This window comes from Leptinotarsa decemlineata, unplaced genomic scaffold, assembly GCF_025532065.1.
Source record: "Leptinotarsa decemlineata unplaced genomic scaffold, Ldec_3_MD MMD2_tig00000090_RagTag_RagTag, whole genome shotgun sequence".
NCBI lineage: Eukaryota > Metazoa > Arthropoda > Insecta > Coleoptera > Chrysomelidae > Leptinotarsa > Leptinotarsa decemlineata.
This window is the reverse complement of record NW_027412541.1, coordinates 812,007-1,060,829: the sequence shown is the minus strand read 5'-3', so window position 1 is coordinate 1,060,829 and position 248,823 is coordinate 812,007. Positions and strand designations below refer to the sequence as shown.

The window sequence follows — 248,823 nt, the reverse complement described above, 5'->3', positions numbered from 1 at the left end:
GTCAAGGACAAGGTCCCTCTAATAAACCAAGTGAATGTTGTGTATAGTATTCCGTGTCAATCATGTGACAGGATATATGTTGGCCAAACTTCACGATCATTAGGTGCTAGAATTACTTCGCACAAAAGTGACTGTAGATTACATCCAGAAAGATGCTCTTTAGCAGACCATGTGAATAAGTTGGACCACCTTATGAATTATAACTCAATGAAAGTATTAGCCACTGAATCAACCTCAGTTAAGAGGTCCTTTCTAGAAATGTCTTACATTTTTGAAAATAACAATTGTATGAATGAAAAAACAGACATTAATCACTTGAGTGAAATTTATTCCTACTTATTGACTCTAGATAAAAGCTTTTACAAAAACAATATCAATTTAAACAATTCCATTGTATAATATATCTTAAATTTAATCTTTCATAATAATTTTACCAAACATAAATTTTACATTATACACTAGAGTACACTTGGTACTCCTAGTGAGAGCATATAAGTTTTATCAATTGACAGATGTCACTCTGGCATTTTAACGTTCTATTCTCAGACTCGTTCATTTGAATCCTGCACGCATGGTATGAATAACGGTCTGACGAATAACAATATTTTATAAAAATAATCTCAAGCATTTAGAATTGTGTATCAAGTTTCATCTTCTCCAATGTATCAACATTTTTTCTTTAACATCAATGTAACCATCCTCACATAAGATGTAAGTCATGAACAATTAATATTTTTGATTTTACCTTAAAACTTATATTATTGTAGTTTCCCTGATGATGGAAATAAAATTTTCCGAAAGCTTGGACTAACTTAAAAGAGTACTCATTTACTTGCTGCAATACCCCACTATCCAATAGTTTATATATATATATATATATATATATATATATATATATATATATATATATATATGTTCGATTTTTTCTGGGCGGATCCCAACTGTGTCTTTTTAAATGGCAACCTATATTTTTTATCGCTTTTTTGGTTTCTTCATAGAAAATAAAATAAACTTTATGTATATCTGCACTTCGAAAATATTGATGGTTTTCGAGATATCTAGCATGACAGGTTTTTTTTTCCAATATTCGTCACTCAGAATATTTGAAATTATAAAGTGGTGCCAAGTCCAGTTGAAATTTTTTTTTGGTCGAATATTCTACATTGGTAACTCTCTCAAACGATATATCTGAAATCGACCTGTGATATACAGGGTATGAAAAACCGCTTGCCAAATATTGTAAATGAAAATTTGCAAAATCTTCCTTATATTAAATGGAACACCCTGTATATTATTGATCCATAAGAAGCGCCAACGAAACCTCTACAAATTTTATTAAGTATTCCCTATGGCTAAGTTCAATAGTTTTTCTTAAATGAGCATTTCTTTCAAAAAATGGTCATTTTTTCAAAGCGAAATCCATTTGACGACTGATAAGAATATACAAAAAATACCCTTTCCTTAAAATATCGCCCATTCCTAAAATTACCTGTTGCTAGATAAACAAGTTGCGAATTACACCACAAAATGGACGTTCTTGAATAGTTACAATAATTTCAAAAATCTCGGAATTTGTGCCATATTCTTTCGGTCTAAAACAACCTTTCAGCGAATGAAATATTTATTGGAAATCAAGTAGTCTGGCAAATGACAGAACAAAATATTTGGCTGCAAATGAATATTGAAATTTTTAGTCAATCGTGAAGTTGAACTGTCGGTATAATTTCATCAGAATGTTGTTATCAAAAAGTGATTTGATTGATATGATTTTCATATTAGGTGAATCAGACAGGAATTGTTTATTGGCAAGTAGAATTTATTCTCAACGGTATCCAGATAGAAGGCATCCAGATGAAAGATCTTTCCGAAAGGTCTTGGGATGATTCGTTGAAACTGGATCTATTAATTATTCCAAACATGAGCGCATCAAGCCAGCTACTAATGAAGATAATGAATTGCAAGTTCTTCTTGCTGTTGAAGAAGATCCTAGTAGGAGTCAACGACAAATTGGGGAAATAGTGGATATAAGTGAGAGATCAGTGCAACGAGTATTGATGAAACATCGCTTGCATCCATACCACGTTCAGTTACATCAAGAACTGCTGTATGCTGATTTCGAGAAAAGAGTGAGATTTTGCAATTGGGCCATGAACAAAATTCGTCGAAACGAATATTTTTTCAATAATATTTTATGGTCGGATGAATCGACATTCCATAAAAATGGATTTGTAAATCGACATAATTACCATTATTATGCGACAGAAAATCCTCACTTATTGAGACAGGTGGATTATCAACATAGGTGGTCGATAAATGTCTGGGGAGGCATCATTGGAGAATATGTAATTGGTCCATACTTTTTTGAGGGACATATGAATGGTGCAATGTATCTCAATTTCTTACGAAATGATTTACCAGGTTTGTTAGATGATATTCCTCTTGACCTCCGCAATAGAATGTGGTTACAACATGATGGTGCACCTGCTCACTATTCGGCAGAAGTGAGAGATCATCTAAATGAAGTATTTCCCAATAAATGGATAGGACGGAATGGGCCTGTACGGTGGCCCGCTAGATCACCAGATTTGACGAAACTAGATTTTTTTCTTATAGGGATACATAAAAAATATGGTTTACGTTGAGCCACCAACTTCTCCCGAAAATATGCGACTTAGAATAACGAATGCTTTTCGCAGCATTACACCAGCTGTCTTGCGCAGGGTAGAACAGTCTTTCAAACATAGACTTCAGCTCTGCATTCAAGAAAATGGAAGACATGTTGAACATATTTTATAAAAGTTTCATTATCAACCTTAATTAAACTCTCCCTTTTGTAGTTTTGTAATTTGCCAGTTGACAAATTTGAATATCTAGAACTCAAGCTCTGAATGAATATAATAACATGAAAAAAATAGTTATTTATAATGTTTCTTTCTTTTAACTTGTTTGGTTTGATATTGCACGATTTATGAGTGAAATTCTGCATCCAATGAAAAAATAATTTTCCATTTAGCAAAAAGTGATAGGTACATACATTTATTTCGTTAAAAAATATTTGTTTGGACACCTTCTAATGTACAAAATTGAAACAAGATATCTTTCGTATATTTTTATCAGTCGTCAAATGGATTTCGCTTTGAAAAAATGACCATTTTTCGAATGAAATGCTCATTTAAGAAAAACTATTGAACTTAGCCATAGGGAATACCTAATGAAATTTGTAGAGGTTTCGTTGGCGCTTCTTATGGATCAATAATATACAGGGTGTTCCATTTAATATAAGGAAGATTTTGCAAATTTTCATTTACAATATTTGGCAAGCGGTTTTTCATACCCTGTATATCACAGGTCGATTTCAGATATATCGTTTGAGAGAGTTACCAATGTAGAATATTCGACCAGAAAAAAATTTCAACTGGACTTGGCACCACTTTATAATTTCAAATATTCTGAGTGACGAATATTGGAAAAAAAAAACCTGTCATGCTAGATATCTCGAAAACCATCAATATTTTCGAAGTGCAGATATACATAAAGTTTATTTTATTTTCTATGAAGAAACCGAAAAAGCGATAAAAAATATAGGTTGCCATTTGAAAAGACACAGTTGGGATCCGCCCAGAAAAAATCGAACACCCTGTGTGACCGCCAATATTTTTATTTTGTCGAGCTCGAGCAATAAGGTAATATTATAGAAAATTAGATTCCTATCTGCTTCCTATATAGAGATATGGAACACCGCGCCACTGTTGCAGGACCCTGTAAATATTTTATTTATATATATTTATTTATATATATATATATATATATATATATATATATATATATATATATATATATAAATATATATATATATATATATATATATATATATATATATATATATATATATATATATATACATATATACAACACTTCAAACAGGGCGGCAAACCTCGGACACGTGATTCTGGCTATTGGCCTCATCAGCGCGGTGCAGCCAAGTGTGAAGATGGGCAACACTTGTTTGCCGAAAGCAGGAAACAACACAAACGCACGGAGTCAACAACAGGAGCCAACCGCACATTTGTGGTTCCAGTTAGAAGACCTAGATGTAGCCTAGGAATTCTAGGTCTAGGAGATCAAAAATGAAAAATTCGTGGATACAACACTTCAAACAGGGGGGCAAACCGCGGATACGTGTTTCTGGCTATTGGCCTCATCAGCGCGGTGCAGCCAAGTGTGAAGATGGGCAACACTTGTTTGCCGAAAGCAGGAAACAACACAAACGCACTGAGTCAACAACAGGAGCCAATCGCACACTTGTGGTTCCAGTTAGAAGACCTAGATGTAGCCTGGAAATTCTAGGTCTTCTAACTTCGTTAACAGTAAAAGCACATTCGATTAAGATTATTGTCATCACTTCATATTCTTTAGGTAATAAACTACCTACCTCATTTCCAGCGAAAATTGCCTGCTATGCCAGATATGTGATACATTCAAGAGTGCTTTCCATAGAAAGTGTTCAAAATCTAAGTCAGTTTTGGGTGATCAATTAATAAATGTATTGATGCGAGTGTTCCATATTTTTGTTACTCACCGTATACATACAACTTCAAAAAGTCTTTTGAGCTGTCGCCCTCCATACGAACGACAACTCTCAGAAGTTGATAAACTTGTGCGAGCTAAGGACTAACGAGGTCTTACCTTTTAACGTGTGATTCCTAACCTAACCTAACAGACACCTGAAAATGATTTATTACTCCTCTGCTCAAGAAAATCGAATATAGTATAATTTGAATATAAGAATCGTATATTTCTGATAATTTTCACTCGTATTTTCTCCAAGTTCTTACGTTATTTTATTTTTTACAGATCTCACTGTACTAATGAAAGTCACACTTTGAAAGCAAATTTTATCCTACTTTTGTAGGATAGCTGATTAACGGAAAAACAGATTTTAAACAGATTTTTTTTAAACAGATTTTGTTTTACCTAGGCATTAGGTTTGATTATTGAAACATTATTGAAACAATAATGACAGCATAAAAATCATTAGATAGGGTAGAAAATATTGGGGTCATAACAGAAAAAATAAATTGAAGCCGATTCAAGGTACGGGAGTCCGCTTGAAAAAATACCATAGTTGATTTAAAAAAAACGAAACATATTTTTAATTTATAATCAAAATAAAGTGTTATTCAGAATTTTTTCATTGAAAAACAGAGATTATCATTAACACAAAAAGGTAAGTTTTTATATAACTTTTGTATTCATCTTTCTTCAATTGGTGGTCTTGTTTCAGTGGAAATCTTGGAAAACCATTTTCCATCTCTGAAATTCGCCTCATTTCATCCTCCATAACTTGGATTCACTTTATTTTTCCGTAATGAACACACAATTTTATTTTCTACATAACATACGTTTATGGCGTTAACTATTTATTTCTCTCAGAAAATTATTGGCATTGGTTTATCATTTGCGGTACTCGTATACCTAACTGAAATTAATTCAACATTCAACCGTCCTTGAAATACAAAGAATATCAACGCATCCGAAAATAAAAGAACACGCCGCTGAATAGTGATCAGCAAATGTAGGCAATAGTAGGTATATTCCCATTTGTATTATCATTAGAAATAGTTTTGTTTTCTGTTATGTGATTAAAAGCGTGTGAAAAACAACAGTTGCATCTATTTTAGAAAATAGTGGAATTGAACGAGCAGCTGTAAGTAAATGATGGTTTTTTATTAATCATGATAGACTGTTTAGACGCAAATAGGTTAGGTTATACATATTATACTCCGATAGTGAACTCTTTATCTAGGGCGTGAAACGGGTCTGACACAGCGCCTGCGTCAGTGAATTACTTTTGAGTTCCATTGGCGTATCGAGAAGACATTAGAATGGTAGAGTTTTCTCTTGTGTTCATTATCAATCACCACTTCATTTCCCATTTTATAAGTAATTCACTGATTGCTATGAAGCGCAACGACTTAGAATTTCAGATCATTAATTTAATGGAAAGGAATCACTATAATCAAACTATAATAGTAAATCATCAGATGATGTGGTGCCGCAGGTTTTTTCGGATTTTCCTGTAGCTGAAAGAGCAAATGCGCCACTGGAATCAATGAAGTCGCCCCGGAGCGCCAAATAATTTTTGTTGTTTTATAATTTCATGATTTGTATTTTGGAAGTGTTGTTATTATATTGCATATGTTAGATTTCATAGTTGAAGGTATAATAACTATATTGAAACTTCTATACATAGATTTAAATTCCGCAAGCTGAAGCTTGCGGAATGAAAATGAAAAAAATGGTTGCTTTTACTTTATCGTGTACTTTGATTTCGATAATATAATCAGACTAGAATTGAGTCGTTTACACCATTGTTGAAGAAAGTGACTCAAATACTACAATGATGAATTTTTATTTGTGAAATTCATTTGTGATCGCATGGGAAAAATTCATCAACCAGATCAACATTGCATTGATAATTTACGCAGATAAATTATTACCAGATTTTCAAAGATCACGTGGGCAGAATTCTGCAACCAGATCAGCATTGCATTGATAATTCACGAAGGTAAATTATTACCTATTTTTCATAGAGAACACTTGACCAACAGAGTTTTTACGACCCGCTCATTCTCAATATATAGGAAAGCATTTTTAACTGTCCGTGGATATGAATTTTAAGAATGTATAATGAAATAACCTGTTGGTAAACTTTGTTTCGCACATTGTACCAACAAAAACAATTACATTACAACTTTACATGTTACATTGCACTCGGATTGACATGTATCTTAGATAGATTAATATTACTGGAGTTTATCCCAACACCCAACGGTTATTTCAGCACTCGACATATGCTTCGATCACCAAGTGATCATCTTCAAGAAAAAAATTGAACTAAACTCTTGAATATTACTGGAGTTTTTTCCCAACACCAAATCGTTATTTTCAACACCTCGACACGTGTTTCGATCACCAAGTGATCATCTTCAAAGAGGAAGATTAAAACTTCTTTTTAATCTTCAAAGAGGAAGATTAAAAAGAAGTTTTAATCTTCCTCTTTGAAGATGATCACTTGGTGATCGAATCACGTGTCGAGGTGTTAAAAATAACGATTTGGTGTTGGCAAAACACTCCAGTAATATTCATTACTACACCAAAGGTTCCAAACAGTGCATCATTATTTCATCTCCAGAGGTGATGAAATAACGGTTTGGTGTTGGGATAAAACTCCAGTAATATTCATTACTCCATCAAAGGTTCCAAACAGTGCATCACAAGGGTGTTAGATAGATGTTATAGTTGAATATGCGCGTAGGTTAGATAACAATGTTACAAGACAGAAACTGTTATGTTGATTCAATGTATCTGTAATGTATCACATTTACAATCTATATATTACATAATTGTTCTAAAACATTGCCGAAACATTTTCAGTGATGTATACGTATTATTTAATATGTTTTTTCTATGCAACACAATATAGTAAATACTTGAGAAGCAATTTTTTAAATCTTACGAAATTGATTCTATAGAGAAAACGCTACCATTTTCAAACATTGATGATCCATCTTTAGGTATGAAAATTATATTTGATGTAAAAATAAACCGATATTATTCTAATGAAATAAGAAAATAAAGATTATCTAATAACAAAAATTTCAAATAAACAATATGATACACAAGTAACAGAGATCAAATAAAAACAACAAATTACAGATAAAAAAAATACTTTTTCACATTATCATTTGTTTTTTTTCTGTGTATCGTAGCTGTTTTGGAAATATTTATTCAGTTCAGGAACAGTGCCTATAAATTGCATCTAACAAAAATAAATACTAATTGTTATTTTTTTGGAGATTTCCAAAATAAGCTATATAACAGGAGGTTTCAAAATAAAATAATGTACTTTCCCACTGTAGAAGATGACAGTTTTAGTTATATCTTGATGTATTTCGCAAAACACGTATCGAATGACACGTTTTTGTTCTGGCGCGGGAAAACTTTTCAATATATTCATTTTATATCAGTAGTTTCAATTCTACATATCAAAATAATTTAATTGAATTAAAAGCTCTAAAAAATTCTAGAAAACATATACTTCACAAAGTATGTGTTTCTTTAATAATCGACAATTCTGGTGTGCAAAAAGTAGGTACTGCATACATTCTAAAATATTAAAAACAGTAAAATAAGAAACTCTCAGTTTCAATTCATTCAGTGACCCACTTTATATGTTATTAAATTAAATTGTATATATTTTTTTTAATATCAATTTTTCATTAATAACCAGATATCTTGAAACATCAACTCTTTAAGTCAAAAGTGTTCATTATTATTATTGTTTCATAAATAAATTCATATGTATATGAAGTGATTGTATGAAATTTATTTATTTACCAACCATTATCATTGGTAAAAGATGAGTAGATAGTCTGAAAGATTTTATTTCATGTTTCCACTTATTTCCACCTTTATTTTCTTGGTGATATGATGGAGGCATCAGCAATTTTTTTATCTTCAAAATTGTTCTGTGAAAATCAAAAAGTATTTTACCCAGTGGAAATGTGTAGATCTTTGTAATACACTAATAAAAAGGTCATTTATCAGTCTAAAGAATGTCACCACTCAATATCGTAAGTTATCATAGGTCATACCTCTTCGTAAGAAGATAGTCAAAGATTTACTTTAGGCTAAAACAAAATATGAATATTAAAAAGCATGACTTGTGTGTTATGACTTTATTTTTTGTAACATTGTCAAGTGTTGATTATTCAGAAAAATATGAGTAACAAATATATCAATTAAAATTATCAACACATTTCTGATCTTTTTCTTGAAATATCAACCATTGGCTTTCAGTGCTAACTGGTAGAAAAATAATCAGTGTGAAAGCAGCCACGAGTTCTAGCCATGGATTTGTCGAAGCGTCGCGCGGGACCCCATAATCAGCGGCTCCCAAAATGGGTATCCATTTCGTGGCCAGCAATGACTTTACACAATGATCGCAAAGACAAATCCATAATTCCTTCACATCATACGTGAGTGGGGATTTTTTTGTTCGAAAATATTCATTGAAGCATACAGAACAAAACCCCTATGTTGAAATATATTATATATAATAATTTTTAAAGAAAAACCCATAATTTCTTCAAATATTTTATAGATGAGGATTCTTTTTTTGAAATGTATTTAATTTGGCATACAAAATGAGTCCCGTATGTTGAAATATTTTGTCGGGCAGAAACGCAACCCCCACACACACTTTAATTTTTTCAACGTTAAATTCAATAACTCCATGAATATATTCGTGAATGAAGATTTTTTTTGCATAATTACATACTATGAGAGGTACTGAATGCGACCTATGTCTCAAAATATTTTGTCGGGCAGAAAAACTACCCCCACATACCCTTTTATGTTTTCAAAATTAAATTCAATAACTCCATTGAAATATTCGTGGATGGGGATTTTTTTGCATAATTATATACTATGAGAGGTGCTGAATGAGACCTATATCTCAGAATATTTTGCCGGGCAGAAAAACTACCCCACACACCCTTTTATGTTTTCTAAATTGAATTCAATAACTCCATTGAAATATTCGTGGATGGGGATTTTTTTGCATAATTACATACTATGAGAGGTACTGAATGAGACCTATATCTCAAAATATTTTGCCGGGCAGAAACGCAACCCCCACACACCCTTTTATGTTTTCAAAACTAAATTCAATAACTCCATCACAATATTTGTGGATGGGGATTTTTTTTGCATAACTACATACTATGAGAGGTGCTGAATGAGACCTATGTCTCAAAATATTTCGTCGGGCAGAAAAAATACCCAAATAATTCACCCTTTTCCTCGTCACCTTGGGGTAGAGTGACAGACGCGTTTTTTTTTCTTTTTGGTTTCCCCAGTAGGCCTATTCCACAATAAAAATAACAAAAATGAAATATAAAAATAACGTAACTTCAGATAATAAATTAAATAAAACTCTTGAATATATAACTTAACATATAAATAATATTAGGTATATATTATAATATTTAGCAAAAGTAACTTTAAGCTTTTTTTTGAAATTATAGACTGTAATGGTGAAATCATAAAGTAAAAATTTTTCTTTGTGGTTTTCCCAGTAGGCCTATTCCACAATAAATATAACAAAAATGAAATATAAAAATAACGTAACTTCAGATAATAAATTAAATTAAACTCTTATATATAACTCAACGCATAAATAATATTATATATTATAATATTCAACAAAATTAACTTTCAGCTTCTTCATTAAAAGTATAGACTGTAATGTATGGTGAAATCATAAAGTAAAAATTAGAAATGACAAGATTGTTTAAACAATAGAAAATAAAAAGCATCTCAGGATCAAAATAAATTCAAAGTGTGTATCGTTCTACGAGTATTATTGTTATAGATTTACTTGAAATTGATTAATTATGTGGCAGTAAGAAAAATATGGCACAGTAAACATTTATGGTTTTTAAAACTGACACAAGAGTTGTGAAAATATCTGTGACATATTTTGCAATTGGTGTTCAGAGTTTGTGCAATGGTAAATCCACATATTAGACAAAAATCTTTTTGATTCAAGTCTGCATTTTCTAAAACTATTCCCATCAGGTCATTCCTGAATAAATCCATATTGTTTGGCTTCATCAAAGAATCATTTTTCAATATTTGACTGAAAAAATACAATACATATACCCCGCAGTTATATCCATCTCTTTGTCTGATATGAGCTATACTTTCCGTTTTTAACGTACACATTTCAAGTGGTAAACATTTGTTCGTGATTTTTACATAATTTTGAATGAAAATTTGTAATTTTTCTCTATAAAGGTCGGCCTCATTCGAAATATTATTATATCTGGGATCAATATATATAAACTGTTTAGTTTTCAAATCGGCTAAAGCTAAGACCCAATGGTCGCAATTTAGAAGAGTACCAATTATTATTGGAAGAATACTTTTTGAATTATCTTTTATTTCAGGTAGTTCTTCATAAAAAGTAGATTCTAATTTATTGCCGCAATGCATTATGGCGTAAGTTTCATTCGATGTAAATAATAAAATGGATTCAAGAGGGTGTTGTTTATACAAAGCCGATAAGCAGTAATTCATTGCGAAATCTGTTAATCATTGCCTTCCATATAAAGTGTTGAAATCGTTAAATCGTAACTCTGCTGAAAAATTTTCCTTGTACTTAGCTACGACATAATTTCCGTATTCACCGCATTTATTATAATATTTTGGTATATAATATAATAGTTTTTAGCCATGATACATTCATCCACGAATATTTTAATGGAGTTATTGAATTTAATTTAGAAAACATAAAAGGGTGTGTGGAGGTAGTTTTTCTGTCCGGCAAAATATTCTGAGACATAGGTCTCATTCAGTACCTCTCATAGTATGTAATTATGCAAAAAAATCCCCATCCACGAATATTTTAATGGAGTTATTGAATTTAATTTAGAAAACATAAAAGGGTGTGTGGGGGTAGTTTTTCTGCCTGGTAAAATATTCTTAGATATAGGTCTCATTCAGCACCTCTCATAGTATGTGATCATGCAAAAAAATCCCCATCCACGAATATTTCAATGGAGTTATTGAATTTAATTTAGAAAACATAAAAAGGTGTGTGGGGGTAGTTTTTCTTCCCGGCAAAATATTTTGAGATATAGGTCTCATTCAGCACCTCTCATAGTATATAGTTATGCAAAAAAAATCCCCATCCACGAATATTGTGATGGAGTTATTGAATTTAATTTAGAAAACATAAAAGGGTGTGTGGAGGTAGTTTTTCTGCCCGGCAAAATATTCTGAGATATAGGTCTCATTCAGCACCTCTCATAGTATGTGATCATGCAAAAAAATCCCCATCCACGAATATTTCAATGGAGTTATTGAATTTAATTTAGAAAACATAAAAGGGTGTGTGGGGGTAGTTTTTCTGCCTGGTAAAATATTCTGAGATATAGATCTCATTCAGCACCTCTCATAGTATGTGATCATGCAAAAAAATCCCCATCCACGAATATTTCAATGGAGTTATTGAATTTAATTTAGAAAACATAAAAGGGTGTGTGGGGGTAGTTTTTCTGCCCGGCAAAATATTTTGAGATATAGGTCTCATTCAGCACCTCTCATAGTATGTAGTTATGCAAAAAAAATCCCCATCCACGAATATTGTGATGGAGTTATTGAATTTAGTTTTGAAAACAAATAAGGGTGCGTGGGGGTAGTTTTTCTGCCCGGCGAAATATTTTGAGATATAGGTCTCATTCAGTACCCCTCATAGTATGTAATTATGCAAAAATATCCCCATCCACGAATATTTTAATGGAGTTATTGAATTTAGTTTTGAAAACATATAAGGGTTTGTGAGGGTAGTTTTTCTGCCCGGCAAAATATTTTGAGATATAGGTCTCATTCAGTACCTCTCATAGTATGTAATAATGCAAAAAAATCCCCATCCACGAATATTTCAATGGAGTTATTGAATTTAATTTAGAAAACATAAAAGGGTGTGTGGGGGTAGTTTTTCTGCCTGGTAAAATATTCTGAGATATAGGTCTCATTCAGCACCTCTCATAGTATGTGATCATGCAAAAAAATCCCCATCCACGAATATTTCAATGGAGTTATTGAATTTAATTTAGAAAACATAAAAGGGTGTGTGGGGGTAGTTTTTCTACCCGGCAAAATATTTTGAGATATAGGTCTCATTCAGCACCTCTCATAGTATGTAATTATGCAAAAAAATCCCCATCCACGAATATTTTGATGGAGTTATTGAATTTAGTTTTGAAAACATAAAAGGGTGTGTGGGGGTAGTTTTTCTGCCCGACAAAATATTTTGAGACATAGGTCTCATTCAGTACCTCTCATAGTATGTAATTATGCAAAAAAATCCCCATCCACGAATATTTCAATGGAGTTATTGAATTTAGTTTTGAAAACATATAAGGGTTTGTGAGGGTAGTTTTTCTGCCCGGCAAAATATTTTGAGATATAGGTCTCATTCAGTACCTCTCATAGTATGTAATAATGCAAAAAAATCCCCATCCACGAATATTTTAATGGAGTTATTGAATTTAATATAGAAAACATATAAGGGTTTGTGGGGGTAGTTTTTCTGCTCGGCAAAATATTTTGAGATATAGGTCTCATTCAGTACCTCTCATAGTATGTAATTATGCAAAAAAATCCCCATCCACGAATATTTTAATGGATTTATTGAAGTTTATTTTCAAAGCATGTACGGTTGTGTGAAGATAGGTTTTCTGCCTGGCAAATATTATGAGATACAGGTTAAATCCTCTTATCAATATAATGAATCAATATTCATTTCTCGAAGAACATTCTGCAGTGAATTTTCATTAATTATTAGAAATAGTCGTAGCTGTTCTCCAATTTACAAAACATTTTGGATGCCGCTGACGCCGTGTGCAGTAAGGCTCACGCTACAAACTCATGGCTAGAAATCCGTGGCTGCCTTCACACTCGTAGGAAAATATTTATAATCGTTTCAATATAGGTAACAGGTAACTTTGGATTGAAGCACCCAGTCTCAAGTCTTGTATGAAATCGTAATCAGTTAATTATTTTTCAGCGGAACAATCAATTACAAGGATGGATATTCTTATATATGTACTTACTCATAATATCTATGTGCACGAGATAAACGTTTTTAGTAGTAACACGACATGAGAAACATAAATTCTTAAAACTTGAAACAATACACAACTTTTGAAAATGGTGCATGAATCCACCCTTAGTTTGTTCGGACGATTGGCTTGTAAAAGTTTGAGAAATCCTGCTACCTTCAGAAATCAGAATTAAAAGATAATTTTTAATATTTTTTGATGAGTATTTTCATGCATATTCTTGACACAATCTTAACAATTCTAATCACCTTTATAATTCATTTTGTGTTAGCTTTCTGATAGTAATTCTATGATGATGATTTAATTTGATAGTAATTGCACAATTTTTACACTCTAAATTTATTTTCACTACACGGTAGTTTTTATCAGTAGATCAGTCCAAATTTCATCAAGTAACGGGTCAGTTCATGTTACAATTTTATTCATAGGAAATATTTTTATATTTCATGCTTAGTTACATAAAATGTTAGATGCAATGTTGAGTGGGATAATTTTGCGATATTTGAGTAGGTATATATCTAATCGAATGAAAAATGAGAAACAAAACTTTCTTTTTACCCTTTTTATGAAAGTGGTAAAAACAGTGTTATTTTTCATTTTTCATGATGATCTCCTACCACATAGTAACGGCGACATCCATTAATTTATCTCAATTAGAATATGGTAATTACTCAACGGTTGTTTCTTCCTTGCTCATTGAAGAAGAGGGAATATTCGGAAAACAACTTTGGAAAGGCTAAATTAATTTTTCATAAAGTCTATAACTTGGCTAGTCTTACCGACTTTAATATTCTTGGATTAGTTGAAATACATTCTGTCACAATGATTAACGCACCTTTCACATATAGTCAGTGGGCATACTTGAAGACTGGCTATAAATCAAATTATCTAAGAACAATTCGTTCAGGCCAGTCTCAACTCCCTACACAGTAGGTTAATGGACTGACATCTATCAGAAAACAACTACTTTCCTGGCTAATACCACGAAGGGCGTTGGATTATATCTGACAGGTGTCAGTGCAGGATTCTTCACACAAGTTATTCCTGCATATGCTGTTGGCGATACAACTGCCGCAATAGATTTTCAATTATTGGAACACACTTGCAGACCGGTTTCGGGATGTTTGGCCACTCGTCAGTGCAAGGTAGTGTATATGTCATCAACATAAAGTCGATGATTTCCGATAATTGAAAATCGAATTCCGTCAGAGCACCATTCCTCGAACTAAGCTGAAGAATACAACAAACAACAGGTTTGTCGTCGCCCCATTTGCCTGTGAACGAGGTAACCAACTGCATATCCGAAATTTGCCCAATTCCTCGTATAAGGAAAGAAAACTTTCACATATAGTTGGGCATACTTAAGACTGGCTATAAATCAAATTATCTAAGAACAATTCGTTCAGGCCAGTCTCAACTCCCTACACAGTAGGTTAATGGACTGACACCTATGAGAAAAAAACTACTCCCCTGGCTAATACCACGAAGGGTGTTGGATTATATCCGACAGGTGTCAGTGCAGGATTCTTCACAGAAGTTATTCCTGCATGCTGTTGGCGATACAACTGCCGCAGTAGATTTTCAATTATTGGAACACTCTTGCAGACCGGTTTCGGACTGGCCACTCGTCAGTGCAAGGTAGTGTATATCATCAACATAAAGTCGATGATTTCCGATAATTGAAGATATATTGCGGCAGTTGTATCACCAATAGCATATGCAGGAATAACTTCTGTGAAGAATCCTGCACTGACACCTGTCGGATATAATCCAACGCGCTTTGTGGTATTAGCCAGGGGAGTAGTTGTTTTCTAATAGGTGTCAGTCCATTAACTTACTGTGTAGGGAGTTGAGACTGGCATGAACGAATTGTTCTTAGATAATTTGATCAACACACCACTATTATCGGGAATACTGAAGTCCATCTCAGGAAAGGTACGTAATCATGTTTGTCTTTTTGTCCAGTAAGTGAGATTATCAGAATATTGGTGAATCAAGCGATTTCATAACTCTGTCTGACATCAACTACTGCCACATGAGTTTAGCTTATATCTACAGAGACACACGAGTTAAATTTCTACCGCTGTGGGTAGAACTACCACACTACCACTTTTTCTCATATATGATTTTGTATGGTTACGTTATTTTACCGTTCTTTCATATTAAACGGTCAACGTCAATGTCTCGATAAATGTTGTGCCGCTATCAATTTATTACCACCGAAGTGGATGAAAGTGTCTAGTCGCAAAATATGAATCAATCTTAATATCACCAGAAATACAATTCTCCAAAATTATTTTTTTTCAATCGAAAACATTCGATAAATTGATGGATGTAGCCGTTACTACGTGGTAGGAAATCATAATGTCCTCACAGCTTCTTTCATCTTGGCTTTCAGGTTGCTAACACTTGTTAAAGAAGTGGTCGCCAACCTCTTCAATGTGTTGAGCTACTTTGTTAATTTTGGAATAAACAGCAAGCTACCCACACGAAAGCCACGTAACGCAACGTAAATGAAATAATCCACAGTTAATTTATCATTAAATGCATTTATTTTACTATTTAACTGGTAATACATAATACATAGGTACTAATAATAAACTAATAACAAAATAACTAATATTACTAGTACGTACTTGTTCATAGCTACATTCCTACCTTTCAAACGAAGGTGTTTGAAAAATAAACACAAACTTTTATCCAGCCACAACGGCATGTCACGTATGATTTAAAAATAGTTAATAATAACAACAAAGAAGTAACGCACTGTCATGAACATAAACATTGAAAAATAAAAAAGCACGTTCAATGAGAAGGCTGACACTCAGACTCATCGATAATTTTTTTAATGTTTGCAGTATAATTTGATGCAGCCATTCGAATACAATTATCCAAATGTTCATCTGTAAGTCAATTGCGATATTTGTTCTTAATAAACTTCATATTGGAAAAAGAAGATTCACACAAATAGGTTGAACTGAATAATGCTTTCACTTTCAAGGCAACACGGCATAGAACTGAATATTTGTCTTTACTTACAATAGGCCAGATACATTCAGTACTTGAGACTAACGATTTTAAGGCTAAATCATTTTGAAACTCAATGACTTCCATTTCTGTTGCAGCGATGTCTTCGCCAAAGTTCTGCATAACACAAGTTGCAAATTGTTGGATATCAATTTCCATAAAGGGTGAAACAACAAACTGCGCTACTAAAGCCATTTCATTGAAATCCTTAAAACGATTTTTGAAGTTATTCTTCAGGGTAGAAATTATTTCTACATGATATTTGTTGTCATAGGGTTCTAATGGATTTTGAGATATTTTTTCTGAAAGAATAGGAAAATGCTTGGCATCGGTGTTAATTAGGTTTTGTTCCCAAAACTCCAGCTTTTTGATAAATGCTTTTATATCAGAAAACATTCCCGCTAGTTCTTTGTCTCTCCCCTGAAGCTGCAAATTAAGTTCGTTTAATTTCTCTGTAATGTCCACGAGAAAACCAAAATCTCTAAGCCAGATTGAATTTTCTAGTTCCGGAGTCGGTTCATCGCGTTGTTTGAAAAATTGAACTATGCCAGATAGGACATCATTAAAACGTTTCAGTACCCGTCCTCTACTTAACCATCGGACTTCAGAGTGAAGGAGAAATTGCGGAAAAGTTTCATCTTTACGACATAACGCCACCAGACCCTTATCACAACTCACCATAGCTGGAGCGCACTCTGTTGTCAAGCCTGCCATTTTCGATATTGGAATTTTCTCGGAAGAAATAATATTTTTTGAATGAGGAAACAACTTATGTCCAGTAGTGTGTTCTTTCAGTGAAATGAACTTCAAAAGATCTTCTTTAATCGTAAAATCACTGAAAACCATCCTGACGAACACGGCCATCTGGGCAGTGACAACGACATCTCTTGATTCATTCAGTTGAAGTGAAAAATAAACACAGTTATCTAAGTCAGTTCTTAACTGTGAAAAAATATCATTGCTCATTACTTCTACACGTCTCATCACTGTATTAGCAGAAAGTTGCATAAATTTTATAGCTGAAACTATCTCGTCTTTATTTCTAAAGTTGGCAAATAACGAATCAGCAGCTTCTAAAAACGCCTGCTTTATCATTTCCCCGTTTTCATAAGGTTTCTTTTTTTGTGCAATTATCTGGGACACACGGTACGATGCTTCAGTTGCAGCCTTATTTTTGTCGACTGTTCTTAAAAATATTGATTGTTGTCCAATTAACTGTTTTTTTAACTGTTTCAGTTTCAACTTTCTGGCGGCAGAATGTAGTGGGAATGATTTTTCAAAATTAGAATGTACAGTTTTATGATGTCTCTCAATATTTCCTTTTTTAGCAACGGAGACCGAAGTATTACATAACAAACACACATTTTTATCTTTAACTTCTCTAAAAAAGTATTGTTCTTCCCATTCCGAATGAAAGTGGTATGTCTTTACCTTCTTACAAGTGCTTGCCATAATATTATTTTTGTTGTTCTCTACTAACCCAACCGCTGGACGTTGGTTACGCGTTCAGTTTTAAACTAAGCGCAATGTAGCCGCGCCGTGCGTATTTATCCCGTTCAAAGCAATTCAGATCGTTCTCGAACACTAATGCGCTGGTCCGGCTGGTCGGTTCTAACCGATTCTAGCTTGATGGCGTCAGCGACAGATCGCTCACCGCAACGTTGCCGCTGTTTATGTTTAATATTATGACAATTAGATTTTTTGTGGAATTTTCGAAAGCTTCTTTGATTTTTGCAGTTTGTATTTTTAAATTAAAATCTTTGTGAGAGCTACCAGAATTGCCTCCGCGAGCTACCGGTAGCTCGCGATCGACAGGTTGGCGACCACTGTGTTAAAGTGAACAAGTAGTTTTCAGATATTTGAATATTCGGTGCAATCTGGTGAATCTTGTTTCAAATGGCGTGAAAATTAAATTCATTTATCAATTTTTGAAAAATTCGAGGATATACCTACGTAGATACTTTATAGAAACTTTCAAAAATGCATCTGAAATATTCTGATATACGTTCCACACGCAATTTTTGAATTATTGTGTATATTTTTAATAACTAAGACATCTCAAATTGGTTGAGTTGAGGCAAAGCTCTCCAAATTACTTTCTTTGGGTCAAAACCGGAAAATTTATCATTTATATACTGCAGCCAAGTCAGCCAAGCCAAGTCATAACAGATTATTCATGATAGAGCCTTTGCGGTACCCTCGTCTTGTCTGTAGAAACAGTAGTTGAACTGAATGCAATTTTATTCCATGCAGAGGGCTGAATACATTATTCGTCCACTTCACTTTTTACCTATTTCTCCAAAAAATATCTCCGTTAAAAACAACTCAGATACATCAATACCGGAATAGATTATTGGTTATGAAGCTAACATAGTTGGTGCAACGTGTTTCGAAAAACATTTTTATGATGCTTGCATCATCTAAGCAACAGTACCATTTATTGCTATTTAGGCTGATGCTCAATATTCTTGACATTTATTGTTTTATTTTTTCTTAAATTAAAAAGAGATGAATGAAATACGAAGTGCAAATCACCAAATTTTTCGTGAATGTGTCAATGAAATTCAGATTTGCCCTTCATGCAAATTTCATTTACTAAGACAAGGTTGTCATATTATCAGTTCCATTCCATATTATTGTTTTTTCAATTTTACTTTTTTTTTTCGTTCGAATCGGTCGTGATAGTGTTATTTTTTCAATTTCAAATATTTCAGAAAATAAACATGATTTCGTAATTCTTTACTGTTATTTATTGACATATTCACAATAATTCATCTGCATCCATACTAGCACAAAGAAGCAGCAATCAATGTTTCACAAATTATTGTTTGTTAGAGGAAAATTCCTTAAATAAGTGAATTCCATATTATTGTTTTTTCAATTTTACTTTTTTTTTTTCGTTCGAATCGGTCGTGATAGTGTTATTTTTCAATTTCAAATATTTCAGAAAATAAACATGATTTCGTAATTCTTCACTGTTATTTATTGACATATTCACAATAATTCATCTGCATCCATACTAGCACAAAAAAGCAGCAATCAATGTTTCACAAATTATTGTTTGTTAGAGGAAAATTCCCCAAATAAGTGAATTTCCCAAATTGTTTTCAAAAACCAATTTTGAAATAGACATAATTGAATCAATTCTTTCGAAAAATCTGCAGGAATAAAAGTTATGAATCAGGTATCAATTAGATAATTAGTGCCACTAAACATTTTAGAAAAAATAATGATCTCCGTGAATAATAATAATGATAATAATAAGTAACGTAACGCAGGACTCGATACAATATAAGCGTAACCTCTCTATGTCCTGGATCGATTACCGTAAAGCATTTGATACAATATCGCATGAGCTCATCTTGCATTTGCTCAGATGCCTTGCGGTATACGACAAAATAGTGAGATGCTTGGCGAACTCGCTTCACCATAACATCTGGTCGAGCAAGAGTCCAAACAGGGTGGGTCACTTTCAGAAGGGGTGTATTTCAGAGTGATTCCCTCAGTCCCCTTCTCTTCTGCATCTCACTATTGCCGTTGCGCTCAGAAATACTCGAGGGTATACCTGTGGCACCCCCGGAAACCGGAGGCTCAAGGTTAGGATGGATGGTTTCAAACTTTATGCCTCTGGAGAGAAGAATCTCCATCAGTCCTTGAGGGTGGTGGAAGAGTATACGCATGCTATCGATATGAAATTCGGGATAGACAAATGTGCAATGGTCCATCTCAAAAGAGGACGATGTGGGGACTATGGAGAGGATGTACAGATCGTAGATGGAAATATCCTACACCATTTGGATGTCGGAGAGACGTATATTTACCTTGGGGTGGAACAACACCACGCACAAGAGGTAACAGCAGTGAAGCAGTTGGAAGTCATTTAGCAAAAAGCTCATATAAAAGCCGCAGAGATAACCTCACTTCTGCGGAAACGCAAGGATAAGACAATGCATGGGGTCTTCTTCAATAACATTGGAGACCTTGGCTTAGCAAAGCGCTCGACTTTTGCTTTCCTCCGGTCGAGTGGGCTGAAGTCGGAAACTGAGGGGTTCATCATAGCTTGCCAGGATGGTGTTTTCAACACATCAGTCTACCACAGTCGCGTGATGGGTATAGAGGTTCCTGACACAAGGTGCAGGGTCTGTCGCGAGGCGCCCGAAACCCTAATGCACTTGCTATCAGCTTGTCCAGCATATGCGGTCTCGGCCTATATTCATCAACATAACGCGGTCCTTAGAATGCTATATTAGCATCTACGGCACTCTTACGGTATTGACGAAACGCCGGTGTTGCCCTACGCTCCGTGGATATTGAATCCGTTGTGGGGAAAGAGAAGTGCCGAATTTATTGAAATTATTCGTTCTCCACCTTCAGGCTCATACAAGCTAATGAGCCTGATGTAGTCTTTCTCGACCACCAGAGCAAGACGACATTTGTCGTGGTTTTCAGCTCCTGGCGAGACGATTATCGTCTGAAAAGAGGAGAAGAAACGGATAAAAAATCGAGATTTTCTCTTCGAACTCCGCAGACTCTATCCAGACCACTCTGTCAAGATGGTTGTTCTGATTATTGAAGTCCTTGGTGGAATGATGTCCTCTCTACTCTCGAATCTTACAATCATAACGGCCTGCCGCACTAAGGCAGAAATCATAGCCAGACAGATGCAGAAGGCTGTCAATCTTGGCTCACTACGCTTGCTCAGGGTACATGATTCTCGGATCCAATGATCACTTACCCCACGGTGTGGGGAGTGGTCGTTGGTTGATAATGCTGGCGCGCCCTCTTAGAATACATGATTTATCAATAGGTTAAAATTTACAAATTCACAACTGCTGTTTGAGACCCATCTACAGAGAGTGGAGAATAGAGAATATTTTATAGCGAGGACTGCTTTTGGTTTTCAACTTCCTAACGAACTATAGACTACCCTTAAACACCATATGGAAATACGCTGTCTAGTGTTAGATTACGAATGTTTTGTCTTTGGTATTAAGAAATATGGAAAAATATAAATCGGTATTTTAAAAAATTAATTGATGTTTATATTCTCTTATGAATGGATTCATCGTCCCTAATTTGAAACTTATACGAAGTTCTGACAAATTTTGAATGTTATTCGCGAAATTCAATAAAATGAAAGATAACAGCAAAAGTAGATACCTAGGTTTATTTCTCCAGTATCTTCTAAAATGAAAACTCGGAACTTTCATTTTTGATTTCTGGAATATGAAACTTTATATGAACTTTGAATTAGGAAAGGTGAATTTGAATTGAAAAGGGCATATTTTTGGGAGAAATTAATTTTTTGTAAAAAAATTTTGGTTTTCTACTTCTCTATCTTAATGTTCATTCTTTCATGTAATTCAATATTTATATGAAAGTAGCTGTTTCGAGAGAGCTTTCATTCCAGTTCGTGTCTGAAAGCTACTACATTGCATGTCTACTATATTGCACTGTCTAGAGTGAATTTTTTGAAATTGATTGCTTCCTTTCGTTCTTTGGAAGATTCCCACATTTATTATATAAAGATGAAGAAGTAGAGAGCTAAAACCGTCCATTCCCAGAAAGATAAATTCACTTGCAGTTTGAGGACAATGCCAGCTCATTTTTATTGAACAATAAGTCGTACTTTTTATCGCTGATTGCCTTTCGATCAAATGCCGCAAAACCGAAATCCATCTGGAAATATTATAGGTTCGTGTTTCAACACAGTTCTGTCATTTGGTGAAATGATGGTACATAGAAAGGAAAAATATTGTATCATTCGAGCGTTTATCAGGGCCGTAAAAAAAAAATTATTTCACGATCATGAAATGCCTGAAACTTTCAGGAATATCGAAAAATATCACCAATCAAAATTTTTTTACAAAAATGAAATTCGAAATTTCAAAGTTGAAGGTACATCAAGGCAGACGACCCTGTGTGTGAAAATCTATGATCACATTCCGATAGAAGGATATATAACAGAATAAAAACAGAATATACCAAAATTCAATTTTTTTCCTGTATATCTCCAGAACGAATGAAGCAATATTTCGGTATCAATCATCCAATACTACCAGAATTACCGTTTACGAGACCCCCTGCTTCGCATGAACCATATTTTTTAATTAAGAGATACTGACATTGAACAAATTACGGGTGTGAAGTTATCCACATCCACAAAGTACACTGAGAAAAAAATATCGCATTATTATTTTTTTCATTTACCGACTATGCACACCTACCCTTTTTCAATATGATACGCTTATTGACTGAATTAGTAAAAAAACAGAACCGTCCTAGTTTATTAAACTGTCTGAAGGGGTGAAAATAGGGTGGAAATATTTTAAAAAAGCGTAACATGAAAAATCGACTTTGTACGCCTACAAAATTGAGATATGTTATTCCTGATGATCTACCCGACAGAAAAAACTTCACGTCATAGTTTTCCAGGCCGTCTGAGGGGGTGAAAATGGGGTGGAAAGTTGAAAAAATCATATATTCAAAAATTGACTTTGTACACCTACAAGATTGAGATATGTTATTCCTGATACCCGATTTGACGAGAAAAACTTCACGTCTTAGTTTTCCAGGCCGTCTGAGGGGTGAAAATGGAAGGGGAATTTGAAAAAATCATATATTTGAAAATTGACCTTGTACACCCACAAGATTGAGATATGTTATTCCTGATACCCGATTCGACGGGAAAAACTTCACGCTATAGTTTTCCAGGCCGTCTGAGGGGGTGAAAATGGGGTGGAAACTTGAAAAAATCATATATTCAAAAATTGACTTTGTACACCTACAAGATTGAGATATGTTATTCCTGATACCCGATTTGACGAGAAAAACTTCGTTATAGTTTTCCAGGCCGTCTGAGGGGGTGAACATGGGGTGGAAACTTGTAAAAATCGTATCTTCGAAAATTGAATGTGTGGACCTATAAGTTTGAGATATATTTTCTATCATGATCTAGTGATAGAAAATACTTCATATCATAGTTTTTCAGGCCGTCTGAGAGGGTGAACAAGGGGTGAAAATATCAAAAAATGTCTTGATATGAAAAATCGACTTTGCACACCTACAAAATTGAGATATGTTATTTCTGATTATCTATTCGGCTTCACGTTATAGTTTTCCAGGCCGTCTGAAGGGGTGAAAATGGGGTGGCAATTTGAAAAAATCATATATTTGAAAATTGAGTTTGTACACCTACAAGATTGAGATATGTTTTTCCTGACACCCGATTTGACGAGAAAAACTTCACGTCATAGTTTTCCAGGCCGTCTGAGGAGGTGAAAATTGGATGGAAAGTTGAAAAAATCATATCTTCAAAAATTGACTGTATACACCTACAAAATTGAGATATGTTTATCCTGATACCCGATTCGATGAGAAAAACTTCACGTCATAGTTTTCCAGGCCGTCTGAAGAGGTGAAAATGTGGTGGAAATTTGAAAAAATCATATATTTAAAAATTGGGTTTGTACATCTATAAAATTGAGATGAGTCATTCCTGATGATCTATTCGACAAAAAAAAATTACATTATAGTTTTCCAGGCCGTCTGAGGGGGTGAAAATGGGGTGGAAATTTGAAAAAATCATATATTTGAAAATTGAGTTTGTACACCTACAAGATTGATATATGTTATTCCTGACACCCGATTTGACGAGAAAAACTTCACGTCATAGTTTTCCAGGCCGTCTGAGGGGATGAAAATGGGGTGGAAAGTTGAAAAAAATCATATATTTAAAATTTACTTTGTACACCTACAAGATCAAGATATATTATTCCCGATCACCGATTTGACGGGAAAAACTTCAAGTTATAGTTTTCCAAGCCGTCTGATGGGGTGAAAATGGAGTGGAAACTTGAAAAAATCATATATTCAAAAATGGATTTCGTACACCTACAAGATTGATATATGTTATTCCTGACACCCGATTTGACGAGAAAAACTTCACGTTATAGTTTTCCAGGCCGTCTGAGGGGATGAAAATGGAGTGGAAACTTGAAAAAATCATATATTCAGAAATTGAGTTTGTACACCTACAAGATTGAGTGATATTATTCCTGACAACGGATTTGACGAGAAAAACTTCACGTCATAGTTTTCCAGGCCGGCTGAGGGAATAGGTTTATGTGAAAAAAATTTAAAAATCTACCTATGTGGCGGGTTCGAAATACTAGTGAGGTATCTCAAACATATCGATAACTCAATCTACCGGTACACTGAATTAATTTCTTATTTTGTTCTTCCGTTTTCATTATATAGAATTTTTTATAGCTTCATACCTTCCACAATGAACCGTTTTGTGTGATGTAGGCCTGTTTAATTCAAATATACCATTGTGGCAACGCTGAGAGGCCTTGATTCTTCGTTTGCAAGATCACGCAATTTCTTTTAGTAGGTATGTTAAATCAGTCGGAGTGAACTATTTCAAATTACGAGTATAAATGAATTCCATTGACTGTCAGATAACATAAACACGAATTCTTCGAATATAAAATTTATTCTAATCCCATAACGAACATTAATAAACAACACGTGTGGACTCCAAGAATGCTTAGCTGTGACTTCTCATTCAACCGATCCAGGGTTATTCCTATACATGACAGTGAACATATTTCACCAAAGTACGAATAAAACATCGCTAGAATCAATGTCATCAGTAACTAGGATTATTTAGGTAAATACTGCCGTAAATAATATCATTCATTGAAATATATCTATTGTTTCCAATATTTGACAAAATTTCGAATAATCTTTGAATTAAGTTCATACCGTTGTGTACACCAGTTTCAAAATATTGATTATATCTTTTTGGATAGTTGATAGGAAATATATTTGCCTAGCTCCGTGGTGTAGGATCTCTCTGCTAGAGAAGTCTTACAAAACGCAGGTAGTTTTATTCTCTATCGGAGCCCTATCAGGCAAGCAAGGCGAATCCAGCAAAATTACAAAAAAAATACGTCAATTTGTAGCTAATTAGTTGCCAAAACAACGATTTTGTTGTTCGTGCCGATCCCTAGAAATCGCAAATAATGCTATCGTGATATCAAAGTAGCAAGGTAACTCAATAAATTATATACTTTCCCTTTGATCTTTACATAATATTAGTTGCTATTTAGTTGCTGAACCTTGGATATAGCGAAAAAAAATTAAATATTTTTAGTAGGAGATTTGAGCCGGTTCTAAGCCTCCTCCCAACACTATGACGTCACGTGGGGTGGATGACCTAGACCGACTCATGTGACTTTGAAAAATATGTCTGGTGCATGCCACCTTGATAAATATGTATTGTGCATATGACCTTGAAAAATATGTCAGGTGCATGGGTGGTATGTGTAAATCACAGATTACAGCCGGTTCTGGGCTTCCCCCCACCACTATGACGTATTAATTGCTTTTTTGTTGTTGTTTAGTAACATCAAGGCGATGTGACCTTGAAGTGTCTGGTGCATGGATCGTTCAGTTTTTTTTTTCATATGAGATTTTGTGTGTGTGTGACATAGTGACGTAATTAAATTTGGTTGGTGTGTGGGTTTACATTTTTCATTTATGTTCATGACCTCGAACATGGAATTCAACTTTGAGATTGGGGAACTAGATTGCATACATGGTAAAGTCAGGGTTTGATATTGTCCTTCATGTGTACTCTGTACCTGTTTGTACAGAATAAACACACGTCTGAATACCACGAAGATCCATCGACTGATGAGCGGTCCTTCTTCACCAGTTTGGACGGTACCCATCGTGACAGAGAGCGTACACGTCTGCACTCCGTGAAGTTTCAACGACCACTGTTTGCTTGTATCGCCTTCTGTCAACACATCGAGTTGGAATTGGTGGTGGTGGTGGTGGGGAGCGCCTGTGTTCGACGCATCGAGTTGGCTTCGACCTCGATCTACGTTACACCCTTAACGTACGTCACAAGGTAATAAGGATAAGGCGACTTTGAGGTAGTGTTTTGGGTTTGACTTTGAATGACTTTCATTCACACTTCATATTTTCACAGCTATTTCGAACAATGTTCAAAGTCGCATAACCTTGGGGGTTGACCTTGTGATTTCAGTCTGTCTCGGGTCACATTAACATCGAAATGACCTCTAACTACGTCACATGATCATGTGCTTGTCTATTACCAAACATACGTCTGCATACTTCAAAGTTCCTCCAAGTAATGAATGTTCCATCGGTGGTGACACGCAGGCAGCCGATGTGATCTTGAAGTGTCTGGTGCATGAATCATTCAAAATTTTTTCATATGAGATTTTGTGTGTGTGTCTGTGTTTGTGACATAATTACATTTGGTTGGTTTGTGTGTGTGTATGTGTGAATGCACGGTATAGGGTTTCATCAAGTGCTTTTCCATGTACAAACATACGTCTGCATACTTCAAAGATCCACCAAGTAATGAATGTTCCATCGGTGTGAGCCCACTAAGTAAGTACGTCTACATACTACACTTTCAACATTGAAATGATCTCTACATACGTCACACGATGTCGACAAGGTGACTTTGAAGAAGTATTTACATGCGGACAAGGCGACATTGAAGTAATGTTTTGGATTTGACATACACGGTAGAGTTAGAATTTGACATTATCGACTGACTAGTGCTCCTTCCTAATCAGTTTGGATGGTACCTATCATGACAGAGAGTGCACACGTCTACACTCTCTGAAGTTCCAACGACCACTGCTTGGCTAGTATCACCAGGTTTTTTCTGGTTCTGCGAAATTCAGGTTCTAGGACGTCAGGATTATGCGCAGTTGATATAGAGCGTTCTGGTTTATTGAGGATAATTTCAGACTGATGAATCCTCTGTTCTGGTTTTGACTGCGAAATGATCTTAAACTGTTTTGAACCGTCCCGAATCGTTCTTGCTCTCGAGGCTGAACTGTTCCCGTTGCTCATGCGCATTCATGTGGAAATTTGTTTGGGCTATTTGCTAAAATGTTTTTTTATATATTTGATTTGAAAAATCGATGATTGAGGGTAGATAACATTTGAGCTGACTATAGGGATACGAACAAAATGGGCATGATTAATAAATAGTATTTTCTCGTCTTCATCTCTTCATATATACGATAGGTGGCACAGTGGTCTCCTCAAAAGCGTTCTGATTTAAACAAGTGTCCGAGACTATTTCGGACTGTTTGAGATATTTTGTTTGTACGCACCATGTCGTGCGCAGTTTCCAAACGTTTTGGGATGTTAGAACCTACCATCTGTCAACACATCGAGTTGTGAAATGACATTAACATACGTCACACGATGTCGACAAAGTGACTTTTAAGAAGTCTTTATATGCGGACAAGGCGACTTTGAAGTAGTGTTTTGGGTTTGACTTTCACGGTGAAGTTATGATTTGACATTATCGTTCATATGTACTCTGTACGAGTTTGTACAGAATAAACACAGGTCTGCATAACGAGTTGTGATCGTAAACGACGCCATCATTCAGGATGTGAGAGCGCATCGAGATGAATTCGTCTTGAGTATATTTCTTACAAAATTTTGTTTACATTGTCATAAAACGTATGTGAAACTGCTGATTACACAGAAATTGCTACTTCGAAATTCCAAAAGTAATACAGTGTTGAATAGACAACTGAATCAAATTTTAAAAAGCCCCTTTCCGATTGGAAAAAAGTTGGTAACGCCCTCTTTGTTTCAAAGATCCACAAAGTAATGTATGTTCCATTGGTGTGAGCCCATCGAGTTAGTGGTGTGACGTCACAGCAGCAACTGTTTAACGATAGGAGAACGTGATGTTTACTCCACGGCGCGTGGCTGAGTAATGCGTATTCATCGGTGGGTCATCAACTCTCTCGATACGGAGATGACTGACGTAATGCATCGCTCATCCCTCGCTGTCAATGGCGACGCACAGGCGGCGAGAACTATGTTAGCGCATCTGTCCTCTAAGGCACGCCAAGTAGGTATGTTTATGCTTTATTACATATAAATGGTCCTCCAAGAGTATTTCACCACATTCTCAACGTATAAGAGGACAAGCATTAGCTGGAAATATAGTTACGCCATCTATGAACTGGGGTTGAAGACCGTGATCACCAAAGTGTGTAAAAGCATGGTGTTCACTTTCGTACGGTTGTGAAGGTCTTGAAGTAATTTGGAAGTAATATGCTTCTTTATGTGGAACAAAATAACTGAATAAAAACTAGTCACTGTATTTAGAAGTTGAAGAGCTTGAAATGTGGAAATAACGTTACAATGGATTAAGTGTCAGTTTGAATAGTAGAGACTGCAAGTAGTTTTTTTTTTGATAATTAGAAACCAATCATGATTATGACCACTTTGAAAATATATCTAGTATGAATACGCCAGAGAAAACTATAGTATACAGTACACAGTTATACAAGTGCTTCGGTTTTGCAAAATATTCAGTGAAAATCCCATAGAAAGTGTTACTTGAAGTATTCAATTCAATTGCTCGATTTTTCTAGTATTTCGCAACTTTGCGATTCCTGAATTATAATATCTACGCAAAAATTGTATTAAATTCTGTACCTGAGAGGTAAACTGTCGTAACTACAAAATTCTCGATTTTGGGGTTATTGATGTAACTACATTATCGAGGTGTATAGTGTTGAGTGGATAGTTGCCGATATCTGCACAGCTAATGAATGGCGTCATAGCCAATGTGACTTTAATGTATCTGTCATGATATGATAGAGGTAAACTCAAGTAACTTGAGTTGCAACTGCTCTCTTGTAAAATTTGCAAAATGTTAGTTACGATAGTTTACCTCTGAGGTACAGAATTTATGAAAAAAATAATCGAATCGTTTCATTTTTCAAAAGAGTGATAGGTGGCGCCATCTTTCCGTCAGTAGAAAACCCAATATCGAATATGATTTTTGAGAATCCCAGGAAGTATGCAACACATCACATCACAAATTGTATCAAATATCACTTGAAAATTAGCTTAACAAACGAGCTTCCATTGAATTATCCGTGCATGGATGCAGAGATACAAATGAATGTCTAAGAAGTAAAAAAAACACCAGTTGAAAATATATTTGGTCAGGAAATACTCAACACATCATCAACTGAAAATTTATTTATACATATATGTATGCATTGCGAGCACGTACAATTATGCACCTACCATTTATTACAACAAAATAATATATTAATCACTTTCAGATTCAAAACTTTCACCAATGTTCATCTTTAATATATAATAATAATAATAAACGTCTTTATTGAATTAAATGACATATGATATACAAATGAAATGAAAGTGTTGACGAAGTCTAGCTCAGAGCTATTCTACTCAACCAACAGGGGTTTCAACCCTGATTTGAAAAAGAAAGTTCACAAGTTAGGTAAAAGATAATTTTAGTAAATGGCTGTACTTAGTAGATAAGAAAAATAATTGAGTGGCATAGTACACATAAATAAATTATACAGGTTAATCACCATCACATATACATTATTGAAAACTTACTAGCCTGAATAATTGCAGTCAATTAAAAGGTAAAATGTAAATTATCAGAATTTGCTATATTACATCATTGTGTGAGTAATAAATAGTTCTTAAATTTATATTTGAATTTATTTATGTTATATAACTTGAATTGGTCAGGAAGAAGATTGTACATTCGAATGGAGTTGAAAATAAAAGATCGTTGAAATATCGCAGTTTTGTGCTGGGGCATGCTCAGGGCAGATCTGTTTCTGACATTTTTTGAATGTATTCTAGAACGTGGAATGAATTTATGCAATGGAGCTGGTGGGTTGGACTTGTTTAGGAGTCCATGTGTGAATGAAACCAAGTGGAGTTACCGTCTATTCTCCATGTTCAGCCAGTTGCACTCTTTGAGTTTATGGGAGATGGAGTCATATTTTCGTATTCCATAAATTAGTCTGCAATAAGTATTCTGCACTTTTTGTATCCGATTACTATCATCTTTTGTTAAACAGGGTTCGGTTCATCTTAGCCAATTGCAATAATTCTGGTTTTATTAATTTTTTCATCAAAATCAATGTTGTTTTTGTGTAACCAACTAACATTTTCCGATTTTCTTGAAGAACTGGTAGGCTGTTTATTCAAAATTTCACTGTGGTATAGTGCATTGTCCATTATAATTAAAGATGGTTCTTCCAAACTGGGAAGTAACTGTAAAGTAATCCACTTGGTGAACATTATACTATTCATTTCTCCATGGTAATCTAAGGTCAAAGATTCTGAACAGAACAATAAACTGGCTTCTGGAATAAACCCTTTCATAGAACCAGCAGGCACAGCAATAAATCGTTTACCATCATATCCTTCGGGTTTGCGTACACTTTCTACATTATTATCCTGCCAAGACTTTCTTTTATTTCCTCTTCTTCGGTTTTCCCGGTATTTGCGTAAAAAAATGCTCGTGAAACGATATTAGGTCTTTCAATCAAAGCTCTTCGATTATGATCTTTTTCAAATTTAAATCCCAGCTCTTTCAGTAAAACATTTGAAGATGATTTGCACATAGAAACATATTCCTTATTTTTCAGCTCATCGTTCAAAGATCGAAGGGTAAGATTTTTTTTCTGGAAGAAAATATTCAAATTAATATAGGTACATTTCAAAATTCATTGAATAGGAGAATTGATATTATAACTACACTTCAAATACGAGATACAAGTGAACCTTCAAATGTAAAAGAAAAATATATTTGACAATAAAGTTTGACTAGTTAACTAATTATCATACATCCAAGGCCTTTCCTGATACAGTTGTGACTGATAAAAATGGGAGGGGGGTTTTATTTGTTTAGAATTTTTTCTCACTAGTCAGTGTCGTGTCTAAGTCATTTGCATCGAATAAAATCTGTTTTCTTTTTGGGAGTGTGCTGCACCGATACACTTAATTTCATTGGTTAAAAATGACATTTGTCAAAATTTAACCTATGGTATAGCTAGAATTAGAAGTCCCGACGCAACGCACTCAAACAGAAAACACGTGAAATAACATTTTTATCATATAGACATCTGAACAGTCAATTTGTACCGTCTTTCCTTCACCATGTATTAAGAAGGTGTACTCACTGTCTTTATACATATCGTACAGAGTATATCGTACTTCCATTTCCTGCCCTTCAGGTAAATCAGATGTTTTCTTTTTGATACGATGTCTACTTTTTCCTGGAGTTGATGGAATGGGTTTGTGTTTATTTCTTTGTTTGATGTTGAACACCGTTTTTTTTAGATATTTTAAATGCATCTGCAACTCTCTAAAATACAGTTAAGAAAAGTTATGACATTTCTTTTATCATTTTAATGGTTACCTCTTGAACAGATGAAAATGGTAACAAAGGTCCTCCAAGCGCCCTCTCCCTTTCAAAATATTCGCACAAGTTCAACACAAATTGTTGTGTTTGTGAATTAAGAATACTTCCAGGCATAATCTAAAAAGGAGTATGAATATATTGTACATGTTTGGCATGACTTCATCGATTTAATTAATGTTATTTCTCTCATTATTGTTTCCACACTCCCAATTACTCTTGTACAATATCCCGGTAATGCGGAATTATAGCCACAAATATCAATTGTGAGGTTGGAAATATTAAAATTAAAGAACCTTTATGAATAAAACACATTGTATTGTACTTACTTTGAAAGTAATGATGATGCATTTAGCTTTGAAAAAAACTATTTTTGTAATATATTTGACTGTAAAATACTGTAAAACTGACGAAAACAATACCCAATAACATAAAACAACGATACTGTCAACTGTCAATATCATGTCTGACAAATGTAGCTAAATTGTAAAACACTGTCGGCTGTCTGGTTATCTCTTTCCACTGTTATGAGTGTTAATGGATCATCGCTATAACATATATATATCTTCTTCAGGAAGTGTCACTAAACAATAGTTATTTAACACCCACAACATCGTTTCCATGATGGAAATGGGACATAATTGGTGCGATGGTTGCGAGAGACCCCTAACAAATTTCACCCGAGTGTCGACATGTATAATATGCAATAGTGTCAAATCTGTGACACATAACCGTGGACCTACTGGACAAAAAAAAACAACAGCCCTTTTCAGGGCTACATTATTCATACAAACAGTAGTAGATTATGTGACAAAGGACTGCTTTGACTGAAAAAGTCGTTGTTGGGAATTTGTTAGTCATTGAATATATCTATGCATTATATGACAAATTACTATTTTCACTGAAAAGTCGAAGTTGGGAATTTGTTAGTCATTGAATATCTGTGCATATGATGAGTACTTCTTTAACTGAAAGTTGAAGTTGAAAATTTGTCATCATTGAATATACATGCATATACTGGTGTCCGAAATTATCCTCAGTAAACCAGAACGTTATATCTGCGCATAATCCTGGCGTCCTGGGACCTGAATTTTGTAAAACCAGAACAAACCTGATATGATCTGTGTTGAAGAATATAAAAATTAAATTGCTTTGATCTGTTATATAGCAAAAATTATAAGAAATGCTAAAAAATATTGGAAATCATTTTTCAAAGGACTGACAGGTGGCGCCATCTTTTGTCACGCCTTTTATTTCTCATTGACTAATTAAGTCAATTTGTAAACGATTTCTCGTTGTTCCACAATTTGGCATGAGGGTAACAACTATGGATTAGAGAGAGCATAGTTCCCAGGATAGGCCGCCAGCTTTTGAACAGTGAAGGAAGGCGTGGGTAAGATGGAGAGTAGAGCGCCACCCGCTTTATCAACCCTGGGACTTATATAGCATACTAAACAGAAAAGGGAAATTTATTCCAACTGGCAACCGATTGAATCAAACTCAGATCCAGGTAAAATATCTATAATTCCTTTTCCTAACATCCACACCTTTCTCAGTTGGTTCCAAACTTGTTAACAAATCCCTTGATTCATCTGTCAGTTTATAAATTGTATCAACTGTCATTATAAAGACTCCCCCTACAATACTGACAGGAAGCCTTGACCTCCTGAGGCCACAAAGTGTCAAATGTGAGAAGGTTTTTCTTTTCTAACAAACTTCCTAATTTCTGACGTCACAAGTAGGCGGAGCTTAGCGAACTTTTCCAAACATATCGATTTTACATCTTAAAACGCCATAAGAAATTATTTATATACACAGACTACAGAAACAAGTTTAGATAGGCAACTGTATACTTGTAGATACAAAATACTAATGCTCCACAGGTCCGTAGCGGATGTTACACGAACTACATAAAGAAAACTGTAATCCCGGAATTGTTTGTATTAAAAAAAACAGCTTTTACTAACATTTTTGAAAATTTCTAAATATAACAGGTTTCGAATAGCAATTAAGTGGGGTTAATTTTCAAATTTGTTAAGCAAAAACCACCTGAAATAAAATTTCGATTACATTTATAATTGAAGAAAATTTTCAAATGGTGCAGCCTTTATAGCTGTCAGTATCTCGCTCACTATATTGGTCTCACGAGCTTCTAATGTTTGCACTTGTAAATAATATAAAAAAATTATTGAATGAATATTTATTGAATGGGAATAATCCTAATATACATACAATTTAAAAAATAATAAAAATGAAGACATTAGTAATATATACATATATGTCAATAGATAACTTATAAAGACATCATCAATATATAAATACGTCCGTAAACCTAATGTAAATTACAAGACTAGTTTTAAATTCTTTGTTTGCACATCTTTTATGTGATTAGGTAATCCATTGTATCCTTTCAAGATGGTCTAGTAATTTCATCTTGTAACTCCTGAAAACTTGAAGTTGATGGTCCTGAGTATATAAGTTCTTCATTTGTTGAGGAATAATCTGAAGAAATTCCATTGAAATATCAAATAATGTCTAATACAAAAAAATAATACATTAACTGTAATAAATTCTGAATAAACATCTTCATTCTTCTGGTTGAATATATAAACGGTGCAACCAATGAGAGAATATAGAGATTGAAAATATTATAGATATACACAATATGGTACAAAATGAGGTATTATATTTTTACCTGGGTCAATTCCTACTGGCTCGCTTGCACTCAATTCCTGATGATCTGGTTTTCCTTGGAAACCTTCAACAAGATTGTAGGTAAGTGATAATAATAATAATAATATTATCAAATGTGAAGTAAAAATAAAAAAAGTTTATTAAATAATATAATATATATGAAATAATAATATAATTAAATAATATATCATCAATCATATATTATGTAAGAATAGTTTTACAGCTACTATATATACACTGTATTTTTTGTAAATGCAGAGGAATAAAATGAAGTGAAGGTACATTAATCCAACTCATTACCTGGTATTCTGAGGTATGGAACAGCACCAAATTTAAGTCCTCTTTTGGTTCCTGGCACCATACACTCCGGGGTAAAATGTTCATGACAAACATGATAGGAATTGTAGATTTTGTCTAGAGAAAGATTTTCGTAATTATAAGGTTTAATTCGCTCGATCCAAGTATTGAAAACATCCGGTTGATTTTTGGGAAAACAATGTCTTTTACTATCCCTATTAGTACAGCCTGCGACGCAACACCTTCTACGCTTTGTTGGGGGAACATAGTTCTCATCCATTTTTTAAATACAACTTGCACAAAACAATCGGTATTAAATAAGTTTATAACTTGTGATTAACATGTACTGAAAACACAGAATACTGATTGTTAACAATAGAAAAGTAACACACGCTTTCCCGCCAAAATGTTAAATATATTCATTCAATCATTTTCTTATATTATTTACAAGTGCAAACATTAGAAGCTCGTGAGGCCAATATAGTGAGCGAGATACTGACAGCTATAAAGGCTGCACCATTTGAAAATTTTCTTCAATTATAAATGTGTTCGAAATTTTATTTCAGGTGGTTTTTGCTTAACAAATTTGAAAATTAACCCCACTTAATTGCTATTCGAAACCTGTTTCATTTAGAAATTTTCAAAAATGTTAGTAAAAGCTGTTTTTTTTAAATACAAACAATTCATAAGTAAAATTTCAATTACATTTATTATGAGAGGGAACTTTCATATGATGTTGAATTTATGTGCATACATTTAAAATTTTACTATTCAAATTGGAGCGAACTTTAAAAAATCCACCCTCAAATACTCGGGATTACAGTTTTCTTTATGTAGTTCGGGTAACATCCGCTACGGACCTGTGGAGCATTAGTATTTTTTATCTACAAGTATACAGTTGCCTATCTAAACTTGTTTCTGTAGTCTGTGTATATAAATAATTTCTTATGGCGTTTTAAGATGTAAAATCGATATGTTTGGAAAAGTTCACTAAGCTCCGCTTACTTGTGACGTCAGAAATTAGGAAGTCTGTTAGAAAAGTAAAACCTTCTCACATTTGACACTTTGTGGCCTCAGGAGGTCAAGGCTTCCTGCCAGTATTGTAGGGGGAGTCTTTATAATAACAGTTGATACAATTTATAAACTGACAGATGAATCAAGGGATTTGTTAACAAGTTTGGAACCAACTGAGAAAGGTGTGGATGTTAGGGAAAGGAATTATAGATATTTTACCTCGATCTGAGTTTGATTCAATCGGTTACCAGTTGGAATAAATTTCCCGTTTCTGTTTAGTATGCTATATAAGCTCCAGGGTTGATGAAGCGGGTGGCGCTCTACTCTCCATCTTACCCACGCCTTTCTTCACTGTTTAAAAGCTGGCGGCCTATCCTGGGAACTATGCTCTCTCTAATCCATAGTTGTCACCCTCATGCCAAATTGTGGAACAACGAGAAATCGTTTACAAATTGACTTAATTAGTCAATGAGAAAAAGAGGCGTGACAAAAGATGGCGTCACCTGTCAGTCCTTTGAAAAATGATTTCCAATATTTTTTAGCATTTCTTATAATTTTTGCTATATAACAGATCAAAGCAATTTAATTTTTATATTCTTCAACACAGATCATATCAGGTTTGTTCTGGTTTTACAAAATTCAGGTCTCAGGACGCCAGGATTATGCGCAGATATAACGTTCTGGTTTACTGAGGATAATTTCGGACACCAGTATATGCATGTATATTCAATGATGACAAATTTTCAACTTCAACTTTCAGTTAAAGAAGTACTCATCATATGCACAGATATTCAATGACTAACAAATTCCCAACTTCGACTTTTCAGTGAAAATAGTAATTTGTCATATAATGCATAGATATATTAAATGACTAACAAATTCCCAACCACGACTTTTTCAGTCAAAGCAGTCCTTTGTCACATAATCTACTACTGTTTGTATAAATAATGTAGCCCTGAAAAGGGCTGTTGTTTTTTTTGTCCAGTAGTTCCACGGTTATGTGTCACAGATTTGACATTATTGCATATTATACATGTCGACACTCGGGTGAAATTTGTTAGGGGTCTCTCGCAACCATCGCACCAATTATGTCCCATTTCCATCATGGAAACGGTGTTGTGGGTGTTAAATAACTATTGTTTCGTGACACTTCCTGAAGAAGATATATATATATATATATGTTATAGTGATGATCCATTAATACTCATAACAGTGGAAAGAGATAACCAGACAGCCGACAGTGTTTTACAATTTAGCTACATTTGTCAGACATGATATTGACAGTTTACAGTCAAATATATTACAAAAATAGTTTTTTTCAAAGCTAAATGCATCATCATTACTTTCAAAGTAAGTACAATACAATGTGTTTTATTCATAAAGGTTTTTTAATGTTAATATTTCCAACCTCATAATTGATATTTGATTTGATAATTTGATTGATTTGATAATTAAATCTATGAAGTCATGCCAAACATGTACAATATATTTATACTTCTTTTTAGATTATGCCTGGAAGTATTCTTAATTCACAAACACAACAATTTGTGTTGAACTTGTGCGAATATTTTGAAAGGGAGAGGGCGCTTGGAGGACCTTTGTTACCATTTTCATCTGTTCAAGAGGTAACCATTAAAATGATAAAAGAAAAGAAAAGAAGGTTCACTTGTATCTCGTATTTGAAGTGTAGTTATAATATCAATTCTCCTATTCAATGAATTTTGAAATGTACCTATATTAATTTGAATATTTTCTTCCAGAAAAAAAATCTTACCCTTCGATCTTTGAACGATGAGCTGAAAAATAAGGAAATTGTTTCTATGTGCAAATCATCTTCAAATGTTTTACTGAAAGATCTGGGATTTAAATTTGAAAAAGATGATAATCGAAGAGCTTTGATTGAAAGACCTAATATCGTTTCACGAGCATTTTTTACGCAAATACCGGGAAAACCGAAGAAGAGGAAATAAAAGAAAGTCTTGGAAGGATGATAATGTAAAAAGTGTACGCAAACCCGAAGGATATGATGGTAAACGATTTATTGTTGTGCCTGCTGGTTCTATGAAAGGGTTTATTCCAGAAGCCAGTTTATTGTTCTGTTCAAAATCTTTGACCTTAGATTACCATGGAGAAATGAATAGTATAATGTTCACCAAGTGGATTACTTTACAGTTACTTCCCAGTTAGGAAGAACCATCTTTAATTATAATGGACAATGCACTATACCACAGTGAAATTTTGAATAAACAGCCTACCAGTTTAAAAAAAAAAAAATCTGTTTTAAAATCTGTTTTTCCGTTAACCAGCTGTCGCACCCCTACGAACGACAACCCTCAGAAGTCGAAACTTGTGCGAGCTAAGGATTAACGAGGTCTTACCTTTTAACGTGTGATTCCTAACACAGTTCTTCAAGAAAATCGGAAAATGTTAGTTGGTTACACAAAAACAACATTGATTTTGATGAAAAAATTAATAAAACCAGAATTATTGCAATTGGCTAAGATGAACCGAACCCTGTTTAACAAAAGATGATAGTAATCGGATACAAAAAGTGCAGAATAGTTATTGCAGACTAATTTATGGAATACGAAAATATGACTCCATCTCCCATAAACTCAAAGAGTGCAACTGGCTGAACATGGAGAATAGACGGTAACTCCACTTGGTTTCATTCACACATGGACTCCTAAACAAGTCCAACCCACCAGCTCCATTGCATAAATTCATTTCACATTCTAGAATACATTCAAAAAATGTCAGAAACAGATCTGCCCTGAGCATGCCCCAGCACAAAACTGTGATATTTCAACGATCTTTTATTTTCAACTCCATTCGAATGTACAATCTTTTTCCTGACCAAATCAAGTTATATAACATAAATAAATTCAAATATAAATTTAAGAACTATTTATTACTCACACAATGATGTAATATAGCAAATTCTGATAATTTACATTTTACCTTTTAATTGACTGTAATTATTCAGGCTAGTAAGTTTTCAATAATGTATATGTGATGGTGATTAACCTGTATAACTTATTTATGTTTACTATGCCACTCAATTATTTTTCTTATCTACTAAGTACAGCCATTTACTAAAATTATTTTTTACCTAACTTGTGAACTTTCTTTTTCAAATCGGGGTTGAAACCCCTGTTGGTTGAGTAGAATAGCTCTGAGCTAGACTTCGTCAACACTTTCATTTCATTTGTTTATCATATGTCATTTAATACAATAAAGACGTTTATTATTATTATTATATATTATAGATGAACTGGTACGAGAACATGGACATGAAGTATTAAGATTATCACCTTACCATCCAGATTTTAATGCTATTGAAATAATTTTGGCTGATTGCAAAACCTACTATAACAAATATATTGGTAGAGTTGGATACGGTGATGAAAAAGTATTAAGTATGTGGAATGAAGCGTTAGAGAAGTGCAACACTGAAACCTGGGCAAAATGTGTGAAACACACTGAATCACTCATAGAAAAATGGTATGAACGAGAAAAGCGTCTTTGTGATATGGATATTACACTACACCTATTATTATGAGCATTGGTGAAGGTTTTGAATCTGAAAGTGATTAATATATTATTTTGTTGTAATAAATGGTAGGTGCATATTTGTACGTGCTCGCAATGCATACATATATGTATAAATAAATTTTCAGTTGATGATGTGTTGAGTATTTCCTGACCAAATATATTTTCAACTGGTGTTTTTTTTTTACTTTTAGACATTCATTTGTGTCTCTGCATCCATGCACGGATAATTCAATGGAAGCTCGTTTGTTAAGCTAATTTTCAAGTGATATTTGATACCATTTGTGATGTGATGTGTTGCATACTTCCTGGGATTCTCAAAAATCATATTTGATATTGGGTTTTCTACTGACGGAAAGATGGCGCCATCTATCACTCTTATGAAAAATGAAACGATTCGATTATTTTTTTCATAAATTCTGTACCTCAGAGGTAAACTATTGTAACTAACATTTTGCAAATTTTACAAGAGAGCAGTTGCAACTCAAGTTACTTGAGTTCACCTCTATCATATCATGACAGATACATTAAAGTCACATTGGCTATGACGCCATTCATTAGCTGTGCAGATATCGGCAACTATCCACTCAACACTATACACCTCGATAATGTAGTTACATCAATAACCCCAAAATCGAGAATTTTGTAGTTACGACAGTTTACCTCTCAGGTACAGAATTTAATACAATTTTTGCGTAGATATTATAATTCAGGAATCGCAAAGTTGCGAAATACTAGAAAAATCGAGCAATTGAATTGAATACTTCAAGTAACACTTTTTATGGGATTTTCACTGAATATTTTGCAAAACCGAAGCACTTGTATAACTGTGTACTGTATACTATATAACTGTGTACTGTATAGTACTGTATACTCTGGCGTATTCATACTAGATATATTTTCAAAGTGGTCATAATCATGATTGGTTTTTAATTATCAAAAAAAAACTACTTGCAGTCTCTACTATTCAAACTGACACTTAATCCATTGTAACGTTATTTCCACATTTCAAGCTCTTCAACTTCTAAATACAGTGACTAGTTTTTATTCAGTTATTTTGTTCCAAATAAAGAATCATATTACTTCCAAATTACTTCAACACCTTCACAACCGTACGAAAGTGAACACCATGCTTTTACACACTTTGGTGATCACGGTCTTCAACCTCAGTTCATAGATGGCGCAACTATATTTCCAGCTAATGCTTGTCCTCTTATACGTTGAGAATGTGTTGAAATACTCTTGGAGGACCATTTATATGTAATAAAGCATAAACATACCTACTTGGCGTGCCTTAGAGGACAGATGCGCTAACATAGTTCTCGCCGCCTGTGCGTCGCCATTGACAGCGAGGGATGAGCGATGCATTACGTCAGTCATCTCCGTATCGAGAGAGTTGATGACCCACCGATGAATACGCATTACTCAGCCACGCGCCGTGGAGTAAACATCACGTTCTCCTATCGTTAAACAGTTGCTGCTGTGACGTCACACCACTAACTCGATGGGCTCACACCAATGGAACATACATTACTTTGTGGATCTTTGAAACAGAGAGGGCGTTACCAACTTTTTTCCAATCGGAAAGGGGCTTTTTAAAATTTGATTCAGTTGTCTATTCAACACTGTATTACTTTTGAAATTTCGAAGTAGCAATTTCTGTGTAATCAGCAGTTTCACATACGTTTTATGACAATGTAAACAAAATTTTGTAAGAAATATACTCAAGACGAATTCATCTCGATGCGCTCTCACATACTGAATGATGGCGTCGTTTACGATCACAACTCGTTATGCAGACCTGTGTTTATTCTGTACAAACTGGTACAGAGTACATATGAACGATAATGTTAAATCATAACTTCACCGTGAAAGTCAAACCCAAAACACTACTTCAAAGTCGCCTTGTCCGCATATAAAGACTTCTTCAAAAGTCACTTTGTCGACATCGTGTGACGTATGTTAATGTCATTTCACAACTCGATGTGTTGACAGATGGTAGCTTCTAACATCCCAAAATGTTTGGAAACTGCGCAAGACATGGTGCGTTCAAACAAAAAATCTCAAACAGTTCGAAATAGTCTCGGACACTTGTTTAAATCAGAACGCTTTTGAGGAGACCACTGTGCCACTTATCGTATATATGAAGAGATGAAGACGAGAAAATACTATTTATTAATCATGTCCATTTTGTTCGTATCCCTATAGTCAGCTCAAATGTTATCTACCCTCAATCATCGATTTTTCAAATCAAATATATAAAAAAACATCTTAGCAAATAGCCCAAACAAATTTTCACATGAATGCGCATGAGCAACGGGAACAGTTCAGCCTCGAGAGCAAGAACGATTCGGGACGGTTCAAAACAGTTTAAGATCATTTCGCAGTCAAAACCAGAACAGAGGATTCATCAGTCTCAAATTATCCTCAATAAACCAGAACCCTCTATATCAATTGCGCATGATCCTGACGTCCTAGAACCTGAATTTCGCAGATACAGAAAAAACCTGGTGATACGAGCCAAACAGTGCTCGTTGGAACTTCAGAGAGTGTAGACGTGTGCACTCTCTGTCATGATAGGTACCATCCAAACTGATTAGGAAGGAGCACTAGTCAGTCGATAATGTCAAATTCTAACTCTACCGTGTATGTCAAATCCAAAACATTACTTCAATGTCGCCTTGTCCGCATGTAAATACTTCTTCAAAGTCGCCTTGTCGACATCGTGTGACGTACGTAGAGATCATTTCAATGTTGAAAGTGTAGTATGTAGACGTACTTGTTGACTGCTTAGATAAGTCAGAAAAATGTTCATGTATATTTCTCGACTTAGCAAAGGCTTTTGATACGGTAGGTCACGAAATATTAATAGAAAGACTAAATGAGGCAGGCATTCGCGGTCCAGCATTGAACATTTTAGAAAACTATTTGAAACACAGATATCAGAGAGTAAAAATTGATCACATTTGCAGCGCACCACTTGAAATAACAACAGGCGTACCGCAAGGAACAGTTCTGGGCCCAATACTTTTTCTTGTTTATATTAACTCGATAGCAAAAATTAAAGATTTCCAAGGACATCTTGTTTCATACGCTGATGATACGGCAATTTTGCTTACTGATAAAAACTGGGTTAATCTATTCAATAAAGCTGAAAAGGATCTTATAAAAATTTCACAATGGCTAAATTATAGCAAGTTGTCTCTGAATACGTCTAAAAGTAAATTTATAACATTTTCTACAAATGTCGACACTCAACCAAACAGAAATTATATTATGCTTCATAAGAAAACATGCACTCAACCGAATTGCAACTATCCATCTATCCAAAAAACCAAAGAAATAAAATATCTTGGCGTAATTGTCGATCAACACCTTAAATGGAACGCGCATACCAAATATGTAAACAATAAAGCTAGGCAAATAATTCGAAAATTTTATATCCTTAGGTACATTTTAGACAATCGTAACCTAAAACTTATATATACATCACTAATTGAACCATTATTTAGATACTGTATAGTAATATGGGGAGGATCATATAATAATGCATTACAAAATTTGAAAACTACTCAGAACTGTATACTAAAAATAGGTTTCAGAAAAAACAAATGTTTCCCCACTAATAAGCTTTACGATGAACTAGATATCTTTGACATTAACAAACTACATATGCACCAATGCTTGCTATATATGCATAAAAATACAAAACCAACAATAAATCACAATAAAGGAAGGAAAAAAAAATTAATTAAAAAGCGCTCCTCAAGTTAACTCATTTCTACTCAATATATATATATATATATATATATATATATATATATATATATATATATATATATATATATATATATATATATATATACAGGGTGTCCCTGGACTTCCTCTTTTCCTCTCGGGAATGTATAGATGGGGTCAAAATATCACCAGTACTTCATATAACTTTTTTTCCTAAAATCCTTCGTTACCAAGTAACGGGCCCTCGAAGTTACAAAATGAAAAATGTTTTTCTTTGATAACTTTTCAAGTGAATATTCAAAATCATCCAAATTTTGGTAATTGACTAAACAAATGAATTCCTTCGATGAGCTTTCATGCAGAAGTCAGTTGTTTTGCTACAAAGTCAGGAACGGACTACTCCCGATGGTCCACACCCCAAAACTTTGAAATGACAGATATTTTTCAATATTTTTCAACAAATTAAGGTTACTTGGACAATTTTATGAATAAAAGTACTCGTGTGGAAAGTCGATCGGAGCAACGAGTCTTGATAAAAATGTAGTTTCACTCGACGACATCAAACCCGCTCGTCCACCATTATTTGAAATGAATAATTATCAAAGCAGAAATAATAATGATAACGTTAATTCAACAACATTCATCCTGAGATGTCTACCATTATTCAAAAATATTAGTTTTTAAGGAAAATGAAAATGATAGGTAAAATGTTCATAACGAATTTTTATAATGCAAACACGTTTAACTAACGAAACTCAAGAGCCTCAAGAGCAAACAGAAATGAAAAATCCGCTACAGAAACTGCTCGATATGACCACCTTCTCTCTCTATACATTTTCTTAGTCTGCGAAGACACCCTCTCTGTACTTGAAATAGCATTCCAGGGTCGTTTCGTATGGCTTCACAATGTAATGTTATTCTATTCAACAATGCATCTCTTGTGTGAATAGGTGTAGCGTAAACAAGGCTTTAGAGATGCCCCCACAGAAAGAAATCCAATAAATTTAAATCCGGAGACCGCGATGGCCATTAATATGGCCCACCTCTACCAATCCATCTATTGTGGAAAATATGGTTCAGATGGTCACGCACAATCAAACTAAAATGAGGAGGAGCACCATCATGCATAAACCACATATCTCTTCGGGTTTGCAATGGAACATGTTCCAAAAGTCCATTCAAATCGTTCTGAATGAACTCCAAATAACGTTCTCCATTCAATCGGTCCTGTAGAACGAATGGTCCTATAAGATGGTTTCCTATGATACCAGCCCAAACATTCACGTTGAATTTCCGTTGGTGTTTGGTTTGCAATATCCAATGGGGATTTTCTTCGGCCCATATATGGAGATTATGAGAGTTGATAACTCCATCTCTACTGAAACCTGCTTCATCAGTGAATAAAACTCGATTAATAAAAGTCATATTCTCTCTTTGCCTATCCATGAACCAATTGGCATATTCCAGTCGTGCTGGAAAATCTTGAGGTGTCATGGCATGTACCTTCTGGATGTGAAATGGGTGGAGCAGTTGTTCCCTAATTATTCTATGAATAGTGAACTTGGATGTATGGAACTGTTCTGATAGATTTCTGATGCTCAAGGATCATCAGCGACGGCTTCCAAAATATTTTCCTCCAATACAACGGTACGTACAGTCCTAGGAGCGCCCTCACCACCTCGTTTTGGCAAAACTGTACCTACAATAATATCGAAATAAAACAACGTGCTCAAATTAATTATCAATTATTACATACCTGTCTCCCTCAAGCTGCGATCGACACGCTCGAATGTTTCTCTTGACGGTACCGTTCGATTGGGAAAATGCTCGGAATACAGACGACGAGCTTCTGCAGCATTACAAAATGCTCGTCCATAAAATACATGCATATCTGCATATTCATTGAATGCAAACTGTTCGGCCATATCAAAAAAATTCAAAATATCCTATAGAATATTGACAATACAATGATAGTCATATGACAACGCACCACTCAACAAAACAAAATCGCATTCCAGTTTCTCATTATTTATCAAAACTTTCTAAAAGGTTTTTTTGTCAACATCTGTGAAAGAAAGGGAACATAATTATTTCCTGGATATTTTTCACCTGATCATGTGCAGCCGTTTTTGTAGTTCATTCGTTTGCTTTTTATTAGTATAGTAAATATTTTTTCCGATGTGCGTTTTTTCAGCTAAATTTAGATTCGTGTTAAAGAATTTCTCCCATAAAGTTATAATTATCAGTGAAACTCCTCAACAGTTTAGCTGTGAAGAAGAATTTGAAACATTCGAATGTTGAGTTTCATGAGATTCAGATAACTGATCAACACGAAACGTGATTATTCCACATGTATTATGTACATACAAAATATGGAATGAATTCGATATTTCATAGTAGAGTAGCTTGTTAGTTTAAAAACACCACGAATCTACAGAACTTGATATTTCTTTTGAAAAAATATCTGCTATCACAATTGTGACTTAAACTTCCATATAGGTACTGTACTTTTTGTTTACGACTTCATTTTAGCATACTTTGTATCATTCCTGTTATAAATGTTGTTGAATTAACGTTATCATTATTATTTCTGCTTTGATAATTATTCATTTCAAACAATGGTGGACGAGCGGGTTTGATGTCGTCGAGTAGAACTACATTTTTATCAAGACTCGTTGCTCCGATCGACTTTCCACATGAGTACTTTTATTCATAAAATTGTCCAAGTAACCTTATTTTGTTGAAAAATATTGAAAAATATCTGTCATTTCAAAGTTTTGGGGTGTGGACCATCGGGGGTAGTCCGTTCCTGACTTTGTAGCAAAACAACTGACTCCTGCATGAAAGCTCATCGACGGAATTCATTTGTTTAGTCAATTACCAAAATTTGGATGATTTTGAATATTCACTTGAAAAGTTATCAAAGAAAAACATTTTTCATTTTGTAACTTCGAGGGTCCGTAACTTGGTTACGAAGACTTTTAGAAAAAAAAGTTATATGAAGTACTGGTGATATTTTGACCCCATCTATACATTCCCGAGAGGAAAAGAGGAAGTCCAGGGACACCCTATATATATATATATATATATATATATATATATATATATATATATATTACAGAGATATGCACTACAAGCATTTATGCTTAGGTAACCTCTGTACAGGATTATATTATATTATATTATTATATTATCTGTAACAATCTGTAAAAAATGACAATTATGGAATGGATGAATAAAGTTTGATTTGATTTGATTTGACTTACTTGGTGGGCTCACACCGATGGAACATTCATTACTTGGTGGATCTTTGAAGTATGCAGACGTATGTTTGTACATGGACAAGCACTTGATGAAACCCTATACCGTGCATTCACACATTCACACACACACACACAAACCAACCAAATGTAATTATGTCACAAACACACACACACACAAAATCTCATATGAAAAAATTTTGAATGATTCATGCACCAGACACTTCAAGGTCACATCGCCTTGATGTTACTAAACAACAAAAAAAAGCAATTGATACGTCATAGTGGTGGGGGGAGTAACACAGTTCTCGGCTGCCTGCGTGTCACCACCGATGGAACATTCATTACTTGGAGGATCTTTGAAGTATGCAGACGTATGTTTGGTAATAGACAAGCACATGATCATGTGACGTATGTAGAGGTCATTTCGATGTTAATGTGACCCGAGACAGACTGAAATCACAAGGTCAACCCCCAAGGTTATGTGACTTTGAACATTGTTCGAAATAGCTGTGAAAATATGAAGTGTGAATGAAAGTCATTCAAAGTCAAACCCAAAACACTACCTCAAAGTCGCCTTATCCTTATCACCTTGTGACGTACGTTAAGGGTGTAACGTAGATCGAGGTCGAAGCCAACTCGATGCGTCGAACACAGGCGCTCCCCACCACCACCACCATTCCAACTCGATGTGTTGACGATACAAGCAAACAGTGGTCGTTGAAACTTCACGGAGTGCAGACGTGTACGCTCTCTGTCACGATGGGTACCGTCCAAACTGGTGAAGAAGGACCGCTCATCAGTCGATGGATCTTCGTGGTATTCAGACGTGTGTTTATTCTGTACAAACAGGTACAGAGTACACATGAAGGACAATATCAAACCCTGACTTTACCATGTATGCAATCTAGTTCCCTAATCTCAAAGTTGAATTCCATGTTCAAGGTCATGAACATAAATGAAAAATGTAAACCCACATACCAACCAAATTTAATTACGTCACTATGTCACACACACACACACAAAATCTCATATGAAAAAAAAATCTGAACGATCCATGCACCAGACACTTCAAGGTCACATCGCCTTGATGTTAGTTACTAAACAACAACAAAAAAGCAATTAATACGTCATAGTGGTGAGGGGAGGCCCAGAACCGGCTGTAATCTGTGATTTACACATACCACCCATGCACCAGACATATTTTTCAAGGTCATATGCACAATACATATTTATCAAGGTGGCATGCACCAGACATATTTTTCAAAGTCACATGAGTCGGTCTAGGTCATCCACCCCACGTGACGTCATAGTGGTGGGGGGAGGCTTAGAACCGGCTCAAATCTCCTACTATTTTTTTAAAAATTTTTATGATCTTGCTCTCTTGAAACTGTCTTTTCCTGGAATTAAAGATGTTCTGAATTTGTTGCTCACCAAGAGTAAACTTAAATACACCTTGAGTAACAGCAACAAACCGATGAAACCGATCGAATGATTTTCATTTTTTTTTTCATTTCCCACGTTCTTGCTATCTTGAATAAAAATTGAATTTTTAATTTTTTTCTTGCCATCTTCAAACTAGTTTTCCTCAGAAGAAAAAGTGTTTCAAATTTGTTGCTCACCAGGAGTATACTCAAATACACCTTGAGTATCAGCAACAAATGTTTGAAACCGATTGGCCGATCTCAATTTTTTTTTCAATTTTCTCATTCTTGCTACCTTGAAACTGCTTTTCTTTGGAATGAAAAGTGTTTTAAATCTGTTGCTCATCAGGAGGGTACTCAAATACACCTTGAGTATCAGCAACAAAATAGTTGAAACCGATCGTCCGATTTTTGAATTTTTTTTTCCTCGTTCGCTATCTTGAAACTGGTTTTCCTTAGAATAAAAAGTGTTTCAAATTTGTTGCTTACCAGGAGTATACTCAAATACACCTTGAGTATCAGCAACAAAATAGTTGAAACCGATCGGCCGGTTAAACTGGATAGTAAGAACGAGAAAAATAAAAAAAAATGAAAAATTCAATTTTTATTCAAGATAGCAAGAACGTGGGAAATAAAAAAAATTAAAAATTATCCGATCGGTTTCAACTATTTTGTTGCTGTTACTCAAAGTGTATTTGAGTTTATTCTTGGTGAGCAACAAATTTAGAACATCTTTAATGCCTGGAAGAAACAGTTTCAAGATAGCAAGATCATAAAAAAATAAAAAAAAAATATTTAAAAACGTTTCGCTATATCCAAGGTTTAGCAACTAAATAGCAACTGAATATTCTGTAAAGATCAAAAAGAAAGTATATAATTTATTGAATTACCTTGCTACCTTGATATCACGATAGCATTATTTGTGATTTCTAGGGATCGGCACGAGCAACAAATTCGTTGTTTTGGCAACTAATTAGCAACTAATTAGATACAAATTGATGTATTTTTTGCGATTTTGCTGGATTCGCCTTGCTAGCCTGATAGGGCTCTCTATCGGTAGCTTTGATGTCGTCGGTACGTATCTTTTACGTCTATTTCTAAGTTTTTGTTTCAATGTCTGGCACAGTGTTGCCAATTATTTTCATGTTTGACGGAAAATAATGAATAAATAAATAAAAATTCTTACAGGGTTCTCGAAGACGTCCACTTTCTTCAAAACATGTTTGTTTCTGTTATTTAAAGTACTCCAATGCTTTCAATTACGTTCCTGATATCTCGTTTCTCTCTGTTGCAACGTCTCTGGCGGAATTCAATTATAAATAAATGTTGTCATGACGTTACTATTCTTCACACGTTTTCTGTTGGATTATTTAAAAAATTGAAATTTGAACACCATGCAAAATATAGAATAAATGAAAGTTATTGATGACAGGACCGCAGGCAACAATAATATTTTCTCAAATGTTCTATTAGAAAATGATTTCTTATCTGAAACATGAGCCTGCAAATATGATTTGGAAAAATTATTTTTTCATTTCAGTCAATCCTTTCATCATTTTCACATAATGGTACGCCCGTTGTCTTTCGATATTGACAAATTGATAAAATTTGTGGAGACTTTGAAAACTCCTTTGAATATACCTCTTGTGACTGTCTCCAGCAAGGAAATTCAAGATGCAACCCATTTTATTTTCGGCAATATGGAATACCAAAAATGTTATGTGATGTTACGAGCACTAAAACGATTGGGAACAGATAACTTGCAGCCAAATGAAAAAATTATCTTCGAATATCATCATTTAGAAATTTAATGCGACTTGTAGAGAATGGAAAAGTAGACTTTCAACTTTTATTGATCGAGTCACCATCAAAAGAACAATCTTCTCTTTATGAAACATGCCTTCTTCTGGGAATGAAGCATAACAGGCGAAATATATTCAGAATAAAAGTATATTGTAAACGAATACATACAAACAAAAATAGAACGAATACCACGGAATCAATATCCTTTTTTAAGAAGTGGAATATACTCGGAAATCTATCTAGTGCTTCTTCAAAAAAATCAATGTAATTTCTGAATATATATCACCTAAAGAATTGCACATTTCAATACCAAAGCTACCCAAAATATTGGACTGCTGCTGAACTACTGCTGAACATACTTTCATTACTTCAGAAATTCATAACTCCTACACAAACTTACAGAATCAACCTGAAATATTTCACCAAAAAAATTCCCCACACGAACTCACTGAATCACATACCTCTTCACAACTGCCAGTATCCTGTATTGATGATTCGAAAGAAACCAATATTTCTACTATTACATTCCAGAGTGAAAATGTTTCAACAGATATAGAAAATATTCCAAATATTCCAAGTAATATTAAAAATTCAGTTATGCCATGTGAAAGTTTTAAAATTCTTCCAGAAAATTAATTCATTATTAAAAATATTAAATGGATTATACCGAAATATAGTTCTTGTAAAATAAAAAAAAGGAGAATTTGTTATATCTCATGAGGAACTCGAATCCATTACTAATATGAAAAAAAAAGTTATTTTCCGAAAGATGGATATATGTGATTAATAATAAAATAAAATCTGTCAATAATGTTTGTTTAATCAATTTTAAACACAAAAGGTATGTTCCATCTTTGGATTGTTTTGAAAACATACTGTTACTATACCCACAATTGTAAAGTCTTCATTTTGATAATCCATAACATTCAAAAAATGCTACTGTTTTGAGTTCTTTATTAAATTATAATCACATTGAAAAATTTAGTAGGCATCTGAACGGAATTGAAAGAAAAGTGGTTAAAAGAACGGTACGTTCATATAAGACTACTAACCTAAGAGAAACCTCAATCAGAAGCGCCTCAAGTAAATTAATTCAAGCTGGAAATTTGCAAAATATCAAATCTGATTCGGTATTCAGAAAGGTGAGATCCGAAAAATTTGGAGCTCATGACCACCATCATGATGATCTTATTGACATGATCTTGATGCAAAGGAGTAATCCAAATTACATACAAGTTGTCGCCAGCAATTGGAAATTTTATGCAAAAATGTAAAATCACAAGATCCATTGACATTACATTTGGATGCAACCGGTAGCATAGTTCAAAAACGAGTGCATGTCATAAAAAAGTTTTTTATTATGCAAGGGTTATTAAAACATCTTTCAATTGTCTAATTTTTCCAATTCTGGAATTGTATAGCTCTTAACATAACACGTTTTCAATTGGTACATGGTTGGCTAAATTCAAGTATTATATTCTGAATAATAAAAAAAAATGGTCACTATTTACAAGGGTCGTATCCGATTTCAGTTATGCTATAATAAATGCCATTTTATTGTTTTGGAATCACGTTTCTCTTATAAAATACTTAGAAATCACCTACAAATGCATAGTCAATAATAATGATGGTGAACTCAAAAACTTGGATAACGCTTTATATTTGTTGTTCACACTTTTTTCAAATAATCTCAAATGATATAAAAAACATTTTTATCATAATGAAGCGCAGACAGTTATGAAGAAAGTGATAGCTCCTTTGTTTAATATAAACGAATTTGATTTGATCACTTCGTATATTAAGTGTCTCACTATCATTTTGAATAAGGAGTATATGGACAATCAAGTAAAGTCAGCCTTGAAATATTTGTTTACCAAATCGGTTTATTATGAGTCAACTATTATGGAAGACAAGGAAGATGAGTCGACTGCGGTACCTCTCACGTCGGAACCTGGCAGCGATGCGATTTATGAAAATAGTCCATTCTATAGACATTTTATCACTGAATATAATGCTTTCATTAATGAAACTCATGCCGACATGAATTTCAGCCAACTTCCTAACCCGTATTCCAACCCAATGCACTACAAAGAAGTATTTCTTTGACGGTATATCACCTATTTGCCCATGTGGAGTGGATTACTACTTGATAACAGAAGAGTGAGCAATGCTGAAATGGAAAACTGGTTTTCTTCAGTAAAAAACATTATTTTAGAGGGAAGAACTAACCAAAGGTGTAGTAGAGTTATCAGACAAATAAGAAAGATAACTCTTGCTCTACACAAAAAATTAACTCTTGAAATACCGAAGAGTCGCTGTACTAAAAAAAATCGACAAGTATTAGTTGCCAGTCTGATTTTCTAAATTTTTTGGAAGAAGAAAAATGGAATAAGCGGTTAAAACCACCTTCTAATAATTTTCAAGGAACTGAAATCAAAAAAATTCTTGATAGAATGGGCCAAAAAAAATACATTAACTGGAAGTACCCAGGACGACTCCGTCGAAAAAAAATTATCAGTAAAAATTTCTCTCGAGGCAATGTGTAAGAATTTTATTCAGAATTTAACATTAACTCATTCTGAAATACAGAACGTCGCAGTTGTTACTGTAAATCAGTGTCAATCATCAATCTGGAAAGAAGAGAGACGAAAACGTTTAACGGCCTCAAATTTTGGTTCAGTGTACAGCGCCAGAATTCCTGAGTCTCTCTGTAAGAAAGTAAAGAATATATTGTATTATGACAAACCTCTAACCAAAACAATGGATTATGGCCGTAAACACAAATTTCACGCATTAAAAATCTATAGTCGTCAACATTCCCATAGAAAAGTGTATCGTACGGGTTTGTGTGTTCACCAAGAATACCCCTATCTAGGAGCTTCACCCGATGCTACAGTTGACGAAGATGGTTTGGTTGAGGTCAAATGTCCATACACAATTCGGAACATGAATCCCACAGAAGCCATTTTTAAGGAAAAACTGAAATATTTCAATAACAATGGATGTTTGAAGAAAAGTCACTACTAAGTCAGTACTATTTCCAAATTCAGGGTAATTTGGCTGTTACTAAAAGAAAATGGTGTGATCTTGTTATTTTCAGTCAAAATGCAATATTCATACAAAGAATTGCATTCACTAAACAATGTTGGAAAAACATCTTACCAAAACTGCAGGATTTTTATTTCAACTTTCTCTTACCTGAAATAGTAGATTCTGTCTACCCAGGTGAAATCAGAAGGCGGGAGTGGTCGAAATATGGGACTGAAAACAAACAGTATCTCGAAAAATCATCAAATTTTTCGAACAAAACTGATATTTCATCCGTGAAACTACTTTCTAATGGATTAGTTGCAGACATTGACTACTACAGACCCAGTTCTATATTGGGCAATTACACTATTCGCAAATTCACAAATTTATTGTGTACTGAACTAAAAATTTGTGATTTTCAAAGTTTGAATGGAACAACGTGGTTGACAGATTCCATTATTAATTGCTCTTTATATATATAATCTTCAAACCTTACCATGACGTAAAGGTGACATTTATGCCAGTGGAAAACTCTTATACAATCTTTAATTCAACACATCAACTCGAAAAATCTTTTTTCGATGGTCTATTTAATTTTTCAGATGAAGATAGTGTCATATTCCCTTTACATGCCAATAGAAATCATTGGTGTTTAATAATCTTCGAAATAAGAAAGAAATATTTCACTTTCATAGATCCCAGAGGTAGTTCAATGAAAACGTCTGAGAAATATTTAGGAATATTCAAAGAATTTTTGAAAAAATATGATGAATACAAATGTACAAATTTATTCAATTTGTCTTGAAAACTTCAAAGTCCATGACATATTTAACAAACGGACACTTTCAACTGTAGAGTATTCATAATTTATTTCTGCCAACAGTATGTAATGAAAGCATCGTTTTTAACCCCAATGGATATAACCAATTCAGCAAGAAAATTAAAATGGAACTACTAATGAGTTCAGAGGATGTTTCCGAAATGTGCATGGTTTGTGGTGGTTCACTTACTGAAGAAATGAAAGTATGTTCAGTATGTAAGAGAGTGTTTCACGGTAGCTGTTTCTTATCTAGAGATGGAAATTGTGATTTATGTTCAACACGTACCTGACGAATGTGATATTTTTAATTTTTACTTATTTCTAGAATGAGATTTTATTTTTTTATTTTGTAAGAAAATAGTCAGTCTACCATTTTACTGATATTTCAATTTTATTTATTTCTAGAATGAGTTTTATTTTTTATATTTTGTAAGAGAATAGTCAGTCTACCATTTCATTGATATTTTATATTTATTTATTTCTAGAATTAGTTTTTTTAAATAATGTGATTATTTGTTAATTTTGTATTATTTAAATTTGTTACGTTTCTCAATAAATTTTTTATAAAACTTCTTTTTCCTTTCATTTACTATATGAAATTCTGACGGATTATATTCAGTATCGAAAATGAAAAGGAAATACCATATTTCACCAAATCGATCTTTCCGAAGCATACAATTGTTATAATTAATAAATAGTGTAAAATATTTTCAAAAACATGCCCGAATAGATCGTCAGAAATGATATATCTCAAACTTGTAGGTGCACACATTCAATTTTCGAAGATACGATTTTTTCAACTTCCCACCCCATTTTCACCCCCTCAGACGGCCTGGAAAACTATAGCGTGAAGTTTTTCTCGTCAAATCGGGTGTCAGGAATAACATATCTCAATCTTATAGGTGTAAATTCAATTTTTAAATACATGATTTTTTCAAGTTTCCACCCCTTTTTCACCCCCTCAGACGGCCTGGAAAACTGTAACGTGAAGTTTTTTTCGTCAAATCGGGTGACAGGAGTAACAAATCTCAATCTTGTATGTGTACAAAGGTAATTTTTGAATATATGATTTTTTCAACTTTTCACCCCGTTTCCACCCCCTTGGACGGACTGGAAAACTATAACGTGAAGTTTTTACAGCCGAATAGATCGTCAGAAATAACATATCTCAAACTTGTAGGTGCACACATTCAATTTTCGAAGATACGATTTTTTCAACTGTACACCCCATTTTCACCCCCTCAGATGGCCTGGAAAACTATAACGTGAAGTTTTTCTCGTCAAATCGTGTGACAGGAATAACATATCTCAATCTTGTAGGTGTACAAAGTGACTTTTTGAATATATGATTTTTGCAACTTTTCACCCCATTTTCACCGCCTTAGATGGTCTGGAAAACTATAACGTGGAGCTTTTTCTGCCGAATAGATCATCAGAAATAACATATATCAATTTTGTAGGTGTACAAAGTCGATTTTTTATGTTAAGACATTTTTTGATATTTTCACCCCATGTTCGTCCTCTCAGACGGCCTGAAAAACTATAACGTGAAGTATTTTCTGTCGAATAGATCATGATAGACAATATATCTCAAACTTGTAGGTGCACACATTCAATTTTCGAAGATAATTTTTACAAGTTTCCACCCCATTTTCACCCCTTCAGACGGCCTGGAAAACTATAACGTGAAGTTTTCTTCGTCAAATCGGGTATCAGGAATAACATATATCAATCTTGTAGGTGTACAAAGTCAATTTTTAAATATATGATTTTTTCAAGTTTCCACCCCTTTTTCACACCCTCAGACGGCCTGGAAAACTGTAACGTGAATTTTTTCTCGTCAAATCGGGTGTCAGGAATAACATATCTCAATCTTGTAGGTGTACAAAGTCAATTTTCAAATATATGATTTTTCCAACTTTCCACCCCATTTTCACCCCATCAGACGGCCTGAAAAACTATAACGTGAAGTTTTTACACCCGAATAGATCGTCAGAAATGATATATCTCAAACTAGACGGCCTGAAAAACTATAACGTGAAGTTTTTACACCCGAATAGATCGTCAGAAATGATATATCTCAAACTTGTAGGTGCACACATTCAATTTTCGAAGATACGATTTTTTCAACTTTCCACCCCATTTTCACCCCCTCAGACGGCCTGGAAAACTATAGCGTGAAGTTTTTCTCGTCAAATCGGGTGACAGGAATAAGATATCTCAATCTTGTAGGTGTACAAAGTTAAATTTTGAATATATGATTTTTTCAACTTTTCACCCCATTTTCACCCCCTCAGATGATCTGAAAAACTATAACGTGAATTTTTTTTCGTCAAATCGGGTGTCAGGAATAACATATCTCAATCTTGTAAGTGTACAAAGTCAATTTTCAAATATATGATTTTTTCAACTTTCCAATCTTGTTGGTGTACAAAGTCAATTTTTGAATATATGATTTTTTCAAGTTTCCACCCCATTTTCACCCCCTCAGGCGGCCTGGGAAACTATTGCGTGAAGTTTTTCTCGTCGTATCGGGTATCAGGAATAACATATCTCAATCTTGTGGGTGTACAAAGTCAATTTTCAAATATATGTTTTTTTCAAATTCCCATTACATTTTCATCCCCTCAGATGGCCTGGAAAACTAAAACGTGAACTTTTTCTCTTCAAATCGGGTGTCAGGAATAACATATCTCAATCTTGTAGGTGTACAAAGTCAATTTTCAAATATATGAGTTTTTCAACTTTCTACATCATGTTCACCCCATCAGACGGCCTGAAAAACTATAACGTGAAGATTTTTCTGTCGGGAATCACATATCTCAATTTTGTAGGTCTATAAAGTCGATTTTTCATGTTACGCTTTTTTTTAATATTTCCACCCTATTTTCACTCTTTCAGACAGTTTAATAAACTAGGACGGTTCTGTTTTTTCACTAATTCAGTCAATAAGCGTATCATATTGAAAAATGGTAGGTGTGCATAGTCGGTAAATGAAAAAATAATAATGCGATATTTTTTTCTCAGTGTACTTTGTGGATGTGGATTACTTCACACCCGTGAACAAAATGATATTTCAGAAAAGTAATTTGATTTATGTAAGTAACAGAGTAAAAACAATGGATGTAAAAAATAAAATACGTAACTATGAACTAACAAACTCTTCATTTCTCATGATTTAATTTTCGCATATTACTTACATATTTCAGGTCATATTCCTCAATCATTATGGCTCAATGTAAAGTATGGTTGGATAATTATACAGGACAGTATTATCCAGGTAGCCAAATTCAAGGAAAAGTTGTTCTCAACTTCGAAACTGAGACGAAATTGAGGGGTAATTTTGAAACTACTCTCAAGATATAAAAATAAACTCAAAAAATTTTCAGCTGTTAAAGTCAGGGTAATTTGTCATGAGCATGTCGAGTTCATGGGAATGGAATCTTACCACGACCCTGTTTCTAATGAACGTAAATCAAGAGATACCCTCTTCCAAGGAGATAACGATACCTTTGCCACGGAACTTATATTATATGGAGGACGTAAGTATAAATATTGGTATAAGGACTCTTCTTGAGAAGTTATAAATACAGCTCAATCTGTTATTCCGAAAAATTCTGGTTGAAATTTATATACATGATTTGGTTTCATTATAATTTATTCTAGTTCATTTTGTTTCGTACAATGATCTATTTATTGAAATTTCTAGTTTCAGTTCCGTTACTTTAACATGTTGTTTTGGGATATTTCTGTGATAGAACAAAAAAAATACAAATAGTTCAACAGCAGTAACAAGTACCATTATCAAAATATCAATAATATAAAAGATATATAGTATATCTGTCACACTTTGGTACGCCTCCCAATGAATGTAACAATTTTTGATTTCAAAATATACTTTATATTAGTTTTTATCATTTGGAGAGGTATATTTAGAATATATTTCCTGATTGTCATTTTCAAGAATCAAAATGGCGAAATGGTCAATGTTTCAAATAATTCTACAAAAAAACTTCAGGAGTTGAACCAGGAGAATCTGCGTGGAGGCCAATCATTTAAGGCACTGTTTCATCCGTAGAATTCTAAGAAAACCCAGACGTCTGTTCTTTAAGGACACATTAAAGCCTGAACAGACAATACCATCAGTTGTGATGAAACCATTGCGGGTTACGGAGGAGAGTCGAATTGACCCATTCATTTTTGACCTGACCTGACCTGTGATAGAACTTGAACCTCTGGCCCCAAATGAACCTAAAAAAATTATTTTTTCTACTGGCCAGATGTATCAATATTGCTCTTTCCAAGCTCTGCAAAAATAGCAGAAGTTACTTGGAATCATATTCACAATATAAGTTGTTCGCCTAATTAAAGCCGCTTCACACGGCATTGAAAACATTTGAAAACATTTGAAAACAACAACAGAACAAGACCTGATTAGTATATGTGACTGATTCAAATACAACAAACTGACAGTCAATACTCAAAAAACATTATTTGCCTTTCACATCCTACCCAAATCACCTTCCAAACTTGGGAACCCTGGACATTGGAGACAACTCTCGTATAGAAGAAAAAGATCACTTGAAATATTTAGGAATAATAAATGATAGGGATTCACATATCGAGCAGGTGAAAAATAAATTGAGAGGTCTACTCACAAAATTCAAGTACTTAGTGGAATTCTTGAATATGAAAAACTTCGGAATCTTAGGTTTCGGAGGTGTAACAGAAAATATTATACATAATTTGAGTATCATACAGAAATGGATTCTGAGAATAATTTCGAAGAATAACATAAGATATCCCAGTGACAAGCTATTTTCAGAGACCAATGTTCTTGATATAAGACAAATATTTTGTCAACGAATTCTAATGTAAATCCGTAAAAATTAAATCAAGTTAATTAATACCCATCGACCACCGTTATGAAACTCGAATAAAAAATGAAAACATGAAAGTTCCAACCTGAGAAAAAACAGTCGATCAACACTCAGCAGAATATCTTGCACCAAGAAAATACAATTTACTGTCACAAAACCTCAAATCTATCGAATGTTATACCTCTTTTGAATACTATGTAAAACAATGGATGAACACTACAGATAGAAACACTACAAATCACCCAAATACGACATATACCTGACTATGACAACCCACCTACCAAAATAAGACACCATAACCCTACCTTGACAATAATAATAAAAAAAAAAAACAGAAAAAAAAACAAAATAATTATGGAATTAGTTTAATAGTACCTGTGTAAATATTCAAATATGTAATTGTTGTTCTAATATTACTGTTAATGTATTACTGTTGTATCCTATACTATATATATATCATCATCAATATCAAGCACAAGCTTAAAAGCTTCAGTGATGTTTCATGTCTATTATCAAAGTTGGAAAGCCATTTTTCTTTCTGTATCTTTCAATTTTGAAAATAAACATTATTATCTCCATGTAAAATTGTTGTGGAATTAGCCGCGTTGGTAGTGCACCCGACTCACGATCGGAAGTCCCTGGGTTCGATTCCTGCCTTGACCAGATATTTTTCTCGAGAGAATTTATCTGGTTGAAGCTGGGATGATTTAGCAACCGTGTTAGGAATCACACGTTTAAAGGTAAGACTTCGTTAGTCCTCAGCTCGCACAAGTTTCTCAACTTCTGAGAGTTGTCGTTCGTATGGGGGCGACAGCTGATTAACGGAAAAACAGATTTTAAACAGATTTTTGAACAGAAAATAATGTGAAAATCTTCCAAAGAAAGGAAGAAAGCCATTAATTTCGAAATAAACTTTTTACAATATTCCATGTGAGTGAAATTTAACCTCTTGCATATACTATATTATGTAACAATTCTGTGAATGATGTCTGATACAAGTCCATAACGAATGTTTGGAGTACAAACTGAATAAAAAAAAAGGTTTTTTTGTATATTTCAATGTTCATATAAAAATTATTGTTTCGAAAGTATGTTTTTTTCGTGTAATTCAATGTTAATATGAAAGTAATTATTTTGAGAGGGATTTTTCTTTCAGTTTGTGTCGAAAAGTCTCTTCTTTGCATGATCTACACATTATAGTAAAGAGTGTATTTCAAATTAATATTGCTCTATTCTTTTCTGTGGAAGATTTTCACATCATTTTTGGATTTTGAACAAATTTCGAATTTTCATTCAAATTTAGTTGAAGAAAAATAATTCCACCAAAAAAATGCTCCAGTGTATATTAGAGCTATATTGAATCCATTTATATTTTAACCATAAGAAATTTAATGAATTGAGTTTCAATACGTATTTTTGCATTCTCGAAGGTTCTAATTGCATAATCATTTTTACAGATTCGGGAACAACCTCTCTACCCATCGGTCAGTACATTCATCCTTTCAATTTAATATTACCAAATAACTTGCCAGGAACATACAGTTGTGAATATGGATATATAAATTTTAAACTGATAGCTATCGTGGACAGACCACTGGCTTTGGATTACGAGGATCAAATTGTTTTTATTGTGCGATCTCCAGTCGATCTCAATGCACTAATGAAGCCAGATTTACTTGTGAGTAAGACTTGTAAGATGATGTTTGTTCGATTTCACTTTCTACTTCATGTTTCATAAATGAAAGTGGTTGTTTGTCACTCTTGTCAGGCCCTGTATCTGAAGCTCCGACCCATTAGGATCCACTTCCCAAAACTCTTAGTTCAATGATCATTGGGTTCGAGAATTGTGTGCCCTTAGTATACGTAAATTTATGCTGTTTTGAGTCAAACTGGTTTGATCGAGAGTATAAAGGACATAGGTAATTGCAACAAGGACTCTTATAATCAGAACAACCGTTTCAACATCGTGAGCTAGGTGGAGTCCCAAGAAGAAAACTCCACGATAAATATCTTCTTACCCATATGGTCGAGGAGGATTATATCTTACTTATTAGCTTGTATCTGCCTTTGGTGGCGAATGAATAGTACCAATAAATTCGGCACCTCTAACTTTCTACAACGGGTCCATTTAACAGCAGATCAATATCTACAATTAGAATTACATTTTAAATTTGGAAAAGCGTTCGACACTATTAATAACCATGAAGGACGCCGCAAAATTCTTATGGATTTTTTTCTCGTTGGAATTTCTGAATTTTCGATATGATGTAGTCCATGTATGTAATTCTCAACCAATGTCACCATTGCGCCAACCCAAAAACGTGAACAAATTTGCCGCTAGGGGTCGTTAAAATCACCCCTTTTTCAGAATAGACTATTCATTTTCGAAACCGGAAATGGCATTTTCACCCATTTCATTGTAGATAATGTTGCAAATGAATATGCTCTTTTATAAAAAAATCTTCACCCCCTCTTTTTCCCAGCTATTATAAAACGCAAAGAATGGAATTAGATAATAAATACCACTTTTTCATATGATTATCCTTTCTCCCAAGGGGTACAAAACAAAAAAAATCGGTGGATTTTTCTGAATTTTCAATATGATACAGTTCATGTTATTGTGAAATGGATAGTTTTGTTGATAGGGGGCGTTACAATCACCCCCTGTTCAGAATAGACGATTCATTTTCAAAAACAGGAATAACATTTTCATCCGTTTCATTGTAGCTAATGTTGCATAAGATTGTGCTCTTTTATAAAGAAAATGTTCATCCCCCCCCTCTTCTCCCTACCACCTAAAAAATGATACATGGATTATTCTGAAATGCATTGTCGGATATTTGAATATGCTTGAATTAGGAAAATTGTACTTTTTCACGACTTTCTCACCTTCCCCGAGGGGAACAAAACAGGAAAATTCTCTGTTTTTTTTCATTTTCAATATGATGAAGTTCATGTTATTGTAAATAGAAATTAATTAGGTGATAAACCCCAAAAATGTTTTGATACTAGGGGGCGTTTAAGTCATATCTTGCTCAGAATAGACTGTTTATTATAAGCGAGAACGATATTTGTACGTGTTTGATTTTAGATTATGTTGTGTCATATTGTATTTTCCGTAAGAATTTCAAAACGTACTGTATCCCCAACCCGTTTCAAATCTAGACAAAAATTATTCTTGACTACTTGTAGATGCCTCATCAGAATAACTGTTTTAATCAGCTTAGATTAGCGAAATTGAACATTTGTTTTCTCCATTTTTCATATTTGTGTGCTATAGAACTGTACTTCGGAATATACGCACAAGTAGAATCAGCGTGCAAAATAAGTAGATGTGTCATGTTATTTTGCATATACATAATTGTGATGATGATCTTTGTATAATAGGATTTCTATTTAAATATATATCTATACTTACTGCTCTTTCTGAAAAAAAAAATTATCCCCTTCTAGACCTCATCATTTTGACAAACAAAAAGTTTCAGAATCATATATTGGAACTAAAAGCATCCAAAATTGAGTAAATGCGCATTCTGATAAACTTATGTTTATTAATTTCATTCAAAGGCGGCTGCGAACCATATTTTTAACATTCTACTAATTGTCAAACTTATGCATTGTATTCATTTCGGATTATCTCAATTATAATTATCCATAATTTTTTATTTAATCCCAGCCAAGAGGAATCTTATTTGAGTTGAAGGGGTTATATTTTTGAAGTGAATAATTTTTGGGAAAGAAAGTTTTTGGCTTTCTACTACTCATGTGAATGATATTTGATTTTTATTCCACAACGAATGTTTGAAGTACAAACTGAGTAGAGAAAAGTATCTTCTGTATAATTCAGTGTTCCTATAGAAGTATTTGTTTCGAAAGAATTTTTTCTTTCGTGTAATTCAATGTTTATATGAAAGTAAATACAAACCTATACTTGGTAGCAATAAATCCGCAAATTTTAAAACAATCCCAAAATTGGGACATTTGCACGTTTCTCGTATTGGTGCTGATGTAAAGTCTGAAGATTTACTGAATTTATTAAAAGATTCGGCACCTCAAATACCATTTGAGTGTGTAGAATGGAATAGGAATGAGCGATATTCCACTTACAAAGTAACTTTTCCTTTAGACAAGGTCCAGGAAGTATACGAACCAACCATCTGGCCAGAGGGATCCGTAATCAGGAGGTTTAAGTTTAGAGAAAATTTTCATCCATCCAAACAAACTGCAACTACAACTTAGTACCAGTTATATCAATTGATAACCAAGGAGTTCTCAGTTGTCGGGATTTTTCGAAGCCCAATAGCAGTCAAGTAGTTAACAAGAGTATATGTCAACTTGAAATCTGTGCTGAATTGTGTGTGATGCACTTCAATGTACAGGGTTGTAACAATAAGTCACTCGATTTGGAGATGATTTTAGACAAACATTCTCCAGATATTCTATGTATTAGTGAGAGCTGGCTTAAATCACAAGAGTGTTCATCTTTCCAAATAACTGACTATAATTTAATCTCTTTTTTCTGTAGGGAGAAACGTATCAGGGGAGGGGTATGCATTTTTGCTAAAAAATCCTTGCAAGTAAATAACATTCCTATAGAAATTAGTATAGAGCAAGATATTGAGGTATGTGCATTAGCGTTAAACGGTAAGAATAAAACTATAATAATTTTATCGGTATATAGATCACCTCTTGGTAATACTTTAACTTTAACTTTTTTTGATTCATTTGATCGATTACTTGTGATGTTGTATAGTAAGTATAAAAACTTAGAATTAATAGCTTGTGGTGACTTTAACATAGATATGTTAAGGTTTACTAATGAGAGAACTGACTTCATAAATATACTTGAGCAACATAACATTAGTGCTACTATAAGTGAACCTACTCGTATATGGGGTGATTCAGCAACGTGTATTGATAATATTTTGTCTACTTCTAATCCTATTAGTTACTCCATTAATCATTCCTATATATCTGATCACACTTTCCAGCTGGCAACTTTCTGCTATGATCAGGTTGACCATAACCAAGAAACTCACAAGAGATGTTTTAATGACTACAATATTGAGAAGTTTTCTAGTTTACTGCTGGAGACTGATTGGTCTTCAGTGTATGACTCAGTTGAAGCAAATTCTAAGTTTGATAGATTTTATAATAAATTTTTCTATTATTTTGATACTTCATTTCCAAAAAAGGTAGTCAAGATAAAAAAATCTGGTGACTCCAGGTGGATAACTACTGAGTTGAGAGAAATCAGTAGAAGGTTAACCGAGTTATCTGAGCTGAACAAAGTATATAAAAATGGTTTATATCAGAGGGAATATCAGGAACTTAAAATAATATATCAGGATAAATTGAAACATGCTAAGAAAACTAGCAATGATGATAGAATCTCTTCTGCTGATAATAAAGTGAAAGAATCCTGGAAAATCATCAAGGAATCCCAGACTGGTTATTCTGGCAATGCAATACCTTGTCTAGAAAGTGCTGAAGATGGGGTCCTTCTTTCTGATGATTTTGCTATATGCAACCTTTTTAGTGAGTATTTTTCAACTGTTAGCAGTAGCATATCCAAACCTGATACTAAAAATATTAATTATATGTCATCTTCACATCAAAGTATTTTTTTATATCCAGCAACTAAGATGGAAATTGAACAAGTTATCAAAAAAGTTTGTAAGAAAAAATCGTCCGGTATTGATGAAATTCCTGGTCTTGTTATAAAAAACGTTGCCAATGTAATTTCTGAGCCTTTGACTCATATAGTTAACTCCACTTTCATAGAGGGGAGGTTTCCTGATATACTGAAAATGTCAAAGGTTTTGCCAATATATAAAAATAAGGGCTCGAGATCTGACTGTGCATCTTACAGGCCTATTTCGCTACTTAGTCAGTTTTCTAAGATTATTGAATACTGTTTCTATCAAAGATTATATGATTACTTTGAATCATTTAGATTATTTTCTTCTAGTCAGAATGCTTATAGAAGAAATAAATCCACTGTTGGCGCAATTGATCAACTCATTAAACATGTGTTGGAAATCTTGGAAAACAAACAGCAAACTCTGGGGTTATTTTTTGATTTGAGCAAAGCTTTTGACCTCGTTGACCATGACATACTGCTACACAAATTGCAGTTTTATGGTATACGTGGTCCTGCATTGAATTGGGTTAGATCTTACCTGACTGGCCGTAGTCAGCTGGTCTGTGTGAATGGAATTAACTCTGTAAGTAAATGTATAGTAAGAGGGGTACCTCAAGGTTCTGTTTTAGGACCTCTTTTATTTTTGGTTTTTATTAACGATCTTCCGAAATTTTGTTCGAAAGCTTCCATTATTATAATTTTTGCGGATGACACTAATGTCTTGGTATCTGCGGAAACTATGTCCGAAGTAATTGTCAAAGCTAATGAAGTAACTGATCAAATTGAGGAGTGGTGTTCTACAAATGGTCTGCTGCTAAATTCTGCCAAATCTCAAATGCTCAACTTTGTTACTAAAAATATAACTATTGATAAAAGCTATTTAGTAAGATTAAATAATGAAACTTTACATCAAGTTAATTGTACTAAATTCTTGGGTGTTGATATTGATAATAAACTTACCTGGAGTTTCCATGTTGATAGTGTCAAACTGAAGCTCAGTAAACATATATATTTACTTCGTAGGTTGAAACAAACAGTCTCTTTTGATGTTCTCATGCTTTTATACCACAGTTTAATTCAGTCAGTGATTTCCTATGGTCTTGAACAGTGGGGCTTATCAGCTAAAGCTGATGAAGTGTTTGTTATTCAGAAAAAGGTAATCAGAATTCTGGCTGGGGCATCTTCAAGTGCAAACTGCAGGCCATTATTCATTCGTTATAGTGTATTAACAACAATGTTTGTATATCTACCAAACTCTGATATATATAAAAAAAAATATTTCAATTATTCCTAGAAATGAGCAAATCCATGAACATTTCACCAGAAATAACCTTCAACTTTATCAGCCTTATAGTAGATTGACAGTATCGAAGAATCACCCCATGTGCTGTGGGATTAAACTATATAATAAGCTTAGTAATGACATTAAGTCCTCAAACATCAATGTCTTTAAAAGGAAGCTTAAGGTTTTTCTATTGCAAAAAGCATACTACTCTGTGGATGAGTTTCTCCTTGAGTCATAATCATAATTTGATTGTAGCTTAGTGATTTTATTTTTATTTAAGTTATGCTTTGTATTTGTTTTTCTATAATAGTTTGACCTGTTGTATCAGCCAGTATTTTATGATGATGTTTGCCTAATGTGATTGTAAATGAACACTGATTCAATAAATGTTTGATTGATTGATTGATTGATTGTAGCTGTTTCAGGAGGACTTTCTTTCAGTTTGTGTCTGAAAATTACTTCTTTGCATGATCTTCACATCCATGTATAGAACGTATTCCAAAAACACTTTATTGTGAGATTTTCACTAAATTGTTTTACAAAAACGCAACACGTGTTTCGCCATACAATGGCTTCATCTGGCGTGTCTTTCAACTAATTCTACACATTCAATACTAAATATATATATAGTTTATGGAGTACCTGAAATCAAAGTACCTGTAAACGAAGTACCTGAATTTTAAGTAGCTGATATTTTACCAGCAACTTTATGCTGGTACGGGTGTGTGGAGGAATTATGTATGATAATGTCCGTATACGATGGTTTGTGGAAAATTGCAAACTCATGTTTATTGTTATTTTTCGTAATGGTTAAGTCCAGGCACTTAAAATTCAGGTACTCCGTTTACAGGTACTTTGATTTTCTTTGCATGATCTACTCACCTATCATAGATAGTTACTAGCATAATAACAATTTATAGGCCACCGGATGGCGACATAAAACTATTTTTCACTATACCGGACCAAATTCTACAGTTTTCATATGAGAAGTTCGAAAAAACCATAGTGTGCGGTGACCTAAACATCTAAATGGATATCAAGGTAAACAATATAAACTACAAAAAACTCATAGACATTATGGAATGTTATCAGTTGAAGTCTATGGTAAATGAAAACACCAGGGTTGTGACAACTACCAGAGGCACCAGCTGTTCATCAATTGATTATATAATGACAAATAATCAAATAATGCCGAATGTAAGGTATTTGACCCGGGATTCTCTGACCATTATGCCCAAGAACTCACTTGGCAGACTTCAAATGATAACAACAAAATTAACGAAAATTACACCCAAAAACGAATAACAAAACGAAAATACTATTTCCAACTATAAACACTATTTCAATAAAGAACCACTGAATTTATCGACATCAGACGATATAAATATAGTCTACAAGTCGTTTTGGGATCACGTGAGATACTGCTTTGAGATCACACATCCGTTAAAAAAAATTAAACTGAATACAAATGATACAAAAACAAATTTCATTATGTCTCGAAAATTGAAAAGTGAATTTAATGAACTAAAATACCTAAATTGGCTAAGAAAGCAGCAGGATAATGAGAATATCCATGATTACTATAAAAAAGCTAAAAAAAGCTAAAAAAAACCTTAAATGAAAAGTTTGAATCAGAAAAGAAATTTTTTTACAGCAATCTTTTATTGAATGCTGAGAACCCTACAAAAAAATTATGGGAGTTAGTGAATTTGAAACTAGACAAAAAGAAAGTTTTGCATAACGAAATCACCATCTGCTTAAATAACGAAATTATTGTAAATAAATGCCACATCGCAAACCTATTCGCAGATTACTTTGCAAACTCAGTAAATGATAAATATGCTGATCAAATGCCTAGTGTCGATAATTGCACATTACCCGAAACTAATAGTAACTCATTCTTCTACGAACCATATGAACAGAACGAAGTAATGGACATCATTTCAAACCTGAAAAATAAAACCTCCTTTGGATATGACGAGCTACCAACAGTGCTTATAAAAGCCTGTCGGAATGAATTCAGTTTATATATCACTCAAATTATAAATATGACAATGAGAGTTGGTCATTTTCCAAATATCAAAGGGTGACTCTCAATAAATTGAAAATTATAGAGCAATCACGACATTTAGTCCAATAGCCAAAGTAATTGAAAGATGAATCTATATACGCTTAACATTTTTTGGAGAAATATAACATTCTCTCGGGTAGTCAACACGGGTTTAGAAAAGGGTTATCAACCCAAACTGCAACAACTGAGGTCACCCAGTATATATATATATAGCAGTCTTGATAATGGTGAATATGTTCTCGGTATATTCTTTGATTTAACGCGGGCTTTCGATACGCTGAACCCAAACATACTTGAAAGAAAACTGGAACGTTTAGGATTGCGGGGTCCTATTAAAAACTGGATAATTTCCTATGTAACGGAAAGGCAATTATATGTGAAAATTGGGAATGATCTCTCAAGCCAATATAATGTAGGTATTGGAACCCCTCAAGGGAGTATCTTGGGACCACTCTTATTTCTGTTGTAGGGGAGAGGTGGCATGAAAGGGACATTTTTAGGGTAAATATGTATATAATCAATATCAATAAATTTTACATTTATTGAACCTGATATTATAATACGTACAACATTTGGGAAAGGATTTTGAGTATAAAAAACATAAAAAAATTAGTTGTTATTAAAAAAATTAGAAAAATATGAACCACTGTATTTGTCCCTTTCAACACATCTCACTGGATCGAAAGGGGTACATTTGGGGCTGAAAGGGACACATACAAAAACATTAGGTGTGATAAATCAATATTAAATGAAAAAAGAAGCTTTCACTCTTGCAGTCCCGGCATTATCAAGAGGTGGAGGTAGTTTGAGTACTATATCCCCTTTTTTGACATCAGCCACGTCATCAATCTTAGGAAATACAAAGTGGTAGGAACTGTCATTAACTTTTTTTAAAAACTTAACACTGACTTCGCCATCTTCCATGACTTTATTTATTTGCCCAATAAAATGTCTGATTATTTTCTTTTTCGCAAATTTAACGACGATAAAATCATCCACGTTGAAAGAATCATTTTCGGCGAACCTCGTTTCTTCCTCAACCTCCCAATCCAAAGAATTGTCACTTTCGACATAGACAACATCCTCTTCGTTGCTACTTTCACTGCTACTACTTTGCAACACTTTCCTTTTTATTGCTTTTTTTTCATCATCCGTGTTGATCTTGTTTAGTTTAATTTTTTTAATGCACAGGCTTCCTCTATTTCATTTTTCTCTGGTGTGGCAGTGATTATGCGACTAGTTCCTCTTTTTCTTCCTCTTCGATTGAGTTGTCTCGGAGGTGCCTTTGGAAATGGTTTTACAGAAGCAGGTGATATAATTATAGATGGGTCAGTGAAGCAGGATGAACGCGGTTCAGCAGAGGGTACACCTTCTAGATTGGGCCCTTCTGGTTCAACTTGTTTATTTGGATCGCCGCCAAAACGGTCATCTCTCACGGAATCTCTACTCTTTTTTATTTTTTTATTATTTTTTTTTTCATTCCTTTAATTTTTATTTATTCAATTATTATATTTTTATTTGTAGGTTATTTCACTATCATTTCATTTCAGGTTTATTGTTGCTTAATATAATTGTTATTTTCAACTATTCTTTTTTACTTGTTTCAGGGATTTCAAATCATTTTATATAGTAGACAATGGAAGTCCGAACTAGTGAAATTCATCACGAAACATTGTCAATCACCTTCAAACAAATATTCTTGGGTGTAAAAGCACTGATAAAAGCAGAATTGGCAAATTTTGGTAAATGATAGATTGATATGGTTTTACCCGGATTTGATATCATCCAATCATTTTGGGCAACTTCAAAATAATTTTTGAATGGCCCGAATACCGAGATGTCTAAGGGCTGCAGCCTATGACTGCAGTGTGGCGGAAATGTTAATATTATGACGCCATTTTCACGGGCATGATATATGACATCAATATTAATGTGACTCTCTTGATTGTCAATTAGTAGTAACAACGGGTTTTCTTTAGATGGACGTACTTTTTCCATAAAATGTTTAAATGCCAAATAAAAGTTATCAGAAGTAATCCATCCACTTTTGTGACATAAGCCTAGGCTTCCGGTAGGGCAATCTCCAGCATAAACCGAACCCTAGGAAATATGAATACCGGAGGAACGTGGTTACCTGAAGCCGAAACAAATGCCAATATTGTTACAAGCTGTCCCCGTTCAGCAGAGGTAACCTGACCGACTTGCTTGGCTCCACGTTCAGCGATGATGGAAGGAAGCTCAGTAACAGTGGTTAAGCCTGTTTCGTCGGCATTATAAATTTTGTCTCCTGAGTACTTTTGAGTACTTTTTCAACACTTTTTCCAAGTTTTCGAAAAATGTCTTCACTGTTGTTGGATTGAAAGCAGTAGCCCGCGACAAGCTTGTTTTCTTCGGGCGGCGCAGAGACAGCTCGGGATGTCTCTTCATAAACAGTTTCATCCAATCTACTCCTGCTTTTTTGTCAGATCTCCAATTTTTTTGCATCTCCTTATTTAGTTTCTCAGCGTATTGGTACTCAAGTTCTTGAGTTTGTGAATAAGTGAGACCATGTGCCATTTTTGAGGACATTTTTAAATATTGGCTTAAGCTTATCTCTTCTTCAAGTGAAAATACTCTTCTGTTCCCAATCTGTGGCTCATAAACAAATTTATTTTCAGGAGTACACGCTGTTGCTTGTGCCACTAGTCGAGCTAGCATTGATTTAGCTATATCACATTCAGATGCTGCTGACCTAATAGACATTCTACCATCTAACACCACGTCTATAGCCTCCTGTATAGTTTCTTTGGATTTTCCTGTCCTCTTTTTGGGTTTAGCATCCATATCACACAATATTTGGACTCTGTAATTGAATAAAGCTACTTCAGTAATCAGAAAAACAATATAAATAAAGACACAGTATTGAAAGGGACATGTCCCTTTCAATGCTTCAATGCTTTAATGTATGTCCCTTTCAACACAACGGAACAAAGATGAGAAATTTAGAAATTTATGAAAAACTTACCAAGCCTTCAGCCAAATAGCATATAATACAATAATCCACAAGGTATCTACTTTAACTCAACGCACTTTCACTAATTATAATGTTCAAATAACTATGAATTAACATTAATGACTGAATACAGCTTTTTAATAATCTGACAGCTCCAAACGCACAACAGATATCAACTTGTGAACAGTATTCACTGACACCAGAGACATCTATCGGTTAGTAGCAAAAGCTTTTTTGTTAGTAGTGATATAATATGAAACCTTTTGACTCATGCCGAGAAGTAGTTAAACAAAAGAGTATATTGACATTTCCCTGCATATACATTCTGAATATATTACTGTATATACATACTAACAAAGATTGCTATGCTAGAAATGGTGATAGACACAGGTATGAAACAAGAAACAAAGATAACCTTCGCATCGAAAAATTCAATCACGCATATTATACAAAATCACCACAACATAATGGACTTACACTATATAATTATATAAAAAATGATGTAAAAGAATTATCACACTCTCTCTTCAAGAAAAAAATTTAAAAAATGCTGACAATGAATGCTTTCTACAGCCTTGAAGACTTTGTGAACTATTGCAAAAGTACCTAATTTATGTTAATACTTGTATGTAAGTATGCCCCTGTATGAATATTGAACTTTCAAAATAATTGATTGAATTTCTAATTTTTTAAAAAATTATTTGCATAACATTAACAATGTGCTACTAAGTGTAATATGACTTGCCATATCCAAGCACAGCTTGGCTAAAAATGGTTAATAAAGAATCTGAATCTGAATTTGTTCCCAAGTGAGTAAAGGGGAGGTATAGGAATTTATTAAGGAAGAATTTGGAAAGGTATTTCAAGAAACCAAGGAGGAATTGGAAAAAGTAATCGATGAGAATCTCGAGAGGGTTGAAAGGAAATTTGAAAAAGAGCTTGAAGGAGTCGACAAAGTTTGAACAGGTTTTCCGGGAAGTTCGGAAAGAATTACCGGAACCGAAAAGGATTACGGTGGAAAAATGCAAACCGGGAACGACATCCTCCCCTTCTACCAGTAGTTTTATTAAAACTCCTACTTTCGATGGCGAATCTTCATGGTTAATTTATCGGAGACAATTTGAAGCCGCTGCGGAGAATATTAGGTGAAGAGTTGAGAAAGCAACAGCTCTCATACTGGCACTACGAGGAAAGGCTTCCGAAATTCTGCAAAATATTCCAGTAAATAGGCAGAAGGATTATGAAGCAGTCGTATCAGATATGGTAGTGAGCACCTTCAACAAGTCTATCAAGTTCAACTGAAGGTGAGAACTCAAAGTCAATCAGAAAGTTTGCTAGAGTTTGGAGCTGAAGTCAAGAAGTTAGTAAGACTCGCCTACCCAGAAGCACCAGATAACTTTACCCACTGGATAAGTGTCCATGGTTTCATCGACAGGGTTCGTGACATGGAGCTGCAGAAGTCATTGAGAATGGCACGTCATAAAAAATTAATGAAGCCATTATTTATGCCCTAGAATTTGAAGCTGCTGAAAATGCTTCACGACAACGAAAAGTTCGAGTGAGCGCAATCAATGAAAAGGGAGACGAAGGAGCAGATCGACTCCTGGCAGGTCTTGAAGAACTCTTAAAAAAATATTTGACGAATGGAACTGCATTCAAGGCAAGATGACGGCCTAAATGTTATAATTGCGGCAGAGAAGGACATTCGAGGCGGGACTGTCGATCTCGGTCAACATCCAACGATAGAAGAGACTGGCGTTCGGTATCACGCGAACTGGAACGTCGGGGTTCGGAAAACTAAATTCAGGCGGTGTTAGGGGGGTACATTGGCTGCTGCATCCCAAGCCCCCAGGTATTCGATTTCCATGATTGGGCAGCTTGGTTGTCGACGGATTCCTGAATGATCATCAGTGCCTTTTTATCATCGACACTGGAGCAACGAGGTCAGTAATGAGAGCCGATATTTCCAACAGAAGCTGTTTGAAGAAATTATCAATAGTATCTGTTATGGAAACAGCCACTGGAGATATATTGACATTCTATGGAGGAGCTGAGGTGAGACTGAGGCTTGGAAACTGCGGAATAAAAACTGAGGTATTAGTGGCCAACATCGTCGACGAAGTCATCTGGGACTAGACATCATGACCCCCTATGGAATCGTGATGGACATAAGGAACAAACTGCTGAAAGTCGGAAATGAGGAAATTTTGCTCAACGTGCCCTCTCAGCCTTATGACAGCGTCAAGTTGGTTATACTGGAAGATTCCAGAATCTCTCCCACCACCGAGAAAATTATTCAAGCGGAAATTCCTGGGCATGGCGACTTGGGTACAGCATTAATAGAGCCATCCAACGGCTCTGAATCAGGAATTATCGTGGCCAGATCCCTCGTGAATGGTAGAAATCAGACCATTCTAGTAAGAATAATCAATCCAAATAATAACAGGGTGACTCTCAAGAAAGGGCAAGTGATAGGCACCTGCGGACCTATCGTGAAAATCACCAGGATAGAAGAAGAAGTTTCTCTACAGTGTGCTCAACAACCCGCAAAAGAACTCATAGACTTTTTCAAGAAGACGTGGAACCATCTGTCTGGAGAAGACCTATGCATGGCCACCCGATTCATCGAGAGAGAGAACGATATGTTTGTGAAGGTCAAAATCATTGGTCGAACGGATTTAGTTCAATGTCGCATCGATACTGGCGATGCCAAGCCCATACGTCAACCACCAAGACGTCTTTCCTTCGCAAAGCAAGACGAAGTTGCATCCATCGTTGAGGACATGTTGGAGGAAGGAGTAATCGAGGAATCAAACAGCCGCTGGTCGTCACCTGTTGTGTTAGTTACTAAGAAAGATGGATCGACGAGATTTTGTGTAGACTACAGAAGGCTAAATGATGTCACCAGAAAGGTCAGTTACCCTCTTCCTAGAATAGATGATACCCTGAACATCTTAGACGAATGCAGATGTTTCTTAACATTAGATCTGAAAAGCGGATATTAGCAGGTGGCAGTTCGCCCCGAGGATATAGAGAAAACTGCCTTTTCCACCGGCAATGGATTATACCAGTTTAAGTTTATGTCGTTCAGGTTATGCAACGCTCCCGTCACATTTGAACGCTTGATGAAGTTGGTGTTGAGAGGACTTACCTGGAAAACATGCTTGATCTATCTTGATGACATCATAGTCACCGGAAAAAAATTTGACGAACATCTGTCAAACTTGAGGAGTGTTTTTACCAGGCTACGGAATGCTCATCTGCAAATCATTCCCAAGAAGTGCTGCCTCTTTCAAGAAAAGGTGAATTTCTTGGTACACGTTGTATCATCAAAAGGAGTTGAAACAGATCCAGTAAAAATCAAGGCAGTGCAAGAATGGCCAACACTGAAGGGCAAGTACGACGTAAGAAGCTTCCTTGGACTCTGTCCAAGGAAGCCGGCGTTTCGTGAAGGACTTTGGAAAAATCGCCAGTCCGCTGCATAGCTTAGCTGAGAAGAGAATTCATTTCGTTTGGCAAGCATTCGCTGCCCTGAAGTGACATTTGACCAGCGCACCGATCCTGGCATATCCAAAGGAGGAGGGCTTGTTTATACTGGACACGGATGCATCCCAACATGGATTTGGAGCAGTACTTTCCCAGGTATGAGGGGAAGAAGAAATCGTCATCAGTTATTTTAGTAAGTCCCTGGGAACGCCAGAAAGAAATTACTGCGTTACTAGAAAAAAAATCCTCGCAGTAGTCAGAGCGGTGGATCACTAGCACTTCTTTTTATATGACCGTAAATTTTTGATCAGGTCAGACCAAGCACATCAAAGGCTCTTCAACTTCAGAACACCATGATTAAAATTCAACATCGGAAAGGAAAGAGTCACAGAAAGCAGATAGTCTCTCAAGAAGACCATGCCTGACATCCGGATGCAAATTTTGCCAGCGCTAGAAGGAACAAGGATACCCAGCTAACAGAAGAAGAACTTCCCACCAGACGTGATGAGGTAGCGGGCAGAGACTCCTTTATGGACAGCTCTGATGGAGAGATAAGGTCCCCTACCTGCCGCCGATTCGGGTTCCCTCTAACCCGGGGGTTAGCAACCTGTAAAGGTCCCTTGTCCAGGCATACGGACAAACCATTTGAGGAATTATCTGACAATGGTGTGGTACGGTCGTTAAGAGCCTCTGAAGGTGACACTACCTCCCTGACGAGGCGCATAAGAAGGATCCCATCTTGGAAACTGTGCGAGAATCGATTGCCAATGGAGTGAGGCAGGAATGGCAAGAGATTTCCAAGCACTGCCAGCAGAAAAAGGGTTACTGACTCCAATGGGACTCCATGAGCATTCGAGATGACCTACTCAATCGGAAATGGGAAAGCCCGTATGGAAGAACCCACATATTCCACCCACAGACGTGTATCCCGAGTATCCTCGAACAGCTTCACGATGGTCGCACTGCAGGTCATTTCGGGGTAGATAGAAATCTAGCGAGAGTGCGCGAGAGGTACTATTGGGTCAATTGCCGTCGAGACGTGGAAGAATTGTGTAAGTGCTGTGATCTGTGCTCTTCGAAAAAGGGTCCGAAGACAAGGCAAAATGGAAAGTTGAAGCAGTACCTCGGTAGTTGCCCTTTCGAGAGAATCGCAGTCGACATTTTGGGACCACTTCCTATGACCACTTTCGGTAACAAGTACCTCATGGTTGTGATGGATTATTTTTCCGAATTGCCTGAAGTACTTGTCTTGCCCAACCAAGAGGCTAAAACGGTACGTAATTGCCAGACACGGAGTACCCCAAGAACTACACTCGGATCAGGGCCGCAACTTCGAATCGGATTTATGGAAGGAAATGATGACTCTGTTGGGAATGAAGAAAACAAGAACAACTGCTTCTCACCCACAATCCGATGGAATGGTCGATAGGCATAATCGCACCACCAATAACTAACTCTCGATGTTTGTCTCCGAAAACCAAAGAGACTGGGATAAATTGGTTTCTCTATTTCTGTTGGCATACAGAAGCTCCCAACATGACGCGACAGGTTATACACCATCCATGTTGTTAACTGGTAAGGAACTGAAGCTTTCGGTAGGAACTGAACTGAAGCTTTCGGTATGCCAGTCCTGTCGATGAATCTCAAGAGGTACATTTTTCAGAGTTTGTGAATGAGCTGAAGGAGAAACTGGAAATTGTACACGAATTTTCCAGGACAAAATTACAGTTTTCCAGCGACAGGATGAAGCTAATATTCGACAAAAAGTCGCTGCCAGTGAGCTTCCAGGAGGGCGATGCAGTGTGACTCTACCAACCCCAACGTCGAAAATGTTTGTGTCCCAAGTTGCAGAGACCATGGCAAGGACCTTACTTGGTAGCCAAATGTGACGTAGCCGAGAGCGTGGGAATATTTGATGTTACCTGCCGCTCGAAAAAAAAAACAAGAAACATGCTACCGATGTTCATAGAACTTCGGTGAAATTCTACGCTGTTCCATTGTGATATTTAAACGCTGGCTGCAAGGGTATTCGGACAGTCAAGTACCCAGTGTGGTGGACGTAACAGTGCGGTACGCGAAGTAATCTAGTAGGGCGATAGACATTAAAATAATGTTTTAGTTGAAGTGCTTCTTGTTTTCAAAGTGAAATAAAGTTAAGTTTCATCATACACCAATTATTGGTGAACTCACGGGGAAAAAGTAACAATATATAACTGAAACATCAAAACTCACAAAAACACATTCCCAAAACACCAAAATTATCAACCATGTACTGTACTGTGTAACCATAATCATAGATGCTGCTTGGGGTGGTGGCCATTCATTTGTTACGTGAAACATATCTTACAGGTATCATGGGCCTATTTCAATGCAAGATGTCAATGAACAAATGGTTGAACATATACTTATGATGTACTATTTGGAACCTTTGGTGTAGTAATGAATATTACTGGAGTTTTTTCCCAAACCAAATTGTTATTTTTAACACCTCGACACGTGTTTCGATCACCAAGTGATCATCTTCAAACAGGAAGTTAAACTAGTAACTAACGCGAAGCTAACACAATTTATGCTATATAGATATCCCATACAGGTAAACCATCCAGATGTAGAACTGCTGAACCAGCTGAACATATGATCATCCAAGCACAAGAAGTGAATGTAGTTCAAGCATGGGTAGAATTTGAGGGACTAATAAAAAGAAATGCCGTATGGGTCAACTCAAATCATAACCATTTGCCGCAATTTTCTCACATTACTTTGGAATTATTAAAATGATTGACTATAGGTCAATAGGTCAATAGGTGATATTTGCTTCTTTGTAATGAACGATGTTACGGGTTATGTTAGTTCCAGAGGTTGAAGAAGTAACAATAAGAAAAAAGATACAGTTTTTTATTTCTACTCACTGAACTTTATTTTTCAACTTCTACTTTTTACAAAATATGTATGTTCAGAGCAGGAATAAGCTGATATTCACATGCCTAAAACAAAAAGATCTATCAACTACGAATGTTATAACCATTTTTCGTTCAATACTTACCAAAGACGAATCCAGCGAGGACGATAGTACGGGTTGTGTTCATCGTCAGATATGTTGATCTGCTTCTGAGTAGATAGCCAAAATAATGACCGTTTACTTATTGTTTTCATCATTTTGGGAATCCATAGAAAAATAACATAACAATTCTGCTTGTCATCTGAATGTTTATTAGAACTACCAGGTCACTTCATTATAAATATCAGGGTTCCCAACCTAAAATATAAAGAACGACACTAATGAAAAAAATTGAAAACAAGCGGGTTTTTTTGTTAAATATGAAAAAAGGATTATAAAAGACGTGTATCGCTTGTTTGCAGATTTTTCTTTGAAACTCTTGTAATTATTGTAGAAAAGTTAGACAAAGGAAGGTCCTCTGACTATTTCAAGAAGATTTGTTCCCGAATTACACAAGTTGGCTAAATTCACATTGAATAATTACTACTCAAGGCCACCCATTATCGAGGTAGGTTTTATCAGCCTTGTCATGTATTACATTCAAATTTAGGTGAATCCGGTCAAACTTTTCATGTATATGTTCTTTTTAGGGCCTTTTTCCTAATTGTTATTTTACGTTATGTGGGCTTATCAACTATCCTTCTTTACGTCACTTCACCTTTCGTAACGGTTCAGTTCAGCTTGGTTATCCTTACCATTGAAGATAAGGGTCGAAAATCTAGTTGAAGATAGCCCGGGTAGTATTCATCACACAAGCATGGACCATTAGTTGGAAAATAAGTTCGTCCAGGAGCGCAAACACTCCCCAATATGGACATTCAGTCGAAGTGATTACGTAGCGAATATTTTAGATGATTTATTTCAACGCATAGGCCTACCCTTCTGCGCTATCACTCTCGACAAGGCAACATTCTCCTACGAAGCTGTACCCAGGGTGAAAAACACAATAACCATCACAAGGGAGCTGTATCGTTTTTCATACTGTTCTTTGATAAAACTAAATGAAGTTTGTTTGAATAAAGTTGAAATAGAAAACTAGAGCTCGACTTATTTTGTTGTCCTATTTTCACACCGAAATATAACCAAAGTGTAGTTTTTTTGTCGTTGGAAATTATACAACTCCCTACAATCACTTATCACAGTATTCGAATCTTAATCTACCCGAAGTTTTATTCGTGTAGTCATTTACCGTGGATCCTCAATTGCATAATTTGTGTAGTGGAAGTGTAATGGAAGATCTGGAAGGTAGAAAAGAGTACTAGTTACAAACACTCAAACTGGATTTTCAATTGCTGGCATCTTTTTAATTCACACCTATAATTTTAGGTGTCTATAAGAGAGATGAGGATGAAAGTATTCAAGTAGATGAACATTTCAATGATAATGTTTCATAATAAGGGGTGGGGAGAAGAAGGGGGTGTGAAGATTTTTTATAAAAAAGAGCATAATCATATGCAACTTTATCTACAATGAAACAGGTGAAAATGTTCCCTCCACAAGCGCCAGTCTTTGTTAATTTTTCAAATGTTGATAGTGTTTTCAGAGATATACCGAAATGACATTTCAACCAGCAGGTAGGTAGGTACTCGATAGGAGTTAAAGTAAATTATGTTAAACCATTCGCAAACGAAGGCGCACACTGAAAATTTTATAGCAATTTCAACTTTTTTTCATAACAAACATCAACGAATACAAATTAGTAAAAACAATGACTTTTTCCAGAATTTGGGAAGACATTTGGAAATACTGATAAAACTCAATACCAAAATACATTCATCAAACACTGGTCTGTGAAGGTGTACTTGCAGTTATTGATTATATATCGATTGTATTTAACAATCTTCAGCTGAAATGTCAATTTGAAATATCTCTGAAAATACTTTGTCCCTGATATCAATTAAACAGGTTATTAGCCATTCTACTCATTCTCATCTAGAATAACCAGCCTCGTAGAAATTGATTTCGGGCTGACCTGCAAAACATCTGGAGGCAAATCTGTGAAATATCTTAGGATAAGTGTTTATTATCAAATTGACATTTTCAACCTGAATAATTGAACCAGTAAGTAGGTGTGTAATCGATATGAATTGATAATATATCATTAAACGAGCGAGAAATGTGGCCATTACTCGTGAGGATCAAGTAAATAATTCCAGCGAGTAATGTTGATTTCTCGATAGTAGAATACTATACTATTTCTATGACTTACCTACAACAGGAATATTTTGAAATGAAATTCAATTGTGAAGGGTATTCCCATTTCAATTTTGTAACAAAACGCAATCTAATAAAGCAAAAAAGTAAATAAGAAAATAAATACTAAAGAACAAACTATTAGTAGAAGGTCAATGACCTCGTAGTTGCCGCCTCAAAACCACAAAAAATTAAGCATTCAGAAATATTTTCGATTTTTGATATTTCATTCAATTTCAAATTATTTAACTATTGAGTGGTAAAAAAAATAAAAAACCGATCTAGATGTGACTTGAACACACATTTACTGACACTCAAACCCATAGTTCTCTCAGCTACTCCACAAAACTAACTTACAAAATAGTAGCCCATAATTCTCTAAGTTACTTCACAAAGCTAATTTACGAAATAGTATGACATAAATCCATTCAAGTGTCTAACTACTCCCGGTTGATTATAAAGTTAAAAGTATTAATTTCTTCGTCACATTACAAATTTCTGGTGGTATACAATCGTTAAAAACTATATTTTTAAACTTGTGATGCAGTGTTTGGAACCTTTGGTGTAGTAATGAATATTACTGATCTTTCTCTCAACAGCGAGTTATGACGCGAGAAGAATACTATACGTTTTCAAAGAATATATCAAAATATTAATTTGTTGAGGATATCTCGATGCCACAACAAAAATCAACCTGAAAAAGTATTCAAAATATTTCCTATTTTGGTTGTAGTACTTATAGTTTTGTTTTTCAAATACTTTTAAAATTGAGTGGCTAAAACGAAATTGTGATTTGAATCCACATTTATTGATATGACTTGAATCAACTATTGGTGTATGAACCTAAAGTTACGCAGATACTGTCCAGTCATTAATTAGCCGAAAGCAGTTGAGCATCAACCACTGAGATATCTTAGGAAAAAGAAATTTAAAGGACCAATAAGTAACATTTCATTGTGTAATTTGCACTAAACAAATCAAAAATAGCAACACGTGTATCATCATCACACAATAGTTTCTTCAGGAGTTTTCATATTCCAGTATGAACTCACAATAAAGTGTTACTCAAATATGTTATTTGAATTTTAATGAAGTATCGGCCAGTTCTATCACATAACATATTTGTAGTAGTGAAGATGGAATCTTTTCATATCGGCGAAACGGTGACACTTGACGTCATTTACTCTAGCAAATGAAGGTTAACAGTAGTGCAAAACATAATTACAATCAAGTTTGGAAATACATAGTATTCATTATATTGACAAATACTATGAACATATGTTTATTTTATGTGGCAATTTATATTCAACTGATACTCGATCAACTGATTTTAATAACTCGACATTTTAATCATTTTCAGGAGCCTACTTCTTATTCTGAGGACAAAACAATATGTTGTTTTTGTTGTGCTGACGGCCCGATTGCCCTTGATATAGAGTTGCCAAAGAGAACATTGATACCAGGAGAAACAGTGAATGTCATGGCAAGATTGAGCAATTTATCTAGTACCAACATTGAGAATATACAACTAAAACTGAAACAAGTAGGTCATTAACTAAATCACATTCAAATTACATTTCGAAAAATCAGAGAAAAATTTTAAAAAACAACTCTTATATCTGGAGAAAATTAGCGTATTATTCATTAACAACGACAGGCATTTCAAATATAAATGAAGGAGAAATTTTTAAAATATGTGGTTTTTTTCATATTCCTTAAAACTGGTATCTGGCGATAGAGAAAATGTTTTCACCTAATCATCAAGTTGTTATTTTCTATAGAAATGTCAGTGATTCCTAAGGTTCAAGTGAATATCAGGAAATTATTTGAAATTAACCAAATCCTCACTCTGCTTGAGAACTCAGAAATTCAGAATATTCAATAAATACAAAATACGTGGTTCAAAAAAGCAAATTGAAAACAATTAACGAAATATACAAACAAAAGTACAGAGTTGCTAAACACCATGCAATACAACAAGATTCGAATCAAATTCAAATCATAGCCATAGAATAATTGTATCGTGATAATGAGACATCGATAACTCTGTTATAACGGCGTTTTGAAAAGTTTTGCCATATAAATCTTTTGACAAAAATTAAATCCTCGAGTCCGTGAAGGTTTCTCTCATGAATATCCAGAAAAATCAACTGATAGGCTGATCCATGGATCAAACTAGGTCATCAATAGATCAACCTCACAAGAATGAAGATTCAATTTTCACTAAAATGTTCACAAGTGTATGTCGAAAATACTGTTCATCGTGGAACTATTTGTTTTCCGGTAGGCATGGGTGGGATCCAACTGTGTAAGAATGTTGGGAGACGTGAATATTTGAATTTTTATTTTGAAATATTTATTTTCTTAATTCAAATACTCCATAGGAAATAAGATGGTGAACACTATGCAATTAGAACTAGTCTAGCTAAAATTTGGAAAATTATCCTATTGGGTCACTTATCATTTTGGTTAAGTTGAATGCCACTTCGAAAATACCACAAATATCGAAATGTCTTGAACTTACCAAACATGATGAATTATTGGTGAGTAAAAATTATTGAAATCTGCCATCTGTATTTATCAATTCCACAACTGAGAAATATTACATGTTGTCAGGATGGCCACTGATTTCATATACAGAGTCCAATATGACTTGAAGAATAAACCATCATTCTCTAAGTAGAGACAGTCTATCCAGTACGGAGACTGTTAATACTCTTAGTTATGTTTTGGAGAGATATTAACCAACCTTAGAGAAAGTTGCATTGTTACAAACATGGTTCTATGATGAATACTTCGGAATTTTCCAGCACTTCCCAAAAACAATTCCCGGTAATGTTTATAGTATTAGCATGTTTAGTCTGTTGGTGAAAGGCATAAAAGTTGAAGGTGTTTTGCGTGTTCGGCGATTTTCTTCTATCGAAAAAAATGGATCAAAGAATTTGCATCATATTTTGTGTAACTGCACAAGTTGTACAAGCTTTTCACATAACGTCGAAAAGATGTGAATGACGACTCTCGTCCTGGACGCCCCACCACATTAACAACCCATGAAAATGTTGAGAATTCTTCATTTTTATGGAGAATCGTCGAATAACTTAGCCAAGTTGCTGAGGATGTCCAAGATTTTGGGCATGTGGCAGCGAAGTTCGTTCCAATCTGGTGACTTTGACCAACAGTTCAATGAAATGTCATGGTTTTGCTCATTGTTTTCTTCAATTACCATGACGTAGTGCATAAGGAGTTCTTGCCACATGATCCTCAGCCAGTAAGTAGTATCATCTTGAACTTATGCGCTGTTTGCGAGAAACAATACGAAGAAAATGTCCGGTATTGTAAGAAAAAATAATGGTTTTTGCATCACGATAATGCGCCTGCTCACTCGTCGTTGCTTGTTCGTAATTTTTTGGCCAAAAACAATACCGTAATCATGTGTCAGATTTGGCCCCCTGCGACAATTGAGAAGATAAATACCGAATCGCTGAGAGAGCTCAAGAACATACCAAAAAGTGCATATCAGAACAGCTTGGAGGATTGGAAAAAAGCTAGCACAAGTATATTCCATCTGATGGGGGCTACTTCGAAGGAAACAAAATATAAATTGATGAACAAATAAATACTCAATGAGAAAAATGAAAATTCACTTCATTTTCTGATTAGACAGCATATACTGATAACATATAGGGCTACCCATTGAAACTTCAATTATACGTTACATTATATCGAACGGAATCATTAGGGATTATCATGAATTTTCAAAAATGTACGGTACTCCACTATAAAAATATGCTGATAAAAGTATGTTACACAACTGAGGTGAATACTGAGTAATCCGAAACCTATTTAGGAATCCAATGAATTAGCAATATATAACTCACGAAACTTACTTTTTTGTTCAAATAGTCCTTTTCTATTTAATTTCAGGTCATCACATGTCAAGTTGATATACCATCCAAAGATGAAAACGAAATTGAGAATATTCTTGTAGAGATCACCGAAGTCGGTTTGGGAGCTCATGGGGAACATACTTATAACTTTCCTCTTATGCTTCCGATGAATGTGCCTATTCCCAACTTTTCTCTATGCAAGTTGTTCAAAGTGGACTACCAGTGTAAAGTAAGTTGAAATTTCTTACGGACTTACGGACACCATATTCTCAAATATTTGAAAGGTTTCAACATCTTGAGCTCTCATCAATATGGCTTTCGGAAACAAAGATCAATAGGAGACCTGCTATCATGTGTCACCCACATTTGGAATAACGCAATCGAGAAACATGGAGAATCAAGAGCTGTTGCGCTTGATATTTCTAAGGCCTTTGTGTGGCATAAGGGTTTGCTGGCCAAACTTTGATGCTATTTCTTGTCGGATCATTTCTGTGTAAGGCTCTCTAGCTTCCTGAAAGGACGTTTCCTACAAGTGGCCGTCGATGGATATCTCTCGAATACTTTCACCTCAACTCTGGTGTTCTTCAGGGATCCATATTGTCTTCAACCCTTTTTTAGTGTATATCAACGACTTATTGGAAAAAACCGAGAATCCAATATATTGCTTTGCAGATGACAGCACACTTGGCTCATAATTCCAATTGGATTTCCGGACATCGGCTACGGAGGCACATCTTCACCGGCAGCAGGAGGTTGCATATCTTAATGAAGATAAGTGATTTCGAATTCGGGTGAAAGTAACCACGTTCAATCCAGTGCCAAAAAATTCCAGGCGTCGGTTTTCTTCAAGAAGATAAATGTCTCCGAACCGGATAGCCTAGCACATAGTCTATGAAGGTTGGATATTAGTAGATAAACAAAGCGGATACGAGCTCAAAATCCCATGTATATTCTTATGGAGCTTAACTTTCTGCAATTTTTGGTTCAAACAGGAGTGGGGGAAACGTGTGACGTCATCGACGCAGGATGGAATGAGTATCGTAGAGATTCAAGCCTGGAACTCCGCCCCTCGGCCCTCTTAGTACTCCACTTCACCGCTCAGGCCCTCTTGAGACTCCGCATCACCCCTCGGGCCCGCCTTATCACGTGATCATAATTAAAAAAAATTATAGTTATGAGAATCGAACCCGGTTCGTCCGCGTGGTAGAAATTGTCCTTAGCCTCGACACCAACGTAAGACATTGGAAGTAACTGCGAATGATGGGTATTTATAGCGTTAATTTTGTCGGGACCGAAATTGACTCATTTTATATACCTGACCGCTTTTTTTATTTTCGTAGAATGTTAGGGAAATTGTAATCGTCATTTCCTTGTGGAAGATTGTAAAATAAATCGTTGTTTATGGAAAAATTAGCGTTGCCGGTTTCAAAATTAAGCGTGAACGACTCGATGAAAATTGGAAGCGCGAAGGTGATATATTAATAATAATGAATCAGATTTAAGAAAAAGTATGATAACACAACAGTTCAACCTGCGATCCCTCAATGTGTACGGGGTGCCTCAAAATACATCATTGAAAACAAACATGCGTCGAAGTGTACAGGGTGTGTCAAATATATCATTTAAGAAAAAAACATCGGGTAAAAATATGATATCAGTGTGTATACAGGGCGTTTCAAAGTTCATCATTTAAGAAAGAAACATGTCGGTTTAACAGAAGTCTAGCGTTTCAACATGTCAGAAGGACGCTAAGTCTCGTTTCTTTGTTAACCAAGTTAGCATCATCAGGAGAAGGAGGAGATGGCACAAAAGTTGTCGAGGAGTTATGTATTGTGGAGTCAACATTCGAAAATGGGGAAAGCGAAGTATTCGACCGTTTTACAAGCGTTTCGACCGTTTTGCGGGCGACCGTTTTTAGTACGTTTTCGACCGTTTTCCGTACGTTTTCAATCGTTTTCGTGCGTTTTCGACCGTTTCGCGTGCGTTTTCGACCGTTTTCGTGCGTTTTCGATCGTTTGCGTGCGTTTATTCGTTATCGTTTCATTGTTATTGTCGTAACCGTTTTTCGTGTTTCAATATGACAGTCATTTATCATTTAATGCATTCCGCTAACCAAGTAAGCATCATCAGGAAATGAGTAAAGTCCACGCTTTGTCATATGAAGATTCATTTTGCGAATTTTCAGGCTCCTGAACGGAACCTTGTGGAACACTCAGGCTAACGTCTCTATACAGAGTGGCGACGGTAAGCCAATCAGAATGGAGGAATCAAATATCGGACGATTGATTGTGTTAGATGAAATTGAACTGGAGAATGTGAATCGAATAATAATAATGATAGTGATAAAACATTAAAACTTCGAAAGTGACGTAGTCAGCGTGGAAGTTGGTGGCGTGGTAGAAAATGTGTTATGGTTTGTGGAGATGAGTTATTAGAAAAAAATGGCACAACTGTCAGAAGGGCACTAAGCTTTATATAGCACATCAACTGAAAAAAACAAATGCAGAATGTATCGACAAAGAAAAACCAAAGATGGAGCAACATATCAATAAGCCACTAAGTCACATCTTTGTTGATGATAGTTGAATCTCAACTTGCAGCATATGAAATGTAAGGAAACGAATGCAGAATTCATCGACAAAGAAAAAACAAAAAATGGTCGCAACATGTCAGAGGGGCACTAAGTTGTATATTCACTAAAAATGATCAGAACGTCACACACAACACGTCAAATTAAAAGTAAATTTATGCAGAATTCATCGACAGAGAAAAAACAAAGATGACGTAACATGTCAGAAGGGCATTAAGCCACATCTTCGTTGATGATTGTTGAATCTCAACATGCAGCACATCAAATGAAAAGAGAAGGGGTATAGAATTCATCGACAGAGGAAAAAAACGAAGACGATGCCAAGAGGGCACTAGTTCACGTCTTCGCAGACACATTACTATGTAATGCACATGAAAGGGGTATCGATGTTGAAATTAATAAAGGAACGACATGGCGACATGTCAAATAGGCACAAGGTATGATGAAATAATTTTGAAATACGTATGAGAAGCATATGTGAAGTCGTAGAGATCTTGGGAAAAAAAGTGAAAATTTGATTATCCACCTTTTACATATCTTTACGTTTCATGCAAAATTAAACACATTCGTTCACTAAAACATTTGATATATTTGGATTCCTCATGGTGGGAATGTTTGGAATCCGTCAAAAAAGGTCATTTTCGGTTTTCACTTCCGGTCGTTAGATTTCAATGATTTTAATATCAATAGATTCGTTTAGATGTCAAAGAACATAATTAATAATTTTTCGAAGCCTAAAGGACCTCATTTCTTATTTCCGTTATATTAGCTGCAACAGGTCGATGTTGGTACTAATTTCAAATGATTTCATTTGTTGATTATGGAAAATATAATATCAAGCGCCTAATGTGGAACAGCATAGGAAGAATTGCAAAGAAAATCATTGAACAAATTTGAAATTCAATGTTATTAGGTTACGAACAACTATAAGTGAAATTCAAAGGCAGCAGTTCGAATCATAATCAAACCAAGGCGTGAATTTGTTTGTAGTTGATGATGGGGTGAAGACCAAAAGTAAATAATGAACTATTTCGAGCCTAAAGTGAATGAGCGAAATGTCCGATAAAATACACGACTGCGATCGATCTGTCATTTTTTATCTGACACGTTCAAAAATACCCGGAGTATTCCTTATTACATTACAATGGTCATTTATCTGATTCCTAAAATCATTCATATCTAGTACAGGAGTTTTATATACAAGAGATGACCCTATGAATAAAAATCTAGAACATTCATATTCAAAAAATTCATATCCTTCCAAAAACCCATATGATTTGTAATGTAACGTTCACGAAAATTTGTGTACAAATCAGCACATCTCCATCTCATTATGTGTCAGTTTGAAGAAATAACTGTCCATAGATGTTGACAATTTTTATTTAGTCAAACAGTTGAAATTTAATCAATAAAAAAACTTTTTTGTGAGGCACAGAGAGTCGTCACTCAGGATATTAGTAAAAATAGAAAATCAGTCTACTTTGAATCATAATGAATCGTAACGGCGCCGCCACGTGAAGGAGCAATATTTCACCATTCGAATACATAAAAATTGTTCGTGAGTGAATGTTATTTGAAGTAAGAAGGAATTATTCATAAATTCAAAAAATATACTACAAAATATTTATTGATATCTAATCATTCCATTAATATATACACAATTACATTCTACAAGTATCGATACATTTTGCTGCTATTAAAGTTTTTTGAATTTTTATTCATCGAATTTACTGATAATATAAAGTAGTTAGTTGAACATTCATTAATAATATATACATCTTTTCTCAGCTGAACTGCAGCCAAAGACATATATACTAGTAATCATGGGCTAATCGTCTATATCCATAGCATTTGATGTTTGAGGGATAGAATAGTGACCCCAAGGAAGCGTATTGTGTGAATCTGGAATTATATAACGCTTATCATCTTCGTTGACTCGACAGAGACAAAACGTTGAACGACGGGTCAACATATCTTCGATATTCCAAAATTCTCCAAAACCCTCAGTCAATCGAAAACCAATAAAATATTATTAAAATTGTGTTGTGTACATTACCTACTCGACCGTAGAAAAGTCCTGGATTAGAAATTCGTCGTCGCCCAGGGATCCGCCCAAAAGAAAGGTAAGGTGAACAATTCTGAACCCACTTTTCCTTTTCTAATATTAATCGGTCAAATCGCAGTTGGGTTTGAGGGTTGAAACCCTTGGATCAATCATATGGTCCTTTTCGAGCCGGATACTCTAAAAACAGCAGATTAGGCCATCTAGAATTTTGTAGTAAATAATAAGACCTTTCATTTTATATTTATAGAAAGCATAAAATACCCGTCAATTTAATGTTACAATATATTTGTTATTACATTTTCGCATTCTTCTCTGTTTTTCCAAATATTATAAATAATTTTGGTGGTATTTTACATATTCGTTTTGTCTCCGATGTTTTTCAATTTATTGGCTGAATTTCAACAACTCGATTTCTATTTCAAATATCTATAGTACCCAGTGTTTTCATGATACGCTGATATTCGATTTTTGGAAAATAAAATTTTTTTACCAATTTTCTTCGATGATAGTAACCCAAAAATATATTGTATTATATTTTCAACTTACTTCGAAATTTTCGAAATTACTCTCAATATTTCCAAGCTTTCTGTGTTTTTATGCAAATTTCTGCGTTTTCTCTTATAGTTCAAATGTTCTATTTCTTTTTTATTAGAGAAAATAACGTATTTGATTGAACTAAAGCACAAAATTCGATTTTTCAAAAGTGCAAATTCTAACTTTGTGTAGAATAAGTAAGTCATTTTGTTTCTACGCGCGAAATGATTTAAAACATACATTTTCTATTTCTGGTCGAAAATTAAACTTGTTCAAACAATCTTGTTACCGAATTCAGCCCAGGTTATTTCTACTGATATTGTTTATTGTGGCCATATTATTGCATTTTATTTAATTTAATATTCAATAAAATGAAATAGATCTGTTTTGTTTTCAATAGTTCAATATTGGTATCAGTTTTTTATTAGAAAGCAGTGGTCATGATTTTTTACCTTTGTTCAGGCACTGGGTCTTTTCTTTTTAGAAATTCTTCCATTCGAAATCTACACTCAGATTTATAATTTGATTTTTTACGAAGTAATGTCTAGTATGAGAGCATTGAAGCAGCTGCGTGCTGCTAGGGAAGTTGCTATCGATCAGCTGTTTTCAATATATACGGTGTCTCAGTCGGCAAAAAATATGTCCATTCTAGATTTAAAATGTGTTATCATAGCTTGGATGGATGTTATACAGAGTTCGAAAGACAACACTTACATTTTATAAATGCGTTGCCTGAGGACCCCGACCAACTGCTGGTGGAAAAAGAAGTCAGAGCTGATTTTCTTGAAAATATTATGATATAAAAACAAATTATTACGAATTGTTCGAGCAACAATTGGACACCAAAACTGTTATTAATTCTGTTCAAACTAAAAGTGCTAAGCTTTCCGAAATTAAATTGCCTAAATTTGACAGAACCTTCCAGAACTGGCCTGGTTTTATTGATTTATTCAACTCACTTGTTCACAGTAATACTGAAATTTCAGATGTTGAAAAATATAAACACTTAATTTCTTCTCTAGAAAAGGCACCTCTAGGAATCGTTAGAGCTGTTCCTCTATCTAGCGATAATTACGCAATCGCCTACAAAACTTTAAATGACAGATTTCAAAATCTCAGTTTGCTAAGTGATGCCTATTGTCTCAAATTAATAATGCCCCTAAACTCACCCAAGATACTGCAGAAGGTATTAGAAATTCAATTGATACTTTGGAGGAAAATTTAGCGGCTTCAAAAGTGTTCAAATTACCGGTGGATAGTTGGTACTTCGTTATTTTCAAAATTTTAATTCGAAAATTAAGCATGAAAAATGTCAAAGGATTCGAAATGCAAGAAGCTACGAATCAAATTCTCTCCTATCATTCTTTAAAATTTTTTTTGTAGAAACAATGTGTAGCTCTTGAATCAGTTTCGTTAATGTTGCCGAAAGACAGTAACTTTTCAAAAAATTCAAACCTTTCAAAAAATTGAAACTCTTCAAAACATTCCAAATATAAACCCAAACAAAATAAATCCAATCAACATACTCTTCTTGTAAAGACATCTAAAAATTCAAAAGCTTTATCTAAAGCCTATATATGTCCTATTCGCAAGGAACTTTATTCGATTTACAAGTGTCCGTCATTCTTGTCTAAAACGCCTAATGAGCGGCTTCAACTGGTAGTTCAAAACAATTGGTGCACGAATTGCCTCCATAACGGACACAAAACTCACGAGTGTAAATCACAAGATTCTTGCAGGGTGTGTGGTCAAGGTAAACATCACACATATATTCATGTTTCTAGTGAGAGTTCTGCTGAAACTCCTCCATGCAATAGGGCGGCACTTCCGACCTCCAATAAAATTTCAACAACTCTTCTCTCCACTGCAATAGTGGATATTCTTGATACCTGGGTTTCTTATAAACCAATCAGGGTTTTTATCGATAATGGTTCTCAGTTAAATATTATTGGACAAAAATGTGTTACCCGCTTAGGCCTTTCGAAAATGCCAAGTTCTTGGTCCATTTTTGGTATAGGACAAATCGAAACCTCAAGTTCACCATAAAATCAAAACCATCCTATTTTCGATTTCGAGGCTCTTGTTATGACAAAAGTATGTTCTAAGATGCCCACTAGTTTTATTCCCAAAAACACTTTTCAGAATATTGCAAATTTGAACTTAGCAGATCATGATTTCAACATTTCGGCACCAATAGATTTACTACTTGGTGGGGGAATTTATCCCTTTATTTTGCGAGATGGACGTATCGTGGGTGATGGTGTATCGCCTTCATGTCTCAACACTTGCTTCGGTTGGATTCTCTCAGGAGATCTGCAACTTTTTACAAACCCTAGTTCAGTCAGTTCTTCTTTTATCATTTCAGAATCTGAAATTAATACAACTTCAAAAAGATTTTGGGAGGTTGAAAATATACCTTCTGTCGAGGTCAACTCACCCGAAGACACTTTATGTGAATTGATCTTCCAAAATACTCATTCTAGAGATACTTCAGGTAGATTTCAAGTTTTTTTACCTTTCAAAAATGGCAAACCTACCTTTTCAAATATCTATTCGATTGCATTAAGACGATTCTGTTCACTGGGACGTCGACTTCTAAAAGATAAACTTCTTTTCGATTCATATCCAGAAAGCATTAAAGAATTTGTTGATTCTGGCTACATGGAAGAAGTACCGTTTTCCAACCGTCCTTCTACCTACTACTTACCACATCATTGTGTAGCCAAACCAGAAAGTACTACGACCAAAGTGCGAATGGTGTTCGATGCATCTTGTAAGGACGCGGCTGGCTAAGCCTTAATGACACTCTTTCAACAGGCCCAAAATCACAAAATTATATTTCAACGATTCTTTTGAAATTTCGTTTGCATCTTTACACGTTCACAGCAGATGTCAAGAAAATGTACTGTCTAATCAAGGTGACATCTGAGCATCGAGGATACCAACGTATTCTTTGGAGTTTTACCCAAAACGATCCAATAAAATCCTATGCTCTTAAAGTTGTCACTTTTGGAGTTTCCTCTTCGCCATATTCAGCTCTTAGAACAGTCATGCAATTAGCCGAAGAAGGAAAAGATACATTTCCTCTGGCTTCTAAAGCCTTAGCTTCTGATCTTTATATAGATGATATCGTATCTAGTATTCGAAACTTGCATGAAGTTAAGCAGCTTCAGTCGGAATTAATTGCACTCATGCGAAGAGGAGGTTTTGAACTTCGCAAATGGTCTGCCAATCATCCTTCACTTTTCGAAAATATTCCTCCTGAACATAGACAGCAGCAGTCTCTTATTTTCAATGCCGAAGAAATATCTTTTATAAAAATTCTAGATCTAAAATGGAACCCAGGTTGGGATTCGTTTTCGTACACAGTTGAATCTTTAGACCGTCCCTGTACAAAACGGACACTTTTGTCATCTGTGGCGCGAGTATTTGGTCCACTCGGTTTTTTGGCACCTTTAACATTTTTTATCAAACTTCTTATTCAGCATTTGTGGTCATTGGGACTGGACTGGGATCAATCTCCTTCTATTGACGTCCTCGTAAAATGGGAGCAATACAGAGCTGAACTTCCATTCATTTCAAATCTTTCAATAATTCGACCTTTATGTGACGAAATATTTTTGAAATGTGAGCTTCATGGCTTTGCTGATAGCAGCGAAAAAGGTTACGCTACCGTTATTTATTTTCGATATCTAAGTAAAAACGGCATTAAGGTAACTCTCGTGTGAGCAAAATTCAAAATAGCACCACTTAAACGATTATCGCTTCCTCGCCTTGAACTATGTGCTGCAGTGCTGCTAACTAGATAACCAGCTTTATTCTAAAAACATATTCCTCCAAAATTCATTTTAACAAATTCACAGCGTGGTCTGATTCTACAACTGTCTTGGATTGGGTCAAATCATCTCCACATCGCTGGAAAACCTTTGTTTCAAATCGAGTGTCCTACATTCAAGATAAAATTTCCCCATCTTCTTGGCGACATGTCCGCTCCGAAGACAATCCGGCGGATCCTGGCTCCAGAGGATTGCTGCCATCTCAGCTTCTTGGCTGTTCCTTATGGTGGGCGGGGCCGATTTGGTTACAATAAAATGAAGAAACTTGGTTTGGCCACATAGTATTTCCAATCATAATTCTTCCCAAGCAGGTGATGAAAAACGAGCTATTTCTTCATTAGCTCTCACTTCATCTAATTATTTCAATAAACTTTTGCAGAATTTTTCGAGTTTACCTAAAATGCAGACCATTATTGCTCATTTTTTGCGATTTATTCATAATTTCAAATACCGTAATTCACCTGAAAACAAAAAATTAAACCATTTTTCTAATTTTGAACTGTATAAAGCTCTTATGGTTTCAGTAAGATATGTTCAAAATTCTGTATTTGCTAATAACATTCAAAATCTTAAAGAGTGCAAACCCGTTTCAAAATCTTTAAGAAAACTCAACCTCTTTCTTGAAGAAGATGGCATTCCCAGGGTGGGCGGTCGTTTGTTATTCTCTGGATTGTCGTATGACCAGAAACATCCTGCTCTTCTTCCCAACAAACACCGTTCAACATATCTAATTATTGAGGACACGCACAAAAAATATCTCCATCCAGGGCCTCAAACAATTCAATTTCTTTTAGCCCAAGAGTTTTGGATTTTGTGCTCTAGAAGGGCAATCTGTCAGTGTCTTAGCAAATGCCCTACTTGTTTTAAGATGAATCCAACTCCTCTTCAACCTTTCATGGGGAATTTACCATCTTTTAGGATCAACCAAGTTAAGCCATTCTCCATCGTTGGTGTAGATTATGGTGGGCCCTTTTCAATTGTTTTTAGTGAAGCACGTGGCGCAAAATCCAATGAGAGCTTATATATGCCTGTTTGTTTGTGCTGCCACAAAAGCTTTACACTTAGAGGTCACGTCAGATCTTACTATATAAACTTTCATCGCCGCTCTTCGACTGTAGTCAGTTATTTTCTGATAATGGAACTGCATTTGTTGGAGCTTATAGGGAGCTCAACAGACTTACGGAACAAGCCGCTTCAACTGAGCGCATCGAATGGTCATTTAACCCCCCGTCAGCACCTCATTTTGGCGGGCTTTTCGAGGCTGGCATCAAATCAGTAAAAAACTATCTTACTATCGAACTATTGGTTCCCAAATATTGAGTTATGAAAAGTTCTAAACCATTCTGTGTCAAGTTGAGGCTATTCTAAATTCACGTCTTCTTTGTCCTCTTAGTAATGACCCAAACGATTTATCCGTTTTGACCCCGGGTCATTTTTTGACTCAGGTACCGCTTAATACTATTCCCGATCCAGACTTAATCATCTTAGTAGATGGCAGTTAGTGCAGCGCCTCACACGTGATATTTGAAAGCGCTGGCTGAAAGCGCTGACTCTTATTTGAATACGTTGGAACAACGAAATAAGTGGCTTACTAGTTTTCACAATGTCAGTCGGGATACTTTAGTTCTAATAAAAAATGAACCAGTTCCACCTCTTGAGTGGAAAATTGGTAGAATTGAAGAACTTTATCCAGGACACGATGGCGTTGCGCGTGTAGCTATAGTAAAGACTAACACGAGTTACAGTTCGATAACCTCTTACATCAGCAGGATATTGTTCGATGACCCGAAGACGACATCAATTATTTTGCTGATATCTGCAAAGTCGGCAATAATTTATGTATAAATAGGTTCAATTGATTTGTAATAGCCAGTACTTATATTTTATAGTTATTAGTTGTTACTCTGTTCAAATAAAAAGTTTTTAAAAACCCTTTTGTGTGAACGAGAAATATAATTGGCGCAGTCAGTAGGATAGTGGAAGAGTCCTTAGAAGATCCTCGTCGTTCTCAAACGTTTATCCACTATTCTCCCGAACCAAGTTCCACCGAGAAGCAAGTACTCCAGGAAGAATTCCGGTCGTAGACAAGAATACCTCTTCACTATCGACCGTCAAGGAATATCTACATAGAAATAAGTTTTTGGTGACAGAATATGCAACGAGCCATCATCGTCATCCTGTAAGCATAAATGAACTCGACTTCATCAATTGCAAATACTATTTTACGTCCCCCTACCTTAGTTTTACCAAATTCACCTTCAAGTATCAATTCTCGCCCATCCATTATTCCTCAAACAATTGACCAACCTTTAAACCCCATCAACATGGCAAAACAATTCGACCTGAAGAATTTTTGGATTGTACCCGAATACGATGGAAGCCCAAATGAATTATACCAGTTCATCAACGTATCAACAATGATTCTGAACGAATATTGGAATACTGAAGACCCCGGTTGTTTTCAGAACCATATATTGATACAAGGACTACTCAACAAGCTACGAGGCAGAGCCAAAGACGTCATCTCAGTTTATGGATGTAGTGACTGGAACAGCATCAAAGGAACTCTAATCCAAAACTTCGCCGACCAACGGAATGAAAATTCCTTAACAAGAGATTTGGTAAACCTGCGACAAGACCAGAACGAAACACCACAACGTTTCTACGAAAAAGTCATGGGGCTTTTAAACACAATATCAAACTATATCGAATTACACACCGCCGATGAAACAATAAAGATCAGCAAGAAAAGCTTTTTCCAACAACAAGCTCTAACAACATTCCTAGCCGGACTACGAGAGCCCATGGGATCCACCATAAGAGCAATGAAACCAATAGACTTGGCAACAGCAATGCAGTACATCCAAGAAGAAAACAATATCCGTTATCTACAAAGGACGTTTGGACCCCCACAAGTCCCCAAGAAACCACTCCAGACCCAGCAAAAAACTGCAAATCACCAATATGCCCAACAATCAATAACACAGCGGATGTACCAACCCATGCAACACTTTCAACGACCCGGACAACAACAACCTCATCAGGCAATGGGACTCCAACCACAATTTCAACAACCGACCTTCAGACCACATTGGCAACCAAATACTCAACAGAAACAGATGTGGCCTTCAGTCCAACCACAACGTTTTGGACAAAATCAACCAAACAGGCAGAACGGACAAGAACCAACACCAATGAGCATCAGTACCAGAAATACTTATGGAGCACCAACGAGGAGCATGAGAACCCAACCTCAGGCAAGACCAAATTTCAATCCAGCTCCCATGTTCAACATTGAGCAACATGACGAAGACTTTGAATACGAAGCAAACCCCTATTACATTGAAGAAACCTGCTCTTATCCCAATCAAGAACCGACTGAAGAATTCCAGGTTCAAGAAGACCAACAGGAACCAGATGTAAATTTTCCATTGGATCCAGGACAAAACCAAGAAACATAGTGGAACTGCATACATTCGACGATAAGAGAGAACTTCCTTATATAACCATTGCAAATCCTCCCCTCAAACTCCTCATTGACACCGGATCAACAAAATCCTTTCTCAATCCTGAATTAGCTTTCCAATATTACAAGGATTGCATCAAAAAAGATCCCTTCGTCGTCACTTCCATTTTCCAAAACTATTCTCAAGATTACAGTGCAGAAATCCCCATATTTCCTGAGTTTAACTCAAACGGCATTCTGAAATTCTACCTCTTCAAATTCCACAAAACTTTTGATGGCCTCATTGGACTCGACAACCTGAAATTTCTCAAAGCTGAACTGAATTTTCCTGAATCCTCCCTTTTAACCGAATACTCCTCTCTCCCAATCCAGTACTACGAAACCAATAAGACCCAGTTCTACTCTATTCAATTGGAGCCAGACAGCGTGGCCCAAGTACGACTACCGGTGAAGGAGAAGAATGGAACTATCATGATACCAAGACAGAAACTGCAAGGCGCTTACATCCGTGAAGCTCTCACTGATGCCCGTGATCATCTAGCCTGGACGGAAATTGTCAACTTCAGTCCAGATAAACTCCAAATCGTTCTAGCCGAACCAGTATGCAGCAGCCCAATAAATCTTCAAGAGCATCATATCTATTCTGCTGACATAATCCCATCAGGAAACAGAGACCCAATCAACAACATGGATGATCTAATCAGAACAGACCACCTGAATCCAGAAGAGGAGATGCATATCAGAAAATTATGCAGAAGATATGCTGATATTTTTCACCCTCCAGATTCCTCACTCACATTCACCAATCAGGTCAAACACCATATAAAAACCAGAGACGAAATCCCAGTCTACACAAAATCATACCGATATCCGTATGTACACAAGGAAGAAGTCAAGAAGCAAATAACTTCGTTATTGGACCAAGGAATCATCAGACCTAGCCAATCTCCCTGGTCCTCACCAATTTGGGTCGTTCCAAAAAAACTGGACGCCTCTGGAAAAGCAAAATGGCGTATCGTTGTGGATTTCCGCAAAGTCAACGAGAAGACAATCGACGACCGCTACCCTATTCCGAATATTTCTGGCATCCTCGACAAACTGGGAAGGTGTCAATATTTCACTACCCTGGATTTGGCAAGCGGATTTCACCAAATAGAGATGGCAGAGGAGGACATCCCTAAGACCGCATTCAACGTCGAAAACGGACACTATGAGTACCTGCGTATGCCGTTTGGACTGAAAAATGCTCCAGCGACCTTTCAAAGGGTTATGGACAATGTCCTAAAGGGTCTACAAGGGACTATCTGCTTGGTTTATATGGATGACATAATCATCTTCTCTACATCTCTGCAGGAGCATATGGTCAACCTCACAAAAGTTTTCCAACATCTACGAGAAACTGGTTTCAAAATACAAGTAGACAAGTGCGAATTCCTGAAAAAAGAAGTCAGCTTTCTAGGACACATCGTCACTCCAAATGGGATAAAACCAAACCCAGCAAAAGTCAAAGCAATCATGGATTATCCTGTACCTCGAACTGTCAAAGAAATCAGAGGATTCCTAGGACTTCTAGGGTACTACAGGAAGTTCATCAAGGACTTCGCCAAGACTACCAAACCGTTAACCTCCTGTCTCAAGAAAGATGCCCATATAGAGCATACGCCAGAATTCCTAAAATGTGTTCAAACTTGTAAAAACCTGCTTACCAATGAACCACTACTACAGTATCCGGACTTCACAAAGCCCTTTAATCTGACCACAGATGCCAGCAATTTCGCCATAGGAGCCGTTCTATCCCAAGGACCCATAGGAAAAGACAAGCCAATAGCTTATGCATCCAGGACCCTGAACGAAACTGAAATGAAGTACTCTACCATCGAAAAGAAAATGCTAGCAATAGTTTGGGCCACCAAATATTTCCGACCGTATCTTTTCGGCAGAAAATTCAAAATTCTGTCAGATCACCGTCCTCTCCAGTGGCTCTTCTCCTTGAAGGATCCAAACTCAAAACTGGTCCGATGGCGCCTGAAGCTAGAAGAGTATGACTACGAAGTGGTCTACAAAAAAGGCACAAGCAATACCAACGCCGATGCGCTCTCCAGAATAGAGATACATACAAAGGAGCTCCATGAAGCAAACTACGACGACGACAAGGCATCTCTATTCAACCATCCTCCATCAGAAGTTCCTGAGTCTGCAGATGACATCATCAACGATCTGTTTAAAGATTGCTTTCATCAACATTTTCCTGAAGATAAGGACCCCATACCGCAAGAACAAGAAATTCAGAATGAACCCCCAACCGAAGGAGACAAGGAATGCGTGAACCTGAACCCGGAAATTACCCCAGACGAAGATACTAGTGGCATCACCAACCATACAGCCAGAGAAAGTCCAATATTAGAAATACCAATATCAGAGAAACCTCTCAATGTCTTCAATAACCAAGTCATCTTCAAACAAGTAAGCTATAACCCAGCAAGAACGGTGATAGAAGAAATATTCCCGAATAAAAGAAGATACCATGCTCAATTGGGAAACGACAATATGGACGAAAATGTTTTTAACTTTTTCAAAGAATATATCAGCCCGGGAAAGAAATACGCTTTGATGTTCGAAGATGAAGAACTCTACCCCAGCATGTGCAGAATCTTGAGAGACATTCAAGAATTCCTCTTTCGATCTCATAAAATGCAACCGCCTTTTGGAAGATGTCAGTTGCTCAGCTAGACAAAAAGAAATAATCAAGCAGCATCATGAAGGAAAAACAAACCATAGAGGAATCACCGAAACGGAAACTCGGATCAAAAGATTGTATTATTGGCCCAATATAAAAAAGGATATCGAAGAAGCTATCAACTTATGCGAAACTTGTCAAATCAACAAGTATGATCGAAGACCAGAGAAGCCAAAGTTCATGCTGACACCTACCCCAACGAAGCCTCTTGAAATAATACACATGGATACCTTTCAGGCTAGTGGACAAAAATTCCTGACGATTGTGGATGCATTTTCAAAATATGGCCAGGCATATCCAATAGAGGGATGTAATGCTATCAACACTCTCAATGCTCTCTTAGTATTCATCAACCATCATGGAATACCACATATGATCGTCACTGATAATGGAACGGAATTCAAAAATGGACTGATCCAAGAATTTGTTGACACACATAAAGTCAACATTCACTATACCACTCCAGAAAACCCTCAGTCAAACGGGATAGTCGAAAGATTCCATTCCACATTGATCGAGCACTTGAGAATATTGAGAGATACGCATAAGAAAAGAGACATCAAAGAACAGATGCTCTATGCCATCCTAGGATACAACAACTCTATCCATTCAGCAACAAGACAGAAACCTATGGATATTCTGAACGGACATCTCAATAGTCAAGACCCATTCGATATCGACATAAGACGAGCCTTGATTAACAACTACGTCCAACAACACAGGGAAAAAACGAAGGAAATATATAGGAAAATCAACGAAGATTTACAGAAACAGAAAACAAATATCATAGAGAAGAGAAACAAGAAAAGAGAAACTCCTATTACCTACAAACCCTGCACCAAGGTGTACACAAGAAAAACAGTGAAAAGAAACAAACTGCTACCACCCTTCCTCCCAAAATCCATCCAAAAAGACCAAACAGTAACTGTCGAGACAGAAAATGCAAACGTCCATAAGAAAAATATAAGACATTTGCCTAATAAGATAACTAAATTCTTCGCCCCTGTACAGCCTTCATCCGACGAGAGGACAGGAGATCGAAATCCAGAACCTCAAGACAAATCCGGGACTACCTCCCCTCAAGATGGGACAAGCAAAGATCAAGACTAGTACCCACGACTTCATCCACTACTACGATCTTCAACCCATCCACGAAGATATCTACACATTGTTCCACTACGAAAGTTATGGTTCTGGAAGGAGTGCATCTGATAAAACTTCCACCAGGTTGTGAATTCAAAACCAACAACGAAGCCTTCATAAACTACAAAAGTGTCATATTAGACGAACCCCTCACTTTACCAAATATCAAGACAGCTCACATCAATTCCTTGCTGAAATTCAAAACATTGAAATTAGATAAGATTCCCCTGGATAAACTACAACATCTGACCCTAGAAGAAGATAGGTTACAACTCATCCCAGAAGAAACCAGACAATCTGATAATAGCCATTTCTGGATGACTCCCATTTACATTTCAATCACCATCTTCATTCTATACGTAATTTACAGATTGAAAAGGCAAACGAGGGAAGAACCATCCAATGATGATCCACCAGTTCCCGAACACGAAGCATCATCTTCAGTCTTGTTCGTCCCTTACAAGACTTCCCCAGGGGATGGAGAAGTTACAGTTCGATAACCTCTTACATCAGCAGGATATTGTTCGATGACCCGAAGACGACATCAATTATTTTGCTGATATCTGCAAAGTCGGCAATAATTTATGTATAAATAGGTTCAATTGATTTGTAATAGCCAGTACTTATATTTTATAGTTATTAGTTGTTACTCTGTTCAAATAAAAAGTTTTTAAAAACCCTTTTGTGTGAACGAGAAATATAATTCACGGGTTTATTGAAAAGGCCGCTGGTAAAGTTATGCCCTTTGCATGTGGTTTCTACATCGGACGAGATGTAAAATACTTCTCGTATTTTAGATGGGCGGAATGTTAATATTTCGCTCATATGTATATAAAGTTAAGTCAATATATGGGAAAAATATATATTACTATTCTTCAAGAATATTTTTTTTCATTTTGTTTCTTTATACAATTATTATTTCATTTCAAATTTTACTGGTCTAATCTGCTGCGATACCTTTCAAACAAAAAAAAAATAGATGAAAACTGGTGCAGGAAAACAAAGTCCTTATCTCGTTGACTTGGCAGAGATAAAACGGTGAACGACAGGTCAACATATCTTCGATATTCTAAAATTCCTCAAAACCCTCAGTCGATCTAAAACCAATAAAATATTATTAAAATTGTGTTGTGCACATTACCCAATCGACCATAGAAAAGGCCTGGATTAGAAATTCGTCGTCGCCTAGGGATCCGCCCAGAAGAAAGGCGAGGTGAACAGTTCTGACCCAGTTTTCCTTTTCTAATAATAATCGGTCAAATCGCGATTGGTTTTAAGGGTTGAAACCCTTGGATCAATCAGGTGAATAATCAAATTTTAATTTTTTTCTCAACATCTCTATGAGTTCACATATGCTTCTCATACGTATTTCGAAATTATTTCATCACACCTTATGCCTATTTGACATGTCGCCATGTCGTTCCTTTATTAATTTCAACATTGATACCCCTTTCATTTGCATTACATCAAAATCTGTCTGCGAAGACGTGAAAACTAGTGCCCTCTTGGCATCGTCTTCATCTTTTTTTTCTCTGTCGATGACTTCTATGCCCCTTCTCTTTTCATTTGATGTGCTGCATGTTGAGATTCAACAGTCATTAATGAAGATATGGCTTAATGCCTTCTTCTGACATGTTACGTCATCTTTGTTTTTTCTCTCGATGAATTCTGCATAAATTTACTCACAACGAAGTTGATGATAGTTGAAACTCAACGGATTATGATGGAATTGAACTTCAACGAAGTTGAATCAATTGATCGATATTTGATTCCTTCATTATGATTGGCTTACCATCGCCACTCTGTATCAGAAGTTAGCCTGAGTGTTCCACAAGGTTCCGTTCAGGAGCCTGAAAATTCGCAAAATGAATCTTCATATGACAAAGCGTGGACTTTATTCATTTCCTGATGTTGGTTAGCCGAACGCATTAAATGATAAATGACTGTCATATTGAAACACGACAAACGGTTACGACAATAACGATGAAACGATAACGAATAAACACACGCAAAATGAGTTACGTTCCTGAGTCCGGTCCTGCAACCTATAGTTGTACAAATTGCAATTCCAACATCTACCGGGATTTATGTATGCTGACTTGCTTTCTGCCGTGAATTATCTTTCGTACCGTAAATTATCTCATAGACATAGTGTTCTATTATTTGAATCATATTATAAATATATGTTAGAAATTATATTAATCATTCCAGTTTTGTCACTTGTAACCTGCATTTACAATTTTTATTAAAACATCGAGAAAAGTAAAATCTGTTATTGTGTGAAAAATAAGAGTTGTGAAAGAGTTAGTCAATACAAAATTGGTTTCAAAAATACGAGAATGCCTTACGAACCACACCACTGCTGAGGCATAAACGTAACTAATGGCCGAAAACGCACGAAAAATGGTCGAAAATGCACGTAAACGATCGAAAACGCATGAAAAACGGTCGAAAACGCACGAAAAATGGTCGCACGCGATGCAAACTTGGTTAACAAAGATATTTTTAAACGCTCTGTTTACACACTGATATCATATTTTGAACCGACATATTTTTTTAACTGATATATTTTGACGCACCCTGTACACTTCGACGCCATGTTTGTTTTCAATGATGTATTTTGAGACACCCCGTACACATTGAGATGTCGCAGGTTGCACTGTTGGGTTGTCATATTTTTCCTTAAATCTGATTCATTATCATTAATATATCACTTTCGCGCTTCCAATTTTCATCAAGTCGTTCAAGCTTGATTTTGAAACCGGTAACGCTACATTGCCTCATAAACAACAATTTCTTTTACAACCGGCAACACCTGCTTGCGCTAGAAACGTAAAACATCGATACCATCTCCATCTCTCTTTGCCTCTATTACGTCACACGCGTCTCTCGCTCTTACACACACATACACACCTTTATATGAAATAATAATTCTTTCCCAAATCTAAGTATACTTTTTCTTTCTTCTACAAGGAAATGACGATTACAACTTCCCTAACATTCTACGGAAGTCAAAAAATGCGGTCAAGTGTATAAAATGAGTCGATTTCGGTCCCGACAAAACTAACGTTATAAATACCCATCGTTCGCAATCCAATATCTTACGTTGGTGTCGAGGCTAAGGACAATTTCTCCCCCGCGGACCAACCGGGTTCGATTCTAATAACTATGAATTTTTTTAATTAGGATCACGTGACAAGGGGGCCAAGGGGTGAGGCGGAGTCCCAGCCGTTCTTGAGTTCTTTCATCATTATCATCATTATTTTTATAGATAAAATATTATATTTCAATACGAAGACAAATCCAAAAACACAAATCATAAAAATTGATATTCACCGCCCGTTTGCACCCTTCAGTTGACAAGTGATGCCACACTTTTTTTTTGTTTCAATTTACTCAACGTTAACATTGTACGACCTTGATATCTTGTCGAAATTACCGAGAAAGGGAGTCTTCTCACGCCGGCACTATACAGGGTGTCCCTGGACTTCCTCTTTTTCTCTCGGGAATGTATAGATGGGGTCAAAATATTACCAGTACTTCATATAACTTTTTTCCTAGAAGTCTTCGTAACCAAGTTACGGGCCCTCGAAGTTACAAAATGAAAAATGTTTTTCTTTGATAACTTTTCAAGTGAATATTCAAAATCATCCAAATTTTGGTAATTGACTAAACAAATGAATTCCGTCGATGAGCTTTCATGCAGGAGTCAGTTGTTTTGCTACAAAGTCAGGAACGGACTACCCCCGATGGTCCACACCCCAAAACTTTGAAATGACAGATATTTTTCAATATTTTTCAACAAAATAAGGTTACTTGGACAATTTCATGAATAAAAGTACTCGTGTGGAAAGTCGATCGGAGCAACGAGTCTTGATAAAAATGTAGTTCTACTCGACGACATCAAACCCGCTCGTCCACCATTATTTGAAATGAATGATTATCAAAGCAGAAATAATAATGATAACGTTAATTCAACAACATTTATAACAGGAATAATACAAAGTATGCTAAAATGAAGTCGTAAACAAAAAGTACAGTACCTATATGGAAGTTTAAGTCACAATTGTGATAGCAGATATTTTTTCAAAAGAAATATCAAGTTCTGTAGATTCGTGGTGTTTTTAAACTAACAAGCTACTCTACTGTGAAATATGGAATTCATTCCATATTTTGTATGTACATAATACGTGTGGAATAATCACGTTTCGTGTTGATCAGTTATCTGAATCTCATGAAACTCAACATTCGAATGTTTCAAATTCTTCTTCACAGCTAAACTGTTGAGGAGTTTCACTGATAATTATAATTTTATGGGAGAAATTCTTTAACACGAATCTAAATTTAGCTGAAAAAACGCACATCGGAAAAAATATTTACTATACTAATAAAAAGCAAACGAATGAACTACAAAAACGGCTGCACATGATCAGGTGAAAAATATCCAGGGAATAATATTTCTTTCACAGATGTTGACAAAAAAACCTTTAGAAAGTTTTGATAAAAAATGAGAAACTGGAATGCGATTTTGTTTTGTTGAGTGGTGCGTTGTTATATGACTATCATTGTATTGTCAATATTCTATAGGATATTTTGAATTTTTTTGATATGGCCGAACAGTTTACATTCAATGAATATGCAGATATGCATGTATTTTATGGACGAGCATTTTGTAATGCTGCAGAAGCTCGTCGTCTGTATTCCGAGCATTTTCCCAATCGAACGGTACCGTCAAGAGAAACATTCGAGCGTGTCGATCGCAGCTTGAGGGAGACAGGTATGTAATAATTGATAATTAATTTGAGCACGTTGTTTTATTTCGATATTATTGTAGGTACAGTTTTGCCAAAACGAGGTGGTGAGGGCGCTCCTAGGACTGTACGTACCGTTGTATTGGAGGAAAATATTTTGGAAGCCGTCGCTGATGATCCTTCAATGAGCATCAGAAATCTATCAGAACAGTTCCATACATCCAAGTCCACTATTCATAGAATAATTAGGGAACAACTGCTCCACCCATTTCACATCCAGAAGGTACATGCCATGACACCTCAAGATTTTCCAGCACGACTGGAATATGCCAATTGGTTCATGGATAGGCAAAGAGAGGATATGACTTTTATTAATCGAGTTTTATTCACTGATGAAGCAGGTTTCAGTAGAGATGGAGTTATCAACTCTCATAATCTCCATATTTGGGCCGAAGAAAATCCCCATGGGATATTGCAAACCAAACACCAACGGAAATTCAACGTGAATGTTTGGGCTGGTATCATAGGAAACCATCTTATAGGACCATTCGTTCTACAGGACCGATTGAATGGAGAACGTTATTTGGAGTTCATTCAGAACGATTTGAATGGACTTTTGGAACATGTTCCATTGCAAACCCGAAGAGATATGTGGTTTATGCATGATGGCGCTCCTCCTCATTTTATTTTGATTGTGCGTGACCATCTGAACCATATTTTCCACAATAGATGGATTGGTAGAGGTGGGCCATATTCATGGCCATCGCGGTCTCCGGATTTAAATCCATTGGATTTCTTTCTGTGGGGGCATCTAAAAAGCCTTGTTTACGCTACACCTATTCACACAACAGATGCATTGTTGAATAGAATAACATTACATTGTGAAGCCATACGAAACGACCCTGGAATGCTATTTCAAGTACAGAGAGGGTGTCTTCGCAGACTAAGAAAATGTATAGAGAGAGAAGGTGGTCATATCGAGCAGTTTCTGTAGCGGATTTTTCATTTCTGTTTGCTTTTGAGGCTCTTGAGTTTCGTTAGTTAAACGTGTTTGCATTATAAAAATTCGTTATGAACATTTTACCTATCATTTCCATTTTCCTTAAAAACTAATATTTTCGAATAATGGTAGACATCTCAGGATAAATGTTGTTGAATTAACGTTATCATTATTATTTCTGCTTTGATAATTATTCATTTCAAATAATGGTGGACGAGCGGGTTTGATGTCGTCGAGTGAAACTACATTTTTATCAAGACTCGTTGCTCCGATCGACTTTCCACACGAGTACTTTTATTCATAAAATTGTCCAAGTAACCTTAATTTGTTGAAAAATATTGAAAAATATCTGTCATTTCAAAGTTTTGGGGTGTGGACCATCGGGGGTAGTCCGTTCCTGACTTTGTAGCAAAACAACTGACTCCTGCATGAAAGCTCATCGACATAATTCATTTGTTTAGTCAATTACCAAAATTTGGATGATTTTGAATATTCACTTGAAAAGTTATCAAAGAAAAACATTTTTCATTTTGTAACTTCGAGGGCCCGTTACTTGGTAACGAAGGATTTTAGGAAAAAAAGTTATATGAAGTACTGGTGATATTTTGACCCCATCTATACATTCCCGAGAGGAAAAGAGGAAGTCCAGGGACACCCTGTATACAATTGATTCATATCTAGTTATCACCGCTACTGTAGATGTTTTCTAGTATTCTGTATGAAATATTCTTCCATCTTGTACTATCCGAGTTAAAGTGGGAACGCCGTAGGACGCAGAAATGATTATAGAATATAAATTGAAATACTCAAGGATGCAAAAAAGGTAGATCAATGTGACGGTATTTACAATATACAAGGATGCCGAAACGGTTGCATTATGTACGGATTCAGAAAAGATGGTATTATATAAATTTGCAGCAAATGCCATCAATTTTGGAGTTAGTTCAATATGAATCCATATATCATATGGATGAGGATCAGATTATCAGATGATACATCAAAGTGAGTTTTATTTGCCGCTCTGTCAGTCCGTGGTAAAAAAAAACTGACGTTACTGATTAGTTTTGCAGTGTAGTTGAGACTAAATGTCCGAACCTGGATAGCAATGAGAAACAGTGACGGTATAAAAAAATATCGTCAATTCTTTATCATGCCTTCTGTTACGGAATGTTTGGATATCGAAGAGGGAATGTGTCTGTATATAATTATATTTGTAGTTCTCTGGAGTAATTCTGGATTTAAACGCAATCAATTTCAGGAGTTTTCTCTGAACTTGTTCTAACTTTCAACAGCTAATTTTATCAAGGATAAAACACAAGCACTACAGGAAAATCCCTAAGGCTCTCTTAGAGCGGTGCCCGAGCGAAAGTAGACTTTCACGTTCTGTTAAAAAATAATGTTCCCAGTCCTCAAATAGCGTGTTAGTTAATAGCAGGGTATGTGTTAGCTAATGACCTTCCTTGTGATATTATTTTGAAGATTCAACCTACACCTCTTCATAGCTACGTTATAACTACTGGAAGCAAATCGTTCTTTTAGTGATAGTCCGATTATTCAAACATTTTTTCTCGAAAATTGATATTTAATTTGATAGTAAAATGCATTATTCATTCCAGGTTACAGCCAAACTTCCCGGAGTTCACAGTAACTTGGAAGTGTATATGTACCCACAAATAGGTAATATAGATATAGGGCATGCTTCAAATCAAATGGAAGGGTATTCATTACTCACGCCAATATCTCCTCCAGCAGACCATTCCACAATACAATATCCTCCCACGAATGGTCAGGGATATCCACTTCACCCTGCTTCACCTGGATTCGTTATTCCTCCGCCTGGAGAAGGTTGTATATATCCATCATCTGCACCACTTACTCAGTCAGGTAAAAAGCTAAATTATATATTAACTAGTAGTTTTTTTTTCTGAGGGGAACGCTCCTGCTCGAAGTGTGGGATTCCATGACTCTGTCACAGCCTACCCACTAAAACTCCTCTTCAGCATTCAAGTGGCTCAGTAGATGAACAAACTTGTTCCGAGCCTACTTCAAGGTCGAGCGTCGCTGGTAATTATTTCAGAGAGAAACTTTAGTGAGTGGAAGAGAGAACCGAGTGACGTCATCGACGCAGGATGGAACGGGTATCGTAGCGATTCAAGCGTGGACACCCTTGCCCTCGGCCCTCCTTAGTACTCCACATCACCGCTCAGGCCTTCTTGGTACTCCACCTAACCCCTCGCCCCCCTTGTCACGTTCCAGTCACGTGATTTTAATTAAAAAAAGTTTATAGTTATGAGATTCGAACCTGGATCGTCCGCGCCGTAGACATTGTCCTTAGCCTCTACACCATCGTAAGATATTGAAGTTAACTGCGAATGTTGGGTATTTATAGCGTTAGTTTTGTCGGGACTCATTCATTATACTTGACAGCATTTTTATTTTTATTTCCATAGAATGTAATCGTCATTATCATATTGAAGATAGGAAAATATAGTTAGATTTGGGAAATAATTAATATATCATGTAAAGATGTGTATGTGTGTGTAAGAGCGAGAGGCGCGTGTGACGTAATCGATGCAAAGAGAGATGGAGTTCGAGGTTTTACCGGTTGCTAGTGCAAGCAGGTGTTGCCAGTTATACAATAAATCAATGTTTATGGAGTAATGTAGCGTTGCCGGTTTGAAAATTAAGTTATAGAACACACAAAGTCATCTATGAGTCACTAGCTGAATTATCTATTGGTTGAAGAAGGACACTAGACTCATAAGACTGCATCTGTCAAATGTCAATACATGCCAGCATGGCAGGTTCGGCGTTGCCAGTTGTACAATAAATCAATGTTTATGGAGTAATGTAGCGTTGCCGGTTTGAAAATTAAGCGTGAACTACTCGACGAAAATTGGAATCGCGAAAATGATATATTTCATAATAATGAATCAGATTTAAGAAAAAATATGACAACTTAACCTGCGATCCGTCATTGTATACGGGGTGTCTCAAAATACATCATTGAAAACAAACATGACGTGCGTCAAAATATATCATTTAAGAAAAAACATGTCGGTTCAACAGAAGTCTAGCATTCCAGCATGCCAAAAGGGCACTACGTCTCGTAGTGTCGAGAGGTTAAGCGTTGTGGACTCAACGTGCGGGCAATGGGGGAGCGAAGTATTCGACAATGACATTTCAAAATACGTTGTTTTGCATAGTTTCGAAGGAAAACGATGTTCCGTACGTCGGTGGTAAACAAAAATTAGTATTATAATGGCATTCAGAGAATACAGACGTAAAGTAGAGGAATTTGAGAGACGTGTCCAACGAATAAGTAAAGATATTCAATTATATGAGGAAAAGAAAATGGTTCTCAAGCAGTTGAATAATTTACACATTCAAAACAAAGTGTTCCAGCCTCAAAGTGTAGAATATGTCGTCAACCATGCTGAAAAACAAATTTTGTACTTCCGACTACAATAATTTCTGTTCAATAAGTAAACGTACCGAATGTAGGTGAAATTCCGAGGAAATATGCGTGAAGGCTAGTGTAAACAATGGATATCGATTCGTTCGACATCAGTCAATGAGGGTATTTGCGCAGGCGCAATTCCAAAGAATATACCATTCAAATGTGAATTGGAAAAGATATTTCAAGATATTCGTCATTGAAAAAAAACTGTTGAATTTGTTCCAGAACACGCAACGAGGCAAGAGAAAAAGAAGTCACAAATGTAATTTGACGTTTATAGAGTTATCATAGAATCTACGATGTCAGCATGTATTCTAACTAGACTTGTACAACAATTATGAATTTTAATAAAAAAATGAATATTTTGATTGAAACAGTAAATTTTTTGTTTTATTTCAAGTTGGTAAAAATATATAATATAGGTATGCAGCATTATCGCTATCACTTATCGATAAAGCCAGACACGTGGCTCAAAGTGACGAAACAAAGGCTCTTTGTTTGATTGCATAATATGTCATCACCTATTTTCTTACCCAAGGTGACATTGATCACTGTCAATGCCGAATCAGCACCCAGAGATATGCAGTTCTCAAAGCGACGGAACAAAGGCTCTTTGTTTGGTTTTGAAATATGTCATCACTTATTTTCCTATAAATACCTCCTGCGAGACAAAATGATGAGTTAGTTGTATCAGTGATACTAGTGACAAGTGCAACGATTTTATCTGAAAGTAAGTGTTTCTCATGTTCACTTTATGAATTTTTATTGCAAGATTTTTTATACGTTTTTGACTTTTTCACAAAAGAATTCATTCAAATGTAATTTAATTCAAAGGTCGTGAGAGTTGTTGTTGAATTATCATTGATTTTCCAAAGTTTTTCTCAGATTGATATACTTGAGTGTTTTTCTATACATAGTTTTTGAGGATTAACGTTTTTTTCAAATATTTTGTAATACAAAACGGTTCAGAGGTATACACGTATTCCTCAAGCCAACCCTGGACAACTATTTTTATCCTACATACATCAGAAGATAAGAAATAACAATTACTGATATTTCTCAATCTTTAATAATGAATAAAAGATAAGAACCGCTAATTGCTGACATCCATTTTTCTCGAATACTATCTCTTACAGTAATTATTGTACCGCACAATTTGTTTTGATGTTAGATGGCAGCCTCAGAACCGGAAAACGTGATTATGAATTTTACTCGAGAATCATCCAAGCTGAATAAGAGTTTTTCTCGTATTTTATCTAGTTGCCTTTGACAATGCCATATCTTGTCTATATACTCATTTATTATGTAGTAAACAGAAGCTCATTTTGTGAGCAGCTTTCTAGTTGAATAAAACGCATAGTAAGTTACGAATAACTTTCATTCATGTTGTCGTTTATTGAGAGAGTGTTCGTATAATTTGAAACATTGTTTTTTTATTTTTGGTTTCTTGCAGGTGGATTTCCTAAAATTCAAGTTCAGTCGTGGAGAGGGAACAATAACAAACATTTGTTACCACACCTTGTGACGGAGGAGTATCACCCCCATTTAGAAGAATTTTGTATAAGGAAAATACGCTGTCGTGTGGTTTCATTTGAAATTGTACGAAAATAAGGTTAGTACTGCATTTTTTCTTTGTTCAATATATGTATAGAGTTTGTGGTTGTATACTATATTTTTTGTTCGACTCAAAAACTTTTTCATTCATAGATATGATCCGCATAAAGAATTGTTTTCAATATTTTTAATGTGTTTAGTACTTGCAGAATATGTGTTTTAAATTCGTTGTTTTGAATGACAGTTGATTTTTTCAATTATAACTGTAGCTCGCTCATTTTTCACAATCAGTCCATGAAAGACATTACCCCCACTGTTGAATTTTATTTTTCTTTGATGTATGTTTGTATTGAAGATTGCATTTATTCCAGAACACTACATCAACGTGTGCAGTATAACTTCAGAGTCATCTCAACAAATACATCCAAATCCAACTTAGCAACCTTTCCAGAACGAACTCTGATCTCAACAGCTTCCAGAACCATCTCAACAGTGTCCACAGAACGAGATTCAATTCTCTGCAGCTTCCAAAACCTACTCATCACACCAAAAATTTCATTTGTGAACAAAATATCGGTGAGTCATGTCAATAAATTAAATCCAAATGATTGATTTTCCAAAAACCAAGTCGGTGATTGATAATTACCTTTTAGTCATTAGAGATAATTATTCAGAGTACATTGCCAAACAAGCTATACAATTTATTAACAAACATATAAGAATGCATTTTAGCTATGAAAAAAATTAAATTTTCAGTTGGGGAAAAAAAGAAAATAATTACAAAAATTGGGGAATTGAAACGCTTCAAAGTGATTATCAAAATGATGAATAATAAACGTATAGGCTCGGGTTTGAAGCGACGAAGCTCCAGGGTAAAGTGGTAAACGTTTTCAATCGTAGAGTAACAACGGGGGTAATCATCAATTTAACTCATAAAGATCCTAAAAAGTTTCTAGGCGATGCTTTTCCATTATTCAAGCGTGAGATTTCCAAAATTTTGAAACAAATGTCATGTCTCAAAGTTAATTTTACATTTTCAGGGTATTTTATTAAGAAATTGAATGATGGGAAAATTGTTGATCGTAAATATTTCAGTACACCGAATAAAGTTATCGATTCAGGTACGGACTTGACTGCTTGGTACAATGAAAACTCAGTGGATGTTATATTGAATAAATTAGGCGAATTTGAAGAACAATTGTCGGGGTGGGCTTTGAGTAAAATTCTTTTGTTGGAAGTAGCAATTAATAAATATGTGATTGGTAACGGTTCATCTTTCATTCCACTGCCGCAAGGAGGCAGGCATGCATTAATGTACAAAACGATGACGAAATGTGCTTTTTTTGGAGTATTATTAGCGCCTTGTATCCTGTAGCGAAACATCCACAAAGAGTGTCAAAATATCCACCCTATTCTACAGTTTTGAATACTACAGGGCTAAATACTTCAATGGACTTACATCAAATTTCCAAATTTGAAAAACTTAATGATATTTCTGTAAATGTTTACTCTTTAGAATTGAATCAAGCAAAGGAAAAATCATTTTTTATAGTAGTACCTGCCAGACTCACGACTACAAAACGAGACATACATGTTAATTTGTTATTAATTCAAGACAAATATTTTCCAAAATTGAACGATTATGAGGCTCCACCCATTAATGACGATGACGAGACTGAAATTAAATTCCATTATTGTTGGATCAAAGACATGTCCCGATTATTAAGTAGGCAATTGTACAAAAATGGAAAAAAATATTTTTTTGTGATAGATGCCTCAATTATTTTTCAAGTCAGCAAAAATTAAATGATCATACTGTTTTGTGCGAAAAAGCAAATGATTGTAAAATTTCCTTTCCTACATACGATTATGTGGAATTTCGAAATTATGTTTATAAACAAAAATGCCCGTTTATAATTTTTGCTGATTCGGAGTCACTGTTGGAAAAATGTAACGAAAGCATATCTAACAAAACTACAAAATACCAAAAACATATACCTTTCAGTGAAGGCTACTACTTCAAGTGTTCCTATGACGACAGTCTCTCTCATTTCAAAAGCTATCGAGGTGAAGACTGTATGAAATGGTTTGCCGATGAGTTGTCTGATATTGGAAAATTTGTTGAATCTAAAATTTAGAATATTGAGCCGATGACAGTGCCTTTAAATAATATCGGTGCTGCAACGACTCGTCATATTTGCGAAAAACCGTTTGCCCCCAAAGATGTTATTGTGTACGATCACGATCACTATACGGGGGGCGGTCCGCGGTTTTGCCCACCAAGCCCCCTGTAATGTCAACTTTCGGAAATTATTCGTGGTACCCATTACTTTTCATAATCTTTCAGGATACGACAGTCACTTCATTATCAGAGATATCGCAAAAAAAAGCTGTGTGAGCATACTTCCCTCAAATAAAGAAAAATACATTTCCTTTACACAGAAGGATGCTGAAACTAAAATTAAATTTCGATTTATAGATTCTTTTCGATTCATGGGAACATCGTTGGATGAATTAGTATCCACATTGGATCAAAATGATTTGGAAATTAAAAATAAAGAATTTAGTCATTTAGATGAAAAGAAATTCGCTCTTCTCACCAGGAAGGGAGTATTTCCGTAAAATTATATAGATAGCATGGAAAAATTGAACATCACCGAGTTACCATCACGAGAAGAATTCTATAATAAATTAAATGATGAAAACATAACAGAAGAGAAATATGCTCACGCACAAAATGTTTGGCAATCATTTAAAATTACAAATTTGGGATCGTATGCGGACCTATATTTGAAAACAGATATTTTATTACTGGCAGACGTTTTTGAAAATTTTCGTCAAAAAAGCATGGCAACTTATGGGTTGGACCCCGCATGGGTACACGTGGGATGCCATGTTGAAGTATACGAAGTGTAAATTACAAATTTTAAAAGACATTGACATGATTATGTTTGTAGAAAAGGGGATAAGGGGCGGAATATCGGTTTGTTCAAATAGATATTCTGAAGCAAACAATAAATATATGGAAGCATTCAATCCCGAAAAACCTTCAAAATATCTTTTATATTTAGACGTCAATAATTTATATGGGTGGGCAATGTCAGAATTTTTACCTTAGGTTTTCAGTGGGTGGAAAATTTTGACAAAGATGTAACTGAAATTCCTGACAATGCTTCAGAAGGCTACATATTGGAAGTTGATTTGGAATACCCTGAGAGATTACATGATTCACATAAAGATTTTCCGTTTTGTCCAGAGCATCAAGCACCACCAAATTCCAAACAAAAAAAATTAATGGGGTACCCTGTATCATAAAGACAAATATGTTTTGCATTATCGCAACTTGAAACAAGCATTGAAAAACGGTTTGATTCTAACCAAAATTCATCGGGTTTTGAAATTCAAACAATCTGCATGGCTGCGTCCCTACATCGAGTTGAATACTCGTCTAAGGGCTGCAGCCACCAGTTCTTTTGGCAAAAATCTATATAAACTAATGGTAAATGCTATTTTTGGGAAAACGATGGAAAACATTCGATTACACAGGGTGGTCAAACTTGTGAATTCATGGAATGGTCGTTATGGCGCCAAAAATTTAATTGCGAGCCCTCGATTTCAGAGTCGAACCGTTTTCGATACAGACTTGGTGGCTATTGAATTGAAAAAGACTGAATTTGTTTTCAATAAACCTCTGTACATCGGAATGGCAATTTTAGATATTTCAAAAACATGCATGTTTGATTTCCATTACGATTTCATGGTGCTCACTCTAGGTATAGAAAATTGCAAGTTAATGTATACAGATACAGATAGCTTCATCTACGAAATAACGTGTGAAGATGTCTATTCAGAACTCATCAAAAATAACCTATCAAAATTTGATACTTCCGATTATTCGCCCGATAATAAGTTTCAAATTACACTTGTGAATAAGAAATTCCTGGATTAATGAAAGATGAAGCAAATGGTAAAATTATCACTCACTTTGCAGGGTTACGTTCCAAAATGTACACCTACAAAGGGCAGGGTGGAAAAGTTATCAAAAAATCAAAGGGAATTCGATATAATGTAGTCAGAAATAAAATTGATTTCAAAGATTATATCGATTGTCTCAGAAATTTCAAAGAAAAAATATGTGAGCAGTTCACTATTCGATCATACGCTTACAACGTTTTCAGTATCAAGCATGTGAAAATAGGCTCGAGTCCACACGACGATAAACGAAAATTTATCCCCAAATCATCCGACACTTTACCTTGGGGACACTATAGCTTGAAATGAGGTTATCATTTGGATTTTATTTTTATTGATGTGATTTATCGAAAAATTTTGTTCTAGTTTGAATATGGCCAATAGATGTGTTACTCTGAAAATTTCCAACAGCGGTAGGAGTCCATCAACTTCGCAAGAATTGGCTGCAAACAAAATTTGTAGGACTGTTAAAGATATTTATAGATATAAAGGTGCTGAAAAACTAGGGATCGAAATTTGGTTTAGTAAAAATAAGCCTAGTATTTGTTCTTTCATCATACCGAAAGAATTTATAGAAATACTCAATGTAAATTGTATCAATGTATTGAAAAAACAAATGAGGAAAAATTTCCATTTTACGGATTCTGATTGGTCAAAGTTTTTGAAATGTAAATTTGTAGTTAATACAAGATATACCTAAAAATATAATTTAGATGAAATATATTGAAATTTTGTATTCTTATTTATTGTTGTACACAAACGTTGATAAAATTTTAATAAAATATATATTGAAATTTTGGTGTTTCATTCCATCAAATAACTTTTTGAAGCTGATTTTTTTTTCACCTTATACATTAAATGAAACAAATGTTACGTTTTCTCATTTATTAAATAAATCATACACTATTTTTTGTTTATAATAAAATATTCACGTAAAGCATTAGCATACAGACTATCTAGAGCTGAGGCTTGACAAAAACCATCTATGATTTCTTCCAAAGTTAAATTAGTTTCATTCTCACGTAACCATGATTTTATTATATTGAAAACACCTCGATAATAATCACAAAAGTTCAAAGCATCCAGCATAGCGATACGGTCAGATAGCACACCAAGGTGAGTATTCAGGATCTCGTTTACATCTCGTTGAAACAGCTCCATGTTCGTGTTGTCCTTGGAAATGAAAACTTGTTTGGTATTACTTTCGATGTACTGTGTGACGTAAATGTAATCCCCGCAACGTGTTGTAATTGGATCATATTCGTCTACATATCCATCGATTTGTGATTCAAAGAAATTTTCCTTTATTTGTTGCAGGATGTCAATGAGGGTCGCCCATTCATAACTTGTTAAATTGATGGAACGAATGGAGAACTGCTGCTTCAAAATTATGCATGGGCTGAAGTCTCTGCATAGACTTAGGCCACATCGAATTTTATAAGATGACATGGGGAATGCCATCAACATCAATTGATGTTCGTTTCGAGCAGCCATTACGTATTGCTCCAATGCTCTGTCTTTTGCATTTAGAGTTCCATTGTAATCTTCACCATCACTGTCGAACATTACTTCAACTTCACTACCGTAATCACTATCGAGAGACATTTCCAAACTGAATATCCATCTGTGTTTGTATGCGCTCTTATAGCTTCAGATCACGTGGTCCGTTTCAGATATTGTGCGTTTGTTAAACACACAAATATTTCTTCACAAAAGGCCCTCCCAATACATTGTCAGTGTGCTTGTTTTCCATAAGATTCTATACAAAATCGACATTTTCGATCCAACTGTTAGGTTTGTTATCCAAACCCAGCCATTTTACGTACATTTTTTTATCTTTCTTCCTCAAGACTTTTTCATCGAGACATATATCAAGATTTGCAGTTTTTTGTAATTCTTCTCCATAAAAAGCACCCCTAATAGGTACACCCTGCATATCTTCTAGCATGAAGGTGGCGGGGTTGGTAATATTGACTTTGATAATTTTGAATAATTCCGTAGTCCAATTGGGCGTGTAGCCTTTTTCAAAAACGTGTTTCGCCTTACTGATTCGTACAACATCACCGACTTTGAATTTTCTCGGTCCAGCTATTTTCACATGGGTGTATGTTGATTTGAGAATTTGTTTTTCGTTAGTTTTGGTAATTTTCGAAGGTTGTATGCCCGTCTTCGAGTGTCGCGTATCATTGTAGGATTTTGTGATTTCAGGCAAGACATTCAACCATTTGTAGGTGCCATTCAGACTGAAATATTTGAAAAGTCTTTCTTTTAACGTTCTAATGATACATTCAGCCATAGAAGCCTTGGTGATACTGTACGTATTGTAGTGATTTGTTCCATGTTTTTTCATCAAAGTTTGAAACTTATTGTTGTAAAACTTTTTACCTTGATCGGTTTGTAAATTTTTTGGACAAAGTTTCGTATGTGTCAAGATATCTGCAAACGTTTTTGTAATTTCCTCTCCTGTTTTTGATTTCAGTGGTCGAGTCCACACAAATTTCGGAAAACAATCTATGACGACTAGAATCAGTTTGAAATTTCGATTTTGGTGAGCGAACGATCTCATCTCAGCCAAGTCCATCTGCCATAAGCCATCTATTCCTTTGATAACTGTACGGCGTCGAGGATAATTTTTTCTAATTGGTTTATGTAGTTCGTTGACAAGTTGAATCTTGTCTTTGGAAGTCATGACGACTGATGGTGAAGATGTGTGAACCCCGCTCTTTTATTATGGTTTTGCTTGAACTTTATTTTGTATCTTTTTGTTTTCCTTGATAGTAGATCGTACCTTCGAATTTATTTCGGTAATTTGTTTGGAGATGTCACCTTGAAATTTGGTTAGTTTTTCATTTACTTGGATCATTTGTTTTTCGTGTTTCTTAGCTAGTTGATATATAAATGAAGCAAGTTCATTATCGGTTCCATCCACATACTTTTTATTAACAACATCGTAATCAATGGTGGGGCTCTTCACATGACACAATTTCACATCACCACAATGAATATTACCATCTGAGGTATAATGCAACAAACATCCTCCAGACGGCGTTGGCAATTTTCGCTTTCTGTTGCTGTCGCTACGTCCAAACTTATCGATAACCATTTTGAAAATGATAATGTATTGGGGAACGTAGTGTATCTTATAGAATTATTTTTGCCTCTTTGAGTTTATTCAAAATGGCAATGATTTCATTGTTGTGTGAAGTATTTCCTGCATCTCGAGAGGCTAGCAATAATTTGAGACGTTCGCATAGCTCGTTGGGATCGTCCCAATAAATGTATTCAATGGGTTTCGTATTGAATGTCATTGCAAGAGGTGACGTTTTGGGTAGACATGATGTCATCGCAGTAGTAGTAGTAAGAGGTGTTTCAGGTTGAAAAAACCCAGTACCAGTTTTACGACGATTTCCTGCTGTAGGAAACAACAGTTTGATTATGTTGGTGTACTAGTATCTCTGTGTGCCTTTTAGATGCCCTGCCGAATTCTTGTGAGCGCTCGATAAATTCAAAATCTTTTTGTATACATTCAAATCCTCAGTGTTATAATTTTCAGGCATGTCGAGAAATAACAGTTCATATATACTGGGTGTTCCTTTCCAGTGATACCCAGCCAATTTTATGTATCCGCTATGCTTGTCAAAATCGATTTCCTTTTGGCCTAGGAACCATTTTGAAGATACCTCATCATATATGGGACCGTATACTTTGTCGATTTCCTTGTCATTTCCCCAATGTTTTTTAATGTACGGTTGAGACATTATCGGATATTGATCGATATATTCTTCTAAAACTTGTTCATTTATGCCTGACGCAACGTTGTCGTCTTGTTCTTATTCTGCATACCCACTAAAGACGTTTTCATCATCATCGTCATCCTCATCTGTACCTGCAACATGTACGAGGGATTGGAATGGAGTCGTTTCAGGCTCTTCCACTGCCTCTTGTTTGACTTCGGTTTTTGCCTCAGTTTTCAATGGGGTGCTATCTGACTGTGTTGCTGTTTTATCAGCTATTTTCCTCAATGGAATAGACAGAGGTTTGAAAAATCTTTGCAATGACTCATCTTCTTTGGATTTGCCCAATTTCAGAGCCAAATATTTTTTTCGAATGATGCGTGCAATTTCGTTGATTTTATTCTTTCGAATGACATCAACTTCTTTGCTCAACGGTTTCATGATGGTGAATGATACTACATCACGCACTGTGTATACTTATATATTTGTCGAATCCTTGACTATAACGTCCACCATTCTCATCGAAATCTTTCATTATTACAACGGTTCCATATCGATGTTGCCAACATTCGGCACACATTCTCTTGAATTCATCGAAAGACATGTCGGGAGAGACATTTCATCCTGTATGAAAAGTACAATCATATTGCAATTGTCTCGTATCAATTGTTTGGGGATTTTTGAATGTCTGACAAAGATAGGCAGCGTCAATGTTCTTATGCCTACATACAGAATAATATTCGCGAATTTTCTGTTGGCCATCACATGCGACATCATCGAAAATGAATATGGAATTTGATTTGGCTTCGTGAGGGTTTATGATATCCTCATTTTCCCTGAACGGATAATATCCCAACCCATTGACTTTACTGAAAATTTCTTGAACCACTTGATATTTAGGTTGATACAATGCTTTTGAATATACGTAGATAAATTCAAATTTGGCGCCATTCGGGTGGAATAGCAATGTTAAGATAGCGTTTGTCTTTCCACAACCACTCGGCCCACAAATTATTGCACGAAACGAATTGGGTAATAATATACCATGCTTCCCAACTACACCACTATTGTTGGCTTCATTCAAAAAGTCTAAATTTTGAATAGGTAATATCTTGTCTTGTTGAACGACTTTCATGATGTGATGCTGGATAATGGGTGCGCTACGGTTATAAATAAAAACATCACAGTCATCACCCAATCATTCTCAATGTTGACTTACTCCGGTGCAGGTGTCGTCAATTCGATTATCAATAAGCTCCCGTTCGAATAACATCTACCTGGTTATCAGTTTTGCGGACGAGGCACCAAATTGAAAAAGAGATTGGAACGCGGTGACACCGGTGTAAATCCTTTGGACGAATATTGTAAAGATCACGATATCGCGTACTCTCAAAGCGACTCATTAGAAGACCGTCATAAACCAGATCAAGTGTTGGAAAATAGAGCTTGGGAACGCGTTAAATCGAAAGACGCTAGATTTGGTGAAAAAGCTGCAGCTTGGCTCGTAACTACAACAATGAAAGCGAAACGTAAGCTTGGCATGGGGTTGTCCTTTCGACGCAATATGCTTCAAAAAATTACTAGAAATTGGAAGCCACATCCTACCAATATTGAGAAATCTAGTGCTTCGGCTTTGCGAGCTGCTAAAATGGCATTGAGTCAAGCTGGTGGACGTGAAAACATACGGATACCTAGGATAATACCATTCGAAGCAAAATCTGGAGGAATCGTTCCCGTCATACCTATATTCGCTGCCCTTTCAGCTTTGGGTTCGTTGGCAGGTGGAGCAGGCGCTATCGCAAAAACCGTAATAGATGCTAAAAATGCCAAAAAGAAACTTGAAGAAGATCAACGTCACAATAAAGCTATGGAACATTTAGGTTCCGGTTTGTACCTACGCAAAACACCTCGAGGATTTGGTCTGTTCCTAAAAAAACAAAAGCAACGCAAAGGGCGAGGTCTTTACTTGGAAAAGCAAAAAAAATCCTACTGATGCTACCCCATAGAGCATTATACGATTCGGAAATTCAAAAATGTGCCCGTCAACTGAGAATTCCACATTTTCGTGGAGTCTTTATGCGCGACACGTTGCCAACTCGTGGTCCTCGACTGCGAGAATGTGCTGTATTGAACTTGGATTCTCAATTGAATGCAGGCACTCATTGGGTAGCTTACATTAAAAACGGCAATGCTGTACAATATTTTGATAGTTTCGGTAATCTCAAACCTCCAATGGAATTGGTCAGATATTTTGGAGGGGGTATAACGATTACATATAACAATGATCAGTATCAAAATTTTGACCCGAGTAATTGCGGACATCTGTTTCTACAGTTTCTGCTCCATAATGTCTGCAAAAATGGTTGGAGATAAATCTTTGCGAAATTTAACCGATGCTGAATTGAAAACTTTATCGATCGACTATTTGATTGAGAATGCTAAACCTTGGGAATTATTGGATGTTTGGCATAGATTACCAAAGGACTACCAACATCGATTTGCTTTGCAGATTCATTTACCATGTTTCATCCATTACCGACATGAGGTACCACCACCAACATCAGCTGCGTCATCGCTACAAAAAGCAATGTATTATGGTCCTGTGAGTTCGCAGATAGAATGTTATTATTGTAGAAATAAATGATTTTTATGTAAAATGTTGTTGTTGTTTGAATCATTATTTAAGGAGATGTCATACTGACATTATATCAGTCATGTGTATGATATTAACGCTAACGAGTCGTTCTTCGACGCTCTCCATCGATTTCAATCCACCCATTCGATTAGATTCTGATTCTGAATATACTTTGGCTTTGCTCAGTTTCCATTCGTACAACAGTATACCCAACATTGAAGAAGGTACGAAATTCTACTACTATGAAAACGCTGACAAAACTAAACAGAAAAGCATCGATATACCTGTTGGATCTCACGAAATTGGTGACATTGAAGAATTAATAAACAAATACATCACGCCTAAAACGTTCAAGGAAAACCGTGAGGATTTTTTCTATCTAAAACCGAATAATAGTACGCTGAAAAGTGAAATATTCTGTCTGAAGCACTCGATTGATTTCCTACCTGCAAATAGCTTGGCTCACATACTGGGGTTTTCATCTACTCTTCTCAAACCAAACATACATCACGAATCCGATCTACCTGTGGATATCATTACATACACATAGATAGCAACATTACGTTTGGAGCCTTCTACAACGACACACCGACTCATACAATATACGAATTTGCTGTTGGTGTTGATCCGGGGTATGCAATTGACGAAACACCTAATCACCCCATTTATCTAACTATTGCACATAGAGACGAAATAAACAATATTACGCTGCGAGTGCTCGACCAACATTCTAAGCTCATTGATTTCCGAAACGAAGAAATAATAATTCGTTTGGAATTAAAGCGAAAGTATGGTGCTGACTATCTATAAAAATAATACACCTCCATACCCCAAGTCAGTCTTCACCAAGACCTTCACTAGTTGACAACTATTGACAACGGAAAATAAATTGTTTCTGGAATCTCTTGGTTATCATGTTGTCCAATCAACTGTTCAACATTTTCCGAAAACCGCAAATCGATGAGTCCATACAGATAGAATGGCGGACCTACTATACATATGTCAAATCTTTTCGCAACAACGATGTTATCGAAATCAACATCAATCAATCTGATGCCTACGATGCTTTGTACGATAGTCTGCTGTTCATTAGTGGAAAAGTTGAGAAGACTAAAGGGGACGGTAAGGTGTCATTCGTAAACAATGCTGGTGCTTTCATGTTTCAATCTGCTAGTTATGAGCAGAGTGGTAAGGAATTGGAAGCAGTTCGTGAACTTGAAATTGTTAGTACTGTTAGAGGCTTTCTCATCTACACCGACGAAGATATCAAACACTTGGCCACCTCCGGTTGGACTTTTTCCAAACAATACAGGCGTCATCAACACAACTCATCTAACATTCAACATGCTCATACCCATCAAGCATTTTTTGAATATCTTCAACGATTATCAGTGTGTTTCCTACGGTAAACATACCATTCGATTAGTACGAGCTGGAGATGATAGCAACTGTTTTAAAATAGAAGAGACTCCTGCTGCACTAACACCGAAAACGGAAGTTAAATTGGAAATTGAAAATATCGAACTGAAAGTTAAACGACTCTTTCCGCATGATCAAATTAAATTGCAACTTTTGAAAGCTATCCAAGCAGACACTCCTATTCTCATACCGTTCAGAAAATGGGAACTTCATATGCTGCCTGCTCTCACACAAGGTGCAAAAAATGAAATATGGGCCGTCAAGACTTCTTCGTTCCTCGAAAGCCCTCGCTATGTGATTGTATGTTTCCAAAAAAATCGTGACTACACTAAAGTCAACAATGATCCAACAATATTCAATCATTTGAATATCACCAATATAACGCTCACTCTTAACGGTGAGAATTATCCCAAGGAAAATATGCATTTGAATTTTGCAAAGGGGAATTTTTCGCAAGCTTATTTCAACTACTCACAATTTGGTCTCAGCTACAAAATGACCAATCAACTCCACTTCTCACTTCCACCGTCTTCACGGACAAAGCTCTCTTTGTCATCGATTATTCCAGAAGGGATGAGAGCATCAAAAGTTCCAGTGTTGATGTAAAACTTGAAATCGAAGCATCCAAGGGATTTCCTCAAAATACTAGAGCCTATTGCATAATTGTGCACGACACTGTCATAGAACACCTCCCACTCAGCAAAATTATTAAAAAATGGAACTGAACATGTGAATAGCTGTTGTAGATATTCAAGGCTTTACCGTCGACCAAAAATTCCATCCTAATGAAATAGCCATTAGGATTGGAATTCAGTGTAGTAACTTTTTATTGCTGCCAAACACACCATTTTCCTGTTTGAGTAAAGAAGATCGTCGTGCCGCCTGTTACTTGGAGCGAAACATTCACGGATTGAGGTATTCCTCTGGCTTTGTGGAATATAATCAATTGGATGCCATCCTAAGGAAAATTTACAAGGTGTCGATGTCATTTATGTCCGAGGACATCAAAAACATGACTTTCTAACTGAAAAATTTCACGAGTTGAATATACCGACACGCGTTGTGAATTTGGAGGGCTGTGACAATACAACATGGATGGTTCCCACATTCGACAACAACGAAGGTGTCTCACCCTGTATGCATCACATTCGCAAGCGAACCAACTACAGTTGCAGTCTCCGAAACGTAGATATTTCATACAAATGGTTTTGTGATATATTACCAAAATAAAAATGTATAATAAAATTTTAAATCATTTCTTCTCTTCTATCTAACCTCACCGCCTTATGATATCCTCAACAAAAATAGAAAACGTATGCAAAACGATCGAAAGTGCACGAAAAACGATCGAAAGTGCACGAAAAACGGCCGTAAACGCACGTAAACGGTCGAAAACGCTCGAAAAACGATCGTAAACGCACGAAAAACGATCGAAAACGCACGGAAAACCACGTATTTTGAAATGTCATTGTCGAATACTTCGCTCTCCCATTGCCCGCACGTTGAGTCCACGTTGAGTGCCCTTTTGGCATGTTGGAATGCTAGAAGTTTATTATGTTGTCTGGTGATAGTTGACCTGTGACCGTTTCCACTTCTTGTCTTTTTTGATGCCATCTTCCTCGCAGTATATGCATGAGTCGCTATTGCTTACATGGAAGTGTTTGCGGTAAATCTGGAAGCACCCGTGCCCTGTTAGTAGCTGTGTCAGGTGGTACGTGGTATCACCATGCTTCCTCGAAAACCAGGGAGCTATATCCGGGATAAGTCTGCGCGTCCACAGTGTGTCTGCTTCTCCTTGCCACCATTCCTGCCATCTTTCGAGCATACTCGTGTTAGCGTTGGTCATCTCAGTTGACCTCTCTTCCATTCTTTGTCTAGCCCATATGTGGATACGGTTCTGTATGCTCCAGTTACATATATAGCCGTCCGGCGTTGAGTGCTTAGCAAGACTTTTTCTTGTGGCCTCTCTCGGACCTCTAGCTTTGGGCATCAGCCTTCCTATCGCCGCTAGGGCTTTGTTAGCTTTTTCCGCTGTTCTCCTTATATGAGCCCCCATTGTCATGTTTTTATCCAACAGCATACCTAGATATCTCACCTTTTCCAGTCTCTCCACCACGGTATCCTCAATTTCTAGGCTGATGGTCTTGATTTTTCTTCCTGCTACCAAGAGAACTGCTTCCGTTTTCTGTGGAGCTAGTCTTAATCGCTTATGATGGAGCCATTCTGCAATATTTTGTAGTCAGATTTGCTATCATTTGCAGGTTTTCCTTCGTTTTGGCTGTAACTACAATCCCCACATCATCGGTAAAGCCTACTAGCCTGACTCCATCCGGGGTTTGGATACTGAAGATGCTGTCATAGTAGAGGTTCCATAGAGTAGGTCCTAATACGGATCCCTGAGGAACTCCACAGGTTACTTTCATTTTTGTTTCCACTCCTATCATTAGCCATCGCTCTTCGAAGTAGCTGATTAACATTTTAAGGAGGTACGGGGGATCTTTCTTTCCGTTCCACGGTGCTGTGTTGAATGCGTTCTGCACATCGATGGTTATAAGAGTGCACAGCTTCCTCTTATGGTATGGACCGTCTCTGGCTTTCTCCGCTGTTTCCGTTACCGTCTTCAGTGCGTCCGTTGTAGATCGTCCCTCTCGGAAGCCAAACTGTTCATCTGATAGCCCGCCCGTTCTCTCTATTTCTATCTTCAGTCTTCCCAGTAGCATTTTTTCTAGCAGCTTTCCCAGGACATTCAACACACATATGGGTCGGAACGCCTTGTTTGTGCTTCCTGCTTTACTTTCTTTCTCGATTAGTACCAGCCTCGCGGTTTTCCATTCATTCGGAAAGTTACCCTCCATCAGTGCTGCGTTCATAGTCTCCAGCACTTTATCCGGGTACTTTTGCGCTGCTGCTCTGACCACTTCTGCTGTCAGACCGTCCGTACCAGGAGCCTTCTTTACCTTGATCTTCTTTACTGCTGCCAGTAATTCCTCTATACTGAATTTAGGGACTTCATTTTGTTTCACTATGGGTTTTTTCCATTCTGTTACTGAGTGCTCTGGAAAAAAGGTTTTGGCTATTTCTCTCTGTTCATCATCTGTCATCGTTATCGTTTGTGGGGTTCTGATTTTTTTCGTGACTATCTGGTATCCTTTTCCCCATCTATCTGCATCTACTTCATTCTGGAGCACCTTCCAACTCCTATTCTTTGCCTCCCATATTGCTTTGTTGAGAGATTTCCTGCAGTCAGCATATTCCTCATGGCATCTGATTTTTTCACTCTCGTCGTTTTTTTTATTTGCTCTCACCATGGCTCTTTTTTTTCCAAGGCAGTTTTTCGTGAGTTCTCATATTTCTGCAGACCATCAAAATACTGGTTTCCTATAGTTGTGTTGTTTTTTTCTTGGAAATACTTTATCGCACGAGTCTGTAAGTATTTTTGTGAGTTTTTTCGGTGTTAGCGGGTTGATTTCAACTCTTAGTTTTTTACCCACTTCCTGGCACAGTATCTCCATTTTCCCTTCTATTATTTTCCAGCCTTTCGTTGTTGGTTTATTAGAGTCTTTTCTCCTGGTTTGATCAATTATTTCGAATAGTATGTGGCGGTGGTCGCTCAAGTTCTCTTCCTCTAGAACTCTCCAGTTCTGTATGTTCTTGCAGATTTTGTTTGTAATGAAGGTGACATCAATGTGCAATTCCGCTCTTCCGCGCACAAAGGTAGGTTCCTCCCCTGTATTATGCACCTTTAAATCGTCTTCGGTCATCCATTCAGACAGAGCTTGTCCTCTCTTGTCTTCCACATTTGATCCCCATTAGGTAGGATTTTGAGTTGAAGTCCCCTCCAACGACTATTTGTTTGATATGTTTCTTAATATCGCTCCTGAGCGTATTGAGGTAGGTCTGAAAAATATCAACTAGTAGTGATAATAGTAGTACATAATCAGATATAGACTGAATTCAAATAAGAATCTCAATTGTGCCTCAAAAGGATAGTCTCCATAATACAAATCCATGAAACCATAATATTTCCGTTTATTTGGAACGATTTCAATCTTCATGCATTTATCAAATTGTAATAAAATTTTCACTTGCCTTTTCTGTGAGTATTCACCTTCCATAATCTGAAAAAACAATAGTAATGGAGAACTTTATACAGGTGTAGAAAGGGAAATCTTTTAGTTCACTTTTCACTCCATTCTGGTTTGAAGGACGTCGTAGTTTGGAACTGCATCCTAACGTTCCGCCAGCATGAGTGTCTGGCTTCTTCAGAGGTTTATTTATCTTGATGATTCATGGATAATGAGCTACCGATGACTCATCGGATGACTCAATTATGTGACAAATCTAATTTAAAATTCTGAAGACGGGGCCAGATTTAGGTCTTTGAAATGTCAAGATAAGTGCCCTATATAATTCTTAGCTTGTTATGGGCTCTTTCCTGGCTCAGAAGGAGTCTTTATATGATGTATAAGAGTTTCATCAATTGTTACTCTGAAGGGTGAAACCGTTTCAAAATTTTATAGTGCTCTACCCAAAGCCAGTATTTGAGGTAGGGTAGAACACTGGTTAGCTCTGTGGAGACGGGTGGTTCGTATTTCCTAAGTAGGTCAATTAATGCAACCTTTTTCTTTGGAGAGAGAGAACGTCTATATTACGTGACTTTATGAAGTCACTTTCTAATATACTAATACCTAGCCCTGTACGTACTAGGGGTTGATACAAGTCTAATTTACTCATATAGTTGAACAAGTTAGCTTGAAAATAACTACATATAACTTGGCTGGTGAAAAAATTGGGTGTCAGAAGAAAATGGCAATAATCGAAGAAATAATGGTGGTACTCATCCGATTCGTAAGCTTTCCTCCCTTTTTGGCTGCAACCTGGGAAGTTGAAACTGCATTCCCCCAACTTCCAGGAAGCAGCGGAACCGTCAGGCTTCAGAATTTTAGAAATTCCTTCATTACGTTATGCAACGGCATAAAACGAAAAAACCTAGAGAATAGATAGAACACTATAACTCTAGAATACTTTATCAACTATTCAATCCATACCTTTGATGAAGGGTGGCCTTCGAGTCTGATTTCAGCTTTGTATCCCCTTCAAGAGAGGTAATAACAAATAAAATCACAACACTAGTTGTTGAAAATGGAACACGGCAATTCAATTCCCAATCGTGGGTAATAGTAATGAAAAATATTCCAGAACTCTTATTTTCACACTCACTAAATAAACACACTGTGCTCCTGCCTGAAATCTTTTACTACTTATTCAAATTTTGAAATGTTGAAAGGGTCTAGGCTCCCGCTCACGAATCAAAATAATTAATATAATTGTTGAACACCTAATTTGGCAGCTAATTGTCGGTGATTGATGCGGAGCGATATTTAAAGTTGACGAGACATCGAGAAACGTACCTAGTTGCGAACTTTGCAGAACAATGACCTTGATATAAATTCATACAATATGCGAAAAAGACAGCCAACCACTCTGAGAGAAATTATACTGTAACCATCCCTCCCCTTCCTAAAAAAAATTTTTCAATATTTTTTTTTCAACTTAAATTCCCCCATCATCAATTGGGTGCGGTTTCGAGTCCTTTACGATTGTTATCATTTCTTAGCTCATATGTCCAAGGTGATAGTTTTCTTATTATTGTACAAGGCCCTATAAATTTATGAATTGATTTGGCAGAAAAATATTTTGTTGCATCCGATAGGGCAAAATTTCTATGCCACACTTTTTGACCGACACTGTATTGTACATCTCTATGCCTCAAATCATATGTTCTTTTACTATGTTCATAAGCTTTGTTCAGTTTTTCACGAACTTTTTCATAGACTGCTTTAAAACCAGACAAGCCTGAAATTATTATATCCGGATCTCTATTTACACTATTATGGCTCAGTTGATCATCTTTACCCACCTCTAGTGACCCGCTCAGGACGATTTCGCGCCCAAAATTTATGAAATGAGGAATAAAAGACGTAACTTCGTGTCTTGATATTATTATAAATTATATTTATCAAAATCCTTGAACATATCTAGCAACTGTTATTATTTAATTCTATCTGTTCAACTTCATCTTTGAATTCAATAGGATTTACAATTCCAATAAACTGATTTTCATTCTGCAAAATATTTCTGAAAGATTTTCGCGTCGCATCAATAGTACCGACACTCGTGCCTCTGCTCGTCATCTCATATGACAACTCACCAGAAGTTAACCGATTAATTTCATTTTTCCAAATATTTTTAACCATAATTCAGTTCTTCAAAAGAACGAACAAGAAGAGAAAGAAAGTAAGAACATTTGTAGGCAAAAACAATATCTGAACGAATCAATTGCCTTCCAAAAAACGAAATATGAATATACCACCATATATATAAAAAAAACTATAATAATCTTATAATGGTAAATTTTTTTCGCCGAACACCAATACTGCCACTATAAATGAAAAGAATATTTGCTTAGTTGCAATATTTTACATATGGAAAAAAATTACCTTGAATATTGTTTCTTCTCGCAGCTCATGTTCGGAATTATCACTACGTAAATAGTTGAATTACGATATGCAATAGGATATTTCAACCATATATACTGAAAAATATATCTATTGAACTACACAAAATTACTACAATTGATCTCTTCTGTCCTACACCACTAAACACTGTTGGGCGCCATTGTTACGGGCTTTTCCTGGCTCAGAAGGTGTCTTAATATGATTTATAAGAGTTTCATTAGTTGTTACTCATCCGATTCGTAAGCTTTCCTCCCTTTTTGGCTGTAACCTGGGAAGTTGAAACTGCACTCCTCCAACTTCCAGGAAGTAGCGGAACTGTCACGTTTTCTAATTTCAGAAATTTCTTTATTACGTTATCCATCGAGTAGATGAACAAGGCGAGTTCTGGTACATTTCAAGGTCGTGCGTCGCTGGTAAGTGTTTCAGAGAGAAACTTTAGTGAGTGGAAGAGAGAAACGTGTGACATTATCGACGCAGGATGGAATGAGTATTGTAGCGATTCAAAGAGCGTGGACCCCCTTGCCCCTCGGCCCCCTTAGTACTTCGCCTCAATCATCGGCCCCTTTGTGACGTTCCAGTCACGTGATTCTAATAAAAAAAAAGTTTATAGTTATGAGATTTGAACCCGGGCCGTCCGCGTGGTAGACGATGTCTTTAGCCCCTACATCAATGTAAGATATTGGATATGATTGCGAATGGTGGGTATTCATTGCCTTTGTTTTGTCGGGACCGAAATTGACTCATTCAATATTGTTTCTTCTCGCAGCTCATGTTCGGAATTATCACTACGTAAATAGTTGAATTACGATATGCAATAGGATATTTCAACCATATATACTGAAAAATATATCTATTGAACTACACAAAATTACTACAATTGATCTCTTCTGTCCTACACCACTAAACACTGTTGGGCGCCATTGTTACGGGCTTTTCCTGGCTCAGAAGGTGTCTTAATATGATTTATAAGAGTTTCATTAGTTGTTACTCATCCGATTCGTAAGCTTTCCTCCCTTTTTGGCTGTAACCTGGGAAGTTGAAACTGCACTCCTCCAACTTCCAGGAAGTAGCGGAACTGTCACGTTTTCTAATTTCAGAAATTTCTTTATTACGTTATCCATCGAGTAGATGAACAAGGCGAGTTCTGGTACATTTCAAGGTCGTGCGTCGCTGGTAAGTGTTTCAGAGAGAAACTTTAGTGAGTGGAAGAGAGAAACGTGTGACATTATCGACGCAGGATGGAATGAGTATTGTAGCGATTCAAAGAGCGTGGACCCCCTTGCCCCTCGGCCCCCTTAGTACTTCGCCTCAATCATCGGCCCCTTTGTGACGTTCCAGTCACGTGATTCTAATAAAAAAAAAGTTTATAGTTATGAGATTTGAACCCGGGCCGTCCGCGTGGTAGACGATGTCTTTAGCCCCTACATCAATGTAAGATATTGGATATGATTGCGAATGGTGGGTATTCATTGCCTTTGTTTTGTCGGGACCGAAATTGACTCATTCATCATACTTGACCGCATTTTTTTAATTTCCGTAGAATGTTAGGGAAGTTGTAATCGTCATTTTCTTGTAGAAGATAGAAATATATACCTATATTTGGGAAAAAATAATATTTCATATAAAGGTGTGTATGTGTTTAAGAGTGAGAGACACGTGTGACGTAATCGACGCAAAGAGAGATGGAGATGGTATCGTTGCGGGTTTCAAATCAAGCGTGAACGACTTGATAAAAAGTGGAAGCGCGAAAGTGATATATTGATAATAATGAATCAGGTTTAGACAAAATATGACAACTCAACAGTTCAACCTACGATCCCTCAATGTGTACGGGGTGTCTCAAAATGCATCATTAATAGAAAAAACATGACGTCGAAGTGTAGAGGGTGCGTCAAAATACATCTTTAAAAAACATGTCAGTTTAACAGAAGTCTAGCGTTCCAACATGTCAGAAGGACACCAAGTCGCATCTTTGTTAACCAAGTTAGCATTATCAGAAGGAAGAGGAGACATAAAAGTGTCGAGGGTTTACGTGTTGTGGACTCAACGTTACATTATTGAAAACAAACATGGAGTCGAAATGTACAGGGTACGTCAAAATTTATTATTCAAGATATAAAAAACATACATGATATCAATGTGTATACAGAGCATTTCAAAATACATCATTTAAAAAAAAAACATGTCGGTTTAACAGAAGTCTAGCGTTCCAACATGTCATAAGGACACTAAGTCTCGTATCTTTGCTAACCAAGTTAGCATCATCAGGAGAAGGGGGAGATGGCACCAAAGTTGTCGAGGAGTTATGTATTGTGGAGTTAACATTCGAAATGTATGTCGAGTTGTTTGTCAGTTTGACGTCTGAAATTTCAGTGCAAAAAAGTATCGAATTTTAAAGTAGAACACATGTATATTCACTGAATGGATACTTCGAAATATCCTATGGTTGTAAGAGGTCGCTGCAACAAAGATCTTGGTAGAAGCGGGAGCATTATTATCTCGATAGTTCCTGAAATTCCAGTTGGAGTTAACATGTTGAATTCTCTATCATTAACATGTAATGTTTCTTGAGAATAAAGCATCACTATCCCAAATGGGAATAGCGGAGTATTCGACCGATTCGCGTGCTTTTCGACCGCTTTTCGTGCGTTTTCGACCATTTTTCGTGCGACCGTTTTCCGTGCGTTTTCGATCGTTTGCGTGCGTTTTCGACCGTTGTGCGTGCGTTTTCGACCGTTTTGCGTGCATTTATTCGTTATTTTTTCATCGTTATTGTCGTAACCGTTTTTTGTGTTTCAATATGACAGTCATTTATCATTTGACGCATTCCGCTAACCAAGTAAGCATCATAAGGAAATGACTAAAGTCCATGCTTTGTCATATGAAGATTAATTTTGCGAATTTTCAGACTCCTTAACGGAACCTTGTGAAACACTCAACCTAACTTTTGTTACAGAGTGGTGTTGGTCAGCCAATCAAAATAAAGGAATCAAATATCACTCGATTGATTATGATTATTAAATGAAATTGAACTGGAGAATGAGGGTCGAATAATAATAATGAGAGTGATAAAACATTGAAATTTTGAAAGTGACGTACTCAGCGTGGGAGATGGTGGCGTGTGTGATGATTTGTGGAAATTAATGAGTTATTACAAAATGGCGCAACTGTCAGAAGTTGTATATTCACTAATAATGATCGGATCGTCGCGTACAGCATGTCAAATGAAAGGATAAGAAAAGCAGAATTCATCGACAAAGAAAAAGCGAAGATGGCGGTTGCGCCATCTTCGATGTTGATGTCAGGAAAGCACTAAGCCAAATCTTCGTTAATGATAGTTAAATCTCAACGTACAGCACATCAAATGAAAGGGAAATGAATACAGAGTATACCGACAGAGAGAAAACAAAGATGGCGTAACAAATATAATATCCAGCGCCTTATGTGAAACAGCATAGGAAGAATTGCAAATTCAAAGAAAGTCATTGAACACACTTGGAATTAAAAGATGTTGGGTTATGAACAACCACGAGTGTAATCCAATTGCAGAAGCTTGATTCAAAACGCAGAATTTATTGACAAATAAAATGAAAAAATCATTGTATACTGAAACATATGATATATTTGGATTCATTAGGGTGAGAAGGTTTCGAATTCATCAAAATACGACCACTTCCGGTTTTCACTTCCTATCGTCCGATTTCGATCATTTCGACATCAATGGATTCGTTTTCATACCATGAAACATAATTATTTGTCGAAGCCAAAAGGGTCTTATAACCTATTTTTATTATACAAGACGCAACAGACCGATGTGGGTACTCATTTCAAATGAATTCATTCGAAGATTATGAAAAGTATAATATACAGCGTCTAATGCTTACTTGGTTAGCGGAATGCGATAAATGACTGTTATATTGAAACACGAAAAAGGTTACGACAATAACGATGAGACTATAACGAATAAACGCATGCAAAACGGTCGAAAACGCACGCACAATGGTCGAAAACGCACGCAAACGATCGGGAAGGCACGGAAAACGGTCGAAAAGCACGAGAAACGGTCGCACGTGAAACGGTTGCACGCAAAACGGTCGAAACGCTTGTAAAACGATCAAATACTTCGCTATTCTCATTTTCGAATGTTAACTCCACAATACATAACTCCTCGACAACTTTGGTGCCATCTCCTCCTCCTCCTGATGATGCTAACCTGATTAACAAAGATATGAGACTTAGTGTCTTTCCGACATGTTGGAACGGTCGAATACTTCGCTTTCCCCATTTTCGAATGTTACCTCCACAATACATAACTCGTCGACAAATCCTGATGATGCTAACTTGGTTAACGAAGATACGAGACGACGTCATATTTGTTTTCAATGATGTAACATTGAGTCCACAACACGTAAACCCTCGAAACTTCTAGGTCTTGGACTTGGTGTCCTTCTGACATGTTGGAACGCTAGACTTCTGTTAAACCGACATGTTTTTTTTAAATTATGTATTTTGACGCACCCTGTACACTCACGTCATGTTTCATATCACTTTTGCGCTTCCAATTTTTATCAAGTGGTTCACGCCTAATTTTGAAGCCGGCAACGCTACATCGCCCAATAAACAACGATTTATCTTACAACCGACAACACCTGCTTGCGCTAGTAAAGTAAAACCTCGATACCATCTCCATCTCTCTTTGCGTCGATTACGTCACACGTGTCTCTCACTCTTACACACATACACACCTTTATATGAAATATTATTTCTTTCCCAAATCTGAGTATTTTTTTCTATCTTCTACAAGGAAATGACGATTACAATTGAAGGGGTTATATTTTTTAGGAGTGATTAATTTTTGGGAAATAAAGTTTTTGACTTTCTATTACTCCATCTTGAGAAGTGTCTGAAAGTTACTTCTTTGCATGATCTACACATCCATGTATAGAGTTACTTCCTTCCTTTCTTTGGAAGACTCCCTCATCCTTCATTTTTGTATCAAGATGGAGTAGTTAGTAGAAAGCCAAAAACTTTCTTTCCCAAAAGACGATTACAACTTCCCTAACAATCTACGGATATAAAAAAAAATGCGGTCAAAATATAATGAATGAGTCAATTTCGGTCCCGACAAAACAAAAGCAATAAATACCCACCATTCGCAATCATATCCAATATCTTACATTGGTGTAAATGCTAAGGACAACGTCTACCACGCGGACGGTCTGGGTTCAAATCTCATAACTATAAACTTTATTTTATTAGGATCACGTGACTGGAACGTGACAAGGGGGCCTAGTGGAGTCCCAAGGGGGGCCGATCGGTGATGCGAAGTACTAAGGGGACCGAAGGACAAGGGGGTCCACGCTCTTTGACTCGCTACGATACTCATTCCATCCTGCGTCGATGACGTCACACGTTTCTCTCTTCCACTCACTAAAGTTTCTCTCTGAACCACTTACCAGCGACGCACGACCTCGAAGTGTGCCAGAACCCGTTTTGTTCATCTTCACCAACGGCATAAAACGAAAAAGGCCTAGAGGATAGAGATAACACTATAAATCTAGAATACTTCATCACCTATTTTATCCATACCTTTGATGGAGGGTGGCCTTAGAGTCTGATTTCAATTTTGTATCCCCTTCAAAAGAGGTAATAAAAACCAAGCTCACAACACTAGTTGTTAAAAATGGAACACGGCAATTTAATCCCCAATCGTGGGTAATAGTAATGAAAAATAATCCAGAACTCGTATTTTCACACTCACTAAATAAAAACACTGTGCTCCTGCCTGACTACTACTGATTCAAATTTTAAAATGTTGGAAAGGGTCTATCATGAATCATGACATTTAATATCATTGTTGAACTTCTTTGTCCCACTAAAGAGATTATTACACCTAATTTGGCAGCTAATTGTCGGTGATTGATGCGGAGTGATATTTAAAGTTGACGAGACATTGAGAAACGTACCTAGTTGCGAAATTTGCAGAACAATGACCTTGACAGATGAAACAGACAGATAACCGCTCTAAGAGAAATTATACTGTAACAAGCTCTGTAATGAAATTACGGAACTATTTGTCTACGAGTATTTCATCGGTTTTTCTATTACAAGTCTCGCAAACCGAATAATTGTATCTCGGTTATTTCTTGGTAAAAAAATATTGTTCTTGCTGGAAAATATTCAAGAAAATTTCGAGAATTTGATGTGTGTTTATTAGCGTCGCAAATGTTGAAAACCTCCTGGAAAATTCCTGGTAATTCCGACCTTTATCCATAGCACTCGCGATGGTGTAGCGGTAACGTATACCACCTCATCAGAGCTGAAGCACCTCATAGAAGTAAACAGAAGTAAGTTTACTCTTCTCCACATTTGCGTCAACATTCCCCACCTCGAATTTTATGCTCAGCGAGCCAAGTTGAGGCGTGGAATATTATTACAGAGTGGGTCGTTGTAAGTGGTGGTTTTGTATTTGTGAAAAAGACGTGTCTAGTGATGTCGGTATTAATTTTTTTCGATTTCCAATTGACGAAAAAATGTATGTTTTTCTAATATTCTTTATGTAAGATTGAAGGAATGAACATATAACGAAAATCATAAGATTGTTTGTTTGAAGGTGGTTGACAATGTTTCGTGGTGTATTTCATCAGTTCGGACGTCCATTGTCTAATATAATATAAATTGATTTGAAATCCCTGAAAAAATTAAAAGATTAACCGAAAATAAATTTATTAAAACAAAAAACTGAAATAACAAGGAAATAAAATACAAGCTACAACCAGAAAATAAAAAATTGGAATATCAATAAAAGCTGAAAATTAAAAATTATTATTAACAAAAATGAAAAATAAAAATTGAAAGATTCCAAACCAAGTTACGTCACGACGTTTCGATTGTTAGTATCCACAATCGTCTTCGAGTGATAACTGGACTTATTCCTCCGAGATCTGACTATTTCAAGGTCATTCGGGTGCTTTCATCTTTCACCTATCCCCTCTTTCCGCTTCATTGGTTTTAGCGGAAGATGACCGTTTGGCGGGAGTTGGTCGTTTTTCACTTGATGGGAGGTTTCCAGAGGCGGAAGAGGTTTCCACCTAGAGAGGTGGAGAGTGAGTTGATCAACTTCAACCAGACGTTTCTGGTAGCTGAAACCGGTGCCAAACGCTTTCCTGAGGTTGATAGGACCCAAATCAAGCAACATCAGTGGACCTGTCAATTTGACAGATTTTTCAACTTTTGGAGTTTGAGGCTAGAATGACGTGTGGCAACCCATTTAATAGGTTTCTGGAGTCAACTGAGCGATTACAAACTATTCCAAATCGCTAATTCCTCTCTTTTTCGAGATAACCCCAGAGTAGGACTTGAAAAGGATTTCTTTTCCGTGCCGAAGATGAGCACCTCATTGTCGGGTTCAGTCACATCATTTCCGAGACGAAAATCACTGTGAACGACCCGGAAATTTCTCCGCGAGCGTTAATCCGCCTAATGTGCTCACCACCGAGTCAACCGATACTAGAGTGGGATGGGTCTACTTACCTTGCAAAGTTCTTCTATATGTTACCGGGGATCGTTGATGACATGAGGAAACGCTTGGCGAAGTTTTTTCGTGAAGGGCGAGTTTGACCACAGATTTAGTTCAGCACAACACTTTTCTTTTTCCCAACACCGTTCGTAACCATCACTCAGGCCGGAAATCTGACCGTTACTACCTCTCCATCCGTTCCGATGCCCACTGTGTTCACCGCTGTATCGTCGACTGAAGATTTGTCATCGACGACGTAACTTTGAGTGCAAGATTTGAAAGAGTACTTCAATAGGAAAGGAGATCCGAACGTTTGGGGGAGATTTACTAATTTCAGAGTGGGGCCCGATCGACTGTTCTCAATTATGTAGGAATTGTTAGAAGGCATTCAGGGTTGAGGGTTCTGGAACAACCCAGCATCGTGGAAGACAAAGATCGCTTTTGCTATCGTTTTTTTGGAGTTTTACTTTCAGATCAACTGTCTTATCGATCTGAAAGTGGCTATTAGGCGAAGACTCCAACTACCTGCATATGCCACTGAGTATATTACTGAATTACAGACTCAGATATGAGGTCATGGTGGGACAAATCCGGCATAAGAGTTACATTGGCTGTACAGAAAATGCGTCCAAAGTACCGACAGAGTTCGAAACTACGTGTCCGGCACCACTTGGCTTATTTTAAACCCACGACCCTGTAATTAGTTAGCGACCGTATAGTAGAGTCGATTTGGTTCAAATGAAGAGTAGAAACCGTTTTGTTTGTTCATTTTCTCAAGACAGTGAAACATTTTTGCAGCTAGTAAACAGTTTGAATTGCTAGCAAAGTCAAGTAAAATATAACTTTTTGACTACCAATTTTGTCTAGTTCATACAGACCTCTGGATTACCGCTTCTTCACCGTTGCTGCACGGTGTAGGTGTAGGTGTAAGGGCGTGCACTATTAAGTTGACGCTACTAAGAACATCACGGCTCTTTTTTTCAATGGACAAAATTATCAAATACGACAAGTTTATGATACACAGAAACTACTTTTGAAAACAATTCAAAAAATTATCCGTACTAACTGAAATGTTTCTACTAACTGAAATAAAACGAAAACTTTGATAAAAATAATGGCTTTCAATATAAAAGTGTGTCAAAAATTGCTTCAAAATTATCACAAAAATAGATTCGTATAAGTACTGTGTATGCATAAATGCCTTCTTGCCATTATTTATATGTGGATAAATACTTTCCAAGCGTGTTGTAGTTTTTGAACACTGAGGATACACTCGTAAACCCCAAAACTCATTTTTCACTGAAAATAATTATTTTAGTATATTCTACTTCAAATTGTTTGGAATATTTTAAAAATTCTTTTAGACTCAAATGTGAAGGCTCAAGAAGTTACTGGGTTCCCTGGTGGATATAATTACTAAGACAATCGTGAATATTTCAAGTGAAATTGTTTTTCAAAACACTGCATGATAATTTTCAAGGTGCTCTGGGAGCGGTGACTTTGTGAAAATGTTGATTTATTCGGGATTCAATAATCTGCCGTTTAAATTCATGTGGAAAAACGATCTCTGAAAGTATATTCCACAAGGTCGTTGTTCTCTAGTTGAAAAAGGTTCTACAAACTGTAGCTCATACTGCTTTCATTGTATTTCGTTTCTTGGAAAACATCTGCTAAAAGCACATCACTTTCATCAAACTTTCAAAATCAGTTGGAGAACATTTTAATCTACATTGAATGTTCTATTCAATGAGTAGCACCAAACACTCTGTAACAAATTATTAAATTAACTGTCTTAAACAAATTTATTTCCAACAATATTTCACTAATCACAAACTAATTTATATTTCAACACTTACCTACTAATACTTAATTTATTTCCACTATTTGAATTTTTTGTTTAGCCGCTCGATTTACTTTCTGAACTGCCCTCTTGGTCGGAAAAACGGGCTTATATCGGTAAAGGTACATTCGAGAATTCTGTGGTCATTCGGTAACAGAATTTTACCAGCATTTCCCGACTGCATTCTTTTAAGGTGAGGTCATTTGTTTATTCGATGGGTCGTCTGGCCTATTGGTCAGGGGCGGCTTCAGATTCGTTACATTGCCCCCTTCTTGAAGACGTTTCGCCCGAAAATGTCATCCTTCGCGTGTGTCGATACCTGCCGGACTCTCCATATCTGCACTGTGAAGTTCGATGGAAGTAACACTCCACAGTCTTCATGCTCGGTCGTGGAAGATGATTATCGTACAGCAAAATCTTGATGCTGCTGGATCTGAATATTGTTTCCAACACTCACAATTCTCCAATCCAGCTTGTTGAGCCTAGATGCTAATTTCGGGATTGCCAAGTCCACAAGATTCTGGTCGAGCATCGTGTCCCTCAGTCTGACAAGACTCCTCCAGACATCTTCATAGGACGGTTTATTTCGGGAATGCTTTTTGGTCACCAAGTAGAAAATGTTTCTCTGGCCCTTCTTCAACTTTAGCACTCCTCCGACTTCTGGATTCTGTTCTCGTAATATTTGGAGCTGACATAATTTCTTGTTAAAGGCCACAGCGATGCCTCTGGACATTTGGAAATCTTCTTTCACGCAGTGAGCTAGTGTGTAATCAACTGGAACCTTGAAAAGGTCTCGTAGCTCTTCTTGAGTTACCCCATGTACGACCTTCTGTCCGTTCGAGTATAGACATGAACTTTTATTTATTTCATCCTCTGGTGGTCAGACTGCGCGAACTTTGTCGTGATTTCCAGCATAAGGAGCCAATATATTAAAATGGACGACCCTAGGCTTTCCTCGAGGTGACTTATGTATTCGGTAGACGGGGTCATTAATCTTCTTCATGATTGTGTACGAACCTTCTCACGAGTTCCGCAACTTCGGTGACAAACCACAGCGTCGCTTAGGGTTGTACAGCCCAACTAGGTCACCGGTTTCTAATCCCCCAGCATTCACCTTGATGTCATAGGCCTTCTTCATCCTATCGCTGGCACTCCGGGTGTTCCGACGGACTCGTTCATGGATGTCATCCATTCTCTGCCGAAGCTTGCTGACATAGTCTTGCCCTGAAGTGTCTTGTTCTGGCAGTGTCCAAATTTCAAATCGCAAGGAAGCTGCAGCTCTCGGCCCATTATAATACTGGCAGGTGTTTGGCCGGTTGACTCGTGCAGTGCCAAACGATAGGCCAACAGGAATAAATGAAGATACTGATCCCAGTCTCTTTGGTGGTCAGAGACTACCTTGGACAAGTGGCGGTTTATGGTCTCATTCTCAAGAAACTTCATTGGAGCATCCCTTGTTAAGATACAGCCCCTTAAAGGGGGTACATAAAATTTGTATATCAATTTTTTTCACAAGCACTGAAAAAGTTACAATATTGAAATTAACTTGATGTTTTGTACTACCAAAAAGACACTTAGCCAGTAATTTATTTGGTTTATCCCATGGTTGTAAGAGGTGGAAAACGCAACCTATAAAATGTATTTCCAATGTAACTTTTTGTCTTATTATTTGTTTACCATTTAAAAATCTATTTCCGATAGCCTGTTTCATTCTAAACAAAAAATGTCCCTTGGGTTCTTTGCCCAAAATAAACCAGTTCGCAGCAAAAAAATATGTTACGAACAACTACAGAGATACACCGTCATAAATGCGAACTGGATTTATTGTTATTTTGTAGTTAGTACCTGCATTAAACGATTAAAGGGTGATAAACAAAACTAATTTATTAATAACAAAACACACAACATGTAGAAATCATAGTAAATGTTCAATATGTCTACCTTCAGACATTACGCATGCGTCTAGACGTCGGCGCATTGAGCCACGTATTCGCTCAAATATTCCTGGAGTCTCTCTGATTACCCTGCACGCATCGATAATGCGGTTTCTTAAGTCCTCTACATCGCGAACAGGAGTACGATAAACCAAATGCTGTAAATGGCCCCAAATAGAGAAATCGAGAGGATTGAGACCACTGATTTGCATATGTTTCAGTTGAATTCTGACGTGCTACTTGACTAAAATGGGCGGGAGCCCCATCATGCTTGAAAAACATATCCCTTCTGACGTCCAAAGGAACTTCCACCAGTACTGGATGCACTTCTCTTAAAAATTGAACGTATGCCTCACCATTCAATCGAGGAGGTAAAAAAATGAGGCCCAATTAAATCATCCCCCAATAACTCCGAGCCACACGTTAAGAGAAAACTGTTCTTGATGGTTAGTTTCGACAATGGCGTGAGGGTTTTCATCAGCCCATATGTGGTAATTATGAAAATTAATAATCTTGTCTCGAAAAAAACTACATTCGTCGGTGAATTCTATGGTCTTCAGAAAGTCACAATTTCTTCTAATCATTTCCAGCATCCAATTGCAAAATTCAAGACGGTTTAGAAAGTCTCGCGGTAACAGTGCCTGTACTCGTTGCAGATGGTAAGGGTATAAGAGTTGTTCCTTTAAAATTCGAAATACCGTCATATGATGAACATTTAGTTGGAAAGCAATCTTTCTAGTACTGGTAGTAGGTTGTTCTTCAATCAAATTAAGTACTGCTTCCTCAAGCTGTGGTGTTCGTACTTCTCGATGGCGACCACAATCCTGCGTTCTTTTGTCGAATGAACCATATTCTCGTAATCGTTGATGAAGTCGAGCAAATATTCTATTTGAAGAATGCTGCCGTTGAGGATACATTTCAGCATATCTTCTAGAAGCTTCTAACCCATTTCCCTGCGACAGACCGTGAACGTAATGGATATCAGTCATTTCCTCATTTGTGTATGCCATTTTAATAACAAGTGAATTATTAAAGTAATAAATTAGGAACAGAACAACAACACATTAATTCAATTTCAAAAATTCACAAACTGACAGCGTCATACCAATTTAATTGTCACTATCGCTAATAGCGACCTACTAGATAGATTAGTTTCGTATTTTCGCATTCATGAAGATGTATCTCTGTAGTTGTTCGTAAAATAATTTTTTGCTGCGAAATGGTTTATTTTGGGCAAAAAACCCAAGTGACATTTTGTGTTTAGAATTAAACAGGCTATCGGAAAAGAAATTTCAAATGGTAAACAAATAATAAGGCAAAAAGTTACATTGGAAATAAATTTTAGGGGTTGTATTTTCCACCCCTTACAACCATGGGGTAAACCCAATGAATTTCTGGCTAAGTGTCTTTTTGGTAGTACAAAACGTCAGGTTAATTTCAATATTATAACTTTTTTAGTGCTTGTGAAAAAAAATGTTATACAAATTTTATGTATCCCCTTTAAGGGGCTGTGTCTTAACAAGGGATGCTCCAATGAAATTTCTTTATGTGAAAGATCCTTTCTTTTTTTCGATGAGGAATCACCTCCTCAAATGTTTTACACTTATTTAGTTACACCCTGTATATGGTAATATCATAAAATATATATGACAGTAATTACCTTCTATTTTGAACAAAGCAATAAAACCATAATCGAATGTATATGGAATATAATAGAAATAATGTGATTCTATAACAATTGATTGTAAATAAATACAATGGAGTATGTACAGAGGTACCTGTTAGGGTAGTTGTTACAATGGTTGACTGCACCCTGGTTCGGTGTAGGTTGTCTTGGGTATCTGTCAGGTTTCAATGAGTAGGGCTTCTATATTCACCCTTGTATTCATTGGAAACGGAGCGTGGACCCTTGATGCCTTGGAAACTGAGCGTGGCGTAGGGCTCGTTTTCCCTGGGGACTATACCTTGAAGGTCAACAGCTCAGGTATGGCTCACCATGGTGGTGGTATCACCACCAGCTAGATGTACACTACACTTGAACCTTGGATGTCTAACGTATTAATTAAAGTCTTTTGGCGGATACACAATTGATGAATATATTGAATACAAAGAAGTAAAATTATAAAAATGAATTCTAATATCAAAATCATTGAATAACAGTTCTACAACAATATTTTAACAAGCATTGAGGCTAAGGTTCATTACTGAATGTGTATATACAGCGTGACTCACGGTCGATGGTAGGTTAGACGTTTCTGGAAAACGCAAAGCATGATTTTTCTGAAAATTTCACCTCTCACATTTCCTTACCTGTTCTATCGATTTAAAATATTTTCAGCATTGCGGCGTTGCCACTTCCATCAAAAAGTCCTAGCAACTTTTGAATGGAACACCCCGTATATTAATACATTTTTGGAATCGCTCTGGTATTTCAATACTTTTTTGTTGATAAAGTCCTAAACCTATCTCTATCTGTTTTCGAGATAAAAAATAAATTGTGCTAAATATGGTCCAAAACATAGCCTTAATTGAAATTAAGTACATCAGTACTCTCAATTCATGAAAAGTTGATATTTTGATGATAGTTTGGACAAACTCGAAATATCCGAATAACACCAAGAAATCGATTCCATATCATACAGGGCGTGCTAAAATTACTATTATTTCCATTGTGCATAAAAGTAGTCGAAAGTTCATTTTTTCAAATGAAAGCCCTTGTATATCACTCGATAAATTGAAAGATGGTGAAAAATGCTTCAAATTGATATATCATGTCCCTATACCTAAATCGTCAAGTTTTCTCAATAAAGTCGTTTCTTCTAGAAACGTTATTTTTTTTAGAATTTGGATTTAGGTAGCAGTGGAATTATCAAGCTTATAGCAGTTCGGTTACTTTTATAAGTAATTTACAAAGAGTTATCGACGGTGTTTCGAATCATCTTCCAAAATGAATGCAAATATCGATTATTCAAACGAAGTTCTTATGAAATTATTTATTATACACATGAACAAAGTGATCAAATCATTGTCAGAACGTGTAAAAAATTCAACCAAATGTATCCTGAATTAATACCAATGAACGAGAGGATGTTCGTAAGGTTACAAAATAATTTCCTTAACTATGGCTCAAAGTTTCCAGGGAACAACTGTACCAAAAATCAGTCATTTGTAGGTAAAAAGTAAGATTTTGTAGGCTAAAACATGTGAAAGTACAGACAATAACAGAATAGGATTATTCAAAATAACAAAATTGTAAACAAAATATCACATTTTCACAATAAATGCTGAAAATGTTGTCCATTACATTCTAAACACTTCAAAATGTTTTTTTGTACGCGACTTGTGGTTGCTTTTTCAATTTCCTGGAGATCCAGATCTTCAATACTCCGCACTATTCGCCGTCGCAATTCTTCTTTGGTAGGCACTGGAGTACTGTATACCCTTTCTTCCAAAACACCCCATGATCTCGGTGGCCAATCCCACGGCCCTAAACGCCTAAACCAACGATCGTCGAAGAGTTCGTCTGCATTCAGTGTGTCTTCATTTTAGAGCTTGAACTTTGGTAAATTTATACGGATGCAATCCGTGATTTTTCAAAATTCGTTGTACTGAAGCATGTGATACACCTAAATCTTTTTTTGCACTGCGAATGGAAGCTTCTGGATATGCATAAAAATATGCCAAAACGTTAACAGTATTGTCCTCATTTGAAGTAACAGGTTTTGGTAATGTTGAAGAGTAGGAGATTTGAGCCGGTTCTAAGCCTCTCCCCACCACTATGACGTCACGTGGGATGAATGACCCTCCCCCCACCACTCTGACGTCATTAACGACGTAATGGTGTAATTGGTGTGACCTTGAACGACATGTCCAACTCATGCCTCCCCCACCATTATGACGTATTAATTGCTTTTTTTTTGTTGTTTAGTGAAGTCAAGGTGATGTGACCTTGAAGTGTCTGGTGCATGGATCGTTCAGAATTTTTTTCCGGTTCTAAGTCTCCCCTCACCACTATGCCATATTAATTGCTTTTTTCGTTGTTTAGTGAAGTCAAGGCGATGTGACCTTGAAGTGTCTGGTTCATGGATCGTTCACATTTTTTTCATATGAGATTTTGTGTGTGTGTGTGTGAGAGATAATGCACGGTACAGGGTTTCATGATGTGCTTGTCTATGTACAAACATACGTCTGCATACTTCGAAGATCCTCCAAGTAATGAATGTTCCATCGGTGAGAGGCCACCAAGTTAGTAGTGGTGTGACGTCACAGCAGCAGCAACCGTTCAACGGTAAGAGACCAAGATGTTCACTCCACGACGTCTGGCTGAGTAATGCGTATTCATCGGTGTGCCCTCATCTCTCTCGTAGTGAAGAAGGCTGTGATGTAACGCATCGCTCTATACCCAGCAGCAACCGTTCAACGGTAGGAGAGCTAGATGTGCACTCCACGACGTTTGGCTGAGTAATGCGTATTCATCGATGTGCCCTTACCTCCCTCGATGTGGCGATGGCTATGACGTAACGCATCGCTCTACCCTCACTCTCGACGGTGACGCGCAGGCGACGTGGATTATGGTATTTGAAAAGCGGGCGAGTGTTGGTTATGTCAGTTTCCATCGAGTGAGTTAGTGAGAACATATCATAGAATGATATTTCAGTTAATGTGTACGGTTTAGAAAGTAAATTCGAGAAGGGTAAAATAATGTATGAAATAATTGGACCATTACGTTACTCTCAGAAAAGACTTAGGAGACATGTCAATTTGTTACTTATTGATGATTTCGGTAATAGTCATTATTGTTGGTTCAAAGATCTTTCAAGATTAGTTTCAAGCCAATTATCGGCTCATGAACATAAGAAATATTTTTGTGATGGCTGTTCATTATATTTTTCTAACGAAAAATTACTATTACGTCATAAGATAAATGATTGTAATCACTTGAGTACTACAACATCATCAACCAATTTCAAAGTCAATAAATATGGGAAAATGGTGCCTGAAAATATACTAACTTTTGAAAACTTTGAGAAACAAATGAAGGTACCATTTGTAGTGTATGCCGATTTTGAATCAGTACTCAAGCCGATTCAAACCACTAAACCAAATCCTGAATACTCGTACTCGATCAAGACATTCAAACATGAGCCTTATTTATTTGCTTATTTGATTAAATGTTCATGCAATGATGATTTATCAAAATTTCTTTCGTATAGGGGTGTGGATGCAGCCCAGAAATTCGTTAGCAAAATCGAAGATGATTTGAAAAATATTTATGAAAATCATCTCAGGTTTCCTATTCCTATGGATGCACAAACTCCTGAGGAAGAGGAACAATTTGCTTCTGCCACAAATTGTGGCATTTGTTAGACAATTCAATGATGGTGAAGTTAAAGTGAGGGATCATTGTCATCTCACAGGAAAAAAAAGGTCCCCTGCTGCTCATTCATCATGTAATTTGAATTTTAAATTACCAAATTTCATTCTTATAATTTTTCACAATCTGAGTGGATATGATTGTCACTTATTCATGAAGGAATTGTATAAAAACAAAGATAAAGTGGATGTCATCCCCCAAACTAATGAGAAATATATATCTTTCACAAAACATCTTTACACACTCCTATACGGATAAAGATGGTAGGGTGAAGAAGAATTATTTGAAAATGAGATTCATTGATAGTTTCAGATTCATGTCTAGTTCTTTGGAGAATTTAGGAGCCAATTTAACATCTGATCAGTGTATCGAGATGCGCAAACATTTCCCACAAATTGAAAATTTCAATTTGATGAGAAAGAAAGGTGTATTTCCCTATAGTTTTGTTGATGACATCCACAAACTGATTTATCCAAGACTTCCAACCAAAAATCAGTTTTATGATAAACTCAATTGTGAACATATATCAGATAATGATTATGGAAGAGCTCAACTTGTTTGGAATTTGTTTGAATGTCAGGATTTGGGTGAGTACTCCGATATATATTTAAAGTCAGCTGTGTCACTATTATGTGACATTTTTGAAAACTTTAGAAATATATCTGTTGATAAATATAAATTGGATCCGGCACAATACTTCAATGCACTCCGATTATCGTGGGATGTCATGTTGAAATATACTAATATTGAATTGGAATTACTAACTGACATTGATATGGTTTACTTCTTTCAAAAAAGTATTCGTGTTGGAATCAGTCAATGTAGTGAAAGGAAACGTAAAGCAAACAATAAATTTTTACCGAATTATAATCCAAATGAACCATCTTCATTCAATTCATATTTGGATGCATCAAATCTATATGGTCACAGCATGTCAAAATCATTACATTAACAGGTGAATTTTCATGGTTAACACCTCATGAAATTCTCAATCTTGATATAATGAATGTGGATGTTGATAGTCCTTATGGATATGTATTGGAAGTGGATATACATTATCCCCAAGAACTTCACGATAAACATTCAGATTTTCCATTTTTAGTTGAACGTTTGATACCTCCATATGCAAAATCGAAAGTTCCCAAATTAATTCCAAATTTAAACGATAAAAGAAAATATATTGTTCACTATAGAAACTTACAGCAAGCTGTCAATCATGGCTTGATAGTGATGAACACACATAGAGTATTGAGGTTCAAGCAATCATGTTGGATGAAGCCCTATATAGATTTCAATACTGAAATGCGTAATCGGTCTAATAACAAATCTGAAAAAGATTTCTACAAACTAATGAATAATGCAGTCTAAGGGAAATCAATGGAAAACGTAGACAATAGAATTGATATTAGACTCATTACACATTGGGAAAATATAAAAAGAACTATTGGTGCTAGTTGTCTCATATCGCGACCAAATTCTAAAAAATGCTCCATTTTTACTGAAAATTTTGTTGCTATTCAATTGGCTAGAGTAAAATTTCATCATGATAAACCACTGTATTTGGGATTTTCCATTCTGGAGTTATCCAAAACAGTTATGTATGATTTTTTCTATGGATGTATCAAACAACAGTTTGGAGAAGATGCGTCCTTACTCTACACTGATACCGACTCCCTTATTCTCAAAGTAAATACAGGCAATTTCTATGAATTTATCAAAAATAATATAAATAAGTTCGATACATCTAATTATAAAATGGGAAACCAATTCAATATCCCAGTGACAAAGTCAGTTCTGGGCAATTTCAAGGATGAATTCCCAAATGATCCAATAATCAGCTTTTACGGTACAGGTGCTAAAGCGTATTATGTGAAATCTGTTGATGGTGAACTGAAGAAGGCCAAAGGCGTCAAACGATCTGTTATAAGGAATGAATTGACATGTGAAGACTATGAAAAAATCATCGAAGAAGGAGGTGTGATATTCAGGAAGATGAACTCATTCAGAAGCGTATTACATGATATTTACACTGAATTGAAAAATAAAGTCGCATTATCATATCACGACGACAAAAGATTCATCATTCCGAATACCACTCGAACTCTTCCATGGGGACATAGCGATATAGAGTTTTATCGAAATGATCCTAATGACAACATTCGTTGTCATTAGATCATTAATTTGTTGACTGTTGAGATGAATAACTGAATTATCATTCGAAGTGTTGTTGCTTTTTCCTTCAAACTGGAACATTCATTATTTGTGATTATTTCATTGTGATTTTTTTACATTGAAGTATTACTTTTGTCAAGTAACTTTGATGAATATAAAAATGATAAAAAAAATGTTATTTGTTTTACTTATATTTTTCCTAACCAATTACTGCAAAGTATATAGCATAATGTAAATGAAAGAAATATCAGTTTGAAAAGAATCATCGTAGGGTGCAGAATGTCTAAAACGATAGATAAGTTTGGTAGAAAAAGAAAATGGGGTGGTAATATCATTCGAGGTCCTCCCAGGAATGGATTTAAATTAACAAAAGATGGTCATTATGACATGCAAAGAAAAATATTGAAAAATACAAGCGAACCAATTGACAAGAGTGATTGTGTAACTGTATCATATTTCGAGGGGGAAAATTAATGGAACAAAAGAGGTCATACTTCTAGCCCTACTGCAATAAAATCCACAATTGGTAATGTTGCTCGCGATGCACGTCAAGCATTCGATGATAAAATTGCAGAGGCTCGGATAACTTTCACTCGTAAATTTGACAAACTTACAAGTGATGTAGAAATAAAAATGTCTGACATAACAGCGTCTACAATGAAAAAATATGATGCTATGTCTAACATAACAGCGACTACAATGAAAAAATATGATGTATTGGAACAGAGAGTTGAAGTTTTGGAGAAAAAATATAAAGTCAGGTCATCAGGTGGACTGGGATATCCAGAACTGGACATTAATCCAAATGTTAGAATAATAGAACCAAAACCAACAGATGACGTATTAATTGAACGGGCATGGTGAATGCATTCCGCGCGTGAATTAGGTTAGGTTAGATTAGGACGGAGGGAGCTCCAAAAGGAAATGGCCGAAATAGATCGGAATTATGCATCTCTGCAGGAAAGGTGTAAAGCAGAGACCTCTTCGATAGAGCTGTAGAAAAAATTAGCGACAATTATGGACACTTTTTTCGTAGATTAAGTGTAAATATAAGATCAGTTTTAGGTTAGTTAGGAATATTTAATTATGGTAGTTTTAAGTTTATATTTGTAATTTTAGGAATCAAAAAATAAAATAAAATGAAATGAAATAAAATAAAAGAATAGGTGAAATAAAGGGTGTATATTGTTTTGGTTTGGTACACATTGAACAATGCGATGGTTGGAGCATTTTTCTTCACTTCGTCTTATTATTTCCTTTTTTTGTTTCAATTCCAAGGTCTTCTAGACAAATACCTCACATCAATTTTTGTGTTCTCAAATCACTTAAAAAAAACAGCTCTTTTCAGAGCTATCATTATACTTTCAAACAGAAACAGGTTCATACCACTGTTAACATTATGTTACAATCATCCCACTCTGTAGTACTCATCATTACATGCATTCAATGATTGACAAAATGCCAGCTTCAACTTTCATTTAAAGTAGCACTCATCATATGCATAGCTATTCAATGACTATCAAATTCCCAACTTCGACTATTCAGTCAAAGAAGTACTCATCATATGCATAGATATTCAATGATTAACAAAATCCTAACTTCGACTTTTTTAGTCAAAGTAGTCATTTGTCACATAATCCGTCAATTCTACTACTACTGTTTGTGTGAATTATGTAGCCCTGAAAAGGGCTTTTGTTTTTTTTTGACCAATAGGTCCACGGTTATTGTGCCACAGGTTTGACATTGTTACATATAATGCATGTTGACACTCGGGTGAAGTTTGTTAGGGGCCTCTCGCAAGCATCACACCAATTCTGCCCCATTTCCATAATAGAGACGGTGTTGTGGGTGTTGACATGATGATACCACCCTCCATTGTTATTTCTGTGTGAATAAAAACGAAAGCAGCACCAACATAGTTTCTTGTTACCACCATCAATTGTGCTGATCAACACGTATGCATCCATTGCACAATATAAGTCCAATGGATCTTCTAATGTCTCACTGACATTGAGCATTCGCATACCGATCCTCAAAGCACCATCACCTTCAGTAGAATCAGCTACAATCCCTTCATCGTCTTCTTCTCCATCCACAACCCCCTCAAACTCCACAACGTCATCATCTTCATTGGCCTCATTTTCAACTTCATCTATCACATCTTCATCGACTCCAATATCCTCTTCTTCAACTATCACTTCCTCTAGTGGAATGTTGACATCCTCATCATCTGACTCGTCTATCCAATTATTTTCATCAATAGCAGATACGTTATTAATTGCAGCAGCTATTTTTCCAGAATTCATCTTGTTGTTTGCTCACACTTGTTTGCTCACAGTTGTAGAGTGAATGAATGAACTTCAGGATGGTAAGTCGACTTATATGATTGAATAGGAAGTGAAACTGGTACGACTCCCACCTACCACTTGACTCGTTTTGCATGAGAGAGAAGGATAAATTTCCCCACTATACTTTCACATGATGTTAATTTGTATAAATAGAGAATGTCGTTGTAAGAGAGAGCAGTCAGAGTTTCTATAATTCATCTCTTATTATTTCTAAACGAATTAGTAAAAATGCCGTTTCCAAAAGAGTGGGATGAAAAACCAAAAGTGTGTGTCTACCCAATGATGATACTGGGGGCTATTGTGTGCTACTTTTGCCAAATAAGTAGACCTAAGGAAACAATTAATCCTTGCACTGGTATGTGCAATGATTGTATGTCACTGATTCAGCTGTCGCCTCCATTTCATCCACCGAAGCGGCCAAAAATAGAATATTGTCAGCAACAGTTACAGTTCCTGAAGTGTTCCGAACCTATAATATTCAATAATATGGGTATTTGTAGAAATATTTTTGCTACCTGTGCTGCTATTCCAGCTCCGCTGCTACGTTGTTTGCATTGTGATACATACACATCGAATTGTTGGAATCATGTATGCACTTCATGTACAAGTACTTGGGATCTGTGTGAGAAGGTTGGTCAACTCTACTCCAATAGAAGAATTCATTTTTTTCAATGTTGCTGTCTGACACATGATCAACAAATATTGAGGAGAAGAATCAAAGAACATTCTACAACGACAGAGACACATCAACACTTTTAATTTTTTTGTTTTATTAATGTCATTGTCTTCTGTTATTAATAAATATATTATTTTGAATCTATTTGTGTTATTTTCTCACATTTTGAAATGCATGCAACAAAGTGTTCCTCTTGAATGACAAAGATCGTCACATGCGTGAACAGTTTAGTGAAAGAGCGCATGTGCTAGTCAATGAAAGAGTGGGCTAGTTGATGGAAGAGTGCATGCAAAAGCGCATGTGCTAGTCAATGAAAGAGTGGGCTAGTTGATAGAAGAGCGCATGCGTTAGTTTATTTTCTTCTATAAAAGGTGAAGTATCAGTAACATCATCACCTTTCCTATTCACATTCTATTGCTATCACATATCATTCCTCAGACCTAAATAATCATTACCATGAGCTCTATGCCGTTGTTGATTGCTGAAGATGGTTCACCACTTGTTAAAATCGACACTGATTTTGAAAATATTCCAGTATTACATTTATCGAGTCAAGATTCGATAAATGATTTTGATATTAACGACTTTGTTAACTTTGCAAATGTGCCGGAACCAAAACCCTTCCTCTTGGTTTTGATAAGAAATCTAGAACAATCAAGAGGAAGGTTACTAATGCATCTTCATCGATTGTCACTGACTTCAGAGAAAAAAAACAATCGAAAAGTGTAGTGCGAGAGAAAAAACCCACAACGAAAAGTGATAGATCGAAGAGGAAGCCAAAATGAAGGGTGATTTGAAAGCTGAATCGCTATCTTCTTTCAATCCTCTACATCGGTTTGGAGAAATGAAAAAGAAAGCAAAATGCCGCCTTGTAAAGGCGCAGATGGCTATTGTTGAACTTGAAAAGAGTGAGCGGGCTATAAATGCTAATAAGGAAACTCTTCAAGCATTAGATGCTAAGATTGCACCAGCGAAGGTTGAATTGGCCAAAATGTGTACGGATGCAGATGAACTCCGTTCAAAAATTGTTAAAGATAATCAATTCAATCAACGTTCGAGAATGCAAGCTCAGGCTGAGCTTGATATTGTCGTGAGTCTAATAGAGGTTTGATAACTTCACGATTTATTTTAGAATTTGTGTTTTTGAAACCATTCTTCAGATGATATTGTTTACATGGAGCATTCGTTATTTTCATTATTTTGGAATATACTTGACGAGTTTCTTCATTATCAACATCTTGCGTATTCTTCAAAAAGATCATATCATACAAGTCTGGAGTACCTGCGCATTCATATTTTTTCACTTTATTAGCATCCCAAAATGAAATGTTTCCATCTTTGAAATGTACCACTAGACTTCCCATTTTCAGCTTTTGTGTAATAGGATCCATACGTACACCAAATGTTCCATCATATGCTGGATTTCTAGATTTTATATTATTCAAATGTTTCGCCATAACATCTTCACGACTTTCATTCATATCAGGTGAGGAGTCATGTTCCGAGGAATCGATGTGGGACGATGATGGTGTTTCGAATAGAGTTGTTCTCATATCGTCTTGAAGTGTGCTCGTGTCACTATTCACAAATGATACACTACCAAAGATTGTTTTCTTCCTACTGGAGTACTCATGGGATAATTTGAAGTAGATTGAACATTTCCATGGGTTGACGATAACATTGATGATTTCGAAGTAGCGTTTGATGATAAAACATTCAATGGTTTCATTATGGGCTCATACAATTTCTCAAGTGTTGTACGATTTTCAATATTATCATTCTTGATAGAGTTGAATTTCTGCCTGACATCTTCTGTTGTCTCTTCTAGTTGACGTTTCAAATTCATTTCACTATTTTTATTTTCAGAATCATTTTTCGTATTCATAATGCTCTTTTCAAATTATAGCTCAATTCACTGATGAAGTGACCTCTACAATATTCAGTGATCGAATAAGTTTGAATAATAAGATCATGGATATATAAAACTATCGAATCCTTTGCGATATCTACCTTCATCTATTTTTCTCCTTATCAATGACTAGAAATCCATATTGGTCCTCCCAGCATTTAACACTCATCAATTGGAATTGTTTGAATGTTACATCGGGTGAAACATGATCTGAATAAATGTGGTGTAAATTCGTCTCATCTTGTTTGAACATTATAATGAAATTGGTATTGTCACGCACTAATTGTTTGGGTACCCGTGAATATGTCTGTGCTAGATAAAAACAATCAACATCCTTATGACGTCCCATACAGGAATGTGACCTAATAATATCCTGCTTTTCACATATCACATCATCAAAAATGAAAACAGAATAAGGCTTAGCATCGGAGGGTTCCACTATTTCTGCATTATTGCTGAATGTATAAAAACCTAATACTTTTATAGGTTCCAAAACGTTTCGCAAGTATTGATATTTAGGTTGATTGAGTGATTTCGAATAGAGATACACATTTCTAAATCTCAGTCCTTGTGGATGTGTTAATAGTGATATCATTGCATTCGTCTTTCCACAATTTGAAGGTCCTATAATGAGTCCTCGAACTGATGATGGAAGTAGTGGACCATGTCTGAATACTCTTTGTCCATTCAATCCACACCCAAATTTCTCATCTAGATTATCTACAGCAAACTTTTCTTTCTGTTTTACAATGCGCATCGTGCCGTGGTTGGAGATTATATAAATGTTATTAGTTTATTCATTTCAATGTGTACCATCAAACGATACGGACGTATTGAAAGTGATCGTAAAATTAAAAGAGGTTGTGGTTTTGTTGATGATTTAATAAACAAACTTCCTTTCGAATTACATCTACCCGGAGGTTATCAATATTCTAAGCATCCATCCGATCTTGCAGCAAGACATTTAGCCGACAAAGAACTTGAATACAGCGCTTGGGATAGGGTTAAATCGAAGGACGCGAGTATTGGGGAAAGAGCAGCTGCATTACTTGTCACCAACATTATGAAAGCGAAAAGACATATGGGCATGGGTTGTAGTACCAATAAGAAAAAATGTAGGAGGAAACAAACGGAGGAAAATAAAATCAGAAAAGTTGCATTTGGTGCTGGGATAGTCCATAAAGTGCGAAATGTATTGAAGAAAGCTGGTGGGAATCAATTTGTGACGAATAATAGCAAAAAAGCTATCACTGTGGCATTGCAGGCGGCACGTAAATACCTCAAAGCTGCCGGTGGAAAGAAGAAAATCCGCACACCACGCATAATTCCTGTTCCCAAGATTGGTGGACTTTTGCCATTGATACCAATTTTTGCTGGACTATCCGCACTAGGGAGTTTGGCGGGATCCGCTGCTGGTATTACCAAGGCCGTGAATTCGGCAAAAGCCAGCAGAGCGGCTTTAATGGAAGCCAATCGCCACAATAAAACCATGGAGGCTATAGCATTGGGTAAACGCGGAAGTGGAAACCATACCGTAAAGGTTTAGGACTATATTTAAAACCATACAAAGCCACAAACAAAACAAAAAATCAATTGAATCCCTACCTCAGAGGCCTCTTACTGATCTCGATCTCACTTATTATGCACAAAAAAAGAAAATTCCACATTTTCGTGGTGTTTTTATGCGTGACAGATTACCCTCTTCAGGTCCAAGACAAAACGAGACAGCTATTGTTAATTTAGATGGAATGAGTGGACCAGGAACACATTGGGTGGCATATAAAAAATGCGGGAAAGAAGTCACATATTTCGATAGTTTTGGAGATCTACCCCCACCATTGGAATTGACTCGATTTTTTCGAAAATGTTCGAATGTAAAAATCAAATATAACTATGATCGTCAACAGAAATTCAATACAGTTCTCTGTGGTCACTTTTGCTTACAGTTTCTCTCTGAATAATTTTCCAAATAAAAAATGGATACAACACTAAAACTGGATCGGGAGGCTATCAAGGGAATGGGGTTTTCACTTAGAATGTTTTCAAAATATGGTACCTTGAAAAACATGGATAAAGTGATGCTTGCAAATATGCCCAAGGAAGTGATACTTGCATGTGTTGCACATGAGATTGCATATGTTTGGGAAAAGTTACCCAAACATCTACAAGATGACATCGATATAATGAAACATAGATATTGTTATGAACACCACCCCGATGAAAATTCAGATTCAGATGTCAATGATGGTCCTCGAAAATCTATGTGTTGTATTTGTAATATAGAGGATGTGAATATCGGTATCAATAAAAATGATACTTATTACAATACAACACCTTCCAAAAAGTGTAAATTGTCTCAAATATGCTGTTGCTGTGTACAACAATAAATTGAAATGTGTTTCAAAATATTCATCAGTCATGTCACGAAAGTTCGAGCTACAAGCTGTCGGGACAAGTGTCTTGAGTGCGGATTTTTTTCCACCAATTGAATTGGATAGGAACAGCCGTTATGGATTAGGACTTTTGGCATTCTATGGATGCAATACAATCAATAATATAACTGAAGCTAATAATTTAGTGAGTTTCAGAATCAGTAATGAAAAGTCATCGATACTCCAAAAGTTTACAATTGAAATTCCATGTCGTGCTAACGAAATAGAAGAGATCAATGCCGTCATACAGAAACACATCATGTTCAGATTGTTTCATGATAAAAAACCAATTGATATCGTTGCAAATGATATTTTCTATCTACACGCCAATAATAATACATTCAAATGTGAAATGCGATCCAAATATGAAATTGATCTGACACTTTCAAATTCTATAGTAGAAATGATGGGGTTCGCTCATGGAATATTTCCACCAAATCAGATTCATGATTCCTCATTACCAATAAACATTACAACTGTGAGACTTATCCGCTTAGATTGCAACATAATATCTGGTTCATATATAAATGATGACGAATCCCACATTCTTTTCTCATTCGATATTGATGTTGAACCTGGATACAATCTTACTAAAGAACCACACAGTATTATATATATGCCTGTCAGTCCAGAAGGTCGTCAATTGATTCACAACATAACAGTGCGTATTTTGGATGGAAAAAATAACCTTATCGATTTTCGAAGTGAAGAAGAGATTCTCATTATTTTGGAATTGAAGAAAATCGAATAACTATTGTTATGGGTTTCATTTACAATAGACAAAATCGTATTGAACAATCCCAAACCAAAACGAGCTGCACTATCAAAAAGAAAAGTGTGCATAAAAAGAAGCTCATGCCACAAGTGTATGCTAAACAGTTAGCACATAACGCTCTGTCTGTGAGTGATCTTAAATTTTTGAAATCCATTGGATTGAAAGTGAGAAAATAACAATGGTGCTCGAAACAAACAGTGAAAAGTTGGATATATTCGATGAACCAGTGCTCGATCATCCTCTCATAAGTTTACATGAGCACACATATAAGCCCTACGGATCACCGCTATTCAGGAATTCGGATGAAATTAGAATTGCAATCAATAATCAAGATGTTATACTAGATATTGCCGAGAGCTTCATTCACATAGAAGGTAAATTCACCCCGAAAGATGTAGCGAAAACATGCTATCTCTCGAATAATGCAATTGCATTTCTCTCTGATTAAATTCGTTACGAAATGGGTGGTGAACAAGTAGCTGTTGTTAGAAAACCTGGGATAACATCTACAATGAAAACCATAATATCATTTGGACAGTCACATGCTAACACATTATTGACATCTGGCTGGGGACTTTCACAATTGAAACAAGATATCTTGGATACAAACAGTCACGTTTTTAGTGGAAAACTACCACTGAAATATTTGATGGGTTTTGCTGAAGATTACAACAAAAGTATCTTGAATGCTAAACAGGAATTGATTTTGATTATCGCCCGATCATTCAAAAACTCATATATAGGTGAGGTTGATGCTGATTTGGAAATAAATAAAATCGAATGGAAAATAAGACATAGTGTACCAGAATGATAAGCACAAGCTCAAACTTTTGAGTAGAATAAACAAAAGCGGTCTGAATGCCAAAATCAAGTTGGCTTATCGTATGTGGGACCTCTATGAACTACCATCATTACGTGGGACTTCTTCAGACATATGGGCCATCAAAACAACTAACGCTCTGGAAACTCCTCGTTTTGTCATCATCGCATTCCAAAGTACTACCACATCAGAGGATAGAACACAGGATATTACAAAATTCACAACTGCTGATATCAATAGTATTCGAGTATACTTGAATTCTGAAGTTTATCCATATGAGCGTTGGAATTTGAATTTCGATAAAAAACTTGATGCTCCTGCTTATTATGCTTTTGAGAGTTTCCAGCGGAGTTATTATGATAAAGATATGAGTGAACCTCCGATGGACATTGGACAATTTAGAGAGAATCCACTATTCGTCATCGGTTGCTCCCATCAACCGAATGCAACAAAATCATCAACTATTGATATAAAGATTCAGTTTGAGACGAGGAAGACCAAGTTTCCAGACACTAAAGTATATGCATTAATTTTGCATGATACAGTTTTAACATACAATGCATTGGATGGTTCAGTTCACAGCAGATATTGACACTCTTAAAATTATTGATACTATTTCATTTTTCCACTCCATCATGTACTGTTTTACGATTTTTTTTCTTCTTTCATTTGTAACTGACTTATATCATGTATTGTAATTTTTCCTAATTCATATATATCATATTTGTTGTTTTGTAATCATTTTCTATTATATATAATGAGATTTAAATAAATAAAACATGAAAATAATACAAAGTTTTTTTATTTGACATTATTTATGATTTACAGGAACATACAGACTATCTAAAATAACTTCTTCCTCATAGTCATCATTTTCGCGACCATCTTCAATTTCCTCTCGATTTTCATCATTCATTTCAAAGTGATGAATAATCCATTCTGGCAAGTATGGTTGGAGGCTATACAGGAATCTTCTCAGGTTCAGTTCAATCATAACCTCACAAAGTTGCCACAATTCCAATTCATTATCCAAAAATTTGTTACAAACTTCAGCGCCACTCCGATAGTTTTCAGCATCACGAAGACATAATTCGATTTGTTTTTCATCATAGCATACACTCATATCATAATTGCTTGCATGTTCAGCTCCATCACCCAACACCTTCAATTCAGACGACAAATGTTGAACCGATGATTTGAGATCTACAACATCGACCCAATCTTGACTTGCATACTGCATCCACATCTTTGAATGGTGGAACTGAAATCAAATAAAAAAAACAATTAGCAACTTCCAACTTGTTTCCATGATATAATACTCACATTCCCATTCTATTTGTACTTATAAAGTGAGTGTATTCAACTAAGTCAGTAATGTTTATATTTCTATATAATTATCATCCAAATTATGTAATATATGAATATTATTGAAACAAAAAGAAATTCACTCTACATAATTACTATTATTATTCAATCATACTGAATTTGACTAGAGATCGCGTTTTCATACCTGCAAAACTTTGCGGGCTCTAACCTAAATATACCATCGTATATTTACCACCCGATGAGTTGATACAAGTTATATCGTCATCACTGAATTGCAACGAAATACGTTTTGGTAGCCATGTTTTAAATAATTCATCATTGCTCACATCTTCCAAAGTTAATAAAATTGATTTTCCAAACCTTGTAGAATAAGTTGACATATTCTTAATTAAATATAGGTAATTCATCAATTGGTAATGATGATAAAGCCTTTTGCTCTAGTATTTCAACCTCCTGTACAATCAAGTTATTGATTTTATTTAAGTCTACTTTTGAAACGGACATGATGAAAATATGTATGAAAATATAAACAATTCCCAACAGCAAAATACACTCACTGTCTTCCTTCTATTACGAACTGAATAACACTCTACTAAATGCTTACTGCTGCAGATATATTCGTCTACTGATTTCATAGTGTGCCAGGCATTTCTTTTATGTTGAACAGCGCGAGTCACCCCCACCATGAAACCGTGAAAGGTTCACATTGCTAGTTGCTACCCACTAGAGATGTCTGACGTCACAGCCAAACCCACTTCCCAACTGGATGCGATAACAGATGCCGATATGAACAGGCAGTGGTCGTTGTGCTCTCGGAGAGGGCAGACGTTAGCACAGTTATCGGCCACCTGCGTATCACCATCGATAGCGAGGCTAGAGCGATGCGTTACGTCACAGCCTTCTTCACTTCGAGAGAGGTGAGGGCACACCAATGAATACGCATTACTCAGCCAGACGTCGTGGAGTGAACATCTTGCTCTCTTACCGTTGAACGGTTGCTGCTGCTGTGGCGTCACAGCACTACTAACTTGGTGGCCTCTCACCGATGGAACATTCATTACTTGGAGGATCTTCGAAGTATGCAGACGTATGTTTGTACATAGACAAGCACATCATGAAACCCTGTACCGTATATTCTCTCTCTCTCTCTCTCTCACACACACACACACACACACACACACACACACAAAATCTCATATTAAAAAAAAATCTGAACGATCCATGAACCAGACACTTCAAGGTCACATCACTAAACAACAACCAAAAAAAAAGCAAATAATACGTCGTCATAATGGTGGGGGAGGCATGAGTCGGATATGTCATTCAAGGTCACACTAATCACACCATTACGTCGTTAATGACGTCATAGTGGTGGGGGGAGGCATGAGTCGGTCTAGGTCATCCACCCCACGTGACGTCATGTGAGATGATGGTCCAGTGGTGGGGGTGTTCAGTGGTGGGGGTTGAAGGGTGGGGATGTCCAGTGTTGCTGGTTGAAGGGTGTGGGTGTCCAGTGGGGGGTTGAAGGGTGGGGGTGTTCAGTGGTGGGGATTGAAGGGTGGGGGTGTCCAGTGGTGGGGGTTGAAGGGTGGGGGTGTCCAGTAGTGGGGGTTGAAGGGTGTGGGTGTCCAGTGGTGGTGGTCTAACGGTGGGGATGTACAGTAGTGGGGGTTGAAGGGTGGGTGTGTCCAGTGGTGGGGGTTGAAGGGTGGGGGTGTCAAGTGGTGGGGGACGGCATCGGGAGAGGTAAGGACACACTGATGAATATGCATTACACAGTCACACGCCGTGGAGTGCACATCTCGCTCTCCTACTATAAAACGGTTGCTGCTGCTGTGACGTCACACCACTACTGACTTGGTGGGCTCACACCGATGGAACATTCATTACTTGGAGGATCTTTGAAGTATGCAGACGTATGTTTGTACACAGACACGCAATGATAAACCCTGTACCATGCATTCACACACACACACCAATCCTCAAGGTCAACGTAATTACACCATTACGTCATTAATGACGTCATAGTAGCGGGGGGAGGCATGAGTCGGACATGTCGTTCAAGGTCACCCTAATTATACCATTACGTCATTAATGACGTCATAGTAGTGGGGGAAGGCATGAGTCGGACATGTCGTTCAAGGTCACCCTGATTACACCATGATATCGTTAATGAAGGCATAGTGGTGGGGGGAGGCATGAGTCGGTCTAGGTCATTCACCCCACGTGACGTCAGAGTGGTGGGGGGAGGGTCATTCACCCCACGTGACGTCATAGTGGCGGAGGGAGGCTTAGAACCGGCTCAAATCTCCTACTTTGAAGGCGCTTTTAACATGGAGCCATAGTTAAGGAAATTATTTTGTAATCTTACAAACTTCCTCTCGTTCATTGGTGTTGATTCAGGATACATTTGATTGAATTTTTTCCACGTTCTGACAATGATTTGATCACTTTGTTCAAGTGTATAATAAATAATTTCATAAGAACTTCGTTTGAATAATCGATATTTGCATTCATTTTGGAAGATGATTCGAAATACCGTCGATAACTCTTTGTAAAGTACTTGTAAAAGTAACCGAACTGCTATAAGTTTGATAATTCCACTGCTACCTGAATCCAAATTCTAAAAAAAATTAAGTTTCTGGACTTTATTGAGAAAACTTGACGAATTAGGTATAGGGACATGATATATCATCTTGAAGCATCTTTCACCATCTTTCAATTTATCGAGTAATATACAGGGGGTTTCATTTGAAAAAATGAACTTTTGACTACTTTTATGCACAATGGAAATAATAGTAATTTCAGCACGCCCTGTATGATATGGAGTCGACTTCTTGATGTTATTTGAATATTTCGAGTTTGTCCAAAGTATCATCACAATATCAACTCTCCATGAATTGAGAGTACTGATGTACTTAATTTCAATTAAGGCTATGTTTTGGATCATATTTAGCACAATTTATTTTTTATTTCGAAAACAGATAGAGATAGGTATAGGACATCATTAACAAAAAAGTATTGAAATACTAGAGCGATTCGAAAAATGTATTAATAGACGGGGTGTTCTATTTAAAAAAATATAATTGCTAGGACTTTTTGATAGAAGTGGCAACGCCGCAATGCTAAAAATATTTCAGATCGATAGAACAGGTAAGGAAATGTGAGAGGTGAAATTTTCAGAAAAATCAAGCATTGAGTTTTCCAGAAACGTGTAACCTACCATCGACCGTGAGGCATGCTTTATATATAAGTATATATGTATAATAAAAATTGTTTATGTATACAAAATATTATCAATACAAGTAAATTGTAACAAAATAATATCAAACAATATTAAAACTGTTACTAACGTAGTAGAAGGCTCCAGGAAAGAGATAATCAATATTTCTTTGAAACTTCTTATGTAATCCAAGTTTCAAGTGGATGAATCTTGAGTTCAAGGAATTTCCTACAAATCAATTAAATATTTTCAACGGTAAAGATAATACATGGGACTTGAGATATAGATGAAATGTTGGTAAGACACAATTTTCATAAATAGCAATACTAAATCTCAACTTTAAGGAAATAGCCCATTGGACCTGGATGCTTGAAAAGTGACTCTAGGTGAGATCAAACACACAATTACTAATTTTGATGATTAAAGAAAAACGTGTGTAATAATACTCACCCAGAATCATCTCCAGCCTTGATATAGAGGAATCCATGTGGCTTGCTGCGTTTCTAATATACAATATATTTTCCAAGCAGGAACAGCCTTCAGCCTCTATTCCGAACAAATTGATTTGAGATCATTTTGGAATTTCATTCGTCATGCAACCAAGTGCTGTGAAAATAGAGACGCAGTCAAATTCTAAAAAATCATGAATTTCCGTTTTACGAAGTTGTGAAAACTAAATCGATATGTCCCTAACGATAAATAACTTGAAAATATCCATGAACGGAAAAGATAACCACCCAAATATTGAAGGATTACAAAAATAAACCAAGATATCGATTGCATGAAACCATGCCTATCTGAGAGTTGTCGTTCGTATGGGGGCGACAGCTGATTAACGGAAAAACAGATTTTAAACAGATTTTAAACAGATTTTCTGATAACCAAAATTAAGTTACGGTAATAAATATTTCTAGGAACTCTTCTTTCACGTACCTGTTATTATGTTCAAACAACTAACACTTCATGAAAAGTCGGAAAAGGAAGATTATGTTAAGGTATTTGAAACAACGTGATACTATTCAAGCGGTCAATCATCTAATCGATGTTGCTCAGGCCATCGTCTGAACGGAAGAGAGCTAGCCCTTGTCCCTTCGAGAAAAATTTAATTCGCTCATGCGTATTTTATTCATACCCACAGACCCAAATTTGATATTGCGTTCTGTAAAAATAAAAGTGTTGTAGATGTCATTGATGGTTCGGCTGTCTTCCACAAGATGCTCTGGTATGTACGAAATCACTATTATTGATTTATTCAATGAATCCAACATTTTACTCTTGGTCATTATATAGTGGCTCATGTGAATGATAAATTCAGGTATTAAATATGATGTAACGTTTAACCGTTACATTGTAAGGCTGTGGTTGTGGTCTTTCGAATGTCCAACAGTTTACACATTTCTTGGAACAGGTTGAACCCGAAATTACTGCCCTACCAGGACTTCAGTGACGGTTAATTCTTCCTGGTTGGATAGGGCATAGGCTTCTGCCCACTTACTGAAGTAGTCCATGTCTACCAGGATGTTCCCATGGTCCGACTCTGGAAACGGGCCGGCGATGTCGATGGCGATTCGCTCAAATGAACTACCCACGTTATACTGGCGCATTGAATCTTTCGGTCGTATCCGAAGTCCGTTACTGGCAGCACATACATCACACTTTCTGTACCAGTCCTTGACGTCGGCTTGACAATTAACTCCGTGAAACCGTTGTCTCAGTTTCTGGAGGGTTGTTGTTACTCTCAGATATCCTCCAGTGACTCCCTCATAGATTTCTTTGACCATCTCCCGTCGTCTGTTCCTGGGTACCACTGTCTGGCGCTTTACTTCTCCACCGTCTTCAGACTCCCTCACCCGCTTCAGAACCCCGTTTTTCAAGGTGAGACAGTTCCATTGGGCCCAGTAAGACTCAACCGCTGGCGAATAACCTGCTACCTCCTGCCACGATGTGCTTTGATTTTCCTCCATCCGATGCTTAAACCAGAATCTGGGTTTTCTCTTGGTCTTCTTGATCTCATTGTTCTCATAATTATCGTCTACAGATGTAGTTCTACAAATAGCTGCTTCCTTCTCTTCTACTCGTCGGTAATGTGAGCAGTCATCGGGGCATGGTATCCGTGACAGGGCTTTTGCATTTTTATGGCTAGTCCCAGCTTGATTTTCTATTTCGAAGTCAAATTCTCGAAGCCTCTCGATCCAGCGCGCTACTTGGACTAACTAATGGCTAATGGACTAACTTGGAACTTGAGATATCTGAACTGTAGAATCCATTTGAGAGCTGCATGATCCATTCTCAATAGAAATCTTCTTCCATAAAAGTATTTGTAGAAATGCTCTACACCTTTGACAACGGACAACTCTCGCCTTGTGACACAATAATTACGCTCTGGTTTACTGAGTGTTTTGAAGAAGTAGCCAATAACTTTCTCTTGTCCCCCCTGTATCTGAGAAAGGAATGCTCCAAATTCCACGTTGCTGGCGTCCGTATCTAAAATGAACTTTGCGTCGGGTAGGGGATAGCTTAAAACAGGAGCGTTCATCAAATCTCTTTTCAACTTCTTCAATGAGTTTTGGCATTCCTCGAACCACTGGAACTGAATCCGTCCTTCTGTGAGTCGGATCAATGATTTGGCGATGTTGGCAAACCCCAGCACATATCTGCGATAGTAGGTGCACAAACCAAGGAAGCTCGGAAGCTGATGTATGTCTTTTGGAATGGGCCAATCCTCAACTGTTTTGTTCTTTTGTTCGTCTACCGCCACTCCTTCTCCAGAGACAACGTGGCCAAGGTAGCGGACTTCTTTTTGGAACAGATGGCATTTCTTGGGACTGAGTTTTAATCCGGAACTTCTCAGATGCATGAATACCTTTTCCACATTTTTCAAGAGATCATCGAACGATTTTCCGACCACGATTATATCGTCGAGATACAGTAGGCACGTCTTTCATGAGATTCCTTTGAGAACCGACTTTATCAATCGCTCGAAGGGCGCTGGAGCATTACAAAACCCGAATGACATAATCGTGAACTGTCACAATCCTGAGCCGATGGTTAAAACTGTCTTTTCTCGATCTTCTGGCGTTAATTCAACTTGCCAATATCCACTCTTCGAAACCAAAGTCTAGAAAATTGTGGAGCTGGCTGCGTGTCTAGTATGTCGTCAATTCTCGAAAGAGGGTAGCTGGCTTTCTCGTCACGTTATTAAGTTGACGATAATCCACGCAGAACCTTGTCGAGCCGTCCTTCTTCACTAGTACGAGTGGGGAAAACCGGGGCTGTCAGAAGGTTCGATTAATCCTTCTTTTCCCATATCGGTGACTATCTTGCCTGCCTCTTCTTTCTTGGCAAAAGGAAGTCTTCTAGCTGATTGCCGGATTGGTCTAGCATTCCCAGTGTGGATCCTATGCTGAACCACATTTGTTCTGCCGCCTTTTTCTTCTCCAATATCGAAGATTTTCTGGGACTTTTTGACTAACTGCCTCAATTTTGATAGGTGATAGGTGGTATGTCCTTGTATGAAATGTCATTAAACTTCTTCAACCCTGTAGGCAAGTTGTTGGCTTGGCTAACCGAACTGTGTACACTCCGTATTACAGAGGAAATGGACGAACAGCTCCCCAGCATTGTTCCTTTCTTCAAGGTCATGGGAAAGTAATTGACATTCATGACCCTGACTGGCACAACTTCATCAACACGCAACAGGTCTTTCTCATCGTGTATTTCGGGCTCGAAGATTACCACCTTTCCGCTGCCCACACTTACGTCCAGACGAGCCTCCAGGATGGTTTCAGACCTCTCAGGTACACACACGTTTTCAGCCAACAGAACCCTGATCATCTCTTCGCTTCTTTCATGAAGCACCAGCTCTTCTCCGCCGACACGTAGGATGCCGAACCCTCTGGAATTCATTATGTCCATTCTAATGATGGCATCGTCCTCGACGTCTGCCACCAATGCTCGATGGTTCAATTTGGTGCTGCCCAACATCCGTTCAATTAGTTTTCCAAGTATAGTGGCTGGTTCCCCTGTTGCGGTGCGTAGCTTCCAACTTGACGATTCAATTCTTGCCGGTGTTTTGGCAAAGGTTGGCCCAAAAATGGTTCTCGTCGTACCGGTATCTAGCAGCATAGTGCAAGGCTCATTATTGATGAAGCCGTCTACGAAAACACCTTTGTCTTATCGTAGGAGAATGGCAACATATGCGTTTTTTACGGGGGCTTGCTGGTTACAAGCCGACTGTCCCTTCTCATCGACCCCCTCTAGTTTTCTTGATTTGGTTCCCAATTTTCCCACAGTCCCAGCATCTCATTTGTTTTCTCTCAGGCAGCACTTCTTTCATTACCTTACTAATGGTGGCCCCAATATCAACAGGCACCTGTCCATCTTCCTCGATAGTTCGAGCTTTGCTCTAGTTCTTGCAGGATTGTTTTGCAGCCTTGCTAGTGCATCCACGAGATGTTTGGGATGAGCTAGTGTCAAGACCTGCCTCGTTTCTTAATCGCGAAGTCCGTCCAAGAATGCATGAACTGCCATATTACATTTCACGGTGTAGTAGAATATGACAGACGAACCAATCGAGCAATGTCGGTTACAAATTCCTGTAGGGATTCTCCTGATTTCTGGCAGCGGTTCTTCAGCTGTGAATGGTAAACTTGCTCTAGGTGGGCCTGCTCATACCGCAGCTCAAAATGCTTTATAAGTTGGTCATAGTCTTCCGTGGGGGTTTGCAAAATATTCGTTGCTTCCCCACGCAACGTCAGTGTTGATGCTACCGCCTTTTCCCCTGCATTCCGTCCATTCGCTCTGGCAGCAGCTTCGAATTGTCGACGGTAATTTGCCCAAGGAGTTTTTATGTCGAAGTGGGTCGGCTTCATGGAGAGTTTTTCTGGTTCAGAACTGACCTTTGACATCTTTCCTTGCCTTTTGAAGTTCTTCCATGTTGAAACTCAGTTCCGGAATTGAGTTTTCGGTAACAATTTCTGTGGTGTTGGTAGAATTAACGATTTGGTTTTAGCAACTTGCTAATTGTTTCCTTCATCTTTCTGATTTCAGTCTGAACTCCGCCTTTGATTTCCTCTACTTCCGTGTTCATTTTCGTCATGATTTTGTCTATCTCTGTCTCGATGGTTCCTATCATTTCTTCAGGGAGACTCACCACATAACAAAGTTCTCTCTTTAAACCTTCTGCATTTTCTAGAAGTTTTTCCTTCAAGCTATTCGAATTCTCTAGAAATTTATCTTCCAAACTTTTCGAATTCTCTGTAAATTAATTTCCAAACTTTTTGAATTTTCCAGAAGCTTCTCTTCGAGGCGTACCGAATTTTGTTGAAGTTCATCGAGTTTGCTCATTATTGAACTCAATTCACCCCCAGGAACTTAAAATGAATATGTTTCGGGATCTTCTGCTGATTCAGTCAAGTCATCGCTCAGTCTGCCTATTTCTATTTTCCACAAAACTGTATATGTCCTTATTTACTTTCACAAGCCTATTTTTCGCGAGAAAGGTCTATCAGTTTATATTTCCGTAGTCCGGTACTGTCCACTTCGGAAAACAACGAATAACCAGTCTCTCTGCGCAAACAAATAAGTCTTATAGTCAATTTCCTCGCAATACAAAAATTCTCCACCAAGCGCTCACAGATTTATATTACAAATCCACTCCTGATCACTTGTAACAAATTGATAAATTAACTGTCTTAAACAAATTTATTTTCAATAATATTTCACTAACCACAAACTAATTTATTCATTACAACACTTAGCAACTAATGCTTAATTTATTTCCATTATTTTAATTTCTTGTTTAGCCGCTCGAATCACTTTCTGAACTGCCGTCTTGGGTCGGGAAAACAGGCTTATATCGGTAAAGGTTCTTTCGAGAATTTTGTAGTCGGTTCGGTACTAGAATTTTACCAGCGATTCCCGATTGCATCCTCTTGAGGTGAGGTCATGTGTTTGTTCGATGAGTCGGCTGGCCTATCGGTCAGGGGCGGCTTCAGGTTCGTTATAATTCCGACAGAACTTTTGTTCAATTCGAAGACAATAAGGAAAGATATATCTTCACCATAGAGGAATAAGCTAGTTCTTGTATAAAAAGAAGACCATTACTGTGAATGATAAGAAAAGCGATATCTTTTCAAGAGTGGAATGAGTTAGAAAAAGACCATTACTGTGAATGGTGAAAAATGCATGGAGAAAAGTTTTCGACCAAAATAACTCCATCCAATAAAAAGCCATTGGAATAAATTACCAGAGGAGAGAAAATGTAGACTACTCAGTCTATCCTCAGTAAAAACTGAATATCTTCTAGGGTTCTATAATGGGAGTCTGAGATACGACCGCATATATATACACTTTAAAGTTTCCTCTGAAACAGCTAGCACCTAGACAACTCAACTAGATGATTTGGCATTTCGGTTTTCGAATAGATTAAAGAATAGATCAGATATAGTAAAATATTCCATAAAACTGTGTTTCCACCAAACAAATAAAATTCCTAATTTGTATAATGCCATAAAACTCTGTAAATTAACAAAAAGTTTGCATTCAGTGAGAAAGACTATTTTGATCATTTTGTCATGCAAGTAATATCAGTTATATTCTTTCTCATTCGTTTTAAGAGAAACAAAAATCATGCATATTCAAATACTACCTATCAATATATGATCTATGACGAAACTTTCAAATTATTCCTGATTGATGAAAAGACAGTATCCTAAAAAATATATGATATTACAACCTTTCACCTTTTAAGTTCATTTCATCCTTACATTCTTTAAAATGGCACTGAATATATACTATCAAAAGGGTTATATTTTTAGGAGAGACTAATTTTTGTATCAAGATGAAGTAGTAGAAAGCCAAAATCTTTCTTTTGGACAAAAGTTTTTGGTGAATTCCCTAGCGACATTCAAACATGATAGTAATCAAAGCTAACAATATCAACTATCCTCCCATGATTTCAAAGTTGAATATATAAAAAATGTTTTTGTTCTAATATATAATTGGAAAATCCTATAAGTAATTTTTTTTTCAGCACCACCCTCGTACGATTCTCTTCAGCACAAGAAGTAACTGGATGAATATATATGTATTTGTTTATGATTTGTATATTTATTATATATATATACTTTTGCAGTGTGGTATCATTCTATGGAAACTTATGAGACAATTCTCACTTCTCTCACTTCTCAAGAAATATGTAAGATCAAACTATTGAAATCATACAATATTACAGTGCCTAACTCAAATTATTTTGAAATTTTAATTGTTTGCGTTTATATTCTCAATTGTGAATTTTTTATAATATATGAGGTCGAATAGGTATGTGCTAATAAATTTGTGTTACTGAAAATTGTGTTTGATGGTTGATAAACTCATGAATATGTTCGATATCAGTTTCAAAACGAAATTTATGGAAATAAAAGTATTAAAAATATCACACCTCCTTTATTTCTTACTCTATATAACTTTTTCCAAACCATAATGAAAATACTATCTTTCGATGAGTGTTTCGCCTACTAAATCAGCATCACCAGGAAATGAGAGATATTATTTTTGTTGAAACAAATATTTTCAAAAAAATTTCCTTTACAATGGAACCATATTACTCAATAGCTGCGTCGATCCTTTGCCTTTACACATGTGCATCGAAACAGCAAGAGTTGTCAGGTATTCTCACTATTTTACTCGAATCTGTTATGGTCGGAAATCTTTAAAAACGGACAGAAATTTAACTTTCACCCAATATATCGCTGGGATTTTCATTTCAATAATCGTCTGCTTTGATATTGTACACCATGGGTGAGTCCTAAGAACAATTTATCAAATATAATGTTGATTTATAAAAGTTTCAAGAACCTTCTGCTTATCTAGATGAAATCGTATGAATTCAGTAGATCAGATACATGGCTTCTATTACGTATTCCTTAGGGGAAGTAATTACGGTGGTGAGTGGGAAAGAGAGGTGTGCGACGAGATCGACGCATAGAAGGATGGAATGAGCATCGAGTAGATTCATTTGATAGATAAGGACGCGGTGGAATTACAAAAATAAAGGTATAATATTAATAATGAACGAAAAATCGAATTAAAGAAAAAACATGGCCACGGGCGTTAAAGAAAAAAATATGGTTGCCAATGTAATAGAAAAAAACATGGCTGTCATACAGGGTGTCTCATCGTTTAGAAAAAAACATGTACGGGGTGTCTCAAATACGTCAGCATGGAAAATAACGGTGTAATATTAATAATGAACGAAAAATCGGATTAAAGAGAAAAACATGGCCACGGGCGTTGAAGAAAACAACAGGGTGTCTCATCGTTTAGGAATAAATATGTACGAGGTGTACGTCGGCGTGAAAAATAATGGTATAATAATAATAATGAATGAAAAATCGGATTAGAGAAAAAAAAACATGACGTCAATGTGTACAGGGTGTCTGAAAATACGTAATTTAAAAAACATGACAGTTTAACAAGGCTCTATGGTTTTGGTGTGTGATTCTTCAATGTATAGAGGGTGTCTCATTTAGAACGAAAAATCGAATTGAAGAAAAAAACATGGCCACGGGCGTTAAAGAAAGAAACATGGCTGCCAACGTAATAGAAAATAACATTGCTGTCATACAGGGTGTCTCATCGTTTAGGAAAAAAAAGTGTCTCAAATACGTCAGCGCGGAAAATAATGATATAATAATAATAATGAACGAAAAATCGGATTTAGGGGGAAAAACATGACCACGGGCATTAAAGAAAAACATGGTTGCCAACGTAATAGAGAAAAACATGTACAGGGTGTACGTCGGCGTGAGAAATAATGGTATAATAATAATAATGAATGAAAAATCGGATTCAAGAAAAAAAAACATGACGTCAATGTGTACAGGGTGTCTCAAAATACGTAATTTGAAAAATATGACAGTTCAACGAGGCTCTATGGTTTTGGTGTGTGATTCCTCAATGTGTACAGGGTGTCTCATCGTTTGAGAAAAAACATGTACGAGGTGTCTTAAATACGTCAGCGTGGAGAATAACGGTATAATATTAATAATGAACGAAAAATCGGATTGAAGAAAAAACATGACGGCAATGTGTACAGGGTGTCTCAAAATGCGTCATTAAAAACATGACGGTTCAACTAGGCTCTATCGTTTTAGCCTGTGATTCTTCAATGTATACAGGGTGTCTCTTCGTTCGAGAAAAAAAACATGTACGGGGTGCCTCAAAATACGTCGGCGTGAAAAATAATGGTATAATAATGATAATGAATGGAAAATCGGATTAAAGAAAAAAAAACATGACGTCAATGTGTTCAGGGTGTCTCAAAATGCGTCATTAAAAACATGACAGTTTAACGAGGCTCTATCGTGTTGGGGTGTGATTCTCCAATGTGTACAGGATGTCTCATCGTTTGAGAAAAAAACATGTGGATTGAAGAAAAAACATGGCTGCCATACAGGGTGTTTCATCGTTCAGGAAAAAACATGTACAGGATGTCACAAAATACGTCGTCGTGAAAAATAATGTTATAATAATAATAATGAATGAAAAATTGGATTGAAAAAAAAACATGACGTCAATGTGTACAGGGTGTCTCAAAATGCGTCATTTAAACATGACAGTTCAACGAGGCTCTATCGTTTTGACGTGTGATTCCTCAATGTGTACAGGGTGTCTCATCGTTTGAGAAAAAACATGTACGAGGTGTCTCAAATACGTCAGCTTGGAGAATAACAGTATAATATTAATAATGAACGAAAAATCAGATTAAAAAACATGACTACCACACAGGGTGTCTCATCGTTTAGGAAAAAAAACATGTACAGGGTGTTTTAAATACGTCAGCGTGAAAAATAATGATATAATAATAATGATAATGAATGAAAAATTGGATTAAAGAAAAAAAAACATGTTGTAAATGTGTACAGGGTGTGTCAAAATGCGGCATAAAAAAACATGACATTTTAACGGGCCTCTATCGTTTCAAAGTGTGATTCTTCAATGTGTACAGGGTGTCTCATTCAAGAAAAAAACATGTCAGGGGGCCTAACGTTTTAGCGTGCGATCCCAATGGGAAACGTTTGAAAATGAAGCAATGGGGGTATTCAGCAATGACATTTCAAAATACGTCATATGCTTTTTTTTCCGTGTTTGTGGTAGTGACGTCAATGTATACAGGGTGTCTCAAAATACGTCGGCGTGGTTGAATTATAAATTTTAGAGTCCATTACTTTTCCGCACAAAAAAGTATGATGATTCAATTTTTGCAGACTTGAAAAATCATTGAGGCTTCTATCACAGAAGATTTTTTTTTTCATTTTTATACAATTTACTATTTGATAACCGGAAAATGTCTTTGATCCAACAATGATGAAATTTAATTTCAGTCGCGTCTTCATCGATAGGTGGAGTCTTATAATCGTTCAATTTAGGAAAATTGAACGATTATAAGACTCGAATTGATAAAAAATTAACATGTCTGTCTCATTTTGTTGTCGTGAGTCTGGCAGGTACTACTACATGAAATTATTTTTCCTTTGCTTGATTCAATTCTATAGTGTAAACATTCACAGAAACATCATTAGGTTTTTCGAATTTGGAAATTTGATATAAGTCCATTGGAGTATTTAGCCCCGTAGTATCCAAAACTGTACAATAATGTGGATATGTTAACACTCGTTATGGATTTTCAGCTACAGGATACAAGGTGTTATTAATACTTCAAAATGAACATATTTCGTCATCGTTCGTACATTAAAGCATGCCAGCTTTTTTGGGATTTTTTGCAGCAAAGAAATGGAAGAAGAACTCTTACCAATTACATATTTATTTATTGCTACTTCTCACAAAATAATTTTACTCAGAGACCACCCCGACTGTTGTTCTTCAGATTTGCCTAATTTATCCAATATAACATCTACAGCATTTTCATTCTATCAAGCAGCCAAGTCCGTATCTGAATCGATAACTCCATTTGGCGTACTGAAATATTTACGATCAACAATTTGAACATCATTAAAATTTTTAATAAAATCTCCTGAAAATGTAAAATTAACTTTGAGGCATTACATTTGTTTCAAAATTTCGGAAATCTCACGTTTGAATAATGCGAAAGAATCGCCTAGAAACTTTTTAGGAACTTTATGAGTTAAATTGATGATTTTCCCCGTTGTTACTCTACGATTGAAAATATTGTTAACATTCTGCTACTTTACCTTGGAGCTTCAAACCTAAGCCCATATTTTCATTGTTCATCATTCTTATAATCAACCCGAAGCGTTTCAATTATCCAATTTCTGTAAATATTTTTCCCCAACCGAAAATTTGATTTTTTTCATAGCTAAAAAGCATTTTCTTGTATGTTCATCAATGAATTGTATGGCTTGTTTGGCAATATAATCTGAATGATTATCTTCATTAAATGAAAGGTATTTATCAATCATCGACTTGGTTTTAGGAAAATCAATCATTTGGATTTTATTTATTGACATTGACTCACCGATATATTGTTCACAAATGAAATTCTCAGTGTAATTAGTCGGTTTCCGAAGCTGCAGATATTTGGAGCTCGTTCTGAGAAGACCGTTGAGATGGTTCTGGAAGATGTTGAGATTCAAAGTTCGTTCTGGAAAGTTTGCTGGGATGGTTTTGGATGTAGTTGTTAAGATGACTCTGAACTGATTCTGCAGACGTTGATGTAGTGTTCTGTGATGAATTCAGTCTTTGATACAAACATACACCAAAGAAAAACAAAATTCAAGAGTGGGAGTAATGTCTTTCATGGAGTAATTATAAAAAGTTAGCGAGGTACACTTGTAATAAAAAAAACTGTCATTCAAAATAATTGATTTGTAATAGCCAGTACATATATTTCATAGTTATTAGTTGTTACTCTGTTCAAATAAAAAGTTTTTAAAAACCCTTTTGTGTGAACGAGAAATATAATTCACATGAGGTCACTGTAGACTATTTCGAGTGGTCTGCTAGTTTCTCGATGACTAACTTTCGGAACAGAAATTCTAGCCATTTTTCCCCTACTTTTGCCATTTGTCACCAACGCCATTGTATTATTCTCAGTCACCTCCGTTAGGAGTTTTCTTTTCACCTCAGCAGTTGTCAAGTTATCGTTCATTTCCAAACTTCTTACGACTCCTTCATACTGATCCAAAGAAAGTTCAGCTAGCATTAACATGGAAATGGTTTGGTCAGTATACTCAATCTTTCCACGAACTAGTATTCTGTTCAGGCCTTGCATCTTTGAGAAATATTCTTGCATAGTCATATCATTTGTCTTCCCTAACCTCGTCATGTCTTTCATGGTAATGTAAAAGTACCATATAATCCTATCAACGTTTCCCAAATAGTTTTTGCAAGTTGTATATCTCCTATGTCTTCTAAGATAGCATCTGACACCAAAGAAAAAATCAAAGACCTCGCTTTTCTGTTTTGACGAGCTTTGTCATTATTGAGACCGTTAATATCATTTCCAAATCCTGGCTCTATAGCTATCCAAGTATTTTCACTCACCAACTTGGCTTCAGTTCTAATTAACCAGGCAAAGTAGTTATCTTCATCTTGCAGCACATATAATTTCTTATTGCCTTCCGCCATTTTGCACTTTGACAACTTGTCCTCGAGCACAATCAATAATTTCCAATCTTCAATATCGGTCCGATCTGTATTTCAATCTTTAATTAGCAGTGATTTAACACTCTGGGCCCATAACCTGTGATTCAAGAGGAAGTTCGAAGAAGCTGCACATATGTTGTCCAACGACACTTCCAGTCAACTCTCACTCAATCTGTGAAGCGAAGAGAGGGAAGAGAGGAAAGGTGAAAGCGTTTGAAGTACCCATAAATAGTCATCTCTCGGAGGAATAGTCCGGTCATTACTCGAAGACGATTGTGGATACTAACAATCAAAACATTGTGAAGTAACTTGGTTTGAAATCTTATTTTTCAATTTTTTAATTTTTTTTTATTGTTTAATTTTTTTCTCATTTTTATTTTTATTTACTCTGTGGTCATTTTCATCTTTCGTCTTGATTATTTTATTCGTTTTTCAGTAACTAGAACTAGAAACATGTATCAATTTCCACATCCATTAATACTTTCCGAACAGATTTACCAGATCATGTGGAAAGCATTGACATTTTTTCAATTTTATATTCTCAACTAATAACCAGGGATGTTATAGGCTTCTGCTCTAAAGCCCAATTTGTTGAATTATTGCAAAATTGCAATGAGTTGAAATTGTCAAATTTCAACTCATCCATTTCAAAAATTTGGTGAAAATATTATTCAAGAATATAAAATCAGTTCACCTCTATGACGATGATGTTCACTCTTTGGATTGGTAGGAACTTGTTTTTCAAAATATGGATTCCATATATTCTTTGAATATATGGAACTGTATATTTACTGACAGTCTTTTCCATCGAAATGTGTAATTCTGTTTTCAAGGTCATCATCGTTTTCTCCGATACTTTTTTGACTATAAATTTCCCTGAAATTCTCTATTATAGAAAAAATTAACCTAAACTGATACTGTGCAGGGAACCATTCAATTTTTTTGTATGATTCTTCGTACTTGGCCTATTTTAAAAATTTGTTCAACTATATAGTATAGTGTCATAGACTATTTTATTTTGAAAAATTTTATATAAAAGTTATTGGTTGGTGTGTACTCTTTAAATTATTGATTATACAATAACATGTTTGTAGTACCTACTCATCATTAGCTACCAAAAATCTGCGAGGCTATATCTGCTAAAGTTGAGTTAGGATGAATAACCGCTTTTGGTACATCATCAAAACACGTGTAGAATCAAAAGATGATGACGATATAACGATATTATTTCTTATTCAACTGATCAGTGTCACAATCAATATTGATTATGTACATGTATATTTATTTTCATATTATTTGAATCTGACATTTCTATTAGAAGTTACGATGGACAGAAATAGCCGTGGACCTCAACTATGTTTTACAATGAAACTACAACTCTGAATTGCACCCGTGTAAATAAAAATAAAGATTTGTTTGAAGGTGATTGACAATGTTTCATGATTAATTCCACTAGTTCGAACTTCCATTGTCTACTATATAAAATGATTTGGAATCCCTGAAACAAATAAAAAAGAAGAATTGAAAATGAATAGCTGAAAATAATTATATCAACCAAAATAAACCTGAAAGGAAATAATAGTGAAATAAAATACAAGTAAAAATCGAACAATTGAATAAATGAAAATAAAGAAATGAAAAAAGAAAATAAAAATAAAAAGTGGAAAGATTCCAAGTCACGTTAGTTCACGACGTTTCGATTGTTAGTATCTACAATCGTCTTCGGGTGATGACTGGAATGATTCCTCCGAGAGATGACTATTTATAGGTCGTTCGAGTACTTTCACTTAGCCCCGCTTTCCATTTTCCGCTTCACTGGTTCCGTAGGAGATGACCGTTTTGGCGGGAGTTGGCCATTTTTCGCTTGATGATGGGTTTCCATATGTTGCGTATTTCTACGCTGGTTTGGCTGAATACGTTATTGGACAACATGTATGCGGTTTCCTTGAATTTTCTCCTAAACCAATGTTCCTCTCTGTGCAAGATCTCAGTTTGGCACCACTCGATTTTGTGTTGATGGGTCCAAACATGGTCTGCTATTCCTGATTTGCTTGTTTCCCCTCGCTGTGTGTGTTTGTTGTGCTCGCCAATGCGAACATTCAATGGCCTCTTAATTCCACCAATGTAAGATTTTCCGCACTCACAGGGTATCCGGTAAATGCAATTCTTGGAATCGCAGTCCGCGTTTGGTGGCCTAGTTTTCGTGAGGCTGCTACAGATAGTGTTACCGGATCTGAAGCAGGTTCTGATGTTGTATTTGGAACCAATTCTTCTTATCCTCTCCGATATCCTCTGATGTTGGAAAGTGCAAGCACTGATTGTGACGGCTTCTCTTCCTTGCGAGGCTCCTGCTGTCTTTTAGCCAAAGTCTTTTCTACCATCGCTTTGGAGTAGCCATTCCGTCGAAGATCATTTTTGATGATGTCTAGTTCCTTCTCGAGACCTTCCTTCGTATTACAGAGACCAAAAGCACGATCTAATAGAGTCTTGATGATTCCTCTTTTAGTCGATTGATGGTGGTTGGATTCGTGGTTCAGATACTGTCCCGTATGAGTAGGTTTTCGGTATACAGATGTTTCCCACTTAGTGTCGGTCCTCTTCACCAAAACGTCTAAGAATGGCAATTCATTGTGGATTTTCTTCTCCATTGTGAAAGTGGTGGAAGGTCTCACGCTGTTGATGTGTTTCAGGAAGGCGTCTAGTTCAGTATTCCCATGGTTCCATATTATGAAGGTGTCGTCAACATATCTCAACCAGACTCGAGGTTTCTTGTGGGCTTCTTCAATGGCCAGAGTTTCAAACCACTCCATATATATATGTTGGCTATGACTGGTGAAAGTGGCAATCCCATTGGCGTCCTTCAGTTGGAAATAACAGTTTCGTACACAGCATCCTAGTAATTCCATGATTGCTTCTATAGGTAGATTCGTTCTCTCTTTCAGGTTCCCGTCTTCGGATAGCTTTCTCTGTATGATTTGGAGTGCTTCTTCGACCGGAACGTTGGTGTAAAGGCTTTTTATGCCGAAACTAATTAGTTGATCTTCCTGTGTGACCTCAATTGACCCTAGTAGTTCGACAAAATGCCTTGAATTCTTCAAAAAAGACGATGTTTTTCCTTGTGATGGTTGTATTGAGGAAAGTAAAAATCTAGACAAGTTTTGAGTAGCTGAATCTCTGGAACTGATGATCGGTGTAAGCGAAACGTCCTTCTTGTGGATTTTGGGTAGTCCATACAAGTGAGGGAGCTTACTGTGGTGCGGTGTTAGCGATTCTTTCCTTGTCCGAAAAATAGACTTGGTGTTTTTTCAAAATCTGGTACAACTTCCTTTCGATTGATGCAGTAGGAGGAGGAATCAGTCCAGTCATCACCCGAAGACGATTGTAGATACTAACAATCGAAACGTCTTGAACTAACGTGACTTGGACTCTTTCCACTTTTTATTTTCTTTTTTCATTTCTTTATTTGCATTTATTCAATTGTTCGATTTTTACTTGTATTTTATTTCACTATTATTTCATTTCAGGTTTATTTTGGTTAATATAATTGTTATTTTCAGCTATTCATTTTCAATTCTTCTTTTTTAGTTGTTTCAGGGATTCCAAATCGTTTTATATAGTAGACAATGGAAGTCCGAACTAGTGAAATTAAAAAATAAAGATATTTATTTTTGTCGATCTCTAATACGAATTGAATATTCAGTCGGAGAGTGAATTCATTTAACCTATCAAAATGCAGAGATATTTTTCGCATTGAACGTTTTTGGGAACGATTCTAATTATCAAACATGAAATTTAAAAAATTAACCTGTCCCTCCCAAATATCCGCATTAGTCAGGGCGATCCATCCGTCAGTAGTATATCTTTGGTTCAGTAATTTATGAAAGTCATCGTGGTAGCTCAACTTTGATTTAGCGACCCGCCGACTGCTATATTCGCAAAGAGGTGAACTTTTAAGCTGCTTTTAACAGCGTTATAAATAACGCTAATCGCGTTGACGCGCTAACGAATAATGCATGCATGCATGCCGAACGGACAGCAGGATTAGCCAGATTTAGAAGGTGAAGCTCACCGAAATGTCATTTCTCTCCAGTTGAAAGGCAATGAATTTATCAAATTGAAATTGAGTAATCCCCTGAATATTATCAGCACCATATATTTCATATCTCAAGAAATCTCGTTAGAGTACATTCATACCAGATGATAATATAACAGTGCCTATTGAATCGAACATTAATATTTAACTTTAATCATTTGAAAACTTGTAGAGGTTTTCTTTCCTCAAAACTGATTTGAATAGCCTGACAGTAGGTCTATATTCTGATAAATATGGAAGTACTAGATTCATGGTTGATCAGCAATCATTATATTTTCTCTCAGAAAAAAATAACTCCATATCGCTCGACATCATTTTTTTTTCTGCTACTATTTTTCAATCTAACTCATCTTTGGATATGAGGGATACAAGATCATCATACATAAACTAGGCAATAAATAATTTAATTTTCTAAATATATATATATATATATATATATATATATATATATATATATATATATATATATATATATATATATATATATATACAGTGTGTCTCACTTCTCATGGAAACACCCGTAACTTCCGTAATATGTAATATTCGAGGTACAACGATGGAATTCTCTGGCCTGATAGAAATGCTCAGAATGCACCTACCACCTGAATGGGGTTGGCCAAAGTGATATACACTGTCCGCCACTCGCGATGGAACACCCCATTTTTGGGTAAAACATATTACGGCGCAAAATAGTTCACTTCCAATACCAGAACCCCTTCATTCTATCTGGAGAGTACTCTCAGGTATGAAAGATACAGATGCTGTGAGATGCTATCATCCATTTTGAGCCTATCTGAGGAAAATGTCACAGCACCACATTCTCAGATTATCGAGATAGTGTGAAGCAGTGTATGAAAAATTATCGATGGTGGCATATATTATAACTGAAGGAGATTATTCTTAAAACTAATTCTGGTTGCTGAACATCCAAATTCTATCCCAACCAGAAGTGAGAGCTCTCTATTGATGAGCCAAAACTGCAAAAAATGGAAAAAAAATCTATATTCAAAGGTTCACATCTCGAAAACTGTACAATTCTGAGCTTTGGCCGTGGACACTTTCAATCAGCACATCAAGACTACAACATATTAAAATTTCGGCAAAATTCAAGGCAAGCCATTTCTCATAAGAAATGTGCGGGGTCCTTTATCAAAATATTGAGGAATCATTTTACCATCCGAAACAAAATTAATCTTCATACTCATTGCAACACCGAAACAACTGTTAATTTTTAAAGAAAAAATCGCACTCGGTGAACAGGTAAAATTTAAATTATTTTTCCTACTTGCTGAATTGTTGTCTGAAATCATTTGAAGAGATTGAATCACATCAGTTTCATTGAATCATGCGGTGCCCTGAAATCACCATAGAAAACAGTTGCTCATTGACATTTACTGTCAACCTGACAATATTGTTGAAATATCTTGTTGTATTAACCCCCAGATCAGTTTTCATTTGTTGTTTCTAGTATTGTTGTTCTTTGAATCACCGTTGTTCCTGGTGTTTCTGCCGTGTTTTTGTTCCCATTGTGTTTATTGTTCCTGTATTTGTGTTGGATATTGTTCCTGTGTTCCAATTTTTTTCTGTTCGTGAGTTCCTCTTCATATTTTAATATTTCTGAAGTTCCCATTTTGACTGTTATCAGCTCATTTTGATTGACAAAGTTCAACATGGCACGTCTGTTACTCCAAGAAAAATTGGAATTGTTTTAACTTGTTGGTGAAGGGGTGAGGTCTTTTCGTGAAGCGGCCGCTGAATTTAACAGAAGGCACCCGCTAGAGGTAGCTGTACATCCTGGAACTGTACATAAAATATATAATCTATTCGTGAACACCAGCCAAGTAACAAAGGACAGAAAAATTGTAAAACATCATATTGATGATGATACGATATTGGCGGCTCATCAAGCTGATCCTAGAATTAGTTTGAGAAACTTATCGCTTCAACTCGATATGAGCCGCAGTAAAATATGGAGGTGTTTAAAGAGGCATAAAATGCAAGCGTGCAAACCCAAATTTTTACATACATTTTACATTTCACATACATTTTTACATACATACATGCACGAAGGAGATGAAATTCGTCGTATGGAGTATTGTTTATGGATGCAGGGAAATTATCTCAATGACAGGATTTTTTTAAAGTATATCTTATACAGTGTTGAGGCTACCTTTACTACGAATGGTGTTGTATCTTCCCAGAACATGAGGTTTTGGGCTGAACAAAATCCAAATTGGGTGGTGAATTGTAGAGACCAAATATCTCAGAAAGTCAATGTGTGGTGTGGTATCCTGAACAAAAATATTATCGGGCCATTTTTTTTCGATCAAATTTAAAAGGACGACTATTCGTTGACTTTCTCGAAAATGCATTTTTCGATGTGTTGGAAGAACTACCTTTGGATGTGAGACACAGCATGATTTTTCAGTTAGATGGTTCACCAGTTCACAACAGTGGCATAACAAGGGTTTGGTTGAATAGGAATCTACCTATGAAATGGATAGGACCCAATATTCCTCTCGTAGTATGGCCACCACGATCACCAGATTTAACTCCACTGGATTTTTATTCATGGGGAAACTTGAATAATAAAGTTTATGAGGATAGGCCAACAAATAAGGAAGATCTCCGTGCAAGAATTATACAAGCGTGTTGAGAAATCACACCTAGAGAACTGAGAAGAGTTGGAGGAAATAATAGAAGGCGCATAGAAAAATGTGTTCGATTGGAGGGAAATTTCATAGAAGGCACGAAAATATAAAATTGTCAACAGTTGAATCATTTGAAATTGATTGTTTTCTTTTTTAATTGAAAATGTGATTTTTAAAGTAGTACTTCGGAAGAATTTTGAACTACATAACATTTTTCGCCACAGAATATCCTTGTTTTTTTTAAATAATGGGGAAATGAGAATATGAACTAACATTAACCATCCTAAAACCTCACTGATTACATGTTTCCGTTCCTCTTACAAAATTACCATTTTCTCTCTTATTGTGAAGGAATAACTTTCCTGACAACAAAATAAAAAATAAATTATTTATGTCACAACAAAAGTCGAGTTTCTCTTAAACAATTTCGTTTATGTTTTGATGTCGAAACCAAAAAAAAATCTACTTCAATTATTACGGAAGATACGGGGGTGTTTCCATGAGAAGTGAAACAAATTCGAATTTTTCAGGACTGGAATTTTTTCAGGAAAAAAGTGTAATCGTAGTAAGTTGGTAGTCCTGATCACGAATCTGAAATAATTTTGAGACTATTTTGCCCCTAATATGTTTTACCGTAAAAATGGTGTGTTCCATCGCGAGTGGCGCACAGTGTATATCACTTTGGCCAACCCCATTCAGGTGGTAGATGCATTTTGAGCATTTCCATCAGTTCTGAGAGATTCATCGTTCCACCTTGGATATTACGGAAGATACGGGGGTGTTTCCATGAGAAGTGAGACAAATTCGGATTTTTCAGGACGGAAATTTTTTCAGGAAAAAAAAACTAATCGTAGTGAATTGGTAGTCCTAATCACGAATCTGAAGGAATTTTGAGCCTATTCTGCCCCCTAATATGTTTTACCGTAAAAATGGGGTGTTCCATCGCGGGTGGCGGACAGTGTATATCACTTTGGCCAACCCCATTCAGGTGGTAGGTGCATTTCGAGCATTTCCATCAGTCCAGAGAGTTTCATCGTTCTACCTCGAATATTACGGAAGATACGGGGGTGTTTCCATGAGAAGTGAGGCACACTGTATATATCTTTTGATTTTCATGGAATTATTCTCCAGCAGCTTGACTGCATTAACCTTTCTCTAGAGATTTTATCGAGTGTGCATGATATAAATCAAAAATGGAAAATTCGTGGATACAACATTCCAAACAGGGGGGCAAACCGCGGACACGTGGTTTGTGCGTTTGTGTTGTTTCCTGCTTTCGGCAAACAAGTGTTGCCCATCTTCACACTTGGCTGCACCGCGCTGATGAGGCCAATAGCCAGAAACACGTGTCCGCGTGTTTATATATATATATATATATATATATATATATATATATATATATATATATATATATATATATATATATATATATATACATATATATATATATATATATATATATATATATATATATATATATATATATATATATATATGGTTTTTCCGGGTATTTGATCCGTGTATGTGATATTATCTCTAATTTCACCGACGTTTCGACAAAATCTCATTTGTCATTATCAAGGTGTGCTGTTACGTGTTCAGAAATTTGTTCACCTTGCTCAACTCACTTCTTACTATAATGGTAAAATGGTATTCGTTATGTGTTCAGAAATAGATTAGTCCATAAACCCTCTACTACCTACTATTTAAACGTTGTTGAGTTTTACCTGCGTTCTTCTTCTTCTTAGTTGACCTCATCTCCCCGTTAAGGTATTGAATATGCGCTGACCAGCGCAAACTACGGTTGAAAAAAAAAAAGAAGATACAACTATAACAGAGAATATAATAATAACAATAACAGATTTGGACAAAATAGGTATAATAACAATAATAATAGATATTACAATAATAATACATACAGACGAAGAGGTAGAAGTGCAGATAGGAGCAGTGAAAGCGACTATAGGGCTTATAATAATGAAAGACAGGACAAAAGGTATAGACAACAAAGGAGAAGTGGAAGTACAAAGGAAATACAATATATAAATGACATACGACAGGCTGAAACTAGGACAGACACACAACGGACACAGAATGAGGTGGAAATCTCAAATAGTCAACAAAATTTTCAGTAAGTGAGCTACCAAAAACCAATTTTGACAAAATGCAATATGCAGGAATTCATCAACATCCTAGGGAATTTACTGAAATTGAAAAAACTGGTCAATTAGGAAATGTTAGAGGTCTTATAAAAATATTAGTCAATTTTTATGATAAAAATATTGAATTATAGATATAGGATCTGAAATTTCTTTACTAAATTCAAAATTTATTCGGGAATTCAATTTGGAACATTTGTGTTACAGTATCCCAAAAACTGTATTGGTAGGTGCAAATAATAAAAAGTTACATGAAGTAACCAGAAGACTAAATAGTGTAATAAAATTTAATAACAAAGAATTTGTCAAGCAAATTTTTAATAATAGAAAATTTACGATATGACGCAATAATTTGAACAGACGAACTTGATAGAAATATCGTAATAATTGACCATGACAAAGGAATATTACAGATAGGGGAAAATAATTGAATTTATAGACAACAATGAAAATGAATCTAAAATAATAGTTATTTATGTATCAAGGGAATTAGGAGGGCCTTAATTACCGATGGCAAAGTTTGCGTCCCAAGGGCCTCTGGCCCGAGGGACAGCAATTGCCTGAGGTTATTAAGGCTCATTAATTCCCGTGGTACATAGATAATTTTATTTCTGACCGATTTCAATAAAATTTTGTTCATTTTTGAAACGGAAAAATGTACCAATTCATTACCTTCCCGGTATATTTGAATCAGGTACCGTTGATTATAGTAGAGTTTTCTTGTTGCTAGGTTGTTGCTATGTTACTTGTTTATAAACAGAACTTTGTTATCAAGCTGTGTTTGCGGTGAAAACGTGTTTTCTACCCCAAATATAATGGAGGATATTTTGAAAAAAGCTGAACAAGCAAGAGAATCATTAATTCCATCGAAAAGTGAAGCCGTATACCAAAAAGAATACACGATATATCTGGACTGGCTGACACGGAAAAATGTTATGCCAAAAGATGTCACTGAAACTGTATTTCTGGCATATTTTCAAGAATTGGTAAGGAATTTTCTATGTTTTTCGGTAGATTTAGTAGTAATTGTGTTTATTCGTTTCAGTCAGAAACGTATAGTCCGAATTCTTTATGGACTAAATGGTCAATGCTAAAATCGATGGTGACTATACATGAGAAACGAGATATCACCAAGTTCAATGAACTACAGGCTTTTTTGAAACGGAAGAGTAAGAGTTATAAGTCGAAAAAGTCTGCTGTTTTATCTCCTGAAGATGTTATCAGATTCCTAAAGGACGCTCCTAATGATATTCATTTATTGCATAAGGTAATTTTTTTCTTATTTTTCTTTTTGTGTGTATTTATTTCCTTTTTTTTGTTATAGGTTGTTTTGATTATGGGTTATTTTGGAGGATGCAGAAGTCAGGAACTTTTGAATATCAAGATATCGGATATAGAGGACCGGGATTCCGTTATGGTAGTGAACGTACCGGAAAGTAAAACTGGTGTATCGAAGAAATTTACAGTTGTGGATGAAAAAGAGTTCTCCGCTTTGCCTTTATTAAGACTTTATATGTCTTTGCGTCCTAAAGGTATTGAACGATTTTTTTTGAGCTTCCGACAAAATAAATGTACATCTCAGCCAATTGGAAAAAACATGTTTGGGAAAATCCCCAGCAAAATCGCAATGTATTTAGGATTGCCAAACTCATCTTCCTATACGGGACATTGCCTTCGTCGCACTTCTGCTACTGCTCTAGCCAATGCAGGAGCAATTATGACTAACTTAAAAAGACACGGAGGTTGGAAAAGTTCCACGGTGGCGGAGGGGTATTTGGAGGATAGCATCGAATTGAGAAATAAAACGGCGCGTATGTTGTCTACTTTGTCATCAGAAGAGGCAGGTACCTCGACTGTAGTGAACAAGCTCCAGCCATACAAAAGAAGAAATTGTTTCCAATGGCGGAAGTAATTTTCAGGGAACATTTCAAAATTGTACATTTATTATTTGTAATGACGTGAATAAATAAAATATGGTTCAGTTTTCATTTCTATTTATTTTTACTTGTGAAAGGTAGAGGGAATTATAAAATCTATAATGTCCCAAGGGAGTTATGATCCTCTTTATTGATAGCGTAACTATGACGATATAAGCTTATAATATCCCGGTCAGAAATAAACACTATAATTATACATCAAATAAATAACAGACCAATGGGGGAAAAACCCGTAATAGATATTGAATGTGAGCAACAAATGAAAGATAAGGTGTTAATATTGATAAATGAACATCCAAATTTAATCAATAATGAAAATAGAGTAATGGATAAATATATTCATAAAATAGAGGTTGAAGGTATACAAAATTCCAAGTCTAAAACATACTCTATTCCTCATAAATTTCGGAATCAGGTTAAACAAGAAATAACAAAAATGTTAGAATAGAAAATAATTGAAAGATGCAATTCAAAACACATTAATCCTATCGTTGTAGTAAAAAAAAATAATGGTAAATTAAGATTATGTTTGGAAGCTAGATATATCAATGAATACACTAAATACGAGGTACCTTCAAATACTGATGCAAATAGATGCCAAAATAGATGCAAAAATAGATTTGAAACATAGATTTTGGTCAATTCCACTTCAAAAAGACAGTAAGGTTTATACAGCATTTTCAATGGATGGAGTCTTGTATAAATTCACAGTAGTTCTATACGGTTTGCAGAGTTCTTGTTCATCTTTGGTCAGGACAATCCATACAATCTTGGATAAACACAATGATTTTATTCTTCATTATATTGACGACATCTTAATATATTTCACAGACTGGGAGAATCACCTGAAATATATTAATTTATCAGTAAATGAATTGGATAATGCAGAATTAAAAATTTATATTAACATATCTATATTTTACCAAACAGGAGTGACTTTCTTAGGGTATAATAAATTATACACCAAAGGCATATATATGGATGAGAAAAAAATAAAAGCCATTATGAAATATAACACACCAACAAATTTGAAAACATTAAGGGGATTTTTAGAAATAATAAATTGAAAAAAAAATTAATGCCTGACATTAGTGAGAAAACTTTAATTTTAGTAGAGTCATTAAAGAAAAGCAAAAAATGGAAATGGGGACAAGAAAATCATTTAACATTATCTAATTAGAATTTGAGAATGATTTGCAAATTTGTCATCCAGATTATAATTTACCATTCATTTCAAGAACAGATGCATCAATGTTTGAACTTGCTGGAGTATTATTGCAAGTACAGCAAGGAAAAGAGGTACCCATATGTTTTGTGTCAAGAGTGACTAACACATATAAACAGCATTATAGTATCACTGAACTAGGATTCGCAAGCATAACCTTTTGCATTACCAAATTAAGATTTTATTTGCTGGGATCAAAATTCATAATTGAGACAGATCACATGTCATTGTTGAATGTGATGAATAATAAATTGCTGAACAATAGAATACATAGAGGTGCAAGAATATGATTTTAAAATTAGACATATCAAAGGGAAAGATAATATAGTTGCGAATGCATTATCAAGATCAGATGGCAGATTATAAAGAGAAAGAACATTACAAATTGGGGTAAACATATTAATAGACCAACAGGAAATCTTTTCAATCAACGAAAGTATAGAAGATCAGAATAATATAGGAGCAAAAGATATAATGACATGTAGAAAAGTCAATGGTATTTGGATGACGACAATCAAGGATCAGAAACTATATGTAATTAGTAATGAATCAGCTTTTGATATATTGAGGTATTTACATGAATATAATGGTCATCCTGGATTGAAAAAAGTAAAGAAAATGTTTATTGAAAACTATATTTGCAGAAAATATATCCAAATAACCAAAGATTTGTCTAATAATTGTAATATTTGCCAAATATATAATAGTTGAAATTTTATTAAAACAAATATTCCAAGAAATATTACCACAAATAAACTAGAAGAAATAAACATTGATTTTATTAGTGAACTTATGACAATAAAAAATAGAAATAAACATATTCTTGTAATTGTAGACATCATCACAAAATTTATAAAATTATATCCTTGTAAGAGAGCTAATGTACAAGTAATAACTGATTGTCTTCAACATTATTTCAATGAGGTAGTGAACCATAGAAATGTATGTTGGATAATGCTACATATTTTCAAAATGATAAGTTTGAAAATTATTGCCATAAAAATAAAATAAAATTGATATTCACCAGCATAAGACATCCGGAATCAAATCCATCTGAGAGATATATTCAAGAGGTATTCAAATTTCTCCGAATATTATCAAGAGAAGATTATCAAAATTGGGACAATCATTTACCAGATGTAAAGAAGTATAGTAATCAATTGCCACACACGGTCACAGAAATCCGTCCATATTTTTTAATGATGGGACAACATAATCCCAGGAGATGGCTGGAAGAAGAAAATAAATCATCAGCTGATATTCTGTCAGAAGTACGGCTGAAACAAAATGAGAGTGGTAGGAGATATTTGGAAAGAATAGATAGAAAGAGAATGAATGAAAATATTATCACAACAAAATATACAGGTCCGTATTTAAAAATTCAAAGATGGGGGTGACGCAAGTCAGATGACACCCTGTATGAAAGATTCATGGATATATTCTGAGAGCCGACATCAAGTGCTAATAGCAAAATGTGGACATATTCTCAATATGTCTGCGAATAAAGAAGATAAAGGCACAAAAATAATTAATGTTTTTTTTATTTTTCCTGTATATCTCCAGAACCAAAATAGCTTATATTCGATTTCTTCACATCATAGCTCTCTAAAATACGCAACTTTGCCATGATTTAACCGACACTCTATCTCTTATCGTTTACGAGATCCTCCTAAAACTGCAGTTTGAGGAGTGCCAGAAGATGACAGTACTACCAACTGTCGAAAGCGCTCTGGAGAGAAGGATCTCTATCAGTCCTTGAGGGTGGTGGAAGAGTACACGCATGCTATCGGTATGAAATTCGGGATAGACAAATGTGCAATGGTTCATCTCAAAAGAGGACGATGCGGGGACTACGGAGAGGATGTGCAGCTCGTAGATGGAAGCATCCTACACCATCTGGATGCCGGAGAGACGTATACTTACCTCGGGGTAGAACAACGCCACTCACAAGAGGTAACTGCAGTGAAAAACTCTCTCCGCGACAAGTATCAGCACAAACTTCGACAGATCTGGTCATCGGAACTGTCGGGGAAGAACAAAGTAGCTGCAACAAATATGCTTGCCGTTCCAATCTTACTCTACTCCTTTGGAGTAGTGAAGTGGACTCGGGAGGAGCTGTATCAACTCGACGTAAGGACCCGAAAAATGATGCATCTCTATAGGAGTTTGCATCCCAAATCGTCCGTTCCACGGTTGTACTTCCCCCGACAACAGGGAGGTCGTGGACTTTTGAGTTTGGAGTGTCTACATGACAGAATGGTACTGGATACAGCCTGTAAAGTCGTCAGGAGTTCGGATCCCCTTCTCTGCATGGTCCGTGACCATGAGAGAGCAGGAATTGGAGCATTTCTCCTTAGAGCAGCTGCTCGAGCAGCTGATGAACTCGGTATAGTTTTCGACTCTGAACGAGGTGACTACAACTCTGTCACCGAGTTGGAACCCGTTCAGCAAAAAGCTCAGATAAAAGCCGCAGAGATCACCTTACTTCTGCGGAGACACAGGGATAAGCCGATGCATGGGGTCTTCTTCAATAACATTGAAGACCTTGCCTTATCAAAGCGCCTGACGTTCGCTTTTCTCAGGTCGAGTGGGCTGAAGTCGGAAACTGAGGGGTTCATCATGGCTTGCCAGGATGGTGTATTCAACACCTTAGTCTACCGCAGTCGCGTGATGGGTATAGAGGTTCCTGACACAAGGTGCAGGGCCTGCCGCGAGGCGCCCGAGACCCTAATGCACTTGCTATCAGCATGTCCAGCATATGCGGTCTCGGCCTATATCCATCGACATAACGCGGCCCTAAGAGTGCTATATTACCATCTACGGCACTCTTACGGTATTGACGAAACACCGGTGTTGCCCTACGCTCCGGGGGATATTGAATCCGTTGTGGGGAACGAGAAGTGCCGAATTTATTGGAACTATTCGTTCCCCACCCTCAGGCTCATACAAGCTAATAAGCCTGATGTAGTCCTTCTCGACCACCAGACCAAAACGATATTTGTCGTGGAGTTTTCAGCTCCTGGCGAGACGAATATCGTCAGAAAAGAGAAGGAAAAACGGATAAAATATCGAGATCTTCTCTTCGAACTCCGCAGACTCTATCCAGATCACTCTGTCAAGATGGTCGTTCTGATTATTGGAGTCCTTGGTGGAATGATGTCTTCTCTACTCTCGAATCTCAAAATCATACCGGCTTGCCGCACTAAGGCAGAAATCTTAGCCGCACAGATGCAGAAGGCTATCATTCTTGGCTCACTGCGTTTGCTCAGGGCACATGATTCTCGGACCCAATGATCACTTACCCCACGGTGTGGGGAGTGGTCATTGGTTGATTATGCTGGCGCGCCCTCCCGAATGTATCGGGGCTTCGGGGGATAGGGCCTGACCAGCGCACACTACGGTGAAAAAAAAAAATAAAAAAAAAATAATAATAATAATAATATGTTTATTTGTCAATTATTTACATGCTAATTTACATCGATTATATTATATATAATATACAAATAAACACAAATAAACACCAACACAGAACATCGCGAAAGCAGAGCTTGTATGCGATGAAACTGCCAAAATTTTCGATTAAAAAATATACGTATTTTATGAAATAAACTATAGCAACAAACAAAAAAGAAATACAGCAGAAATAATCTAGACAGTAAATACAACTTTTGTATGTAGTAGTTAATAAAAATAATAATAAACAAAAAGAACTACGAACCATTGCAAACAACAGGATTTGCCAATACAAAAAAAAGAACAACATACCATGTTACTAGGACGTCAGACTCTTAGTAACAGATTAATTTGATGTCGTTCGTCCAAAACGAATTTTTTAATTAATTTTTTAAATTTTTTAAAATGTTCTGCCTGTCGAATGGACTCCAAAAGTATATTATAGGCTCGACTAGCTGAATGCAAATGACTTCGATGACCAATTGTTTTGAGTGTCAGTTCTGTTTTGATCAATTTTTTTACTTTATTTCTAGTGTTATGTACGTGGTCTATATAATCGTGACGTTTATGTTTATATTGAAAATACACTAACTGTATGTAGTACAACTGACTAATATCAAATATTTTAGCCTCTTGATAAAGAAGGTTTGTAGGATACAACATGTCTCTTTTAAATATTATTTTTAGGAATCTTTTTTGTAGAGTCTCAAGTTTGGACAAATGACAGTTTGCGGCTCCACCCCATCCCAATATTCCGTAATTTAGCCTAGATTCAACCAGGTAAGTCTAAGTATCGGTTCAGAAATTTTATTTTATATAGCATAGGCCTTAATGTTTTAATTACATTTTGTATATGAAACTACATAATGTGTTTCACAAAACGTCACTGTCACTGAATAAATTAATGCCCGTTAGTTCAATGTAATGTATGAAAATTAAAATAATATGTTATCTTTACAAGAAAAAATTGAAATTGTGCTAATTTGTGGTGAAAACACATTGCATCGAAAAGTGGCTGATATTTTTAACGCAAGACATCCTGGTAGACATGTACAGCAATCCACTGTAAGTAGGATTTTAAAAAAATTTAAACTGACTGGTTCAGTTGAAAATACTTTTAAAAAACGTCGTAATCCATCACGCAATAATGATGAGGTTCAGTTGGCTGTCTGCCTGGATGTTATCGAACAGGGAAAATCAAGTATTACCAATATTGTAGATAGAACTGGCGTTAAAGAGAAAGCGTAAGAGCAATTTTACATAAAAATAAATTCAAACCCTACAAACCCAAATTTATAAATACCTTAAAGGAAAGAGATTTCGATGTTCGACTAGATTTCTCTTTCTGGTACCAAGGAGAAGTAGAATTAAACAGAAAATTTCCTTACAAAATCCTATGGACCGACGAAGCTACCTTCACATCGAACGGCGTAGTCAGTTCCCAGAATTGTAGGTGGTGGGCTCAGGAAAATCCTCATTTTGTGATAGAATGTCGAGACCAATATTCATTTAAAACAAATGTGTGGTGCGGTGTTTTAAATAATCAGGTAATGGGACCATTCTTTTTTAGACACAATTTAACTTCTCAGGATTATTTGCAATTTCTAAATACTGAGATCAGTGATATAGTGGACAATATGCCGGTTGAAATAAGACACAGTCTGTGGTGTCAATGTGACGGGGCTCCTATTCATAGTTCAAGACAAGTCAAAGTGAAACTATTAGAAATGTTCAGGAGCAAAGTTATTGGGCGAAATATGGAGCAAATATGGCCGCCTAGGTCGCCCACTAGAAAAAAATCTAGTGGGGTTACTTAAAACAAATCGTTTATAAACAAAGACATTTCCGTGACGTGAATCGCCTAGAAACTGTTATTAGAAACTCTATTTTAAACATAAACCCTGTGAGTATCAGCAACTCAATAAAAGATGTATCAAGAAGGACAATTATCTGCATAGAACGCGATGGAAGACATACAGAAATGTAGTGTATTTAATGTCGTGAGTCTTTTTTTCGTGTTTTTTTGCTATTAGGTATAGGTACATACGAAAGCGTTGAAGGGCCACACAAAAATATTTTTTTCGATTTGTATAATTCTGACTTTCATCTCAGAATTCTGAGTTGCAAGTCGGAATTCTGACTTGAATCTCAGAATTCTGACTTGCAAGTCAGAATTCTGACTTGTATCTCAGAATTCTGACTTGTATCTCAGAATTCTGACTTGTATCTCAGAATTCTGACTTGTATCTCAGAATTCTGACTTGTATCTCAGAATTCTGACTTGCAAGTCAGAATTCTGACTTGTATCTCAGAACTCTGACTTGCAAGTCAGAATTCTGACTTGTATCTCAGAATTCTGACTTGTATCTCAGAATTCTGACTTGTATCTCAGAACAGTAGTTTAATGGAGTGAGATCGTCAGAACACAACTACTGATACTGAATGTATCATTATTATTCCCTGAGATAAAAGTCAGAATACTGACTTGTATCTCAGAATTCTGAATTTGTAGTCGACTAGCTTTATGCCTGTATCGTTGTCCAAGTTGATCTGTTATTCAACAGATAAAACGTCCTACCATAGTGTTTATTGTAGTATTTTGAATCAGTATTTATTACAGTATGTTGTTCTGGGTAGGATGCCAATCATCACTCTCAAAAAAACATTTTGTTCTGTATTTGAGTTTGAAAGTGTAGGTATAAACTAATATTTTTCATTTATACTGTAAACCATTGAATATCTTATTAACAAATGTGCTTTTCGATTATTGATTTCTTAGTGATGCCGATCTAGAAAGCGATATTTTTTGAAAATGAACCAATAAAACTACAATGGAAAATCCTCAAAACATTACGAGGGGGACATGCTGAATAGCCAGTTTAATTTTCATTTACCAGGTGATCAATGGAAAAGTTAACTGTATTCAATTTTTATCTAAGCTATCTCCTAATTTGAAAAAAATAATACAACGTTCTTTATGTTTCTCCAACACCTCAGTCAAATCTAAGTCATAATAGTCCTATTTATCGACTTTGTCGGATTGCCAGTGAATATCTTGTTACAGCAGATTTATTTTTTGACGCAATCTCGATATTCAAAAAAGATATAAATGATACTTTATACAGTGCGAGTCTCTAACATGGAACAAATTCACTAAATCAAAGGTGTTGTTTCTTTCGGAAATATGCTCGGACACTTCGATTAGTATTTTAAAGTGCCCTTATTTTAATGCAACAAAAATTATACAGTGTGTCTTGAATATGAGATATAACGTCATCGATAATTTTTTTTAAATGACAACCCTTTTTTTTTAATGACTTCAACAAGTTGCACATGCCTGCCAGATTTCATTTTTTTACTCTTTGTCCTTTGAAAGATATTCAACATTATCTGATTCAAAAAATGAATTCAAAATCAATAGTCTTTCGTTAACAAGTATTCAAAATGTCCATTTACTAACTGACAATACCCTAAACGTAACTGAAACTCGTTTTGAACATTTCTGATTACTTCGCCAGAAATTAGCCTACACTTTTGTCTCATTCCTTCTTTTAAATCCTCAATATTTGTCGGTTTGGTTTTAAAAACTTTGCTCTTCAAGTAACCCCATAAGAAAAAGTCCAAAGGTGTTGAATCCGGAGACCTAGGTGGCCATTCATAAGGTCCTCTTCTGCCAATCCATCTGCCTGGATATACATCATTCAGGTACTCACGGACAGGTCTTGCAAAATGAGAAGGCGCGCCGTCCTGTTGAAACCAGATGTTTCTATTTGGCACGTCAGCTTCTATAGGACAAGGGAACAAAATAGCCAAATTCGGAACTAGGTCCTTCTGCAAGAATTCTAAATATCTTGCTCCAGTAAGATTTTCTTGAAAGAAAATCGGTCCTATAACTCGATCACCAACGATCCCTGCCCAAACATTGACTTTTTCTGGATGTTGAGTGTGGCCTTCGCTCATCCAGTGTGGGTTTCTGTCTGCCCAATAACGACAATTTTGACGATTTACCACACCATTCAACAAAAACGTTGATTCGTCAGAAAATATAAGTTTTCTTTATGTACAACATTCCTGTCTAGTAGATCCATCATTTTTTCGCAAAACTGAAGTCTTCTATCTGGATCAGTAAGTTCCTGGAGGATTGTTATTTTATATGGATGACATTTTGCAGCTACAAGAAGTCTTGCCACTGAAGACTGGCTAATTTCGAGTTCCGAGCTATCTGCCTAGTGGGGACATGGGGATTTTATTCGACAGGGAGAAGAACATTTATTTTGATCTCTTCACTGAGCGCACTCCGACGATGTTCATTTGTTTTTCTTAAATGCCCATTTTTCCAGAATTCTGAGATACAAGTCAGAATTCTGAGATACAAGTCAGAATTCTGAGATACAAGTCAGAATTTTGAGATACAAGTCAGAATTCTGACTTGCAAGTCAGAATTCTGAGATACAAGTCAGAATTCTGACTTGCAACTCAGAATTCTGAGATACAAGTCAGAATTCTGAGATACAAGTCAGAATTCTGACTTGCAAGTCAGAATTCTGAGATTCAAGTCAGAATTCCGACTTGCAACTCAGAATTCTGAGATGAAAGTCAGAATTATACAAATCGAAAAAAATATTTTTGTGTGGCCCTTCAACGCTTTCGTAGGTACATGTTTATTTTCAGTTCTTTTTAATTAAGATTAAATTCCACTGTATTTTTTGTTAAAAAAAACAATAAACACTCTAAGATATTGTTTCCTAATGTTCCGTTTTGTTCTAATTCATATTGTGAGGCCTTTTGCTCATTAAAAAACTCAAGTACTGTATAGTTTGGAAAGCCCCGTTGAAACTAGATGAACTTTGCATCAAGTTTGACAACTTTTATTTTTCAAAATTTGTTTCTAACATCAAAGAGGCTCTTAAAATATTATTATATTACAAAAAAAGAAATTCGGTGACGAGTTTAGTTAAAATAAATGATTTAGTACAGGTGTGCTTAAATTTTGATAAGTAGAAAAAGCATGAGTGCGGAAAAATAGTGAAAATATAAAATACTTATTATGGGTTTGAAACTTGGTGTGTGGGTATAAAATTACAAAAGAAAATGTTTTTATCATCTGATATTTTTGGATATTTTGAAGAATAATGTAATTTTTCGATGTTTCTTTTTTTAAATGTCAATTTTGACAGGTTAAGGAAATCACGTGACCTATTTTGTAGACGCCATTTGACATCATTTCTTAAGCAAAATCTACTGCCAAAATCAAATTTCACATAAAACGATAAATAAAAAAGTTTCCCATTTGATGCGGACTTTATCGGTGACACTGTATATGCCTTTGGTGTATAATTTATTATACCCTAAGAAAGTCACTCCTGTTTGGTAAAATATAGATATGTTAATATAAATTTTTAATTCTGCGTTATCCAATTCATTTACTGATAAATTAATATATTTCAGGTGATTCTCCCAGTCTGTGAAATATATTAAGATGTCGTCAATATAATGAAGAATAAAATCATTGTGTTCATCCAGGATTGTATGGATTGTCCTGACCAAAGATGAACAAGAACTCTGCAAACCGTATAGAACTACTGTGAATTTATACAAGACTCCATCCATTGAAAATGCTGTATAAACCTTACTGTCTTTTTGAAGTGGAATTGACCAAAATCTATGTTTCAAATCTATTTTTGCATCTATTTTTGCATCTATTTGCATCAGTATTTGAAGGTACCTCGTATTTAGTGTATTCATTGATATATCTAGCTTCCAAACATAATCTTAATTTACCATTATTTTTTTTTACTACAACGATACTATTAATGTGTTTTGAATTGCATCTTTCAATTATTTTCTATTCTAACATTTTTGTTATTTCTTGTTTAACCTGATTCCGAAATTTATGAGGAATAAAGTATGTTTTAGACTTGGAATTTTGTATACCTTCAACCTCTATTTTGTGAATATATTTATCCATTACTCTATTTTCATTATTGATTAAATTTGGATGTTCATTTATCAATATTAATACCTTATCATTCATTTGTTGCTCACATTCAATATCTATTACGTGTTTTTCCCCCATTGGTCTGTTATTTATTTGATGTATAATTATAGTGTTTATTTTAGATTCATTTTCATTGTTGTCTATAAATTCAATTATTTTCCCCTATCTGTAATATTCCTTTGTCATGGTCAATTATTACGATATTTCTATCAAGTTCGTCTGTTCAAATTATTGCGTTATATCGTAAATTTTCTATTATTAAAAATTTGCTTGACAAATTCTTTGTTATTAAATTTTATTACACTATTTAGTCTTCTGGTTACTTCATGTAACTTTTTATTATTTGCACCTACCAATACAGTTTTTGGGATACTGTAACACAAATGTTCCAAATTGAATTCCCGAATAAATTTTGAATTTAGTAAAGAAATTTCAGATCCTATATCTATAATTCAATATTTTTATCATAAAAATTGACTAATATTTTTATAAGACCTCTAACATTTCCTAATTGACAAGTTTTTTCAATTTCAGTAAATTCCCTAGGATGTTGATGAATTCTTGCATATTGCATTTTGTCAAAATTTGTTTTTGGTAGCTCACTTACTGAAAATTTTGTTGATTATTTGAGATTTCCACCTCATTCTGTGTCCGTTGTGTGTCTGTCCTAGTTTCAGGCTGTCGTATGTCATTTATATATTGTATTTCCTTTGTACTTTCACTTCTCCTTTGTTGTCTATACCGTTTGTCCTGTCTTTCATTATTATAAGCCCTATAGTCGCTTTCACTGCTCCTATCTGCACTTCTACCTCTTCGTCTGTATGTATTATTATTGTAATATCTGTTATTATTATTGTTATTATACCTATTTTGTCCAAATCTGTTATTGTTATTATTATATTCTCTGTTATAGTTGTATCTTCTTTTCTTTTCAACCGTAGTTTGCGCTGGTCAGGCCGTATCCCCGAAGCTCCGATACATTCTGGAGGGTGCGCCAGCACCCAATGATCACTCCACACACCGTGGGGCAAGTGATCATCGGGTCCGAGAATCATGTGCCCTGAGCAAGCGCAGTGAGCCAAGAATGACAGCCTTCTGCTTCTGTACGGCTAAGATTTCTGCTTTAGTGCGGTAAGCCGGTATGATTTTGTGATTCGAGAGTAGAAAGGGCATCATTTCACCGAAGACTCCAATTATCAGAACAACCATCTTGACAGAGTGGTCTGGATAGAGTCTGCGGAGTTCGAAGAGAAAATCTCGATATTTTATCCGTTTTTCCGCCTCTTTTCGGACAATATTCGTCTCGCCAGGAGCTGAAAACTCCACGAAAAATATCGTCTTGCTCTGGTGGTCGAAAAGGATTACATCAGGCTTATTAGCTTGTGAGATGATCTCTGTGGCTTTTTTATATGAGCCTTTTGCTGAACGGGTTCCAACTCGGTGTCAGTTTCGAAAACTAAACCGAGTTCATCAGCTGCATGGGCAGCTGCCCTAAAGCGAATTACTCCAATTCCTGCTGTCTCATGGTCACGGACCATCCAGAGAAGAGGATCCAAACTCCTGACGACTTTACAGGCTATATCCAGTACCATTCCACGGACTCTCTGTTGTCGAGGAAGTACAACCGTGGAACGAACGATTTGGGATGCAAACTCCTATAGAAATGAATCATTTTTCGGGTCTTTACGTTGAGTTGATACAAATCCTCCCGAGTCCACTTCACTACTCCAAACGAGTAGAGTAAGATTGGAACGGCAAGCATATTTGTTGCAGCAACTTTGTTCTTCCACGACAGTACCGATTACCAGATCTGTCGAAGTTTGTGCTGATACTTGCCGTGGAGAGAGTTCTTCACTGCTGTTACCCCTTGTGAGTGGTGTTGTTTCACCCCGACGTAAGTATACGTCTCTCCGGCATCCAGATGGTGTAGGATGCTTCCATTTACGAGCTGTATATTCTCTCCTTAGTCCCCACATCGTCTTCTTCTGAGGTGAACCATTGCACATTTGTCTATCCCGAATTTCATACCGATAGCATGCGTGTACTCCTCCACCACCCTCAAGGACTGATGGAGATCCTTGTCTCCAGAGGCATAAAGTTTAAGATCATCCATATAAAACAGATGGGTGACCTTGTGCCTCCGGTTTCCGGGGGTGCCACAGTTATACCCTCGAGTATTTCTGAGCGCAACGGATAATGGCAATAGTGAGATGCAGAATAGAAGGGGGCTGAGGGAATCACCCTGAAATACACCCCTTCTGAAAGTGACCCACCCTGTTTGAACTCTTGCTTGACCAGATGTTATGGTGAAGCGAGTTCGTCAAAGTGGTGTCAGTTGTTCAATGCATCTCACTATGTTGTCGGGTACCGCAAGGCATCTGAGCAAATGCAAGATGAGCTCATGCGAAATTGTATCAAATGCCTTACGGTAATCGATCCAGGCCATAGAGAGGTTACGCTTATATTGTATCGAGTCCTGCGTTACACATCTATCTATCTATATTATTATTATTATTATTATTTTTTTATTTCACCGTAGTGTGCGCTGGTCAGGCCCTATCCCCCGAAGCCCCGACACATTCGGGAGGGCGCGCCAGCATAATCAACCAATGACCACTCCCCACACCGTGGGGTAAGTGATCATTGGGTCCGAGAATCATGTGCCCTGAGCAAACGCAGTGAGCCAAGAATGACAGCCTTCTGCATCTGTGCGGCTAAGATTTCTGCCTTAGTGCGGCAAGCCGGTATGATTTTTAGATTCGAGAGTAGAGAAGACATCATTCCACCAAGGACTCCAACAATCAGAACGACCATCTTGACAGAGTGATCTGGATAGAGTCTGCGGAGTTCGAAGAGAAAATCTCGATATTTTATCCGTTTTTCCTTCTCTTTTCTGACGATATTCGTCTCGCCAGGAGCTGAAAACTCCACGACAAATATCGTTTTGGTCTGGTTGTCGAGAAGGACTACATCAGGCTTATTAGCTTGTATGAGCCTGAGGGTGGGGAACGAATAGTTCCAATAAATTCGGCACTTCTCGTTCCCCACAACGGATTCAATATCCCCCGGAGCGTAGGGCAACACCGGTGTCTCGTCAATACCGTAAGAGTGCCGTAGATGGTAATATAGCACTCTTAGGGCCGCGTTATGTCGATGGATATAGGCCGAGACCGCATATGCTGGACATGCTGATAGCAAGTGCATTAGGGTCTCGGGCGCCTCGCGGCAGACCCTGCACCTTGTGTCAGGAACCTCTATACCCATCACGCGACTGCGGTAGACTAAGGTGTTGAAGACACCATCCTGGCAAGCCATGATGAACCCCTCAGTTTCCGACTTCAGCCCACTCGACCTGAGAAAAGCGAACGTCAGGCGCTTTGATAAGCCAAGGTCTTCAATGTTATTGAAGAAGACCCCATGCATCGGCTTATCCCTGTGTCTCCGCAGAAGTAAGGTGATCTCTGCGGCTTTTATCTGAGCTTTTTGCTGAACGGGTTCCAACTCGGTGACAGAGTTGTAGTCACCTCGTTCAGAGTCGAAAACTATACCGTGTTCATCAGCTGCATTATTATCAGCATTATTATTATTATTATTTTTTTTTTTTTTTTTTTTTTTCACCGTAGTGTGCGCTCGTCAGGCCCTATCCCCCGAAGCCCCGACACATTCGGGAGGGCGCGCCAGCATAATCAACCAATGACCACTCCCCACACCGTGGGGTAAGTGATCATTGGGTCCGAGAATCATGTGCCCTGAGCAAACGCAGTGAGCCAAGAATGACAGCCTTCTGCATCTGTGCGGCTAAGATTTCTGCCTTAGTGCGGCAAGCCGGTATGATTTTTAGATTCGAGAGTAGGGAAGACATCATTCCACCAAGGACTCCAACAATCAGAACGACCATCTTGACAGAGTGATCTGGATAGAGTCTGCGGAGTTCGAAGAGAAAATCTCGATATTTTATCCGTTTTTCCTCCTCTTTTCTGACGATATTCGTCTCGCCAGGAGCTGAAAACTCCACGACAAATATCGTTTTGGTCTGGTGGTCGAGAAGGACTACATCAGGCTTATTAGCTTGTATGAGCCTGAGGGTGGGGAACGAATAGTTCCAATAAATTCGGCACTTCTCGTTCCCCACAACGGATTCAATATCCCCCGGAGCGTAGGGCAACACCGGTGTCTCGTCAATACCGTAAGAGTGCCGTAGATGGTAATATAGCACTCTTAGGGCCGCGTTATGTCGATGGATATAGGCCGAGACCGCATATGCTGGACATGCTGATAGCAAGTGCATTAGGGTCTCGGGCGCCTCGCGGCAGGCCCTGCACCTTGTGTCAGGAACCTCTATACCCATCACGCGACTGCGGTAGACTAAGGTGTTGAAGACACCATCCTGGCAAGCCATGATGAACCCCTCAGTTTCCGACTTCAGCCCACTCGACCTGAGAAAAGCGAACGTCAGGCGCTTTGATAAGCCAAGATCTTCAATGTTATTGAAGAAGACCCCATGCATTGGCTTATCCCTGTGTCTCCGCAGAAGTAAGGTGATCTCTGCGGCTTTTATCTGAGCTTTTTGCTGAACGGGTTCCAACTCGGTGACAGAGTTGTAGTCACCTCGTTCAGAGTCGAAAACTATACCGAGTTCATCAGCTGCTCGAGCAGCTGCCCTAAAGAGAAATGCTCCAATTCCTGCTCTCTCATGGTCACGGACCATGCAGAGAAGGGGATCCGAACTCCTGACGACTTTACAGGCTGTATCCAGTACCATTCTGTCATGTAGACACTCCAAACTCAAAAGTCCACGACCTCCCTGTTGTCGGGGGAAGTACAACCGTGGAACGGACGATTTGGGATGCAAACTCCTATAGAGATGCATCATTTTTCGGGTCCCTACGTCGAGTTGATACAGCTCCTCCCGAGTCCACTTCACTACTCCAAACGAGTAGAGTAAGATTGGAACGGCAAGCATATTTGTTGCAGCAACTTTGTTCTTCCCCGACAGCTCCGATGACCAGATCTGTCGAAGTTTGTGCTGATACTTGCCGCGGAGAGAGTTTTTCACTGCGGTTACCTCTTGTGAGTGGCGTTGTTCCACCCCGAGGTAAGTATACGTCTCTCCGGCATCCAGATGGTGTAGGATGCTTCCATCTACGAGCTGCACATCCTCTCCGTAGTCCCCGCATCGTCCTCTTTTGAGATGAACCATTGCACATTTGTCTATCCCGAATTTCATACCGATAGCATGCGTGTACTCTTCCACCACCCTCAAGGACTGATGGAGATCCTTCTCTCCAGAGGCATAAAGTTTAAGATCATCCATATAAAACAGATGGGTGACCTTGTGCCTCCGGTTTCCGGGGGTGCCACAGTTATACCCTCGAGTGTTTCTGAGCGCAACGGATAATGGCAATAGTGAGATGCAGAATAGAAGTGGACTGAGGGAATCACCCTGAAATACACCCCTTCTGAAAGTGACCCACCCTGTTTGGACTCTTGCTTGACCAGATGTTATGGTGAAGCGAGTTCGCCAAAGTGGTATCAGTTGTTCAATGCATCTCACTATGTTGTCGGGTACCGCAAGGCATCTGAGCAAATGCAAAATGAGCTCATGCGAAATTGTATCAAATGCCTTACGGTAATCGATCCAGGCCATAGAGAGGTTACGCTTATATTGTATCGAGTCCTGCGTTACACATCTATCGATGAGCAGGTTCTCTTTACATCCAGCGACTCCTCTCTTCGACCCTCTCTGTTCATATATCCGTTCGAACACTCGGTCAACTGCGGTGAGTATTCGTGTGTATAAGATGCTTGTAAACAACTTATAACACGAATTCAAGCATGTTATCGGTCTGTAATTCTTAGGAATCGACAAATCTCCGCTTTTGGGGATGAGAACGGTCCGCCCCTCGACAAACCAATCCGGAATCGGCTGCTCTCCGTCCAGCCATAAGTTGAAAACTCTGGCCAGATGGCGGTGGGTACTTGGTAGTTTTTTCCACCAATAAGTGTTCAGCCCATCTGGGCCTGGAGCAGCAAAGTTCTTGGAACCAACAAGGGCTCTTCGAACGTCATCCGGGTTATCGGGTTGCGCAGTTCATTGAGCTCAGGCTGTCGAAGCTCTCTGTTGAAAGCTTCGAACTGCGCTAGGGCTGGAGTGTCTAAGTTGAGTGGCTGCGGGTGTTCATAGATATCCTTCCATAAGGATTCCACCTGATCAGCAGTCGGCGGATTATCCACAACACGTGGAGGCTCTTGGAATAAGCGAGAAGGTTTCTCGCGGAACCTAAGATTTTCCGCGATACTTCTCGCTCGCCTCACTAGTGACTTCTTAGCAGCCACTAGCATTCGTATCCTATCAAGGCAATGCTGTTTGGTGGTCAACAGCACGCCTTGGCTTAGAGTGTGATGGATACGTCGTAAATTGGCGGCTATTCGCCGCACTGCGGGCGTGAAAGGCCTATTGGCCGCCCTGTAGTCCATCACACATTGGATACGAGACGCGTGTTGTCTCGCCGACGTGATCTTAGCCTCCATCTTGTGTACACGCCGTTCAATCTTCCGAACCGCAAGGCCGGGATTTCGTCCTTCCGATTCGGAAAGCGATTGGACGACGTTATACACGGCGGTGTTGATTTGCCAGATGTCAGCCTCTTCTGTTAGAACACTATGAACCTCCGCATCCAAACAAGCCAGTTCTTGTGGCTTCAGGGGCCTAATTCTGTGGAGCGCCCTGCGTGTTCTGATTGTCGTCTCCATTGGTGGTATGGTGCGAGTCTCCTCTCCAGCCGTGCCAACGGGTGGTAGAACTGCCACTTCTACCACTTCGTTAGCAGACTGGGGAGGAGCTATATAGCCCTGCCGCCGAAGATAGGATAATATTATTATTATTATTATTATTAATAATATTATTATTAATCATAATTTCATATCGATTATTATTATTTTGTTGTCTGTTATTATAATATCCATTATTAGTATAATTATCATTATCTCCTATTTGTTTCTTTATTTTAATTTCTGTTATACTTAATAATTATTGTTTTCACCATTACTATATGCTTGTCGATTATTATTTTCATTAACCCTATTTTGAAAACTATTATAATTGATTATACGTCTCTCTTGGGTCATTAAGAACTGACATAAACTATCATTATTTTTAAAATTATATAACATCATCATTTCTTCTAGATTTTGATCAAAATGTCGTATAATGAGATTTACTATATATTCCTCTGAAAAATTGCAGTTCAAATACTGGTGTATCAAAACACGGGCATTTTTCCTCTGCCTTATTTTACGTTTACTCCATTAACATATATTTTTCATACATCTTTTATATATTTGTATGATGGGTTGCTTGCCACAGCGATTCTCGGTATGTCTAAAAACCTCGCATCTATCGGAATGTACAGAAAAACCGCCACCGTTTTTATATCGGAAACTATTTTATTGAATCGCGTTGGCAGAGAGAGATTTGTTGAAACGAAGTAAAAGTCCGTGGTTTTATTGTTACCCACACATCATTCAGTGTAATAATATTCAGTGTATTTCCCTGGGGTCTGAAAGGTAATACTTGTATTGTGGCGACCCGTGCCTGCATTTTATTTTAGGTAGGCAATGGTAAAGCCAGTTGTGTTATATTGTGAGAACTAATTTCATCTTATTTCAGCTGTATATTTGCGAGTAACCATCCATTATTGATGTCTGTATTGTCTACTCATTTCACTCCGAATCAGTAAAAGTTCCATATTATAAGAGCAGCAGTCTGATTTTCCCTGACCACCCACGAAAAACCCTGAGAGAAAAAACTCGTTTCAGTGGCCAGGATTTTTTTATTGCTGTTTCATGATGGCTACCTCAACATATAACTTGAGAAGCAAAGGAGGAATGAATAATCAGTAACAAAGTGCCAAATCGACGGTAAATGGAAAATCCCACCAAACAAATCATAGTAAAGAAAATGGTAACGATTTTCAAATCTCCATATCAACTCAAGGATATGTTTCACCTACAACGACATTGCCGGAGGTGTCACATTCTGATTTTACACATCTTGGAGCGACCTCCTTATCATATTATGCGAACACCACTTCGGTACCACATCCAGGGGGAAACGTTACAATGAGTACAGTCACGGATTCCAATCCGGGTTTAAATCAATGTTCAACTCTGTCTCAGGAGCAAATAATAGAAATTATCAGAGAAGAAGTCAGAAAATCATTACTGGATCTTTCGGAAATTAATAAAAATAGTAATTATGTTCAATACGTACCCGACTGTAAGAATATCAGGGATAACAATAGGGATAGTAGTAAAGTAACTGGGCACGATTTTCAATCGAGATTTTGCATTTCTATAGGTTTAGCAGGAGAACAAAAAAAAATTGGGTTGCCTATTAACGAAAATTCTCTGATTGTAGGAAATAATAGTTGTCCTATACCAAATTGTAGTCAAATGAATAACAGACCCATAAAGAAAAATTCCGAGGATCTGAAAGCCTGTAAATCATTGCCTATCTTTAATAACAAGGGTACTTTACACCCCCTAGATTTCTTGAATTATATTGAAACATTCTTAGATGTCAGTAACGAAAGTTTCAACCAATTTACACTCTGCATCAGTAACTTGTTTGAAGATCATGCAAACGCATCAAACTTCAGTTTGATGCGTTTGCGAAAACTTTTGTTACCTAATTATCAACAATTTCGGAAAGCTTTCTTGGATCAGTTTTGGGGAGCTACAAGGCAATTGCAACTGAAAATAAAATTGGAGTCTGCAAGATATAGGGAAAGTGACGGTTCTTTTGTAAATTATTTCAATAAATATTTATCAATGGCCAGACATTTACAACCCCCGTATAGTAATGAACAACTAATAGCCACAATTGCGCGTCATTTTCCTCCGCACATTTCGGCGGTATTGGTAGGAACTGATTCACTATTATCGGCGGTCGATAGATTGCAACAGGCCGATTATCATTTTCAAATAGAAAAAACGAAATGGGAAGGTGATGGTACCTCCCAAAACGGCATATCTGTTTTTCCGTTAACCAGCTGTCGCACCCCTACGCACCCCTCAGAAGTCGAAACTTGTGCGAGCTAAGGATTAACGAGGTCTTACCTTGTAACGTGTGATTTCTAACACGGGTTGGACGATAGCAAGTGAAGATCGATCGTTCAGACTAGGGCTTGAACCACCGACCAACACGGCAATCAATTCGAGTGAGTGAACAAATCACCCACGCCAAACCGCTTGGCTACCGACCGACGATATACTAATACGTTTCCGGCAGTCAATAAAACATTTTCCAAACCGAATCATAAACATTTTCAAACAAAAAATATTTCATTGTCAGATTCACGAATTGAATCTGAAACTAGAGTCCATCCCAGACCTAGGCTCGAATTGGGGACGGATTTTTAATGGAGCCATTTATGTAAGTAATAATCCGGTGAATGAGTTATTAGAGGAGTACGATTTTAATCATGAGCCCATCGATACACGTTCCCCAATCATCTTAAGCCGCGTCCAGACATATGAAATGTATCATGTAATGTAACGTGTAATGTATGCGAATTCATTTGGACGCTACCTGAGCATAGAACGAATGCAACCAGAATACTTACCGCGAATTGTCTATCCATTTAGTATTCGCGAACATGTCGAGAGAGGTAGCAGTTGCGGGAGCTGCATTTATAGCTATGTATTTACTTGTGGAGGAAAATGAAGATGAGACTAAACCACGCCGTAGTCGTCGTTGGTGGAAAACACAATTATATACAAAAAGAGCCGGTTCGGAATTGTTGATTGATTTAAAATCTCAGGAATTAAGTGGGCAATACAAAAATTTCACACGTATGTCGCCTATCGATTTCGAATATTTAATTACTTTAGTCGGACAAAAATAGAAAAATATGATACCCCAATGAGAGCTGCTATATCAGTTCAAGATAGATTAGCACTAACAATGAGATTTTTAGCTACGGGGTATTCTTACACAAGTCTACAATACATTTTCAGAATTTCGAAGCAATCTATTTCCTTGATTGTCCCAGAAGTTTGCTTGACAATTATTGAAGCCTTAAAAGAAAATATACGGGTAAGTTTTTAATACTTATTTATTACCTTTTATTTGAATTTAAATTTAGTTTTAAATTTAGATAGTATCAGAAACATATGTTTGTTTTATATCAAATCTTGAATGTCGAGAGATTCTTGGGATAGTTGTGAATAACCGGGAGATAGTTGTGAATAAGCGGGTGATGACTGAGAAGACGTTTCATATGGTGAAGAAGCGGGTATCTCCTCACGTACAGGAGGTGCGGGCGTTTGAGCGGTAGTGCAGGTCGTGTTGTTGCTAGGCCATTGCTGTAACTGTTGTGCATACCGATTAGGATAAAAATTATAATATCCGTCATCAGCTTTAAATAATACATCTGTTATAGCACGCTCTACAGCATTCCTAACATTTGGTGGATACTTCACCATTTTGTTGCCAATGAAATTAATAAAATGAAGATTTTCGTTATCCAATGAAACGTTTGATGCGGGTTGAGTCTGAGTGGTCGTTGTCTTTAGTATGTCGAGGGCTTCAGCTAGCATTTCAATTTTTTTGTTTTCTCTAGGTTCCGTGTAACTTCTCTTTTTTTTTAGTGGTTGGGAATGTGAAATGGGCTCTCTTGGCATGTCTGATTCCGTCAAACTATCATTTCCATCATGTGTCGAAACACTGTCACTTACGACGTCGATGTCTACTGCCTGCAACAAAATATAATTTTTGAATTTTCAGGTTCCAACTACTCCAGCGGGGTGGAAAGAAATCTCAAAAAAGTTTGAAGAACTATGGAATTTTCCCCACTGCATTGGTTCTATGGATGGAAAACATGTTATTATCGATGCTCCAATTCACAGTGGAACTGAATATCGTAACTACAAGTCATTTTTCAGCATTGTTATGTTTGGCGTAGTGGATGCAGAATATAATTTTGTATTTGTGGATGCCGGATGTCAAGGCAGAATATCAGATGGTGGGGTATTTAAGGATACAATTTTTTTTTAAAAAATTGGGAGCTGATAACTTGGGTTTACCACCAGCAGAAACTTTAGTTGGAAGAAATAAAGAAGTGCCTTATGTGCTTGTTAGTGACTCTGCATTTCCACTAGCTGAACATATAATGAAACCATATTCAGGAGATTTTCCTTCAAAACAAAGAATTTTCAATTACCGTTTAAGCAGAGCGCGTAGAATTGTTGAAAATGTTTTCGGAATCATTGCTTCAGTTTTTAGAGTTTTACGTAGGCCAATACTTCTCCAACCCGAAAACGCTGAGATTATAGTTATGACCATTGCACATCTACATAACTTTTTAAGAAGAAATTCGGAATCTCAAAGACATTACACACCGCTTGGATCTTTCGATTATGAAGAAGTGGGACAAATTGTTGAAGGATCTTGGAGAAATGAACCAAACACAGGTTCATTACGTCCACTTAGGAATGTACCACGAAGAGCTCCTTTGACAGCAAAACAAATCAGAGAAGAATTTTCTGATTATTTCTGCGAGGGAAAAGTTCCATGGCAAGATCGATACTGTTAAAAAGTATATTATATGTATAGGTAGTTTATAAACTGTATTTATTATTGCATTTATAAAAAATACTCACCATAGAATCAAGTCTTTTTCGTGGATTGTCCCTGTCTCCCAAAAATGCCAGTGCTTCATAGGCAAACCATGTGCTTCGATATATTTCTTGACTGCCTGCAAAAAATGAAAATAAATTATATAAAAATGGTAACAAAGCACAGTATACTGTATACTCCACAACTAATTCAATTTTTGAGGGTACATATTATTTTTGGCCGGCAAAGTGCCCATTTTCAGCAAAAAATTACTGCTTTATAACAACGCAAAACTCTATTATCTATAGTATTGACAATGTGATTAATTTCGAATTAATATTAACGTAGTATTTTTGAAAAAAAAGGGATTAGCCAAGTTTCAAAAAATCGGATTAAGATTTTACCGTCAGTACTAAGTAATTAAGGGATACACATACCTTTTCCGGTTCCCAGGTGCTTCTTTCCTTTCGCCTTCTCTCTGCGATAGGACGCAAGTAAACTAATCATTTTATTTTTGCACTCTTCTGCTTCTATTTCCAGAGAGTCTGCAATCTCTCGCCAAGCATCATTTTTTAATGATTTTTTAAAATATGTAGGGTCTTTCGGATTCCATAAGACTGACTTCTTTCTGTACAGTTCGATTAACTCTAGTGACTTGTCTTCACTCCACATTTCAAAAATAACGCTAATTACGATTTATAGACGTTATTAATTTATCCTGAACTAGGGTTCGCAGTCGCAATAACACACAGGTCAAATCACGTCCAAACGTATACTGCGAACCCAGGGCGAGCGCCTTTGTGTTCGGACAAAAAACCGACATCCGATGGATTCCCTCGAACCATTCGGCGAACGTTACATGTAATGTTCGCAGTACCGTCCAAACGGAGAATTCGCATTACATTACACGTTACATTACACGATACATTACACATGTCTGGACGCGGCTTTAGTGGAAATGTATAAATTTCAATTTTCAGCAATGATCGATACTGGAAGTACCATTTCCGCTATTTGTTTTGGATCTGGATCTAGTAATAACCAACTGTGATGATTGTATCGTCTCAAAATGTGATCAACCTTTTGTTAACATAGACGTTCATCATCCTGCACTTTCTATTTCATTGAACTGTCGTACTCCTCATATCAATGACTTTGCTATTAATACAACAGATGCAATTTAATTTTCGCAAAGCAAGCTTTCCAGCTATGTATGAACTGATCAGAACAACCGAAGGGTATGACGTTTCTGAATGTACTGACATCGACTCGGCATGTAATTTATTATATCAAAAATTACACAGCATCTTCTTTCAAACAGTTCCACTGAGAACATTAAAAACACGTAAATTTCCCTCATGGTTCGACGTCGATGTTATCAGCCATATAAAGAAAAAGGAATTAGCATATAAAAACTATAAGAAATATAAAACAGCATATTATCAAAATCAATTTTCGGATCTGAGAAAAACTGTCAAAACTAAAATAAAAGCAGCATATAGTCAATTTACAAACTTAGCTGAAAATAATATTTTATCTGACAGCTCGACTTTCTGGTCTTTCATACACAGTAAAAAAAGGTAATTCGCGTATACCGGGTATAATGAAACTTGATGATGATGTCGATGGCTAAGAGGACAAATATTGCATGTCCAAATTTGATGTTTTCGGTAAAACCAATTTGAAAGTTTTGAGTTAACCGTTATACACCGTGAATCATTGGAAAGTAATCAAATTACAGTGAAGTTCATCTTAAATCTTCCTTCTATATCTTATTTAGGTAAATTTCTATTAGGGTTGAATATTAATCACATTTTGGGATTTCAACAAACTAAAGGTAACCCCCTCTATGGACATAAAATAAATGTGGATTAGAATATGGACATAAATATAATGGTATTGCTTCCGTACTGCAATTCTGAAAATATCATGAAATCAGGTCAAAAGTAGTACTAGTTGTACAAATGAAATTTTTATTAACGGAACAGACATTCATAAAGTTAAACACAATTAAACCTTAGTCTGTTTCGTATTCAGAATCACTTGTAACAATATCTGTAGCCCCTACGGCTATAGGTAATGTCTCCACGAAGTTTCTGTAGTCTCCTGGAATCACCTTCTCGCGTAAGAGGTACAAATGGTCATCTTTTTTGGATTGGATATTGGCAAGATATTGCTATACTGTTGCTCAAGATGTACATCGTTGACAGACAAGTGTCTGAAAATGAAGAAACATGTGTGACAGTATTGGGTAGAGATTGCAAATATTTCAGCAAACAACTTCCAATTTCAACTGATACTTTTCTTCCGTGTGTCTCGTCCCATAGATATGAATAACCATCTGCATTGGAAGCATCAAAAATTGTAAAATTGTAGACGGAAAGTTTACATCTGTAGAATATTTGGCTATCTCCAGCATAAGGCACATTAAGTATTGACTGTAAGTCAAATGTTATAGCTCGAAACGTTTCACCTTTATTGTCGACTGCTTTTTGTTTGTCAGCTGCTTTCATTTTCATTCCACTTTTTTCTTTAGCTTTATGTGCCTCCCACTAACTTTGTAATTCTGTTTTATCTGTAGCAGTGCTATAAGCGTTACATGTTACACATTGATCTTTTTTCGGTTTATAAAATGACAAGGGTGGATCATAACTATTAAATACTGATCTAAATACATTGTACTTAACTGGTGGCACATTATTTTTGGGGCAATAGTCGTTGCAGTATAAACGATATATCACACTGATATTCAAGACACTTGATAGATAATACCTCATAGTATCACGACGACAATAATGGGATGCCATTCGAGGGAACATGTTGTTGTATAACCTAATTAATAAAGAAAAGCAACGAAAAATCTATTTTAAGTTGGTATTAGGATTAGCAACACTGTTTGTCATAAATATAAAATAGTTTTATGTTTTGATGTTTATTTTTAAGAAGAAGAAGAAGTAGTAGTTGAACCGTTGTTCAAGTAATATAAAGTTCGTTCCAACCAGCGTCCGAAACAGTTTCTGACAGTCAGGATTCTGCGTAGTAATGTGATTGCGTTCCAACATGAGTTTCCAACCATTAGTAAACTATCAGTTTTCTGTTCCATCCAAGATTCAAACCTGTTCGAAATCTATCAGAATGGTTTGAGGATTATCTTCTAACCAATAATCTGACGCATGCGTATACCGTATTACTGTTTCTGTTTTATGTTCATGCAACTTGCAAACAACATAACCTGCAAAAATTGTTATAAAATAAATTATGTATTTGCTGGCGCAGGAAAAATTAGGAATTCTTTAAGTGAACCTAAAATACGAACATCTTTAATTACCCAAATTAAATATTGCGGTGACCTATTTATCTCCCAGTTCCATGTTGATTAGTAAATAGAATAGAGATATAAAATACTGCAACCTTCTTTTACTCTCCAGAAATACACTTTATTAGATTTATTTTTAAAGGTTAGTACTCTGTGGTTATGTTGAAATTTCATGTCAAACTTCAGTTGAACTATAAGCTGTTCCAATCAGAAATTTCAAATCAATCAGAAACCAATATTTAACAGACATGCGCGTTGACAACGATTTACAAACTGTTGGAAATCTGTTGGTGACTCAAGGTTGGAACGAACCTATATTAAATAATTAAAAACAACTTTTGGCGTTGATTAAAACTTCCTTAACTCTGTACAAACTACAGGTTATGGGCCCAGTTCACAAGTTCACCAAGAAAAATCGCCAAAAATAAAAGAGGTGAAAGGTATAAAGGAAAACAGCAAGAAAATTCACTAAAAATGGAAAATCAGATACCACTAAAGTTAAATGCAGACAATTGGGTAGTGTGGAAATTTCAAACAACAGTAATTCTTAAAAGTTGAGGTTATTATGACATAGTAACTGGAGTATCAATAAGACCAACCCTCTCTGGAGATAACCAGACAAAATGGGACACCAGTGATGCAAAAGCCCAGGAAATAATCGTTACGAGGATGGAGCAAGGACCTCTAACACATATTTTAGCCTGTGAATCGTCGAAAGATATGTGGTCAAAACTAAAATCAGTGTATGACAAAGAATCGGAAGTGAGCATCCATCTTTTGCAGCAGAAGTTTTTCAGGCTGGAATTTGGCAATAATTCTTCGGTGTCGTTATTCATTTCTAACTTAGAAGCAATTAAAAGTAAGCTAAAACAAGCTGGAGAAGAATTATCAGAAAAAATGGTAATCACGAAAATTCTGATGGCATTACCAGACGAATATAAGCATTTTAGATCTGCATGGGAATTAGTTCCATTGGATAAACAAACCTTGGATGAGTTAACCTCAAGACTGCTCATTGAAGAGGAGGGAAATAAATCTTCAGAAAGCAGTACAGCCTACGTAGCAACTAAAATGTCAAATAAACCCCAGAGAACAGTCTAAAGTGTCATGTATGTCAAAAAGTAGGTCACTTGGCCAAGCAATGCTATTTCAAGAAAAAGGAAAACCAAAATCAGAAAGAAACGAAGAAATGCACGAATTGCAAAAGAAAAGGTCATGCAATACAAGAATGCTGGTTTATGGAAAATAGAGACCAAAGGAATGGAAGCATCCTCAAACGGGAAAAGGCAGGCAGTTCTAGCGAAACAAATGCATTCATGGTATATTCAGAAATCCAGAAGGAAAGCAGCACTTGGGTGCTTAGATACTGGAGCAAGTGAGCACATGTGCAATAACGGCAAACTATTCGAGAGTATAGAACAGATTGAAACGAGCAGACAAGTGAAACTAGGAAATGGTGAAAATGTACCAGTTAAAGGAATAGGAAAAGTGTTACTTTGGGCATCTAATGGAAAAAGAATGATAAAATCGACTTTGTCGAATGTTCTCTACGTACCAGAATTAAAATTCAATCTATTCTCAGCCGGATGCGCATTGGACAAAGGATATACTATGGTTTCAGATAATGAAAAATGCGAGTTTATTAATAAAAAGGGTGAAGTTATAGCCATAGCGACAAGAGAAAATAAATTATATAAAATGCACTTTTCTCAAGAAAATAATCCAGAAATTTTTGCAAATATCTTGACGGAAGAAAGTCCATTTCAAGATGAAAGTGAAACATTTTTCTCAGAATGTAATAGTGCAAAAACCACAGATACCCTAAGCAATTGGCACTGCAAGTTAGCACACCAAAATGTTGGCTACATGAAACAATTTCTAAAGAAAAATAATATTAACTTCATTGATGAAAAGTTTGTATGTGAACAGTGCTTAACTGGAAAGCAGCATAGAATACCATTTCAAGAGAGCGAATCGAGAGCCACAGAACCATTGCAGTTAGTACATGCAGACATATGTGGGCCCATGGAGCAAGAATCCCGGGGGAGGGGCCCGCTATTTTCTTCTACTAAAAGACGATTTCACAAATTACAGATACGTGTACTTTTTGAAAAATAAGTCAGAAGTAAAAAGACATTTGGAGATCTATATATCTTTAGCAGAAAGAGAAACAGGTCACAAAATGAAAGTACTAAGATCAGACAATGGACTTAAATTTTTGAACAAAGAAGTCAAAGAACTTACAGAAACAAAAGGCATAAGACATCAAAGATCGGTAGTATACACACCTCAGCAGAACGGAAGGGCGGAAAGAGAAAATAGGACCCTAGTAGAAGCAGCACGTACCATGATACAAGGCCAGGAGTTAAACAAAAACTTATGGGCAGAAGCTATTAATACAGCTGCTTTTGTGCTCAATCGTACAGGAGTAAGCTCAAAGAAACAAATGACACCCCTCACATATGAAGACGCAATGATGAGTAGCAATTGGAGAAAGTGGAATGAAGCAATAGAAGTAGAAATAAGCGCCCTCAAAGAAAACAATACACGGGAATGTGTGAGTGTCGAAAGTGTAGGTCAAAATAAAGTCATTGAGTGTAAGTGGGTGTTTAAGGTAAAAAGAAATGATAGTGGAAGTATAGTTAAGTTCAAGGCATGACTAGTTGTTAAGGGATTTCAACAAACTGATATGTCGTTCACTGATATCTATAGTCCAGTTGCAAAATTACCATCAATAAGGATATTCTTAGCTTTGTGAAATAATTATGATTTAAAAGTACATCAGCTAGACGTTTGTAGTGCTTTTTTAAATGGAGAGATCAAAGATGATGTATACATATTACTTCCGAAAGGCTGTCAAGAAATGGAAGGTAAAGTTTGCAAACTCAGAAAATCCTTATATGGTTTAAAAACATCACCAAAGAATTGGAATGATAAATTCCATGAACTAATGATCAAATTGTCGTTCATAAGGTCTGAATATGAGTATTGTCTGTACATTAAGGTAAATGCTAAAAATAAAACATACATTTTAATTTATGTTGATGATGTAATTTTAGCAGGGACAGATGAAATAGAAGTTGAAAATATAATTAAAACACTGAATATTAATTTTAAAATGAACAATTTGGGTCAGATTAGACATTTTTTAGGGATGAATATAACACAAAATTTAACTGAAGGAACAATTACTATAAATCAAACAAATTACTTGAGAAATGTACTGGAGAAATTTGGGTTATCAAATTGTAAACCATCAAAGATACCCATGGATTGCAACTTTCATCACGAGTTCTTAAAAAGAGAAAAACCAGAAAGTGTTGAGATAGAAAAAAAATGTAGAAAAGCTATTGGATCATTAATGTATGCAATGTTGTGTTCTAGACCTGATATATGTATAGCTGTTAGCATACTAAGCAGATATCAAACATGTGCAAGTTATGATTTGTGGAAAGATATCAAAAGGGTATTTAAATACATTCAAGGCACAATTGATATGAGTTTGGTATATAAAAAAATGAAATGTGAAAATTTTATTGTAGGGTATTCAGATTCAGATTGGGCGGATGATTGTACCGATAGAAAGTCCACTTCAGGATATATTTTTAAAGTGTTTAACTGCACAGTTTCATGGGCTTCTCGCAAATATTCAACTGTTAGCTTATCATCGACTGAAGCTGAATATGTCGCTCTAAGTCAGTGTGTTAGTGAGGCATGTTGGCTCAGATATTTGTTTAATGATTTGAAAATATGTCAAGAGTATGTACGAGTGTTGATTTATGCAGATAACCAAAGTGCTATAAAAGTATGTAAGAACCCTGAGTTCCATAAAAGGCTTAAACATGTAGATATACGATTTCATTTCGTTAGGCATAAGGTTAAAGACAATGTAGTAGCATTAAGGTATATCAATACTCATGAACAACAAGCTGATTTGTTTACTAAACCTTTGGGTTGTGTCCAATTTCAAAAACTTAGAGAAAAACTAAGTTTACAATAGGACAATTTGAATAAAAGATTGGATTTTTCATAAAGTAGATTTACCGTTGAGGGAGAGTGTTGTATAACCTAATTAATAAAGAAAAGCAACGAAAAATCTATTTTAAGTTGGTATTAGGATTGGCAACACTGTTTGTCATAAATATAAAATAGTTTTATGTATTGATGTTTATTTTTAAGAAGAAGAAGTAGTAGTTGAACCGTTGTTCAAGTAATATATTAAATAATTAAAAACAACTCTTGGCGTTGATTAAAACTTCCTTAACTCTGTACAAACTACACATGTCAATATGAGTCTTAATGTGGCAAACTTGCTCAGTGGATGTTACATTCGGAGCAGGTCTTCCTTTGCGATGATCAAAGCCGACATAAATGCCACTGTCTCCACGATACTTCAATGCAGTTTCAACAACTTGAAAACTAAATGCAAATGTAGCACAAAAATATTTTTGGCACACCCTTACACGTTCATTAGAGCCATTCAACAAATAATAATATCGACTATGTTTTCTGTTTTTTTTTCTTTCATTGCGATTTCTTTCTGTCAATTTTTTTCTCTTCAACTAAAGAGGCAAAAAAAATTTTTTGTTTCGTTGAATCAGCAAGGTCCCAATATTCTTTACAAATTATCATTTGTCTTTTCCGAGGTAAGTTAATGCTACATTTAAATCTACAGTTGTTGCAATCAATAATACCTGGTGACATGGCTATTACTGTTTCCACTTTTCTGTTTACATATTCTTTGCCAGCCACTCGTAACAACTGCATCTTATTTTTCTTCCATAATTCCGGTTTGGCAACTAGCCTGCGTTTTCTTTCTCTTTGTGCTGAACCTTCTATGTTGTCAACTACAGGCAAAAGTACTCGAATTTCTGTGTCATGTGTTGACGAAGCTGAACTACTACTACTCTGGTCAGACGGAAAGTACTCACTTCCAGAGTCGACAAATGACTCATCGACATCGTGTTGATTCTCATCTACATCTGAATCAGAAAATATTCGTGCTGTAGTTATTCAACACTCTTCACTATAATCTATAGAATAAAAAATGTTCCTAGTCCAAGTACTTACTAGTTAATGCAAGTTGAACTATTCGCTTTCCTCGGTTGTTCATTTTATTTTTATATTTCGAACACTATACGTCTATTTATAATCAATTTCGTACGTAACTAGCTCGTTGACATACAACGTTGTACTGGAATAAAATAACAAGTTCCTATTAGCACAGATAGTTATATACCCCACTCACCAACTTCATTGCTGCCTTCACGCAGACGCGTGCAACACGTATTTTAGGCTGACAAGCCTTAAAAATAATTTGGACAAATATTGTATATTTGGACATACAATAAAAAAGTCGTTTGATTTGAAATTTGTGTACTGCACAAATATTCCATTTGACATACAACATTTGTACACTAAGTTAATGGTGTTGTGAATGGACATGTCTTCAATGCTACATTAGTAACTAGTGAACCGTTCCAAGGGGACGTACAATATTTGGGCACGATAAAGATCTCATCTCGACTGGCATAGACCAGGACATATTCAATTTTCGACAAATATGAACATACAATATTTGTCCTCTTAGCCATCGATGTATTTGATAAGCCTGGGGATATTCTCAATGGATTCGCCAATTACTTCAAAAGTGTATACTTGGTTTCGTACGAGAATATGCTTCGTGAAAATTCTCATGATTTTGATTTAGATACATTAAACATCCCTGCCTTCTCTAAAATCGATATTATTACTGCTTCAAAAAAATTAAGAAATAAACTCACCGCAGGCGTTGACAATGTTCCTAGTCTTGTGATAAAGGACTGTATTGACGTTCTCTCTATACCTCTAATAGGCATATTATTATTCAACTTAATTTTATCAACTTGTGCCTTCCCTGAGCAGTGGAAAACGGCTCGAATTTGTCCGATAATAAAAAAAGGCGACTCTAGCGATATCACACACCACAGGGCAATTTTAATTTTATGTAACTTTTCTATACTCTTCGAGATATGTGTGCAAAATGTTATGTACTCCCATATTCAAAAAGTTATTTCTCCTACTCAGCATGGTTTCGTACAACAAAGATCATGTAATGACAAATCTTGCATGTTTAAATCAATATCTCTGTATGTACCTGGACAAGCAAAAATAAGTCGATGTTGTTCATTTAGACTTTCAAAAAGCCTTTGATTAACAAGACCATTACGTTCTTTTCAGCAAATTGACAAATTTGGGACTCTCTAACCAACTGCTTACTCTAATTGAATCATATCTAGTTAATAGAAAACAATTCGTCGAATATGAGTCTTTCAAATCGGCCCAGTACGTAGTTACATCTGGGGTACCACAAGGTTCTAATCTTGGACCTCTTTTATTTTTAATTTTTAATAATGACTTGGCAACCTCTTTGAATATTGCTAGCCTACTATTTGCAGACGACCTGAAACTATATTATGAAATCGACGACATTACTGACTGCCAACGTGTACAACATGAATTAGATGTAATCAAACTTTTGTGTAATAATAATCGTCTATAACTGAACGTATCCATGTGTGAAATAATATCATTCACAACAAAAAAGCGAACTTTAATGTACGATTATTCAATCAACAAATACCAGATCTTGGTATAACATTCGACAGTAAATTAACATTTACAACACATATAAGGAATATGACTGCTGATGCAAATAGGATGCTTGGATTCATTTACAGAAATGGCAAGAACTTCAAAAGCATTGCCACCTTAAAATTGCTATATTTTGAGTATAGCTCATATTTGAAGTATAGCTCTTTGTCATGGAATCCGGTTTACGACTACCAAAAAACAACAATTGAGAGCGTGCAAAGGAAGTTCCTAAAATTCTTATGTCTAAAAGTTGATGGCCAATACTTCACGAGAGGAATCGATCATTACATTTTGTTGGCACGATTTGATATGACATCTTTGGAAAATAGGAGAGTTATCCTTGGTATAAAATTCCTGCATGAATTACTCAACAACAATATTGACAATACAGTTCTTTTACCCGAGATCAATTTTTAAATACCAAGAAGTGAAGGTCGACACAATCTGAAATTCTATTGCGAAGCATCACGCACAAATATTATGCTACGATCACCATTGAATTTTATGTGCAGTAGCTTCAATGAAGTCTATGAACACTGCGATATTCATTTCGACTCTCTGAATGCCTTGGTATCTTGTATCCACAATCACTTTCAACAATACTATAAATAACTTTTTTGTCAGTACTATTACATTGCATGATTTGTAACTTTCTGTGTTATATACTCAATTTCTCATTCCTCTTTGAAATTCTACTTATACGAATATTTTACATGTACTTTGTTTCAGCATTTACTTTTATACATTTCCACAATCACTTATTTTTAATATTTATTCCATATACAGTGTCACCATTAAAGTGCGCACCATATGGGAAACTTTTTTTTCGAAAAGTTTCAATGAAGTTTAACTTCAACACTTGTTTGTGCTTTAAATTTAACTCAAAATGGTGTGGCCAACTGCGACCCACTGACGTTCAGTATTTGTCAAATTCAACTTTTTTTTTTTTAATTGAAAAAGTGCATTTCTAGATCGAATTTAACAAAAAGGTACTTGAAAAAGATGTGTCTACGGCAATTTTATATCCATATGCCAAATTTTATGCAACTAGGATGAAGTAAACGTTTTGCTTATATTTGACAGATAGCCCCTTTATTTTAAAAAACAACTTCGGTTAATTGTCATCAATTCATGTATAAATAAAAAACTCATCATGGAGTTTGACTTTTCAGATAAATTTTTACTCATACGGACATTTTTAGAGAGAAATTAAAAATGTGCTATAAAAATTTTAACATGACTGGTGCAAAGTTTCAATCACTTGGCTATTTTCTTAAACAAACGTCAGTACCTTCGATTTTGAAAAAGCAGACACAACTCAAAAACTGCAATAAGTATTAATAAAATTACTAGAGTTGAAATTACATTAAAATTTCAATATTCAGAATTTACAGATTATTTATAAACACTAACTAGGGCGGTAAGGATGCTTTATCACGTTGAATAAAATTTTTAAGTAGGTCTTGACAAACAAAATGCATGCTATGGTAGTGTCAAATTGTTGATTTACTTATCAAATTTTTAACAGTTATTGTTGCAATAATGTCTCTTCAGGAAATAATAGAAATAGTTTTAATATATGGTGAGAATACACCATACCGGCAAGTAGCTAACATTTTTAATGAACGGCATCCAGGAAAAAATGTACAATATACTATTGTGTCAAGAATAATGTTGAAATTCAGAGAAACAGGATCCGTAGCAAATCAATTTAAGAAAAAGCACACTCCGAGTAAATATGATGAGGAGGCCCAACTTAACATTTGTTTAAAAGTTATTGAACACGGGCAAACGAGCATATCCGATATTATAAAAAATACCGATTATAAGAGAGAAAGTGTTAGAAAATTTTTATTAAAAATGTCATTTTGAAAATTTGAGAAATATCTAGTATCTTCTTAACACATGAATGAATCGAGTCCCGTCGAAAAAAATGTTTTATCACCATTTTTCAAAAAGTTATTCAATTGTTAACTAACAATTTTTTCCCAATCTTCGTTAGCATAAATAATGGGATAAAAGGTATAAATAATTGGCCTATCAATTTTTAATTTTCACGGAGGCTAAAAATTCATTAATTTTTTAATCATGATTTTTTATAACTATTGCAAAATTAAATATCTAAAAAATGTTGATGAAAATTTTTTTTCAATTGATATTTAGCTGTCTGTTTTCACATTAAACAATGGCAGTTATTAACATAGGATATGAATTTTTTACGTAATTTGGTTATTATATTGTTTTAAACAAATAGAGAAATACACTATTTTTGAAAAATTGAGCATAACCGATATTATAAAAAATACCGATTAGAAGAGAGAAAGTGTCAGAAAATTTTTATTAAAGAATAAATTTTGGCCTTACAAGCCAAAATTTATTAACACATTAAAAGAACGAGATTTTGATGTCCGTTTGGGGTTTTCATTCTGGTTTCGAGGAGAGACAGAAGAAAATGTAAAGTTTCCGTATAAAATTTTATGGACAGATGAGGCAATGTTCTCTTCAAATGGAACGGTAAGTTCTCAAAATTGCCGATGGTGGGACCAAGAAAATCCCAATTTCACAGTTAAATGTGGTGATCAGTATTCCTTTAAAACTAATGTATGGTGTGGGATACTTAACGACCAAATGATTGTGCCATTTTTCTTTAGGTTATCTCTACCTTTTAAATAATGAGGTTAGTGAAGTTTCAGATAATATGCCTTCAAATATTAAATACGACCTATGGTATCAGCTTGATGGCGCACCAATACATCACATGGTTGCTGTAAAACAGTCCCTTCAACAAATGTTCAGAGGCAAAGTTATTGGACGTATCTGGGAACATTATTGGCCACCTAGATCACCCGACTTGACGCCTTTAGACTTTTTCTTGTGGGGTTACCTGAAACAAAAAGTGTACTGAAGTAAACCATTTACTGACATACAACATCTGGAAAATACCATTCGCGAGTGCTGTGCAAATATAAATCCTGATTTATTAAGAATGCAGTTACAGATGTCAGTAGAAGGACCATAATTTGTATTGAACGTGGAGGACGACATACTGAAATGTAGGCTATAAGTGTTTGACAACCTCATTTGGATCAATGAGTAATTTTTTGTACCCATTTGAATTTTCTATAATATTATTGTTGTTTAAAATTTATAATAAAAATAATAGTTCTATCGAAATCATTTTTAGTTGCCTCTGCTTTTTCGAAATCAAAGGTTTGTTTAAGAAAATAGCCAAGTGATTGAAACTTTGCACCAGTCATGTTAAAATTTTTATAGCAAATTTTTAATTTCTCTCTAAAAATGTCTGTTTGAGTAAAAATGTATCAGAAAAGTTAAAGTCCATGATGAGTTTGTTATGTTTACATGAATTGATGACAATTAGCCGAACTTGTTTTTTAAAATAAAGGGGATATCTGTCAAATATAAGCAAAACGTTAACTTTATCCTAGTTGCATAAAATTTGGCATATGGATATAAAATTGCCGTAGACACAACTTTTTCAAGTAATTTTTTGTTAAATTCGATCTAGAAACGAACTTTTTCAATTAAAAAAAAAAAGTTGGAATTCACAAACACTGATCGTCAATGGGTCGCAGTTGGCCGCATCATTTTAAGTTGAATTTAAAGCACAAACAAGTGCCGAAGTTAAACTTCATTGAAACTTTTCGAAAAAAAAGTTGGTGCGCAATGGTGACACCGTATTTACTGTGTAATAATAGCATTTCCTGTAACTGGGTACTCCTGTTGGAAATAAATCGCTTTGTTTTGAGTTATGAAGTCAGCTTTCGGACTTCCATGATATAATACCCCTGTTCAGGCATAAAAGTAGTGATTGAATAGAACTGGCCGATACTTGATGAAAATTCATATTTAAAAAATTAATAAATTAGTTTATTTATTTATTAGTTTTTTTATAAAAGTAGTGGGTGCTTTCAAGGCAAAATTAAAAAAAATATCGTTTCAAACTTCACTCAGTTTAACGATCCGAAATATCGGTTTCGCTCACGAATTCTTAGTTATTCCTGACTTGTCCTACCCAGTTATTGTTGGTATGGATTTTTTGAGACTATATAAAGTAATAATTAACTTAAAAGAGAGGTGTTTGCAATTTGTTGTGAATGAAAAACTAATAAAAATTCGTGAAAAAAATTTTCCCCACCAATTTCCGCTTCCCATGACTATGTCGGCTCTCGTAAACAAATCTTACCCCAACAAAGTAGGAAACCCATATACCGGATGTCCCGTTACTGTTTGTGAAAACAATTTTGATGTTTGTCAACTGTTATTGTCTTGTGATTTACGGGAAAAAGACAAAAGGTAGTTAAAAGATTACGACTCAGATATAAGTCGATTTTTTCGGATATACCGGGGCGCACGAACTGTTATGAATATTCCATAATATTCAAAAATTACAACGATTTTTTTATCAAACCGTATCCGATACCAGTAGTACACCGATGGCCGTTAATGAAACCATTGCACACATGGAAAGTTGGGGGGTGATAGAACGAGCATCTACACCTTACATATCTCCTCTTATGATTACTCTTAAAAAAGATGGTAGCGTTCGAGTTTGTCTTGATGCAAGACACTTGTCCGTTCTTTGAATGGAAAAAAGTTTCTGTCATAGATCAATCTATGTTTTGTGTTCTGCCATTTGGGATCTCAGCAGCGGTTAGCTCTTTTACCCGGGCAATTTCCACCATCTTTGGGGAAAAGTACGATGACTTTTTGCTCACATATATTGACGACTTGCTCGTGATGTCAGATTCGTTCCAGGATCATTTGATACATTTGGAGAAAGTGTTTTCAAGGTTGAAAGAAGCGGGCCTAACTGTTAAAGGAGGAAAATGCCGCTTTATTTAGAGGAAAATGCATTTTTTTAGGCTACATCGTGTGTCCGTTAGGTATGCGTCCGGATCCTGAGCGAATACAAGAGATATCGGACTACCAAAGTCGAAAGAATGTTAAGGAGGTACAGAAATTCCTTGGGCTTTGTAATTATGATAGGTCTTTTTCCCCAAGAATGGCCGAGTTGTCCGCTCCTCCCACTTATTCACTAAGAAAGTCTTCGCAATGGGGAGATGCGTAGGAAAAGTCATTTCAAGATTTGAAGAAAGAACTGAAACGTACTACGTTATTATACCAGCCTGATCTGGCTTTACCCTGACATGTCGCAACAGATGCCAGTGATTATGAAATTGCAGGCCAACTTATCCAAATTGTGGACGGGGAGAAAAGAGTCGTTGCATGGGCAAGTCGTTTATTATTGGATAGGGGAAAAAATACAGCGTCAATGAAAAAAAAGTCCTCGCCGCCTTTTGGTGTATCCAAAGATGGAAAACATACTTGTTGTCGAACAAATTCACATTATATACAGATAGTGGGACACTCACCTACCTCAATACTTGTCGCCTACTTTCGCCAAGAATAACCCGCTGGTCTCTGGCCTTACAGGAGTACCAAATGGAAATTGTTCATGTCCCAGGACGTGAAAATAGTCAAGTGGTGCCTTGTCGCATTTTGCTTGCGGACGTTTGATAAGTGCATTTGCATAGTGCATCTGATAAGTGTTCTCAGCTTTATCAATCGAAGCTTCAAAACTTTTGATAGGCACACTGAATTGTAGAGTATCAGAGTGAGGATGAATACTTCTCAGAAATTATAACCAATCTTCCATCAGACCCGGACTTACAAAAAAGTTCGTTCTCCATAACAATATTCTGTATAAAAGGGGAAAGTCGCCTCCCGAAATATTTCTCTGTATACCAAAAATTATGGTGAAAGAATTAGTTTTAGGATATAATTATGCGCTGGGACATTTTGGGGTCTACAAAGTTTGGGTAGCTTTACGTGATGAAGTTTATTTTCATAACATACAGAGAACAGTAAAACAATACCTAAAAACTTCTGATATTTGTCAAAAAGCGAAGATATCAAAACTACCTAACCCGCCGCAGATGCAAATAATTCCGGAATCTAAAAGTGACTTGTTGGCTATCGATATCCTGGATCCGCTGATTCGTAGTCGTGGAGGCACTTCTTATACAGCGTGACTCACAGTCGATGGTAGGTTAGACGTTTCTGAAAATTCCACCTCTCACATTTCCTTACCTGTTCTATTGATCTAAAATATTTTCAGCATTGCGGCGTTGCCACTTCCATCAAAAAGTCCTAGCAACTTTATTTTTTTAAATGAAACACCCCGTATATTAATACATTTTTGGAATCGCTTTAGTATCATAAAACTTTTTTCTCATAATGTCCTATACCTATCTCTATCTGTTTTCGAGATAAAAAATAAATTGTGCTAAATATGGTCCAAAACATAGCCTTAATTGAAAATAAGTACATCAGTACTCTCAATTCATGAAAAGTTGATATTTTGATGATAGTTTGGACAAACTGGAAATATTCAAATAACATCAAGAAATCGACTCCATATCCTACAGGGAGTGCTAAAATTACTATTATTTCCATTGTGCATAAAAGTAGTCAAAAGTTAATTTTTTCAAATGAAACCCCCTGTATATTACTCGGTAAATTGAAAGATGGTACAAATGCTTCAAGGTGGTATATCATATCCCAATACGTAAATCGTCAAGTTTTCTTAATAAAGTCGCTTCTTCTAAAAACATTTTTTTTAGAATTTGGATTTAGGTAGCAGTGGAATTATAAAGCTTATAGCAGTTCAGTTACTTTTATGAGTAATTTACAGAGTTATCGACGGTGTTTCGAATCATCTTCCGAAATGAATGCAAATATCGATTATTCAAACGAAGTTCTTATGAAATTATTCATTATACACATGAACAAAGTGATCAAATCATTATCAGAACGTGTAAAAAATTCAACCAAATGTATCCTGAATTAATACCAATGAACGAGAGGAAGTTTGTAAGGTTACAAAATAATTTACTTAACTATGGCTCAAAGTTTCCAGGGAACAACTGTACCAAAAATCAGTCATTTCTAGGTAAAAAGTAAGATTTTGTGGGCTAAAACATGTGAAAGTACAGACAATAACAGAATATGATGATTCAAAATAACAAAATTGTAAACAAAATATCACATTTCCACAATAAATGCAGAAAATGTTGTCCATTACATTCTAAACACTTTAAAATGTTTTTTTGTACGCGACTTGTGGTTGCTTTTTCAATTTTCAGGGGATCCAGATCTTCAATACTCCGCACTATTCGCCCTCGCAATTCTTCTTTGGTAGGCATTGGAGTACTGTATACCCTTTCTTTTAAAACACCCCATAAAAAAAAGTCAAAATGGCGTGAGATCGGGTGATCTCGGTGGCCAATCCCACGGCCCTAAACGCCTAAACCAACGATCGTCGAAGAGTTCGTCAAGTTTCCTGGAAACTTCCTGGGTGGAATGAGCTGGCGCTCCATCCAGTTGAAACCACGAATTCCTATATTCCTCTAAAGGCAAATTTTGAAGAAAATCGGTTACACTCGTCCTTAATATTTGGAGATATCTCTCTGCATTCAGTGTGTCTCCATAAATAAAAGAGCTAATTTTATTGTTCTTCAAAATACAGAAAACATTCAGGTCAAATTTTTTTTGTAAACCCATTTCTTTTGTGACATGAGGATTATGCCCAGCTAGCACAATTACGTACTTGCCATGTAACAGATATGAAACTTAAGTTTCTGCGATATCGTATTTCACGGACTTTTTACGTTACATGTACATACTTGGCATGCATCTAAATCCGCCATAAGTTCACCTTTTCAGTATGCGACGTGTACATAACCTTGATCATGTATTTTATACATAACATTAACCACATACTTCGTATCTAAAACTCATCATATATACTGTACATAACATTTACCTTGTACTCTGTATGTAACGCCCACTATATACTTTGCAGGTAACTTTCATCATGTACTTTTTATATAACACTAAGCATGTACTTTTTATATAACACTAAGCATGTACTCAGTACATAACATCATATACTCTGAATAATGTAACTTTCATCATAGTAGGTACTTCATTTTTATCATGTACAGTTTTCTGTAAAATTTTTACTTGAAACTTCAAGTGATTTTTTGAGGTGAAAAATTTACATACAACTGTACGTGATGAAAATGAAGTACTATTAGCCAATTATGAAAGTTACTTATTCAAATCTTTAAAGCACACTGCTTTATAAGGAAAAAAAAAACGGTAAAAACAAAACTTCATGAAAATATATTGAAACCTCTATTTCATACACGAATAAAAACAAAAATAACATCCCAGTTGGTAAAACGCACGGAGTCAACAACAGGAGCCAACCGCACATTTGTGGTTCCAGTTAGAAGACCTAGAATTCCCAGGCTACATCTAACATGACCACGGAGGCAGCTATAGCTACCTGCGTTTGTGTTGTTTCCTGATTTCGGCAAACAAGTGTTTTCCATCTTTACACTTGGCTGCACCGCGCTGATGAGGCCAATAGCCAGAAACACGTGTCCGCGGTTTGCCCCCCTTTTTTTGAGTGTTGTGTCCACAAATTGTTTAATTTTTGATTTATATCATGCACACTCGATAAAATCTCTATTTGTATATATATATATATATATATATATATATATATATATATATATATATATATATATTATATATATATATATATATATATATATATATATATATATATATATATATATATAGAAATACGGAATAATGTTGGGGATGCAGTCAAAATTGCTGGGCTGTTGTTTAAAGAATACTCTTTGTTATATGGTCGAACTTTCGAGAATGTTTATTCCCTTTATCAAGACATTAACTTGAGGTTATAGTAAAAAGTCGAAAATTTCACTGAGAAACACAAAATTAGTCCTTTTCATTATGTAGAAAAGTGTTACACATTAAATTTTTTATGGTTTAAAGAAAATATATATATAAAACTCATTCAGAAGTAACATTTAGAGGATTTGAAATTTTAAATTTTATTTTAACGGCCATGAATGGCACTTACTAGTGGCGTGGTATACCACGCCACTTCAATGGGAAGATATGCCCTTATCGTTTCCATTTCCATTTCAGTCCTAACCAAGTGAGGACCGGGTGAAGGAGTTGACTGGGAATGTTCTAACTTTCAACCTAGCTGCGGCCTCTGTTTTCCAAATGAAAAAATATACTCGTGAAAATCTGAATAGAAAAAAATTTCTTTTTCTTCAATATGAAACAGATGGATGCAAGGTGGATAATAATAATGTATATTAGCGAAGATTCATGAAAGTTTGATTGTTGCGTCGTGGAAACTACTGCGTAATTCAAGTTAGTATTGATCAAAATAAACTAAAATAGACATGTTGTTCATGTTTTGAGTATTTCAGTTTCACAAATACAATTTTCATGGTGGACAGAAAAACATATATTTTGAATATGGTGAAAAATAATAACGAGGTTTAAGACCGGTTGTGGATTCCAAAACAAGAAAATACCAAGGGACTTGGCAGGAATGAGATCAATAGTCTAGTTCACATGTACCATTTTCTTCTAAAATTTTTATAGTATAGTCTCCGAAAATTACGATCAAGGTGTCATTCGATTCACATTGTCACGCAGAAAGTTTGAGGATAAGTTCGAAAAGGCACTGAAACAAATCACGAAAGTCATAAACGAATTAGTTAAAAAAATTGAGGTTTGGTTTTTTCTGAATATCTCGAACAGCACTGAAAATTTTCGAATTTTAAAAACAGATAAAAAAAGATCATCAAATATGCTAAAAAAAAAGTTTTGACTATCGGAGCAGTACCTCTACTATTTATCATTTTTAAAGAGCCCTGAAACTAGAGCCAAAAACGGGTAGCCTGGCTTTCGCGCGCGGGGCGTCAATCTGACACAGCAACAAAATTTTTTTTCAACATAATAAATATGAAAATTAAGAAATGAAAATTTCATGTAGTTTTGGAATACATTAATGAACAATAATCCGCGATAAAAAAAATTGCATCCCAATTTTTTCAATAATTATGAATTTGTTAATTAATAAATAACTGTTAAATAACTAACTAAAACCCTAGAATTGTTTTCACTTCGTGAAGTTATTCTCAATAGGCTAACGAATAGATCGCCCCGCTCCGTTTCATTTACATGGGTGAATTTAAAAATATCTTTCGTTATATATTTATTGAATAAAATTATGATTTTCAGAGAAACATTTTTTTTTCCAAAAAAATGCGTTCATTTATCAATAATGGTTTTTTGCGTCAAAATATTAATTTTAAGGAACCATTTTTTTCGAATCATGAATTCTATTGTTCTACGAAATTTAAAAAAAATCGGTTTTTGATTGTTCATTCAAAAAACAATTTGTTATAAATAAATTAGTTTTTTCCATTTATTTTCTTTGATACTCAATTGCGCAATAGAAGTTTCAGTATGTTTTATTTTTTATTTTTTTTTCTATTCTTCATATTGCTTTTAATATAATTTGCCTTGAAATTTGTCTTTTTCATCCGCTCTTTAAAGTATTAGAAATATGACAATAATGCTTCAAGTCTTTTTTATTTATTATTTATTCATTAACAATTTCAGCTTTTCATTTGAGTTCTAGCTCTATTATTTATTTTTATTGTTGTTCATCAAAAAATTCCTTTTCTTTTCAATGCACAACTTTAATTTTCCTATTTTCAAAAAAAAAACGGTACATGTGAACTAGACTATGAATAGAAAGTGGGCATATCGATTTTCCTTGTCAAGTTGCTATACCAGGTGACAACGAAATCATTGTACACGGAAGAAGAAAGAAATTTGAAATTCGGAGTTCTTCGAAGCTGATATTTTTTATAATAAACCTCGTGAAAATCTTCACAAGTCAAGAATTTCCAATAGGACTATATATTTTTTTCAACCATTTGATCAGAAATAAAATTTTCTGTGAAACGATATAAAACATATGGACATTTTTATTTGAATATGGTGGTACTATGACGTGAAACATCTCTATGTATATAAAGAGAAACTAACGACGAAATTTTTTCAGTTTTTGAATAAAAGTCAATAATTGAAAGTTTTCACTTATCAACGAACTCTTTACTGACTTTTATTATATGCCAATTTTCACTTAATTGATCTCAAATATCTAAAAAGGAAGTGGTATTTTCTGAACTTCGATATCGAAGTGTACCTCTTTTATTACAAAAAATGATACTGTGCTGTCCATTTATCTGTACCGGTGAAAAGTGTCATTTTTATAAATGAGAGCTTTGACACTTTTACTTTTTCACTGGCAGAGAAAAATAAACAGATTACTATCTGCGACACGTTTTTGTAGTATAAGAGAATTATTTCGAAGTCGAAGTTCAAAAACTACAAATTTCTATTTAGGTTTTCGAGATAAATGATGTTAACAATGGCGTTAAAGAAAAATTGATGAAAAGTACGTGTGTGAATCAAAAACTTCAATTTTTAATCTTTTATTCAAAAACTAAGCAAACTTCGATACGGAAGCACAGAAGGGCCACATATTTTCATTATTTATTTCTTGGAAATTACGACTTTGAATCTCGAGAGAGAGAGAGAGAGAGAAAGAGAGAGAGAGAGAGAGTTGAAATTTTGAGATTGAAGTCGACATTTCGAGATTGAAGTCGAAATTTCGAGAAAAAAGTCGAAATTTAAAGTCGTAATTTCCAAGAAACAAATAATAAAAATATGTCGCTCTTCTGCACTTCCGTACTCCGACGTTAGCATCCTACATCGAGTTTGACAATATTTCTATATGTGAGAAACAGTTTTGTGGATGAAATTGAACATTTTCAAAAATCAATGTAAAAGTCGAAGGAGATTTTAATTGAACTGAATTTTTCATTTAGCTCTTCATCAAGAGCGATAAAACCAGTAAAAATATATTCGATCACTTATTCAAAACTCAACCATTCTTTGAAGTGGGAAATTCAACATACTCAACTGATGTAATTATCAAAAATTACAGCTAATACAAGTGGTGAAACGGCACAGCAATAGTGTGCCAGCAGATCTTGAATTCGAATCTGCCTATGACTACATATTTTTCTCGAACGTCGCTGATGCCAAAACGAAAACAACAAACGGAATAGAATGAGTTGAATCAGTAATTTCACATTCGAATACAAGACCATTTTGTTGTCTCTTTAATTTCACAACCATTGGTATCAACTGTAATCAATCATTTAGTCTGGGCTTTAAGTTTAGATTCGTATTGAATGGACATACTTCCAGTAAAATTAAGTGGTTAGGCTCATTCATCGTGAAAAAAAAAAGTAAATTATTTCATACAAATTCTAAAAGTTATAAACAAATGAAGACCCTACAAAGCAGTGTTTGGTTTTGTTGTTTATATTTCGGAAATTTACTGAAAAAAAGTTCCGACTTCCGAAGCGGTATCTCCAAAATTTATAATTTCAATTTGACGCTGAAAATAGCCGTCCGCCCGCCATTTTTAGGTTGCGCGCACGGCTCTAAGCGAGTACGTAACTTGAAAATAATTTTTTTGAGATACTTGAAGTGAATAGAAAAATTTAACAATATTCATGATATAATTTTAATAGAGAACTGATTCACGTTGGAATTTTTCATTAAAGTTAATTTTTCAATAATTTGGACAATAATTTGTTAATACAAAATTTTCTAGAACTTCCTTTATCGTTCAGAGTAAAATAAATATTTAAATAATTACCGTGCAATTATTTCGGTCCGTGGAGACCTTCAAAAGAAGATTGCATGATAAAAGTTCTGAAAATTTTAATACTTTGGTTATAATAATTTTTTTACTAAACAAAGAAAGAAAAAACACAATAGTGTTGTGAACATTTTTTTTCTCATTTATCATCATTTTATCGTTCTTATGTCGATAAAAGACATTTATAAACTGAAGCAAATAATTTGTTTATACATTTTTTTATAAAAAAATGGCCTATTTCAATATTCGAAAAATAAAATTGCAACTTTATAGAGAATTGTCAATTATAATTTTAAAAAAATTTCCTAATAATAATAATAATTGTTTTAAATCGTTTTTTTATATATATCTACTGTTCAAATTATTAGTTGAGACTTTTTTTTTAATCATAATTAACAGTTCTCTACAAAATAACAAAAAAATTTCGATTAACAATTTCATTGTTTATCTACTCAATAATTTGTTATAAACAAATATGCAACTTGGCTCAATTTTTTTTAAAGTTATAAAAATTATAAAAACAACCAAGAGCATAAAGAAATCGAAGACAATTTTTTTCCATTATTTATTCAATTTTGAAAATACACGTGCTGCAAAAGTTGCACCAGCTGATCCATTTGTTGACTTTAATGCTCATATAACTTTCAAACTGTCAGAGATACGACAATAAACATTCAGGACATTTTTGTGGATAATTGAATTATCTTCCAAATGTCATCTTGCATATATTTTTTAGTTATTGTTATTTTATTGTTTTAGGAATTTGTTTATGAAAATTAACGATTTCTTCGGGTTTTCACAAATGTTCAGGCTTACAGCTCAGTAAATAATGCAAATTTGGATATTGAACTTCAGAGCAATTTTGTTATCAAGATGAAGATGAAAATAATGACTCTGATGATGGAGATGAGGATTTCAAATACGACATGGTCACTGATCAACAAAATAAAAAAAATCAGCTTTTCAAAAAATTATTAACGGAATTTTCGGAGCAGATTCAGACGAAAAAGAAATGGAAGAATCTAGAGATCAAAAAAGAAGATGAAGCAGAACAGAAAGAAGAGCAAAAAATCGAAAACCTCCCGAGTAACAAATGAAAAAGAATAGCACGTTCACTTCCAAACCTAGATATTGCAAGTACATACTTCAAAAACTTCCCCCCAAAAACAGAGGAAAAGACGAAATTAATAAAAATAAATTGACTGCTTTATTATTCTTGATATAATAATAACGAATATTTTCGACGCTAATTGTGATATTACGATTGAAATTCTGTATTTGAAAGGAATACCCTGAAAGCAGTTATATAAATATCATATCTACTCCCAAAATTTAGCGAAATTCATTAACAGCTCATGAAAAAATGAACAAATAAACAGAATAATCAACTGCAACTGTAAGATAATTTATAGTTTAACAAAATTGCTCCGGAGTTCAATATCCGAATTCGCATTATTTACTGAGCTGTATAAGCCTGAAAAGTTGAAAAAACTCGAGGAAATCGTTAATTTTTATAAACAAATGCCTAAAAAAACGAATAAACAACAACTAAAAAATATATGCAAGAAAACATTTGAAAGATGATTCAATTATCTACAAAAATGATCTGAATGTTTATTGTCGTATCTCTAATAGTTTAAAAGGTATATGAGTATTAAAGTCAATAAATCAGCTGCTGCAACATTTGCAGCAAGTGTATTTTCAAAATTGAATAAATAATGGAAAAAAATTGTTTTCGGCATTTATATGCTCGTAGTTGTTATTGTAATTTGTATAATATTCAAGAAAAAAATTGAGCTAATATGTACTTATTGTTAAGTCGATAAACAATGGAATTGTTAATGAATTTTATTCTGTTATTTTGTAGAGAACTGTTAATTATGAATTTAGAAAAGAAAAAATTCACAACTAATAATTTGAACAGTAGATATATAAAAAAATATTATAAATAAAAAAATATTATTATTAAGAATTTTTTTCAATCATAATTGACAGTTAAAATTATAAAAAAATGGAGATTATTTGTTTCAGTTCATAAATATCTTTTATTGACATGGAAACGATAAAATAATGATGAATAAAGATACATTTTTTTTACGATATTATTGTGTCTTTTCTTTTATTGTTTACTTTAAAAAATTATTATAAACGAAGTATTTTGTTAATTTACAATTGTCTAGATTATTGAAGAATTAACTTTGATGAAAAATTCCAACGGGAATCAGTTCTCTAAGGTGTTTAGATCATATCATGAATTTTTAAAATTTTTCTATTTACTTCAAGTACCTCAAAAACATTATTTTCAAGTTACGTACTCGCTTAGAGGCCATGCGCGCAACCTAAAAGTGGCGCGTGTGAGGCTATTTTCAGCGTTAAATCAAAATTATACATAATGGAGATACCGTTTCGGGAGTTGAAACTCTTTTTTAGTAAATCTCCTTCTCTTCAAGGATCTTTTTTCAAAATTCAAAAATATTTATAGTTTACGAACTATAAACAACAAAACCGAACACTGCTTTCTAGGGTCTTTAATTGTTTATAACTTTTAGAATTTTTTATGAACAAATTTACTTTTTTTCACAATGATATAGACAATATTCCGGATCGAATGAGCCTAACCACTTAATTTAACAAAAAGTATGTTTATTTAACACAAATCTAAACTTAAAGCCCAGACTAATTCATACAAACGTAAGTATTTCTGAATTCGTGAACTCATATACTAACAAAGTCACCGACAAAGAAAGGATGTTACAAAAAAGCAGGTTATGAACTGAACCACATATTCATAACTCGATTGAATATAACTAACCTTACAAGCCCTTGGGAAGTACAAAATGAAAATGGACCCATAACTTTTTTATCATATAATAAATAGCATTTTTTTATATAAAACCACGAAATCTGTTCAGCCCATCAATATTTTACGGGGTACTGAACCTCTAAAAACCCTCCAAACTATTATATGTGTTAGAATTAAATTAATATTGAATACCATTGGTTCAATACATCTTTTTTTTAACCTCGTAGCACTCGCATGCAGGCTTTTTTTCATTATTCTTCAAAAACTCAATAGTTGGCTGTTCAACACTTGTAGTTCCTATGGATAAATAACAAACAGTTGCTTCAACAATGAAATACAGTCAAATGAAGCTTTTGATTATTATGCACTTTGAGTGTTGAGAAAAATTAAACTTCCTGTAACAAAGGTTTAAATGTAAGTTTTTCTATGTACACATTTGCATTAAGGCAAGTTATATCCAATCGAGTTATTTTCGACTCCAGAATATGTGGTTCAATTCATGACCTACTCTTAGTGATTATCTTTTAAAAAAGAACTACGAGCAAATAATAATTTATGCCTAATCCAAACACAGTATGTTGGACCAACTTACCAATATTAGTCGAAAGTACAGCTATAGCACAGCCACCCTCTGTTTCTGTAACTAAATGAGTATTGATCTTCAATTGTAAATAATAGTCTTACTACAGTAAGTTAAATACAAACTAACTTGGTTTTCTACTGCAAAATAGAGTCATATTCTGAGAGTCCTTACCTTCAATTATCATTTCCATTCCTCAAATATTTTGGCAAATTTTTACATTTTGAAGATTATTTACAGTGTTAAAAAAATGGGTGGGCAATTCATGATTTGAATTTTTTGAAAAAAAGTTGAAAACATTAAATTAATATCTTACCCCCAGTACTTTCCAATACTACTGATTCATATTCTTCATTCTCAGGTCCTGAAATATGAGACAGTTTTGAAATTTTATTGAGAGATATTATTTCAATATTCTAAACAGTCGACAAACGTCATATTATAGCAGCTTCCTAGGTAACAACAGTGTCCATTGTCGAATAATTGGGAATACAGTGCTATAAGGTGGACTTGCATTTTGCGGTCAAAATAACATAATATTGCCTAATTTATTTATTTACCTTCAACTACTACAGATGGTGAGGTATTATCTGGTCCATTTGTGGATGATTCGTTGACTGATGCAATACCAATACTTTCTAGAATAAAAAATTGGCTGATTCAGGAAAAAATGGTAAATTTTTTCACATAAGACTTTGGACTCACATAAGACAGTTTCTTTACCTGTTTCATGCAATTCATCTAGTTTTTACAATGTACCATTTTCATTTAGATTATATATCCCATCTGGAACAGTAGGTAGTGGTGGGAGTTCTGAAAATTAAATTTTTTATTTTATTTTCATTTTCTATTATTTTATAAAATAATTACTAAGTCTTCTGCCTTCATTCTCATCGTATCTTCATACTTTTTATTTGTTTTTTTGTATCTTAAACACCTCCCTTTATCCTCTGACGGACTAGAATAATAGTTGGAGTCCTCAGCTGCTTTTCTGGCTGAAGGCAGACTATCTGCAAAAATAAAAACTAATATCATTTAACTATAATATAACTCAATTATTGAATAAGAAATTACAAAAATGAGAAGTTGAGAAAAATTACAAAATTGAAGAAACTAAGAGTAAAACTTTCCCTCGGTTATCTTAAAGGCGCGATTTTGTTCCATCCTTTACATAAAAGAGGACGTATGCTTCTCCACTCACAAGCGACTTTGGTGAAATTGGTGACACGTGTGAATCGTTGTATTTGTGCCACGCGCTAGTATACGGGTGTCTGCAGTATGCTGTATAATGTCCTCTGTTAGTAGTCCCACTGTGATTTAAAAGTGCATATAGATTATAACAAGTAGCCACATTTTCTCCTGCAAAATTGTCCATATCCAATCCTTCTAGAGGAAATTCGATGACATCATTCAATTTGCCTCTACTTTCCGTTGGAGAGAATCTTTTTAAATGTATTACTAAAATATAGGGAAACTTGTGGATTGATAGGGACTTTATGCATTTTCTCCTTTAACTATTGACTGCAAAAAAGCAAATATTTACAAAGCCTGAAACTGGTTATTTGTCATAATCATTCTTTTTGAATTAATAAAGAAAATGGAACTTAAGTAAAAACATCATAGTAACAACAGAAACATTCCACAAAAACGTTCCACTGAAATTTCATATTTGTTCCAGCTTTTTTCTGGATCTGCAGTCCTGTCAATCAAGTTTGACACATTTTTCGTAGGCAGCCACCATGTCTTTGAGTTATTTGATGTTAGCCATTTTGAGGGCACCTCAGAAATACTGCCATCCTCAAACTTCACCACAGCAAAACTCATTTTCCTGGTTCTCAGCAAAATGGTAGAATTAATTTTCCTGGTAGTATATGTGTTAAATTTCAATTAAAATATAGACAGTATATTCTCCTAGGGGACAATTATAACCCTGCAAATCAGACTAATATATTGAGAGAGAGAGATGAATACAATACAGACTCCTCTCATATACCGTAACATCTTTCTCAATGTCCGTTTCAGCAACAGAAGAGTTGTTTATTGATCCTAACCAGAAGCATTGCCGACAAATTCATCATAAAAAAACAAAGAAATAGTTATGAATAGCATATTATTCTTATTCAAGTATTGACGAGAATAAGCTAGAAAACAAAAATATTGGAATAAATATATAAAAATGAGTGTATATGATTCACCCTCTGATTTCCAAATACCAACATTGATAGTACCTACCAAGAAACCATTATATATGTCACAGTTAACTGACAAATATTTATTTTAAATTGAAGTTATCTGCTGATGTGTTTGGTTAGAGAAGAAACCAATACGAAAATTGTTTCAAAGTGGTTGACAATGTTTCTTGGTGTTGAAACTTCCATTGCCAAGTTACTTGACAAACAATATGAAACTGTTTTCCTTACAGCTAAAATTAATTTAATGAAAAAACAACATATAGAATGAAACAAAAATAACAAAATATCCCAGAGTACTCACAAATTAAAATTTTATGTTAGTGTGAATCAATGGGACTATAACAAACTTTCCTTCTCAGAATTTGAAATATCCAAAGTTCTATTCTATGGACATCTTCCACCGTAACAGTTTCAATAATTTTACTCATTAATGAATCTTCAGTACAAAATATTTTGAAGTAAGTTAGTGAATCACAAGGTGATTCAAAAAAAGACCCAGAAACAGTATATTTTCTTGTTTCCGATGTGATAATATTGTTATGACAAGATATATTCACTATTTCTGACACATCTCCATTTAAATGTTGAAAGCATTCTTTTCTAGACAGAGAGAAAGACTTGAAAGTTAGTTTCTTAATGACACCTGTTTCATGGAAGTACTTAGGAATAGGATATTTCATCTGCTCACTGATATGCACGGGAATTATTTTTTGTTCTGACAATCTGTTACAAAATTGTTGAAGAAGACACTTCGAATTTCTTATTTTCTTTTTGAAAAATTGCATATAATTTTCAAAACTGAAAGCACTGAAATTGTCTAAAGGTCCAAAATTTTTAACATCATCTGAATTATGAATTAAATTATGAATATTGTAGGTTACAAACTGTTCACCATATATGATTGAATAACAACGAACAAACCATCGTAGCAAAGAATTACCGAAGGAATTCAATTTTAAACAAAGAGTATCATCAGATAATATTCGTACTGCAATACTCAAAGACAAAAAATGTTTATATTTCTCAGCATCGAATATGTTTTTTAATACAATAGGCCCTGTATATAACAAAAACTGTCTAAGTTCTGTAGCTTTCCAACGATCTATTTCTTCGATATACCTTGGTTTTCTTGAAAATTCTTCAGTTATGTATGGTCTCAGTGACTTTGATCTAAATGGGACAATTTCTAATTGTTCAGATCTCAATCGAACATATTTCCTCCCCTTTACCCAAAACTGAATTAATCGTTTAGTAACTCCTAGGTATATCAGATGCATGGGATCTACAGGTACTTGGGAAACTAAGCCTATATCTAGCTTTTCTAGTTCCGACACCATTTTAAGAAAACCTGGTTGACTTTTATTCCTGAATGACTCATTGGTTCGCAGCTTCGCATCCTGAACAGAAAATGTCATGCGGTTATCAATACTCTCTCCTTCCTGCTCACACTTCGAACATCCTATGAAATGAAAGCAATGAAAGCATTGAAAAATACTGTCACGTGGGTGTTATTTACATGTATTCCATTTTCCATGATATCTTTCAATTCAGTAACAAAGGGTTTCAAATACTCATTAACACAAATTGGTTTACTGTACCCAAGAAAGACACTAATAACAAATGGCGTGCTATCATGGCCAAGTGCATCATGGCCAGCATACATTCACCGTGTTCGTTCAATCAATACGTCATCTGTTGGTTTTGGTTCTATTATTCTAACATTTGGATTAATGTCGAGTCCTGGATACCCAGTCCACCTGAGTTTATGTTTTTTCTTCAAAACTATCACTCTGTGTTCCAAAGCGTCATATTTTTTCATTGTAGAGGTTGTTATGTCAGGAATTTTTATTTCTACATCACTTTTAAGATTATCGTATTTACGAGCCAAAGTTATCCGAGCCTCTGCTATTTTATCGTCGAATGATTGACGTGCATCGCGTGCAACATTATCTATTGTGGATTATATTGCAGCTTGTAGGGCTAGAAGTATGACCTCCTTTGTTCCATTAATTTCCCTCTCAAGATATGATACTGTTACACAATCACTCTTGTCAATTGGTTCACTTGTAGTTTTCAATATTTTTCTCTGCATGCCATAATGACCATCTTTTGTTGATTCAAATCCATTTCCGGGAGGACCTCGAATGACATTACCACCCCATTTTCGTTTTCTACCAAACTTCTATTGTTTTAGACATTGTGCACTCACGATGATTCTTTTCAAACTGATATATATATATATATATATATATATATATATATATATATATATATATATATATATATATATATATATATATATATATATGTATATATGTATATACATATATATATATATATATATATAAATATATATATATATATATATATATATATATATATATATATATATATATATATATATATATATATATATATATGTATATACAGGATGTCCCTGGACTTCCTCTTTTCCTCTCGGGAATGTATAGATGGGGTCAAAATATCACCAGTACTTCATATAACTTTTTTTCCTAAAATCCTTCGTTACCAAGTAACGAGCCCTCAAAGTTACAAAATGAAAAATGTTTTTCTTTGATAACTTTTCAAGTGAATACTCAAAATCATCCAAATTTTGGTAATTGACTAAACAAATGAATTCCTTCGATGAGCTTTCATGCAGGAGTCAGTTGTTTTGCTACAAAGTCAGGAACGGACTACCCCCGATGGTCCACACCCCAAAACTTTGAAATGACAGATATTTTTCAATATTTTTCAACAAATTAAGGTTACTTGGACAATTTTATGAATAAAAGTACTCGTGTGGAAAGTCGATCGGAGCAACGAGTCTTGATAAAAATGTAGTTTCACTCGACGACATCAAACCCGCTCGTCCACCATTATTTGAAATGAATAATTATCAAAGCAGAAATAATAATGATAACATTAATTCAACAACATTTATCCTGAGATGTCTACCATTATTCGAAAATATTAGTTTTTAAGGAAAATGGAAATGATAGGTAAAATGTTCATAACGAATTTTTATAATGCAAACACGTTTAACTAACGAAACTCAAGAGCCTCAAGAGCAAACAGAAATGAAAAATCCGCTACAGAAACTGCTCGATATGACCACCTTCTCTCTCTAAACATTTTCTTAGTCTGCGAAGACACCCTCTCTGTACTTGAAATAGCATTCCAGGGTCGTTTCGTATGGCTTCACAATGTAATGTTATTCTATTCAACAATGCATCTCTTGTGTGAATAGGTGTAGCGTAAAAAAGGCTTTTTAGATGCCCCCACAGAAAGAAATCCAATGGATTTAAATCCGGAGACCGCGATGGCCATGGATATGGCCCACCTCTACCAATCCATCTATTGTGGAAAATATGGTTCAGATGGTCACGCACAATCAAACTAAAATGAGGAGGAGCGCCATCATGCATAAACCACATATCTCTTCGGGTTTGCAATGGAACATGTTCCAAAAGTCCATTCAAATCGTTCTGAATGAACTCCAAATAACGTTCTCCATTCAATCGGTCCTGTAGAACGAATGATCCTATAAGATGGTTTCCTATGATACCAGCCCAAACATTCACGTTGAATTTCCGTTGGTGTTTGGTTTGCAATATCCCATGGGGATTTTCTTCGGCCCATATATGGAGATTATGAGAGTTGATAACTCCATCTCTACTGAAACCTGCTTCATCAGTGAATAAAACTCGATTAATAAAAGTCATATCCTCTCTTTGCCTATCCATGAACCAATTGGCATATTCCAGTCGTGCTGGAAAATCTTGAGGTGTCATGGCATGTACCTTCTGGATGTGAAATGGGTGGAGCAGTTGTTCCCTAATTATTCTATGAATAGTGGACTTGGATGTATGGAACTGTTCTGATAGATTTCTGATGCTCATTGAGGGATCATCAGCGACGGCTTCCAAAATATTTTCCTCCAATACAACGGTACGTACAGTCCTAGGAGCGCCCTCACCACCTCGTTTTGGCAAAACTGTACCTACAATAATATCGAAATAAAACAACGTGCTCAAATTAATTATCAATTATTACATACCTGTCTCCCTCAAGCTGCGATCGACATGCTCGAATGTTTCTCTTGACGGTACCGTTCGATTGGGAAAATGCTCGGAATACAGACGACGAGCTTCTGCAGCATTACAAAATGCTCGTCCATAAAATACATGCATATCTGCATATTCATTGAATGTAAACTGTTCGGCCATATCAAAAAAATTCAAAATATCCTATAGAATATTGACAATATAATGATAGTCATATGACAACGCACCACTCAACAAAACAAAATCGCATTCCAGTTTCTCATTTTTTATCAAAACTTTCTAAAAGGTTTTTTTGTCAACATCTGTGAAAGAAATGGAACATAATTATTCCCTGGATATTTTTCACCTGATCATGTGCAGCCGTTTTTGTAGTTCATTCGTTTGCTTTTTATTAGTATAGTAAATATTTTTTCCGATGTGCGTTTTTTCAGCTAAATTTAGATTCGTGTTAAAGAATTTCTCCCATAAAATTATAATTATCAGTGAAACTCCTCAACAGTTCAGCTGTGAAGAAGAATTTGAAACATTCGAATGTTGAGTTTCATGAGATTCAGATAACTGATCAACACGAAACGTGATTATTCCACACGTATTATGTACATACAAAATATGGAATGAATTCGATATTTCATAGTAGAGTAGCTTGTTAGTTTAAAAACACCACGAATCTACAGAACTTGATATTTCTTTTGAAAAAATATCTGCTATCACAATTGTGACTTAAACTTCCATATAGGTACTGTACTTTTTGTTTACGACTTCATTTTAGCATACTTTGTATTATTCCTGTTATAAATGTTGTTGGATTAACGTTATCATTATTATTTCTGCTTTGATAATTATTCATTTCAAATAATGGTGGACGAGCGGGTTTGATGTCGTCGAGTAGAACTACATTTTTATCAAGACTCGTTGCTCCGATCGACTTTCCACACGAGTACTTTTATTCATAAAATTGTCCAATTAACCTTATTTTGTTGAAAAATATTGAAAAATATCTGTCATTTCAAAGTTTTGGGGTGTGGACCATCGGGGGTAGTCCGTTCCTGACTTTGTAGCAAAACAACTGACTCCTGCATGAAAGCTCATCGACGTAATTCATTTGTTTAGTCAATTACCAAAATTTGGATGATTTTGAATATTCACTTGAAAAGTTATCAAAGAAAAACATTTTTTATTTTGTAACTTCGAGGGCCCGTAACTTGGTTACGAAGACTTTTAGGAAAAAAAGTTATATGAAGTACTGGTGATATTTTGACCCCATCTATACATTCCCGAGAGGAAAAGAGAAAGTCCAGGCACACCCTGTATATATATATATATATATATATATATATATATATATATATATATATATATATATATATATATATATATATATATATATATATATATATATATATATATATACTTGGGAATTTCTTTGGGTGAACAGCAGAACGGAAGTGTACTCTTATAACACAAGTTATTCCAATATTTCGATAAAATTTATTATCATCTTCAGGGAAAAGCTACAAATGTTTTATGGTGATAATACAATATGAAAAAGTTTTTTATTTTAATAATGATATAAAAAAATTTTTTATACAACTTACTGTTAGTGAGGTTGGCCGTGTCGAAAAGAATGTTATATCTAAACAATTGAAACATGTCAATACAATAAAATAGTCATCAAGTTAAAAGAGGTAGACACCTCACTGGATACAAAGAAGAATAATGAATTAAAACTTTTAATAAAAATCGTTATTTGTTTTAAAATTATGGGAATACCGGTAAACGCCATGTGCATTCAGAAACAAGAGAGAGAGGCACTAGACAGTTGACATTTTGACAATGACAGTTGTCATGTCATTATATTATAAAGGTGTGTTAGTTTGTAAATGATAACAATCTGGAACACAAAGGGAACTGATTATGGAACAGGTGTGATCAGAGACATCTGCTGTTCTGTAAGTAAATAAATGAGAGAAAATCCACAAAATCAAATATATTAATTAATTAACAAAATCCTCAGTGGTCTTGAGGAATTGAATGAAGAAAATATTTAATCAAAATAAAACCCTGCCTTAGGGAGGTTGGAAGTTTTGTTGAAACAATATCAAATATTATGAATTTATATTGGAGAAGAGAACCCAGAATTATTGTTCATTTGGAAATCATGTAAATTTTTATCAATGTCTAATAAGAAGGCATAGATTCCACTGAGATGATCAATGTCAGACCTTTTATTAAGGCAGTTATCTGATTGTAATATGAAAGACATTTCCAAAAACAATCTTTTAGATGTATTTCTTTCAGTTGATAAAATTTTTGCTGAATTAAAGTTCATGTTATGACCTTCTTTGTAAACATGATTGCTGAGAGCACATCTCTCAGGATGTAATCTGCTGTCACTCTTATGTGACGAGATTCTGTCTTTTAGTAATCTTGATGTTTGACCAATATATTCACTACTACAATTTAGACAAGGAATGGAATAAATTAAATTAGACTGAAGGTTGATGGGAGTTTTATCTTTAAGTTTAGAAAATAGTTTATTAATGGTGAAAATGGTTCTAAAGGCTATTTTTACATTTAAATCTTTGAAAATTCTGCATAGCTTTGGTATCATATCGCTTATGTATGGTAAAGAGGAGAATAATATAGGACCTGGAGGTGGATCAGTCCCAATTGTGACATTGTCAGACACTAAAGGATTTTCATCCAACTGGTTATTATTATTGATTTGCACGTCCATGGTAGACGTGCTAAATAAGATCTTCTTAAGTAGAGGATCTGAGTAGGAATTATCAATGAATAATTGGAAAAGTATATTTAAATTTTTTTTATGAAAAGAGGGATCGGAAATCTGCAGAATGCGATTCTAAACTTAAAGATAAAACTCCCATCAACCTTCAGTCTAATTTAATTTATTCCATTCCTTGTCTAAATTGTAGTAGTGAATATATTGGTCAAACATCAAGATTACTAAAAGACAGAATCTCGTCACATAAGAGTGACAGCAGATTACATCCTGAGAGATGTGCTCTCAGCAATCATGTTTACAAAGAAGGTCATAACATGAACTTTAATTCAGCAAAAATTTTATCAACTGAAAGAAATACATCTAAAAGATTGTTTTTGGAAATGTCTTTCATATTACAATCAGATAACTGCCCTAATAAAAGGTCTGACATTGATCATCTCAGTGGAATCTATGCCTTCTTATTAGACATTGATAAAAATTCACATAATTTCCAAATGAACAATAATTCTGGGTTCTCTTCTCCAATATAAATTCATAATATTTGATATTGTTTCAACAAAACTTCCAACCTCCCTAAGGCAGGGTTTTATTTTGATTAAATATTTTCTTCATTCAATTCCTCAAGACCACTGAGGATTTTGTTAATTAATTAATATATTTGATTTTGTGGATTTTCTCTCATTTATTTACTTACAGAACAGCAGATGTCTCTGATCACACCTGTTCCATAATCAGTTCCCTTTGTGTTCCAGATTGTTATCATTTACAAACTAACACACCTTTATAATATAATGACATGACAACTGTCATTGTCAAAATGTCAACTGTCTTGTGCCTCTCTCTCTTGTTTCTGAATGCACATGGCGTTTACCGGTATTCCCATAATTTTAAAACAAATAACGATTTTTATTAAAAGTTTAAATTCATTATTCTTCTTTGTATCCAGTGAGGTGTCTACCTCTTTTAACTTGATGACTATTTTATTGTATTGACATGTTTCAATTGTTTAGATATAACATTCTTTTCGACACGGCCAACCTCACTAACAGTAAGTTGTATAAAAAAAATTTTTATATCATTAAAATAAAAAACTTTTTCATATTGTATTATCACCATAAAACATTTGTAGCTTTTCCCTGAAGATGATAATAAATTTTATCGAAATATTGGAATAACTTGTGTTATAAGAGTACACTTCCGTTCTGCTGTTCACCCAAAGAAATTCCCAAGTTTTGTTCTTAACTAGTCAGCAAAGACTGTCCTTCAACTATATATATATATATATATATATATATATATATATATATATATATATAGATGTTATTGAGTGTGTATGATATAAATCAAAAATGAGAATTCATGAACACAACACTCCAAAATAGTGGGCAAACCCCGGACACGTGTTTCTGACTATTGGCCTCATCAGCGCGGTGCTTCTGTTATTGACTCCGTACGTATGTGTTGCTTCCTATTTTCGGCGCAAACAAGTGTTGCCCATCTTTGCACTTGGCTGCACCGCGCTGATAGGAATATGCTGAACTAGTTTTCCGGGTATTTGATCCGTGTATGTGATATTATCTTTAATTTCACCGACGTTTCGACAAAATCTTATTTGTCATTATCTAGGTGTGCTAATACATGTTCAGAAGTTTTGTTGACCTTGCTCAACTCACTTCTCACTATACTGGTAAAACGGTATTCGTTACGTGTTCAGATATAGAGGGTCTATAAACTCTCTACTACCTACTACATAAATGTTGTTGAGTTTTACCTGAGTTCTTCTTCTTCTTAGTTGACCTCATCTCCCCGTTAAGGTATCGAATATGAAATCTGAAGTTTTCACGGATAGGAATATGCTGAACTGGTATTCCGGGTATTTCATCCGTGTATGTGATATTATCTCTAATTTCACCGACGTTTCGACAAAATCTCATTTGTCATTATCTAGGTGTGCTAATACGTGTTCAGAAGTTTTGTTGACCTTGCTCAACTCACTTCTCACTATACTGGCAAAACGGTATTCGTTACGTGTTCAGATATAGAGGGTCCATAAACTCATCATAAACTGATGGACCTCCTTGGCAACTCTGGAGCTGATGACGACGAAGGTTATCACTACAAGTAAAAAATTTATCACAGTCACAAGAATACATTTTCTATGATATGTTCTCACTAACTCACTTGATGTAAACTGACATAACCAATACTCGTCCGCTTCTTAAATATCACAGTCCTTGCCGCCTGCGCGGCACCATCGACAGCGAGGGTAGAGCCATGCGTTACGCCATAGACATCGCCGCATCGAGGAAGGTAAGGGCACGTCGATGAATACGCATTACTCAGCCACACGCCGTGGAGTGCACATCTCGCTCTCCTACCGTTGAACGGTTGCTGCAGGGGTAGAACGATGCGTTACGTCATAGTCTTCACCGTATCGAGAGAGGTGAGGACACACCGATGAATACGCATTACTCAGCCACACCTGTCATGGAGTGAACATCTCGATCTCCTACCGTTGAATGGTTGCTGCTGTGACGTCACACCACTACTAACTTGGTGGGCTCACACCGATGAAACATTCATTACTTGAAGAATCTTCGAAGTATGCAGACTCTCTCACACACACTAACCAAATGTAATTACGTCATTATGTCACACACACAAAATCTCATATGAAAAAAATTCTGAATGATCCATGCACTAGATACTTCAAGGTCACATCGCCTCGATGTTACTAAACAACAAAAAACAGCAATCAGTACGTCACAGTGGTGAAGAGAGGCTTAGAACCGGCTCAAATCTCCTACTTTCCGCAACAACCCACTATTCATCATCGACTGCTCCCATCAACCTGAAGCTATGAAGTCGTTCACTGTAGACATGAAAATTGAATTCTAAACACGCAAGGTGAAGTTTCTAGCGAGCACCAAAGAATATGCAATAATCCTCCAAGATGCTGTGTCATCTTATAATTCTCCTAATGGCTCTATTCAGACTGGATTGTAATAAGATTGACATGTAATTCACTATGAAATATTCGATATCGATGAATAATAAAACACTCAATAATTATTTCCTGCCTTTTTTTCTCATCAAACAATTAGATATTTACGAATATGAATTGAAACATAATTTGATTATAACATATACAACACATTTCAAATATTCTCAACACCATCATGTAATGATTCTTCCAGTTGTGGGCTGGAACTCCGTGGTTCCAATTGATATTCCAGCAAAGATGGGAAGGCTCGTTTCATATTCCTGGCATATACGGGGTCATAATGATTTGTAATACGAAATGAAATTTTTTTGTTATATTTTAAGTAAACTATAGACTATGTGAAATTTTGTAGACGTTCCCTTTTTCCATTATGAAATCTACTGGGAGTTCACTAAAAATTGAGGTAGTGATTTTGAAACCGTAACAAAATATCACAAATCACGCTTTTAGAGAAATGACTAAACAGTTCTATTTTAAAACTTGACTGACTAACGGAATGTTTATTCCGCCAGATACACTTCACTCATCGTAAAATACATTCTTTGTTTACAAATCTTTGACTAGCGTTATGCTCACTTTGTTTCAATCATTCAACATAAATCGCGAAACCGAGAGCAGGTAATTCAATATGTCGCTCAATGCGAGTCGCAGAGAACATTCGAACAGATAAACGAGTGATAGTTAGTATATCCAATTAATTCTTTGTTCTGTTACAATGGCAGCAGTTCGTGTTTTCGTTTCATTGTCACTTCGATAAAAAGTTTATTTGCACAGTGACATGGAATCATGATAACTTCTCTTGTTGTTCTCTAATATCTACCAACTCGTCATGTACGAACTGTTTGGTCTTCCCAACGTGTATATCTTCTGGTGAAAATAGAAAATTAACGTAAAAGAAAGGTGTTGGTTACCTAGTTCTCCATCTTCATAAATGTTGGAATCTTTCTTAGAAAGGATGATAGCAATCAATTTCAAAAAAATTAGCTAATGCAAAAATGTGTAGATCATGCAAAGAAGTACCCTTCAAACACAAACTGAAAGAAAAAGCCGTCTTGAAACTGTTACTTTCATAAAAACATTGAATTACACAAAAGAAATTTTTCTTTCGTGTATTTACTTTCGAAAATTACATAAATAAGAACACTGAACTATACAAAAACAAGTTTCTCTACTCAGTTAACATAGGCAAATACAACTTTTTGTGACAGAAAGTCGTAATTAAATGAATGAATTGGAATGTCATGTCATCCAGATTGGGACTGAAGAGCATCCGAAACATCGGATGTCTACCACCGGATGTGAAGATGACATTGTTCCATGTAAGTGAAATTTTACCTCCCATATAGTATGTAGGAACCCTGATTCAATTTCATAACGAATGTTTGGAATACAAACTGAATAAAGATGAGTAATTTTTGTGTAATTCAGTTTTCATATAAAAGTAATTGTTTCGAAGGTGTCATGCAATTCAATGGTTATATGAAAGAAACTGTTTCGACAGGGTTTTTTTTTAATTTGTGTGTGAAAGTTACTTCTTTGCATGATCTACTCATCTTTGTATAGAATTGAATTTTTGAAATTAATTAATTTCTTCCTTCCTTTGAAAGGTTCTACATTTTTTTGTATAAAGATGAAGTAGAAAGCCAAAACCTTTCTTTCCGAAAGATCAATATCTCCTGAAAATATAACCCGTTTGATTCAAACGAAGATTGAGTTCTTGATGATTGATATTTGTAATAATAATAATTAATAATAATTTATATAGGATAAGTCGACATGCGACGTCGACAATAATAGTTGTACCTAATATTCATATTATTTGAATGAAATAAAACCCTGAGAAAATCTGAGAAAGACATACACCGCAAGTATGCTTTTTATAGTTCTAAAAAAGAAAAACGAAATTCAACTTTAAGCCATCAGTAATAATAGGTTGTGCACAAGAAAATCTTAGCAAAGAGAAAATAATAACCAAAGTTTGGGGCTGATGCGATCTATCATTGAGGTGATAATGAGAGGAATATTAAGTTAGAAGGTAAGACCTTGTCAATCTTTATCTCGTAAAAGTTTCGTCTCCTGAGTGTTATCGTTAATGAGGAAGCACCGGCCGGTGTTAACCGTTAGGAAATACAGATTTTGAATAGTTTTTTCCAACAAGTCAAACATATAAAATTATGTATTTGAATATACTCTTAATAGAACCTCATGTCTTGAAGAATAATCTTAAAATCGCAAAAGACTACACGATGAAAGAAATATATACTGTGAGAGAACCCATCATGGTCAGTAATCACAAATCCGACACCAGAGTCTTGGAAAAATTCAGAAATAAAGAACGACTAGGGAACACTAACCAGTAGCAAAGCAAGTTGTAGGGTTGGACCGTAAATTCATTTCAATACATAAATCAGTATTGTAAACAAGTTCTGAAGTTCTATTTTTATCAACTTTGACTTGGAATACATACCCAAACGTGGAGACTCATTAGAATCACTTCAATTCTGAAATGATTTGGAAAATCTGACATGATGGCCAAATACTTTGAGAGAAATCAGTACTATCTATTCGTAGACGCTGTCAATAAATTATTGTCACAATTGAGTCATTTAGCTTTCTTAAAGGAAAAATGGCCAACACGAAGTGGAAAATGGGAAAAATGTTTATGCGAGACTGGAGGTAGATGAAGCAGCTATTCAAGGAAGAGGTAATACGTACTTTCTACGCGCAGCATCGGAACAAAGAGGACAGCACTACTATAACTGTGGAAAAATAGGCCAGTTCGTTAGAGAGTGTTTTCTGACAGGGAAACTGAAGCAAAATAATAGAAAATTGTGCTATACATGTCATCAAGAAGGACATTGGGCTCGAGATTGCCAAAGAATGGGAGGTAATCACAGTGACTCATATATCTCATATGAGAATAGAAGGCAGGAGTATAGAAATGGAAGGAATTTTCAGGATTATAGACAGAAGAGAATGAAAACCTATTTCGGTGACTCTCGTCGGCATGTTATTTTCTTTAATTAGTTTAAATTGATATCATGGGAATTTCGGCTCTATCGTTAATTAACTGCAGCGCGCGCAACTTTCGATGATTCAATTGTTCTCAGCGCATTACACCAATTTGGAATGGAAATGTCACATAAACCAGATTTTCCCTGTTCATGATAGCTATGTGAATGTAGGAGAAGTTGAAATCAGTAAGGAACAAATTGTTTTGCCTCAAGAGGTGGAAAAATTGAGCTCTCAATCAGGTAGCAGTGAGGCACCAGGAGCGGTGATGGGAAATCACAAGACAAAGATTCAACGATGTCAATATCGAATTATGATAATACCAATTCAACTAGTAGTGATAGTAGTGATCTCCCAGTGAATTATCCCATCGCCCCCACCGTTTCAGAAAACTGCCTGAGCGGATTGTACCATAGTTACAAGCACAAGAGTTCTAAATTAGAAAGGGAGAAGTGTAATGTCAGTAGGAATGTGCCTGGACTATAATACTTGTATAAAAAGTTATTTGTGACATCCTTGGACAGGGCTCTGTAATTTGGTATTTTAAAATTGGAAAATATAGTTATTGAATGAACCTTGAAGGTGTTTCATTTAGATGGATGTCACACATCATAAGCTGTACTAAACGTTTAATCTTGTCCACAGTGGCGCGATGTTATGATCCAGTAGGATTGGTGGCACCATTCATTTTGTATTAGAAATTTCTGATAAAGGAGCTATGGAAACTGAAAATAGGCTGGGATGACATAGTCCCCTATGAAGTTTCCCAGAAGTGGTTGAATCTGAAAGATGAACGGTCGATACTTATGGAGATTTAGTTTTCGCGTTACATGGGAACCGTGAGAACAACTCCAATAATGTTAGAAGCTTTTGCGGATGCCAGCATGGATGGATATGGAGCGAACAGTAATAGAAAACGGAGAAATTGCTGTTAATTTGTTATGTGCGAAATTCAAGGTTTCCCCTTTAAGTTTGTTACAATTCCTAGACTAGAGTTAGTGGCAGCTCTTCTTTTATCTCGGTCGGTCGGTAGCCAAGCGGTTCGGCGTGGGTGATTTGTTCACTCACTCGAATTGACTGCCGTGTTGGTCGGTGGTTCAAGCCCTAGTCTGAACGATCGATCTTCACTTGCTACCGTCCAACCCGTGTTAGTAACCACACGTTAAAAGGTAAGACCTCGTTAATCCTTAGCTCGCACAAGTT

At 35.6% G+C, this 248,823-nt stretch overlaps 5 protein-coding genes and 4 long non-coding RNA genes across 19 annotated transcripts; 4 read left to right on the top strand and 5 right to left on the bottom strand.

The window, feature by feature from the left end:
* The first annotated feature begins 5,527 nt into the window (after nucleotides 1-5,527).
* Nucleotides 5,528-168,188, top strand: LOC111517555 (arrestin domain-containing protein 3). Of its 7 annotated transcripts, XM_074172302.1 has the most exons (9): nucleotides 5,568-5,707; nucleotides 56,849-56,976; nucleotides 57,029-57,181; nucleotides 59,977-60,197; nucleotides 80,549-80,731; nucleotides 83,113-83,304; nucleotides 106,814-106,874; nucleotides 106,947-107,081; nucleotides 167,871-167,968. In XM_074172302.1, the coding sequence occupies exons 2-9, from the start codon at nucleotides 56,868-56,870 to the stop codon at nucleotides 167,906-167,908; spliced, it is 1,092 nt and encodes a 363-aa protein (XP_074028403.1). In that variant the 5' UTR covers nucleotides 5,568-5,707; nucleotides 56,849-56,867; the 3' UTR covers nucleotides 167,909-167,968. The 7 variants fall into 7 exon arrangements, with proteins under 7 accessions (XP_074028401.1, XP_074028402.1, XP_074028403.1 ...); XM_074172300.1 differs by having other exon boundaries at nucleotides 5,528-5,585; nucleotides 106,814-107,081; XM_074172301.1 differs by having other exon boundaries at nucleotides 5,559-5,589; nucleotides 106,814-107,081.
* On the bottom strand, nucleotides 30,058-32,618 carry LOC111513462 (uncharacterized). Its single transcript, XR_012464785.1, has 4 exons — nucleotides 32,337-32,618; nucleotides 32,008-32,127; nucleotides 31,769-31,953; nucleotides 30,058-31,270 (listed from the first exon to the last, which is right to left on the bottom strand). It is a non-coding gene; the product is annotated as an uncharacterized lncRNA (long non-coding RNA).
* On the bottom strand, nucleotides 34,418-35,410 carry LOC141481218 (uncharacterized). The gene is made up of 3 exons (XM_074172420.1): nucleotides 35,002-35,410; nucleotides 34,703-34,765; nucleotides 34,418-34,509 (listed from the first exon to the last, which is right to left on the bottom strand). The coding sequence occupies exons 1-3, from the start codon at nucleotides 35,276-35,278 to the stop codon at nucleotides 34,418-34,420; spliced, it is 432 nt and encodes a 143-aa protein (XP_074028521.1). The 5' UTR covers nucleotides 35,279-35,410.
* LOC141481172 (uncharacterized) lies at nucleotides 107,088-114,965 on the top strand. 2 transcript variants are annotated; one of them, XR_012464787.1, is made up of 4 exons: nucleotides 107,088-110,016; nucleotides 110,111-110,269; nucleotides 110,583-110,787; nucleotides 114,550-114,965. It is a non-coding gene; the product is annotated as an uncharacterized lncRNA (long non-coding RNA). The 2 variants fall into 2 exon arrangements; XR_012464786.1 differs by having other exon boundaries at nucleotides 107,088-110,269.
* A 14,994-nt stretch (nucleotides 168,189-183,182) lies between the features above and the next one.
* LOC141481168 (uncharacterized) lies at nucleotides 183,183-184,279 on the top strand. Its single transcript, XM_074172289.1, has 3 exons — nucleotides 183,183-183,353; nucleotides 183,413-183,634; nucleotides 183,692-184,279. The coding sequence occupies exons 1-3, from the start codon at nucleotides 183,183-183,185 to the stop codon at nucleotides 184,277-184,279; spliced, it is 981 nt and encodes a 326-aa protein (XP_074028390.1).
* Nucleotides 184,280-184,891: 612 nt separating this feature from the next.
* On the bottom strand, nucleotides 184,892-215,449 carry LOC111509421 (uncharacterized). 3 transcript variants are annotated; one of them, XR_012464783.1, is made up of 4 exons: nucleotides 214,987-215,449; nucleotides 214,611-214,898; nucleotides 186,554-186,758; nucleotides 184,892-185,149 (listed from the first exon to the last, which is right to left on the bottom strand). XR_012464783.1 is itself a non-coding variant. In XM_074172293.1 (3 exons), the coding sequence occupies exons 1-3, from the start codon at nucleotides 215,027-215,029 to the stop codon at nucleotides 185,130-185,132; spliced, it is 351 nt and encodes a 116-aa protein (XP_074028394.1). In that variant the 5' UTR covers nucleotides 215,030-215,438; the 3' UTR covers nucleotides 184,892-185,129. The 3 variants fall into 3 exon arrangements, 2 of the variants coding, with proteins under 2 accessions (XP_074028394.1, XP_074028393.1); XM_074172293.1 differs by lacking the exon at nucleotides 186,554-186,758 and having other exon boundaries at nucleotides 214,987-215,438; XM_074172292.1 differs by lacking the exons at nucleotides 184,892-185,149; nucleotides 186,554-186,758 and adding an exon at nucleotides 207,829-209,832 and having other exon boundaries at nucleotides 214,987-215,444.
* Nucleotides 202,083-203,815, top strand: LOC141481170 (uncharacterized). The gene is made up of 2 exons (XR_012464784.1): nucleotides 202,083-202,590; nucleotides 202,650-203,815. It is a non-coding gene; the product is annotated as an uncharacterized lncRNA (long non-coding RNA).
* LOC141481169 (uncharacterized) lies at nucleotides 205,079-207,272 on the bottom strand. The gene is made up of 3 exons (XM_074172290.1): nucleotides 207,038-207,272; nucleotides 206,645-206,739; nucleotides 205,079-205,738 (listed from the first exon to the last, which is right to left on the bottom strand). The coding sequence occupies exons 1-3, from the start codon at nucleotides 207,270-207,272 to the stop codon at nucleotides 205,166-205,168; spliced, it is 903 nt and encodes a 300-aa protein (XP_074028391.1). The 3' UTR covers nucleotides 205,079-205,165.
* Nucleotides 215,450-232,891: 17,442 nt separating the features above from the next.
* LOC141481228 (uncharacterized) lies at nucleotides 232,892-234,172 on the bottom strand. 2 transcript variants are annotated; one of them, XR_012464819.1, is made up of 4 exons: nucleotides 233,470-234,172; nucleotides 233,323-233,412; nucleotides 233,160-233,237; nucleotides 232,892-232,963 (listed from the first exon to the last, which is right to left on the bottom strand). It is a non-coding gene; the product is annotated as an uncharacterized lncRNA (long non-coding RNA). The 2 variants fall into 2 exon arrangements; XR_012464818.1 differs by lacking the exon at nucleotides 232,892-232,963 and having other exon boundaries at nucleotides 233,029-233,237; nucleotides 233,470-234,155.
* Nucleotides 234,173-248,823: the final 14,651 nt, after the last annotated feature.

Bases quoted from the DNA above. Each gene is read 5' to 3' on its own strand.
- LOC141481218 (XM_074172420.1), bottom strand. From the start codon at position 35,278: ATGGATGAGAACTATGTTCCCCCAACAAAGCGTAGAAGGTGTTGCGTC. The intron at 34,766-35,001 runs GTAATGAGTTGG...ATCTTGTTGAAG, and splicing joins TCCATACCTCAGAATACCAG to GTTTCCAAGGAAAACCAGAT. The intron at 34,510-34,702 runs GTAAAAATATAA...GAATTTCTTCAG, and splicing joins GCCAGTAGGAATTGACCCAG to ATTATTCCTCAACAAATGAA.
- LOC111517555 (XM_074172300.1), top strand. From the start codon at position 56,868: ATGGCTCAATGTAAAGTATGGTTGGATAATTATACAGGACAGTATTAT. The intron at 56,977-57,028 runs GTAATTTTGAAA...AAAAATTTTCAG, and splicing joins AACTGAGACGAAATTGAGGG to CTGTTAAAGTCAGGGTAATT. The intron at 60,198-80,548 runs GTGAGTAAGACT...AATCATTTTCAG, and splicing joins TAATGAAGCCAGATTTACTT to GAGCCTACTTCTTATTCTGA.
- LOC141481168 (XM_074172289.1), top strand. From the start codon at position 183,183: ATGGAGGATATTTTGAAAAAAGCTGAACAAGCAAGAGAATCATTAATT. The intron at 183,354-183,412 runs GTAAGGAATTTT...TATTCGTTTCAG, and splicing joins TGGCATATTTTCAAGAATTG to TCAGAAACGTATAGTCCGAA. The intron at 183,635-183,691 runs GTAATTTTTTTC...TTTTTGTTATAG, and splicing joins ATATTCATTTATTGCATAAG to GTTGTTTTGATTATGGGTTA.
- LOC141481169 (XM_074172290.1), bottom strand. From the start codon at position 207,272: ATGTGGAGTGAAGACAAGTCACTAGAGTTAATCGAACTGTACAGAAAG. The intron at 206,740-207,037 runs GTATGTGTATCC...CATTTTTTGCAG, and splicing joins GCACCTGGGAACCGGAAAAG to GCAGTCAAGAAATATATCGA. The intron at 205,739-206,644 runs GTGAGTATTTTT...ATTTTGTTGCAG, and splicing joins GAAAAAGACTTGATTCTATG to GCAGTAGACATCGACGTCGT.
- LOC111509421 (XM_074172292.1), bottom strand. From the start codon at position 215,029: ATGAACAACCGAGGAAAGCGAATAGTTCAACTTGCATTAACTA. The intron at 214,899-214,986 runs GTAAGTACTTGG...TTTCTGATTCAG, and splicing joins AGTTCAACTTGCATTAACTA to ATGTAGATGAGAATCAACAC. The intron at 209,833-214,610 runs GTATTATTGATT...CAATTTTTGCAG, and splicing joins AGTAATAGCCATGTCACCAG to GTTATGTTGTTTGCAAGTTG.